Source organism: Chelonoidis abingdonii, chromosome 2, assembly GCF_003597395.2.
Source record: "Chelonoidis abingdonii isolate Lonesome George chromosome 2, CheloAbing_2.0, whole genome shotgun sequence".
Classification (NCBI taxonomy): Eukaryota; Metazoa; Chordata; order Testudines; family Testudinidae; genus Chelonoidis; species Chelonoidis abingdonii.
This window is the reverse complement of record NC_133770.1, coordinates 277,407,563-277,609,616: the sequence shown is the minus strand read 5'-3', so window position 1 is coordinate 277,609,616 and position 202,054 is coordinate 277,407,563. Positions and strand designations below refer to the sequence as shown.

At 42.2% G+C, this 202,054-nt stretch overlaps 2 protein-coding genes across 5 annotated transcripts in view; both read left to right on the top strand.

The window, feature by feature from the left end:
- TAF2 (TATA-box binding protein associated factor 2) overlaps nt 1-33,886 on the top strand; it is a 117,673-nt gene extending 83,787 nt beyond the window's left edge. The window contains exons 22-26 of one of the 2 annotated variants that reach the window (XM_075063202.1): nt 3,842-3,951; nt 7,280-7,509; nt 10,241-10,393; nt 10,766-10,871; nt 32,222-33,886. In XM_075063202.1, coding sequence (XP_074919303.1) covers nt 3,842-3,951; nt 7,280-7,509; nt 10,241-10,393; nt 10,766-10,871; nt 32,222-32,487 — 865 coding nt within the window. In that variant the 3' untranslated portion in view covers nt 32,488-33,886. Of the gene's footprint in view, nt 1-3,841; nt 3,952-7,279; nt 7,510-10,240; nt 10,394-10,765; nt 10,872-30,561; nt 30,663-32,221 lie in introns of those variants that run through there. The other variant, XM_075063203.1, reaches the window with a different exon arrangement.
- A 40,404-nt stretch (nt 33,887-74,290) lies between these two features.
- On the top strand, nt 74,291-197,763 carry ENPP2 (ectonucleotide pyrophosphatase/phosphodiesterase 2). Of its 3 annotated transcripts, none has more exons than XM_032777218.2 (25): nt 74,291-74,425; nt 121,724-121,826; nt 128,237-128,392; nt 135,186-135,311; nt 140,499-140,559; nt 142,168-142,265; nt 143,111-143,190; nt 144,268-144,387; nt 153,203-153,258; nt 158,375-158,440; nt 159,102-159,174; nt 170,027-170,135; nt 173,009-173,134; nt 175,434-175,465; nt 176,268-176,395; nt 179,787-179,874; nt 180,031-180,118; nt 181,717-181,889; nt 182,200-182,248; nt 184,146-184,282; nt 184,808-184,943; nt 186,650-186,727; nt 189,992-190,124; nt 192,050-192,206; nt 197,162-197,763. In XM_032777218.2, the coding sequence occupies exons 1-25, from the start codon at nt 74,405-74,407 to the stop codon at nt 197,330-197,332; spliced, it is 2,565 nt and encodes an 854-aa protein (XP_032633109.1). In that variant the 5' UTR covers nt 74,291-74,404; the 3' UTR covers nt 197,333-197,763. The 3 variants fall into 3 exon arrangements, with proteins under 3 accessions (XP_032633109.1, XP_032633110.1, XP_032633108.1); XM_032777219.2 differs by lacking the exon at nt 74,291-74,425 and adding an exon at nt 120,116-120,267; XM_032777217.2 differs by lacking the exon at nt 74,291-74,425 and adding an exon at nt 121,301-121,424.
- Nucleotides 197,764-202,054: the final 4,291 nt, after the last annotated feature.

Genomic DNA, 202,054 nt, shown 5'->3' with positions numbered 1-202,054 from the left:
CAACATGGGCACCACCCAGAGCCAAAAACATGTAACATCTGCACAACTGTTTGTAAGTAATAATGGTTTTGGTTGCAAACTCAGCCAGCACTTTGACTGATTATAAGTCATCAAACTTATTATTCGCCCTAGCAGGAATAGAAATTAAATTGGTAAACAAGGCAAGGATGAGCCAACTGCCATGTTGATTTGTGCTCGAGCAAGACTTGCAGAGGGAAAAATTACAAAATGTATTACTTTTGGGATTACAAGTACCATGGGAGCGAACAGTTTTTGGAATAGACTTAGCTGTATATATTATGCAGTTTCAGGCACCTCTTTTTCTGATGAAGTTGCATGGAACAATTGGTGGTGACGGTGGGGAGCAATGAAATCGTCGGACAGATCTAACATTCAAACTGAACAAGAAAATACGCTGATTGAGATTAAGAACTATACTTATTTTTTCTTTATAAACGATCTGCCATTTAATAGTCAATAAAGATAATCAATATTCAGCATTCAGATCCGCTTTCACAGAGCAGGTTGGCAGAACTGTTATTCTTAAATACAACTGCTGGAGGAAAAATATGCTGAACCCCTGTAAAATATAGCTCAACACTACATCTTCGGAATTCAGTAGGCATTATCAACTTTATGTTTGTCAATAAAATATTACAGAAAAAAAACAAAGATTTGTTTCCCCACAATGCAATTATTTTAGGTTTTAGTAAATTTAAATGCACCACTGCTTTAAGACATCAGCCATATATCTGGTGATAAACAATCTCATCTTGCTTTTAAACAAACATTTGTATAGGTACTCACACTTGCAATTATCTTTTGTATTTTTATTTACAGAAAATTTAAAATCCAACCAGAATGTCATCTTCATGCATAAGGGAGTAAGTGCTTTAAGTCCCAAATCATACGAAAATGTATATCTTAATTTTATTTGCAAAAAGAAGTAATGATATAAGTGAACATAGCACACACACACTTCTCTGAGAGTAACAGGGAACAAAAATTCTCTGGAGATAATATCAAAATGTTTATTTCCTAGTTCTGACACTGGCAAATCTTACAAAATGAACTACTTGTAGTCTCCCTACTTTAACCCCTGGAGGTAGTTAAACTATTCAAGCACTAAAATAAAGATCAAAGAGAACAGTCAGCTCTGAATGACCTTTTAAAAAGACTATGTAAATGTTTATATGTAACTGTATCTGTGCCAAATGTTAAAAGAGCAGTTCGTGAGTCTGGACAAAAACTGTTTCTCAGCAATGAGAAAAACAAGTCAATAGCCAAAAGATACAAAATCCTTCTCACATTAGGATCTTTACTATTCAAAGCCATGTAAGTCTTAATTTTAAAGTAAAACTCTTAAGATCTAATTGATTCCACAGAAATTCTAAATCTATTTTACGCAATTTAGGTTGGGGAAACGAGAGTGCTAATCTAAATGAGAACTTGAAGTGTTTGATCAATTTGATATGGAAAATAATTAGAAAATAATTCATTTCAGGATTATTATTTTAAATAATATATATATGAAAATACATTCAAACATTTGCTAAGTAGAAAAAACACAATGTGTAAATTAGCAACACAAGGTGAAAACTGTTGGCAGTACTACCAGAAATATTTCTTTTGCAGGGCTTGGATCAAAGAATCACACGAGGTGTGAGTCTATGCCTAAAATGTACTCATAACAATTTTCAGTAATTGCAGAGGATGGAGAAAAACAGGTGTCAAAGGACCAATCCTTATATGCTGTATCACTACAGATGATGCAGAGTGTGAATGAAAGCCTCAATTTTTGAACTTTCAAACAAACCTAAAGAGAGCTCATTTTATTGTATCAGAGAATATACAGAATGCTAACCACTTCCAAGTTTTTAATATACAGAGAAATTTAACCTAATCATTAAAGTTTCCAAGCTGAAATCCCCAATGGCTTCATGCACAAGGATGACTCCATGTTTCTTAGTAAATGGTGGATTCCTACGCAGCATGTTCAAAAATCTTATGTTCTGAAAGAAGAAAACAAAAGTTCCTTTTTTTAATTCAAAATGAATGCAGGCCTGGTGCTATACCACTCGTTTAAACCAAATTTAGCAGTGTTTAACCGAATTAACTTCTGCACCCGTCCACACAACGAAGCCCTTTATATCGATATAAAAGGGCTCTTAAATCCGGTTTCTGTACTCCTCCCTGATGAGGAGTAGCGCTGAAATCGGTATCGTCATGTCGGATTAGGGTTAGTGATGGCCGCAATTCGACGGTTATATTGGCCTCCGGGCGGTATCCCATAGTCACCATTGTGACCCTCTGAAAGCCAATCTGAACTCGGATGCACTGGGCTCGGTAGACATGAAAAAGCCCGCGAAACTTTTCTTTTTCTACTTCTTTTCTTACCATTGTGTGATGAAGTAATAAAGAATGCAGGAATAAGGAACACTGTGAGTTTTTTAGTGAGATGAAAATGAGGGATGGCATTCTCCAGCTTGCTATTGATCCTTAGTTCAGTGCATTGACATAAAAGGGTGGGAGGGAGAGGAAGCCAGCCTCCTTGCTTCCGCTCTGATATTCCAAGGCAGTTACAGAATCTTTTTCTTAGATATGAAATCGGGGTGGGGGGGCTTGATGGAGCTCAGCCTCCAGCTGCCTAGATGAGGACAGATTTACCAAGCCTTTTGTCTATCTGCTGGAAATGACCAGGAGTCATTCCCATTCTTTACCCAGGCGTCCCTTGGCCGACCTCACCAAGGCCAGCCAGGAGCCTCACGGGATGATGAGGACAGATTTTCCACCTATTTTGTACTGTCTCGCGGGGTCGGGTTATGGCCATCAGGAATTGGATAGGTGAGGGGGATGCTGCTGTTCAGTTGCCGCAGCACCACGTTCTTACCAACAGCATTGCAGTTAGACATACTTTTTTTGTGACATTTGAAAAAAGTGCTGAGATCATGATATTTTTTTTCTCACTTTTTCTGTCGGGTGCGGGAGGAGTAAATTTATGTCAGATATATCTGAACCACTCTGACCAGTGTTTTTGACCCTTCATGCACTGGGAGGCTCCGCCAAGAATTTGCATAATTATGCTTTTCGGAGACTTGCGGGACTGTGGGATATCTGGATGTCCTCATTTCCCCTCCCTCCCTCCTATGAGCGTCTCATTTCTGATTTCTTTGGCTTTCTGTTTACGGCTTGTCACGCAGCATTCTGTGCTGAGTCTCCTGCTGTGGCCTCTGTCTATCATAGCCTGGAGATTTTTTCAATGCTTTGTCATTTCATCTTCCTTGTATACGGAGCTCTAATAGAACAGATTTGTTCCCCATACAGCAATCAAATCAGTATCTCCCATCGTCCATGCTGGGAGCTCATTTTTGGATTTGAGACTGCATGGCAACCATGCTGATTCAGAGCTCCACGCTGTGGCAAACAGGAAATGAAATTCAAAAGTTCGCGGGGCTTTTTCTGTCTACCTGCACTTGGCCAGTTGAGCCTGTTGTCTGCATCCGAGTCGATGCTTTCCCAGAGTGTCTTCAAACAAGGTTGCAGCTAGTGGGATACCGCCCCGTGAGTGCCAATACCGCGCGAGTCGAATGCGTTTTTTTCCTGGGTTGGCCACACTAACCCTAATCCGACATGACGATACCGATTTCAGCGCTACTCCCCTCATCAGGGAGGAGTACAGAAACCGATTTAAAGAGCCCTTTATATCGATATAAAGGGCTTCGTTGTGTGGACGGGTGCAGAGTTAATTCGGTTTAACACTGCTAAATTTGGTTTAAACGCGTGGTATAGACCAGGCCTCAGTTCATTTGAATTAAAAAAGGAACTTTTGTTTCTCTTTCAGACATAAGATTTTGAACATGCTGACGAGGAATCCACCCTTTACTAAGAACATGGAGTCTCCCTTGTGCAATGAAGCATTGGTGGATCAGCTTTGGAAACTTATGAATTCAGGTTGAATTTCTTCTGTATATTAAGAAACTTGGAGTGGTTAGCATTCTGTATATTCTCTGATACATAAAATGAGCTCTCTTTAGGTTTGTTTGAAGTTCAAAAATTGAGGCTTTCCATTCACACTTGCATCATCTTGTAGTGATACCCAGCATATAGGATTGTCCTTTGACACCCTGTTTTTCTCCATCCTCTGCAATTACTGAACTTGTTATGAAGTACATTTAGCATAGACTCACACCTCGTGTGATTCTTTGATCCAAGCCTGCAAAAGAAATATTTCTGGTAGTACTGCCAACAGTTTTCACCTTGTGTTGCTACTTTACACATTGTGTTTTTTCTATTACAAAATGTTGGAATGTAATTTTCATATATATAATTTTTTAATAAATCCTGAAATGAATTATTTTCTAATTATTTTCCATATTCAAATTGATCAAACACTTCAAGTTCTCATTAGATTAGGCACTCTCGTCCCCAACCTAAATGCGTAAAATAGATTTTAGAATTTCTGTGGATCAATTAGATCTTAAGAAGTTTTACTTTAAAATTAAGACTTACTTGGCTTTGACTAGTAAAGATCCTAATGTGAGAAGGATTTGTATCTTTTGCTATTGACTTGTTTTTCATTGCTGAGACAGTTTTGTCCAGTACTCACGAACTGCTCTTTAACATTTGGCACAGTACAGGTTACATATAAACATTTACATAGTCTTTTAGGTCATTCAGAGCTGACTGTTCTCTTTGCATCTTTATTTTTAGTGCTTGAAAGTTTACAGCTACACTCCAGGGGTTAAAGTAGGGAGACTACAAGTAGTTCAGTTTTGTAAGATTTGCCAAGTGTCAGACTCAGGAAATAAACATTTTGATATTATCTCCAGAGAATTTTTGTTCCCTGTTTCTCAAGAGAAGTGTGTGTGTGCAGTGTTCACTTATATCCATTACTTCTTTTTGCAAATAACAATTAAGATATACATTTCGGTTATATTTGGGACTTAAAGCACTTACTCCTTATGCATGAAGATGACATTCTGGTTGGATTTTATTTTCTGTAAATAAAAATACAAAGATAATTGCAAAGTGTGAGTACCAATACAAATGTTTGTTAAAGGCAAGATGAATTGTTAATCCACCAGATATATGGCTGCATGGTCTTAAAGCAGTGGTGCATTTAAATTTACTAAAACCTAAAATAATTGCATTGTGGGGAAACAAATCTTTGTTTTTTTTCTGTAATATTTTATTGACAAACATAAAGTTGATAATGCTACTGAATTCCGAAGAGTGTAGTGTTGAGCTATATTTACAGGGGTTCACATATTCTCCCAGCAGTTGTATTTAAGAATAACAGTTCTGCCAACCTGCTCTGTGAAAGCGGGACTGATGCTGAATATTGATTATCTTTTATTGACTATTAAATGGCCAGATCGTTTATAAAGAAAAAATAAGTATAGTTCTTATCTCATCAGCGTATTTTCTTGTTCAGTTTGAATGTTAGATCTGTCCAGATTTCATTGCTCCCCCCGTCACCAGCCAATTGTTCATGCAACTCTCATCAGAAAAGAGGTGCCTGAAACTGCATAAATATATACAGCTAAGTCTATTCCAAACACTGTTCGCTCCCATGGTACTTGTAATCCACAAGAATACATTTTGTAATTTTTCCCTCTGCAAGGTCTTGCTCAGCCAAATCAACATGGCAGTTGGCTCATCCTTGCCTTGTTTACCAATTTAATTTCTATTCCTGCTAGGGAATAATAAGTTTGATGAACTTATAATCAGTCAAGTGCTGGCTGGAGTTTGCACCAAAACCATTATACTTACAACATTGTGCCAGATGTTACATGTTTTTTGCTCTGGGTGGTGCCAAATGTGCTTTTACCATTAGTGTGTGATGATGTCAATGCAATGTGGAGTTTTTAATCATTTCATTTATTTCATAAAGACATTTTCAGTGTATTAAAACATTTTCTTAAATTTAATTACAAATCAGAATATTGGATTCAAGTTGAAACATAGTAGATGGTAGTCACCTTAATTGCTCCTTTTGAATTATGTCAGTGACATTTCCAGAGCGTGTGCAGCAGGTATGCTCCAGTCATGACTGGAGTTCCTCTTCTGTTAAATATTATAAAACACAAAGGAAAACATGGTTCCTACCCTAAAGACTTTTCAGTCATGTCTCTTTCTCACCGACTTAGAACTATGGTTGTCTTGGACCATAATGCTTCACTAGTAACTGGAGTCTGTCTTGTTGTATGGATGTAAGAATGACTGGCAGACAGAAGTAAGAACTCATTTTACTTATGACTGCAGACTGCATCTCAGTCCCTTGCCTAGAGCTGACCTCCTACATGATGGTATTCAGTAACATAGATTATTTTTGAAAAGATATGTAGGCTTGAGAGACAACTGTGAGTGAGATAATGTCTTTTATTGAACCAACTTCTGTTGGTGAGAGAGAGACATTCTTCTTCAGCTCTGGGTGGCTCGAAAGCATGTCTCTCTCACAAAGAGAAGTTGATCCAGTAAAAGATGTTACCTCACCCACCTTGTTTCTCTAATATCCTGGGACTGCTACAGCTACACTGCATATGTGTAGACTTGTAACAAAGGCAAGATAATAATGATCATACAGTACAGGAGGCAAGACAGGTTAGAAACATCATGACTCGAGTGTATAGCAGAACTGAATTGCCAGGATTTTATTGATTTGTACTATAGAATATGTGATTGGTTGAAGCTAGTTTCTGGTGTAGCAATAATTGCTGCTATTTAAGATTCTTGCTTAGTTTTACAGCTTCCCCAGACTGTAACACTGGAAAACTTGTGCTGGATTTTATAGTTTTGTGATGTAGACAGTTAGAGAATAGGTTGAAGCAATAACATTCAGTTTATTTTTCATGTAACTCATTTTCACATCCAGACTTGTTGAGGTGAAAGGCTAGTTTGTCAATGTGTTGTTCCACTTACCTGCCAATTGTCTTTTGAAAGTAAAATCTAAAATGAAACTGGTGGCATGTGTATTTTTTATTAATATTATTTAGTATTGTTATAGCACCCAAAGATTCCCGTTGTGATTGGGGTCCTGTTGTGGTAAGCATTGTACAGAACATAGAGGAGGACATGCTCCCAGCCTCAAACAGCTTACAGTCTTTATTAAAAGCAAACATAACAAGTGAATGTAACAAATAATAGGAGGGAAGGAGGAAGGATGAGGACAGCATAAGCTAAAAATGTGTAGAGCTTGATGGCTCCAAATCATTTGAACTTTTTTTTTTTTTTTAAGATTATCTCTACATTTTAACACTTGCCCCTCCTTGATTTTTAGGTACTTCACATGACTGGAGACTCCGATGTGGTGCTGTGGACCTGTACTTCACGCTCTTTGGCCTCAGCAGACCTTCTTGTTTGCCATTACCGGAGCTTGGACTGGTCCTTAATCTGAAAGAGAAGAAAGCTGTACTTAATCCTATCATCATCCCTGAGTCAGTGGCAAACAGTCAGGAACCCGTGAACAATCCTAACAATCATGGACAACTGATAGGATTCCAGAGCACTGTAAGCACTGGCCATCTGCACATGCCTCCCCCACCCTGCTTTGAATACTTCCACTGGCTCCAGTTGTACTGTGTAATGAATTCAGACTTCTTGTCTGAACTTTCAAGACTTACCCCCTGGCCTTTTTGTTATGTGTTACTCTCAAGTCTTCCAATATAGTACCAGCCTTAAAACTCTCTGTCTCTTTCTCTCATTCCACCTTGGTGCCTTTTCCCTAATATGTGGAATGACCTTCCAGCTAGTTGCCCGAGCCCACACTCACTCCTGATTTGTATCCATTCTGAAACGTCACTGTTTCTGTATCATTTACAAGAAGTAAGCTTGATTCACACAGAACCTGTGATGCTGTGGTATAAAGATTTTTATCACCATGAAAATGGTATATATTGAGATTTTTTTTTTTTTAATATTTCCATCTAGAAACCAAGTGCCTTAGTTCCCATTAGTCCAATTACACCTGAATACATGGCTCCAAGAGACTCGTAGAAGCATTTAAAAATGTCAGATTTAAAATCTGATATTGTTTGCCTTTCCAGTGCCTGGTCCCACTAGGAAGCTAGAAAACTCTTCTTCCCAACGGCATGAAAATCCCATTTCTAGGCCTTTGAGGATGCAAGATGTTGGATTTTTAAAGTCATGTATTTTTAATATAAAAACTGCCACTAGTTCAGAACTAAATCTTGCCTAAAGTAGTCCTTGGGCAGATGTAATTATGGAGGGAAAAGTCAACATTTAGTAGAGAAAGAGGAAACTATTTTTGTGACAGGTTAATTTTTAAAAAAATCAACTGTTATAAGAGTAAGTGCTATTGAGATAACTTAGTAGGCGGAAGGTAACTCATTGGTCATGTATAAAATTTGATTTTAGGCAGTTTGGGATAGGAACCTGTTCTTTTACTCCCTCTGAGGCATATAGCACACTTAGGAGTAAAAATACCATATACGTTCAAAGTAATGGGAAATAAATACAGACTTTTTTCTCACTAAAAAGTCCATCTTTTCTCTAGTCCTTATTTTTAGAATAAGAGTTGTGCTCCAAGCTTTTAGAGAATAAAAATATGAGTACAGAAATTCAGTGTTAATGTGTGGATCATCAGAGATTCTTTGAATTGCCTCTGAAAGTTATCAACATTTGTGCAACACTTACCTTATTCACATATAACTAGTTTCTGTCCTCAGATGTGCACCATGAATGTCCTCATTTATAAACATCTTTTGCTTGTATCTGAGCACCTCACAGCAACTCATAGACAGATAGCTATGTGTATGTAAAGGCAGATGTGGCCATTAGCTTGTAATATACTTGGAAGCAGCATACTCTGAAGAATGTGTGAGCAAACAACATTTCGCTATATCTGTTGTTTGTGAAACTTGCTTAAATGTGTGTCTTTGTTATTAGATGTGCCTACAGCACACACAATACCTTGATTTCTGGATGTTTATGCATTTTCCTGCTTTAAGGAGCTAGATAGCCTCTTCTCGGTTCCCAGAACTTGGCTATGTTCATTTTAAAAAAAAATCACCCTAAACTGATGCTAATTTAGTTTTCCTTGTGAAATTCAAACAAAATAATACTGTACAGAAATTGGATAGCACCTCAGGCAAACGTTCTTCCAGAATGTTCACAGACCTAAATAGTTTTAGGAGTAATAATAGAACATGAAATGAAGAGACCTGACCAAAGATAAAAATATATTTGTGTGAAGTAAAAAGAATTTCTGACAGATGCTGGAGCATATCTAGGTTGAGTAGATTGTCTTTTGAGGTTTGCGTGTTCTGTGAGCATGAGTTGTTTGAGAACGAGAATTGTTAAATTATTGTTGTTCTGGAATCTGCTGTGGGAGAAGGTAAGTTTCCAAGGCTGAAGTTTTAATTCTAGAAAGCATGCATTTATAGTCACGTGATTGGTGTGGGACACCCCTGATTCTGAAGCAGTACACCATCTTAGTATAGTAGTAGATGCTTCTAATGGTTTGGAGAAAAGGCTATGGTAGGCCTTACTTTTTATCTAGGTTTTAGACAGGGCTAGTGTCTGTTTCTGTAAGTGTGTTTGTCTTTTCCTGTATTTTATTTTGTATTTTCATTGTACTTTGGAAGGCCTTTCTCCTTTTTAATGCCTATAACTGTGTAGTTTGGAACTCATTGGACTTATACATTTATTTTCATGTTCCTCTTCTTACCTTTATTTTGGTTAATCTAAGCAGTAATTTTCAAAGGGGTCTTACACACCTCCTTTTTGGAGAAAAGCTAGTATGACATCTAAAAGGAAATCAAGGGCATAACCATTATATTTGACTTTTATACAACAAAATTAGTGTTAGCTTTTAAATTTAACCTCTGAAGAAGATTACTCTAAGTCCCTTGTTTAGATCAGAATCTGTGATAATTTTCATCTGAGATTTGAAATGAAGAGAGTTAGTGAGGCAGATATACATAGGAAGGCTTTTCAGGAGCTGCAGAGATTTGTTGCACACCAACAGTACCACGATTGTGAGAAGGGACAGAAGAGAGGCCAGTTCTTGATATGCAGAGGGAGCAAGGACTGAAGTAAAGAGAAAGTATGTTTGTAGGAGAGGTTGGCGCAAGTCCATGAAAGGTTTTAGGGAATATTTTTTGCCTCAACTACGGGGAAGATTCTGTTCAACTCAAGTGTGTTTTCAACCATTATGTCACTTTTAGATTTAAATATGCTTTTGCTGTCTTCTAATTTTAATCTTTAAATGCTGCTTCAGGAGGATGATCATCTTGTTAAAGAAACAGCATCCAGCGTTTCTGTTCATCAGCAAGGGGTGAAGAGGAAGGCTGATATGCCACTTGGGTCCCCACTGGAGCCAGGGCAGATACCAGAGAAGAATGAAGACAGTAAAGTCAAACTAAAAATCAGAGTAAGAAAATGGCAATTGAACTTTAACAGTGTGTAGGGTATTTAGTATAACAGTAAAGTCTTTCGCTGAGTTTTCTAACAGCTGTAGCCTAAAGCATGCTGTGCATATGTGTACGGTAGTTGTTGTGATTACTTTGGCAAAATCATCTCCCATCAGGTTCTTTATTGGCTGACAGGGAGTGAAGCTGCCAATTAATGTTCTAAATGTTCGTGCTATTTCCACTGTAGATTAGAAGGATCATGAGCAAGACTTTTATATTATATATTCCTTGTCAGTGACAAAAATTTGCTTCCTTTCCCCAGAAAAATAAGACCTGTTAGAGTTAATTATTAATATTACCTTATTTTTACATATTTCTTGCTGGTGTTTTAGTTCTCAAACTCTCAGGAAGAGGAGGAAATTGATATGGACACTGTTCATGATAGTCAAGCTTTTATCTACCATCATTTGAATATGTTGGAGAGACCATCAACACCAGGTATGAATAGGTTAATTTGCAGATCACAGATAGTATATTAGTCTCAACCAGTGAAAGTGTTCTTCTGCAGCTTTTCCCCTCCGAATCACTTTAGTAAATGTTTGAGTGTTGATGAAAAGCAAATGTAGAATGGTTTCTGTGCATCTTATATGTCATTAGGTATTCAAGACTAGATCATTTAAATATATATTACTGTGTTCTGGTTGTATATTTTTGATACATTTCTTAATAAGGAAATATGTTATGCTTAGAAAAAAATGCAAATTAAAATAATAAAATAAACCGAAGTCAGAGAAACAAAGTTAGGGAGAAGAAAAATAGACCCACTCAGTGTTTTGGGAGAGTTGGTTTCTGACTGTATTAGGTTACAAAAAAACATTTTTAAATAGAAGAAAACAATAAAGCAGAAGCAAATGTATTCTAGCAACAAATGTATAGTGTGGCCAATCTGAATAAGTTATCACTGGATTACTTCTAGTAATAAAGGTACTCAGACTAGCCTCAGAGATACCCATGACTGTTTTAAACTTGAAAAGTTTCCATCTGTGACTACCTTTTTATTTCCTGTCCTTTAGACAATTATCTTGTAGAGTTCTGTTACTCCTCTTCTCTGGATTTTTACCTCTAAGTCAGTGGTCCCCAACCTTTTCCATGGGACGAGTGCCAGACGACTAGCCGCCGAGGACCGTGGCCACTGGAGAAGTAGCTGCCAAAATGCTGCCGTGAAGTGGCAACGTCAAGAGGGATCACCGCTGAAATGCCGCCATGAAGGAGTGTCATCAAGAGGCGTGCTTCTTGATGTTGCCACTTCTTGGTGGCATTTCAGCGGCTGCTTGCCCAACGGCCAGTAGATGGGTGCACATGGATGCCCCGATGGGCACTATGGCGCCCATGGGCACCGCATTCGGGACCCCTGCTCTAAGTATTATTCTTAGATATTTCTTGAAAACCTTAAGCAAAGTTCCCTACTAAACTTCCCTTCTCTGTCATTAACAGAGAGAAATTCAGTAACTGGCCAACACTAGTTAATTTTTGATTTGTCATTCTTCTAGCATGTCCCATAAACAATTACCAATATTTTTCCATAACTTTGCTGAACTCTGAAAGGTGATTTCGAATGTTTACCTTTTAAAGTATAGTATATAGAGGGGCAGTAAGCATTTAAGTGCAAGAGCAGTGTCATGGCTAGTCATAAAATTTGTAGGACTGGAAGGGGCCTCTAGTCAGGGCTATGTAATAACTAGACCATTCCTGACAGGTGTTTGTCTAACCTGTTCTTAAAAACCTCCAATGATGGAGATTCCACAGCCCCCCTAGGCAATTTGTTCTAATGCTTAATTACCCTGATAATTAGTAAGCTTTTCCTAATGTCAAACCTAAACCACCCTCGCTGCAATTTAAGCCCATTGCTTCTTTGTCCTGTCCTCAGAGGTTAACAAGAACAGTTTTCACCCTCCTCCTTTTTAACAACCTTTTTTATTCTTGAAAACTGTTATCTTGTCCTCCCTCAGTCTTCTCTTCTCCAGACTAAACAAACCCAATTTTTTCAATCTTTCCTCAGAGGTTGTGTTTTCTAGACCTTTAATCATTTTTATTGTTCTCCTCTGGACTTTCTCCAATTTGTCCACATCTTTCCCGAAATGTGGTGTCCGGAACTGGACGCAGGACTCTATCTAAGGCCTTATCAGTGTGAAGTAGGTGGAAGAATTACTTCTTCTTCAAGGGGTTGTTCATGTTCATTCAAAGTAGGTGTGTGTGTGCCGCATGCACGCCAGCCGGAAGATTTTCCCCTAGCAGGTCTCCTCGGCGTCAGTGGCCCCGGCGCAGCTGCCTCCTCCACCGTCGCCGGGCAGGGGTGTGCCATATCCAAGTTCAGCACCCCCTAGCCATGCAGCGGCGCCGGCAGCGGCTACAGTTCGGGGTCAACAGGCACTGCCCAATACGCCAAGCCGCTCACTGGCAACCCCGGTACCGGTCGCGGTGCCGCATTTAGAATCGAAACCGGCCCTGCAACCACAGTACCGTGTGCTGCAAGACCCCGAAGGACTGCATGCACCTGAGGAAGGGCCGATCCAAGTAATTTCCTCGTCTTCCTCCCTGGATGAAGCAGTCTCGGGCACAGCTGTGGCACCGGCCCTGGAGGATACTCGAATCTTCCAATAATTGCTCTGGCGAGCAGCTCAGAGCCTCGCAATTCAGGCTGAGGAAATCGAAGTGGACTTGGATCTGGTAGTAGACATCCTGGCTCCCTCAGGGCCATCCAGGGTGGCTCTCCCGTTGATCAAGACCATAGCGGATACGTCCCGCACCTTATGGCAAATGCCAGCCTCACTGGGCCCTACTGCCAAGAGAACGGAGTGGCTTTATTTCGTCCTCTGTAAAGGGCACGAACACTTGTACACCCACTCTACCCCTGGACTCCCTGGTGGTGGACGCAGCCAACCAACGGGAGGGTCAAGGATTTTAGGGGTCAACACCAAAGAACAGAGACGCCAAAAGACTCGACCTCTTTGGTAGAGAAGTGTTCTCTACGGCAGGCCTACAACTCCGTATTGCCAACCAACAGGCCAATCATAAGCCGATATGGTCATAATACATGTTCAACCATGTCCAAGTTTACAGAGCTCCTTCCCCAGGACAGAGTTTTCGGCCCTGATGGGGGAGGGGAAACTGATCTCCCGAGCCTGTCTCCAGGCTGCCCCTGATGCGGCGGACTTAGCCTCGCGCACCCTGGCCACGGGCTTGGTCATGAGGCGGGGAGCCTGGATTCAGGTCTCGGGCCTTCCCTATGAGGTCCAGCAGATCATTCAAGACCTCCCCTTGGAGGGGCAGATGCTGTTTTCAGAAAAGATGGACAAACGTCTCCATAGCCTAAAGGACTCGAGGGCCACGCTTCGTTCGCTGGGCTTGCATACCCCTGCGACCCAGCGCAGACAGTTTAGGCCGCAGGCGGCCCCACGCTCCTACCAGCCTCAGACTCGCCAGGAGCTGGGGTGCAGGCGGGGCAGAAATGGCAGGAGGCGTCACCAATGGCACCCCTCCGGCCAGGCGTCCGGTCAATCGAGACCATCATCGGGGCCTAGGCCTCCTGTTTGATGGTATGGTCGAGGGTGACCTACCTATGGAGACTATGGATCCTTCTACCCCTGCCTTTGGGTCACGTCTGTCTACCTTCTACCGTGCCTGGTCCCGAATCACGTCGGACAGCTGGGTGCTCCGCACAGTAGAGAGGGGATATTCTATCCAGTTTTCCTCCCTCCCGCCCCGCCAGCGCCTCTCCCTGTCCCTCTTCAGGGACCCATCTCACGAGCAACTTCTAATTCAAAAAGTGAAGTCCCTCATGGAGACGGGGCGGTGGAGGAAGTCCCTCGGGAGCTCAGGGGCAAAGGCTTCTACTCTCAGTATTTCCTAATACCGAAGGTAAAAGGGGGCCTGAGACCCATCCTGGACTTGCGGTGGGTGAACAAGTTCATACGAAAGCTCAAGCTCTGCATGGTCTCCCTGTCCTCGATCATTCCCTCGCTAGATCCAGGAGATTGGTATGCCGCCCTCGACTTAAAGGACACTTATTTCCACATCGCCATAATTCCCTGACACCGTCGATACCTCAGGTTCGTTGTGGCCAATGCCCATCTGCAGTTCACGGTGCTCCTGTTCGGCCTGTCAGCTGCCCCAAGGGTCTTCACGAAGTTCATGGCAGTTGTGGCAGCTTTCCTGCGCAGGCGGGGCATCCAAGTATTCACCTGCTTGGACGATTGGCTCATAAAGGGCCACATCAAGGAGCAGGTGGAGGCCCAGGTGTGGTTCATCAGGTGGACCTTTCTCAATCTCGGCCTCCTCTTGAACGAAGCCAAGTCCACCCTGTCTCCTATGCAACGAATAGAGTTCATGGGGCGGTTCTGGACTCCACCCATGCCAGAGCATACCTTCCAGAATCCAGGTTCCGCACGATTTCCGAGCTCATCCTCAGACTGCACTCACTCACTCATGCCCGTCACCCCAATCGGGGTATGGGCCACCAACAACAGATCTCCAGAGTCCTCTATCTTGGGCCATTCGCTCTAGCTGGTTCCAGGTGTAGCCCATTTTTTTGCTATCAGCCTGAAGGTCACGTCGCCAGGTATTTCTTGGACGGCCTCTTTTCCACTTGCCTTGGGGGTTCCACCGCAGTGCCTGTCTGGTGATGTTAGTTGGCTGCTTGCGTAATGTATGTCCTATCCAACCCCACCTTCTCCTTCTGATTTCTTCTCTGCTGGGAGTTGACGGGTTCTCTCCAAGAGGTGGATGTTACAGATGGTGTCTGGCCAGCGGATCTGGAGAATCCTTCTGAGGCAGCTATTAATGAAGGTCTGGATCTTCCTGATGCTTGTTTTGGTTGTCCTCCAGGTTTCAGCTCCATACAGTAGGACTGATTTCACATTGGAGTTGAACAGTCAAATTTTTATTGCCAAAGACAGCTCTCTGGAGCTCCAGATGTTCTTGAGCTGTAAAAAGGCTCCTCTTGCCTTACCAATCCTTACTTTGATGTCTGCATCTGTGCCACCCTGCTGGTTGATGATGCTTCCTAAGTAGGTGAGGACTGCACTTCTTCCAGGGGCTTCCATTCAGTGTGACTGGGTCGTTGCTGATGGAGTTAATCCTAAGGATCTTGGTCTTGTCCTTGTGAATGTTGAGGCCAACCTGTGATGACGTGGCTGCCACTACGTTGGTCTTTCTCTTGCATCTGCTGTTTACTGTGCGAAAGGAGTGCAAGGTCGTCGGCAAAGTCCAGGTCATCAATCTGGGTCCACAACATCCATGGATTCTATTCCTACGCTCGTAAGTGGATGTCTTCATAATCCAATCAATGACGAGGAGAAAGAGAAGTGGTGACAACAAGCATCCTTGTCTGACTCCAGTTTGCACCTGGAAGCTGTTAGTGAGCTGCCCTCCATGGATCACTCTACAGTGTATCCGTCATATGAGTTCTTGATCAGGTTGACCACCTTTGCTGGGATGCCATAGTGCCGAAGGAGCTTCCAGAAGGGTCTCTCGATCCCACGCTATCGAACGCTTTCTCATAGTCAACAAAGTTGACGTACAATGAGAAGTTTCACTCCAAAGACTGCTCGATGCGAAAAGCGTTGCTATCTGGTCTGTGCATGATCTGTTCTGCCAGAAACCTGCCTGTTCATCTTGTAGCTGTGGATCGACGGCATCCTTCATCTCTCTAAGAGGACTCGGTTGAAGACCTTCCTGGCACCGACAGGAATGCGATTCCTCTATAATTGGCACAGTTGTTAAGGTCTCCTTTGTTGGGGATTTGATGAGATATCCCTCTTTCCAGTCTGCCGGAATCACTTCTTCTTCTCATATCTTCTCAAGAGGGGGTACAGCATTTCCACTGAAGCATCCAGGTCTGCTTTCAGGGCCTCTGCTGGGATATCATCACGTCCAGCCGCCTTCCTATTCTTCATCATGGTGATGGCTTTTCTGATCTCATCTCTGGTTGGTTTATCGCAATTAATTGGGAGGTCCTCGTTGGCTGGGTTGATATCTGGTGGATTTGGTGGTTCTGGTCTGTTCAGGAGTTCCTCAAAGTGCTCCGCCCATCTGTTCATCTGTTGTTCTATTCCTGTTATAGACTTTCCCTGCTTGTTTTTAACGGGATGTTTTGGCTTGCTGAACTTTCCAGACAGTTGCTTGGTAGTATCATACAGCTGTTTCATGTTACCGCTGTATGCTGCCTGCTCCGCTTCTGCTGCCAGTTCATCCATAGACTCTCTCTTGTCTTTCCTAATATTCCTCTTCACTACTCTGTGGGCTTCAGCATACTCTTTTTGAGCTTTGGCCTTTGCTGCTCTAGTCCTGCTGTTGTTGACTGCTGCCTTCTTCTTCGTCTTTCTGTCTCTATCTTGGTCAAGGTCTCTGCTGTGATCCACTCTTTCTGCTGGTGTGTTTCTTAATTCCAAAGCACTTCCTGGCATACTGACCTAAGTGTGTGTCTCACTTTCTGCCATCTGTTTAGTACACTGTCTTCCTTTTCCTCAGACCGATCCTGTAATACTGAAAACTTATTCTTCAGCGTCAGTCCAAAATCTTCCTTGGTCTTATGGTCCTTCAGAAGGCTGACGTTGTACTTCACTCTTCTGTCTGACGCATCTATCCAGTTCTTCTTCAGCTTCAGCTTCAATCTGGCCACCACTAAGTGATGGTCGGACGCTGCGTCTGCTCCTCTTCTAACTCTAACGTCCTGCAAGGATCTTCTGAACTTCTTGCTAATGCAGACGTGGTGATCTGATTTTCTGTCGTGCCTGCTGGTGACACCCAGGTACTCTTGTGGATCCGCTTATGAGGAAAGATGCTACCTCCTATGACCAGGTTGTTAAGTGCACACAGATCCACAAATCTCTCTCCATTCTCACTCATCTCTCCCAGAGCATGGGTCCCCATGACTTGTTCGTATCCTGTGTTGTCAGATCCAATTTTGGCATTAAAGTCTCCCATAAGGATGATGATGTCTTTGTCTGGAGAATCTCTAATATTTCTGGAGTCTGTTGTAAAAATAATCTTTGTCCTCCTCTTCGCTGTCATTAGTTGGAGCGTAGCACTGAACAACATTCATCTTAATCCTCTTCATTTTAGTTCTGAAGGATGCTGTGATGATCCTGGGACTGTGTGCCTCCCAACCAATCAGTGCTCTCTGCGCCTGCTTGGACAACATAAAGCCTACTTCCTGTGTGTGGGGTGCATCCTCTCTTCATGTCCTGAATACAGCAACAGCTCTCCTGTCAACACTCGTCTCTTCCAGCTTGCGTCCATCTTGTCTCGCTAATGCCTAATAGGATCAGGTTGTTGCTCCTCATCTCTGCTGCAACCTGTGCCACCTTTCCTGACATCGTACATGGTCCTCACGTTCCATGTGCCTATGGTAATCTCCTGGTTGCAAGAAGGGTAATCGCTTAGTGGCTTCCTCATGGCTTTCACCACCCAGCGTCATGCATCTTCGAGTTGAAGACCCTTCTTTTTCCAGGGTAAAAGTCTCTGTTGTCTCTATTGTTGGCGTTTCTGTAGCAGGATGATTTTTTTACGGGGTGGAGTTGCTAGCCCCACGCCCAACCCTCCTCCTTTACCCTGACTTGGGACAGGCAGATGGCCCCAAAGGACATCTCTGGTGGAGTTATCCTCGGACTGCAACGTGCCCCGATTACCACGGCACGGATCTGCCTCCAGCTGTTGGGTCACATGGTGGCGTGCACCTATGTGGTAAACCATGCTAGACTCCGGCTTCGCCCGCTACAGTCCCTGATTAGCAACAGTGTACCGCCCGGCCAGGGACCCCTTGGATTCAGTGGTGTCCATTCCCCACTTGGTGCTAAGCTCGCTACAGTGGTGACTCAGCCCACAGAAAGTGTGAATGGGTGTCCCCTTTGCTGCCCCTCAATCCTCCCTCTCCCTGGTAACAGATGCCTCGGATCGGGGTTGGGGAGCGCACCTGGAAAACCTCAGGACACAGGGCTTCTGGTCACCAGAGGACCTCGAGTTCCATATCAATGTCAGGGAGCTGAAGAGCGGTTTGCCTGGCTTGTTTGACCTTCCGGTCCCATCTGGCTGGCAGATGTGTTTCAGTCTTCTCGGACAACACATCGGCGGTCTTTTATATCGACAAACGGGTGTGCACGCTCCTCTCCCTTGTGCAGGGAAGCCCTTGCGTTGTGGGATTTCTGCGTCCACAATGCTACCCACCTGACGGTGTTCTACGTTCCGGGGGAGCAGAACGGCCAGGCGGACACCCTCAGCCACTCATTCCGGGGTCACGAGTGGTCCCTCTGATGGGATGTGGTACTCTCAATCTTCCAGCTCTGGGGCTTTCCTCAGTTAGACCTGTTCACCTCGAGGGAAGACAGAAAGTGCCGACGATTCTGCTCCCTTCTGGGCCGCAGTCAGGGGTCTCTGTCGGACGCCTTCCTCCAGTCTTGGGAGGTCAGTCTGCTCTACGCCTTTCCTCCAATCCCCCTGATACACAGGGTGATTTTGAAGATCCGCAGGGTCCACACATGGGTAATCCTGATAGCTCCAGCATGGCCACGCCAACATTGGTATGCGTCACTCCTGCACATGTCCGTTCAGGCGCCCCTGATGCTGCCCCTGCTTCTGGACCTGATCACGCAGGACCAGGGCTCCCTCCACCACCCGAACCTGGAATCTGTCCACCTCACAACCTGGATGCTCCATGACTGAACTCGATGGAGATGCAGTGCTCCCAGCAGGTCAGACTAGTGCTGCTCAGTAGTAGGAAACCATCAACTAGAGCCACCTACCTGGCCAAATTGAAGCGCTTCTCCATATGGTCGGGTCAGCGAGGTCACAATCCACTGGAGGTCCCAATCCCTATTAACCTAGACTATTTTTGCTCCACCTCAGACAACTGGGCCTCTCCCTCTCCTCAATTCGTGTTCACTTGGCGGCCATCCAGGAGAGGGGGGTACCTCGTTGTTTGCGAACCCGCTGGTCGGGCGTTTCCTCAAGGGTATGGACAGGCTATTTCCGCATGTTCGTCAGCTGGCTCCTGCCTGGGACCTGAATCTGGTCCTCTCTGCCCTCTCGGGACCTCCCTTTGAGCCCCTGGCTTCATGCTCCCTGTTGTACTTGTCATAGAAGACCGCCTTCCTGGTGGCAATCACCTCAGCCAGGAGGGTGTTGGAGCTCAGGGTGTTAACATCTGAGCCCCCATACACTGTCTTTTATAAGGACAAGGTCCAACTTAGACCTCACCTGGCCTTCCTCCCCAAGGTCGTCTCACAGTTCCACATGGGACAAGATATCTTTCTGCCGGTGTTTTATCCGAAACCACACTCTTCCAGTGAGGAGCAGAGGTTACATTCCCTGGATGTCCGCAGGGCCTTGGCCTTTTACATTGAGCGTACCAAGCCGTTCAGACGCTCGACTCAGCTCTTCATCGCAGTGGCGGATAGGATGAAAGAGCTCCCAGTCTTCTGTCAGCGAATCTCTTCATGGATTGCGACAGCATCCGAGAATGCTACTGCATAGCTAAGACCCCTGTCCTTCCGGTCACAGCCCACTCCACTATGGCACAGGCCTCCTCTGCGGCATTCCTGGCTCAGGTCCCGACTCAGGAGATTTGTAGAATGACCACGTGGTCCTGCATCCACACATTCTTGTTGCACTGTGCCATCACACACCAGGCTAGGGATGATGCAGACTTCAGTCATGCAGTACTCCAGTCAGCAGTGAACTCCGACCCCACCACCTGGGTTCAGGCTTGTGAGTCACCTGCTTGGAATGGACATGAACAACCACTCGAAGAAGGAAAAACGGTTACCTACCTTTTAGTAACTGTTGTTCTTTGAGATGTGTTGTTCATGTCCATTCCCATACCCACCCTCCTGCCCCTCTGTCGGAGTGCCGGCAAGAAGGAACTGAGGGGGTGGACGGTCGGCGGGCCCCTTTATAGGGCGCCGTAGTGGTGCCACTCCAGGGGGTGCCAGGGCCGACCCTACAGACACTGCTAGGGGAAAATCTTCCAGCTGGTGTACATGCGGTATGCACGCACCTGCTTGGAATGGACATGAACAACACATCTCGATGAACAACAGTTACTATAAGGTGGTTAACTGTTTTTTCTCATGTTTTGCTTACAAGACTCCTGCTAATACATCTGTGATGGAGTGTACCAGGCCCTTTGAGGCTCCCTGCTGGAGGCCTCGTAGTCCTACCACACCCTGCCCCAGGAAAGGAGCAGTAAAGGTGGGTCCTTCAGGCCTGCCTACAAAAGCTGCAGGGAAGCATCCAATCAGAGCTCAGCAGCTCAGATAAAAGAAGCTGCAGGGCCTGAGCAGTTGCGTTACTGGCTGGGACCAGAAGGGTTAGGTAGGACTGGAAGGCTGTAAAACTCTCCAGGCAAGGAGGCCTGGGAAAGACCCTGCTCAATCAGGGAACAGACAGAGAACTTCACCTGTGGTAAGGGTGAAGTGGAAAGGGCTACGTGGGAAGTGGTCCAGGGAGTGCAGCAACAGCAACTATCAAAAGGAAGCAGCATGTGGTGTTACTGTGGGGTCCCTGGGTTGGGACCCAGAGTTGTGGGGGTGGGCCCAGGTCCCACCACTAACTACTGGCAGAGTGGCCAAAGCCCTGAATAGGGGACAAGTGTTGTTTAGAAGCCCAAGAAAGGGGCTAGAATTTTAAGGGGTCAAGGACAGATCTGAAGATCCTAGAGAGGAGCCAAGTATTTGTTGAAACCCCCCAGAAGGGGACTGAACTTGAGAGGTGACCTGGCTGGAGGGGAGAGCTGGGTCAGTGAGAACTGCTGGGAAAAAAAGTCTGCAGGGATGAAGGCCTGGTGGCACTGCTCTGTGACAGGACAGGGACAGACTTAAAGCTAGCCCAGAAGGGGCTGATAACTGAGCCCAGAGACAGGCCTGCAACACCAGTAAGGGGTCAGAGACAGGCCCTGTTGGACCTTTTACCCCAAAAGAGGTTAGTTTATGCATATTAACTGGGTGACTTAGCCAGAGGGCTGAACCATAGAAGACCTGCCTGATGAGGGCAATGACCAACAGGGGGTGCCAAGAAAAGGAAAGAGTACAAGTTTGCACCTGGCCGCCAGGAGGCGCTTGACGAGACGTGAGTGCACACCATCACAACATCCCAGAATCATGTTTACTTTTTTTGCAACAGTGTTATGCTGTTGACTCATAATTAGCTTATGATCCACTATAAACCCCAGATCCCTTTCTGCAGTACTTGTCCTAGGCAGTCTTTTTCCATTTTATTTGGGTGCAATTGATTGTTGATTCCTGAGTAGAGTACTTTACATTTGTCCTTATTGGATTTCATCCTATTTTCTTGAGTCCATTTCTCCAGTTTGTCCGGATCATTTTGAATTTTAATCTTATCCTCCAAATCACTTGCAACGCCTCCCACATTCGTGTCGTCCACAAACTATAGGTATAAGCTCTATGTCATTATCTAAATCATTGATGAAGATATTGAACAGAACTGGACACTGGACCGATCCCTGTGAGACCCCTGATATGCTCTTCCATCTTGACCGTGAACCACTCTCTGGGAACAGTTTTTAAACCAGTTATGCACCCACTTTATAGTAGCTCCATCTCAGTTATATTTCCCTAGTTTGTTTATGAGAAGATCATGTGAGACAGTATCGAAAGCCTTACTAAAGTCAAAATATACTATGTCTGCCACATCCCCCCATCCACAAGGCTTGTTATCTTGTCAAAAAAGGCTATTGGGTTGGTTTGACACTATCTGATCTTGACAAATCCATGTTGACTGTTACTTATCTCTTATTATCTTCTAGGTGTTTTCAAATTGTTTGCTTGATTATTTGCTCCATTATCTTTCTGGTTACTGAAGTTAAGCTGACTGGTCTGAAATTCCCAGGGTTGTCTTTATTCTCCTTTTTATAGACTGGCATTATCCATCCCTCCTTTTCTGCTGTTATTGCAAAGTATGGTGCATGCTGGGGCATGTCAGCTACCACCAATACTCATTAGCATATGAAGCTGATCTGTTGAGTGTTAGTATTTATAACTTCTATGTGATGTTTTGCAGCGTTTCATTTTCTATTATTTTACTTACTATGGGATATAAAGTCATAAACAAGAAACTTTGCAAAACTGTGCCAAATTGTTCACAAATGGGACTTACGGGACTCTCCATCAGCCAGCTCCACGCTCTAATGTTGTTCCATATTAAGTATGCTGAGGTTCAGAATGAGTGTATTCTGAATCAGAGTAGAACGAGGACCAGTTGGCCATTACTTATATAGCTCTATAAAGGACAGAAATGTTAATTTGAGATTTATGTGCTGAATGACGCACTTAGCCCTGCTTTTTATATATTTAGCACAGATGAAATACACTTCGTTTCTTAGGTCACTGAGAAATCAAACATTATCTTTGCCTCTGAAAGTGCATGGAACTCACTTAAAAGCCTTTGAAAATCAATGTATTTTGAGACACAAGGTGGGTGAGGATTACCTAACTCACCTTGTATCTCTAATATCGTGCGACCAACACAGCTACAACTGCACTGCATATAGTACTGTATTTTGAGACAGTTTGATCTTAGCATATTTTTTCTTGTTTTCTTTTCCTTGATTTATACTGCTATTTATACTTCTAGGGACAGTTTTATTAAAAATAGTCTTTGCTTTTAAAACTTCACCTTTTTCTTCTTTTTGGTACAAACAGAGACATATGAAGTTCAGCTGAGCAATAAGGGCAGATGAGCTCAAATAATAAACAAATAAGGAAATTACATACCATATCTAAATAGAATTGCTTCCAAATGCAATTTTCTCAGTTTTCCGGAGATATCAATGAGTCTTTACAGCCAAGATTTTCAGGGGACTTTCAGAATGATTTGAATTATTGCAGGACTGGCACAGAGTAAGCATACTTCAACTGTTGATGGTGTTGAAATGGCTTTTGATGGAGGTGATAAAATAGAGCGTCTTATTAGTAGATATCAGGGCTCTTATGTCATCTCCAAACCAAGGTACCCTGAAAAAATAGTGAGGTCTTAGTCGATACACAGTCTCTCCTCTCAGAGCTGTTGGTCAGACTGACATCAGCTCTTACAAAACGTTAGGGAATAGCCAAACACAGTTCTAGCTTTGTAAATAGCATCTGGAAAGAGAGAGTTTGTGCTGGCTTTGAATGCTGCCATATCTATTTGTGAGTAATATTCAGCATGCTTTTTGATTGATTTCCCCACAGGATAATAAATTGGACTTAAACACAAATTTCTCAATGTTACTGTCTTTTACAGAAAACCATGTAAATTTAATTTTCTTTATTATATTACTGTTTTCAAGCTGTCTGTTGCATCCTTTTACCCATAAAGGTGGCCCTATGAGGTCAGGATTAAGACCCACAACCAGGATAGTAAAGGGAGGCTTGCACTACAGCTGGTTATTCTGTGAAAAAATAGGATTTCAGTGTTTAATGCTATAATTAATTACAGCACCTTTCATAGTTCAGCTTCACTTGGAAAATGTTTTCAAACATATGTTAAAAATGCCCTGAATACAATAATGATTTTTATGCTGTTCAACCATGAATGCTTCTATGCATCTTACAAGAAGTAATTAAATGCTGAAAATTCAAGTATGTGAACTATCTTTTAAACTTGCTGTTATGTTAATTATAGTTCTTCCCTAAGTACAGCAGCTTTGAGAGACTCAACAGAAGCCTTTTCTGAGCATCTGAAGTCATTCAAGATCAGATTTCTAATATGAAAAACAGAATTTTTATTTGCTATTAAATCATCAAGAACAGTGGCAATGTTCCACCGTCAGTCTTAAAAGATCACAAAAATTTCAAGACTTTGCTCTCGTTCTTTCTAATGTAAACACCAGCCTTCATGTCACATTTAAGACTGCAGAGTGACTAATACACTATATTTCACAGATGAATTTGGTGAAATAGAAAAGTGTCCTTTGTATTAGGTAGTCCTTTCAGTCGGATTAACTTTTACATCAGACAAGCTTAAAATAGAATCTATTTACTTTCCTATTTCACTTCTCTTAAAGTGTAGTCATACTCTAAAATCAGTCACTGTAAAAATTGTATCACAGGATTGCACATTTGTGTCAGTGATTCCAGATAATTTTTTTTTCACTTTACTTATAAACTGAAGTAAATAAGTTTATAAGTAAAACATTTTTTTCCCCTAAATGTGACCCCCTGTGCATTCAGTCTGGGTTCAGCTTTTCTGGCTCAGCACATCATCACCCATAATAATTAGAACTTTAGTTAACCGTCCTTTTCACAATGTACAATAGTATGCTGTTTAGTTTCTCTTAGTTACATTGACTCTGCAAAAATAAAAAGTAAATAAGCAGATGAGATTCAGAAAGCATAAAAGGAGCATATCTGTTGAGTAACAAGTAATTTCTATGTGCTGGTAGTTACTTTCCTGACATCACAACACTTTAAGTAGGTGTAGCAATGATCAGAAAAGGCACGCCCTGTTGGAAAAACATCATAAGTTCTATTGACTCCCTCACTTCTTCAGAATAATAAAAATGGCCCCTCTGCTGTTCTTGTAAACCACTGTTTTCCTATCCAGTGGCCCACATAAGTTCTACCTACAGGCTGTGTGATAGAAACCTAGTCACCACGTTACATTTAGTGATCTTGAACCTTCATTTATATTTTTCCCCATTCTTGTTTATCACCAGTATAACAGTTCAGAACATGGTTCATTTAGCTAGAAAATGAAAAGTTGCTGGAATTATTTGAAACTTGTGACAGAATGGAGCAAATATTGTCTCAAAGTATAGAAGGAAAGTACTTTAGCTATATCTTTAAATAATGCATTTATGACAATATACTTGAGTCTGTGGTAAGAACTACAAATCTCTGCACTGTAACAAATTATCTATTGAAGATCAGTTTGATGTACAAATTCAACATAACATGGCTGCATATGTACAGACACCATGGTTATCAGTGGAAATTCAACCTGGGACCTGTATCAAGAGTACAAATGCCTGCTACTTGAGCAAAATGAATTAACTCAGGGCTTGCCGTAACAGTATGTTAGTGCACACTAACTGGGGTGTAAATTCTAGTGGGTGGGCACCAGCGTGTCGCATGCTTACTGATTTATGTGTGCCCTGCTGGCATGCGCTAACAGTTCCTTAGTGCATGTTGGTATAGCCCGTACAATGTTAAGGTGCACTAGAGAACTTTAGTGTACACTCGCAGTGTCCACACAATACACTGGTATGCACAAGAACTTACACCCCAGTTGGTGTGCACTAACACTCCATGTAGACAGACAAGCCCTCAGTCAGCTGCGAGTAAATTTATAGCATGCTGTTATAGTCACAAGGATCAGCCACTAGAGAGAGACAGGATCACCTGCACTACACCAACATACTTAACAATGCAAGTAAGTATATGCAGTAATTCTTGTTTCTCAGAACATGATAGCAGCATTGATAGAGGCTTGTTTTTGCTTAGCCTTTTTAAGCTGGAAACATTTTCTGTAATTGTGGTAGACTAGCTTTAATACATATTATCTAAGTATGCAGTATGCATGGGATAATTTTATTGTCTAAAATATGCTTGTTTCGAATCTGGTGGCTTTTAGGCTTTGAGATTCTGTTGGAGCCAGTATAGCACTGAAATAGCATAATGTATATTGGGCTAATAGCCATTCTGTCCTTCATGAAGAATTGCATTTCCAGGTACTTTAGAAGAAAGTGTGTGAAAGTTGCTATAACAATAATGTAAACATTCTAGATAAAAGTCACACTATGACTAAGACATTCATCTGTGATCTTACAGGGAGTCACAAATACATTGTGCCAGGAAGACATGTGCAGATCTCATATTCTGTTGCAACTGCTAATTTCACTGAGAGAATGATTTATTGTTCTAGGGTAATTAGAGGGGACTGGTCGGGCTTTTAGACTGACAAACTAATGTCCACACAGGTCCTCAAGGACTCTGGACCAGCTTGGCTTATTGAAAGAAATATGGCTCATTATCTTTTTCTAAATTTTAATAGAGCTATTAAACAAACAAAACATATAAAAAAATCAAGAAAACATATTACCAAACCTAAACTATTGTTAATAATACTAAACTAAAATTAAAGAAATACAACTATTAAATCAAGATAAAATTACCACATTAGTATCAATATTGGTTTGGAAATAAATAATCAAATTAGTTCAATCACCAAATTAATACAACAGGTAATTCTTATAATATTCTAAGAAGGGCTCTAAGGATGTGGCTGTCTGGTTATAAATCACAACTAAAGAATTTTACTAAGTCAGTCAAATACTGAAACCGAATGATCTAATGTCTGAACCACAACTTCAGAGTCAATTACAAAGCTTCCTCCTTAGATTTCAATTCTTGTGTGATGAGTAACCCTTTTCATCCCTCTCCTGTGCAGAGAAATTACAATACAGGCCTTAAAAGAGCTCTTTGACAAGCAGAAGTTTGCCAATCTTGTTTGGCAGTTCGCAGCTGCCAGCTTTAAATTCTTAGGGCCCACTGAAGACAAAACATGCTTTATTTCATGAGTATTTTTATGAGGCTTTGTTTTATGGCATTGAGAAACTTGGGGAACTCTCTTTCTGGTGCCTTTCTTGTGTGGACTTTATGGGTGATGCTACACAGTTGCACACATACAACCACACCCTAAGTTTATAGAATAAAAGGGTTGGGACATATCCAAGCTAATACAAACAAAAGACAAGAATGAAAATGGAAGAACACGAAAACAGGGGAATTATGAACTCTTCAGCTTTTGTGGTTTTCTGGGCTCGTATGAAATAGGAGTTGGAACTGTGGTTGAGGAGCCAGATAATGATATTGCTGACACAGCACTTCTTGTTAGTGGGTTTTCTTCGGGTGCAGGGAGAGACTGTCCAAAGACTGGCGTAGCTTTTTTGTTGATGACGTGAGTGATTAGTTTCAGGATTCTGGAAGGTCAGTCTTCTCTCAGATGGCTCATTGACCTAGAAGGCTTCTTGGCCCCACCCTTCATTCTTATGCTTTTGCGCATTGCTCACTCTGCCTTCCAGTGCCATCTTCCAAAGCGTTCTGAAAAGTCAGGTGCTATTTAGATGATCTTCAGCAAACATCAAACGGGAAAAGTCTCACTTAGGCCAGCAAGTTTAAAAAGATTTCACTTTTACATAGCACAGAGGCTGTAAGTCTGCAGTTCTCCCCAAAATATAAAAATACAGAACAGGAGACTACTTTTGAGGAAGTTGACGTGGCCTTTTCTGAGGTCTCTTGAGATATATTATGTCACCAGTTTACAGAATTTCAGCACAAAGTAAAAAATTGATTTAAATAACCCTAGCAACCTAACAGCCCCTCAACATTCATCCATCAGCAAAATTAAAAATAAATTGGACAGCTTATGACTAGATGTTGTAATTATTTTGCAAACAAAACAATTTATAATCTTTATATTGAGGAGCTAGGACATAAGTCAAACAGCTTGTTTCTGAAAGTTTTCATTTTGATGGAAAAAAGATTAAAGTTTATCAGAATAAAGCTTACCCATATTAAAATAAATGTTCAAGTTTAAAATGAAGTCTGTATTCCCATCTGTGCTACTTCTCTTGCATCATATCTCTGCAGTCTTTGTAACGTTCTGTTTGATTAACTAGGTGTTCTAGAAGTCTCATCTCATTTGGCAATTTCATCTAATTCTGCACACTTATCCAACTAGTTGGAACAGAGAAAAGCTAATAATTATGTTGGAATCTGCACACCCAGAACAAAGGAAGATGCCAAGTGGATTCTGAATTTGTATATTTTGTTTCAAAGAATGCTAGTAACCACTTCAGAAGTGAATTCATGAGCTCTCCCGCTTGTTACTGTTTTTTGCTATTATGTGGGAAACATAGGTTCAGATTCTTATTCCATGAGAGAAGAAATTGCATTGTCTCCCTGCAGCAATTCCCCTTTGACCAATATAGAAATAAAATTGATGACCTTAGAAAGAATTATTATTTAGCCCTCCTCACCCGGATTGGCAAGTCGCTAATACAGGCCTTCTGTAAGCATTAATCTTAGGGAGTCCTGGGGATGAAAAGGTGATCTTTTTGTGCAACATTGATTTCTGTCTAGGGTGGGTCAATGCCTAACGTCGATGTAGTCCTTCTAATCCCTCACAAAGGTCCATTTTACAGCTGTCTTACTTCAATCACCTGGGCAGGCTTCTTATGACACATTTATGATGCCTGTATTGACTTCAAAGCACTCTTTGGCAGTATCAAATATCATGTCTTTTGGGGAGCTGATGCTGTTGGAATTTTTGAAAAACATCTGTTGTCAATGAAGCAGCTGCGTGAAGGAAGTGAATGTTGTCAGATTCAAGGACTGTGGCACAAACTGGCTCAGTTTTGAATGTATTTAAAGAGCAGTGTATGAAAGGATTTGAGCTAGTCTAATCAGCCTTGATTTCATTTTTTTTATCACAATATACAAAGTTTTGGTGCAATCTGTGCCATCTGCGCTTATTTCAATAGTAATAATAGTCCCCAGTTGTTTTTGATGATTGCATTATGATCATCATTGGGATTCCCTTAAGTTGTTGGCAGATAAAACCATGAATATATAGGTTTTGGGGTCAACTGAAGAAGGAAAAAATTAGTGATGCCATTAATTTTGAAGTCTAACACCTAGATGGTCAGTTCAGTGATCAGTTTAGTGAAGGTCATTTTGTCGTAGTGTTTTCTTGACTTTTGAAAGATGAGCCCCTTTCTCTGGGAAATGAAGCCAGTCGTTCCCTACCATGTGGTTTTAAAGGCACATAAGTCTTAATATATACATTTTCAGTTCCTCCTTGGTTAGTCCTTAATTCTTCCTCTGCCCCTAAAGGGCACAACCCAAACTTTGGGAAATGCTGGTGTAGATCTTTTCTTACGTGCTCTGAATGGCAGTGATATAGTTGACAACATTGATATTTCAAGTATTGAAATCTGAGTTAGCACTCACTGAAATAAATGTCAGTTCACACTTCAGAACTATTGTTATGGGATAGGCTCTCTGCAAACTCAGATATTTGTTTCTGAATTGATTTTACTGGCTTTATGTTTTGAAGGCTTTCTTTGCAGTCATAAGAGCTTGAGACCTACTATTTTGAAATAAAAACAAACTCAGAAGAATAAGACAGAGACCTGACCATGTTGCACCTTTCAGCTAGTCTTTCATGCGTCTCTCATAGGGGAGCACTGACCTATCAATCGGGGACGTTTGCCATTTGCTTATCAGTATTAACATACTACCTCCGGTACTTACTCTGTTCCCTTCCCCTTCCACATTTGGAAGAATCAAAAGTATGCTTTGGCATCAGAGATGCTTTGTATGCTGTGCCATTTAGCCCTCTGAAATGCGGCATGCAGTATTAAAGGTGAGCCAGAAACAAAACCGTGGATCTGAAAATCTCTCTCCCCTACAAGTTAGTCGGTGCTGAAGTCTATAGATTGGGCTCATCCTGATACCCTCTTTATTTTAGTGTGTACTGTGATAATAGAATTGTTCATATAAATAACCTTTAACATACATGATATACTTTGCCAGTGTAACATGCAAATAAAATATTTGTATACATCATTGTGTGCATGTAAAATATTTGTGCACTGAAGGCAATGTAAACAAAAGCGTAATCTTCTTTACCCATGTTTCATGAACTAATTGGGACTGAGGAATTCATAAAATCAAAAACTTTATAAAATTGAATATCTCAAAATGGCAGTAGTAAATAAGTTGCAGTATGATGCATCATTTTCTTTTTGTCCTTCAAACCACTGAAAGCATCAACATGTGAAGGGATGCCACTGTTGTTACATGATTCTGCCACCTCCTGCTGGTTGGGAAATATGGTTCATTTAATTTGTTGTTCATAATGTTGGTGTTCTAGTATATTCTAATATCTTGAGCCAGACGTGTTCATTTTTCATTGTGCTATAGGTTCACTACAGTGAGTATTTCAGCATGCTTGCAGCTTGGAGGCAGAAATCATGCTGTTCTAGATGCCTAAAAAGAAGCTAGAATTTAAAGGGATGGGTTCAGGACGTGGAAGTAGATTCAGAGGGGAGGTCTTTTGAGAGATTTAAGATTATTAGAAATAAAGAATTGTTACAGGTTTAGTCATGAAGCAGTCTCTTATATTTTTGCAGTAAACTGGCAAGTGGCCTACAGATCTGGATTGCAACTATCCAGGGTAGAGTAAAAAGTGATGTGGCTAATATGCATTAAGGTCAGCAATTAATGTCTTAGTGTGTGCATGTCATGTATATACCATAATAGAGTTAATAGTACATCAGAAATTAAAGTTGCTTTGAATTGTGATGTTAAATGGTTTTATTTGATAACAGATGTAGTAAGGTATGTATTATTCTGCTGAGTTCAGGACTAAAGTTTGTAAAATGTTCATAGATTCATAGAATTTAAGCCCAGAGGAACCACTGTGGTCATCTGATCTGACATCCTGCATAACATAAGCAATTTAATTTCACCCAGTAATTCCTGCATCAAGCCCGTATCTAGGGGTCGAGCTAGACCATGCTTTTTAGAAAGGATTCGAGTCTTTAGGTAATGGAGAATCAAATCATAACCCAGGGTAAATTGTTCTGATGATTAATTATCCATTCTTACTGTTAAGAATTTGCACTTTATTCCTAGCCTGCTTCAATAAGCTTCAGCTTCCAGACATTAGATCTTATGGGCTTTTTTCTGCTAGTTTAAAAACCAGTGTATTATCTGTAATCTTCTCTCATGTAGGTACTTATAGGTGGTGATCAAATCACCTCTTAATCTTTTCTTGGATATACTAAATAGATTGAGCTTTTTTAAGTCTTTCTCTATGATTGTCATTCATATTGAGAGAAAATACCAAGTTGGTTCCTGAAATGTTTTGTCTTCTAAGAAAACTGGAGTACCAAGACAGAGGCAGTTACACTGAGTTTTGCCTTTGCAGTGGGTAGAGAGCAAATCATGGTTCCCTGGGAAGACCAATCTGCAATATTTTTCCAATTCTGTAAAATGCTACAGATAAAAGAAAAATTCAGAATATAGAACAGACTTGTGTTGTGAAACAGACCTGTATCTACTTGGAGGTCTTATTCCTGTATTGCTTAAAATCCTAATTTGTAAAGAACATTTGTATCCTATTATTATAACTTGGATTTTTGTTTATTTAAGATGACAAACTTTGAATGTTTGTATTATTCAGAAGAGAGGAAATGCTTGAGTGTTAAATAATTTATTTTGAAAAATCAGCTTATTTCCACTGTTCAGCATCAAAAAAATCCATCTTTGTGTACAGAGCCTAATGTTTGACATCAGCCCATACAGGAAATTTAACTTCTTAATAGTACCAATCATTAGTTTGATTATTGTGGTCCATTATCTATTGTTATATCCAGAATTTTTCATGAGCACTCTAGTTGTTCACTGCATACATTTTATCAAGTTTTTGAACTTTTATGTTGGAAAATTGGTGTCTTGAAATTGGTATGTTTGCAGTTCCTTAGCTGTATAGTCACTTGTCATCTGGGATACATTTATACCATTTGAAGCAAGGAGTAGCACATCCCACCTACACTGCTAAGAACTAAGTCTACCATGTGGAAACTGTCAGTGTGCTTATAGGCTTGTCTAGGAATACCAGAAGGTAATGGCACCAGTGTACTAACAGAGTGTATTAGAATGCTAAATATGATGGGAGACATGTAGATACTAGCTTATATTTCAGCAACAGCTTTTTTGATGTTAAATTATGAGTTAATAATTTATCACAATGTAAAAATTGAAATTCCAATTGTATCTTTGTCTTAGGTAAAGAACAGTCTTCACTAGAGCTGAACATGCTTCCAGTGCCAGTAACTCCACTCTCTGTGTTCAGCAAAGAATCCAATTCCTCAAAACACAGTGATCATCACCACCACCACCACCATGAGCACAAGAAAAAGAAGAAAAAGCATAAACATAAGCATAAGCATAAACATAAACATGACAGCAAAGAAAAAGAGAAGGAGCCCTTCACTTTCTCCAACAGCCCAGCCAGCGGACGGTCCATTCGCTCTCCATCACTTTCGGACTGAAGTGAGCACTTCTAGAACTCAACCCAGAGCATTCACAGAGCATTTAGAAGGATGTATATAACTAAAGTCTCTATCTTTTTCTATGAAAATAGGAAAGCATGAATTGCCTTAGCAATTCAGAAACTGTGTCACAATGCAAATTTGAAACATTCTATTTGTATATTCAGGAGTTGAACTGAATTGGATTCAAAAAAATATTTTATGGTTCTGAGTCAAATTCTTTTCCCCTGTTCTTTCTCCCCAGCTCCCACTCATTTTCCCTTTTAAACAAAGAAAACATCTCTTTATATAAGGACCCCATGTCTACTGGCAACCCCCTGAACATCATGCTGTCCATGTGTACTGCCAGACTCAATTATGTTTTATGCCTTTGATGAATGTTACGAGGCAAAGTATGTTTTAAACAGAAGCCAACTGCCAGACCTCTGATGAAGCACTGTTTCCAAGACAGTATTGTATAACCAAGCATAGACCTCCTGAGAAGACAAAGGCTTTCCTATAATCTTCTTCAGTTGAGCTATTTCTTGCTTTAACCATTGCAGTGTAATGTCAGAGTTTTAAAAATAGTACATAGAATATTTGCCTTTTTCAGATACTAAACTCTTAAAGTTCCAAGCTTCTTTTAAGCTGCAGATTTTTATTATGGACACGACCCTTTGAATATAATCACATTCTGCAATTATGTTTCTGTAATTTTAGCAGAAAAACTTAATGCATGTTTTGCCCTTAATCAGGCTTTTAAAATACAATAAAATTTGTAAATTATTTTGGCAAAGGCAGTTTTTTCATTAAGTAAGATGAAATTGGAAAAAATGACTTTTGCTGAAATTAAAAACATTTTGGAAATCTGTATACATTAAAAAATATACTCCTGTTAAAGTGAATTTACTTGGGAAGTATCTACAATGTCAGTTCATGAATCTACAGGAAAAAATATATTACTGCATTAACCTAGGTCTGAGACTTTAAAAGTTGAGTGAATTCAGATGTCTTTAGCGGTGATTTATGCAGTCTGGTTATGCTAATTCACTCAGCCAATATTTTGTTTTAAAACTTCAGTTTTTTAAATTTTTGGCAATACAAGTAAAACCACTGCTTCTTTTTATATTTTCTCCTTAGTTGTACGTAGAGGTAGGGTTTTTTGTTGTTTTTATTTTCATGTACCAGTTTATTACTGTTGGGTGGATTTTGCATCTTATTCAGCTTTCTGTTATAAAATGGTTGTATTTAGGTTAAATATTTTATTTTCAAATGTTTTTGTTAAAGGACTCCTAAGAGAATGAATGATGCTACATCAAGGAAAAAAGTGTTCAAAAATGCCCAAGAAGGATTTTTTTAAAAACCAGCCTGTTTCCCCCCTACCTCTCCTGTCCAATAAACACTTTTATATGAAATACCTGCTGTTGGATCTTGTCATATTTTTGATGTGTGCCTTTGAACAGAAACAAATTATCTGCATTCTATAGGAAAACAGTGCATCAAGAAGCAGGAGGTAAGAAGGAAAAAGCAGACAATCCTTAATGTGGGTTGCTTTTAGGCCTTACTTATGAGACTTTAAAATTATATTGCTGTTACAGGCTTTGGAGAGCTGGCGTTGTAAATACCAATATACAAAAAGGGATATGTTTATTTATATTGCCACTAGCATTGAGGAACCCTAAGCAAAGACCAGATCCCCAGAAATCTTATAATATTAGTTAATGATATGACACAGCAGGCAGCAGGGGAAAAAACAGGTGAGGTGGGGAAGGAAGGACAAGGTAACACAAGCATGATTTGTACAGTTTAACATAACATCTAGCCACTGTCGACTGATATTCTGCTGGCATGAATTAAGAAGGAGAGATTTTGAAGTGGCTTGATAGAATTTTTCAGATGGTTTTTCCACAGGTTAAGAGTTGACACGCAAAGTGGAAAGGTATTTGTGGGATTGTGATTACATTTAAGGGAAGCAGCACTCTAGTGGTATGAGCACAGAGTTGAGGGTCAGTAGACCTGGGTTCTAATCCCAGTTGTGACATATTTATCGGTTTGAGTCTGATTAAATTGCTTAACATCTATGTGTTTGTTTTCCCTTCTTTAAAATTAAATTGTGGTTGCTCCCCAAATGTGTTAGACACTGTATGCAGACATGGAAAGTCATAGTCCTTGCTCCCAAAGAGTTTGCAATTTTGTAATTTATAACTATTCAGTGTTCAACTGTTTTGAAGTTTTCTCCCTCAACATTAAGAGCTGAATGTGTAGTGTTTCAGTGCGATGCCTGATTGTTGGATTATTTCTCTCCTGTAAATACCAATTTTACAGGTTACCTGCAATGCATACAGTTCATTTTGTACACTCTGGTTCTGATACTGAAAGTTGTAAACTGTCCTAATTCATACGGCTCTGCTACCTGAGCCATACGGGAAAATGCTTGACTTGGTAGTTTTGCATTTGCTCAAGCACTGTGAAAATGTGCGTGTGTGCATGTTGCATATATATGTATGTAAATATATATGTATACATTTGTGTCTGTCTCTTACGTGTGTAATATATATATGAACAGAAGAGACCGTGCGCGCGCGTGCGCATAAACACAGCGAGAGCAAAGACTACAAAATTTATTTAAGTGTCTGATGCTCAGTTAATTATTACCTTTTCTGTCTGTCCTGTGGTTGTGGGGAAGGGATTCCATAATGCAAGCTCTTCTCTGAACTCTTGCACATGACTTGATTCTTGTCTCTGTACAGCAAATTCGTATCCAAGCCCATAAAATACTCCAAGGTAAACTTCTAAGATTAATATTGAGAACAACAGTAAGCCATTTTACATTATCTAGCTCAGCGGTCGGCAGCCTTTCAGAAGTGGTGTGCTGAGTCTTCATTTATTCACTCCAATTTAAGATTTTGCATGCCAGTAATATTTTAACGTTTTTAGAAGGTCTCTTTCTATAAGTCTATAATATATAACTAAACTATCATTGTATGTAAAGTAAATAAGGCTTTTTAGATATTTAAGAAGCTTCATTAAAAATTAAAATAAGTGATTGGGCAACAAAATGGCAAATGAAATTTAATGTGGATAAATGTAAAGTAATGCACATTGGAAAAAATAACCCCAACTGTACATACAATATAATTTAGCTACAACAAATGAGGAAAAAGATCTTGGAGTCATCATAGATAGTTCTCTGAAGATGTCCACGCAGTGTGCAGAGGCAGTCAAAAAAGCAAACAGGATGTTAGGAATCATTAAAAAGGGGATAGAGAATAAGACAGAGAATATATTATTGCCCTTATATAAATCGATGGTACGCCCACATCTTGAATACTGCATACAGATGTGGTCGTTTCATTTCAAAAAAGATATCCTGGCCCTTCTCTGAACCTTTTCTAGTGCAGCTAAAATGATTAGGGGTTCTTCGAGAGAGATGTCCCTGTGGGTGCTCCACTCTAGGTGTCAGTGCGCCCCTGCGCCTTTGACCGGAGATTTTTTTACAGCAGTACTCCTAGTGGCCACGCATGCTTAGAACCTGTCACTCACTCTGAGTATGTCACTAGTGAGCATGCGCGGCCGGTACCCTCAGTTCCTTCTCTACCGCCCCCAGCTTGAGACGGAGCTCAGCAGACTCCTTAAGATTTCTTTTCCCATCTTAAAATACCTGTAGTTAGACAGTTTTTTTTCCTGTTAGTTAGTTGTTAGTTAGTGTTACCTACCTTTCTTCCTACTTTAAAAAAAAAAAAAAAAAAAAACAAACAAATTTCTTTGTTCTGTCAGCTTGCTTCAAAATATGCCTGGCTCCACAGGCTTTAAGCGGCCTGCTCCTCCTGTAAGGGATGCTATCCCTCTCTCTGATGGACACTCCAAGTGTATAAAAATGCTTGGGGGAGACTCATATTCCCAAAAATGTTTCTCACGGGCACTAAAATTAGCTCTAGAGCGAGGAAGGGACAGAGAGTTAAAGGCTAAACTTATTCTGCTTCACTCCAAAAATCCCTACAGTGCGCCTGAGACCCTGGCGCTGACTCTGCCTCCGCTCTCAGACACAGCTCTAACCCCTTCAAGAAAAGCTGAAAGAAATAGCTAAACTGAGAGCATCTCACAATCTAAGACAGGCTTACACTGACAAACCTCCCTCTGTCAGCTCGTCAGTTTCCTTACCTGGGTCGTTTCCCCCGTGCTGAGTATGTTTGACCAAGCTGGTTCTCCTACCGGTACACCCGTCCAGCTAAACCTGCCTGTGCTTTCGGCGGCAGATGCGAGCTCTGGTTCCCGAGGCGAACAGGCTTTCAGTTGCCTGCCTCGATTTGTGGCCACCTATCGCACCGCGAGAATGAATGCGATGGAATGCGGCAACCGAGCAACTCAAGCCCCGCTGACCGCAGCTTGAGTTGAATACCCGCAGCCTGCTTTAATACACGGCATGCGAGGGAGTGTCAGCCAGTAGACTGTGGCGGGGAGAGCCGGCATTAGAGGGGTGACTCCCCAGTACTGGAGGGGTGGAGGCGAAGGCGGGGTGGAGCCAGACTCAGAATTCCGGTGTCAGCCTGGGTTCCCTCACAGGATCTCTATATGCCCTTCGCCTCCGACTGCCCCAGCGCTGCAGTTTTACCCACTCAAGTGACCTCCTAGTGTCACCTACACTGCAATCGCCCTTTCTTGGGGATGGCTTCTCCCTGACAAATGACTCAGGGTCCGAACAGCCTTCCTCCAGTGAGGAGGAGTCTGAACTACAGGCTGATGTTCCAGTGCATTCTGAATTCTACCTCAGAGTCCTGTCACCCGCGGACACAGGAAAGTTGCTCCCAAACCACCTCAAGATCCCACCTCCTGGTGGTGTTAACCCCTGGATGGCACCTCCTATGCCTTTTCCATCACCATGGCAGTTTCTGGGCTCCATGGCCATCTTTTCCTCCAGCAGCACGTCCCGCTATTTCTCGGGCTAGACACGAACGTCCCTTCCAGTCATATGACTCATTTGGCGGCAGCACCCTCCCATCCCTCAGGATCAATTAACTCCAGCTCCTGATCGCAGTATTACCTGACAACACCAAACTGATCCAAAATACCTGAGGAGGCGTTACTTCCTTCCCCTCCCCCTGCATCAGATGATTTTTCTGAAATTCCAGAGATCTCTTTCAAAGGGTTGCCAATGAGCTTTAGAATCAATCTGGCAGGAAGTACCCTGATTCAACAACATGAGCTAACAGACATCCTGCAACCATCTTTCGTCAATGTCCAGATTGGCATTACCAATTAATCGGCCCTTCTGGAACCTGCGTAAATAACATCTGGCAGGACTCCACCCACAAGCCAGCCTACTGCAAACAGGCAGACCGGTAAATACTTCATTCCCCTCGAAGGGCTCTGAATTCCTTTTTTTTCTCACATCCTGTGCCAAACTCATTGGTAGTGGACGCAGCCAATCAGAGAAACAAACAAACAGTATTTCCGCCATACCCGCAACCAACAAAGAGGGCAAACGCCTAGACCTGCTGGGTCGTAAGGTGTATGCCTCTTCAACGTTGCGATTACGAATTGCCAATTATACTGCAAGTTCTAAGCAAAGTACAACCATAGAAACTATAATAAGTTCATGGACTTTATTTTGAAACACGTCCCCGACAACAGCAAGAAACACAGTTTTACAACTTTGAGTTTCCAGAGGGCCAAATCATATCCCGCACGGCTCTTCAAGCAGACTCTGGATTCAGCCAATACTGCAGCAAGATCCACCGGTACAGCGGTGGTCATGCGCCAAGGTTCCTAGCTTCCTCTTCTCTCTTCCTCGCAAGATTCAGCAGCACCATAGAGGATCTCCCTTTTGATGGTGATAAACTCTTTGCTTCCACCACTAATGAGGTGCTGTCACTCAATGAAGGACTCAAGGGCAACTCTTCGGTCCTTAGATATCCAAACACCCATACAAACAGAAGGCGACAGTACAGCCATATCAACCTTACCACCGTCCGCGCTACCCCTCATATACTCAGCATTTTCCCGAGATCTCAGGAGTCAACAGCACAACAACAGCCCAGAGGTCCAGATACCAGCAGCGTCGCCCAAATTCTTCCGGGATGCCCCAACTTCCTCAAATAATAAGCAAATTTGAACCTTTGGTCGATAGGGTCTCGTTAAACCGTCAGTCGTAGCCCCAACTCCAGCGCACGCACTGCCCACAAACTAATCTTTTCTGGTATCACACGTCTTAACAGCCATTCGTTACAGCGACCATGATGGCCGAGAATATTACCACATCAGGGCAGCGAACGTGTTTCTGCCGACAAGAGTACATAGATCACAATGGGGTAGGTTCCAAGTCCCCTGCCTCTCCTTAGCGGGCTCCCGACCCCAGTCCACCCTTCCCGCGTCCCACTTTCAGGGACAAACCTTCCGACGAGGACGCACACCTCCCCAGCAAGAAGGCACCTACTCGATACAATTATCTTACCTCACCTGGGTAGCGCATCGCTGCAACTCCGTGCCCGAGAATGCCACAAGGGGAAAGGACTTCTAACTCCCCTTATTTCCTACACAGAAGAAAACTGGAGGGAACTGGCGGACCAATCCTCGACCATCAGGAGGCTCAATCAAATTTCATCAAAAGAAACAAAAGTTCAAGATGGTTACTTCTCGACCACCATAATTCCAGCCCTGGATTCAGCAGGACCGCGAGGGCGTATTGGTTTTTCAGCCCACTCGAACTATCAAGATGCCTATTTTCACGTTCACTATCCACGCCCACAGACGTTTATATCTCCGTTTTACACCTTAGCTCGAAAGAATAACGCCATTACCAATACAGAGTTTCTACCATTTGGCCTTTTCCACTGCCCCCCGAGTTTTCTCGCAAACTTCTAGCGGTGCGTCACGGCCTACCTCAGGAAACAAGGAGTTATAATATTTCCTTACCTGGAGGATTTTGCTTCATCAATGGCCTCCACATACGCCGAGGCCTTCCACTTCACAAAAATCACCATCGAGTGCTTTCAATCCCTGGGCCTGCAAAATAAACGAGAACAAATCCACATTAAGTCCCTACCAACGCCTGGACTTTATAGGAGCAATGCCTCGACTCCAGAAGGACGGGCATCCTTCTTTACCACCGACCCGAATTCAATACCGATAAAATGCTGGCTACAAGGCTTCACAGCAGCCCTCGGTCGCCGCCTAGAGACTGCTCCAAACTACTGGGCACATGGCCTCGTGCACTTTCGATGGTCCAGAACGCACGTCTCCACATGAAGAGTGCTTCAAGCTTGGCTGGCATCAACGGTTTACAAACCAAATGTTGCACCTCAATAAACAAAACCACTGACCAACCCTTACCAGGATTGAAGGACTCTTTTCATATGGTGGACAGTCCCCGACAACTCTGTTCTGGGGAGTCCCCATTCTCCAGACTTCCACCAACTGTGAAATGATGACGGACCGACGCATCCCTCACCAGCTGGGGGGCCCATATCTCTCACCACACAGTACACGAGGCTATGGTCTCACTCCGAGACCTCCCCTTACACATAAACATGTAACGGTTCAGAGCTATCCAGAATGCTTGCCATTGCGAAGTTCCTCCCACTAATCAAGAACCATCAGCATGTACGCATAATGACAGACAACATTTGCCTGCATGATTCTACGTCAACAGACAAGGGGGGGCTCGTCCCACGCTCTTTGTTCAGAGGCCATGAAACTCTGGAATTGGTGCCTTGTGAATCACAATCCAGATATCAGAGCTGCGTACATCCCAGGCGTGCTAAACACACTGCCGACGAGCTAAGCAGACTTTCCTCGGAGCACGAATGGGAGGATAGACAACAGAACCTCATTCCTCGACATATTTCGCACTTGTTTTGTGTGTCACCCAACCATAGATCTCTTCGCAACCCCGAAAGAACACAAATGCCCCGTCAATTTCTGCTCCAGGCAGGACTGGGCAAACCACTCCTAGGGGATGCATTCATGATCTCCTGGCACCGGCCCTTCCTTTGATGCTTTCCCCCAATACCATTGCCCTCAACAGGTCCTCACGAGAGATACGAACGGTCGTGCCAGGAACTAATCTTGGAATCGCAAAACCTTCATGGCCGAGACAACCGTGGTTCCCATTCCTCACAAACAGAATGTCAATTCAACCACCGAATCTCCCTGCCTTCTCCATCGACCGAACTTCTATATCCACAGCAGCACGGCCGCTTCTTCACACCCAATCTCTCCATGCTTCACCTCAAAGCTTGGTACCTGCATGGTTCTCCCAACGAGAAACTAGACTGTTCCGACCAAAAGTTCCAGAGGGTACTTCTACACAGCAGAACGCAATCCACCCGTACCACCTACCTCCGAAAGTGGGAAAGATTCACAAAAATGGTGACAACCAAACAACTGTCTCCTACCTCTGCACTCTTCCCTGCATACTCGATTATCTATTGAGACCATTAAGCAATCCGAGCCTGTCATTCAGCTCCATTAGAGTCCACTTAGCTGCCATTCACAACCTTCATCCCGTACAGTTGACAATGACCTCGGTTTTCATGCTCATCCCATTTCACCAAACGTTTCTTCTTGAAGGGACTCCAAACCCTATATCCAGGCGTTTACCAGCCACCTACCCCTCCATGGGATCGGTTCAACCTAGTATTGTCCGTGTTTAACTCACAGCAACCCTTTGAGCCCTTAGCCACCTGCCTCCCTTTTGCACCTCTTGATGAAGACAGCCCTTTTGTGGTGTGGCCATTACCTCCGCAGACGGGCAGGCGAAATAGCAGCTCTATATGGCAGATCCACCATATACCCTCTTCTTCAAGGACAAAATTACTCTACATTTACACCCAAAAATTCCTTCCAAAAGTTCATGCTTCTTTTCATTCTCAATGAACCAATACATTACCAACTTTCTTCCCGAAACCACATGCAAACTCCTTCGAGGCCGATGCACACACTTGATGTGCGTAGGGCCTTATTCCTTTTATCTGGACAGAACAAAGACCCTTCCGGAAACTCTCCTAGACTCTTTGTCTCTTTATCAGCGGACCGTTCCAAGGGCGTGGCTATCTCTACCCAGAGGCTTTCGAAATGGATCTCTGATTGGCATTACGTCTCTATTATCAGATAAAGAACATTACACCTCTGGCATTAATCAGGACACATTCCACTAGATTCTGTATCTACCTCTGTGAGCCTTCCTACGCAAAGTACCCTTGTCTGACATTTGTAGGGTGGCCATCTTAGTCCTCCCACCATACATTTGTTACTCACTATGATGCCCTTACTCAAGGCCCTCTCTCTGACACTCGGTTAGCAGAGCAGTATTGTCTACAGCATTCCTGCCAGATCCGAAAGTCCCTACCTCCTTGAGTGCACTGCTTGAAGTCACCTAGAGTGGAGCGTCCCACAGGACATCTCTTGAAGAAGAAGAGGGAGGTTACTCACCTTCGTGCAGTAACTGACGTTCTTCGATGATGAGGTGTCCCTGTGGTGTGCTCCACTACCCACCCTCCCTCTACTTCGGCGAGTTGGGGTAGCCTCCGTTGTAGAGAAGGAACTGAGTGGTACCGGTCCCGCGCATGCTCACTATGGTGACATACTCAAGAGTGAGTGACAGGTTCTAAGCATGCGTGGCCGCATAGGAGTACTGCTGTAAAAAAATCTCCAATCAAAGGCGCAAGGGCGCACCCGACACTAGAGTGGAGCACCCACAGGGACAGCTCATCTCGAAGAACAGTCAGTTTACTGCACCAAGGGTGAGTAACCTCCGTTCTTGAAGAGGATCCCCTATAGGAAGAGATTAAAGAGGGCTAGGACTTTTCAGCTTGGAAAAAGTGGACGAGACTAAGGGGTTATAAAAATTGAGCAGTGATGGTGGAGAAAGTAGATAAGGAAAAGTTATTTACTTGATTCCTTATAATACAGAACTACTAGAGGTCACCAAATGAAATTAATAGGCTTCAGTTTTCTAAAAAAATAAAAGGAAGTTCTTCACACAGCGCACAGTCAACTTGTGGAACTCCTTGCCTGAGGAGGTTTGTGAAGAGCTAGGACTATAACAGGGTTTAAAAGAGAACTGGATAAATTCATGGAGGTTAAGTCCATTAATGGCTATTAGCAGCGCATGGGTAAAGGAATGGTGTCCTAGCCTCTGTTTGTGTTTGTCAGAGGGTGGAGATGGATGGCAGGAGAGAGATCACTTGATCATTACCTGTTAGGTTCACTCCCTCTGGGGCACCTGGCATTGGCCACTGTCGGTAGGCAGAATACTGGGCTAGATGGACCTTTGGTCTGACCCAGTACGGCCATTCTTATGTTCTTATGTAATGCAGAGCCCCCCGGACCAGTGGCCAGTACCCAGGCAGCGTAAGTGCCACTGAAAATCAGCTCGTGTGCCACCTTGGGCACACATGCCATAGATTGCCTACCCCTGGTCTAGCACCTTAGGGCATAAGACTACAGTATTTTAATGACTACTTACATTTATTTCATATTCATAAAAAAATCATAGGTTATTTTTATGTGACTTGTACATGAAGGCACTTAAGTCCTATCAGTATTTCCATAATTTCTTTAACACAGTTTATCCACTCAAAGTAACAACGTGAACATTGTTTACACAATATTAGGTATCACGTATAACCCTTAAAATACTGAAGGTGAATATTAATGATTTGAATACGATTTTAGCTAAGTTTTATTTATATACTGTTGTCTCATTCAGAATTTGAAACCACAATAATGATTTTTCATTCATAATAAGCCAGGGACACTTAATATAAATTTTGTATTCTTATAAGGTCCTCTGATGTCCTCAGTAAGTGTCAGATATTATTTAAATAAATTGTTCTTACATTGTTTATCTTAGACTTTTAATGTGTTCTAGTTTTATGCCAATATTGATATACACAAGTGAGCCAGAAATCAATTTTAGAAAAAACTTGGCATTAATGTATTACTGTGACCTCAGCTGGCTCCCCGGTCACTCAGAGTGAACGGCAAAGAATGGGGCAGACAATCCCCAAAGCTGGTGAATATTCCAATACTTAGATTTTCCAAACCAGCACACAACAGCTTCTATACCTTATAAGCCAACAACACAGTTCCCTTAAATAACCGAGCCTCAGGCCTCCACCTAGACACCCAAGTCAGATATGATGAGGATTAATGAAAATCTTATTCATCACATAAAAAAGGTTCTACCAATCCCAAAGGATTGGACACATTACCTCCCAAGTTAATGAATATTCCAGACCTCTCCCAAATACACACTTACAGCCAATACTTATTAACTACACTAAAATTTATTAGAAAAAGGAGAGAGAATTGGTTAAAAGAACAGTATACATACAGACATGAGTCAATCTTGAGATTCAGATTCATAGCAGAGATAGTGACCTTTGTAGAGGCAAAGAGTTCTTTCAGAAATAGTTCAAAGGTTACAGTCCAATGTTTCTATTCAGGGCGGTCCAGTCAGAACTGGGATTTCAGTCCTTGTGTCTTAGGCTTCCCCTGCATGAAACCTCAAGCAGATCTGAGATGACAGGATCAAGACCCAAGAGTCTCTTATACAATTCCAGGCTGCCTTTGACATGTCGGAGTCCTTAGGCCAACAACAGGTGTTCAGGGTGACTTTGAAGTAAGTCTGTTTCTTGAGCTCTCTGTCACATGGGGTGCACAAGTTGCTTTAAATATTCAAGAACAGAAGCCTAAATTTAGTCTGCTAAGTGCATCCTTGGGCACTTGCCTAACTTCAAAAGTGCTGAGCACCCAACAACTCCCATTAACCTCAGTTTTAAGGCCAAAATTTTTGAAAATAGAAACCTTTTTGATTTATATAGCACCTAAAGTGTGCCCCAGATGCTTTACAGAATATAGAAAGATAGGGAGCCAGCCATGTAGAGTTTACAGTCTTAAATTAAGACAAAGGAGGGCCGGGGGAAGAGATAAAAAGGCTTATGGTTAAAATAATTGGGATTGCTTGTTTCTGCAAGCTTGTTAGCAAATGCAAGGTTGAGGGAATGGCCCTTGTAGCAAGTGGGAAAATTGATAGGATACTTTTCAGGTGTTTGATGCTCAAACCTAAAGCTACAGGGACATACCAAAACTTAGAACAGTACAGAGTGAACAGTTGAAGCTTCTTTGCCACAAAATTGTAACAATTTAATTACAAGCAAAACACCTTTGTGAATAAGAACAAGGTTGTGATAGGCTGTGCTGCACTATAACAAATATTTTGTATCTTTTTTTTTTCTTTTTTCTTTTTTTTTTTACAACTGACGGTTTTTTTCAGTGGATGGAAGAACTCTGATTTAGCAAGGGGTGGTAGAGGTTAAATAGCTCTGAGTGACAGTGTAAGGAGAACTCTGCCACTTGCAGAGCAATGCCCTGATTAAGTTTAGGGATCTATCCTCCAAAAGTTTAAACAGTTTGTTAAACAGTTGCAGCTGGATGTTTTCTTTTTTCCCTCTAATTACTTATGAAGAGATGTTAGGAAGTGGGCAAGCTGACAAATGTATACGATTTAGGATTATACTGAAAAAATCTAATCAATTTTCCACTTGGTTCACTAATCCACAATTGCTTATGTAATAGGTGCTTTTGCTACACTAGTCTCACCTCAAATCTAGCTAAAATGTAACCAAGGTTTTGCTGTAATGTGCATGGAGAGATCAGACTTTCCAATAATGGTATACATGCTCAGGCCTCACCCAAATCCCTGATCCAGTAGGAATCACCAGACTCCCAATCAATATCCTACCGATAAACACTGGAGGAACTGGAGAGACATGCTCCTGCTTATGCCCCTGGTTCACAGTACAAGGAGGGCAACTGCGCAAGCACAAACCAGTGGATGCTACTTGCTACAAATATCCAGTCTCTGGCACGTGAAGCGCGTGCGTACCCACGTGTGGAATACACATAGGGATGAGCTCTTGAAGAACAACAACATATTTCTCTAATCTCAGTTTCAAAAATGCATGAACTGCTTGAGCTGAGATATTTTCCCCAAAAATTCTGCTCAAAGCAGAAACCTGGTAAGGAACATTTCAGACCAAATAGTGAAACTTTGGCAAAGTTACAAGCAATTGAAAACAGTCTTATTATTGGAAGTGAAGGGGGAGGTCTTATAAATGGAAGTGTAACAAAGGGCAGTGATACTAGCCCGGCCTATAATAATGTTAATTAAATTTGATATTCCAATTTTACTGAAAGAAACTAGTACTTCAGGAATCTAGTTCTAAGTGATCTACCATGCATGCAAAACCCAAATAATTACCTCATCCAATAATTAAATAGGTTAGCCTATGTGTAAACAGAGTCAGGATGAGCTCTACCCTGACATCTGGTGGTGAATTACAAGGAGTGTGGAAATGAATTTCAGGTATTTGCATTGGCAAACCGACCCCACCTAGCATAGCCCACGGCAGCCTGGGATGGTTATTTTGACAGCTGTGGGATCCCCAGTTTCTTTATTATTGGGGCAGGAGGAATAAAGTGTTGTCACTCTGATTATGTGAATGAAGAGCTATGAGACTGCTTTATGATGGAGATGACTCAACCTCAATTAAGTAGTACTTGCTAGACAAGGGATATGGGTTCCAAAACCCAGTGAATTGAGAGAGGCTGGGGACTGGTGTGTGTACCTAGTGGTATAGGCCCTTTTGAGGACCTGGAACACCAATTGCACATCCTCCTCTCTCCACTGTAAAAGAGTAGAGCTAATTTTGATTCCATTAGGAGTCCATCTAGAGGCTGCTGACCTGAATTCACATTAGGCCAATGGTGCACCAGCACTGGGGCTCCCCTACTACAAGCTGAAATCACTAAAAGAGCTAAACTTACTGAGCTGAGATCACTGAGTGCTGTGTTAACTAGTGGGGGAGCCTGAAAATCTATTGCTAAGTGGCTGGCAGAGCGGAGCAGTTTGCAGCACGTTGGAGCAGCCCACGGAACAGTGAGCGGAGTGGAGCGGTTTGCAGGGACGGCTGGAGCAGCTCATGGGTCAGCTGGAGGAGCGGCACTGCTGATGTAGTGGAGCTGATCGTGGTGAAGGCTGCAGCATAACTCCACGGAGAGGCAGAGCAGTTGGCCCTGGCCCATGTAAGGTGCCCCTTAACACCCTGTGTGTGACCCCCCTCCCATTTCCACCCAGGCTGGGGGGGTAAAACTCTGCAGATAAACTTTTGAACTCTGGGGTGGCACTGACCAGAGACTTTCATGTTGTTGGACTTTGGGGTGATTGGACTTAAGACCCTAAGGGGGAAAGGACATTGCCAAACATACTGGGTGGTGAGTTTTTTGCTTATGGTTTGTATTATAATCCTGTTTGTGGTGTTTCTCCAATGTGATGCCGCATTGTTTCCCTCCTTTATTAAAAGGATTTTGCTACACTCAGACTCCGTGCTTGCGAGTGGGGACGTATTGCCTCCTAGAGGCGCCCAGGGGGGTGTTATGTAATTGTCTCAAGTCACTGAGTGGGAGCTCGAGCTGGTTTTGTGTTGCGTTATTGAAACGGAACCCCTGGATACTGAACCCGGCCCTTGTTGCTGCCAACTCAGAGGGGCAGAATGGTTACATATGTATAAGGATAACCCTTGCTTTGCCTATAATTCCACTGTTGTCTAAATATATACTAAATGCCTGCTAACTTCAAATGCATTTGAAAGTATTGTTGTGTCTCTCAACCTGAGTGGTTAGTCTACAATAGCTGTCTTACAGATCGTTTTTGTTAAACAGAGAAATCAGTGATGGAGTCAGGTATTTCTTTGATGCAATCTTGTTTATTTACAAGGAATGTTAGGCAGTCCTGTTTTCTTGAACACTTCAGGAATCAAACAAGAGGCAGTTTCTTTGCTCATAGTTTCCACCCAGCACTCTAAACGCTGAAGTTTACATTCAGTTCACTAATAGTACCCTGCAAACTATGATAGACACCCAGGTGGTCAGATGGCTAAGACAAGCTTATTTCTCAATAAACTTCATGGCACTTATACAGTGCTTTAGATTTCCCTGTCCCAAGCCAGGGAAATTAATGATCCAACCAGCAGACCAAATTCGGTGAGGAATCCCGGTCACATGCTACCTGAGGCACGTTGCACATTCGCTAAGAAGCACTGTAATGATGAAGAATGATGGTTACACGGTAATAAGATTGTGTGGTTACAATGGCAGTCTGCACATCTTGATGTTCCTTTAAGGGGTCAATGAACTTACTTGTAGGCAAGTAGCAAGAAATGGGGCTGGGGAGGTGGTGAGGAGTAGCCATTTGAGAAGAGGGTGAGGGCTTAACATGTAGGAAGTGTCCATCTACCGTGCGGTGTGGAAAATGGTACAAAGACAGGAGTGAGGAAAGGAAACCCAGGGAACTCAACGCTGGAGTTGCTAGTGGGGACGAGAAGTGAATGGAGAAACACTTTTTCATTGGGAGTGTGTCAATGAACTAAAATATATTGGGACATTGTTCAGGGTCAAGCTAAGTGCAGATAACACCAGCCTGCACTGTAGAAAAGACACTCCCCTGAGCGACACAAGTTACAGTGACTTAAGCTCTGTCCACACCAGTGCTATGTCAGTGGGAGATGCTCTGCTGCCAGCCTAGCTTCCACCTCTGGCGAAGGTGGAGAATTAGGCTGACAGGAGACCACTCTCCCATGGGCATAGCACGCCTTCGCTAGACGAGCTACAGCAGTGCAGCTGCATCGGTCCAGCCATGCCAATGTAGTGCTGTGGTGTAACTTGCCCTTAGTCTGCTCACTGCCATTAATGCCAAAAGCATAAGAATATTAAGTAATTGACATAGTATGGTTGATACTTGCCACTTCTTTTAAAACATCATTGTCCATACCAGTACTTTAGATTCACTTCACCTCTACTTCAAGGATTTGCCAGCAGAGGCCTTGAAGCTTGTAGTTCCCCTTTAACCAGAAAAGTGGCCAGACAGCAGTTTGGCAGAATGGGACAACTGAAGGAGGCATATCCTCAGCCTGAAAGTCTGGGCAGACTAAATGCTCTTGTGAGCCGTAAGTGGAGCCTCCATTAAGTGCCAGGATAAATGGTGAATCTAGAAAAGGCAAAGCTGAAGCTGGGATTGTTGGGAGGGGCTGCTAATGATCCAGCAACCTCTCCTCCTGTCTTCTACCACTGTATTACCTGAGTTGGAATTATCTGTGTCCGTTACAGTTCTCCTTTACTTCAGAATCTGTAAATATATCTATTGTAAATAGTTATTAGTAAACTTAGACTTAGTGTTTAGAGTTTTCAGTGTTTTTAGTACTTATTTTTTTATAATTAGGATAGTAGTTTAGTTCCTCACCATCTCAGGCAAATTCTCTTTGCAGAGGACTATGCCCAGAATTCCAGGATTTAAAAACTGTATCCCTTGACCTCATTCCTTCTCCATCAGTGTTGAACACCAGTGCTGTCAAGTGCAGCATCTACCACTCCTTCTCTGCCTGCACCTGTGAGGGATGAAAGCTCCATCTGCAGAAACACCTCCTGGTGAAGGCCGTGAGACCACCTGTACAGACACCTCAGACAGTGAGCAGCACCTCTGCGAGCACAAGCTCTGGAGCAGAAACCACAACCGTAAAGCCTAAGAAACTCTCTCATGAAAGTAGGGGACATGAACATAGGCATAAAGATAGATTGCCATCCAGATCTGCATCTAAGAAAATGGATCCTTCCCTTTCTTGGTCCAAGTAGGGTAAGTCCTCATGCATGGGTCTTAAAAAATTAGGCCCTCATAAATCTTCCATCCAGGAAGGGAAGGTGCAAGGGAGCAGGATCTGATGGTACCGTCTATGGCTCCATCTCATAGACCAAAAGATCAGATTCCACTGGCTCTGATTGGGAATTGCACAAGGGACCTCCATTCAGTGGTTCCAACATCTTCCGGATGGGATCCTATGCATGCCAAATCACTGGAAAACACCAGTCCATTGGTCCCAACCTCAGAGACTCCTCAAACTCTCAGAGGATATTTTTGTCCTCTCCTATTGGCCCTGGTCCTTCTCAGAGACATTTTAGCACCAGAAGAAACAACACTGAGGAGAAGATGATCCTCCCCTACTATGTCTCCTAGCTGGTGGAGCATTATTCCATCAGTATCAATGGCACTAGCGGTACAACAACGACTTACCTTTGCATTGGACGAATCTGATGTTCCTGACGAGCCTTTCCCTCTGATGGAGACAAGCCTGGACAGAACCCATAGGAGTTCTTGCAGTTGTCCTCCTCCTGGTTATGACTACTCAAGATGCTGTTGGCACCCAATGGTATGGCTCTCCCCCATGGTCAGTCCATCCTTCCTACTGGACCTACTGGGCTCCTTGGGATCCATACACTAGACTCCCTAGATCAGTGTAAGAATCGCACCAGCCTTTTTCTCCCAGCCAATGCCAGCTGACTTCACAGAGAAGGAAGTCAGGTCAGATCTGACTATCCCAATGGATGTGTCATCTTCTTCAACCAATGAAGCAATTTCTCTGTCGTCCCCTTCCCCACCTGATAACCACAAGCAGTACCAGGAGTTTTTGCAGAGGGTGGCAGCTGAATTCCAGATCCCTCTTGAGGAGGTCTGTGACACTCAGCATAGTCTCTTGGAGATTTTGTCACCCTCTGGCCCTAGTAGGGTGGCCCTCCCAGTGAACAAGGCCATTTTGGAACCAGCTAGGACTGTGTGGCATATTCCTGTCTCCTGTGCCCATTCTCCAAAAAGGACTGGAAAACACTATGCCATTCAAAGGGGCAGCATTCCTAATTACCAACCCAACACTCTACTGCCGAGGTCCCTAAAAGCTTTAACCTTCTGGCAAGAAAAGTAGCCAGACACGGTTGGTGAAGAATAATTTCACAAATTATTCCAAATTTCTGGAATTCAGAAAGAAACTTCCCAACGAGGATAGGGCTCAATTCCAGGCCCTCAGTGATGAAGGTAGATGGGTGGCTCAGAGATCACTCCAGGTGGCAGTAGATGCAGCTGAAGCTGGGAATGAGCGACAGGGGATGGATCACTTGATGATTACCTGTTCTGTTCATTCCCTGGCACTGGCCACTTTGGTCTGACCCCCAGCATGGATGTTCTTACATTCTTATCTAAAGTCCTCACCACAGCTGTAGTTATGAGGTGTGAATTATGGCTTCACTCTAAAGCATTCCCCAGGAACATTTAGAAAACTATTGAGGACCTGCCCTTTGATGACACTAATCTCTTCACTGAGGAGAAGTCGCTTCACTTTCTCAAGGACTCTAGGACAACTCTCTGCTCCCTAGTCATTTACATCCCAGCCCTGAAGAGAAAACATCACAAGGAAACTTATAGGCCCAGACCACCACCTCAGACGTTTTATCACCAACACCCTTATGAACCACCATGTAAATGACAGAGGGTGCAAAGACCCAGATATGCACAGTCTTCTGCCTCTATTACCACTGTCTAATCCCACCTAAGTGTTTCTTTCGATGGGATGCTTGAGAACCATGTCCTAATATTGATGTCACACACCCTCTTGCCCCCCACAATGGGAGGACAATAGGAACAGATGGATGGGTACTAGAGATTATCCATTCCAGTGACACAATCGAGTTTATCTTACCTCCTTACCACAAAATCCCTTCCTGATCCTTTTTCAGGGATCACTCTCATGAGGAGATCCTTCATCAGGAAGTGGACTCTCTTCTTCAGTGAGGGGCTACAGAACAAGTGCCATACCAACACCAAAGGAAGGGTTTTCTACTCCCTATATTTCTTAGTTCCCAAGAAAAACAGAGGATGGAGACCAATTCATGATCTACACCAACTAAACATCTTTATTTGCAAATTAAAATTTCACCTGGTAACACTGGCATTGATGATTCCCTCTCTGGAGCAGAAAACATCATTCATGACTCTTGACATGAAAGATGCTTTCTTGCATGTGGATATTCACCAGCCCCACAGAAAATTTCTCCAATTCATGGTAGGACAGAAGCACTACCAGTTCAGAGTACTCCCATTCAGGCTGGGGACAATACCCAAAGTCTTTACAAAGGGACTTCTCTGTAGTGGCAGCCCACATGTGATGCAATGGCTACACTATCTTCCGACATTTGGACAACTGGCTTGTAATGGGCACCTCAAGCCAGGAGGCCCAGTTGGCATCCCTGTTTTTACTTCATCTTCTGTCATCATCAGGGATCAAAGAAAAATCCACTTTAATCCCCATGAAAACTGTATACTTTATAGGAGTGACCCTAGATTCATTTTCCATGACAGCCTACCTTCATAGATTCATAGATTCATAGACTCTAGGACTGGAAGGGACCTCGAGAGGTCATCAAGTCCAGTCCCCTGCCCTCATGGCAGGACCAAATACTGGCTAGACCAGCCCTGATAGACATTTATCTAACCTACTCTTAAATATCTCCAGAGATGGAGATTCCACAACCTCCCTAGGCAATTTATTCCAGTGTCCAACTACCCTGACAGTTAGGAACTTTTTCCTAATGTCCAACCTAAATCTCCCTTGCTGCAGTTTAAGCCCATTGCTTCTTGTTCTATCATTAGAGGCTAAGGTGAACAAGTTTTCTCCCTCCTCCTGATGACACCCTTTTAGATACCTGAAAACTGCTATCATGTCCCCTCTCAGTCTTCTCTTTTCCAAACTAAATAAACCCAATTCTTTCAGCCTTCCTTCATAGGTCATGTTCTCAAGATCTTTAATCATTCTTGTTGCTCTTCTTTGGACCCTCTCCAATTTCTCCACATCTTTCTTGAAATGCAGAGACAGATTTCAGACCACAAACAGCCTGTGATAACTCACCCTCAGAGCTCGCACCATAATCTGGTTCTGTCTTTCCCTCCTAAGCCACATGGCTACAAGTAATTACATAATGCCTTTTCCCAGGCTGCTCCTTCATTGCCTGTAGGCCTGGCTCTGATCTGTCTACTCTCTGGACCAGGACAACATGAATACCAAGGTAACAATACCCCAAACAGTCAGAGCCTCTCTTGCATGGTGGACAAAACCAGAATAGGTGCAAGCAGGAGTCCATTTCCTCTCATCCACACCCAATGCAGCCATCGTTACAAATGCATCCCTCATAGAGTGAGGAGTCCACATGGAAAATAACACTGAACGAGACACAGGTCACTTCCAGGAGGCCAGAATGCACATCAGATGCTTCTTCACAGACCTTCCATCTTGAACAAAATTTTCACTTAGTTAAGAACGTCATCTTGGTGCTAACAAGTTTAACAAGAAGTTAAATGTCTACTATTCAAGAATTGCATTAGGCTGAGATTCTAGAGGTGATGTCCTTCTGTTATCCTGGACAGACAATCTAAGGTACATCTTTCGTCCCATTCACCTTCTATCTCAGATTCTGTGTAAGATTCATCGCAACAAGGCCAGGGGTATCCTCACCACACTCAATTGGCACAGACAGTTTTGGTTTCTGGACCTCCTAGAAATGTCAACCCATCCTCCCATCAGGATCCAGCCCTTTTTGGCTCTGTTAACTCAGGAGAATGGCAACATCAAACATCCCGAACTAGACTCTCTGCATCTTATGTCCAGGTATTTGGTTGGGCATCAGACCTGGAATATTCATGTTCAGTGACACTCCAAACTGTCTCAGTCACAGCAGAAAGATCTCCAGCAGAAAGTGCCAGATAGCTAAATGGAGGCATTTCTCATCTTGGACACAATGGAAACAGTATCACCAGAATCACCGGATATTCCTGCTATTTTAGACTCTTGTCCCACAGGATAGCAGGACTTTCCATTCGCTCATTGTGGGTCCACCTGGCAGTAATCAGTGCCTTCCACCCTCCACTGAAAAGCCATTCTATCTTTACGCACTGTGACAGGGTCACTGGAGTACAACTGGACTGTGGGACTGCTACGCCCTGTGTCCCAACAGGCTGGGGTATCCCTCTCTCACTGTGATGCTGTTGCGAAGCTACAAACCTTTGACTGGTAGTGCACTTATACAGACATTCACAGGCAGGGATACAATCAACTGAGTTACATGAATGCTTCTCCCAGCCACTCATGAACCAATAGTAAAGAGGCTCCAGCCAATTCCCCCCAACTCCTCAGCCTTGCACCCCAGAAGCCTGACCAATAGAAGTTCATTACCCAGTCTGCCCCTCCCTCAATGTGGAGAGGACACACACTAGCCTTTGTAACCTGAGGTGAGATTTCCCGAACACTTCAGCCAAAACACACTGGTTTAGGTAAAATATAAAACACATTTTTTACATACAGAAAGACAGATTTTAAGTGATTATAAGTAGCAAGTGTAGAGATAAAAGTTGGTTACCTAAGAAACTAAAATAAATTTGCAATCTGAGTTCTATTAACTAAACAGGATTTGAATCAAGCAGTGTCTCACCCTGACAGATGGTATAGTTCCTAAGTACACAGACTGGGACTCCTTTCAGCCCGGGACTACTCTCCCCAATTCAAAGTCTTTGTCCTCCAGATGTTTTTTCCAGGTGTTGTTGGGAGGGAGGGGAGACAGAGGCCAAGTCATGATGTCACTTTCCCTCTTTTATAGTTTCTTCCAGCTTGCTGTAAAGATCTATGCTTGTGACATGAGCGTCTGCTCCCATTAGTCAAGCAGTCGCCATTGTCTATGTGCTCTTTCTGAGACGTCTTCTGGCATGGCTGTTGGGAAAGTGGATTCCCTTTAATGGGCCATCAGCATGTCTGGCTAGTCCGCTGTTGTACCGGAAAAGCTGGCTGTGGGTGTTCCCTACCTCACAACGTATTTCACCAACACACACAGAGCAAAACTTCATAACTTCACATACAACGATAATACATACAATGTTCAACAGATCAAGACTTTTAAAGTGGTATCTCATAAGGCATACATATAATACAAAACATATCATAATTATGTGACAGTGGTGAATATGGGGGCTCCAGGGTGCTGCTTTGAGGTACAGAGTGCCACACACGCTCAACCATAATTCGTTTCCTGAAAGATCTCATTAGGACCTCCTCACAAGTGTTGAATCCCACACTGCAATGAACACCTCAGCATGGTACTCTCAGTTCTTACCAGACCATCTTTGGAACTGTTGGTAACATGTTCCATGTCACATCTTTCCATGAAGGGTTGCCTTCTTAGTTGCCATCACATAGCCCAGATGGGTACGCAAACCATATCTGATAAATTTCAGAGTAGCAGCTGTGTTAGTCTGTATCTGCAAAAAAGAACAGGAGTACTTGTGGCACCTTATAGACTAACAAACTTTACTTGTGGCACCTTAGAGACTAACATATTTTAGTTTTAGCACCTTATAGACTAACAAATTTTTAGTCTCTAAGGTGCCACAAGTACTCCTGTTTATATTTGGTAAAGAAAAAGTATTCCTTCACCTCCATCCAGTATTCATCCCCAAGGTAGTTTTTGAGTTTTGCACAAACCAACCTCTTCATTTATTGGTATACTTCTCAAAAACCTCATGCTTCCAGTGAAGAAAAAGAGACTGCATTTCCTCAGTGTCAGATGGGCTGTGGTCTTTTATCTGCAAAGAATGAAACCATTTAGGAAAACATTGAGACTTATTTGCCACGATAGCTGAGTGTGAGAAACATTATCTGCCTCAAGACTCCATAAGTGCATGCCTGGAAGCATCATTGTATGTTATTAGTTGGCAAGTGTTCCTTCCCCAGTGGTTAGGGCCTACTCTACAAGAGCACAAGCAACCTCAACTGCATCGCCTTCTTGTGGTACCAACACTGGAAATTTCTAAGACAGCTACTTAGAGCTCCATCCACATCTTTACAAAGCGTTATACCATAGTCCAGATCTCTTCATTAGATGCAGAATTGGGGCAATCAGTATTACAGACACCCATATCAACTGCATCCTTACATTTTCCTCCAGTTTAAATACTGCTCACCAGTCACTTATGTGTGGAATACACATAAGGACCAGCACTCAAAGAAGAAATGGTGGTTACTTACCTGTAACTGGAGGTTCTTTGAGATGTGTATGGTTCCTATCTGTATTCCACTATCTGTCCTCCTCCTCCTCCTCCGCTTTAGATATTATCTGATTCACAGTAAGAGAAGGATCTGGAAAGGCATCAGCCTGTGTTGCCATTTATTCTTCGGTTCAGACCAACGGACACTACTTGCTACAAATCTCCAGTTTCAGGCCCAATTACAGCTAAATAACCTCTATCTTTGCCAATGTCAAAAATCTTTGGTGACTTTTTCTTTGAAATGGTTTAGTGCCCCCCCTTCATGGCCCCCCACCCACACTTTGGAGCAGGGCATAGAAATTTGGCAGGTTGTGGCCTTTGCTGTCCCTGTGAAAATCTGCCCAAATTCAGCCATTATAACCATTTAAAAATGGCCGTTTGCACATGCTCAGTAGAGACTTGCTAGAGTTTAGCACTATATTTAAGTTCTCAGAAGATTCCGTTCCTCTCTTCACAGCTCCTAGTGCTGACCAGACTGTACATGTGTCATTCCCACAGAGCAACCCAGCATGCTGCAGCCCAGGATTGCAGGAGCACAAAGGGACTTGCTCTGGAATGGCTGTCCCAGCAGCTCATGGTTGGAGTAAGGTTCAGTATTCAGAAGTTCAAAAATTGTGAGTCAGATTTCCCATCTCTCCAAAAAAATCATGAGAATGGCCTCACAAATCATGAGAATTTAATAATTCAAACCATGTTTTTAGTCTGTCTTCTGATTTTTTAACTCCACTCTATGCTTCTGCCAGTGTGTGTGTATGTGTGATCATCTCAGGTTGAAAAGTCAACTTTAAATGCATACAAAAACACATGCCTCTCAGCTGGAGACTGTCCTTACCCTATCCTCACCCCTAAGGTAGGGAACTGCCATCCATTTCCTATTACTGTCTTCTTCGCTTCCCTGGACCTGGCAGCACCACCTTCCAGATTCCCCATTCCCTGCTTTGCTGTCCCCTGTGGCTTCTCCTTTGCCAAGATCTCAAGTAGAGGAGATGTCCCAGGGAGCTGGGTCCAGGACCCCAGACCCAGCAGCAGCATTTCCTCAACTCCTTTCACTGCCAGGCCCCTCTCACTGCTTTAGAGCTGTACATTGAAGGCAGGGCTCAGTGACAGGGCTGGTTCAAGTCCTTACCCTCAGCAGGTTTGTACACAGCCCTGAAAAATCATAGGATCAGAGACATTTCCTTTGTCACAAGCTCCTCCTGCAGGTGTCAAAATCCTGTGATTCATGACTAGTTTGTGAGAGTCTGTGACACTGCCTTTCCCTGGCTGCTTGGAGGCATTCTCCTTTCCTACCATTGCGGGGGGAGCTGCCATTCTATTGCCTCCATCTGCCACATGATCACTGTCCTCTTAACCCTTCAGTTTCCCTGTTGCACCCCAGCCCCTAAATCTGCCTCCTGTTCAGCCTTCCCCCAATGACCTGCTCCTCCTCACTACCTCCCTTTCACGGTGTCTCTGCTGCTCCTCACAGGCCCTCTTCTGTCTAGCTCCCTGAACCATAGTATGGCAGCCATTTTGCCTGTGGGCATGGCTTCTATTCCTGGGCGCAGGTTGGAAGAGGCAGAGGGTGTTGCCATTGCCATCCCAAACTGCAAGCCTCGGGCAGGCACAGAATTTGCACCCCGCTCATGCATGGCCCCATTGGCCTGCCTGGAGCTGCCTCCCCAAATACAGAAGTCAATCTCATTGAAAACAGAGGAAGGTGGCAGCCAGCTTTACTAAAGGCAGACTCACTTCCATATGCAGACAGACTGTGGCAAAATGGTGGCCATCTTCATGGCTTCAGTCCCACTGACAGTAATAGGAGATGGTGGCCATTCTGAACAAGGGAAAATTTGGGAGTAGGGGCCTTTCATTGTGTTTTCCTGAGAAATAAAAAATACCCCCAAAGTAGCTAGAGTCATGATAAAATTGTGTGAACTGGCAATGCAGGGGGCCAGTCACTGGAGGTGAGAGTCTGCCCTGTGCTCTTAGTGATCCCCCTCACCCCACTGGTACCCACCCAGGATGGAGGAGGAAGCTGCTGGACTTGAATGGAGAAGTGGGAAGGAACGGTAAAGCCACTACAGAGATGGTGGGTGCCATAGAAAAGCTCACGAGGTAATTTACAATTCTGTCTTCAAGACAGCCTTTGCTGTTTGAACAGAGTGCAGTAACTAAAGTCTGGGGGCCACACATTGAACAATGAAGCTGAAACAAAATATTGACTTATTGCTCATTCAGTGAGCACCGTTCACCTCATGCACTGAATGAGGTAGGGGTCTTATGCAAAGAACAGTATGTGATCATGTAATCCAGCTGCACCAGTATTGCCAACTTCAATAAATCAAAAATCATGAGTCAGATCCTCACAAGTTGTGAGTTGGCCCAAAAAACATGAGCTTTTCAAAAAAAGATGATATTGTGTATTTTAGGTGGGGCTCTTGATTTTTGAACTCCCCTGCCCATCCCCAGGGTGTGTGCATATGACAATAAGTGTTGCCCATTCTCCACCATGTACTGGATAAGGCAATTTTGGTTCCTACTGCAAGAGCTCTCACCCCCACATCTGCCTATCTCCAGCCCAGCAATTAATCCTGGACCCCCTGTGCCCCCTCTTCAGTTCTGTCTCCACCCACCGCCCTCAATTCAGCCCCCGCTCAGTTCACTATCCCAGCACTCAGCCCATCTGCTCAGAGCCCACCATCAATACAGCCTCGCACCCCATCAGGTGTTTGACTTTGCAACCTTAATAATGTCCTTTTGATGCTATGGTTTTCTGTGCGTAATTATTTATGATTTCTAATATAGCAGCACCAAGCTCGTGGGCCCACTGTGCTGCACACAAACACTAAGAGTTGTCTCTGCCGGAAGAGCACATGGTCGGTATAGCCAGGAGAGGGAAAGAGCGTGGGAAAGGGAACAGAACAGAGGCACGGAGATTTGCCTGAGGTCAATGTCAGACCCTGGAGTAGGACCCACATCTCCTGGGTGCCTAACATATTAAAGTCTTGGCACATGTCCAGGAGTACACAGCCTTTAGTCCTCCCGTGGCCATGCCGGGATCTTATTAGGAGCACGAGGCCTGAAGCTAGTTTGCATTTACATACATTTAAAAATTAAAAGTACACCAATGACATTTGTTTGAATTTGTGTCTTCTGTGATAATTAATAGCACTTGCTTTGTATTTGAATTTACCTGAAGTAGCAGACATGCAATTGATCACTAGCAATCTCCTCACCCTTTACAGGGCAGCCAGGTGCCTCCTTTTATGACTCCATGAACTGCGTTTGACCCTTGCACTGCATCTTGTGCACCATGTGTCTTCTCAGTATTCGATCACTCATTGACAAGCAACTTTAGAGCTGAAATGAAATGTAATTCACAGCAGTGGCTATTTGCCATCCTTTGTTGCATCCTGCTGCTTTAAAATCATTGCAAAATGTTAGATGGACTTCTCAGGAAAATGACTGGTTTTCTCTTTGGACATTATACCAAATTTAGCACAACCTCTGAGATTCAGCAGAGAGTTTTACTGGAGTCACATCAGACACCAATGTTAATTTTAAAAATTTTTTGTGTTAATCCATGTTGGAGATTCTGATATAATGTAGCACCCTGTGTCATTTTGAGTGATGGTCTTGTTTTCTGGAAACTTCTGTACAAGTTGGAAATGTCAGACTTGGAACTAAATATTCATTTTTCATGCTGTAACCTCCCTCTTGGGTCATGCTGGTTTATTGGAACGAAATCCCCAAACCCAAACCTTAGCTATACAGCTGCTGTTGATTGTTAGCTACATCATTTGAAGACACTGCTTCTCAACCTCGCCCCCATGTCACAAAAGAAAAAAGCTTTTGCGACACCCTTCCTCTCCTGCATCTAGACATAAAGAAAGGGAGGGTGGGCTTGAGGCCCCACGTTAAGAGTCCATGATCTAAGATATTGGATGACCATTTCCAACTCTGGAAATGTGGCTTGTGACATTTTGTCATTTCTGAGGGGAGAAAAAACCTGGCCTTCCTTGCTATATATGCTGTATGATTCACATTCACTGTGGATGACAGAGAAAGAGGATTTCTCTGTATGGAATATAAGTGAAAGGGGAAAAAATATCTTGTAGCATTAGTAATATGTTTTGTATTTAGGCAATGCTTTGTATTTTCACAATGCTATACGCACACTAATCTCATCTCTCTGTTTTACAGGAGAGAAAAGTGAGACAAGTAGATTGACTTGTAAAAGCCCAGGTAGTGACTGGTAGAGTCAAGGCTGGAGCACAAGGGTTTCTGTGTTCAGTGCACTAAGCACAGGACTTGGAGCTAGGAATTCCTAGCTCTCTGATTTTGGCTCCAGTATTCACTGTGGTTAAGGACTAGAGATCATTTTATTCATCGATTCCCTGGCCAGAAGGCACCACTGTGATCATCTAGTCTGATCTCCTGTACAACACAGGCCACGGAACTGCCTCAAAATAATTCCTAGAGCAGATCTTTTAGAAAAACATTCCATCCTGAGTTAAGAATTGTCAGCAATAAAGAATCTATCCATGATCCTTGGTAAATTGTTCCAATGCTTAATAACCTTCACTTCTAAAAATGTACACCTTGTTGCCAGTCTGAATTTCTCTAGATTCAACTTCCAGCCATTAGATTATGATATACTTTTCTCTGCTAGATTGAATAGCCCATTAAATATTTTTTAGCCATGTAGATTCTTGTAGACCAGGGGTGCACAAACTACGGCCCATGGACCAGATCCGGCCCGCCAGCCATTTCAATCCGGCCTTCAAGCTCCTGCTGGGGAGCAGGGTCTGGGGCTTGCCCAGTTCTGGTGCTCCTGGAGAGCAGGCTCGGGGGCCACTCCACATGGCTCCCGGAAGGAGCAGCATGGCCCTGCCCTGACTTCTACACATAACCAGGGGGCTCTGCTCTGCACACTGCCCCCGCCCCAAGCACTGCCCCACAGCTCCCATTGGACAGGAACTGTGGCCAATGGGAGCTGCAGGGGCAGCACCTGTGGATGGGGCAGCGTGCTGAGACGCCTGGCTGCGGCTCCATGTAGGAGCCGGAGTGGGGACATAGCTGCTGCTTCTGGGAGCTGCTTGAGGTAAGTGCCACCTGGCACCTGCACCTCTGAGGTCCCCTTGCACCCCAACCCCCTGCCCAGTTCTGTTCCCCCTCCTGCCCTCCAAATCCCTTGGTCCCAGCCCAGAGCATCCTCTTACACCCCAAACTCCTCATCCCCAGCCCCACCCCCAGCCAGACCCTGCACCCCAACCCCCTGCCCAGTTCTGTTCCCCCTCCTGCCCTCCAAATCCCTTGGTCCCAGCCCAGAGCATCCTCTTATACTCCAGAGTCCCAATCCCCAGCCAGAGTCCTGACCCCCCCCACTCCACTCCTCAGCCCAGAGTCCCCTCCTGCACCCTGAACTCCTCATTTCTAGCCCCACACGGGAACCCACACCCCCAAGCAGAGCCCTCACACCCTCCTGCACCTCAACCCCAATTTTGAGAGCATTCATGCCCTGCCACACAATTTCTATTCCCAGATGTGGCCCTCGGGCCAAAAAGTTTCCCCACCTCTGTTACAGACTACTCAAGTTGCCCCTTAACCTTCTCTTTATGAAACTCAATAGATTGATAGACTCAAGTTGTTCACTTATAAGGCAGGTTTTGTCAAGCCATATGCTTATTGTTATGACGTATGAACTCAGCTGTTAAGTTAAATTGCTACATCCACAGTCTGAAACATGATTTGATGGTAGGGAGGCAAATCCTGCATAAGTTCACAGCGCAGTAAATACAGTGAGACTTATTGTCAGGTACATGAATGAATCCCTTTTCTGCATGAATGGCCCAGCTGGGTTACTGATGTGCCTGTTGTTAACCTTGTTTCTAATGAGGCAGGGTTACTTGGTTTCACCATGATTCTCCGGGAAAGCCCCTGGCAAGGAATATCAGAACTTCTGCCAAATCACTGTTTCGCCATCTATCTCATTGTTTTACACAGTTCAGTCTGGTTCCTATTAAAAACTTGCTCAGTTGCTGCCGTTGCTCTTTTTGAGCATCTTGATTGCTTACAGTATCTTTTATAAAACATCCTTGTGAAGGGGTTTTTCTCTTCTCGCACTGAGACTCTAAGCACTTTAAATCTCCCTATCATGTCCTTTTCTCTTACTTGCTGGTTAATATTAGTAATAGACTATCAATGTTTAAAGATCCAGCTTCTCACAGGCTAAGCAATGGGGGAAACAAAGCAAAAACCCAGTGCCTAAGATGTAGTGTAAAGTCCTCCAACCACACAGAGGGAAATAAAGAGCCTAGCTCCAAAAACAGGGGAGGCATAGCTCAGTGGTTTGAGCATTGGCCTGCTAAATCCAGGACTGTGAGCTCAATCCTTGAGGGGGCTGGTTAGGGATCTGGGGAGAAAACCAGTACTTGATCCTGCAAGTGAAGGCAGGGAGCTGGACTCAATGACTCTTCAGGGTCCCTTCCAGCTCTAGGAGATAGATATATCTCCATATTATAAAATGAAGGGAAGTATAACTAATTCATCACACTGGAGAGAGTTTTATAATTTCTCCTTATCATTGTCTTAATATTATTCTTTCACAAATCTAGGCCCACTCATAGGTTCCAGGAAGGTGAAGGGCTGGGGCAGGGAGGGAAGTTGGTTTTGCAGCAGCCTATAGTGTACAAAAATCTGCCAACTGCTGTTCCAGCTGAAAGATGTTACAAGCTGGAGCTTCAGGTGGGGGGGATGCTCTGCACAGCTGAAGTCCTGTCCCAGGTTTCCCAACCAGGGATTTGTGACCCCTTAGGGGGTCTTTAACAGATACTAGTGGGACGGTCATCTTGGAATTCGATTGATGAAAGACAGATACAAAAGGCCGACTAAGGTTTGATGGCTGCAGTCTCCATAAAACTCTTTAATGGCCAGAAAGGGCCTTTCATGGAACAGCTTTGGAAGTTTGGCTTCCTCTGGAGTTCTGCTTTAGCTATTTGGATTCTCACTTCCAGTGTTAGATGAATGGGGAAAACATTAGAGAGAGCCACAGCGGCAAGACACTGACACTTTGCTATAGGAAGACAATACCTCCCTAGCTCTTTTCAAGTTATAATGTTACTGTTTTATTTGTATGGTTCCAGGAGGTGCTCCAATTAGTTAGTTTTCTCATTAGTGAAGAGTGGGGTGAATTCTTGTAACAGAACATCAAATTATTAGCTTTTCAGGTGAGTATGTTTCAGTTTTTAAGTTTAAAAATAAGGTCAGGATTACCTAGACAAATGTACGTGTACCTACAACATAATCCCAAGCCTAAACTCTCAGGAAGGTATTCAACAAATTAAATAGATTACCAGTCAGCTCTTCAGTTTCAAGAACTGTAAGTACCTTATGGATCATTTAAAAAGGAAAAGAAAAGAGATTGTGCCCTATTTTGCTGCTTTTAGATGAATGAAGCCAGCCTGAAAAGTTGTTAATTTTTTAAATATTTTTCCTGCTTGTTTTTATGTTAAAATTTTAATTCTTTTCTCCCCTGGGAATCTTTATGACCACCCAGCGAACACACTTGACAATTTTAACGCAGTAAATAAGTACCCCGACTTTCACAATAAGCCAAAAATCAAGTTAATCCCATTTTAAAACAAGGCCAAAACAAGCCAATCCCTAAGGTCTCCAACACTCCATGTGACTAGATCCCCCTGGCGTGCAGTCTGGGACTGTGGTGGGCCTGATATGCACCCTTGACTCTTCCTCCCCCTTGCCCCTGCTTGCTGGGAGCCGATCTAAAAAAAGGACGCAACAAACTACAAGCCAAAAACTACCCAACAAGCAACTCACAAGCCAATTAAGCCAAAAAAAAAAAAAAAAAATCCTATTTTCTGCGTTTTTTTCATGAGTTTGGCATGTCTGCCGGAGAACTGGCATCAAAAAAATGAAACCTGATTAACTGAAAGGGGAAATGATTTTTTAATTTAGATTGTTTATTTCTTTTTGTTGACACCTATTTAGCTTAAACAGCTGAGAAATCTTTCAGAGAAAGGACATCTTTAAGATTCAACACCTCTGCCACTTCAGTTAGTGCTGGGAGTTCACAATCCACAGGGGTTATTTAATAATGTCTGGAGGTGTGGTGCTGGCTGGGGCAGGAGAAGGAGTGGAAGCCAGAGAATTAGCTGGGGAGGCAACAGGGAAAATGAAGGACGGAATCAGACATTTGGGAGTCTGTGAGGGAAGGGATGGGGCTAGAGAAACATTTGACTGGGGAGCGGGGGAAGGTAGAGAGCAAGGTGGATAAGGAGTGCTCGTGTACAGTTGATGAATGGATGGATGGATAGATGGGCTAAGGGGGGAATAATGCACATTGGGGCAGATGTTGATTGGCTTGTCTGGAGAGGTGGATAATTTATATGGACCCGAGTAAGGGGCAATGAATTGAGGCTTGTGGGTTTGCGGGGGCCAACTGATGCACTGGAAACAAGAAACTGATGATGTTGGGGGCAGTGGAGAATTTGTACAGACAGTGGATAAGTGAGGCTGGGTTGAGTTAGAGGCTAGACAGGGGAAAAAAGACCTAGTTAACTCGATTGCCTCCAGTGGGAGATTCTGGGTGCTCAGTACTTTTGAGAATCAGTCCACTTATTTAGGTGCCTAAATAGGGATTTAGGAGCCTAACATTGCACCTGTTTTTAAAATCTTGGTCTATATGAAATAGTGAATACGAGTAGCCATAACTTTGACAGCATAAACAACTCACAAATCTAACAAGCTGCTCATAAAAGACACATGTACAGAGAGGAAGGAAACACACAAGGTTTTTCATGACATCATTTACAAGGAAAAGGCTCCAAACCCTTCATGTTGCAATCTGACCCCTTAGGTGTCTGGAGTAATTAACTGATTCCTGTTTTTGTATCACAGTGGAAAGGTGATAAGAAGACAAACAAGGCACTTTTACCTTGACTCCTGTCATCTGGAAGTGCAAACATCAATAAAAGCCCTTACTCTTATGTGTTTTCACTGAGTGCAAATAAAACATTGTAAAGTTTGCTATCTCCCCTGCATTTTCCATCTTGAATGTTATGTAACCAAAATATGTTTGTCTTTACTATAATTTAAGCTAACTTCACAGGATACCTAAAAATAAGATCAAAATAGATTTGCATTGTACTGGGGTGCTTATTTATACACAAAGTGAGATATAGCTTTAGAGAAGTAGCTTTAGAGAAAGACTTCTGCCTCAGAGGACTGGTAATGGAAATACAGTGTAGAAATTAACTGGTATAAAATGATGCAGCTCTACTGCCTGGAGGTGAGTGGAGCTTCTTTGATATACACAGATATACATCTGGTCCTCTATCTCAAGGTCATCGGTCAGAATCCAGCCTAGACTGGTAGTTTGATGGGTTGTGGTGGGGGTAATTATTTGTCTGCTGCTGAAATCAATATACATAGTGCTTTACAAAGCACAACATAATAGTGCCCCAAAGATCATTGAGTTTAATAAGACAAGTCCCTCCAGGGCCGCCCAGAGGATTCAGGGGACCTGACCCCGGCACTTTGGTGGTAGGTCGTGGAGCAGAAGGACCCCCCGCCGCTGAATTGCCGCTGAAGACCCGGAGCGGAAGAGGCTCCAGGGGCCCAGGCCCCGGGAGAGTTTTCTGAGGCCCCTGGAGTGAGTGAAGGACCCCACTCCAGGGGCCCGGAAAAACTCTTGTGGGGGCCCCTGCGGGGCCTGGGGCAAATTGCCCCACTTGTCCCCCCACCCCCGGGTGGCCCTGTGTCTCTCCCCTGAAAAGGAGGCAATAGCTCAAGTGAGGGAAGGTGTGAGTGTGAGTAGGATGGCTGGAAGAAGTTGAGTTTAAGAAAGCATTTGAAGGAGTGAGAGGGCTTGGCAGACAGGAAGTGGAAGACTGTTTCAAGCATGTAGAGCGCTGCATGAAAATAGGCATTAATGAGGAAATGTGACTAAGGCACAGATTCAGCAAAGCATTTAAATACATGCCTCAGTATACTCCAATTAATCAAAGCACTTGCTGATTTGCTGAACTGGGGCTTAAGGGAGCAGCAAGGCAGGGACTAAATCGATGAAGTCAAGGTGGCAAAAGGGTTTAATGTGACATGACTTATGGGGAAAAATAACATTCAAAACTGGTATGTTGGTTTAAGTGGCCCTGTAAATCTAGGCATGCTTCTGGCAAACTCTCATGCAGAACTCAATGGGACTACTCAAGGGAGTAAAGTTTCTCAGGTTTGCAGGATCAGGGCCATGAAAAGGAAGACTTTCCAAGGAGGGTGAATACATTTTGTGACTCACGACTTAATTTTTTTGAATGATCTGATTCAGCTGTGAATGCAGCCAATCGATTTGTAATAATCTGCATATTTCTTTAAATGTGTTTATAGAGAGGAAGTACTGATTTATTTTATAGAACTATTTTTCCTCCAGAAACCATTATATATAAAAGAAATAACTATTTCTTACCCAGAAAAAACGCAAAATGATGTAATTAAAAATGTAAAAGAATATCAGTAGAGTAATTTTCACATGTATCAAGTGCTTTATGATGTAATGAGAAACAGCAGGACTACAACAAACATGACTATAAAGTGAAGAAATTAAAAAAAAAAATAGAAAAACTACAGCTTTTAACAAAGCACTGCTTTGTTAGAACTTAATAATAGAAAAAGAAAATCCTCACAGTGATTCTTATGTGGAAAAGAATCCCTTCAAGTTGAAACCAAATGTTCAAAAGTCCTATTCTTCATTATTGCACAAAATAATTTATTCTTATTAAAGCACCTTCCCCCCGCCTCACATGCGCTGCCAAAGCACTCAGGGTGATGTACATCACAATAAAAAACCATTTAAAATACAATAAAAAGATTAAAATGAAAACCACCCTCTAAAAGCATCAGTGAGGAAAACACAAGGGGGTCTGATAAAAGGGCACAGATGTTATAGCTAATCAGAAGCAGACCACAAATTGAGAGCAGGAACATAAAACAAATTTTGCAAATCAAATGGAGTCAGATTATGAAGGCCTCATATAATTAAATATGATATTCAAGTTGGTGATCTCAGTCCATGTGTGTAGAACCCAAAAGCCCTGCCTCTGTAATTTTTCCCCTCTGAACAAGAAACAAGGACTGAAGAAGCAAGGAGTCGCCTTTCCCCTCTTGCCCCCAGGCCTCTTCACTGAGGCGCATTGACTAAGCAGGGGTGGGCAGTGTATCTGTTTGTTCTAAGTAGAGGATGCTGGTCTCCACTGCCACTACATCACTTCTCAGCAGCGGCAAACTCACTATGGGCTTTGAAGTCCAAGGAGAGCCTTTTGTTGATTTCAACAGGTTTTGGATCAGGCCCTATTTTAAAAATGGTATAAATTCATATATTTGAAAGCTGTCTCGGAAGTATTCCCTTCTGTTTATGAAATCCAGAGCACTGTAATAATCAGGAGCCCCCCCCAGTATTAGGTTATCTTATACATCCTTGAGAAGGATGGTTCCCTGTAGTACATTCTCAAGTGCTTGCTCCACTCTATTTTTAAACTATTTACAGTCTGTGGCTTCCACCATTTCCTTTGGGAGACTGTTCCACAGTCCCTCGATTTGGAAATTTTCCCTTTACTCAGTTTCCCACCTTATACCACCAAAAACGATTTCTAGGTTCTTACATCCCTCAGATACTTGTTAGTTATTATCATTCCAACTTCTCTTCATTGTCCATTACAGTAAGTTGTACATATATACACATATATCTTCCCATATCTATATCTAACCTATGTCTTCCCTCCTAAATCAGTCCCTTCTGCCCTTTAATTATCATTGCTGTTCTCTGAATTACCTTTAGGTTGTTGATATTTTCCTGGGACTGAGGTGTCCAGTACACAGCACTGAAAGTAGCTCTCCAGGGCCTTTTAGAGAAACTCTCTACCCTCTGCTTGCTGATGTGAAATTTCTGTAAAGTAACTCCAATTTCTCTGGCTATAGTAGTAGTGACCCCTGGTCATTGAACCCTGTAGAAATCTACAGGGGAGATTTTGAAGGGTTGTGGAGTCAAGAGGATGAGATTACAAAGAGAGAGGGGGAGTGGGGAGACCAGGGGTCTGCTAGGAAAAGTGGGAGGAGTTGCTTGTTGAGGATTAGAAGGTAAGGGTCCTATTGTAGAAAGAGGCGAGGTCAGGGAGATAGAAAGGCTCCATAACCAAATTTATTCAACCCTGTACAGAAGTGTCATGTTTGATTTGGTGAAAAATTTATAGTTTGGGGTGGTTTTTATACTCACCAAACTGGTTCACCAATTCCTTAAGTTACATATGCAGATTCTGACATTGACAACAAACATTTTGCTGGAAAATTGTTAAAACTTTCCTTAACCACTGGATTCTCTACTCTTGATAAGGGCAGCCTTGAAGTTTGTGACTTTCCCTTTTTGGCCCAGTTCTGTATAACAAACTTCTCGAATGTTTTGTTTACTAGGTCACCTGGTTACAATCCTGAATTTATATAGGATACTATCTCATTTAAAACACTTGTACATATTGCACAAGATCTGGAATTTTAAAGCTGTGTGTGGTGCTGATTCAGCCCATGTCTGCTCTAGATTCTAGAAAGGTTGTTTGGGGGTAGGACTATGGGATAGGGAAGAAGGGGGGTAGGATCAGCAGTCCAGAAATATTTGCCTTGGAAAGAAACAAAAAACAATAAAAGGAGCCAACATTTTGCCTGTGAGGCCTCCTTGCAGAGAATAATGAGATTGGGGGTAGGGGGAGGGGAAGAGATCAGATCAAAGGGGTAAGGATGTTAGCTATAGAATCAACAGGGGCCTAGGATCCTATCAGCTGCCAGTACTATTCCACTCTCCCATGCTGCCCTGACCTGTAGCTCCCTTTCTGACCTTACCCCTGACCTGGAACATCCAGTATAATACCTAGAGTGATAAGAGGTAAACCAGTCTTCAAGCTACCCTCAGCAAATTCATAGATTTTACAAATGACAGCAACCTTTAAAATCAGCCACTTTCCCTCCCCACTCCCCGCACCAGTGCAGAATTGTTCAGCTACAAAGCTGAAAGGTCCTTAGACCTCCCTAGCTCCCCTCCCCAGCTCCTCTTATCATATAGACCATCTCTCCATTCAAGACCCACTGTGTTAGCTGCCCTCAATGGACTAGACCCTAAATTGGTATAGCTCACTGGAACTGCACCACTTTACACCAGCTGAAGGTCTAGCTACTGGGAACACTGTGACAGAATGGGTGAACAGAGCCCACGGTGAAATTTCAGAAGTTGGGACCAGTGACTTTTTGGTAGAAGATCTTAAGCTGTGGAATTCCTTGCCACAGGACATCAGAATCTGATCATTTTTAAGAGCAAAGATCTATATTTTTTACCAGCCATTTCTTAACAGGAGATAAAGAATAACTCAATCTGTCTCCCTGTGGAAAAAGTAAATTAAAAAAAATGTTTCAGACCAAAGAAAATATTTATGGATAAAGGGTAAACTATTGAAAATTAAAGAACTAACAGATCCCTAGCTACAACATAGTAAATTAAAGACATACAACACCGGTGGAAAACATGCCAAAGTAAATAGATACTGTACATCATTATCATCATCCATTCAGATTACAGGATGGATATGACTCAAACCTTGCCTATACAGGCACCAGATCAGAATAATTTTTTTCTATTAACTCAGACTTTGGAATTGTGCTTGTATAGTATTACCTATTGCAGTACAGTTCCGGCCACAAAAATCTAAGAATCCATTCTTCATGCATAAACCTGTTCACAGTAGGTGAAACTAACCCCAGGCATAGAAGCTATGAAAGGCTCCTAATGAAGCAGAACCACACCACGTTCCACTGCTCAGGGGGTGAGTGGCTGGGTTAAGCAATACATTCAATAAACCCTAAGGATATTTTTCAACCATCATTCACTTCCAAAAATGAAATATGGAACAGATTAATATTATGGAGAGGTTGTGTGTTTGCTTTATAAGTCACAATCTTTTATTCATGAATATCTGCAATGCAGATTCTGCAAAAGTACTATTTTTTTTTCATTTTTTTCCATGACACACTTGACAGCTGGAATGGTGTTTTTGATGTATTTTGTTTACCACAATACAGATATAAAACAAACACCAAAATAAAAGGATTACAAAGGGTCAGATAAACAATGTTCACCATTTCTGAATTTCTAGCATATTGGGACATATGTAAACAAGATTTCAAAAATAGAAGCTTCATGTTAGATCCTGAAATCCATATTTAGGCATCTAACAAGTGACCTGATTTAAGTATTTAGAACTTCCCTCTGACTGTGCATGATCAAGTGGTTAAGAGCCTGGCTTTCAGAGGCTCTAAGGACTGTCAGCTGTCATTGACTTCAGTTAGAACTGTAGTACTTTGCTCAGAATCTCTGAAAATTAAGCCCACAGGTCCAGATCCCCAAAAGTATGTAGGTACCTAACATCCATTGATTTCAGTACATACCTTAGATGATCTGGGCCTCAGGCTCTATCCTGCCAGATGCCCTCAACATTCAGTACCTCCCAGGATCACACCTTTTAGATACTGAATCCTGCAATGGGATTGCATTATTATTATTTGTGATTAGGATTCCAATAAGATCCATGCCATGCTACATATGAAGTCATGGTCCCTGTCCTGAAGAGTCAATCAACGTCAGTGGGCCTCCCCGGAGATGGATCCTTTTGCAGGATAAAGACTATGATTTGTAATCTTTGGATCTAACATTACTTTCTGGAACCTCTACTTTGTTTTTGTTTGGCTTTCTAATACATCTGTTTAATACATCACCAGCCTAATGCCGTTGATACATGAAATAATTTCAGTTATCTGTTATATAACAAGACTTTTCTCCCAGCACCCAAGAAAACTAGCTCTATAGCTAATTGCATAAAAAGAAAACATCCTTTCTAGTCAGAGACTAAATAAATGAATAAACCCTACTTGTGCTCTGGTGTAGCGGTTCTCAACCTTTTTCTTTCTGAGCCCCTTCCCCTCCCCCAACATGCAATAAAAACTCCACTGCCCACTGGTGTCACAACAACTGCTTTTCTGCATACAAAAGCGAGGGCTAGTGTTAGGGCAGAGGTGGGCAAACTGCGGCCCGTGGGCCACATCCGGCCTACAGGACTCTCCTTCCCAGCCCCTGAGTTCCTGGCCCGGGAGGATAGCCCCTGACCCCTCCTCTGCTGCTCCCTCTTCCCTGCAGCCTCATTTCACCGCACCGCCAGTGCAATGCTCTGGGTGGCAGGGCTGCGAGCTTCAGTGGCAGTGCTGCTGCAGAGCCCGGCTTGACCTGGTGTTCTATGCTGCGCAGTGGCATGGCTGGCTCCAGCTGGGCAGCCAGACACCAGCGCTCCAGGCAGCGCAGTAAGGGGTCAGGGAGCAGGGGGGATTGGATAGAGGACAGGGGAGTTCTGGGTGGTGGTCAGGGGGCGAGGTGGTGGCCAGGGGTCAGAAGGCATGGAACAGGGATTGAATGGGGACAGGGTTCCTGGGGAGTCCAGTTAGGAAAGAGAGACGGAGTTGGATAGGGGGTGGGGGGCAGTCAAGGGACAGGGAGAAGGGGTGGTTGGATGGGACGGGGTCCCAGCTGGCAGTCAGAAATGAGAGGAGGGGTTGGATGGGGCAGTGGGGGGCACTCAGGGGTGGAGGTTCTGGGGGCTGTCAGGGGACAGGGAGTGGCGGGGATGGCTGGGGCAGGGATCTTGGGGGGGGCATCAGGGAACAGGGAGGTTGAATGGGACAGGAGTCTGGGGGGAGCTGTCAGGAGGTGAGAAGCAGAGGGGTTGGATAGGGGCCGGGGCCGGTCCATGCCTGGCTGTTTGGGGAGGCACAGCTTCCCCTAACCAGCCCTCCATACAATTTCCAAAATCCGATGTGGCCCTCAGGCCAAAAAGTTTGCCCACCCCTGTGTTAGGGGATAGCATACAGGGAAGTTGCCTGGGGCCCCATGCCACAGGGGCCCCCACAAAGTTACATTGCTGAGGCTTCAGCTTCAGCCCCAGGAGGTGGGGCTTTGGCTTTCTGCCCTGGGCCCCAGAGAGTCTAATTCTGGCCCTGCTTGGCGGATCCCATGAGCCTACTTGTGGCCTCTTAGGAGGCCCCAGACCCGTGGTTGAGATTCACTGCTCTAAGGTACCATAATGGAAACGGTTATTTTTTCCATTTCAAATATTAAAAACCATAATTTGATAGGGAGACACATTCATTTTAAACCATAAATTGTCCAATTCAAAACTGTCTCAGGAAGTTAGAGCATTCTCATAAAATCTCTTTCAACTGTGTTTACTACAAGCCTACGTAACGCTATCCTACCTGGGATCTAGTCCTGTTCTTTGAGATTGCCTCAACAGGAGCATAATAAGGCTTTTGCTTCATAAGATATTTTGCATTAACTTATATAAAATGAGAATGGGTTGAAACTAAGATTTATATTAATTGAATATTGCTCAAAGAAGCAGAAATAAACAATTATGTGATCAAGATGCTATGTTATTAAAATATGTACAAAAATCCAGTAAGCTATTTACACGTCAGTCTAGCACAAATATTGATGTAAGGAAACACTTAAAAAGCTAATTATCTCCAGTCTGAAAGGTAACTTTGTTGGGGAGGGATATGACGAATGTCTAGAAATGCTGGAAATATATAAACACCCAGGATATAGAGAAACAATTTAGGCTGATACATGAGGATATAGTTCTGGATTTAGCAAAGCATTTGGGCATATGCTTAAGTTTAAGCACATGATCAAGTCCCATTAACAAGCCATTAAATGCTGTGCTGATCAGGGCACGTGATGAAATTAAGAGATTGAAAATTTAGGCTGAATAGCAGGATCAAGCAAAAAATAGTTTGACAGTGAGCTGTTTTACGCTGTGCAATAGTCTCCAAGGGAAGTGGCAGAGGCTTACTGCCTAGGACTTTTAAAAGTTAACTGGAAAAAACATTAGAACATGTAGTGCAGAGAACAATCCTCCATGTGATGGGGAGATGCTCTGGCTGATTCAATAGGTGTTTTCAGTCGCTCACTTCTCATTGGATCTCCATTCAATCTTTTAAAATCAAGATTGAATGTTTTCCCAAACGATATGCCCCAGTTCAACCACAGACACTGAGCCTGAAGCAGTAGTTAATTCAGGGAAGTCCTAAGGTCTGTGTTACCCGGAGGTCAGCTTGGATGATCACCATGGTCTCTTCTGGCTTCATGAAACTACGCTATTTACAAGTCTTTGCCATCCTCCCTTAAAGTCTGGAATGCAGTAGAAAATTTTGGGGTAGCCTTTTACCCCATATTCACAGAATGTATAGTTATTGTTACACGTTTTAGTGGAAAGTATTTTGATGCTAATTTAGATGGGAGGGAAACCCATAGATGTCTGTTTCACTCCTCCTTCCTTCTAGTAGTGGCAGGAAATGTATAATCAGGCTTTCTATTGGCTTCAATAGGCTCTGGCTTAAGCTTAATGGGGACACTGTCACAGTAAGTGTACATTATTTATAATACAAAGTTCTTGGTTAATAAGCATTGTATTATTAAAGCAAATACTTAAAAATCTAATTTACTTTTCAGCACTGGTCCCGAGTGTTTATTTTTTGCATTTCTTTCCATCTGAAAATGAGAATAGTTGCAGATAAGACATCCTTCCCTGAGTTGTGTTCCTGGCTCTGAAATTAACGTGCTGGCTGGCCTCTATGCACCTCATTTTCCTCCCTCTGTAAAACAGGGTTAAAATGGTTTGTCCACCTTCGTAAAGTACTTTGTGCTGTATGGCTGAAAAGCACTGATGTGCTGTAATTGTGAAGTGTTCGAGTTAATTTGTTTCGCCTCTGTTTCGCTTGCTGGCTCTCATGAATTATTGCCATGCTGAAATGTTTAGGTTGTAGGCGCTGCAGAATAATGTTCAAATGCAACAATATTTTAATTGGATTTCTATATCTATATGATGCCCACAAAAACTATGTTAAAGGAATATTATTAAAGTTGCAAAGCCCAGCGCTCAGAAGTTTGGAAATGCCACAGTCAAGATTGTCTATGCAACTTTAGTTTGACTCTCTCATTCTGCATATAACAGTCTTTAATTATATGCTCACAAACCATTTTCCCACAGATATTCCATAAACAGGAAAAACATGGATTTGTTCAATTTCTGATTAATCTAGTTCAATGAATGCCTGGATACAATGAATCTGTTTAAAAATGCATGTGCAGTGCAGGAATGAATATAAAATTCTATACAATAAAGTCATGTAAAAAAAACCAACCAACGGCCATAATTTTGAAATCTGGATGCTTGCAGTTGGGCACCTAAATCTATATTTATGCACCATAGTAAAGATGGCCAAATTTGCTGTTCCCACTGCCATGAATAGGAGCTGAGAGTGTTCAGAGTTTCTGAAAATCAGGGCACCTTTATTTAAGTACCTAAATATGGATTTAGGTGCCTGACTTTAAGCACCCAAGTTTGAAGAATTTAGCCAAGGATCTTGAAAGAGACCTAAAATAATTAGACCCATTAATTAATTCTGTGAAATGATTAAAAGGAACTTTGCATCATATTGCTATCTCTACACAGAGTGACCTCTCTTGAACGTGTATGTGGTTAAAAGGCCTTACTGATGGGCGTCAGAGTGATTCATTTAAAAGCAGGTCTTTTAGTGTGATGACACTTTCCACAGAGTCATTTGAGGCAAAGGTCACATGTGTGCATGTAAAATCAATCCTGGAAACAGCTCCTTTGTTCCAAAGGCATCTTCCAATTGAGCCATTGTCCTCCAAGGACAGCTGGCACCCTGACTTAATCTGCGTTGGATCAATCTCAAAAGTAAACGATACAGTGGACAAACAAAACAAGCCAGGATCACTGCACCTCTCACAATTCACTCTGACTTCAAGGGAAGAGCTGTTGCTGTGACTGTAAGAAAAGTGATCTAAACTCCTATTAACTCATGGATAAGAAATACAAACTGGTACGGTAGGATACTTTTTTCTTTTTTTCCCAAGTATTATAACAGCATCTTAAAAATAGTGTTGTATTGTTAAAGGAAATTTACAGATAAAGTGAGGCTACATTGTAGTATTATACATCAGGGATTTTGACAAGTTTCAGGTGTTTTAGATACCGCATTTAGACATTGTGATGAAATGCCTTAGATTGAAACTTAGGTAGGAAGTATAATTTAATGCAGAAAGAGTAATTAGCTTATACTAATCCTATTATACATAGCAGAGGTAGTCCTGGCCTTTTCCCTTTCATATCTTTTGTAGTTTATAGCATTGTTAAAGTTGGCATCCAGTCCAAGCACTGTTAAAGTGGCTTGTGTTTTAAATGCACCTTTTCCCTATAATGTCAATATTATGGAAATAAACCAATTATGAGTTAAACAAACATAGATTTTGGCTTTTGGTTTAACCAACATTAGACAGCTGTTGAGGATTGAATTTGTATAAATAGTGGACCTCTTTAAACCAATCTGTCTAAATGATGTTTCCATGAAAGATGCCTCTACCTAACCTTTTCCTGGGGAAATGTGTGAATTTCCTTCCCCAGAGTGATAAAACCTCAAGCAGCTGTTAATTTTTTTTGCCTATCACTCTTCTAGGAATGGGAAATGTTGATTACCGTAGATGATAATGCATGATCAAAACAGCTCCTCCTTTGTAGTTCTACATAGTACTGTTTTGAATGTGACATTTTTGATTTGTTTGAAATAATACATTGCGTCCCTCTGGATTGCAAAACAAATCTTTTCCTTCTGATATCTGATTACTAATCAACTATACAAACACCCTTTCAGTTACTAATCAAGATGTATTTAAACTGTATGGTGGCCATTGCCATTAAATCAGTGATAGACAAAAACTGAGCTGAGCTCTGTGGGGTGAAGCATTTCAGTAATGTCTCTGCTTAAAAAGACAGAGACAGTTAAACACATCTATATCTTTCATTGAAAAGAAAGTACTTGCTTCCTTTGTTCAAAAGATTGTGTTAACAGAATTCTATCAAGGTTATTTTGTAACCTTCACAAATGTCTCTCTTCCCTCACTGTTTATGGTATAATCTTGTGCAAATTTAGGGTTGCAATATTTTCCTTACACTTTGACTGGATACTGTGTGTTAGTGGAGTGAGGAGGAGAGAGAATAGCATGTAGGGGGGAGATGACTGGGTATATGGAAGGAAAGAGCAGCAGATAGTGAAGAAAGGTCAGAGCACTGTTCCTTACAATAGCATGACTGAGCTCACAGTTAGTGGCACTGAGCTACTTGTAGAAAGCCACAGAAGTTCCTATATTGAAATTAGAAGCATTTTACATCAGACAGCAATTTCATCTAAATGAGCATGGCCAGAGTTATATTGGATGCCAAGAAAACACATTGACAAAAAAAAAAGACTCCTCTGATGTACTAATATTTAGGCTAGTAACACTTTCTCCATTTCAGAGGATGCAACTTTTGTAACACAATGGTTACAGTCTGAGAGTATAAAATCATGTTGTGACCAGGTTTCCAAACATTCAGAATGGATGCCAGCTAAGTTTGAATGACTCCAATATGTATAGCTATAGTAGTGTCATTCTTGAATGCTGTATCTGTTAGTACGTGTACTCATATAATGTATTTTGTCCAAGGATGTCAGATTTGATTCCCCAGTACTAATTGAACTAAGACTGTGGAGGTGGAGGTACTACTTTTCACAGAGGGATAGAATGAGGTAAAATGATATTGTGATTTGCCCAAGATCACATAACCAGTGAGTGGCAGCTTTGGAAAAGAATCCAGACCTGACGCCCAGTCTCTGCTTTAATCATCAGATATAATTTACCAATTTAATGATTCACTGAAGTAAACGGAGTTATATATGATGAATTTGATCCAGTGCCAACATATCGTTACTAATAAAATAGCTTACACAAGTACTGTAAAATACCATCATTCACACATGCACACTTCCGCTGGGTAATTGGGTAAAACTCTATGGCCTGTGTTATACTGGAGCTAGATGATTTAAAGCTCCCTTCTGACCTTACAATATATGGATCTATGAATTATGTTCTTCACCAATCCAGAATGCTAGAGAACAGTGAAGATATCACTATGCATGCCAAATGAATTCGTATGGGCCAGATGCATACAGAAGTACCGATTTGCAAATAGATTACATTTTGATGTTGCATATAATTTCAAAGTTCTGTCATTCAGAACAATTCATGACAAATGATAGTTGCTTCAGGAAAAAATACTACTATCAAAATCTCAATATCTTCTCAAAGTTGGAAGATTATGCATTTTTCTTGAAGATGCTTATTTGCAAATATTCTGGTTGCTGGTACTGTACAGGAAAATCCTAACTCTAAATGTAGTCTTGATGAAAAGAGAAATATGAAAATTTAGCCACAGCAGTTAACCTCTCTCTTCTAGTCCTGGTCTGATCTTATGCTGTTGAAGATAGCTCTTCCTTTCATGCACGACTGAAGCAGAAACCTGGTGTCCCTAGCGCTTGCCTGTCATGCATTTAATACTACCTAGCTACTCCTTTTAAATTTCTGGTGGAGGATTCACATCCTTCCTCCAACCCTCCCCTTGTGGAATTCTCAAGATTCTAGCCCTAACTTTTGTTCTTTCTCTCTCTATAGTACTTAGTCCTGCCACGAGTGCAGGGGACTAGACTAGATGGCCTCTCTAAGTCCATTCCAGTACTGATTCTATCCTTCTATGTTATAGTATCTCTCTGAGATGTCTCATGGGTAGCCTCAACTGCTGACCATCATCTCTAAAGAAAGGACACACATTTTTACATCTGCCTGGACTCACTCTCTGATACTTCTGTCTCCAATATATTTGTATCTTTTGATTCTGCCAGATCCTGGCTATCCCAGATCTTCCTACTACTGAATGCATCAAACACTGCCTGGGTAGAAAGTTCTCTTGTCTACACTACTGCGCGGGGTTGATCTAAGATATGCATCTTCAACCATGTGAATAGCATAGCTGAAGTTGATGTACTTAGATCTACTTAGTCTCTTCACTGCAGTAAGTCGACAGCTGAGACTCTCCCATCGACTCCGCTTGCGCTTCCCATTCTGATGGAGTACCGGAATCGACGGGAGAGTGCTCACTGGTCAATTTATCACATCTATACTAGACATGATAAATCAACCCCCACTGGATCGATCGCTGCCCACCAATCCGACAGGTAGTGTAGACAAGCCCTTGGTCTCATTGCAGACTTTGCTATCACTCTCCTCATGTAAACCTTTACTTTGTTCCAAAAAGTAGAAATCTTGAAGTCATCCTTGAACTTAACCTTATTTTTTCCTCCCATATCACCATCTGTGTAAGTCTGCATATAATTTCTGGGACACTGCCAGCGCTGTTCTTGACCCTTTTTCTGCTGAAATCCTTACTCGTGTTGCAGCCATATCCCATCCCCCCATTACAATTTCCTGTTTCACACTATTCAGGGACCTGATTACTTTCTAATTCAGTCTTTGAATGACACATTCATCTGAGGTCTTGTCTGCTCATTTCTGCCAGAAGTTAAAGATCCCATGGCATTTTTCAAAACCCAATGTCCTGGCTATTATATCCGTCTTAATTTAGGCTTTAGAAGGCTTTAGTCTCCAAGGCCAAAATTCAGAGCTCCAGCTGCACATAGACGTGCTCAAAAGGCCTGACTCCACACAATTTGTAGAACAGAGGCGTAAACCATGAAAGGCATTCCAGGATGGGGCCTGAGTCAAGCACCATAGGCTGTATATTTAAAGACATACTGACCTGATCTCCTAGCATCTCTTGCAGATTACTCCTTTGCACTGCAAGACTAATCTACAAAGGGGCAGAGTATGTGGCTGTGTTTGTCTGAACACAGGCCCACATTCTCACAACTCTTGCAGGATCCTGTGTCCATTCTACCCAGTAAAAATGTTTAGGACCTGAATTTGGCTCCAAGTCAGTATGTGAGATATTGCTGAACATGCAAAGCCAGATTCTCCAAGAACAGATTGCCTTCAGAGAATTGGTTCTGGATTTTATAGTGAGCCCAGTGTAGTGCTGGGGCAGGATCTGAGAAGTTTCACAGTGCTTAATTTGTAATGAAAGAGGTTCCAGGGCTCAAGCAATTTTTTTACTGATGCAGCAAGCCTAGAGGTGCTGGGGCTCAGCCCTGGCACAAGTTAAGCACTGGAGTTTAGTCAGTGCTTTGTAAATAGCATAGCAGGGCAGACAGAATCAATAAAGCTCACGGTGAAATTGAATATACCATGCATTGTGCTTCAGTGCCTTGATTTAAGGAGCTCCCTATAATCTATTTAGAATTACACCAAACTGTCATATTTCACTTGTAAGGTTCTTGAAGTAGAGATCAGGTTTGAAACCATGCTAATCACACTGATCTGACTCAACAAATAATGGTAAAGAAAGAGAAAAAAATGGAGTAGAAATGACTATATTCAAAATCTTTAATCATCCATCAATACATTGTTTTGTAGAAAAGCCTTTCAATTTTATTAATACCCACTCCCAGTGTAGTCAAACATAGCTGACCAATACTTTGCATGGCCACATTTGTGCCAGTTTTGCTACCATCATCATGGCAGTGAATTCCTACCAACGCACTTGCTGCTCACTCTGCAGTCCTGGTTATGAAAATGGAAAAGCAACATAGTCTGTGGAATATCAGAATAATTCAGTTTTCCAATATTCTATATGCTGTTGAATGCCCCTAAATTTGGAAAGTTGTGTGTGCAGGGGTGTTAGCTAGCTCTTGAATGGGGTAGCTCTTTGCAGCTCTGCCAGAGGTGCACATGACACCACTACTAGTTTAAAAGAGAGGAAAAAAGAGAAGTGGAACAAGGGGATAGTATAATCTCCCCACAGACTCGCTATTTGTGTACCTAAGATTCAGTAGCAGGCTGACTCCTAAAAATGCCTATTACAGCCCCGTGCGCCACACTGAAAGAGTAGGAATTCACCTTTTCCTCAAAGGTGGCTAACGTTATAAACAAGAGAGTACAGGAACAGCCAGCCAGTCAAATTGGGCATGTCAAAGAGACCACAGTAAGCATCTTGTAATAATATGGGTTACCTCATTGTTGTGAGAAGAACCAAGTACAGCACAAGGTATATCCCACACTTGACAATAATTTTAATAACAGTGCAGTGTGCGACACAGGTATGCTGATAAGAGACTAAATTTTATTCCCTGGCTCCAATCACCGGACATGGTGATTACAAAAAGTTACTGCCCCGTCACATAGAAAAGGGTTAGTGTTCACTCATTCCAGTAGCTACTGTTACAAACAAGTCATTGCACAAATTTTCATCATTGTTTAAAGATTAGTCTGATAGCCTTCCTTGTATTAGTTGTATTCCTTCAGTGTGAAAATCAATGGCCAAATATAAAACTGGGGGAAAATATCTTTTTTTACCAAAAATATTTGCCATTTTTTTCCAACCAGTTCTAGCTCACTTTGATCACTTTACATGGTTTGCTATAAAAGAAATATAGTGTTATTCTGGGTGGATGAAACCCCCATTGAAGCTAGTGGGTGTAACAGCCACACTTCATTCAGGATAAATACAAGAAGCAATTAATCTCCTTTTGGAGTAATATAGCTGAAAACAATAGTAGCCACCACCCAAAACACAGGACACATGCAAGGCTGGTCAGAAGCTGAGCTATGAGACCAGAGGGCTGAATGCAAACACACAGAAAGCAGTTTTATGCATCTGTGAATGTGTGTGAGAGAAGCAGCCAGAAACACCACAGAAACAGACAGAGAATGCAGTAAAAAGCCAAGGACAGCTAAAGAAACACTTGTAGCATAACGCTGAGAGAAAGCTAAAAGAGAACTTCTGGGGTAGAGTGCTGAAAAAAGAGGCTTGGAATAGCCAACAAAAAAACTGCCTTTTTTTGGTTTCTACTGTGTTCAGGTAACCAGGACTTTCTGAAGTTTTTGTAAATACACAGGATTGCATCAAAGAAATACCTGACTCCATCATCAATATCTCCTCCTAATGGAAACAACCTGCAGGACCCCAGATATTGGGTCTAAAGGACAACACTGATTTCAGGGGTGGGATCCAGTTTCCAAGGAGAAACACTGAGTTTGTAGCAATTTGCAGCAAGAACATAAGAATGGCCATACTGGGTCAGACCAATGGTCCATCTACTCAGTATCCTGTCTTCCAACAGTGGCCAATGCCAGGTGCTTCAGAGAGAATTAACTGAACATCCATCCTCTATCGCCCATTTCCAGCTTCTGACAAATACAGGTTAGAGACACCATTCCTGCCCATTCTGGCTAATAGCTATTGATGGCTCTATCCTCTGGGAATTTATCTAGTTCTTTTTTGGACCCTGTTATAGTCTTGGCCTTCACAACATCCTCTACCAAAGAGTTCCACAGCTTGACTGTGCATTGTGTGAAGAAATACTTCCTTTTAGAATGATCCATGTTCATTTGCTGAATATTTCTGACAAGCATTGAATAGTAAAGAAGGGAACCATAGCAGCAAAATGTGAACCTGCAGATCTAGCAAATGCTGGAATAGAAGAAAACTAAAAGGAGGAAAGGAGGGCAGGTGAGCTCTCAAGAGTCTCGGCTGGACTTGTTCCAATGCAGTGCTGTACACTCAAATGAGGAGCACCAGACTGTGCTAAGAGACTTTCTGGTTAGGAATCAGAGTTGTTCTACCAATCCAACAACAATATAGGTTATACTGCCCTGGTCCAGCACAAGATTAATACTCAGGCAAACTGACCCATTAAACAGCCACCTCACTGTTTGTCAGTAGCAAAGAGGGAAGAAGCTTTACAGGCCACTGAGAAAATGCGTAAGGAAGACATAATAGAGCTATTAGCTAGCACTCCAGTCTTACCCATAGCTCTGGTTAAGAAAAAAGATGGCAGCACCAGATTCTGTGTGGACTATAGAAAAGTAAATGAAGTCACATTAAAGGATTCATATCCATTACCATTGTAGTGAGACAGTGTGGCTCCCCTCCGCCCCGGAGGAGGAAGAGCCCAGCCGGAGGCCAGACTGGACAGAGCTGGCGAGCTCTGAGCCCACCCCTCAAAGGGTCAGGCGGTGACCCAGAACTATAAAGGCTGGCCCTCAGAGCTCAGTAGGGCCCCAGCTGCTGGAGAGAACAGACGTCCCTAGGGGAGCTCGAGACTAGGAAGCTCCTGTGGCCCAAGGCAGCCGTCCAGACTAGCCAGAGCTACCCCACGCCCACTACCTGGAGGAGCTGCCGGACCTGCCAACCAGCCCTGGCAGCGATGAGCCCATGCTCCTGGATCCTGCAGAGGCTGACGTCAGGACCCACCGTTCCTGGGTGGAAGACTCCCCCTCTCCATGGCTGAGGAGGCCGAAGCCTTTTACTGTTGCTCAGTCCTGCCTGAGGGCCTGAGCATTCTGACTCAGTGGTTATTGCCCTGCCCTGACCTAGGGCTGGGCTTAAAATTGCTACTGCTCAGCCTGCCTGAGGACCTGAGCGTTCTGGCCCAGTGTGTGTCGCCCCGCCCTGACCTTGGGCTGGGGCTCATAACTGTTGTTACGGCTCAGCCCTGCCTGACGGCCTGAGCCTCCTGACCCAGTGGTTGTTGCCCCGCCGGAGCTGGGGCCAGACATAACCACAGTGCCGCGGACTACCACAAGGGCCACCGAGGGGGATGCCTGGACAGACTATTTTTCTGGATCCATTGGTGTGTAATGAACTGACGTGGCTCCCCTCCACCCCGCAGAGGGTCAAGCCCCGGTGAACTCTTGTACACCATGAATAGATGATATGCTGGATGTTGTAGCTGGTTCAATTGGGTTTTTCACATTGGGTCTTAAAAGTAGGTATTGGGAAGTGGAAGTAGATCCAAAGGACAGGGAGAAGACTGCTTTCCCAGCAGGACATGGCCTGTGGCAATTTAAAGTGATGACTTTCAGCCTGCATAATGCCTCAGCCACAGATGAGAAGCTAACGAGAAGAATATTACATGGCGTGCCACTTTCAGCCTGTTTGCTATACCTAGATGGTATTTTGGTCCATGCTAAAACCTTTGAACAGGAACTGACATATTTACAAATGAGCTGTGATAAGCTTAATACTCCCAATCTGAAACTGATACTAAAGAAATGGGAGTTGTTTCAAAAACAAGTAATTAACCTTGAGGACACAAAGGTGAAGGGGAATTTCCCCTGACAAAAAGAAAATTGAGGCTGTGAACAACTCCCAGACACTCACAGATGTGCAGACTTGTATAGGATGCTGCTCCTGTTATAGAAAGTTTATTTGTGGGTTTTGCAATATTGCAAAACCATTATATAGGTTGGGTGAAAGAGGGAAACAGTTTCAGTGGTCAGCAAAGCATGATTTAGCATTTTCAGAGTTGAAGACTCTTGTGACTGTCCTGTCTCAGCCTACCCATGTTTAAAAACCTCTTTTGATATTGGATGTAGATAGTCATACTTATGGTTTGGGGGCAGTATTGACACAAGAACACAATGGACTTGAGCTGGTTAATTATAGCAAATGTCTAAGTTCACTGGAAAGAAATTATCACATCACCTGAAAGAAACTCCTGGGCGTGATTAAATCTAGGGAACATTTTCACCACTATTTGTGTGGAAGATAGTTTGCAGTAAGGATGGACTAAGCATCACTGCAGTAGCTCTTTAGATTCAGGGATCCTCAGAGAAGCAACTTACCAGGTGGTAGGAAGAACCGCAGTCTATGATTTCACCGTCACAGGGAGGCCTGTAGACAAGGATGGTAGTAATAGTGATGTCTTGTCCAGATGGCCTTGGTGAGCTGTGACAGGTTTGGGCCCTTTGGGGTGTCACCTGATGTGCCGGGATGCCACTGAGTCAGCCTATTTTGCCAGCCTGGGTCCCTTTACCTGGCTTTGCTGGGCTAGGCTCACAAGCCTCTTCTAGTCAAATACACAGGCAGGGCCACACGCAGCTGCACACAGAGACAGAGATCCACTCTGAAAGATTCAGCCTTAGGGGCTTACCCCAACATCCTGGTTCCCATTCCCTTTAAGGGCGACAAACCCAAAGGTTTTATGAAATTCGCCCCCTTCCTCAATGTGCAGGGAGATGTGCACAACTTCTTGCTCTCCCCCCTTCTCCAGTTAGAAATTACATAAACTGGGTTATATTATAAAGAAGAAATAAATTTATTGACTAGAAAAGTGAATTTTTAGTGGATATAAGGGATAACATGCAGAATAAAGCAGATTACTGAGCAAATAAACCAAAGTATGCAAGATAAGCTCAATATACTTAAGCAATAGGTTACAAAATGTAATTTCTTACCCTAAATGTTATTTTAGGCAGGTTGCAAAGTTTATGTGGCTCAGAGTTCCAGTTATATTCCTTTTCAGACTGGATCCCTGTCTCAGTCTGGACTCCTCCTCCCCTCTGCGTTCCCTTCAGGTGGCTTTAGCCGTCTTTCCTCTTGGGCAGATAGGCCACGGAGAGGAGGGGTTCTGTTTGCCTTCCTCCCCATCCTTAAATAGGATTTACATAAGGCAGAAATCCTTGTTTCCCAAACTTCTCCCCCCTTCCCTTCCAGTGGAAAAGTTACAAGAAATCTCAGTTAATGTTTTAGTAACAGAGACCACCTGACTCCGTAGTATCACAGTGTCCATGAGTCATGGCAGCATGGAGGGTCCGCAGAAAGGCCAAGCCTTTATATAGTCCATTGTCCTCGCTGATGGACCATCAGCTCTGTCTGGCTTTTCCAAAGCAGCATAGTTGAAATACAGATGTATAGTCAATATTCCTAACTTCAGATGCAGAAATGATACAGGCATACGAATTGGATAATCACATTCAGTAAATCATAACCTTTCCAGTGATATCTTATTTAAGCCATCTTGCATAAAGTACATCTCAATTACGTCATATTAATATCATAAGTATATTTTTCAGAAAGAATATGGAGTGAAATGTCCCAGGAGGGTAAAAGGTAATATTGTCCTAAGTAGTAGAGCAGGGAATTGATTACTCAAAGGAACGAATGGGCCCAAGAAGAGATGGCTGTCTCAATCTCTTCCTATAATTGGTAGAAGTGCAAGGGTTCTGGGTACATCCACTGGAACTGATTCCAAACCAGCTAAAAGCTTCCCAAAGAGGGGAACTCCTATCAGAGTAGTATGTGATTGGAGGATCACATGGCAAATACAGCTACCTTGGAATGCAGCATCCTCACAGAAATACCATGGTAAAAGGTTTCTGGTCTCAGTAGAAAAACTTGAAATTTAAAGATAAAATATGGGGGGGGGGGGACAGCGAGAGGTGAGGATAGGTTCATCTGGGTTTTGTCCTGAGAGAAAAACATGATGTCAGTAGTTAAACTTGTTTCATTTGTCATTTGAAAATTATTTTTTCTTTTTGTTTGGGATGGGTCAGACAGGGCATAGTAGAAAATGAAAGATCAATCATGCCACTAGGGACTAATAACAAGTGTTTCTGCTACAAGATTTGGCCAATCAGTCTGAAATAACAAAAGAGGAGAAAGACCTGAGTGAATTAGTTAATCATAGGAAGACTATAATCCACCAATAGGATGTGGCTGTGAAAAAGACAAATGTGAACCTAGGACTTATCAAATAGGTATGTCCAGTAGAGACAGCGAAATATTAATTCCATTGCACAAGGCATTAGTAAGAACTCATCTAGAATACTGTGTACAATTCCAGTCACCCAGGTTCAAGAAAGATGGATTTAAATTGGAACAGATCAGAGAAGATCTAGGATGATCAGGGGAATAGAGATCTTATTTCACCAGAAGAGACTAAAAGATCTTGGCTTGTTTAATCTAGCAAAATGAAGGTTCAGAGGGGAAATGATTTCTCTCTATAAACCCATTTGCCGGGGGGTGGGGAGAGCGGGGGTGTTAAACATGAGGGAGGGAGGAGAGCTATTTAATCTAAAGAACAATGCTGGAACCAGAACAAATGGGTATAAACTGGCCATGAATAAAATGAGGCTGGAAATTAGGAGATTTCCAATTATCAGAAGAGTGGGGTTCTGCAACAACCTTCTGCTAGGTGTAGTGGGGCCATACAACTGAACTAGTTTTAAGATGAAGCTTGACAAGTTTATGAATGGGATTATTCAGCTAGGTTGCCTGTGATAACAGGGGACTAAACTCGATGAAACAGGAGGTCCCTTCGAGAGCTATCTGCTCATGGCATCACCACTTTGGATTCCACCGAGGCAATGGGCATGGGCGGTGCGGCGGGGGGGCGGTTATAATACTGGAGATGGGGTGAAACCTTGTTGAAGCAGTGAGCATGCTAGCTGTCCGTCATTCAGGATAAGTGTAAGAAGTAGTTATGCTCCTTTTAGAGGAAAATTATTGAAGCAATAGGAGCCATTACCTGAAACACAGGCCACATGTAAGACTGTTTGGGAGCTGAGTTGTGTGGGATAGGAGTTTCATTGAGGCTGAATGTAAATGCTGGAGGCTGGCTACTGTTTTAATGGAGTTGTGAATGTGTGTGAGGGAGAAGCAGACAGAAACACTAGAGTTGGAGCAGAAAGACAAGGACATCCAGAAAGGCACTTGTAGCATGACCCTGAGAGAGAGCTAAGAAAGCAAACTCTTGGGATAGAGTGCTGTCTGGAAAAAAGAGGTGAAGATTACTGAGAAGCACATAGAGGCTAAGCAAATATCATTTTTAACTGAGTAAGGGGTTGCTATTGTCTGTTTCAAAGGGATTTCCTGGGAAACAATTGAATAATTGTTTTCTGCAAAGTCTGAGCAATATAAAAATATTTTCCTTGCATTGCACCTGAAATAATGAAAATTGAACAGCAGATTATTTCTGAAAATCTTATAGGATTGATAACAAAAAATGAACTTAGAGAAACAAAACATCACTAAAATCAATAAGTTTACCACCTTTAAATAGTAAACAGATCTGAGAATTTAGAAGTGATCAGAGTTCTCTAACAAACTGAAAACCTGGAAATACTACAATCTCCAATCCACCCACTGGTTTACATTGCCAGGCAAAGATTAATTTAAAACAGACATTCTAGTGTTCTTTACTTGTAAATAAAGTCCAGAGCCTCAATAACATAAAAACACATGTATTTTTGCTGTCAGGTGTTTCTTTTTCACTGTCGCATAGCTAACTCTGTAGGTGCTTCATTTTTATTTTCTGTTGCAGTTCTTCAGAACTTGAAATATAATTCAGTTGTATACTGTGATACAGGATTTAAAAAACAACCAACCAACAGAGGACATTTTGTTGTCCAAATATTGCGTGTACTTGTTTTTCCCTGAGAAAACAGTGAGTACTGTTCCAACAGGATGTTGTGGGTTCTCCCCCACCCCCGTTTTGTTCTTACATTTCCCTTCTCTGAGCTTTGGTGTAATGAGAGAAAAACTGGCTTTGGACTGAATTAGCGGTGACACAGTTCAATGCACACACTGTTTGATGAATGGCTCATCTCTCTTAAATGATTAAAAAGTAACATGGAATTGTTTTTAGATTTTTGTGGTTCACTATTCAAGAATGCTGAAGCAGATTCACATTTGGAAATATTGAGCACTGAGCATGTGCTGTGTTAACAATTTATATTTCACAGAGGATCGATCTCTTCCCTTTCCCTCTAGCTTGTCTTTTTTCCTCTGTTCATAGCATCAACAACAAGGAGTCCGGTGGCATCTTCAAGATTAACAGATTTATTTGGGCATAAGCTTTCATGGGTAAAAAAACCCAGTTCTTCAGATGCATGGAATGAAAATTTCAGATGCAGGCATTACATAATGACACATGAAGAGAAGGAAGTTACCTCACAAGTGGAGAACAAGTGTTGACAAGGCCAATTCAGTCAGGGTGGATGAGGTCCACTCCCAATAATGTATGAGGAGGTGTCAAATCCAGGAGAGGCAAAGCTGCTTTTGTAATGAGCCAGCCATTACTAGTCCCTATTCAAGCCCAAGTTAATGGTGTTTAAATTTTGCAAATGAATTTTAGTTCTGCTGTTTCTCTTTGAAGTCTGTTTCTGAAGTTTTTTTGTTCAAGCATAGCTACTGTTAAATCTGTTGTTGAATGTCCAGGGAGATTAAAGTGTTCTCCTACTGGCTTTTGTATGTTACCGTTCCTGGTGTCCAATTTGTGTCCATTTTTATTCTTTTAGGTAGGGACTGTCCTGTTTGGCCAATGTACATGGCAGAGGGGCATTGCTGGCACATGATGGCATATATCACATTAGTAGATGTGCAGGTTAATGAGCCCTGGATGGTGTGGTTTGTGTGGTTGGGTCCTCTGATGGTTTCGCTAGAGTAGATATGGGTACAGAGTAAGCAATGAGGTTTGCTACGGGGACTGGTTCCTGGGTTGGTGTTCTGTGATGTGGTGTGTAGTTGCTGGTGAGTATTTGTTTCAGGTTGGAGGGCTGTTGGACAGACTAACGCGGCTACCCCCTGGATACTTGTTCATAGCATGGAACATCATTGAGATATTACTTTTCTATCTAGGCATTTATAGTGTGGTAATGAAGAATGATTACTAAGAACTATTGAATGATGAAATGTTGGAAGGACTGTACAGACCCACCAAGGGTACCAAAACAAATATAATTTGTAGTTATCAAACAAAGCCTTATATTTAGAAATGGGCCTGTGATTTAATACCTGAATCACAACTGAAGCAATCATTGCTATTTATTTTTGCTGCATTTAGCTTTGTAGTCATACTTGCTATTACTGGATAATTGCTTAATATACAAGCATTATTAATTTAAAGGAACAAAGCTTGGACAGTTTTTAATTGGACACAGAGCTTTTCACCCCCAGGATACTGATCTGCTTCTAGCCCAGGTGGATGATTATTGTTTGCTCTTTAGTAACTTCTGAGTATGCTGTCCATATCATAACATCCACACTTAGCATCACCTATTTGCAGCCTAAGCAGGGAGGCCAAGAACACTATGCAAGGACAGTGAATAGATGTCATGTTCAGCAAGATGGCTGCCAACAGTCATAGATGCAGAAATACTGGTTGCAGTTAAATTATTTCCTAAATACATTTCACAGTATTAATGTGTTGAATGTTTCTTACCTGTTCCATTTGTAGGTGGCTGACTGCACTAAATGATTTGGTTTCTTTCAAAAAGGCATTTGCAAGAGGAAGTTGTGTCAAGATTAAAACGTCCTTTAAAGGTGAAATTCACCCCAGTACAGAGGGTCAGCACAAAGTCTGTGTAGCACTTAAGTCTCATTCAGCCCTATTTTGAAAACTTAAATGGTGTGCAAGTCTTGCACTGAGGTGAATTTCACCCTAAATGTGTTGTTGCAAAGGTATAGATTAAATAATGATTCTTTTGCAGTTCTACAAGCCCTGCAGCAGTTTAATAAATCACCTATTTAGGGAAAATGGCATAGAAAATTCCATATGCAAAGAAATAACTAACTTCAGAAGTGCTATTGAAATGCCAAGTGTAACTGAAAATATATTTTTCCCACGTGCACCTTTATAACATGCTCCTTGCTGTGATATTGGCATGTCCAAGAAATGACCACAATAAAGGTTCTCTGTCTTCCTCTCTATACCCTTGTAGTCCCAGTCAGGCTGGTTTTTGTTATGTGTACTGATGTTTGGTTTTCTACTGTGGGTAAAAGAAATGGGTTTCAAGTTCAACCAGAAGGTGGTGAGATTTGCAGTGATTCTAGACTTCTGGGAGTGGATTCCACAGTATCGGCCATCTGCTGAGATAGCTCTGCCTGCCTCTAAGACAGAGATCTCCCCAGCTGTATTTAAAAGCCTATATTATCAGATTTTCCCGGGAGAAGGAAATTATTGGGTATTTACACTTACACAGTGGGCTCTTTCCCCCTTGCTCATTGCCCATTTGTCCCCTCCGATTTGTGTTGTCATTAAGAATGTGTGTTGGGGGGAGGGATAGCTCAGTGGTTTGAGCATTGGCCTACCAAAGCCAGGGTTGTAAGTTCAATCCTTGAGGGGGCCATTTAGAGATCTGGGGCAAAAGTCTGTCTGGGGATTGGTCCTGCTTTGGGCAGGGGGTTGGACTAGATGACCTCCTGAGGTCCCTTCCAACCCTGATTCTCTATGATTCTATGAATACCTTCTAACAGATGAGATACCTTACCTCCAAATCAAAAGTGAGAGTTTGTATCTGAGGCACCAGCAGATATATACATGCCTCTTTGGTCTGAAATTTGGACCAAAATCTAATGAGATCAAACCCTTTTATGAAATTTCCTTTTTATGAATGTTTCCAGTCTTTGGTTAACCTAAACACCAGGCAAACTGAAAGTCAGTTATGCTGCCAGGTTTACACGTTGGAAAAGGTGCCAGCATTGGGGTAGAGTTTCTGTCCTGCAACATGTAGGAGAGCTCCTAGCTCAGTGGGACTTAGGCTGACAAATATTTGAATTGCCATTCTGGATCAGAGCAAGGGTCCAGGAACCCATAAAGGACAAAGAGTTCTGTGGCACCTTATAGACTAACAGACATATTGGAGCATAAGCTTTCGTGGGTGAATACCCACTTCGTCAGATGCATAATGGACAGTTGCAGGCATCAGATGCTTCAGGGGAAGGTGCAAGAAAACCTTCAATAGGGAATTATGGGAAGACATGCCCCAAGAGAAAGTTTCTTCCCACCCACCAATAGCTACATGTTGGTTTAGGGCCTGAAGCGTTAGGTTTTATCTCCCCAAACTCTTGTTTATTTTTAATAGTTGTTGTTCTAAGTAGGACTTCAATGGGCAAAGGATCAATACCAAGAGAAGAAAGCAGACTATAATGAAGTATTAAATAGCATTGTAGTAGTTTATGGTAAATCCTCAGTGTCTATGCTCGTTTCGTATTTGGTTGCTTCATATCAAGTCTTTTCCTCTGGCAGTGACCAGCTGTGTTCAGGAAGAAATTTAGTCCAATAGTATAGAATTCTAAAGAGCAAGTACATTCTTTACTGGCAAAGTTCTGTCCTTTCCACTGTTACTGGGAGAGGCCAATTCCAGATGTGAGAAGATATTGAAACTGACTGAATTATTGATCAATTCTGATATTATGGAAATTCCTATTATTATATTTTGAAATACATGATAAAGGGGATATCTGCAGGAGCATCCTTTGGGAACAAGCCAAAACAATTAGGGAGAAGCCAATTAGCATAGCAGCTGGTGTGAGAAAGATAAGAGACCATATATGTGAGATACTTCAAAAAAATCATAGCTGCATAAGAGGTTTAAGAAAAATCTATTCTGTTACAATTGGGAGTGAAAGAAGTAATTTGAGTAAAATGTTTATTTTTTGTCAAGGGGAAAAAACAAAAAAAATCAAACCCTGTGATTCCTAAAATTAAACTTTTTAAGAACTTCAAGGTTGGTAAGTTTCTAGTATATGTAGTATAAATCCACCAGTAAAATATAATTAAAAGGTACCCCATTAAAGATAAAAACAAAACACAAAGAAAATTACAGATTTGGGTAAACTAAACAAACTTTTGCCTAATATTGAAAGCTATAATAGACCAGTATACTTAAAACAAGCCAATATTTTAAGGTAATTCAAACACAAAATACCGCACCACACCCTTTCTTTCTCCCAATACACCCCCAAAGCCAGAGGGGTCAGGAGCAGGTGGTGTAGTACTCCCTATGCCTCCTTCATGCAAGCTGCTGTTAACTAAGGGAAACCTCAGTTGCCCCATTTGAACAGTTTTATGGCTGCTTTATGTTGCCTAATCTGTACAAAACAGACCTGTGTGTGAGGGTTTTGACCCTATACGTTATTAAAGGATGAGCTATGGAAAACATAGAACGCAAAGAGTAAAAACAAGATATAGGAGAAGCAACTACAAATATCAAGGAGGTGAGTGGGCAGAGTGGTGGACGAGCGAGTGGTTAAAGGCAAAGCTCCAAAGCTATCTGGCTGAGGCTTTCAGAAATTGTAACAAATATGTGGCTATCTGGCTTCCAGTGTTGCCTTGAATGCTGTCCTGAGGTAAAAGAAAAGACCTACATTTTCTGCTAGAGGAAAGGCATCTATCTCAGCCCCATCAAAACTGAGGGGAGAGCTCAAGCTTTTCTGAGTCTTACAGATGCATTTCCTGACTAAACATGGTTTTAAAAAAAAAAGATCAGACTGCAACCTATTAATCTTCTCTTCATCGGAGACCAAAAAGGTTTCATTGCTGGTTAACAACTTTGATGATGATGGATATGTACTACACGTAATCTGTATAGTTGGGTTAAGAGTTACTTCAGTTCCTTCTGACCTCACTTTCTATTACTGTCCATTTTGGGTGCAAATCACAGCTTTCCGTGTATGCACTATGGGCTTGCAACTATACCAGTGGCTGAAATTGGGGATTATCCCTAATGCAGGGGAAATTTTATATTTGCCACCTGTCCTGATTTCTGCAGGATCATGCACATCTCATGGGAAACTTCCTCCTTTTTTAGGCTAAGTTTACAGGACATTAATGGAGACTGCAGACTCATGCCATGCAAGCAAAATTCCCAGTGCCTTGATTCAGAGTTTTGCCCCTGTAATGTGTGATCAGGCTTTAGGGGATTCACAACAGCTTTCACAGTAAGAGTAACCATAGCAACGTGACTATGTTCCATTGCAATACATTAATTTATCCCACAGGAAAGACTTTGAAAGGTTGTATCATTATATGTAAATAGGTAGGAGCCAGATCCTCAATCCTGGAAAATCCCTTTGTGCTGCACAGCAAAAGGGCCTTAAGCCTGTCTTTATGGGCATTTGCGGACTCCCTCAGTATGGAGGAATCCTCAGTTTAAAGTTAGTGTAGGCAGCTCTACAAGAGTCACTCATTGCACCTCCCCAGGCATGAGTAGCAGGAGGGGTATTATGAGAGCTGGAGATCATAGGGACACACCACAAAGCACCGTGGTGATCGTCCCTGGGTCACTGGCCCTAATCATAGAGCACTTAGCTCCTGGCCAGTCCCAGTATCAGAGTGTTGGAAAGTTGGCTTTTAGGCACCTTCTCCACTCCTTATTTGTTTATTTAAATCCCATTTGACCCAGTCAAAGGCCTTGGAATCAATCTTCAGAGGTGCAGAGTCTGAGTTCAAGGCCTTTGACTGGGTCAAATGGAATATTTCATAAAGGGCATACTGGAAATTACATGCAAGAATTATGGAGGTAACTACAAGCTTTTTATACAAAATTGATAGTGTTAAGGTAAATGAAAATAAATCCCTCAGATCTGAATTATGTTGATGGAACAGACCAGGAGTCCAACACTCACTTTTTCTTTTCACCCTAGAAGTTAACCCTTTGGTGGGGAAAAAAAGAAAAGAAAAATCAAGAGATCTAATAATAGGATAATCAGAGCATGATTCTGTGCTTTATTTGAATACCATTTCTTATGTGCTGTGATTGTTTTCCCTCCCTTTAAATTAAGATTTTGGAAAACCATCTGCATTCAGAATGAATTAGAACAAAAAATATGTGCAGAAGGGATGTAAAAAGAGGAAAAAGATACAAGAAAATCCTGTTTTAATTGTAATTGAGTCCAAAGCACCATAAAATATATGTATATACATGCTGTACCTTGGCAAATGGAAGACAAATATGTTGCTAAAATTATATTTCTTAAGTCAAATTAAAAGTTATTGGGCTAGATAGAAAGGTACCACACATTCTTAGAATATTATAAACACATTAATTAAAATGACTTTTGTTCATTATTTCTTGATCCAAATGCCAAATAAATTTTTGAAAAAGTTACAGAATAGAATCTTCTATCTGTCTGGCAAGGGTAAAAATGAAAAGTAAATAAAGCAACCCTACTAGACCCATATTTTACCAGTAGGGAGGAGACAGTCCTTAGAAATATTGTCAGTTGAAATCAGGCCTGAATAGATTCCCAGACACAAATTATGATAAAATGGAGGTGAGGTTGAGAGTACACCTCACTCATTAAGGTGAAATACATTACAGGACTGTTATAGCTGTCTCCACAAGATGTGTTACAAAAAGAGGAAAGTCAGAGCTAGGGTTAATTTAAAAAAAAAATATCCAAACATTAAGAATACTGACAAATGTGAAAGAGTTCAGAAAAGAACTACAAGAATGCCTCTTTGCTTGGGCAAAAACTTTGAAAGGTCTCAATTCTGCCTTCTTCCTGTTCTACTCCTCTCATGGTACTGCTCTGCTACCTACACCAATAAAGGAGAACTAACAACTTAAAATGCCTTGTTCAAAAAATTTAAGTAACACTTAACTTTCAAACGCCTGAACAGCAAATGTAACTTTTCTTGTCTGCATAGTAAACTCTGGCATTTTTATCTGTTTGAAAAATCAAAGTGGTGCTTTCTGTGAACTTCTTGGTTGCAAAGATTTGAACTGCTTCCTGCTGAAGGTCCACAGTCTGAGCCAGCTCATGCTCTGTCAAGATGGTTGTAAGGCGCCCAGCCTCTCCTGTGTCATTGTGGAGCATAGATGTGTTTTCATTAACTTCAGCTTGGAGAAGCTGCGTTCTCCACTGGCAACTTTTACAGGAAGTGTTAGAAGTATGTGCAGAGCAACAAGAGCATTTGGAAAGAGGGTGGTCATCTTATTTGTGCACGTACATTCCAGAACAGCCTTTGGAGTTGATCCTTCTGAACTGTATCTTGAAAGGGCTTTCAGTTCATCACCTAAATCACTCACATCAGTATCACACATGTCATCATGTGTCAACACTCTCTCTCTAGTGCCCTGCACTGCTGGTGTAGGTATTCTTCAGGTATAGTGAGGAGTTTTGGAATATCATACAAAATTCCAAATATACTGCTGTGGTCCTGAAGCTGCATGAAATGTTCTTTAACTGACTGTATTGCATAATCTATCACCAGGTTAAAGAATTCAACTTTGAATTGTTGTTTGGAATCTCTTATGGGATTATTCCATGCCTCGTAATCAAAATTACAGTGACTCTTGTCTTCTTGAATGGGTGGGAAAATTTCTTCAGTGTGAAGTTCCTCTGCCAGCTTCTGTGCACTCTTCAGAACATTTTAAAATCCCTCATCTGACTGGTAAGACTGTACGTATGACTTTGCTTTGTTCAGTTGTTCCATTGCTCCAGATATATCAAGGTCACCCTTGCAGTCTCTTGCTTACAACATTTATTTCAAACATTATGTCATGCCACAACACTAAGCTACACAGAAATGTGAAGTTATCTATGTTTCTGGTGATTCCATTTCCCTCTGCCACTGTTCTCCTACGAACAGTTCCTGTCATAGCATTATCCTCCATAATGGCAACTATAGCATCATCTATCTTCCCAATTTGGTGTTTGACAGGCTTTATCGCCTCCACTCAACTTTCCCATCATGCGGCACTCAGTGGTTTCAGTGTCAAGAGCGGATGTTCCCAGATTTGTTCACAATTTGCATCGATGAGTTGATGCAGAGAAAAATACATAGATGCTTTGAATTAGATAAAAAATTCAGCAGCCTCAACTAGAAATTGATGCTGCATCACTGACCACCAAGTTCCAATGATGAGAACTGTCATGGGACAAAAAAAGCTCGCGGGTTTAAATTCTCAGATCCATGTCTGCACTCCTCTGTTTCTTTCCTCTCATGCTGGCCCATTATCGTAGCCCTATCACAATTCCTGTATCTTCTGTTAAGAGGCACATTTCCATACACGCTCCTGCAATATCATCAATGTTAATAATTCTAGAAAATCCCTCTGACAGTCACCATTGCAGGGACATTTTCACTAGGTTCTGTTGTTGTTTACAACAGGCACCATTAAAGTCATTTGTTCCATTGTTGATGTCAAGTGTGCAATCCAGACATAACACAAAGTAATTCTTGCTGACTTCAGATCTGCCACAATCTTCTGTTTGACTTTTGTTGCCAGTACACTGTATGATTCTATTTTGAATTGTTTTTCCAAGACGTGGTGTGTGTACATTTCTTGGGTGGTGACTCTTCTTAGATCTCCTGGAGTACAGCATCAAACTCAGTCATCAGCTCCACAATTTAAAGATTTTCCATTGTTTGGCACGTACAACTGATCTGAAGGTCACGCAGTGCTACGTTGTTGGTAGCAAGCATTCTCACAACGGCAGATGAGCCTTTCAGAACATTTGCAGTAAGAGACTCTGATGCAATTTCTCTTGATGCTGATCATCTATGGTGGCCTTTAACCTTAGGCTCATTCTAAGCTCTTTCACTATGGAATGCTCTCTGTGGATTTTGCTGCCTTCTCATGGCATACCAGATTTCAGCCAGATTTTTCCAGTCCTTTGTTCTGTAGAACCAATGTGGCTGGAACATTAGACTGGAAGAGTTTGCAACAAAAACAGATGCAGCATTCCTGGGTTTTGAGTACATAAGCCATGGCTTCTCCACTTTAACACCATTGGGAATTCACACAGTAATGTGTTGGATGGAAACTTCTATTTTCATTGTCTTTGGGGAACATGAAGTTTTTCACTTGCTGTGGCCCATGCAGTCAAGGAAGTCTCTCAGGCTAATACTCAGTGGGTCCACACTCCTGGATCATCTAGACTTAAGGAACTAAACTCAGCAGCAGCTGTTTTCTTAGCCTCCATCCACTCTTCTCTGATCTACACTTTTCTTCAGGAATGTGCATGGTTAACATCCATTTGAGATGAGGTAGGATGCTGCAGTAGCTGTAGGTCACTGCACTCTGACTAACTGGAAGACCAGGCATCTCCTCATCATTTCACATCCTCACTGGGCGGAAGGCTCACCGGTGAACATTTGTGTCTATGGTATGTCTACACTACGAGATTATTCGATTTTACAAACCGTTTTTTTAAAACAAGATGTATAGATCGAATGCACGTGGCCACACAACCACACATTAATTCGGCAGTGTGCATCCATTCCGAGGCTAGCATCGATTTCTGGAGCGTTGCACTGTGGGTAGCTATCCTGTAGCTATCCATAGTTCCCAGTCTCTCCGTCATTGGGGATCCCAATGCATGATGAGCAAAAACAGTGTTGCCGGTGATTCTGGGTAATGTTCGTCACTCACTCTTCCTCCATGCACGAACAACGGCAGACAATCATTTTCGCACCTTTTCCCTGGATTGCCTTGGCAGACGCCATACACATGGAACATGGAGCCCGTTTAGCCTTTTTGTCATTGTCACCGTATTTGTACTGGATGCTGCTGACAGACACAGTACTGCAGTGCTACACAGCAGCATTCATTCACCTTTTAAGTAGAGCAGAGGACAGGCTTCCAGTCTATTGCACCGTCTGCAATGAATTGGTGATGACGTTATCCATCCTTTTGTCCGAGTCGTTGTCGCTGTATGGGGTTGACAGTCTGTGCGTTGCTGTCATGGGTTGCTCTGGCTGCCTCACTGAGGGCGCGGTGGACAAAAACTGGGGAATGAGCTCCCCAGGTCATTCCCTTCCCTTATGTTTTGTCTAAAAATGAGTCAGTCCTGCCTAGAATATGGCAGGTCTCATAGAGAGCCAGAGAGCACAGCCCTCTGGGTCAGATCCCAGATATCCCGCAGGAATGATGAGCTGATGCCTTCCAGGGGTGGCCCTCAAACAACCCACCTGTTGCTTCCTTCCTCCATCCCGTCCTGGCTCCATGGGCAGTTATCCACCATTTGTGTGATGAAGAATAAAGAATGCGAGGATAAGAAACACTGGACTTTTTGTTGAGAGAAATGAGGGGGAAGCAGCCTCCCGCTGCTATGATTAGTCAGGCGTACAGGTCTTCCTTAGATATGAAGGAGCGGGGGAGGCGCTCAGACCTCCAGTTGCATGATGAGGATGGTTTTTTCAACCTTCTGTACCATCTGCCAGGTACTACAGGGGAGTCATTCCCATTTTTCCCAGGCGCTCTAGCTGAACCTCACCGAGACAAGTCGAGGAGCACTCACGCGGCTGATGACGACCGGTTCCAGCCTTTTTGTAACTGTCATGCCATCAGAAAGGAAGGGGGGGGATGCGGCTGATTCAGCGCCGCAGCACTGCGTCTACCAGCAGCTGCGTAGACATACGGTGACATGAAAAAGGCGAGAACAATTTTTTTTCCATTTTCTTTTGCGGGAGAAGAGGGGTAAATTGACGAGACATACCCTGAACCAACCCGGACAATGTTTTTGACTTAGGCATTGGGAGCTAGCAAGAATGCAACAGCTTTTCAGAACTGCGAGGACTGCTGGGATAGCTGGACGTCCTTCATTACCCCTCCTCCTCTATGAGGTTCATTTGATTCTTGGTTTCTGTTACGCTTGTCATGGCAGCACTGTGTTGGTTCCTGCTGTGGACTCTGTGGTCACAGCCCCCCCATAACCCCAACTACCCCCCATACCCACCCCCCCCACATCCTCCCCCCACCATCCTTCCCGCCCACCCACATGGCACTCACCACCCCCCCAACACATCCACCCCCTCCCTCCTCCACCCCCCACAACATTCCTTTCATCCATCTCATCTCCTTCATCTATTCATACCCCCCAATCCTCGACTTCCCCACCCCCCCCCCCCACATGCATATATTCCAACCCCCCCAGCCAACTCTCTCCCCCCTCCACCACATTCCCCAATATCCCCACAAGCACCCCATTCCCCCCCCCTCATCCCCCCCTCCCCCAAGTTCATCCCACCGCCACCACTCCACCACCTCCATTCCAGCCCTTAACCCAGATAGCCTGGAGTATTTTTCAAATGCGTTGGCTTTCGTCTTCTGTAACGGAGCTCTGATAGGACAGATTTGTCTCCCCATACAGCGATCAGATCCAGGTATCTCCTGTACGTCCATGCTGGAGTCTTTTTGGAATTGGACGCCATCGCCACCCATGCTGATCAGAGCTCCACCTGGGCAAACAGAAATGAATTCAAAAGTTCGCAGGGCTTTTCCTGTCTACCTGGCCACTGCATCCAAGTTTCGATTGCTGTCCAGGTGGTCACAATGTGCACTATGGATACGCCTGGAGCCATATACCATCGAATGCAGCACCCTAACCTAATCTACATGACAATACCGATTTCAGTGCTATTCCGCTGTCGGGAGGAGTACAGAAATCGGTTTTAAGAGCCTTTATATCGATATAAAGGCTTCGTTGTGTGGACGGTGCAGGTTAAATTTGGTTAACACTGCTAAATTTGGTTAAACACGTAGTGAGACCAGGCCTATGTATCTCAGGATGCTCCTTCTGCGTAGATGGAAGTCTTTTGCTTTCTTTCTTTTCTGAACACGCCCAAGGGGTGTTTTCTTCTTTCACTCAGACATCCTGTTCTGTGACAGCTATATGGCTTCAGCACTCAGTTGAAGGGGACAAATAAGCAGGCTGGTAGCAGGGCCTGAGTGAGGGAAGATATCAGCATTAAGGGCCTAGCTGGCTCCTACTACTTTAGTTGACTGCTGTTTCTCTGAAGTGGTTCAGGGAAGCAGAGAACAGGAAGCTCCTGAGAAGTGGTGTTAATCAGTTTAGGCTCCTGGGGTGTAGAGATGTACAGAGAGGCTCTCCTCCTCTCTCTCCCTGCAGCTCTGCTGCTTTCTTAGGGTACGTCTACACTACGGATAATTCTGAATTACCTTAAACTGGTTTATAAAACAGATATTATAAAGTCAATTTTCACGCGGCCACAGTAGCCACAGTAATCCGGCGGTGTGCATCCATGTCCGAGCTAGCGTTGATTTCTGGAGCGTTGCACTATGGTAGCTATTCCGTAGCTATCCCATAGTTCCCGCATTCTCCCCGCCCTTGGAATTCTGGGTGTATCATTGTCCCGGGTGGTTCTGGGTAAATGTCGTCAGTCATTCCTCCTCCGGGAAACACAGCAACAATCATTTTTGCGCCTTTTCCTGGATTGCCTGGCAGACGCCGTAGCACCACAACCATGGAGCCCATTCAGCTTTTTTTTTTTTTTTTTTTTTTTGCAGTCACCGTATGTGTACTGGATGCCGCGGACAGAGCGATACTCCAGCACTACACAGCATTCATTTGCTTTTGTGTGATAACAGAGATGTTATCAGTCATTCTGTACCGTCTGCTGCGGGGTAAATGGCAATGAGAGATAGTTATCTGTCCTTGTGTACTGTCTACTGCTATCATGAGTGCCCCTGGCTGAGACTGGCGGGGCACAAGCAAACTGGAAGACTCCGGCGTCAATCCCTCCTTTATGGTTTCTAAAATAGAGTCGTCTGCCTAGAATATGGGGCAAGTGTACTAGAGAACCAGTGTATCAGAGAGCACAGCTGCTCCATGTCAGATCTTGCAAAAATGATGAGCTATATACCATTCACGGGGTGCCCTGCAACAACCCACCCGTTGCTTCCTCCTCCCCCAACCTTCTGGGCTACTATTACAGTTTCCCCCCATTTGTGTCATGAAGTAATAAAGAATGCAGGAATAAAAACAGTGACTTGTTAGTGAGATAAAATGAGGGGAGGCAGCTCCCGTGGCTATGACAGTCCAGGAGGACATTAAGCGGTGTGGGGAGAGGAGCCCAGCATCCACTGCTATGATAGTCCAGGCAGTACAGAATCTTTTCTTTACACATGAAAGGAGGACTGATTGAAGCTCAGCCCCCAGTTGCTATGATGAAGACGGTACACCATTCTGTACCATCTACTGGGAGTGACCAGGAATCATTCTTGTTTTTACCCATTAGGTATTCATAAGACCATTCCAGTCTACTGCACCATCTGCTACCGGGGTGATGGTGATGACAGATATTAGTCATATTGTACATCGCCACGAGAGAGGAAAGGAGCGGTAATACTCTTCACTGCTGCAGCCTCTCGTCTACCCGCACATTCAGTAAGACATAAGGTGACATTGAAAGAAGTCAAGAAACTATTTCTTCCCTTTTTTTCACTTGCACGGCGGGGGGGGGAGTAAATTGATGAGCTATTCCCTGAACCACGCCGACAATGTTTGTGAACCTACAGGCATTGGAGCTCAGCCAAGAATGCAATACTTTCGGAGACTGCTGTGGACTGTGGATAGCTGAGTCCTCAGTACTCCTCCTCCATTAGCGTCCATTTGAGTCTCTGGCTTCCCGTTACGCTTGTCACGCAGCATGTGTAGCCTGGGGATTTTTTCAAATGTTTTGGCATTTCGTCTTCTGTAACAGAGCTTTGATAGAACAAATTTGTTTTCCCATACAGCGATCAGATCTAGTATCTCCCGTACGGTCCATGCTGGAGCTCTTTTGGATTTGGACTGCATTGCCACCGTGCTGATCAGAGCTCCACGCTGGGCAAACGGAAATGACATCTAAAATTTTGTGGGCTTTTCTGCTACCTGGCCAGTGCCTCCGAGTTCAAATTCCTTTCCAGAGCGGTCACAGTGGTGCACTGTGCACTGTGGGATACTGCCTGGAGGCCAATAACGTCGATTTGCGTCCACACTAACCCTAATCCGATATAGTAATATCAATTTTAGCGTTACTCCTCTCGTCGGGGAGGAGTACAGAAATCGATATAAAGAGCTCTTTATATCGATATAAAGAGTGTTGTAGTGTGGATGGGTACCGCATTAAATAGATTTAACGCTGTTAAAATGGATTTAAACACGTAGTGTAGACCAGCCCTTAGTCCCTCTCACCTTTTCTCCTGCTTACCTGTTATGTCTCTTGTGCCCTCCTTCCTCCAGGACAGCACTCCACCATCTCTGTGCATCTAGAGCAGAAAGAATACATATGCACCAGCAGCAGACACAATTTTCTACACTCTGGGTCCTAGTGGTGCCTTCCCCCGCAATCTGGCACCTAAGGCTGCCACCTCAGTTCACCTCATGGCAAGCCAGCCCTGTGGCTCATATGCTCTTAATGAGTTCTAACAGTATTTTGGAAAAGTTAGATGTACATTGGTACAATAAAGCCTGGAACTACAACATTAATAATGAGAAATGAATATTAAAAAAGCAAAAATTAGACAACTTTTTTTACAATCCTTTGTCCCTCCGTTAAAAAATAAAATAAATCTTGAGATCTTGTTTACTGACAAAGAACAATGTCTAATGTCAAGCATGTCACACATAATATGTGGTTGAGGTCCCTTCAGTTACACGTGATACTCAACTGTGCCAAATTACATTCACACTTGCTGCCCCCAAATCACACCTGCCTGCAGCACAGCTGGATTCTCATTGATCCAGCTGGACAATAAGCAGCCAGCAAGGACTGACTTACAGTTGGTCCTTCCAGCTAACCAGGGGCTACTGTAGAATCTGACGAACAAGCAGCCATATTATCTCCCTGCCTCGTCTTCCTGTGATTTACACCTGTTGTGTATTTGGATGTCATGGTTTTTGTTCCTATGGCAACTGAGTTAGATTATTAGGGGATAGCCCAGCCAGCTTCGGCTGGTTAGGCGAGCTCTGTGTCTGTAAATACATGGTAGTTTTGTTAGCTGTCTGCTGTCTGGCCTCAAGTGGTTTCTTCCTAAACCAGCGGCCCCTAAGGATATAACAACACCCACCACAGAGCAGTAGCCTGGTGGGAACAGAAATGTGGTGGCAGGACAAAAGTTGGGAAGAGTCCATTCCTAGGCAGCACCCATCACACCTAGCAGCTTCAGCAATCCCCAAGTACTCCCTGCCCACACACATCCAACTGCAGTAACCTCCCCCCCAGATACACTCAGCTGCCCAAGTACCTTGTAGGCACCCACCCACTCACCCACCTAACTACACCAGCACCATCTATGCAACTGCAGAAACACCCACCAGGGGCCCAAGACCACCCAGGCAGGAACCCTTCACCCACTCTCTCTCTCTCTGTTCATGGTTGTTGAAATAAAATCTTCAAAATAAAAACCAAAAGTTACAGTCACAATCAGAACAAGTCACAGACACAAAAAGAAACCATCCAACCCTCTCTGCCACAGTCTTAGTCCTGAAAACTGGAAGATCTATTTGTTACCATGGGGCCTCCCATGCCACCCATCATTCTGCTGAACTAGGTCATATTTTCTCCATCATTGACAGTGACTGAACAATTGCACAAATAATTGCAATCTGAATAGTTACAGATGTGTCATTCTGTGCTTGAATGGAAGCTGAATATACTCACGCTGCCGGAGACTCAAAGGAAATATGCAGCAAATGTGTCTCTCTCCTTATTGAAATGCATGCTGAGTCCCCTGATGGCTGAAAAAGTCCAGAAGCCAGTTGTCCAAAAGTCTGCCACACAACCACAGGGACTCTGGGTTCCAAAGCCAAGAAATCCCAAATACAGACATTAGAAGAGCAGAATAATAAGTGTTCCATTGTCACCTGTGTTCCGGAGTGGGCTTCCCAGAGACAGCCTTTATCTTCTAGGTATGTCCCTCTTGGTTATCTCTCACATAAGAATTTACCATGAGATACCTGCCACCACAGATCCCTGTACCAGATGGGAACTCTGTTATTTTGAAGGAACTACAATGCCCCACTGAGAATCTTCTAGGCAAGTCAGTACTGCTAAATATTCCTTAAGCACCCTCTGGAACAGCTCTCTTTCAAACTGAGCCACCATACTGGCACGCCATTGCCTGAATTTGTCATTGGCAAATGCATCTTAAAGCAAGTTTCATGTGAGTGGGACCCTGCCGGGCTGTTGCAGGAAAAAAAAAAACTTTTTAGGGGTTTGTAGTGAGGTCAGAGTCACTGGTGCAGCGCCTCCTGCTGGTCATCCTGGGAATTAGCTCTTTCCAGCACACGGCGCACCCTCTGCTGGCCAGTAGCTTACCTACCGCTGGCCCTGCGTCCCTCCCGGACCCCAGTGCCTTTTACCTCAGGGTTCTGCCCGAGCAGTAGCCCCTGCTCTGGGTCTCCCCTCCCAGCGGAACCCCCAACCTCCTAAACCCACCTTGTCTCAGTGGCTAGCCCCCTTTCTCTAGGGCAGACTGCAGTCTGCAATAGCCACTTGCTGCCTTTGCCTATCCCCAGGCTGCCCCTCTGCAGCCCCACTACCTTTTGTAGGCCTTCCCTAAGGGTTGCAGCCTGGGGTTTACCAGGCTAGAGCTCCCCAGCTCCCTTTTCCCTTCCCCAGCACTGTTCCACTTCAGATACCTTACTCCCAGGTAGCTAACCCTTCCCACTCCAGGGCTAGAGTGAGACTCCTCCATACTCTTATCACAGCTGCAGCTGCTTCCTCAATCAGCCTAGCTTGGCTGCTTTCAATCCCTGTTCTCTTGGAGTGGGGCAGCCACCCCACTACAGGGTTACATCCCCTTTTCCTCACCAGTTACTCCATTTCTTCCCTTGTGACATTTCCCAGTAATCGCAGCTGTATAAACACTGTGAAAATTAAAAACCAAAACCAAGACCATCAAGAAAGCTTCAGGGTAGACCATCCCCCAAGCCCCTTATTAAACTGGCAAGTAGACTATACTTCTTTTCATTAGGTTTCATTTGAAAAAAATAACCCTAGCAGTTTGACCAACAATTTTCCAGAAGAGGATACATAGATACCACACAAATGCAAAAGCAAAGCAAGAGGGTTTTAATTAATATCACCCTTTCTGCCAATGTCAGAGGCTATTTCATAGCCTTAACCTGATAGGTGAACCGCTTCACCCAGTTCAACTCGGCTACTGAATCATTGCCAAAGGTGAGTCACAAATACCTATAATTCAGGGATGCTCATCGCAATCTGCACCTCCTCTGGAAGAGCAAAATCCCCCAAAATCCCCACCCACAAAGCCCTGCTTTTCTTCATGGTAATCTGAAGATGAATAATTTCGTAAAGTGTCAAAGAAAAAAAGTCCGTATCTCTTTGTGACATTCCCCCCTGGTGTTATCTGGATGGTGATCTGCTAGGTCACTGCAATCCTTGACTTTGGGAGCCAGACTTACCCTGCTTTGCTGTGAGAACTCCCACTCTTGGGTTGTTCACACACAGCCTCTAGCATGTAACCTGCTCCTTGGATTGTGCAACTGAATTACTTGTGCCAATATCTCTGATCCCAGACACAACTCTAGGAACCTCCGTCTTGCAGTGTCCAGTTATGCCTCCTGGACACAGCAAGCTTATATGAGTTCATCAATTTAACAAATAAATTGATATGTACCAGGCTTGTTATCCCAATGAGAGCCTCTGACACGCTTCAAACCAAACACACTGCTTCAGATAGAATAAACAAACAGATTTATTAACGATAAAGATAGATTTTAAGTGATTATAAGTAAAAATATAACAGGTCATATTTGGTCAAATTAAATAAAAACAAAACTCATTCTAAGCTTATCTTAACACTTTCAATGCCCTTACAAATGTAGATGCTTCTCACCACAGGATGGCTGGTTGCTCTTCAGCCAAGCTCTCCCCTTTGATCAGCACTTCAGTCGCTTGGTGTGGTGTCCGTAGGTGTATGTTGAAGAGAAAGGAAGACCATGGCAAAAGTCTCTTCCTTTTATCATGTCCTTTCCTCCCTCATGGCTCTCCCTCCCTCCTTCAGAGTCAGGTGAGCATTGGTCTCTCCAAGCAAGGTTGAGCAATTCCCCTGGTGTGGCCTCATGCAAGTGAGTCGCTGCATTGTAACTCCCTTGCTGGACAATGGCTGTTGATGGGTTGTTTGACACCCGCCCGAGCATTGGTTACTTTCCTTGCTGTTGCCTCTGGGCAGCTAATATCTGGCTGATTCCCCAACTTACAGCATGTTTTAGTGACAACCATACTACACAATTTTCATAACTTCATATGCATTAATGATATACACATATAGATAGAGAAATGACTTTCAGCAGATCGTAACCTTTCCCCCCAATACCTTACAAGGTATGCTTTATATGTAAGATCATGATTATATGAAAATGAGGAATATGGGGGTTACAGCACGCTCCCCCAAGATATAGAATGTCACACTCTTGTACTGCCCACCAGCACTGTGACATCATTTTCATGGTCAAAAATTTTAATTGACATGAGTGAAATTCCTCTTCCCCTTAATCCTTACAATTAAACCCCAAAATCCAATTACCAGGTGCTGCCCACAGTAAAAGGTCCAAAGAAAAACAGCAATAGAATCAAGGAACAGACTTGCTGTAACCCAGAATATATCTCCTCTCCACGCATTTACTAAAGGGATGCATAATGCATGAACAGAAAAGAGCTGCCGCCTGCTAATAAGCTGTGGGGCAATACCATACTGAGACAGGACCAACCATAAATAAGGCAGATTCATTCTATCAAAAACTTTGGCCTGAGCCAAGACTAAAACAAAACCCAGGCAGTCTTCCTATCATCCCATTTCAAATATTTCCTGCAAACTACACAAAGTGTCTGCCACTCTGCGATCTTTAACTGCATTAGGGTGACTGGGATGCAGTAATCTCCCTGTTATTTTCCCCAGTGGAAGCCAAGATTTGTGATCCGTGTTCAAAAAGACAATAGGCCTCCAATTCCTAGTATCTTCCTAATCCCCTTTTTTGTGCCCCCCAATCAAAAGGACTTCATAAAAGGAAGCTCCCAATGTGCCTCTAGTCAAGGCATCTCTGAAAACATGAGAGCACCATAGAGAGGGGATCCATCATCCTCTAATAAAATTCAGCTGTCAAACCATCTTCCTCCAGGAAAGTTCCCTTCTTCAGTGACAAGATGCTCCTGAAATCTCCATTTCCTCCATTGGCCTCACGTGAGTCCTCTTTCCTCATCTGCCAATGTTGGAAAACTTGTGATATTATCCAAAAACTGCTGCTCTGGAAAGAAGGAAGGCTTTGTCCCCAGAAGACCTCACTGTAATATTCCTGAACTAGCCTCATCATGCCAGCAGGGTTCTTGTGGACCTGCCTAGTGCTAGAATTCCATAGCCCCACCATGTCCTGCTGCGCTCTCTTTTCCTTACACCCTGCAAATATATCAGAAGAGGCTTCCCCACTTTTGTCCTAAAGTCCTTTGTGAGTTTAGCTGATACCATTTTCTTCTTTGGTGTGGAACCATTTTCTTCTTTTAATTTCCTCTGAGACCCTTATTTCTTTGCATTCCCCAGCTTGCAGTCAACTATGAAGATCTCTTAAATGGCTATGCAATGCTAAGTAATGCTTGTAATCAGATGCATACAGACCTCTTGAAAAGGAATGTGGAGAGGTCAGTAAGCTCTTCTCTGTCAGTTCCCACCATTCCATCTGGGATGCATAAAACTCCTCAACCCTTTCTCATTTCATGAAGATGCCTTCAAACTTCCTAACTGCTACTATATTATTAAATGAACAAGTATTTAGTTTCCAATACACATGGCCAAAGATCACTGTTCTGTACTCACCAGCTTGGACCAAGCAGTGGTTGGAAAATGCTACAGTTTGCACTGCACATCCTCTGATCACTGACATACACACTGTCCAATTGACTACCCGATTGCCCTCTAATAAATGTAAATGTCCCCTCTGTCCCCTCCTTTAATGAGGATGCTCCAAAACATCCTTTAATCCAAAGGTAGCACACAGTGTTTGTAAATAAGTTTCATCAGCTCCAAACCTGTTAGGTTTTTTCAGTTGGTCAATCGCTGCAGCTAAACAATTAAAATCCTCATAAAAGACAATTGTCGAGACATTAGTAAAAAAGAAGTTACTTCTATAAAAAGATCCTTCCTCAGCTTCTGGTGTTGTGAGCTATTGATGATGATACAATGATATATCAGATCCATACAACAGAAATCAACTAATAAATAAATTCCTGGCTGCAATTGCTAGCATCCTCTCCACGGATACCACATTGGTATAAAACAGTATCCCTACTCCACCATAAGTATCAGGCTCTGAGGGCCAAAAAGATGGGTTTCTCCTTCAGTTCCTCTGAACTCCCAAAATGCCACACCTGGAACAGTCTTGTTTCCTGAATCTTGATTAGATTCAAATCCTGCCCCTCCAAAAGCTGAAAGATCATCTGCCATCAGCACACAGTAAAGATGGAGTGTGCATTCTAAGTTGCAAATTTTAGTACCATCTAAAGAAGGTCAAGCCATCTCAGCTATCATCAGTACTTGCAGTTCCCATCAAGTTCACCACCTTCACTGCTGCTAGTAAATCCTCTGACTTATCCCTTTCTTTCTCTCACTCATTTCTTTTCTTTAGCCACTTTTTCCTTGTTGACTGGTTCATCATTCGCAGCTGGGGGGGTCTCCTGAGTCCCTCAATCCTGATCCCAGTTGTGAAAGTTCTTTCTGAAGTAGCTCAAGCCCAGTCATTTGGGTCATATTGTAATAATAAGGCATACAAATTTACCCGAATTATAAACTCTACAGTAAAATGTATGTGAAAGTTCATAAGATGTCACAATAATTTATAATGACAAATGTTGATGAGAACAGTTACAAAAGGAAGACTGAAATAGTCCAAACAAAAGGCTTACCACTATAACTCAAGGTCTGTGTTATGATTATGCTTGGTGAAAAAGAAAAGTGTGGAACCAAAAATCAGTGAACCAAAACCGATGTGTTGAAAACTAGGCCTAATTGATAGACAAAATAATGAAGGAGCGGGTTATTCTGCCCACCATTCTACTTGTGGCTCCTTAAAAAAAAAAAAGATTTTGGGGAGAAAATTGACTGCTGGAATGAGCATCACAATTATAGCTGCTGTCTCCCAGGACCCTGGGCCTTTGTCATGCTGAGCCTGAGAGACATACTGACTCAACCAGGCCAGAGAGAGGGACCCCAATGACATCGCTACCTCTACTGACTCCTGCTGAATCCCAAACACTACTTGGAGTGAAACAGGATCAGACTTAACAACAACTGCAACAGCAACAGGTCCAGCCCATCTCAGCTAACTTCTTCTCTTTTTCTCAAAAGGACAATTATTACTATCTTTGGTACCATATAAAAATTGTCAAAACAATGGGTTTTTCCTTCTAAAAACTCTCTCCAGCTAAAAAGGAAGGGAACAAGGAATGTTGTTAAAATGAAATCCCGACAATACTTTACATTTCAAATCCTTTCACTGTTTGTCTTTCTTTTCTTGTGTGGGAGAGGAGTCCAGCATCACCTTCTTATGGGGAGTCTGATGGGATTGGCTTCCACCTCCCATTTGCACCAATGGCTCTGGAAAGGGCTTGGGCTCCCTTGTCTGTTATGTGGGGAGTGTGAAATTAAAGCTTTCTCTCACTTTTATTTGTCAGAAACAATGCACACAGCTGAAAAGAACTTGGCAGCTGTGAATACTGTCATATTCTGATTATTTGGGTTGACCTAGTGATGAATTGGACGAGCTGTTATTGGTCAGTGTGATGAATCTGCTGCTGAATGTTCCTCTTGCTGTGGGGCGAAATAGATTGCCAGGGAGAGACAGTTCCCTGGGTCTCAGAGGTGGTATGTCTGGGTTTAAAAAGCTGAGCCTCTAGAAAAAAGAGGAATGCCTCTCTTCCTAATTATTATTAATGTTATTTATTACTTGTATTACTGAGGCACCTAAGAGCCCTTGTCATGGGACCAGAACCCCATTGTGCTGGGTGCAAATAGAACAAAAAGATGGTTCCTGGCCCAAAGAGTTTACAGTCTTGAGGCTTGATTGGCGGATGAAAGTCAGCTGTTCATTACCAGTCAATTTGGGCTTCTTATTTCAACAAGGTGCGTTTAATTGTCCCCTATCTGTGACTAACTAGATTTTTTTTCTTTTACCGGTGGCACATCCTGCAGGGAAACTGGTGGGAAGCCCTAGACCTTTCCAATATGTGTTCCAAGCAGTGCTTAAAGTGGAGGGAGTCACAAGAGCTTGCAGACCTGGCCTGGAAAAATAAAGTAAAAATCAAGCTGGGTCACTAAGGGGTGCACTTTAATCACAGTTTTACCAAAGCTGCGGCTCCCAGATAGACCGCCCACCTTTTTCGGGCCACTTTAAGTACTGTTCCAGGAGCCATGTTTGTGAAGCAAGCTACCAGGTGTCCTGTAAATGTGTCCCGAGCTTGTACTGGCTAGTTTAGACCCAGCCAGAACAAATACAAAATGCACTGCATTCAATTGGATGGGCCTCCCACTTGTTTTGGAGGAAGTTAGGGAAAATAGGAAAGCTTATCAACAGCTTCCTTTGCTGAGGCACTAGGCCACTCTGTGAGCCTGGGGACTCAATTTATTAGCCTCCCCTGGCTAATAAAGAAGAGATGAGCAGGCTTTAGACAGAACCATAATGGTGCTGTTGGCCTTGCTGTGTCTTACGTTTTATCTACTCTGTTTTAGTCTCTATGGTGTTAAGATCTTTAGATCTCTAAGCTTTATCATTCATAAAGTTCAGATCAGGAATTAATGATGGTGCATTACAGCTATAGCTAAATATAAGGTATTTCACACACATTTTTGTATAATAAGATTCCAAGATTGTCACTCTGTGTATCACTCTGAAGCATAGAAAATCTGTTGAATCAGTGTGACGTAATGGAAACAATTACAAGAATGAGTGAGAGCTCTTTTTGTTTAGACTATCACCAGGTTCAATTATCAATGAGTTTTGTGCTCTGTTACCATACAGGTTTTTTTTAGATTTTCAACCATTTTGACCTTACAAATTATACCCATGTGACAGTCCCAGCTTTCAGCTTCTGTAAGTCATGTATCTGTGCCATGACAAGTCCTACACTACTGTAACATCAGTGATAACTCAAACAATCACCACCCTTATTCTACAGCAAATTTGCATGAAACAGTATCTTTGGTTGTATGAGGGACACTGCACAATTGGTGAATTACTTGGCCCAACTGCCACAGTCCTACACAACCACCACACAACAAGCACAAACAATAACTTCAAACACATGCAGCTCCTCATTGCAACACATATCTCTCCTTCACCATCTACACAACTCTCCCAGAACAACTCAATCCACACATGAATCAACACAACTAGCATGCACAATAACCCTTACCACACATAGTCTCTCATTCATCATCTGCACAAATCAGCACAAACCTTCCAGTACGTAGAATGTCTGTTGAGTCAATGTGAAATGATGGGAACAGCTACAAGCATGGCTGAGAGCTCTTTGTGTTTAGAATATCGGCAGGTTCAGTCATCCCAGAGCCCTGTGAGAACCAGATAGAATGTTGGAATTGTGGCGGGATGGTGGCAAAAACAGCTGCTTGGAGTAACCAAGAGGTGGTTGTTCCTCCAGCCAGAAGGCAGCTCTGCACATAAAATGTGGGGAATATGTCCAACCAGCAACATTGCTCATTGCAACACAGTGCATAGAAACAAGAGTCCCCATTTTCAGCTTTTTTCTAGGGCTGTCAATTAATCGCAGTTAACTCAAAAAAATTAATCGCGAATAACCGCAGTTTTAATTGCACTGTTAAACAATAGAATACTAATTGAAATTTATTAAATATTTTTGGATGTTTTCTTCATTTTCAAATATATTGATCCCAATTACAACACAGTATACAAAGTTGACAGTGCTCATTTTATAGCATTATTTTTATTACAGATATTTTCACTGTAAAAATGGCAAGCAAAAGAAATAGTATTTTTCAGTTCACCTCACATGAGTACTATAGTGCAATCTCTTTATCATGTAAGTGCAACTTACAAATGTAGATTTTTTTTTTGTTACATAACTGCACCCAAAACCAGAACAATGTAAAACTTTAGAGCCTACAAATCCGTTCACATGGCACTTTTGTAGCCGGCATTGTAAGGTATTTATGTGCAAGTTATGCTAAACATCCGTATGCCCCTTCATTCTTTGGCTATCATTCCAAAGGATCTGCTTCCATGCTGATGATGCTCGTTAAAAAAAATGCATTAATTAAAATTGTGACAGAACTCCTTGGGGGAGAATTGTATGTCTCCTGCTCTGTTTTAACCTCATTCTGCCATATATTTCATGTGATATCAGTCTTGGCTGCTGATCCAGCACATGTTGTTCATTATAAGAACACTTTCACTGTAGATTTGACAAAACAAAAAGAAGGTACCAAATGCGAGATTTTTAAAGATAGCTACAGCACTTGACCCAAGGTTTAAGAATCTTAAGTGCCATTCAAAATCTGAGAGAGATGAGATGTGGAACATGCTTTCAGAAGTCTTAAAAGAGCAATGGTCCGATGTGGAAACTACAGAACCCGAACCACTAAAAAAGAAAATCAACCTTCTGCTGGTGGCGTCTGACTCAGATATGAAAATGAACTTGCTTCAGTCTGCACTGCTTTGGATGGTTATCAGCATAGATGCATGTCCTCTGGAATGGTGGCTGAAGCATGAAGGGACATATGAATCTTTAATGCATCTGGCTCATAAAGATCTTGTGACACCGGCTACAACAGTGCCATGTGAATGCCTGTTCTCACTTTCAGGTGACATTGTGAACAAGAAGTGGGCAGCATTATCTCCTGAAAATGTAAACAAACTTGTTTGTCTGAGCGATTGGCTGAACAAGAAGTAGGACTGAGTGGACTTGTAGGCTTTAAAGCTTTACATTGTTTTATTTTTGAACGCAGTTATTTTTTGCACATAATTCTACATTTGTAAGTTAAACTTTCATGATAAAGAGATTGCACTACAGTACTTGTATTAGGTGAATTGAAAAATACTATTTATTCAGTTTCTTTTTTATAGTACAAATATTTGTAATAAAAATAATATAAAGTGAGCCCTGTACATTTTATATTCTGTGTTGCAACTGAAATCAGTATATTTGAAAATGTAGAAAACCATAATAATATTTAAATAAATGATACTATATTATTGTTTAACAGGGTGAGTAATCAAGATTCAATTTTTAATCGCTTGACAGTCCTACTTTTTTCACACACACTATTTTATGAATTACATCCATGGGACAGTTACATAGTACTATAAATAATGGCATGTATGTTATTAAGAGTGTATGCTTATGTAATTCATTCCTTTGGCTTTTTTTGAAAAGGAAACAATCATTTTGAAGGTAACTTATGGTTGCTAAGTACCACACAAGATGCTGACCAATGGTATCAATTACAAACCCCAAACACTTAAAAGCAAAGAAATGAATACGCAATATAAACTTTATATTGGCCACATAACACAATATATTGGGTCAAATTCATGATAATTTTTGCCATTGACTTTGGTGGAACCAGGATTTCACCCGTGGTTTGTTGAGGATTTTATGTATCATTATTGATATCTTAATTTTGGTAGCTAAATAGTTTCTTTCAAAGGATACTTCTAATTGGGAAATATCAACATATTTATGAATTGACAGAGGGTTTGGTAAAATAATTATAGATGTTTTTTCTTGAGAATAATGCAAATAATTGAAAAAGTGAGTAACTTTAATTTATGGTAAAATTATAAATATATATGTGTGAACGTATATTTCTGGCTGATAAATGTATATAATTAAAATTTGGTTGAAATACCTTCCTGGCACAGAGTTTTGATCCTTGTCTAGGCTATCAAAGGTACAGAGTTCAACTCCTGCCTCTGCTGTGTTCAGGATGGGGAAAGAGAGTGAGGGAACAAACTACATGTGATAGATGTTAATCATGTTGCTTAACACATTTTGGAAAGTTGCTCAGATGGTATGGTGGTGAACCCAGTATAGGAATCTATGTAGAATAGAATACATATAATTTTTACAAAATGTTGCATGCAAGAGAAAAAGATAACCACAGACGTTTCTCTAATTTTCATACCATTTCCAATGACCTTGGGATGTGACATTACATTCCCAATCTCCACTAATGGCTTCTCTTTGTCTCTGCCCAGCTCAACTTTTTAACATATCAATAAGAACTTTAGGTCTTCTCTTGCCCTTCTTATGATTAGTTTGTATTTTTTCAATTTATTCATGGTTCTGCTTATTAGCTGTCTGAAGTTTTTCACATGCCCTAACATTTTAGGGTGTAAACTCCTCTCCATCCACAACCTGCAACAGCTCTTATGTACTATTCCTGTGTGACCTGTTAGGACATAGCCGCCCTTTGTAAATTCCTTGAAACTTACGAAGATATGAAAACGAGCCGCACCATGGATCCTGGTGTATTACCTGCTAACAAACTGCTCTCCACAGACTAAAGCCAATCCTCCTCATGCATCCTGCACTCTGTCCTCAGCCCTTATCTCTCCTTCACATGCTGGGAGAATACTAAGGGTTCAAAGATACTAAAAATTATTGTGTGCTCCTCAGCTGCTGCAAAACGGCCAGCACCAATTGTATGGCAGTTTAACCCACCAATGGACATTTATTCAGAGGGATGTCAGGCTCTAGTTGTAAAGAAGCTACCAGAAATCATGATATGTTATCTGGGCAATACTGGCATTTGCTGCCATTCAGCTGCTGGGCATGCTGCATGCGCCTGTGTAGCATTGTGTAGGAGGAGCTGGAATCCTGCTTATAAGCTTCTTACCATTGGAGGACCCTACACATAGAAGATAATGCAAACCAAAGCATGAATCTCTTATTTACTTGGAAGGTGAATGGACCTGGTTTATTACAGTAGTTTTCCTGTCTATGCAGACTTAGCTAAAACACACCTGCAGAAATGAGGACAGCTGTAATATACATCAGTGACGGGCAAAGCAACTTGGCCTTCCACATACCCATATACTTACCTGTGGCTCACTATTTTACCAGCTATTCATGTATCTAAATATGTTTTAGTATCCTAGCAAACTTTCTAATTTCAGAACCATTTGCCAATCAAGATTAATTTGGTTGACATGAAAGTGAAAGAAGTGTGCCTAATTTGGTAGATTACCTCTAAGCATTAACTGACTGATACTTACATATATATGGAATCCTTTAAATCTTCACTATGTGGAGCTTTTTGGCTAAAGTTGTACAAAGGAAGCCAGCTGTATTTAATTTTTGATGGCTAATATATTAATTCTTACCTCTCACCAGTGTCAGTTTTTTAAATACATAGGTGAATTCCAGTACACTTTAAAGATAAATTCTATGAAATGACTACTAACCAAAATAATTTTAAAATCACAAGTGTGTATCTTTGAGCTCCTCAAATTCAGAGATCCAATCTTCCAAACGTTAGTGTTTTAAAATAAAGCTGGCTTTTCAGAAGTAAAATGTATGCACTACTGTTCTATAATTAATTTTCATTTTTTTTCTATGAAGAGCTGTTTTATGTGTTGAGTGAACTGTTATATTGTAGGTCTTAAATTGGTTTGGAAATAATGTAGCCATGTAGGGTAGCAAGATAGTACGTGAAAGTGATCTCAGCTGTAAATAATAAACCTCATTAAATAAAATCTCTGTATAGCCTCCCTCAAGAAACAAACAACAAAACAACCCACTGCAAACTTCCACCCCATTCACTACTTTGCCCGCTCACATCCACCTTCTGCCTCCGCCCTTTCTCATTCCAGCCAATTTCTTCCAAACTCTTGCCTTGCTTATACCCCAGCCACTACCTGTTTCTAGACATCTCACCATCCTCTTCTTCTAGATCTGATACTGTCACAACCACTACCCCAACTACACTCCTAATATTAGATGAACGGGAGAGAGAAACGGAGTCTGTAGGCCTCTGGCTTATTTGGGTGTTATCCAAAGTGTTAATTTTGATCAATGAAGCCTTATGAATATGGTTAGGGTCCTGGCTACCCAAGAATCTGCTTTTCTTGCTGTGTTACCTCTTCAGTTGTGTTGCTTTTGCTAACATGACCTATATTTGGTTATCTAAGGAGTGGAACACGGTGTTTTTAATGAGGTGCCCTTATCTCTGGATTTTGCTTCCATAATTGGTCAGTCACAGCTTGGAACTGGTGACCTTCAAAGTACATTGGTAGGCTCACCGAATGATCACTCAAGGATTTTGTTTGAGGGGGAAGGAAATGGAGAACTGATCTTACTTTGGGACTGAGTTTATACAGTTTTTAAATATTGGCTGTTTGAATTTGGTTTCTTGTGTATGCATCTAGCATTTTGGATGATCACAGTTCCTAGTGAGTGCTGCTTCCTGTCCACCCTCTAGGACTGGTGTGAGGGGATACTGTTACTGTTACTCTGTGATTCAGAACAAACATTCCTAGTTTCATAGGATTTTCTCCTGTTGTTAAGATATGGTATTTATTAATAATGTCTTATACAAGTTCTTATATATTGCATCTCTTATGGTAATACTGTTGAATGGTAGAAAAGAAATCCTAGTCATTCTGCTGGATTATTACAATCTTAATGTTTCATTTAAAGACCGACCTAGGGGCTTGTGATGAGTTGTCACCCTGGGATGCAGTCTGCTGTACACAACTGAGTTGGGGACACAGCCAGCCTCACCTAACATGATAGCAGGTGGCACCACTCACCCAACTGGGCAGAGTGTAAGGAGCAGACCCCAGGCAGTTTCCCCACTCCCCAGGCACGCACTCCCCTCTGGAGTATAAACCAAAAATTATATCATCTTGCACTACCCAGGGATCCGTATAGTGTAAGCTCATGAATATATCCGTCCTTCCCTCAATGTGGAGAGGAATATGCACACTTGTGGTAACCAAGCTGAGATCTCTCCCCAGACACTTCACTTAAAGGCACACTGGTTCAGGTTAAAATACAAACAAGTTTATTAACTTCAAAACAGATTTTAAATGATTATAAGTGATAGCAAACAGATCAAAGCAGATTACTTAGTAAATAAACAAAACACAAACTAAGTTTACCATACTAGTAATCTCTCACCCTGACTGATGATACAAGCAGGCTTGCAGATTCTCAAGGCACAACCTTCACTTGCTTTGCAGCTTGGAATCCTCTGGTTTCCATACACAGGCTAAAAATCCTTTTAGCCTGGGTCCAGCACTTCTCTCAGTTCAGTCTTTGTTCCTTATGTTTCCAGGTGTTCTCTTGTGTGGGGAGTGAAGAACAACAGATGATGTCACTCCCTGCCTTATATAGCTATAGCATATGGTGGAAATCCTTTGTTCCAAAAACAGTTCCCAGCCCAGTTTGTGGAAAAATACAGACCCCCAAAATGGAGTCCAGAGTCATGTGGGCTGGTCACATGCCCTTGCAGAGTCATAGCAGCCATTACTTACAAGCTGGCTGAGGCGTCCACAGGAGGGCTCACTGGGTGGGGGATAAGATTCTCCTAAGGCCTATTGTTTTCCCTAATGGCTCATTACCCTGAATGGGCCCTTCACAACCAGCTATTTAGACTGGAAGGGTCTTGCCTACTGGGTGTCACCTGAGTTGGACTATATGTGAAATACAGATACATAGTCAATATTCATAACTTCAGATACAAAAGTGATACATGCATAAAAATAGGATAATCATATTCAGCAAATCATAACTTTTCCCATGACACCTCACATGACCTGTCTTGTACACAATGCATCATGATTATGCCATAATCACATCATAATAATATCATTATGAAGAATATGAGGTGCAGTGTCACAGGGCTAATTTAATGCTTTGCATTCTGGGAATAATACAGTAAGCAGTAACATGGCTGTATGTTAAACAGCAGAAAAAGCTAAGGGCACAATCCTGCAAACACTGAAGCATGTGAGTAACTTTACTCATATTAGTAGAACGCAGTGGGACTAGACATATGAGTACAGTTACTCACATGCTGAAGTGTCCTAAATTCTTGAAATTTATCTTCTGCATGTTTCTTTTTGCTTATTCAGTTACATCTGACCTTATACTTCAACCTCAAATATACAATAAGAGTAGCTTATAAATGCAGTATTAATTCCTGTGGATTCTTATGCAACTAATTTAAAGTTTATTTCATTTTAATTTTTAAGACTTTCTTTGTACCTTTGCACTATATTTTTCTTTCCATTAGATAATGCTGGTCATACACAATAACTTATTCATACATTACTTATGCTTTTTTTCTTTCTTTAAAAAATGTGTATTTTTTGATTGGTGGAGTCATTCTTCTGTTCCTAGTAAAATGACAATTAATTGCTGAAGACCCCTGCTTAAATAAGGATTAGTTTTGTTCATGTTAATGAATTCCTCTTGTATCACTAGGATGCTTTGAGGCAGAATCTTCATTATAGAAAAAGCAACTGTCAGATTATCAGTGTGAATGTGTGATCAGATCAGAACTACTAGAAAACATGTGGCCAATATCACAGAAAATGATAAATTAGCACGTTTAGACTTACTCCTAGGGGAATTCTGTGACAAAATATTAAAAATTCTGCACATAGTATTTTAAAACTCTGCAACTTTTATTTGTCAAAATAACACTACCTAATCACACCAGTTTCAATTATTTTGGTAATTTATTTCAAAATACCTGTCAGCAAGTATATCGGCAACATACAGACATCACAAAAATTCCCCCAGGAGCAGAGAGTTAAAGAAACCCATATGACAACCCAGTTCCTGTTTCTCTGCCCCCTTCCCTCCTTGCCAGAGACCAGCTGGGGGACCAGAAACCCACAACCCCTCCCCCATAGAGCCCAGCCACAATGCCCCCCAGCCAATATACCCCAAGCCCCTCCCCACCAGTACCAGCCATTCCTCCCCCAGCTCAGATACCCGGACCCCTTTGCCTCCAGAGCCCAGCCACAGGGACCCTCCTTGCCCAGATACCTGCACCCTATCCCAGCCATGGCCCCCTCCAGTCCAGACACCTGCCCCACTTCTCCCACAGAGCCTAGGGATCCAGAGGGGAAAACAGCCTAATACTTGGTCCCAGGCTTGCATGGAGTTTCCTCAGGGCATGCTGGGGACTACAGCTGCCAGGCATCCTGTCGCTCCCTCCTCCTTCCCCTGGCAATGTCTTCTATGTATGAGCTGGGCTTTGCCAAGTCCAGAGGCGCCTAGTGGTGGCCAGAAGCACTGCAGCCCATTTCTGTGGGGGGAAAGGAAATCCTGCACGCACAACATTAATTTCTGCAAAATTCTGCAATTCCCCAGGAGTATACAGTGCTTATCACCCATAGATCTTAAAGGACATGATGAAGGATGGTAAATAGCATTATACTCACATTACAAAACAGGAAACATAAGCCCAGATCCTCATCTAGTGTATAGCAGCGCAGCTCCATTGACTTCAGTGGAGCCATGCCAATTTACATCAGTTTAGGATCTATCCATAAGACACAAAGTTTCAAATTTCCCCCCTCTGCCCCAAATCCAATATTTAAAAATGTGGTCACTGATTTTTAATACTTCAGTTTTCTGGGCCTCCAGTTTTCAGATATATCGGAGCTGATTTTCAGAAGTACTGAAACATCTACAACCTCAGCAGAAGTCAAGGGTAGCTGCAGGTGTTCAGCATCTTGGAAAATCAGGCCAAAGGTATCTCAGCGTGGGCCCTTACAATCAGAAACTAGTTCTGAAAATGTGATTGTAAATGACTTACCGGCTGAGTCAGTGGCAGAGATTGTAATAGAACTCAGAAATCCTGAATCCCAGTCCCATGTCCCGGCCACTGGACCAAGGACTTCATTAATTTTGACACACACTGTCTGTTATAAATTTGCTCTGTGATGACTTCGGTTTTCTCTTATAATTCTTATGATATATTGCTATTGTTACACAGCAAAATATGTTCATGGATTACATTGTACAACAGGGTTTAGAAATGCCAAGTGTTTTTGTATGGTCCACTTAGTCAAATTTGTGTCAAGGTCAAACTGCAACAGGAGCTAAAGATGTTAAATTCTATAGGTCTACAAGGATAGCACCTCTGAAAATGTGTGCTGTGTGGTGAATAGATTAAAGGACTAGCTGCTTTTCTTCCTTCAGTTATGGGTTTAGATTCTGAAATTAGGTGCAGCAAGTTAGCAACTTTAAAATCTGTAAACCCTCATACATGAGTACTGCCTTCAGCTGTTGCAGTTGTTTATGCAGCAATGTCTGGAACTTTGTGTCGCTATCAACAAAGAAAGTGAAGGAATACAACAGATAATCAGATGCTCTTAGGTTAGGAGCTCCCTGTTAAAATAGTGCTACTAAATTGGCGTGATTTCTAATGTCCCAATTTAGCTCATTGTCTCTCGGTTAATTACTAAATCACATCAGCCACAGATGCCTTTTATTTCGGGTGCTCAGAAAGCACCTCCAAAGAGCACATATTTGCAGCTGATTGCATCAAATGGTAGAATGGTTTCTTTAAAGGACACCTTGCAAGTTCCATTCACTCTCATTTCCAGTTACACTAGCTGAACATCGTGTCTTGTTCTATCAGTCACGTAGTATATATTTTCAGGAACAAAACAGAAACATTTCTAGCGAAGCGCAGCTTCATACAAGTTGCTTTGCCAAGAGGTTATGCCTCCCCGGTTGGTTATGAGAAAGCCTTTTTGTTTCCGTGGGGAGGGAGAAAAATGAATCGGTTCCTCTGTCCTTCCCCCCTGCTCTGTGTGAGCGCAGGCACATCATGACACAACTTTCGCGCTCACGGGCTAGGGGCAAACTTTGTTGTGGGAACCCTGTTAAAATGTTGCCAAGCAGCACCTCGCTGCAGGGATCCGCGCAAGCCTGGATGGAGAAGTGGACTTCAGCATGCGGTGCAGTCTGTAATCCGACCATCTAGGTCATTTTCAAACCAGCCAAACTGGGGCAGGGTAAAATACGGGCTCGACTCTTGACCTATCTACTCAAGGACCCTGTTGCAAGCAAGGTCCCCTACCGTAGCACGCATGCTCCGGTTGGTTTAGCACGGGCTGCAGAGTAAATCGAGCATGTCTCTTTTCTTCAATCGTCTGCATCATTTCATTGAGAACAGAAGCCGCCTTGGCTTCCGCTCCCCGTGATTACGCCCCCTGTGGTTTGCGTGGCGAACATACAGCAGCGCCAGGAGACCACTTTCTGTTCACACCCGCCTGAAAGAGAATCGAGGGCGGCTTCTGTTAAGGGCTGTGCGATAAGGTGTGGCTAGTAAACAAGGGTGGGTTTTAGCCCTGCCTAGGAAGGTGAGGCTACGAAGTGAGACTGGTTATTGCTTGAGCGCGGCTTCTAATGGAAGCGCTATGGTATGTGTTTAAACTGGTTTATTTAAAAAAAAGAGTCTTCCTGGACTCCTTCGTGCAAACCCTCTAATATGTGATGACTTTCCAGGAAGCTAGGAGAGTCCGCGGTTAGACTGACAAATTGTGACTCTGTCCCTTTAAGTGTAGTTGTTAGTAAAAAGACGCTTTCAGGAGATAAAAAATGTGGTGAACTAACTTGGTAAATAATTTGCCTTAGTAAATAACATTTAAACCACCAGCGTGAACCATAATTCCATGCTCCGTTATCGTCTGCTCTGCAGAGAGAGCTGCTTATCAGAGCTGCTGAACTCTAAATGTTGTGATACGTATATTATTAAAAGGCAAATAAGGAAGGGGAAGGCTGAAATTTCACGTTCTATTAGCTATGTTGGGTTTTCAACATGCGTGGATGCAGTTGCGAGCAGTTACATAAGTACATTGTGTAGCAATGCAAGGGATCCCAATGCTTGGAAAAGTAACTTTATCAGAATTCACGACACTGCTGGGGATTCTGCAATGAGAACCGTTTGGAAACTTTAGACGTAGTTCCCAAAGGTGAAACCAGTGACTGAGTTTATCAAACCTGTAAAAAAAACCTTGCGGCTCTTTCACAAAATCAGCGGAGTTATTGTGTGTGCGGTTTTCTTTATTCTCTAAAAGTTAACTGCACTGAAATCCTCGCTTGCAAGTTTTCTCATGTTTGAAGATGGCAACAGTAATTTTCATTCCCTAGCCCAAGGATTTTTTCCGTTCTAGGAAGATGAAAACACATGGGTTTCTTTTTTAACTGTGTTACTTTTGTGAGGAGACTAAAATGAACATGAACTGATATTGGCCACAGTAACATGAGAAACCCCAGCCTGGGCAGAGGAAACCACATAAAAGTGTGTGTACGCATTTTGTGGGGGTGGGGGGAAGAGGATGATGCCTGCAGCTTCTTGCACTCAGAGCTGCGATTTGTGAGTGAAACATGATGAAATCACCCCTGGACAAATCAAATGAGCCTGTCAACCTCACCAGGTGGGATTAGTTGTAGCTAATAGACTGAACTCACGGAGCAAACAGCAATGCACTCAATATAAAGAAAAAGAGAGCATACTGTGAAGGCTTTTCAAGAATTCTCTAGTATGGCTAAGCAAAGCTGTTTCCAGTTACATCAGGTAGGGAAGGAAAGGAAAAGAGCATGTTTGTGTAGAAAGGAGGACTAACCAGTGTCTCCTGAAAAACTTCCTATAAAAAGAAACATTTGAGCTTTTAAATCAGATGTTTTATTCATAAGTCCCCTTCTGGTTTTGATTACTCTAAAATTGTGGCTTTCATTTACTGTTCCAGTAATAGGAACTGTAGTGACTAGCAACTCAAATAATATATCTGGTCCCTCCTTTTTTCAGTCATAATACTCTTAAATTTGGATTCTAGTTTTGCTTAGTTTGATCATTTTGCTCTCTTACTTTTGCAGGTAATATCCTTATTTGCTTTTGCCTTTGGGGTTAACATCTGTGTAGGATTTACAGCAAATCGATTCAGAAGATCTGAAGACTGGGATGAGGGCACAATCTCAGGTACAGTAAATGACATAAACTGTACATCTCGCTAACCTTATGTTATATACCATGGTTAGAAACCACTCCTACTCTGTTCCTTTTAGTTCTGGGTTATAGTGAAGAGTACCGGTATGTTAACAAGCCCTGAGTCTGTTGACCTTTGGGACTCACCTATAGGTTACCTGTTTACTTAAACTTTTGCTCTGTGTGCATGTGACTATGGAGAATTAGGCTTATTTTAGAGTTAACTTAGTCTGATATTGCAATTGATTGTTGTACACTGTGCCTGACTTTTTGTTCATAGAGCCTACTGAATAGGTTCAGTTAGTACATTAAAATAAATGTAACTTCATCAGGTAATTCCCAAGTGCACAATTTTCATTCAACAAGCTAGAGAAGAAATTTGTGCAGTACTTATTTGGTCAGGGTCATTTCAAGTCTAGAGTCACTGAGAATAGCTTCTTAAATTTCTGTATCTGCTAGTCATGCTGATTTGTGAACAGTAGACACCAGACAACTAACTGGAAGAGGGAAGGGGTGAGATCAGCAGGTGTTAATGTTGGGAACTGCATGAAGCAGATGTGCTGTCAGTCATGTATTTTTTTTTCTTCAGTTTCACATCCATCTCTTCTGGGTGGAAAAGAGAGAGGACATGCCACAATAGAGACCTTTGTTTATATTTTGTTGGGAAACATAGGATTTTTGTCTCCTGAGGCACGCTCCAAGTGGAAAAACGTATAAAATGGAAAAGGAATTTTTTTTCTTTTTTTGAAGGGGGGGGAGGAGTAGTCTTGACTTATGTTTCTGTTCTTTCCTTTGGCATAAAAAAGGAAGCTTGTGGTAATTGACTTTGACTTGGTTAATATAGCTTAAATGAAAGAGTTTCATTTACAATACCCAATTATAATGATAGGGTGAGAACTTTCATAAAGAAATTGCTTGTTTACAGTGACTTGAGTAAGTTGTGTTCCCAGTAAGGAGTTTGCTAGGTTCCCCCTCACCTTCCTTCCCCAGAACTGGTGTCTACTCAACACATTTATCAGTGTGGCTGACTTAGTAAGGACATTTAGGTAACTAAAAAGGATGTTGCTTCTGGATTTTTTTCCTGCATAAAGAAGAGCACCTCCTACTTTTGCTGCAGAAACATAAATGGCTCCTATTACTTTCCTCTTAGCATGTCTCTCCTCAGATATTAAGGTAGCATGCCTGATATGTTTGTAGCAGTAAAGGTAAGACCCTGTGTTTCATGATTTCCACATACAGACTGTCACTTGTTTTGGTTTGATCAGTACAAGGATAGTCAATTGTCTGGAATATAGCAATAAGAGACAGCAAATGAGGGTATCCTCTCTTGTTTTTTATGTCAACCAAGTTACTTCCAGTAGATCAAAGTTAATTTATAATGGAAACGGGATGTAAAATTTGAGATAATAGACTCTGTGTACAAATGTAATAAATGGAAGAACTCAGTTGCCCTCTATGATGGGAAACTTCCCTGCACAAGAGTAGAGCATCAGATTTTTAATCTGAGGGTCCAGGGTTCAAGTCCCTGCTCAGGTGAAGAGGGAACCGTTCCCCTCAAAATGAAAGAATGCATCTCTCTAGGATATTATTTGACAAGAGTAAACTTGTTTTAACTGGTAACAAATTTTAAATGCTCTGATCAAAGGAGTCTACTTATGTCTTTGAAATTATCAATGACATATGACTCCCACTAATTGTAATGGAAACTGCATATGGAAATAGTCTACTTAGAAACACAGTGCAATGAAATGCCAAGCTAAAAGATTGCTGCAGGTTCTCGTTCAACTTCACTGAGTTTTGGCATATGTATTTACATGTATTTTGATGTCTGCATCATAATCTTATAGGATTGACATAGCTGTTGGAAAAATTAAGATTAAAAAAATGTTTTCTCCATTCATTGTTGTACATGAGTGGTGTCTTGTCTGAACTGGTGTGTACTATAGCACTTTCAAATTCCAAACCTTGTCATTTTAGTGCTGCTTTATGAATCCAGACTATCATGACTCTATTACATTCATCTAAATGATGTTAAACTGAACTTTTTTATATTTCATAAGCTGTCAATATTTGTACACAACAAATAGCTGAATTAAAATAACATCCAAGGACCTAAGTCCCCCCAAAACAGGAGAAATTAATAACTGATTCTGCCTTTTCTTAACTTGACCTATTACTGTAAGTTTAGGTAGAGTATAGGTCTTCTAGACCTGTTGTTAAGTAGCTTCAGAATGTGTAGTCTTCTCTCGAACCATGTTACTTCAGCACAACAGGCTGGTCTTACTGGCAGGATGGGAGCTAAAATCTGTTTCTTAGATCTGTGAATGTGGGAGCCTGGATACTGATCAAATGTGTATTTTTAAGCATCCAACTAATCATGGAATTGTTCTTGTACCAGAACAATTATGATACACTTTAAATGGTCTCACATTAAAATCTTGTCCATTTCAAAGGTACTTTGCAAAATATAGTATAAGTAATATGCAGTGATGCTGCTGCTCCAAAACTCTTCAAAACTGTTTTTCTTACTACGTATATGTAGCCATTGCCTAATTCTTACCATGCAGTTTCTCTACTAAGGATAATGCAAACATGCCTGAGTAGTTGCCATCAGATGGAAGTCCTACTGGAAGCAGTCGGTCTGTTGCAAATGGATTGCATTTTGACTACATAATGCAATGTAGTGAAACCAGCCAATTTGATATGGCACTCTTCTAGGTGGATATAGCATTTCCAGGGTCTGTGTTATCATCATTTACATAACGAACAAAAGGCAACATACCTCCATAGGATTTAGTCCCTTAATCAGTGGTATACCACTTCACCCAAAGCTCTCCTTAAAGAACAACAATAGTTTGAGCTTAATTTGCAAAGACTGAAGTTCCAAAAAAAGATATTAGCAGCTCTAGTGTTAAATGGCAAAAACTCCTGAAGTTCACAGGCAGCCACGGTCCTCTCTTTCTCCAGCAGGATCCAGCCTTGATGGCTTTAGAAGCTCCTGACAATTTAGGAATTTTCAGAAAAGTTCTAACTTCATATTCAGTGCAGGAGCATCTGACAACTCAAACCTGCTACTTAGTTAGCAGCAGTGCAGCTCCTATAAAGCTGAAAATACTTAGGGTACTGATGTGTGCAGAATTGTTTGCACACATCAGTACCCTGGCCACAGCTGTATGTATGACCTGCAAGTTTGTGGTTCAGCCTCAAAAGCAAGGTCAGCTGAAGCAAACCATTGAACAGTCTTGATATCCAGTGGCTATGAGTGTTAAAATGAGTCCTCTTGGTGATATGATATGAAGGGTCTTACAGTAACTCAACCCATGGCTATAACCAATGTGTTAACTCAGATGTTATATCAAGCTGCTGTTAAGTTGTGATCTACGGTTTGTAACATGAGTAGCAAAGACATATAGTATATTTGTCAGATGCATGGAAAATAACAAAAGATCTATAGCTGAATGATTTCCTACCTAGAAGATAATGGAAACTATTCTTCCCCACAACTAACACTAAGTCATTGAGATACTACTTCAAACACTGCTGACAGACAGTTGCTTATATAACATGCAGTAAGACTCACCAAATTTTCCTTTGTAAATAGACATTGGCATGTGGTTTTCAACAGTGTTATGGAGTAGTCCCCCCACTATGCAAAGACCCCATTGAAAGTAACTAAATTCCACTGAAATGAGTAGGGTAATGGTAATATTATGAAGCATTCTGAAATAACATCATTGATTCTCACACACAAACTTGCCATATCTGGGGCTTGGATCTTAAAAACAAAGATACGGCATGTAAGATAAAGAAGCAAGAGACTTTAAAAGTGTCCAGCACTCCTTTTCAGAAGTGCTCAGCAGCTGGTGTGGAGAATAATGGGACTGATAGCAGCAGACCATTTCTGAAAATCTGTCCATTCCAAGTACCTAAATGAGTGCTGGATGTTTCAGAAAATTAGGCCCTTAATATTCATTTAAATGAATCTTCATGTGTTAAATTTTAGAGCAATCTCAAAAGTCCTCCCATAAATTTGGAGTGTTTTAATATATAAGAAATTGAGAGAGAGGCAATTCTGTGCAGAGGACATAAATTTGAGTTTGGAAGTAGATGTCACTTCTAAAGTCTAGTTGTCATACTGGATTAAAGGATTAGTGCAGTAATGACACTTTTTTAAAAAAAAACAACCAAAACTTCTTATAGCTTCAAAGAGGTTCCAGTGTCCTGTCTGTGTAGGAAACTTGAGCTGAGATACATACTCTGGTTTCAAACAGATGGATCTGATTGTTTTTCATAAGCCCAGGGCAGCCACAGCCTCTGTTGACGTCAGTGAGAGAAGCTGGTGCTTGGCACTTCTGCAGATCGAGCTCAAATGATTTTAAAAAGGACACCAGGATTAACTGGGAATCACATATGCTCTACATATCAATGCCTATTGAGGAGTAATAGGCTTTATTATCATTTGTGGTTTTGATGGGAACAATACAGAAGCCCGCATGTTGTTTAAAGCTGAAAAATAAGGGCTGATTCAAAACATACATTTTTTCCGGACATCAGAAGCAATTAGTCCCTCTGTTAGTAAACTCCTGGTAAAACTACATCTTTCAGAATTCATCTGGTTTTGTACTAGGGATTACAGGAAGAAGAAACAAATGTAAAGCATAGAATTTTGCTCAGTTGTGGCCACTGCCGACACAAACAAGAGGACTGATTTCAGTAACTGAAGGAAAAACTCATGTATCTGTGCTGGCAACATGCATACAAAGTTTTAACCCTATGGCATTTTAAATGGCCAAAATATTGAAAATTTTAAAATGGCTTCATCAAGGGAATGCTGAGGGAGTTCCTAACTGAAGGGATACTCCCATGCTCTTACAAAGAGTATATTTTTCTCTCTCTCTCTGACACACACACCCTACTTGACTTACACCATCTAATGTTACTGTCTGCCCCACATATGTGCACATACCTTACACTAGCATACCACACAACCTTAACTGTCACCTAGCTTCTCCAGTCTTCCCACTTTGCCTTTACCAAATGACTCATTCGAAACCTATAAGAGTACCTTCCAGCCTTCCTACTTTCAGGGGCACTGGAACAATTTGTATGGGTGTGTGTGCTGCGATGCATTGAACCAAACTGTAAACTTCATACATAATGGAAATCACTTCAAGCTATGGGTGCAGGAGCACCCCTAAGTTCCAGCACCTATGCCTACCGTATGCTCCCACAACTAAGTGTTAGGATGATGATTTTGTTTAGGGAAGATTATTCTCCCCCATTCTGCTGACTGATAAACTTTCAGCTATGTAGAACAGTAGCAGAAAATGGCCCGTAATCCACAGTATTTTCCAAAAGTACCTGTTAAATCAGATCTACTTAAGATTTATGCCCTACTAATTTTATGTAGATATTTCAACAAGAAATAGTCTGACTGCTGCTGACAAACTTCGGCCCCTAACTGGTTTCAAATACTTCCTATTTAAAAATTGAATAAAAAAAATCAAAAGATTCCAAAGGTACTATGAAACTTCATACTGAAAACACCTACTTAGGAAGAAAAACTTGCATATATGCTCTATTTTTTAGCCCATGTCATAAAGCCCCCTTAACCATGGAGTCACAAACAACCTCCCCATAATATATTTTGGTGTCATAGGGGATACTCCTAGCCAGAAGAGTATAGGTTTTGTCCCGCTTGGGGGTCCCTCACCCCCAATGGATCATTGCTGTCTAATGCTTGCTTTGTTAATGGACTCGGTTTCTTGCTTTATGAATGGTTTACAGTTTCTGAGTCAGTGTTATTGCTGAAACTTTTGTTTTTATACTTTAATGCCCTACAGAAGCCCACTAAAAAAGCATTTCCTCACTTTATTGGCCACTAGCTCAATTTGTTGAGTAGAGTATCATACAGTTTCCTTTCACTGTGGTGTTGATGTGGCACTTTATAGTACAGTAAAAAGAATCCTGCTGACTGTCATGTAGACTAATTGCGGTTCCTTTCCATGCTAACTGCCCAATTGAGCATGAAAATGTCATGCAGTTTTTAACTGCAGAAGCCTGTTTTTGGGAAGTATTTGAAGCTCCCATAACTGGGCCTCTGAGATTTTATTTCTGCTAATGATTGCTTGATAATTATGGACTTAAAGCCAGGTGCAGTTCTTTGCAGGACATTATCACAGCATGGTGCTTATCACCCCCTGCCCCCAGGACCTTTTTTTGAGTTAATTAGACTTTTGCTTCTGTCAACACCCAAGGTGCTTCTCCTTTTCCTTTCCCTTCACCTCCCTCTGCTGTAACAGGGCCTGCTGAAGTTTCATTACTCAGAGTAGCACTAGTTTAAGCAATCACTCACCAGCCATTGATGGCCTGACAAGTGTTGTCCTGTTTGTTATTCCACACAGTCCTGTCAGATTCCTCCTGGATCAGTACTTCTGGGTCCTGTAAAAGCAGATGCTTTGAGCTTCAAGAGGCTGAGCCCCCGGGCTGCCGTTGTGACAACCTGTGCAAGAGCTACAACAGTTGCTGCTTCGACTTCGATGAACTATGTTTAAAGATAGGTATGAGAGCTGTACTCCCCTGTATCTATACACTCTGCTTATAGCTGGCTATGGACTAATAACAATGGTCAGGGTGTGCCTTACTCATCCCGTCTTTGAACACATTCAGCCTTTCTCAACGCGTGGTCCTTGCTTACTTACATTAATTTGTGCACTGGTCCGTGTATCTTCCCCAGTTAGTGGGTTTTCTTTGCCTCGGCCTTGGTTTCCAGGAAGCATCCTGCACCTCTATTTACATTAGATCCCACCTACAAAGTAAATCATATTACTGCAGTGCCCCACGTAAAAACATGAACAGTTATGTACACGGAGATACTAAAGTTTTCTCCTCTAGTTAGAACAGGAAGTAACTGTGGTAACCATGAGATGTTGTCTTTCTCCCTAATAATGGTGAATACTTAGGGAATTAATGTTCATTCTTATACTGTGGGTTTCATGCCTGTGCAGAGGAGTCCACACAGGTTAATGCGCTGGTTAAGCCCTGACAGCATCAGTGGGATTTAACTGGTGCATAGATGTTGTGCAGGTCCTCTCCAGGCAGTGAATTGCCAGTGAAGGAGTGTGCTGGTTGCTATTACTTCAGACACCTATTTCCAGATGTCAGGGCATACACAGTCCACTGATGAAACCTTTCAGGTTCATTTAATTGGACACTAGGGGGTAGAAACCATAGCACTATTGTTTTTTGTTGTTAACTTGATACATGGGTGTGGACATTTTTCGAGAGGCTGTCTCTCTACTAACACCTTTCGGAAATTACACTTCCTCATGGCAGAGCATAAAGCTACTGTTTTGTTACCTAAAATATTGTGTATGTATTTCAGTTACTCACTGTACCAAAAAAACGTGTAGCTGGATTGGTACAGAGATTAGGTTGACGTAGGTGCCCAGTCTTCCTGCCTTTGAAATCTTTCTTGTTACTTTAGTCTTTGGTGAAGAATCTCATTTATCTGAGCAGCCAAAAGAGATGACTTGTGTTTCAAATGGAATCGGGAATATCCCCAATTTTCAGCACAAATTATTGCCCCGCTCTTCCCCCCCCCGCCCACTCACTCACTCACTCATGCCCGTCACCCCAATCGGGGTATGGGCCGCCAACCACAGATCTCCAGAGTCTTCTATCCTGGGCCATTCGCTCTAGCTGGTTCCAGGTATAGCCCATTTTTTTGCTATCAGCCTGAAGGTCGCGTCGCCAGGTGTTTCTTGGACGGCCTCTTTTCCGCTTGCCTTGGGGGTTCCACCGCAGTGCCTGTCTGGTGATGTTAGTTGGCTGCTTGCGTAGTGTATGTCCTATCCAACCCCACCTTCTCCTTCTGATTTCTTCCTCTGCTGGGAGTTGACGGGTCCTCTCCAAGAGGTGGATGTTACTGATGGTGTCTGGCCAGCGGATCTGGAGAATCCTTCTGAGGCAGCTATTAATGAAGGTCTGGATCTTCCTGGTGGTTGTTTTGGTTGTCCTCCAGGTTTAAGCTCCATACAGTAGGACTGATTTCACATTGGAGTTGAACAGTCGAATTTTTATTGCCAAAGACAGCTCTCTGGAGCTCCAGATGTTCTTGAGCTGTAAGAAGGCTGCTCTTGCCTTACCAATCCTTACTTTGATGTCTGCGTCTGTGCCACCCTGCTGGTCGATGATGCTACCTAGGTAGGTGAAGGACTGCACTTCTTCCAAGGGGCTTCCATTCAGTGTGACTGGGTCGTTGCTGATGGAATTAATCCTAAGGATCTTGGTCTTGTCCTTGTGAATGTTGAGGCCAACCTGTGATGACGTGGCTGCCACAGTGTTGGTCTTCTCTTGCATCTGCTCTTTACTGTGCGAAAGGAGTGCAAGATCGTCAGCAAAGTCCAGGTCATCAAGCTGGGTCCACAACGTCCACTGGATTCCATTCCTACGCTCGTAAGTGGATGTCTTCATAATCCAATCGATGACGAGGAGAAAGAGAAGTGGTGACAACAAGCATCCTTGTCTGACTCCAGTTCGCACCTGGAAGCTGTTAGTGAGCTGCCCTCCATGGATCACTCTACAGTGTATACCATCATATGAGTTCTTGATCAGGTTGACCACCTTTGCTGGAATGCCGTAGTGCCGAAGGAGCTTCCAGAGGGTCTCTCGATCCACGCTATCGAACGCTTTCTCATAGTCAACAAAGTTGATGTACAACGAGGAGTTCCACTCCACAGACTGCTCGACTATGATGCGAAGCGTTGCTATCTGGTCCGTGCATGATCTGTTCAGCCGGAAACCTGCCTGTTCATCTCGTAGCTGTGGATCGACGGCATCCTTCATTCTCTCTAAGAGAACTCGGTTGAAGACCTTCCCTGGCACCGACAGGAGTGTGATTCCTCTATAATTGGCACAGTTGCTAAGGTCTCCTTTCTTGGGGATTTTGATGAGATATCCCTCTTTCCAGTCTGCCGGAATCACTTCTTCTTCCCATATCTTCTCAAAGAGGGGGTACAGCATTTCCACTGAAGCATCCAGGTCTGCTTTCAGGGCCTCTGCTGGGATGTCATCAGGTCCAGCCGCCTTCCTGTTCTTCATCATGGTGATGGCTTTTCTGATCTCATCTCTGGTTGGTTTATCGCAATTAATTGGGAGGTCCTCGTTGGCTGGGTTAATGTCTGGTGGATTTGGTGGTGCTGGTCTGTTCAGGAGTTCCTCAAAGTGCTCCGCCCATCTGTTCATCTGTTGTTCTATTCCTGTTATAGACTTTCCCTGCTTGTCTTTAACGGGACGTTCTGGCTTGCTGAACTTTCCAGACAGTCGCTTGGTAGTATCATACAGCTGTTTCATGTTACCGCTGTATGCTGCCTGCTCCGCTTCTGCTGCCAGTTCATCCACATACTCTCTCTTGTCCTTCCTAATATTCCTCTTCACTGCTCTGTGGGCTTCAGCATACTCTTTTTGAGCTTTGGCCTTTGCAGCTCTAGTCCTGCTGTTGTTGACTGCTGCCTTCTTCTTCTTTCTGTCTTCTATCTTGGTCAAGGTCTCTGCTGTGATCCACTCTTTCTGCTGGTGTTTCTTAATTCCAAGCACTTCCTGGCATACTAACCTAAGTGTCTCTCTCACTTTCTGCCATCTGTTTAGTACACTGTCTTCCTCTTCCTCAGACCGATCCTGTAATACTGAAAACTTATTCTTCAGCATCAGTCCAAAATCTTCCTTGGTCTTACGGTCCTTCAGAAGGCTGACGTTGTACTTCACTCTTCTGTCTGACGTATCTATCCAGCTCTGCTTCAGCTTCAGCTTCAATCTAGCCACCACTAAGTGATGGTCGGACGCCGCGTCTGCTCCTCTTCTAACTCTAACGTCCTGCAAGGATCTTCTGAACTTCTTGCTAATGCAGACATGGTCGATCTGATTTTCTGTCGTGCCTGCTGGTGATACCCAGGTACTCTTGTGGATCCGCTTGTGAGGAAAGATGCTACCTCCTATGACCAGGTTGTTAAGTGCACACAGATCCACAAATCTCTCTCCATTCTCACTCATCTCTCCCAGAGCGTGGGTCCCCATGACTTGTTCGTATCCTGTGTTGTCAGGTCCAATTTTGGCATTAAAGTCTCCCATAAGGATGATGATGTCTTTGTCTGGGAGAATCTCTAATATTTTCTGGAGTCTGTTGTAAAAATAATCTTTGTCCTCCTCTTCGCTGTCATTAGTTGGAGCGTAGCACTGGACAACATTCATCTTAATCCTCTTCATTTTAGTTCTGAAGGATGCTGTGATGATCCTGGGACCATGTGCCTCCCAACCAATCAGTGCTCTCTGTGCCTGCTTGGACAACATGAAGCCTACTCCCTGTGTGTGGGGTGCGTCGCTCTCTTCATGTCCTGAATACAGCAACAGCTCTCCTGTCAACAGTCGTCTCTGTCCAGCTTGCGTCCATCTTGTTTCGCTAATGCCTAATAGGGTCAGGTTGTTGCTCCTCATCTCTGCTGCAACCTGCGCCGTCTTTCCTGACTCGTACATGGTCCTCACGTTCCATGTGCCTATGGTAATCCTCCTGGTTGCAAGAAGGGTAATCAGCTTAGTGGCTTCCTCATGGCTTTCACCACCCAGCGTCATGCATCTTCGAGTTGAAGACCCTTCTTTTTCCAGGGTAAAAGTCTCTGTTGTCGGCGTTTCTGTAGCAGGTTGATTTTTTACGGGGTGGAGTTGCTAGCCCCACGCCCAACCCTCCTCCTTTACCCTGACTTGGGACAGGCAGATGGCCCCAAAGGACCTCTGGTGGAGTTCCCCCCGCCCCACCATGCCCAATTTATTTTATTTATATGAAAATGATACTTCCATACAGCTCTGAGCCAGGTCTGAACATTCTGACCTACCCAGACTTCCACAGGTCACCATATAACTTCACCTGTTTGGTATCCGGGGGAGAGTGAGTTGATATGGTCTGGAAAATTGAACATACCTCTGGGAGCCAGGAACTGGGTGTTGGCCTTGAGCTGCTCATGGTAGAGGGGAGGCCTGGGGAGCAAGGGGGAGGTGCTGATCCGTGGGGCATGCCAGTGGGCACGAGGTGCTGGGGTGGGATGGGGGGAGCTAAAAAGGGGGTGCTGGTTGGTGCCAGCCCCGGAGCACCCACAGAGTCGGCACCTGTGCTGCTCAACTGGGACAGGCCGTCAGGACAGTTAATTATGTGGATGGCCTCCCTGAGATTGGAAGGGTGCAAAGGTCGCTTATAAGCCACCTTGCCCTGGACAGCAAGTTTTGTGCTGTGCCTCTTTGGGGTGCAGCACAGACTCTCACCCAATAAGCCAGGGGTCAGCAACCTATGGCACGCGTGCCAAAGACTGCACGTGAACCGATTTTTAATGGCATGCTCTGCTTGCTGGGGTCCCGGCCGCCAGCCCCACTCAGCCCGCTGCTAGCCTGGGTTCGGCAGCGGACTGGGCGGGGCTGGTAGCCAGGACCCCAGCAGGCAGCAGCGTGCCATTAAAAATCCTGCCCGGCCCAGCCCACTCTTCTCTGCCCCCGCCCACCGCTCTCTCCTGCGGGGACAGGGGGCAGAAGCTTGGTCCTGCCGGCTACTGCTGCAGGGCAGCCTCCACCAGCAGCCAAGCTCTCTTCTCCCCTTCCTCTTCCCCCAGTCTGTTGGGTTCCTGCCCCATCTCCTCTCTCTCCCTGCGGCCGAACAGCTGATGCCCCTGGAGAGGGAGTGAGAGAAGCAGAGCTGGAACCGCAGCTTGTTTGCTGCTCTGGAGAAGAGGCAGGGATGGGGCCTTGGGGAAGGAGGGTGGAATTAGGGCATATCCCCTCCAACTCCTTGCCGTGAGCCACTCAGGGCAGGGGGCTGGGAGCATCCCCATGACTCCAGCCCCCTGCCCTGTCTCCTGAACCCCCACCCCACTCTCTGCCCTGAGTCCCGCACCCCCCACATCCCCCAGGCCCCTGCCCTGACTTCTGTACCCACCACAACCCCAGCCCTGACTCTGGCACCCCCCACACATACCCAGCTCCCCCACATCCCATGCCCTGACTCTTGCACTCCAACATCCCCGCCCTGAGCACCAAACGTAGCTCCTGCCCCACCCCCCATTCCCACCTGTACCCCTCACACCAAATGGGAGTTGTCCAGGTAAGCGTCCACACCCAAACCTCCTGCCCCAACCTTGAGCCCCCTCGCTCATTTTAGCTCCTGGCCAGACCCTACAGCCCAACCCCCAGCCCTATGCTCAGTGCACCCCCACCCTCAGCTCAGTGCAGAGAGAGAGGAAGAGAATGGGCTAAAACCACGGAGAAGGTAGGTACCCACTCTATGTGGGCAGGGCCGGGACCCCAGACCAGCAGTGGGCTAAGCAGCAGCGAGCTGAGCCATTCAGCCCACTGCTAGTCTTGAGTCCCGGATGCCAGTCCCACTCAGGCCACTGCCAGTCTGGGGTTCTGGCTGCCAGCCCCTTGCCAGCTGGGGCCCCGGCCACAGGCCCCGCTCAGCCTGCTGCCGGCCTAGGTGAATGGAACCCCAGGCTGGCAGCGGGTCGAGTGGGTCGGCGGCATAAGATCAGCATTTTAATTTTAATTGAAGCTTCTTAAACATTTTGAAAACCTTGTTTACTTTACATATGACAATCGTTTAGCTATATAATATATAGACTTGTAGAGCGAGACCTTCTAAAAACGTTAAAATGTATTACTGCACGCAAAACCTTAAACTAAAATGAATAAATGAAGACTTGGCACACCACTTCTGAAAGGTTGCGGACCCCTGCAATAAGCTTTGATAAAGGGGCTCCTTCTATCTTCGTATCTCATGTGTTGAGGAGCTTGGCATAAGTAAAAGCCCCAATTGCATTCCATGTTGCTCCCTTTTACGTCCCTCCATAGACGTAATGGTCATTGAATACAGTGGATTCCTAAAGCTACTAGTAGTGTGTGTGGTGGGTGTGGGGGTGGCGTATATGAGACGTGCTAATATTCATACCTTATGCTCCAGATCCCTCATGGTATCCTGCGTTCGGGGGTTAGTGGGGAAGGGGAGAGAAGTTCTTAACAATATTTTAGTGATGCTTTTGCTGGTATTAAGTTTGGAAAATGGCTTAAATGACCAGATCAGAGAGTAAGAAAACTCCCTGCTTGTGAATGGGGAAGCACTCAAAACTTCACACTAGTCTATGGCTCACATCTTCTTTTGTTTATAGTTAACCTGTCGATTTCAAACACTGTGCAGATCACAGACTTCCAAAGCCAACGGTAATGATTGGGCTAACTTCACTGGGATGGTCAACTGAGTGCTATGGACCCTTTTAAAAAATATCTTCTTTAATGTTTTCACTTACCGTGTGAATATTTTAGCTCGAGGCTGGGAATGTACCAAAGATCGCTGTGGAGAGGCAAGGAATGAAGAGAATGCCTGTCATTGCTCTGAAGACTGCTTGACCAGAGGAGACTGTTGTACTAATTATCAAGCTGTATGCAAAGGTACATATTTCTGTCACTTTTATCTATCTTGAACTGATAGAGGCCAGCCCTGTGGGTAATGCCAAGTATTTTTTTTGTGAAAGAGCCTCCATCCTGCCACTCCCCCACACCATACACATTTCATTTTCTGTTCTTTTGGGGATGAGGGGGCAGTTCTAGTTTCTTGTGCCCTAGGCTCACAGATGCTGTCAGTTCTGTGGAAGCAGTGTGTTTCGGATTTGGTGATGGCTGGAATGCTTTCTGTCAGTTGGAAGTGATACTGACAGGCTGAGTGGAGAAGGAAAGGATTCTGCATGCTGAGATGGATTCTGAAACACCTTTGCAGTGTATTGTAAAACAAAAACAAATAGTTTAGATGTGCTCAATTGTATTATGATAAATACAGTACTGTTTCGTAGCCTCAATAAGGACCACAGCTTAGCTTTGCGGGGTGTTCCATTTAAAACAAACCAAAACCCAAACCATAAGAGTCTCTGTCCTGAAGCACTTGCATCTTGTCTTACATCAAAATATAAGAGAGACATGGTGTGAGAACAAGGGAGGGGTGATAGGAACACATGGCTACCTTCAGTAGGTACACCCAGGATTAGATGGTCTTTGTGTTCTCTTAATTACAGGTAATTCTGTTTTTAATGGAAATAGCTTCAATAATCATTACCACAGTAGGGTGGTCAGTGGGCTGTGAAGGCTTAAATATAAATATGTGGAGATACACCTATCTCATAGAACTGGAAGGGATCCTGAAAGGTCATTGAGTCCAGCCCTGCCTTTACTAGCAGGATGAAGTACTGATTTTTGCCCTGGATCCCTAGGTGGCCCTCTCAAGGACTGAACTCACAACCCTGGGTTTAGCAGGCTAATGGTCAAACCACTGAGCTATCCCTCCCCCATAAAGCTATCCATTCCTCCATTTCCATAGTAATCTTGATCCTGTTGGAACATATCCTGCCTTGTGTAAGTCTACCTCCTCTATCTGAGTGGGTCTTCTGGCTTTGCTTCAATATGCTTCTGCATGATTCAATAGGCTTTACCCAGAGATCAATCTCAGTTGATGCTTAGCCTCCACAACTACTCCCTTTCAGAAAAGGGTTTTTCTTTGGAATCTTTGTTTTCTTCCCCACTTCCTTTCTGCCAAGCAACTCCATACATTCAGAAGGTGAGGAGGATAGTTCAGATACATACCAGCGTAACTGAGTGCAGAGACTACTTCCTCATCTCCAGTTCTGCAGTGGGGAAGGAAAACTAAATATGCCTCCTCCAGCAAGTTTTAGCAGATTGCATACTTTCCAACTCTGAAGAAACCCTAGCAGATTAATTGTGGTTAAATGCTGGGTGTAGTTCCCGGTTCCTGCCTTTTGAGGTGCCTTTCCTTAGAAAGATAGGACAGAACAAGTCGTTAAAGCCATCCCTTCTTTTAATGTACATAGAACATAGTCTTCATTTAGTCAGCCAATAACAAAAGAGCTCTGTTACCATGGCACTGTTACAGGAGTGACCTTTCCATAAGAACAGCATCTCCATATTATTGGTTACAAATTTACTTTTCTTTTACTATTAAATGTGACACTCTAATTCTTGTAAAAAGCAAGAGTCCTGTGGCACCTTATAGACTGACAGATGTATTGGAGTATAAGCTTTTGTGGGTGAATACCTACTTTGTCAGACGAACACCAAGGGAGGCTTGCCAACTACAAAAGCAGTTTCTCCTCTCTTGGTGTTCACACCTCAACTGCTAGAAAAGGGCCTCACCCTCCCTGATTGAACTAACTTCATTATCTCCAGACTGATTCTTGCCTGCATACTTATACCTGCCTCAGGAAATTTCCACCACATGCGCCTGACAAAGTGGATATTCACCCACTAAAGCTTATGCTCCAATACATCTGTTAGTCTATAAGGTGCCACAGGACTCGTTGCTTTTTACAGATCCAGACTAACACAGCTACCCCTCTGATTTTAATTCTTGTTCCACTCAAACAAATACTTCACATCTCTTGCCTATGCCAAGATCTCCTTCTTTTTGAGTTCCTCTGTCTCTCTTGCTTTCCCTTATTAGGGCCAATTGGGATTGCTGCTGTTCAAAATTGTATTCTGTGCATCTGCTTTTTTTAATTGAGAAAGTACAATTCCTTTTAACACCACCAATGTCATAAAGCAAGTAGCAGTGTCTGATAATCTGACTTTCTTCTGTCCTGTAACAGTACAAAGTGTGTCCCAGGTCTCAATGAGTGTGCAGTGGAAACAGTAGCAAAAAATGTAGTGGAAAATAATTGACTCCACAACCTAACACTGTGGGCAGGAAGTGTTCAAAAGGGGATCAGTTCCAGCTAGGCTATGAAACTAAATTTGTTAGCATTATACTTTCATACTGGTTGCTGCTTTTGTGCTCTAGAACTTTCAAATGTTCAAACCATGTGAAAACTTGCACGTAGGATCAAGAGGAAATCCCTTTACTCAGGCCACATCTACACTATGGGATAATATCAAATTAGCTAAAATCGGTTTTATAAAACTGATATTATAAATTCGATTTCATGCGGCCACACTAGGCACAGTAATTTGGCGTTGTGCGTCCATGGTCCGAGGCTAACGTCGATTTCTGAAGCGTTGCATTGTGGGTAGCTCTTCCGTAGCTATCCCATAGTTCCTCGATTCTCACTGAATTGCGTTGCATTCTTGTGGGTAAGCATTCTTCCGTAGCTCCCATAGTTCACCCAGGAATTTTAAGGTACTGCAGTCCCCCTTTGATGGCTTCTCCGCATTGAATTCTGGTTGCACATCATTATTTCCGTGGGTGGTTCTGGGTAAATGTCGTCAGTTCCATCTACCTTCCTCTGGTGGGAAAACATCAGCTGACAATTGAACCTTTAATGAGACAAACCGTTTTTCACCTATGAAATATTGACCCTGGCCAGACGCCATAAGCAGGCCAACACCAAATAGGAGCCACGTTAGCGTTCTATCTTTTTTTTCTGGACGCGGACACAACGTAAGTATGTGTACTAGGATGCCAGCGGACAGAGAGGCGATACCCCTTCAAGCGCTATTAACTATGCAAAGCAATACACACATTTGTCTTTTCCTTGCAATGATAGCAGAGATAGTTTACCCTCGGTGTTCTGTACCGTCTACTGCCGGAGAAAACTTTGGCGATGAGATGACGGTTATCTCTCCTCCTCTACTGTCCGCTGCTAATCATAGTGCCCCTGGCTGAAATCAGCCTGGGGGCGCAACGCAAAAGCAAAATTGGGATTGACCCTCACTGGGACTGACAGAGAAAATCAATCCCTCCCTTTATGGTCCTTCTAAAAATCAGTCAAGACTGCCTAGGAATATTAGTGGGCAAGTGTAGATTAGAGGACCAGTGTATCAGAGCACAGCTGCTCCGTGTCAGTATTCACAGGGTGGTGTCGCACTGCAACAACTCCGCCACCATTAGGGCTTCCTCCTCTCCCCCAACCTTGTCCAGAGGGATATCCTGAGTGGCATGTGTCACACCCATTTTGTGCATGAATGTACATAAAGAATGCGAAGGAGAATAATAGAAACACTGAGTGTTTAGTCCGACATAAAATGAGGCGCGGAACGGCAAGCTCCAGTGCGATGATAAATCCAGGCAGAGACATTAAGACGTGTGGGGGAGAGGAGCCCAGCATGCTGCCTGCTATGACAGTCCAGGCAGTACAGAAATTCCTTTTCTTTACAAGAGGGAGGGGGCTGAGCCTCCAGTTGCTATGATGAGCCTGGTTATTAGCCGTTCTGTCCTAATCTACTGGGAGTAACCATCAATGTTGGCCCTCGATGTTCAACATGTTAAGATATTCATAGAGGACGGTTACTAGTCTATTGCCGTGCTACCACCCGGGGAGGGGGAGAGGGAGAGGGACAGATTGTAGGACGCACGGAAGGGATAGCTTGCTACTTCACTGCTGCACGCACACATCGCGTCTGCACAGCAAGCATTCAGACTACAACCAATGAGGTGTGACATTATGAAGAATGAGGTCAAGAAATTATTTCTTTCCCGGATTTCCTTTCACACGTGGTGGGGGGATGAAACTGTAGGAGTTCTGGTTCCCTGAAACCACGCCAGACACACTGTGTTTTGAAAACCTACAGACACACTGGGAGCTCAAGCCAAGAATGAAATACTCTTCAAGAGACTGCTGGTTGCGACTGTGGGACAAATCTTGAAGTCCTCAGTACCAGGCCCCTCAATGGCCATAGAGACGACCCACTGGAGGCTTCTGGGCTTCCCCGTCTGACGACTTTGTCACGCAGCGATGTGTATCCCTGGACGAATTTTTTCTCAAATGCTTTGGCATTTCGTGTTCTGTAAACGGAGCTTGATACAACAGATTTTGGGGGTTCTCCCCATACAGCGATCAGATCTAGTAATCTCCCGAGGACCAGGAGAGCCTCTTTTTTTGGTATTTGAGACTGAGAGAGATCTGAGCGCCAACCACAGAAACCAATTACACCAGTACGGTGGTCTGATCAGTAAAGCATACATAGCTGGGGCAACAGGAAATGTAACTCAATATTCGTCGGTGCATTTCTGTTACCTCAGCCACTGCATCTGAGTTTCGAAGAGATTGCTGTCCAGGTGGTCAGTCGGTGCACTGAGGAAGGATACACGACATTCAAAGGCCATGGAGACGTTGAGATAGACTTTCTCGTTCCTAGCGCGACTTAACCGTAATTTCCGAAATAATTGTATTAATAATCAAAGAATATATCTTTAGAGCAAAGCTCACTGTTTTTGGAACCTCTCATACGGGTGTGGCAGTATGCTACTCCTCTCATCGGGGTGGAGTACAGAAATCGATTTAAAGAGCCCTTTATATCGATATAAAGGGCGTTGTAGTGTGGACGGGTACAGTGTTAAATTGATTTAACGCTCTTTAAATCGATTTAAACGCGTAGTGTAGATCAGGCCTCAGATTTTTAAGTCATGCTTTAAACAGATGCTAATTGGTACTTCAGATGTTCTTGTTGAACACTGGCATGTAATCAGCACATTCATACTGTTGCCTAGGTGAGCAATGGGTGTAAAAACATGTTGCTCACAAAGAATGACAGTATGACCTGTTGTGTGTTGTGTGGGTGGGTTTTTCTGGTAGTCTGGTACAATTTGTAACTCTTTTTTGACAATTGTTCTAAAAAATGACATTCCTTTCCACATAGGAGAAACTCACTGGGTGGATGATGACTGTGAAGAAATAAAATCTCCTGAATGCCCAGCTGGGTAAGTGCATTTTATTTTGAAGTTGTGGAGAAGACATGTGTTAAGAGCTGACTAAATTATAGCCACTGGCTATAGGTTGATAAACTTGCCCACTGCACTCACTTATGCATGCACCTGAACCAATACCCAGTTAATTTAGTGGAAGTCTTTCCTTTGACTTCAATAAGCATTGGATCAGACCTGATACAAGCACTCTTCAGGCCAATTTTCTTTAAACATTACATCCAAAGGTACCCGTCTTATACAGTATTTAAAAACAAATAAGGTTCAGTGGCGCTGGAACACTTTTTATAGTGGCAGTGCTGAAAGCCAGTGGAAACTGTAAAGCTGGTGTCCCCAAACTTTTTACTTCACCCCTCTCCCCCCCACCCCCAGAGCTGAGGCCAGAAGCAAGGCTGTGGTTCTGGGATAGGGGACTTGAAGAGGGGCCGAGGGGCCTACAGCCAGGACCCTGAGCATGGGGCCCTGCATAAAACTTGCAGCCCATCCCGCCCCGCACCTGTAGTTCCCACGCTTATGATTAGATTCTGAAACTTAACTGATTTAGACCATTATTCAGCAAGATATTTAAGCATGTGAATAGCGTTAAGCGTATGTGTAGTCTCATTGAGCCCAATGGGACTGTTTCAGGCACAGCGGAAAGTCCCTAAAAGCGTGGGGGCCACCGGTGCCCAAATTGTGGCCCTGCCCCCATGCTGCCCCTTCTCTCTGAGGCCCTAACCTCTCCTTCTGTCGCTCCTCCTTCTGGCCAGTAAAAAGTGAGAGGGATGGACCCCTGTTCTGGCATCCCTGGACTTTTTTCACATGTTTAAAATTAAGCATGTGCTTAGGTAACTTGCTGAATCGAGGTCTAAATTTAGATGTAGCTATATAAATAAGAGGACTCTTTCACAGAAATACTGAGCATCCACAGCTCCTATTTATATAAGTGGGAGCTATGAGAGCTTAAGACTTTAGGTACCTAAGAATGAGTTCACTGTGAATACCTAATATTGGGCACCCATGTTTGAAGAAGTTGTCTCCCTGCCTCTGCATGAGCTTCGAGATACTTACCTGGCTGTGTTTGCATCTCAAGAGGAGCAATGTAGCTGTTTGTTCTACGAAAGAATAACAAAATGAGTACTCCTCTTCTTTACCATGTTAGAGCAGCTGGTCTCTCTCACATGCTGTATGTGGACATTAAATGACCTGTGACCCTTGCTCTTTACAAAAACAGAAAAGATTTGTGCTTGTGGTATGTGTGTGTGTTGTTTTGTTCTAACTGCAATTATATGTGTGTAAAATGTATGTATCTGACTGAATTCCTCTTATCCAACCCTTTGTACATAACTTACCTTCTTAGATTGTAAGCTCTTCTGGACAGGGACCTTGTCTGTTATGGGCCTTTATAGTACCAGCACAATAGGAACGTGAGCCTGATTTTGGACTTCTGGGTGTTACTGAAATATAAATATTACTAAACTATACTGATCTATGAACTCTAAAATTTATAAAGTTCTAACTGTTGTAGTGTTTTAAACTTTCATTAGTCTAACCGAATGAGCATACCAAATAGTTTTTGAAATACTCCTTTCAACTCTTGGTATGTTAACATACCCTTTGTTTCAGTTTTGTTCGCCCTCCTTTGATCATCTTCTCTGTCGATGGCTTCCGTGCATCATACATGAAGAAAGGGAGTAAGGTCATGCCCAACATTGAAAAACTAAGTAAGTAAATCTGTTTTATTAGAACAAACAAACAGGGCAATCTCTTGTTCTCATATTGTTTTCATTGTTTATATAGCACCATAAACCAACAAGGTGCTGGGCAGTAGAAGAGCTGCATCAAACACAGCTGGCTTTCTGGCCCAAAGGTCTAACAATCTAAAGGCCTGTTCTTATTCCCAATGAAGTCAAATGGCAAAAGTCCCATTGGCTTAAATGGTGCGCAATTTGATTAGGCCTGAAAGAGTCAGGCTGAAGCAGTGCAGAACAATAATATAAGAATGGCAGAAGTGCATTGGTTTTTTGGGGAAGTTTCCCAGAACAAGTGCAATTTTTTTGTTTTGTTAGCTAAACAAACCTGATCTTTAATTCAACACGTGTAGCAGCAACTGTGTGCACTATTGTACACGAATGAGAAGTCTGGTGAAAAATTTCCCTGTGACAACTCTGGAATTACAGTTTCAGGCTGATTAATACCGTGTGTTTGTCACCTGAAACTAGCGTGAATTTTCTGGAGTTACTTTACTGCTAATATGGGCAAACTTGGAGTGAAAATGATCTGAAGGACTAATTAAAAGGGAAGCGCTTCTTTCTTTCAGTCTACCTAGTTTTATACATCTATTTGTACGAGGGAAAGGGTTGTCATGTTTTAGGCCATGCGTGTCTGTCTAATACGGGTGCTTTAGCATTTTGGACTCTGTGCTTAAGCCGCAGAGTCGTGGTTTTTTTAAATAGATTCAAACATGTTTCTTGATATTTGTTAATTAAGCAAAAGTCTTCCTATCTTTCTGCCTTCAGTGTATGATAGTCCCACTTTTTAACACTTGTATTTTCTGTTGTACTTTCAGGATCTTGTGGAACACATTCTCCCTATATGAGACCTGTATATCCTACAAAAACCTTCCCTAACTTGTACACCCTGGCTACTGTAAGTCTTTGAGGGGGATTTCTTGAATATAATTAAAGGGACTTGCACATCACTTACAAACTTGGGAATTGTGAGGGAGGAATTTTTTTAATAAAAGCTGGTTAACGTGGTCAGTAACGTTTTGTATTTAATTTTTTTTCAAATGGAGTGGGGGAAGCATCAAAGTACTTTAAGATTCTTAGATAAAGTGTGCAGTATAAATGCAAAGCATTTATTATAGCTCGCTGCTTTTTCTTCCTTTCCGCTCCTGTAATGAAGTGAATCATACTCCTATTCTGTAACTACAGTTTACAGTTCTTATGGAAATAAATCACAAGAACAGACCCTCAGTTGATGTAAATCTGTGGTGGTGTTGTGTTGTTTTTCCCCCTGAAATTAAGTCAGTGGAACTATGCACATTTACACCAGCTTATTATCTGGCCCACATATTTGATAATAGCCCTGGCGCGAGTGCAGGGCTGTGAACCAGGAACTCCTGTGTGCTAATGACAACTTTGGCATTAATTCCCACTATGGCTTTGGATGCAAGTCACTTAGCTGACTTGCCACAGGTCCTTCTTTTTTATGCTAGGAATAATACTCATCTCTCAGGAGTGCTCAGGATTAAGTTATGCTTGCTAAGTAATCTGAAGGTAAAACATGATGAAATTTAAATGCTAACTATATTATTTATTCATTTATTTATAATTGTCACCAAAGGATCACTGACTGTCACTAGAGTATTTTACAAAGATGAACTGAAAGTACTACTTTAAAAGATCTTTTAATCACTTATTTTCTTACTTAAATGGCAAAAATGTATTTCACCCAGTATGAAAAAACTTTAATGTAGTTAACTGCTGAAGTACCTGTGCTTTAAGACAAGATCAGGGTATGCAAATTATCTCATACTGCTTTAATGAATGTCTATGGTACTAGACTTTTTTTATCTTAAAATTAAAATCTCTTAATTCAGGTGAAGATTACAGGCTTACCCAGTTTCCATTCTTAAAGAATTTACTGGTATTTGTGCATAACTCTGCACAACTGCATTTTACATGTACTAAAGTTCACTAATTAATCTACTTTTGCACAAAGGGACTCTATCCTGAATCACATGGAATTGTTGGCAATTCAATGTATGACCCCGTATTTGATGCCAGCTTCAGTCTTCGAGGGCGAGAGAAATTCAATCACAGATGGTGGGGAGGTCAACCAGTAAGTTTCAGACTTTTTTTTCCCCTCCTCTGCTTTGGAATACAGCCAATAATAGTAGCAATAAAAATACATCTGTGAACAATTTTAACCTAATCTCCTGACATCTGGCCCAGCTTCTGTCATTTTAATGTAACTTTTGAGTTGGCTCTCGCTTTTCAGAATAGTAAAACCATTGATTATGCAACATGGTTCTTGCTGATAAGTATGAACTAGATGTAGTTAGAAATATCTTGTTTTAGGCAGCAGAGTTTAACTCAAATCAGTATATTTTCAGAGTGTGGCACATGTCCAAAGTATATGTAATTCTGCCTCAGTGTAGGAGAATGGACTAGAAAAGTGACACTAAGACTGAGGCTCGAGAGCCACATGTGGCTTTTTAATGTCTCTCCTGTGGCTCTTTGCAGCATGTGATATTAAATATGGTGTGATTTAATTATTAACCACTCGGGGTACTATGTTCCAAAATAACACTTAGTCATTTTTCTGTGAGAATAATATTGTATATCTATATGTGTTTAAAATAGTAAATGAAATAATGAATTCACACTATTGTGACTTTTTTTTTGGAGGAATGTTGATAGCAACTTTTGCTCCTGAACTACTGAGGTCTGAGTATTCCTGGACTAGATCTCTCGATGTCCCTTCTGGCCATACAGTTCTATGATTTTTATAGTGTTTCTCTTTAATTTACACATTACAAGTTTGTCAGGTTTTAGTTCTGTTATAAATAGAATTAGATAAAAACATATACTCTTTTTGGAAGGTTGTAACACAGTGCTTCTTTTATTTCTTAGAATTCAGAACGATAATACACAAGACCCCAGAATCAGAGAGAGAGTGAACAGGCTGCTCCCTAAGGCAGTGAGACAAAACTCATCTTGCTTACCTTTAAATGGACTTTTATTTCAGAGTAGCAGCCGTGTTAGTCTGTATCTGGAAAAAGAACAGGAGTACTTGTGGCACCTTTAGAGACTAACAAATTTATTTGAGCTGAAGAAATGGGCTGTAGCCCACAAAAGCTTATGCTCAAATTTGTTAGTCTCTAAGGTGTGCCACAAATACTCCTGTTCTTTTTATTTCAGACTGGCTCTGCTTTCACACTTTTTTCTACAGAGCCCTCTGGCCTATGAGCAGGACCAGGAAACCCCTCCCCCAACTTTAAAAGTGATAATTTGCAAGTCCAACCCAGTCCTTAATACAACACGTTCTGGGTGTGTGTGTGTGTGTCTGATGAAAAGTAACATCTCTCACACACACTCTCTACGAATGTTAAGACCAAAGGGACAGTTATAATTACCTACTCTGACCTCCTGCATAACACTTCCCTGAATTAATTCATGCTCCAGTTGAACAAGATCATATCTCCCAAGAAAAACATGTATCTTGAATTTTAAACTAGCCTTGGACCTTTACCCTGGGCCAGTAGTTCTTCAGCTGTAAGGCTGTAGTTTTCAAAGGGACCTCGAAGCAGTTATTTTGCATTGAAATTCAATGAGAATTAGGTGCCACCTAAATATTTGCCACCAATATTTTTAATTCCAAAATGGGAAAAATGTAAAAGACAGGGCCTGACTTCATACAGTGCTTGAATATGAAAGACCACTTAAGTGCTATAGATTGATTTAGCACTGTAGATGCCACATCACCTGCTGTGTTGAGTGGGATAGACCGACTAGTTCTTGCAAATGTGTCCCAGAATATTGTTACTGGCAATAAAAAGTGGCTGAAGACTCGAGTCTAAACACAGGGCCGTGAGATATGGTAGTGACATGATTATGGGGGAGTTATGGAACAACTAATGTCCTGATGGAGTTAAACTCTCAGATGGCATTGGCCGGTGTTGCAAACACTACTGAGGGTACTGAAATAATGTGATTGATCTAGAGAAGTTTAAAAAAAAAAAAAAAAAAGCATGAATAAAAGTAAAAAAATTGAAAGCCTACCTGGAAAAATATAAGGGAGGGAAAACCCCAAACCACAGATACTCAATGAGGGAGGAGAGGCTTGTGAAAGCAGTAACCCTGACAGAGACCCAGCAGTGGAGAGGGTGGAAAATAAGATGGCCAGAATAACCCAAATGACTCTTAGTCTACATGTACAAAGGCATCACACAAGCAGGGTGGAAGGGACCCTTTCTGCCTGCCACTGGTGAGATTACCAGAATATCAAATACAATTTTGGATACCTCAGAGTTTTTAAATCTTTTTAGCAAACTCAAGGAAATTTAGAGAGCAGCCAGCAAAATACAAATGGTGAAAGGTGTTGCTGAGGAAAGATGTTCTACAACTCTATATATGTAACAAGTATTCTATAGCTTAGTCCTGCTCCCACCCAGTCAGCCTACTGCATTTTCTAAATATTTGGTGGATGTAAAACTCAATGAGGGAGCTGAATTTTTCAAGGTGGTAGAGTGAAATTAGGAATAAGAAAGAAAAACTAAATGTGTATGTCAAGGCAAGCTTCCTGAGCATTACATGCTTTAGATTATGGCATTATGGGGCAGGGTGACTTGAACTGTGTATGGTTCAGAAATAACCTATTCTGGGTGGAATGGTAGGGTAGAGAATTGGTTCAATGCAGGCTTTGGATGATTGTGTAATTTATCATTAAAAAGTTCACTTTAGTGACCAGCATCTCATGGGAACACACACAGATCACCCTGTGAAATCAGTGGGATTTGGAGATAACTTGTCTCTTATTTCCAAGGGAGTATTTATCGGAAGGTAACTTGAGGGCATGTAAAAAAGAAAAACTATGCAAGTTTTTGTAAATACTTCAGGGCATACAGTAAGTAGCATTTAAAACCTGATCATGTGAATTCAGGAACCTAGTCCTCAGAGTACTGAAAACAAGATTTTATTATTATTATTATTTATTAAAAAGGTGGCACATGGTACCATCTGTATGCAAATAAAATCTCTTACCGCTAGCTAATATCCACATAGAGATAGTGGGTATCTGGGCCAGTGATCTCAAAGGAGAAACTAAAAAACTGATTCTTGATGCTTGCAGTTCCCTTCTCAGTGTTTTGACATCTAGTCTAACCATAAGAACAGATCTAAAATGTCTCTTAACCAGTAATCAAAGCCTTACTCATTGTTAAAAATACTGATCAGATGGTGTATTTTTTTGTGTAGAATAGTTTATATGGTCTATCAACCATGAAAATCACACATAGCCTTGTCAGTAGACCAGTCCCTTCCTTCCCTTATCAACCAATGCATTTGCTACACTACAGGAATAAGTTGTCTAAAAAATCAAATAGAAATGGGTAGTAAAAATGAAAAGTGTGCTGGATCTCCAGGACCTATGGCAGGATTTTGTCGTGGGCCAGAGAAATTTGCCACTGTTTTGGAGTCTCTCTTGGGAGAGGATAAACCCTTCTGGATGACTTATAATCTTAAAAGCTTCATTTTCAGTGTACAGCACTGATCTTTTTTTAATGAAGCTCAAAATCTTCATTCAGTGCCAAATCTGATTTGTAGAAGTTCTTAAATTTCCTGTTTTTCAGGCGTAAACTCAAATGAGTGAATACCATTTATCCTGCAGTGAAGGAATCAGTAGGCACACGCTTTCTTCCAAAAAAGGCATTGTACTTTTCCAACTTTTTGTCCACTAACTTTTAAATCATGGCTATATTAAAAACCGCAGTACACCGCTTAGGCTACAAAAAGAGAGCCTTTCTGGCCATTAGCCTGGATTTGTCCCCTGTGTCATGGCTGGCTGGCTTTTCTGAAGTTTTACTTTCACTTTAAATTGAGACTAGAAGCATTTAACAATTCTTGGTTTGTGTGTTTTTTTTTAACTTGAAGTAAGAGTTCAAAAGGGCCAGGTGAGAAGCCCTGAACTGTGCTGCTGGCCAGCTGAGGCTCCAAAAGGAACATCATGTTCCTAAACCGCCTCCTTGCTCTTAGCTGCTGTATATTAATGAGTCACTGAAATACATGTTGTGTCTTAATGCTGTGTTTATCGTCCCTAGACATTAGGCCCAAGTACTATACAGATTAGAAATATGTCAGTTTCAGGGGTATATAGCAAGTCCTACATCTAAGCAATCTCTATTTTTTGAAACAAATCAGATTTGCCTCTGTTTAATAGGAATATGTTGTATTGGCTATCAAAGGATCAAGCTCAGGCTAGCAGGGACTGGGAGTATGGAGACAGCTGGAATATTCCCTGAGGGAATAAGGAGATCATAGTTTACTCAAATAGTCTCTTGCAACCAACCTAGGAACAGTACTGATAAAAGGAGAGAGATGGGGATCTGCAGGAAGCTGCATCCAGCCTTCCTATTTTAAAAGGACTGTCAATTGTTTAAAATGATATTTTTCCTGTTGCTTCATGGTCAATAGGGGGAAAATGGATATCCATAAGAATTTAATTCCATAAGCAACTTTTTTTGGCTTTAAATTGGCAAATCCACCCTGTTTGTCTGACCCTGTCTCAGCCAATTACTAGGTAATAGCTTTCTGACACCAAAAACATGGGACTGTGCCAGAGGGCAATTGCGCTAAACTACTCTTAGTCACATAATTATCTCAGTCAGATAAAGGGTGCATGGTTGGGAAGGGGTTAATGTATATTTTACCTTTTGGTCATAGATACATATGAAACAGCTCTGGTTTTAATTCTACATAGTTGTACCAAATTTGAATGCATTTATTTACCTCAGAAACCCTGTAAGTTACTGTGCAATCTTCCCTCCCCTCCCCCTCACCCATTTCTTAATGAGAAAGGGATTTCCCACCCAGGCTTTGCCTCTCCTCAACCACAGATGGTGTATGCAGTACCTCTGCCTCTGACCAGAATTTCCCTCCTTGGCCAGCTTGCAGAAGAAGTGTTTGTACAGTGATCCCACAAGAGCCAAAATGCAGTGCATTTACTTTATATTGGCCTTGGCCTAGGATGTGCTTTTGCTCGTTCTTTCATAATGCAACAAATACTGGGCAAGCTTTATGAAGCGATTTGGAACTTATTTTTCCACAGAAGATTAAAAGTAGATAGATGTTGCACTTTGCTGGCTTTCACAATCTAGTCCAGGACCCATGCCAACTCATTTTCCTTGTAATAATGTACATACACAAAGGCAGTATTGTCTAGCAGTTTGACCAGGAGACCGGGAGTTCTGAGGGCTCCTAGGTTCTGTTCTGGGTGCTGCCACTGATATCCTGTGTAATGTTGAACAAGTCGCTTAACCTCTTTGTGTCTGCCTTTTAATAAAAGGAAAAGAGATATTTAATTCAGAGGTATTTAAAGGCATTAAAGTATTATTTTACATGTTTACAGTGTGATATATTATCTTCTCAGCTGGATTTGGGTACTGGCTGTTGCACTAGAGCTGAATCTTTGGGTCCTTAATACAACAGACTTTTCTGCACTGGAGAAATTTAAACATACTCTAATTCTTGTGATATACAGTAATAGGAAATACTGGATAATGTTGTTCCTCTCCCCTCTGTGCTAGTAGGGCACTTCAATATTGTAGACCTACTATAGCTTGCAATACAGGCTGTGGTGTGGTGTGATGTAAGGTACATGCATGTTACATAATATGGTTTCCACTAGCAGCTAAAACTGATGTATTTACATATAGCAAATAAATGACTTAAACTCACAAATGGTGCTGTCAGGGAACCCCTCACCCGCCTTAGGCCTGAGGCCTAATGAGCAAAGCTATGAAGCAGCAGCTAAACTTGTTTATCTGTACAAAGGGCATGCGGGGGCAGGAAAATGTGGTCAGGGCCCAAAACAGGGGGAACTGAAGCTGGAGAAGGGAACTAGGTGATAAGACAAAGGGTCCCAAGGCATGCCAAGTTCTGACAGCTGTCTTTGTATAACCAGACCACAACGAAAAGTGTTAGAACAGTCAAACAGCAGACTTGACAATAACAGGGAAAACCATAAATGGGAAAATTAAATGGTCAGCCTGCTTGTTTTTGATATTATATCCCAATAAGGCAATTAATATGTGTAACCAGCGTGCTACGTTTTGCGGTTTTAACCTTTATAAGCTTGGTAAGATTTGTAGAAAGCAGAGCAGCCTGCCTCTTGTGTGGGGTCATGTTGTCTCTCCCTGCATATATGCTTGTATGAAATAAAGGAGCCTCAGGCTGTCTGACCACACGGTTGATTTTAGATCAATTTTTCACAACAGTGCTGACCTTGCAAAACCAAACACAGCAAACTTTGGGATAACTGATCTGAACAAACATGCTAGCCAGAGAGGATTGTAAAATACATTTAATTTTATCGGTACATTACAGGAACTTTGAGGTTTATATAACTATAAAGTTGTGACTCCAACCAGCAAGGGAGGACATTCAAAGATAACCCTTATGCTTTGTCCTCAACTCTTGCTGTTCTGGAGGGAGGGAGGGATAAGATGTCCGCCTTATTTTTGTTGTCAGTTTACAAATGATTTTATCCTAAATGCCATGTCCATTTAATTATATTGTGTTATCCATTGGGAGGGGGGGGAATTATGTCCTGCTCCTTCAGGGCAATGACTTCAGTCTAATGTGTCTGCTTCAATACTAAACTTGGTTTGGTATTTAATATTAAACTCTGCATCTATATGATGACCATGCAATCTCCCCTTCAGATGCCGTGAAATATTGCATCCAACTTTGTTGTTGTTGTTGTGGATCTGGGTATGAAATTGCATGACAGCAAGCTTTTTCCTTTTAGTTCTACAGAAATAAACCAAAGTAGTTTTTCAAATGATCCTATAATATTTTATTGTCAGTGTAGCACAGAGATAAATTTATATTACAAGGTCATGACGGTAGTCTGCCAAGGTTAAGAAACTGATTGAGACCCTCTTCCCTTTCCATAAGGAGTCAGTGCAAATATTGACTGTATGGGTAGTTAGTCTTTTTAATAACTTCTGAGTGCTCATTGTTTGAGGAGTTGTTGGACTAATTTCAGATCTACTGAGTCCATGTTCCAATACCAATATAATTGGTGAGACTGTAGTGTTAGGTAGGCATGGAGGCAGAACTAGTTTCTCCGTGATAGGACAGGTTGCTCGAGTACAGTGTGGGGAAGCTTGTACTGCCACTGCCCCTGCTGCCTTTGTATCTATTCACAGAACAGTTATAATGTAGAGGATTTAACTCTGCTGGGCTGTCTCTAGTCACATCTTCAATTCAGTCCTGTAAGGCTGTTAAATGTAGAAGTCCCCATGGACTTCAGTGGGTGTCTCTCACACACAGAGTTTTCAGAACTAGGCTTCACGTGAGCATAACACTGAAAAGTAGACAGGTCTTGTGCATTAAGTCTCCTATTTCAAGCAAAACTGGTGTTCACAGAACATTCCCTGATCTGAGTATGCCATTCAGCAGGACTTTTGTAAAGATGATGGGCAAAGGATCAGAATTAAAACCAACTATCAACCTCTCAGCTAATATGCAGGATGCCTTGGCAAAGTGTGCCAGTCTTAATCATTAGTCTGTCAAAGCTACTTGGTCAGAAGCAGAGTGTCTCTCTTGATGCATGTGCTTAGAGTCACTACCTAGAAATAGACAAGGTCATGGTTAGATTCAGCAGTAATCATAGTTAGCATTGGCAAAAAAAAACTTTTAGCTACTGTTGGAGGACTTGATCTTTCTTTTCTGGCCAACAATAGGCAGGTGTAACCGCTTGTTTTGGATTGTAAATAAACAGTAAAGAAACGGAAAAATTGAGAGAGAAGGTTTTGGAGGCATTGTGGGTGCAGGCATCAACTATGGAGCTTTTCAAGGGAAGAAAATGGATTGAAAGGACGAGTGAAGCTGCTTATTAATATCATTGTGTAATGAGAACAACAATATACCTAGGTTAAATGTTTAACTACAATAGTCTCCAATATAAAAGTCTCCATTGTCATAGCACTTCAACACTTCATTAAATTAGTTCAGTTAAGACAAAAGTAAGATATGTGCAGAAAACGCAGGATGTGGCTGTGGAATAATTCATGCACAGGCAACCATCTTTAAGATCAGGATGAACATATATTGACACAGAAGGTTCAGAGTTAAGAAAGGTATTTTCTAATACGTGGCCATTGGGAACTATTTCTTGTTCAGCCAAAGTGTGGTTGGTTGGTTGGTATATTAATAAATAAATATTCCAAGCAAGTCTTCTAGTTTAAGTGAGTAACACATTTTTGACAGAGGTTTGCTAAATTAGTGTTCTCCCAGTTTTGATCAGAAAGAGGCCAAGATGGGATATTGCTGTCCTGTGATGGCTACAATGGCTAGAAATGCCTCATGTAGGCCACACAGCTACATCACTTCCTGTTAAAGAGTAATAATGGAGATTTAAGGTGAAATGGAAGAAAAGTGTAATCTCACCCTCCACATGGCTACAGGACAAGGTGGATGAGGTAATCTCTTTTATTGAACCAACTTCCATTGGTGAGAGAGACAAGCAATTTGAGCTTACATAGAGCTCTTCTTCATAATTCCCAGACCTGAAGAGGAGCTCTGTAAGCTCAAAAGCTTGTGTGTGTCTGTCTGTCTGTCTGTCTCTCCAACAGAAGTTAGTCCAATAAAAGATATTCCTTTACTAACACACACTCTCATATCCTGGGATCACTTGGCTATAATACTGCATACCTCAGTATGGCTGACTAAACAATAATTCACTTCCCCAAAATCTGTATAGAACAGCATGTCCTCTTACAAATGCTCAAATATGAGATGGGATTCTAAAGGCTACACTTTACTTTCTTGTTTATGGTAGAAAAACATGTTTTGAAAAAGTTTGCTTTAATTTTCCTTTTTTAAATCAAGACTTGAGTACTATTATAATCCTTTTATATTTTCCTCATTAGATATGGATTACTGCTACCAAGCAAGGGGTGAAAGCTGGGTCATTCTTCTGGTCTGTGTAAGTGACCTTTATTTCTGGAGAACCTGTAGCAAATAATTCAGACTTAATTTGATGTAAGTAAATGTTCATTAGTTTCCCTGGCTCTAAACATTCAATATCTTCCCAGTCAAAGAAAACTGCCTTTTTTTTTTTTTAACCCCTCCTACCCCACTTCCCACCTCCCACTGTGGTTTCTTTTTAATTTTGTTAAATAATGTATTACAATGCGATATTTACCTTTGGTCCAGATCTTGAAGACCTCTTTGTGCAGGGCTCCTGAGTTGAAAATAAGTGTGGTTATGTTGTTAACATTCAGCTAAAGTTGAGTAATATAATTATCTGGCAGCTTAGTCTCAGTCCATGTTTAGACTATGGATGCTACAGTGGCACAGCTATGGTACTGTAGTTTCATCTCTCTAAATGCCTGTTGTGTAGTTCTCCCCTCCCTCCAGGTTGCTGTAGGAATTCCACTTTCCCATAGCTAGGTCAAAGGAAGCAGTCTTGTCAACCTCGCTGCATCTACAGCAGGGGTTAAGTTGGCAGAGCTAATGGGCTCAGCTGTGTACATCTTTCACACCCCTGAATGCCATAGCTATGTCAACCTAACTTTTTAAAGTGTAGACCAGGCCTTATCAGCAACATATTCTTTTAACCCTTGGATGTGATAGGTGTTTATAGGAGCCTCTTCTGCCCTCCAAGCTCTTACAGCATTTTGGCATGATGAAAATGTGCCAGCAGTGCAGCCTAACTAATTCAGAAATTTCCCCCTCAAATGGACAGTCATTTTTAAAAGACAAATTGTTTCATGTTTTGGATAAAATATCCTCTTCCCCTTTCTCCAATCCAGAAGACCATTCTGAGGCTCCCTGCTGTTTTTCTTGTTTACTGCCTAATCCTGCATTCAGCCAGCCATCTTTCTATCTGAAAATGTCTGGATAAGTATAATTTCTGAGCTTTGAAGGATTACTAGTGTGAAGTAAGATCATCCCATTTTCTTTCTTCTGCCAAACTTTGGCAGCAGAGGTTCTGTTGTGGAACTCCTTGCTGGAAGAAAGCAGACTATGTTCAGATTGAAATATTAAATGGATCTTTCCCGTTTTTTTGATTAAAGGCTTCCACCAGAATTGTGCTCTTTAATTTTGAATATCACAGTGATATGTGCTATTTTCATGAAATGGGAATTTTCTGTCATCTTTTTTTATGAATCGTATATGTGCTTCAGTTTCCCTCTGTATTTTGCATTGCTACCCAGTGGGGGCTACTAGGTTAAATCTGCTCTTGGGGCAGTGCAGGAGGCATGAAGTGTGTGTGTGTGTGTGTGTGTGGTGGACTTACTGTGTCATTAAAGGATTGGCTGAGGCTCACCAATGTCAATGGAAAATCTGGGATGACCATGGAAATCCCTGGTGCACAGTACATTGACACCTAGCAATCAACAACCAAGAGGAAGGAGGTTTTCTCCCAACTTCTCATCAGGAAAGCTGAACAGAGGCCAGCTCGAGAACAAAGGTCTGAGAGGTGACAGGCAGGATATAAAGAGTTGCCCTTTGGGAAAGGCTGGACTGCTGTCACCTTGGGCAAAGGGACACGGAGATTGAAATGGAGTCCATAGCAGCATGGCTGGCAGATTGCTCTGGTGTCACCAGATGAACTATGCTTCTCTGTGCTAAGGACTTCCAGTGCTGTTTCCAGCTGACTCATGAACTCTGCTTTGTTTTGGAAAGGCTGCCTGGTGTAACTGCAAATACTTGCTGGGGTGCCTGTGTCCCTGAAGAGAGTAAAAGTCTCTGACTAGGGGTATATCTTCATTACCAACGTTGTGGCACCAGTGCTGGGGGAGAGCTCTCCTAGCGCTGTAAAAAACCACCCCCATGAGGGGAGTAGCTACCAGTGCTGGGAATGCGGCTTCCAGCACTGGTGCACTGTCTGCACTGCGACTTTACAGTGCTGAAACTTGCATCGCATTTGGGGGCCGGGGGTTCACACCCCTTAGTGAGAAAGTTTCAGCACTGTAAAGTGGCAGTGTATATAAGGCCTAGGAGTTTCTCAGGTGGTGTTGGGCAGAGCTCATGATGTGAAGCAGGAGTGCTGAAGCTTAAAGGTTTAGTCTCTGAGGTGGTGAGGCTGTAGGGCCTACTCTTAAGAAAGAATGAGACTCCCAATTTGTGACAGCTATGAAAATGTCTGTGATAGACAGGAGCTCCCTCTGTCATGCCCCCATCCCAATCTGCATGAGTTCTAACTTGCTGGCTTAGGAGCAAGGGACCTCACTTATTTTCCTTGCCTGTTAGGAAAATATGCTACCACTAAATAGTCACACTGGACAGGGTGACTAATGATTTTAAGTAATTCTCATTATTTTGAATCTGTTGTGTGGTTTCATAATTAAAAATGCAAACTTGAAATAATTCTGGAAGTAGAGATTCAGCCACTATGTCTGAAGAGTGTGTATGCTCCCCAGAATAATAGCGTGTGCACTTTTGGGCCCAGAATTAACGTTGTTGCTTGAGAATTTGTAAGTCATCCCTTAAGAAATTTAGCAAACCCTTTATTATTCCCAAATGATTTACATAATGAAGGATGCAGACTCTTCAAACTTGCCATATAGATAAACTCACGATATTTTGAGGAATTTGAGGGAAAATTACCGTTAGGATTAATGGTAATTTTTCCCCTCTCCATTCTTTGTAACTGGAATTTACTTGTACAGGAGAAGCTGTTGAATGTTGTACTACAGAGAATTCAATCACCTATTGTGGACTTTGACAGCATAGGGAGACAGCCATGTAGTGAAACCATGAGCCAAAAAGAGAAATGCTGCTTTAACAGTTAGTGTCTGTGGTTCCGGATTAGGTTACACAATTTATGCACTAGTCATAATTGTGTGATGATTGCCCTGTAGTGACACCATGCACAGTTATGGTTGTTTGGGTGTCTGAACTGTGCATTTCCATACCTTAGAATGTTGGGACTTCTTTTAAGCTTAATCCAAGAAATTCAGAGTTAAGATTTGTAATGCTTGCTTGTTTTTGTGATAAATTACATCCCTCTAATGTTTATACCCTTAAATTACCAATATACATCTTAACTCCAGTTTCATATAGCTTTTTGTCTTTGAATACAAAAAGATGAGACATTTTAAAGATTAACAACTCTGTTTAAAAATTCTTCTTCTAGTAGATATTAGTCTCGCTATCCAACTGGGAAGTCTCAGTATTCTTAAGGAGGTTTTAGCAGAATAAGAGTTTCAAAATTGTGAGCGTCATGGTGCTGATTGAATGACGGCATTCTAAATGCATCTGTAACTTTAGTGCCCTTGTGGCCAAGATGGAATCTGCTCTGCAGGCAGCTCTAGCCAAGAGAAGGTGCAGGTAGGAATGCAGCAGGGAAAGTCCCTTCTACCCCGGGGCCACCTGTTCCAAACCCCCCAGAGTGAACATGCACACACCGGAAGAGTACAACGAATATAGGAAAGGGAAATATTTATTCACAGAGGGATGAGAGAGGGGGAAAGCAACACTGGGAATTATAGGGGGAGCAGTAAAACAGGGTTGCATTCAACACAAGTCCCCATATGCCCAGTGGCAGCACAGTCTGAAAGGGCAGGCGCCAAGCAATGTGTCTGTGTAGAGTTCAAGAGTCCTGGGCAAAGTTCCAGTCCAGTGGTGAGTCTTAGGTGCGCCTGATCATATTTGGCACCAGTTAACTTTCCCCAACAAACCCCTGCAGTGCCACCTTCTGCCACTCTCTGCAAAGCCACACAGAGTGATCACCTCCTCACTTAACTAGCTAACCACCTCCCTCTTTATTACCAATGCAAAGTCACAAGCCCCAGTACTCACGGCCTCAGACAGCTCTGGGCAGCAGCGATACTGGGTCCAGCTCCGGTCTGTCGTCCTCCTTGGGCGATTCCTTCCCGGCACCGTGCTCCCCCTTAGCTCCTGTCCTGAGGTTTCCCTGACCGGCCGCTTTGTCTTTCCCAGGCTTCAGGCAGGTTCTTGGCTGCTTCACTCTGTGAGGGGCTGCTTGCTGCAGCCCTTTATGTCCAGAGACACACACACTTGCTCTCCCCTTCTCTGCTCCACCTCCCCACAACAGCACTTCCTCTTTCTGGAACAATCAGCACTTCCCCCCCTTCAGGGAAAAAGATTTAAAGGGCCATGCTCTCTGAACCCCAAGGGGGTTACATATCTGAGGGATAAACTGGTTCATACCAATTTAAGCCCTGATTCAGTTCCCACTAAAGTCAATGTGAGCCTTTCTAACACCTTCATAAGAATGGCCACTGTGGGTCAGACTAAAGGTCTGTCTAGCCCAGTATCTTGTCTTCTCACAGTGGTCAAGCCAGGTGCTTCAGAGGGAATGAACTTCTGGCAAACAGAGGGTAGGGACACATCACTCCCCATCCTGGCTAACAGCCATTGATGGACCTATCCTCCATGAACTTATCTAGTTGTTCTTTGAGCTGTAATAGTCTTGGCTTTCACAACATCCTCTGGCAAGGAGTTCCACAGGTTGACTATGCATTGTGTGAAGAAATACTTCCGTTTATTTGTTTTTAAACCTGCTGCCTATTAATTTCATTTGGTGACCCCTAGTTCTTGTGTTCAGAGAAGGAGTAAATAACCCTTCCTTATTTAGTTTCTCCACACCAGTCATGATTTTATAGACCTCTGTCATATCCCCTTTACTCCTCTCTTTTCCAAGTTGAAAAGTCCCAGTAGTAGTAGGAGCAGATCATGTAAATGCTATTAATATGAGTAGTCCGTACTTAGGCTGGCAATAGTGTTGACTTCAGTAGAACTGTTGTTATGAGCAAGGACTACTCACATGAATAGAAGTTTGCAGGAATGGGCCCTTATCCACTGTTATATAGGATAGTAGACAAATGAACCATTTCCTTGAGAGTGGTGGCTCAAATGAGAAATATAGGTTAATCGGACTGTCTTTTCAGGAGATGTGCAATAACTTGAGTTGCAAAATGGGAATGAAATTTGAATGTTAATGAGCGAAAAAAGAATATTTGACTTGTCCATGATAGGTCCTGATTATGGTGTTAGATTTAGCTCATGGTATACCTAATGATTATCTTGTACTGAACAATAACTAAACCTATTTTTCTTTTGTGGTCTAGTGTCATCCCCCATGAACGCAGAATATTAACAATACTGCAGTGGCTAACCCTACCAGACAATGAAAGGTAATTCATGTAGTATTCTTTTTTGTAAACTTCTAACTTGTCTTCTCTTTAAAAGTAGCTGGAGCTGCAGAAACAGATGGAATGTTAGTGTTAAAAATTATTCTTGCCAGCATTCAGTATTACTATTCTTTGTAGCTCTTAACTTTTAACCAGCAGTGTTTCAATCCTCCTCAAAAAACCTCTGATGCGAATGTCCTTTGATTATTGGGGAACTTTTAATTACATGGATTAATGTTGGCCGTTTTATGCTACTTAGTCTAATGTGGCTTAATAAACTTCTAGGCAGTGGTAAATGCAGAAGCTGCACCCTGAGGCTTGGGAAAATGTCAAGATCTTAATTGTATTTTTTATTACATAAGTTCTCACATGCTGCAGACTGCATAGCTCAAGTGAGCTGGTACTGTGATCTCTCCTTCTTACGGAACTAAAGGAGAGTGCGCTTCCGCCAGCTGTGCCCTATGTGCTTCCCTGCATGTGTTCTGATATCTAATGAAGTTCTGGAACAAATAATTGCTTAATTATACTTTCAAAAACATCTGACTGAGCAACAATTTTTTGCATAGGGCATACAATAATTGAAAGGCTGACTTAGCATGACCTGGCAATTTCTTCTGCTTTTGTGTTTGAAGGCAGACTATTCTGAACAAAATCTTTCTTTCAGGCCTTATGTCTATGCTTTCTACTCTGAACAACCAGATGCTGCTGGTCACAGATATGGTCCTTTTGGCTCTGAGGTTAGTATAGTTTTTTCCTGTATAAAAGTTACACATCTCAAGGATCAACCATGCCATCTATGGAATATTTGCTAACACTTTACTCCTGAACTGAGGTGGCTTTCTTATTTTTCAGTGCTCTTCCTATCTGTCAGAAAGGGAAGACGATTGGCTAACAAGAACTTATGACCAAGGGTCATTTGACATTAAGAACTATCCCTCTGTATAAAGTTCACATTATGGATGTAGGTATTTGATTGGCAGAGGTTTCAAGTGTGAAATTAGCTGGTATAACAGCACAATGTAGTGCTCCTTAATCAATTTACCCTTCTTAAAAAAATTACCTTATATGAGAGAGCAGCAGAAAACGTTCTTTGTTTCTCTGGTGTGTTTCCTTGGGTGACAGGGGAGGGTGAATATTTTTTTTAAAAGTGGACTATCTGAAGAAGCCTGGATAATACTCTATTCTAGAGTCGGAAAACCGTGGTTTTCAATATTCAGTTTATGAAAAAGCGGTTTGGTTAGCCCTCCAGTACTGTTCCCTCTGAAATGGACATAGGTGCCCTAATAGCATGAGATAAGGAGCTTTAAAATCCATCACTTCCCAGAGGTGCTTAAAGCACCCTACTCTGTTTTGTCCACTGGTGCAGGCTCAGGAGTGATGACAAAGGATTCAGAACTCTCATGAATTATACTGGTTACTTACCAAATTACTACATTTTTCAAGAACGTGCAAAAAGCCTGTACAGGAGCATGTTATCTTGGGGATATGGAGAGGCAATATTGGTTCTACACCAAAATAGTTAAACACTTGGCAGTTCATCTTGGACACTTTACTCAGGCAAAACTCTCACTGAATTCAGTGCAAATTGTGGAAGTGCCAGATCAGACTCTTAAAATTAAGACTGAATATATATACTTTTAAAGCAAGCAACTTTTAATAAAAGCAACAGCACTTTAAAATTTTGGAGTTATTTCAGGTACCTGCACTTCTTGAGTTGCTGAAAACACTTTGTTGGCAGCCCCATTCTCACAGTGCACTCAAGGGGTGCATATGTCCAGTATAGTCTCTCAACCTGTTTGTGTACAATCTTTGTATCTATTTCTGTTAGAGATGGGAGCACTTAGAAACTATCCTTTAAAACACTTTTTAGAATGTCCAGGGTTCCATTTCAACTTCAGTGTTAACCTCTTCTCATTCTTTATTCAGAAATTTTCCATAAAAATCTCTAAACTTTGAAAAATTTCTGTCAGCATTCCCTTCCCTAATGTCTGTCATGCCTGTAGATGAAGGCAATATCTCTGCTGTAACAGTCTGGTTACAGACTCATAAGCAATAATATATGCATGTGATTAAAATGAAATGTGAGCCATTATTAATAAATCACTACACACCAGCAATGTCATCAGTGCTGTGCCAGGCAGAATAAAGACTCTTTGGTCCAAATAACTTACTATCTAAAATCTATAAACCAAAATACTTGCTGTTTAACTGCCTGCGTGTGTTTTCTCATTGTTGGCATTAATGGTCAATATAGGACTAACATCTTGTGCATCAAACTAAAAGAAAATAGTAACTTTAGAGTATAGCTTTCTACAGAACAAAGACACTTTCTCATTGTGTCTTTTCACTGCGGTAAAGCGAAATTTGAAGATGAAATTGCGTGTGTTCTTCAAATTTGAGCTCTAAACAGGCTCTTTGTACAAGCTCTCTTAGGACCTAATGCTGTGAGGTGCTTAGCTCAGTCACTAGGAGCTGAGATTCTCAGTACCATGTGGGATTAAGATGTTTCCCAGCGGTAGAGTTTCTAGTTAACCCTTTCTCTATGTAATGTAGGAAGTTAATTGGGTCTTTTAGAAAATGACGAAAAATAGCTATCCAGAAGAATTCTAAGATTATCTAAAGTCTAGCCTGTGATTGTATGACTAAAGCAGGGTCATTTAAGAGGTTTTTTTGTTACATAGCTTTGCAGATTGACTTTCATTGAATGAAGAACAGGCTGTTTCATGGATGAACATATTTCAGTTCCCAAATTTACAATGATGAGAGATGATTTTGTAAATGTGGATTTAAAAACAAGCACGCAGCTGTATAAGACTCACTAGTGGCATGATTTCAGGAGGGAGGAGCTAGAAAGTATTATGTTTATCTTGATGCTTCTTCCTCCTGCCCCTCAGTTTCTGGGAGCTATGAACATCTCATAAATCATCTGGGAAGGAACCGCTCAGTGGGACCCCAGTAAGCTGCTTCCTTAGTAATTGGAGCTTGACCTCTGCATGAAATCATTCTTCTTAGTACAGAACTGGCAGAACTTAGACACTTGGAATGGTTCTGACCAGTTTTTCCTCTGTGGCAACTGAGCAACACACTGGAGCTTTAACAAGCTCTTGAACATTGTATAGTATATTTAAGAGGTGTCCCCCCCCCCCCAGTCAAAATCTCCTTTATAGTGAACTCTTCTTGTCTCATATTCGCTAAGTTTGAGGAGCAGCTCTGCTGCTGATGTCTCTGGATGGGGGGGGGGGGGTGGGAGGGGAATATTTAGTAGTACCTTAGCTTGAGACAGGATTTTTTCAACTAGATTTAATCTTTTATTCTGAATTTCCTTGGATAGTCTTATCTAAGATGGGGAGGATTCTTTTTTTTTTTTTTTTTTTTTTTTTTTTAAAAAGACTTGATCCTGCCTTGTGCTGATCATTTTCAGCTCCCAGGGACTTCAGTTGACACTGAAACCTTGCAGGAAGTGCTCAACAGTCTATACATTGAGGGCACAGTACATTAAAATTTAGGAGTAAAAAGGAGTAGAAGCACTCAAAATTAGTGGGTGAAATTCTGGGGGTTCCATTGATTGAACCAGGATTTTGCCCAATATGTTGACTACAATAACTTGCAGTATGTTTTGTTTTATTAGGTGTTTCAGTGTAAATGAAGTTCATTACGTTAGAAGTGTAACATTGTTTTTAATGAGACCTTCACAAACAGCTCTTTTGAACTAGGAAATTTGTTATAAAGCTTATTTTCAGAATGTGGTGATGAGAAATTTAAAATGTATGCCTGCCCTTGGTTATTTCCGCAATTCTGGGTTTTTTTTTTTTGTTTTTGTTTTTTTTCCCCCTCTTCCCTTCTGTGCTTCTGCAGTGACACTGATGGGTTGTCCTTCTGGGATGAGAGGCAGAGCTTTGGCTGGCTAGTTCCCACCTTTTGTTATGTCTAGAAAGAGGGGATGGATTTGTTCATCTTTCTGAGGGGCCCTGGACCCCCCCCAAAAAGAAATAACCCTATTCCGATTCTTTTCAAATGAGGCTAAGGTTTGGCTGGTTAACAAGAACTTGGCTTTTCTTCCTAGCTAACTTTTGAAAGAAAAAAAATGTATACACATACTACTGTAAATGGTCTAAGTAGATCAAAACCTGTCATGCCTAAACTCTATTCCTGCTGCTCCTCTAACATGCCGTCTTGAGACGGCACTTTTAAGTGTTCAAAATATCTAGGTTTCTTGCACTGGCCAGTGTGTGTCTGGCACTGTCAAGCTCTGGCTGAGTTTATTTAGGGACAGCGTAAAATGAGAATCCTTCCTTTCCCTGCTGCTCCTCTCATCAGGACTGCACAAAGCTTGAAACATTTTAAAAAGAAAACTCTGGTGCTGCTTTATTAAAATGCCTTTCTGGAGAGAGACGAATGAGACTGGATTAGAATCTCCTTTCCAGCTGCTTGCCTTGGAAGCAATGAAACAGCATGGCAGATGGTAACACTTTTTTTTGTTTTGTTTTTTTCTTTCATAAAACTCTGTGACTGAACAACAGAGAAACTGGCAAAGTAGATAGAAGTAAATATTATAAATCACTGACTTTCGTCAAGCCCATTTAGCAGGTCCCATTTCCCCTTACCTGCCTACTTAGTTGTATTATCTCCCTATAGGTGTCATCTCACACCATTCACAGATGCTCCTAAGCAGTGCTGAAAACCCACAACTCCCATAAAAATTGATGGAAAGTGTTGGTGCTTAGCATCTCACAGGTGCAGAACAGGCCAAAAGTGAGAGCTGTGCGTGGCAACCCCGTATATCTTTAAAGTGGGCCTTATTGGTAAGAGGAACATCAGGCCATTCCAGTCTCCTCTTTCATAGCATTCACGCACAAAAAATGTATAAACCCATTTCAAATGACTTATTTTGATAGATAATGTACTGCTCACAAACGGTGTCATATTGACAGCTCTGGAGACTGATGTCCTCAATTTATCCATACAACTAGTACAAGGTAGTCAGCAGCAGTGCAGATTTCTCTCACGCTACCCATAACAAATTCTTAGATTATTCAGAAGGCGCAGTCTGCATGTTGGTTCAATCCTGCACTCTTTTCTAAGATTGCCACTGAATGGTGGCTTTGTAGTACACAGATGCTTCCAGCTGAACTGGTAACCAGCAAGTCAAATGTTCCATGTTTCATGAACATCCGCCCCCACACAAGAATTTGCAAAAAAAAAAAAAAAAAATGTACACCACCAAAATTGTGAAGGTGATACTGATACATATTTTGTGTATTTATTTGTATATTTTGTGAATTGAGTTACACTTGAAGAGAAACCACTCATAACACTACAGTATGTATTCATAAAAATTGGCCTGATCGACCTTCTCCTGAAATACCAGTTTCATTTGCTCTTATGTTAGTTGCTTGAGTAACTATCCCACTTTCAAGTACAATTTAATGAGCTCCTCTGTAGAGCGAGACCTCTAAATTGTCCCTTTACCAACTCCTATATTATTGAAGAAGCGTTGATCTTCATGCTCTTCAATTTGATGACCCAGGTCACTATAGTATCTGATGCTAGCTGAGTCAGGATTTCTCTGAGTCCAGACATCTCTCTCCGCCAGTACAGGAGAGTAGTTATGGTTCACCTCTTACTCCGCCTAAGAGACCTAAGAGAAAGATTACTCCTAAGAGGAGACAGGAAAGACGAGTTGCATCTCCAAAGAAAAGAAGAAAAGTACATAGAGTGGATCAGTATTCTGCGGAATCCCGTCGGAACAAAGTAAGTTTACCTGTGTTACAAAACTTTGTGACCGAAGTGTCAGTTTGAGGCTCTTATGTAGCTTAATTTTTGCAGCTTGGACTCCCTTCTATAACTGTACTGAAAGATCACTGCTGGCAAAGCAGCCAGGATATATTGAGTCTTTCGGGAACTATGTTCTTCCTATTTTAGACTTGGTTCACTCTAGGGAAAGCCTCTTTAGAACCTTTTAAAAATCCATCAAACAGAGGGAGCATGAAACAAAGCTCTGGGAAGATCTTATCAGCGTCACCAACCCATTAGATTTTTATCATGAGTCTCACAATATTGTGTGTCCTTCTTTAAGCCCCATTGCCTGGTATCAAGTGATTGTGAGAATCTCTTTATGTATTTTTTTTTTTTTTTAAATAAAACCAAGTTTCTAGTCTTTGTGGCTCTGGAGCAAAGTTGAAAATGTGACCGGAGTGTAACCTGAAGGCTCAAAAACCAGATGGCATGCACAAAAAAATCTCATTGGCTGGCTGAAAAATCTTGAGACTTTTGGGGGGCGGGGAGATGGGATGAAGGGCATGCAAATCATGATTTTTGAAGCCATAATTTTGGGTCTGGCAGTAATGCCTTATGATGGTACTTAAGTCTCTGTCTTCAAAAAGATCAAAGTTGGAGGTTGCTTCACCAGGAAAAGATTGAGAGGAGACAGGATGATTCTTAATAAACAAAATCTCTCCTCCTGCCGCTAACTGACAGCTTGGGAGAAGCTGTGGACCACTTCAGCATCCCTTCCATTCAGGCATTTTAAACTAATTGTAACCCAGTTCATGGGGCCTAAAAATATCTCCTGTGGGATCTAAGCAAAAATCTTGACACAGTACATTTTCAAAAAGGAGCAATAGAAACTCTTCCCAGTAGCTTTCAATTCCTGATTTTAAAAAAATATACTTCTGAAGTTAATCAGGTATTCTGAGACTCATCCTGGAACTGAAGGGGTGGGGGGTAGGGAATCAGTCATCAAGTGTAAGAAACTGCCATTTCCCACAATACCTTGATCATTGATAATCTACTCAAGAGGGAGGCTGATAATCTTCTGACATGAAAGAAGTCCCCTTCAACAAACTACACAGGAGTTCCCCTTTTCAGAGTAGTTTGCCAATTCAAGGTCCTACTCTTTTTGGCATAAAATATGTTCTAGGTGGCCTAACAGTGGGAGTTCATGTATCTCTCCCTCCACACCGGCTTCTCTTCTCTGGATGAATATTTCATACATCCATGCAAATTTCCGTGCAAACCCAGTTGTTGATTTCTCACTAAGCCTGCAAAGACCTCAGCTTATTCTAGCACAAATTTATCGTTCACATCCAGTGCAGATCTAGTGCTAGCATTTGTTTATGGCCATTGAGAGCAATGAGATGTACCACTCAACTAGTGCCTAGGAGTTAAATCATTTCCTCTCTCATACATCAGCATCTGGCTAAAATAGGTTCTAGCATGAGTTTTCCTTCTGAAGAACTATCTGGTAACACTGGTCTGCATTTCATACCTGTTTTCTTATAATAATGTCAACTGGTTTTTTTGGTGGCATCTCAGATATCCACACCTATCTTGGAAAATAAAGCCTTCCACATTACTTTACAAAGATCTGAGGTAGTGGAGATCAGCATGTGATCTGAGCAAAGGTACACATAAGACCTTTATTCTTTTACTGATAACTCCTTGGAGGTTATATCTGGACAAGAACATGGTCTCAAGGCAGTCCCACATCCACGTAGAGTATCCTTACATAAACATATTAATGACATTCAGTATCAACCTTAGTCTGTTTAAGAAATAAATAGAACTCTTTAAATGAGAACCCAGTGAGAATAATGAAGGTGAAGGAACTAAATTTGAGGTTCTCCGGCTGTGATCATGTGAAATAGTATGTGTGGGGGGGGAGAGGGGGAGGGTTTGGTAGGGGGGGTGGTTTTTTGCTTTATTTTGTTGTTTTGATTTTTTTATTTAAAAACAGGATTTCCCCGATTTAGTTTGTTTTTGTAGTATCAAAAACATTTTTGCAAATCCCCAGCTGAAATTTGGTGGATATAGGACCTTAGAAAAGTACTGTGATTTGTGGTTCCTTATCATGTATGGAAATACTATTGCTCTATTTTAAGAACAGCATAACCTGTTTCACAAGAAAATGTTCATGTGAAATCCAAGAGGATTTGCAGTTCCCAGGTTTCCTAACTGCAGAGTTACGATTTGGAGGCTGAAATAAGACTTAATTTCCTTACATGATTCATGAGATACAATTGATGTTTGTCCATCGTTGTCGATGAAGACCTCAGCTCATTCGTTCAATTACTGGACTCTGTGCGTCCGAAGATGACTGATCAGTCCAATTCGGGCGTGGAATGTCATGTCACGCATCAGACAGACGTGATGGCACTGTCGATGATGTGGTAGCAGCTCTGGATTTGTGCAGCTCACACTTTCTTTCAGCCTCAGCAGTACGCCTCGCCTCAGAGGTATTTACTGCCTGTATGAATGAGGCTGCGCCATGCTGGATGGTTCAGTGCGAGGGTTTCCCATGTGGCGGTGTTGATCTCAAGGGACTTCAGAGAGGTCTTCAGCGTGTCCTTGAACCGCTTCTTTTGTCCTCCATGGGAGCACTTTCCCTGGATGAGTTCTCCGTAGAAGAGTTGTTTAGGAATGCGCTCGTCTGACATTCTCACGACATGTCCGGCCCATCTGGTCTGGGCTCTCATCAGCAGTGTGTGAACTGACGGCAGACTGGTTCTGGTAAGGACTTCAGTATCAGACACTTTTGTCCTGCTATCTGATTTTTAGAAGCTTTCGAAGACAGGAAATGTGGAAGCGATTTGAGCCTTCGTGCATGACTCCGATAAACAGTCCACGTCTCACAGGTGTACAGCGGAGCTGGAAGCACCACTGTTCGGTAGACCTTCAGCTTCGTTGGTAGGCTGATCTCTCAACGTTCCCAGATGTTGGAGCGCAATCGGCCAAATGCAGAGCTGGCTTTAGCAATTTGGCAGTTTACTTCATCATCGATTTGACACTGCTCGGGAAAGGGTACTGCCCAGGTACGTGAACTGGTCCACTGCCTGAAGTCTCTGTCCATTTACAGTGATGGACAGTTCTGAGTACAGAGCGTGGAGAGCTGGCTGGTGCATGACCTCAGTCGTCTTGATGTTAATGGTGAGACCGAAGTTGTTGCATGCAGATGAAAACTTGTCCATACTGGCTTGCATTTCTGGCTCTGTACTAGCATTCAGAGCACAATCATCGGCAAAGAGAGAGTCTCAAAGTACAGTTTCCTTCACCTTGGTGATGGCACGCAGTCACCTCAGATTGAATAGTTTCCCATTGGTTCTGTACTTCAGGCCTACTCCTTCAGTGCAGTGTTGAAAGACATCAGTCAGAGTGGCGGAGAATATCATGCTGAACAAAGTGGGTGCTAAAACACACTCTTGTTTGACGCCGTTGGTGACTGGGAAGGCCTCAGATGTTTCGCCATCATACCGTGATGAAATTGACGTACCATTCGTATGATTCTGTCTGGACAGCCGAATTTCAACATGATCCTCCACAGGCCCTGGCGACTGACAGAGTCGAATGCTTTCATGAGGTCCACAAAAGTTGTGTAGAGTTCACTATTCTGTTCTGGACATTTCTCCAGTAGCTGATGCGCAGCGAAGATCATGTCAATAGTCCCACGTCCCTTGCGGAAGCCGCACTGTGATTCTGGCAGTAAGCCCTGCTCCAGGTGAGTGATCAATCAGTTCAACAGAACCCGTGCAAGAACTTTCCCCACTGTAGAGAGCAGCAAGATTTCACGGTGATTGTCGTATACCTGGCGATTGCCCTTCCTCTTATAGAGGTGCACGATGGACGCGTCTCTAAATTCCTAAGGAATGGATCCCTGCTTCCAGAAGGACTGAAACAGCTCAGTGAGTTTCCGTAGCAGCACAGGTCCACCGACTTTGTACATCTCTGCTGATATGGCATCTGACCCTGGGGCTTTGCCACTTGACAGCTGGTTGATGGCTTTCTTCACTTCGTCCTCTTCTGGTGAAACATCCATGGAGTCATTAGCTGCAACCTGGGGCATCTTGTCAGTGGCCTCATCATTTGATGACTGAGGGGCAGTTGAGAACTGCTTCAAAATGTTCAGCCCATCTCTGGAGAATCTGCATCTTTTCTGTAAGGAGCACGGTGCCATCAGAGTTCAGGAGGGGAAAGCTCCCAGAAGACTGTGAACCATGGAATGTATTGAGGGCTTCATAGAACTGCTTATAGTCGTTCCTGTCCGCGTGCGCCTGTATTTCATCTGCTTTGGCGCTCAGCCACAATTCCTGCATTTTGCGCAGTCGGTTCTGTACTGTTTTGCGAGCATTGGTCAGGAAGGCGGTGAGATATGAGATACAATTAGAGCTGACTGAAACGGACTTTCCAATTCATGGGAAAAATCTAATATTTTAACAGTAGGCTTTTGTCCCAGTTTGGGACAAAAAGTCAAAATAGTGAAATTTTTCATGGAATGAAAAGTTCTGAAAAATGTTGATTCAGAATGATTGATCATTTTTGACTGAAACTAAATGTTCATAATTTCCTAAATAGGAGCATTTAGTTTGAGAGTCTGTTCTCTCTGTCTGAGCTGCTACAGTGTCTCCTGGGAATTGTAGTTCTGTGTTCTTCCTGCTCCCCAGCTGGATTCCATCTCCTGTGGTGCACAGTGGGTTTCTCCCTGTGGCACAGTCGCCATCGTGCCTCATATGAGTTGTAATTTCCTGTCTTGTCTTGATTATTTTCAGAATCTACAATTCCACGAGGTGGGTGGCAGTTCAGGCAGAAGGAGAGTTTGCAAAACATTTAAATTAGGGTCAGGTTGACATATGTAAGCGGAAATTTCTCTTAGGAAATTGTTGAAATCTACCTTTTCAAGTCAAGGTTGTGACAATTGTTTTTTCTTCCAAATTTAATTGATCCAGTTAAGTATGCAGATGGGATATTCAGCATATTGTGACCAACATTTGTTTGTCTGTCTCTTTTTTCTTAAACTGTCCTTTATCTAAAATATTCAGAGATTCAAAGTATTTATCTAATAAAAAAAAATTGCACTCGCTTCTGTTCCTGCTCAGAATTGTAACTTGTCAGCATACTGTCATAATTTTGCCTTTTTATAAAATAATGTATTTATACCAATTTAGATCTGGGCATCCTTTTTCAACATCTTGCCAGAATTGTCACTTGATCCTTTAGAGACCTTGGCTATCAAGCTGAAGCTGCCTTTTTTCCCCTCCTACTACTTATGATGGAAGACTGAGGGGCAGACATTCTAGCACCAGATACCTCCTGGAGCACCCTTCACAGTGGTTTGGGATTTTCATATGAACATTGAGATTTGAAGCTATGTACCATGACTTCGTAGTTGGTGTGCAGAAAAACTGAAAAGCTAAATTCCATTTGAAGAACAGCATTTAAATCAGTTCTCTCCTCCCCCTCCCCCGCCCAATCTTCTCCAATCATATGCATTTTTCTAATATGGTAAATGCAAAGGCAGATTTACTATATGTTTAGGGGGTTTGTTGGAGGGGTAGGAATAGGATCAATGATCTCTTGTAGTCATCCGACAACATCCCAATAGAAGACTTTTTTATATTTTTCCCTCAAGGAAATCAAACCAAGCTCATGGGAAAGGAGATGACCATTAGGTCAGGGTGATAACTACTCAGCCAAGGATCTGCCTTTTGATCTGGAAAGTTAACCTACCAGAATTCTGCTGAGGAAGCTCCACCTGTAGTGAAAGAGGGAGCATTGTTATGGTGATTAACTTGCTTTCTTTCTGCAAACTTTGTATAGATGATAAATCCCCTAAGGGATATTGACAAGATTTTAGGACAATTAATGGATGGACTGAAGCAGCTGAAGCTACATCGATGTGTCAATGTTATCTTTGTTGGAGACCATGGTAAAAACTCTTACTTGTCCTTTCTTAGTATGTAAATATGGATAGAAACTGATGCTTGAGCAATTTCCAGAGCTTCACTGTGCTTAAAGTAACAAAGGGGTAGCTGTATTAGTTTAGAATGTAAAAAGTGACAAAGTCCTGTGGCACCTTATACACTAGCAGAAGTATTGGAGCATAAGCTTTTGTGGATGAATACCCGCTTCGTCAGACATGTGACATGCGTCTGACGAAGTGGGTATTCACTCACGAAAGCTTATGCTCCGATACTTCTGTTAGTGTATAAGGTGCCACAGGATTCTTTGTCACTGTGCTTAAAGTTACACACACAACAAGTACTTTACTGGATCAGAGCCTAAATGAATATCCTATTTTAAAAATTCCTTTAAAAAGTAAAAATATTTATTCACAGAACACTGACAATGTAAACCCAACATTTAATTTGCCTGATGATTACCTTTTTGTGGAGGAATTCCTTCTTATTTTAACTATTTGGTTTACTGTTTGCACATTCGTTCAGAATTAAGCCTGTTGTTTTTTGGGGTGTGATCCACACAAATAATGTACAATCTCTCATAGCTGCTCCCTAGCAAATGTGAAGAGCTACAATCTGTCCCCATGTCTTTTTTAGTAGGTTATCTGGCAGGAAAATGGTATAGAAGCCTCATCCCCTTTTTAATGACAGTAGGAGAAGAATTTTGGAACAGTAAGTTTCCATGGCAATTAGGAGGACAGCTGGTCAGATACAGAGGAACAAAGTTGAGATAGTTATGAGAGACTGGGCCCAGCTTTGAAGGGTTATGGAGGAAGGAGAAATGCCCCCAAGAGAGAGTTTGGATTGGGGAGAGAATAAGTGGCAAAAATGGGCAGAATGACCAGAAATGGAAAATTGTGACTTGAAAAGTCTCTGTCACTTGAAAATTAGGGAAAACTTCACAATAAGAATTCATAGTAAAGACAGAGAAACTCCAGTGAAAAATACTGTAGGAGAAAGAAGGAAAATAGAGATTGTTTGGGTATGTTTTGAGGTAGTCAGAGGGGTTACTAAAGGTCTCTAATTAGAGTAATAGTGCACTAAATGAGTCATGATTTGCTATGGGATACTGTGCTATTCAGATAAGACTTTTGTGTGTGTGAACGAAGTGCCAAATTAACGGTCCTGGGCAGTAAAGTTCACTCTCTGTCTACAAAACAGGTACAGCACAGTGCTACAGGTTTCTCTACCACAGTGGTCCCCAACGCGGTGCCCATGGGCACCGTGGCACCCGCTGGGGCATTTGTGTGCCCGCCTAGTGCCCAGCAGGGGAGAGAAGTCGCGGACCTGTACCTGCTGGGGACAGAGAACTCTGGGGGTGCAGGCTGCGGGTGCTGGTGTTCCCTGTCCCTGGCAGGCGTGGGCCTGCGGCTTCTCTCTGGTGCCCACAGTCTGCAGCCCCGGAGAAGCTGGAGAGAAGCCGCAGCCCTGCGCCTGCCAGGGACCGAGAACACCGGTGCCTGCAGCCCTGGAGAAGCTGGTGTTCTTGGTCTCTGACAGGCGTGGGGCCGCAGCTGAAGCCAGACAGAAGCCATGGCCAGAGAACTCTGGGGCTGCAGGCTGTGGGTGCCCATGTCCTCGGTCCTTGGCAGGCGCAGGGCTGCAGTTTTTCTCTGGCTTCTCTGGGGCTGCAGACTGTGGGCGCTGCTGTTCTTGGTCCCTGGCAGGCGCAGGGCCATGGCTTCTCTCCGGCTTCGAGAAGCTGTGGCACTGTGCCTGCCGGGGACAGAGAACTCGGGGGCTGCAGGCTGCGGGCACTGGTGTTCTCCCTCCCCGGCAGGCAGGAGGCCCTCTTAGTGCCCAGCAGGAGAGAGAAGCCGGGGCCCCGTGCCTGCTGAGGACAGAACACTCTGGGGCTGCAGGTGCCAGTGTTCTCTATGCTCCCAGCTTCTTTCTGCACTGCCCAGAACTGCCACCAAAAAACCCAAAAAACAAAATAAAACGCTCCAACTCTGCAGAACGGATGGAATGCTGCCCCGCAGCATGTACTGCCCCAGGCACGTGCTTGCTCCACTGGTGTCTGGAGCTGGCCCTGTGAGTAATTGTTGGTGTCCGCCACACTCTTCTGAAAACATGAATGCGCTACTGGCCACAAAAAGGTTGGGGACCACTGCTCTACCAGTTATGTCTCCTCCCTGATGTGGAAGGGATGACTGCTGAGGTTCTAGGGAGAGTTTATTTTCCAAACATAGTCATTCCTTGTCTAGAGGCTTTTGAGCTTTACTTACTAAGAATTAGATTGAGACAAAACAACTCTCTGTTCACTCTACCTACAGATAGTTTAAAATACACTCCAAAATACAATACCTTTGTGTGTTTGTCTCCTCTCTTTAAATTGTATTTTAAAAATAACTTTGAAACTAGGAGCTGATCTTAGTTCTTCTGAGAGTTAAAACTGGATGTATAACAAGTGTACGCTCCCTGGAGGTAGTGACTGGCATTTCTGTTGTGCACATAGGTGCAAGCACCAGCCACAATTTGGTTCTTAAACAATGTCTTATGTTGGTGATTATCAGTGCTGCCATCAAGAAGACATTAACTAAAAGAGCTTGATATTGGTGAAAGCTGAAAAACAAACAAACAAAGATGTCCATGTGTCTGACAGCTCCTTGGCAGGTGGAATAGTTCCAGTGACCACTCTTGATGACTAATTCATGACAGTGTAGTCTTTCCATAAGCTTGAGGTTAGGTTACCTGCTAGGAAGAGAGGAACAGAATGAGTATATAAAGAAGAAATATTTGTTTTCGAACGGTTTCTCTGAAGCCAGAGATGCCTGTATTTTAGAAATAAGCTTGTTTCACGATAATTCTCTATTAAAGGAGGTTAATTTCCCTTCCACAGGAATGGAGGACACCACTTGTGAAAGAACTGAATTTTTGAGTAACTATCTGACTAATGTAGAAGATATCGTATTGGTGCCTGGGTCTTTAGGACGCATTCGCCCTCGATCTAATAATAATCTGAAATGTAAGTTGATTGTACAAGTATCGTACTATACTGAGGCCAAGATTCTGCAACTCTAACTAAGGTAGAGTAGCACATATCCAGACAAGTTGTCCCATTATCAATGATTGTGAGACTTGAAGGGGTTCATCACCTTGCAGAATTGGATGCTAAGTGAGAATTTTTTAATTATTATTAAATATAGTCTATTGACTAGGCCTATTGACTGGTCAAGTGGTAGTTTTAATTATGAATCCATTAGTTTTCCAATTCTTGTGGCCAAAAAACAGTGTTAGATATTTGGCAGCCATGCACAGCTAAGGCAGAATGTGAGTAAGAGAAAACTGTGCAACGTGAATTTGAGCAAATGGGGCTCAGTGATAGTATATGAAAAAGCTGGGTTATTTGCAGCATGCTTTTAAGTTGCTTGGAGTGCTAAATTATGAGACCATTTGAAACATTCTGGGGATAATTTTCTTGAAGATATATCTGGTTGTGCAAAAACCAGATTGAGATATTTCAAGATTACAAAATCCAAAAGTACATCAGAGCCAATGGGTATGTGTTAAAATCAGTACCTAGATTAAAGGTTTAACTATGAACAAATGTATTCTGATGTTTGTCTAAGGAACATGGGTAAAGATCTGTTTTCAAATACCAGTGTTTCACTGATGTGTATCTTAAGCTTTTTAGAGCATAAAAATTAATTTATTCACGTCATAAGATGCAAGTATTTTACAGTACACTCAAAAATAAACAATGTTGTGATTTTGGTGGACTACCATAAAGACTAAATTCTTTCTTTGCAGATTCTACCTAAACTATTAGTAAACTTCCAGTTACAATTTTTTTAAAGGTCTTCCCATGCCTATTATCTCATTATGAGTGAATATTTTTGTGTATCTTCCACTGAGAACTTTTTGTCCCTTTGTTGACTCCAGTGAATTTTACTGCAGTTTTCTCTAGAAGTGGGATCAGGCACTACCATGTTAAAGTTCTTACAGATAATTAGATGCACCATATTTTACTGTTATGCAAAGAGAAGTGAAATAGCATGAGGAAAATCATTCTTTCAGTTTCTCTGATGTTGAGCAAATGTTATTTTCCTTTGATTGGGGCATGGTGAGAACTTCCAAAAAGAAGATTGATTGTCCTCACTAATCCCTGGCACAGTGCCTCTGTGTTTTGGTGTTTTGTTTTGTTTTTTCCCACCCTCACTTAAATAATTAAAATAATTGGAGATATAACTATCTCCTAGAACTGGAAGGGACAGTCATCAAAAGTCCAGCCCCCTGCCTTCACTAGCAGGACCAAGTACTGATTTTTGCCCCAGATCCCTAATTGGCCCCTCAAAAACTGAACTCACAACCCTGGGTTTAGGAGGCTAATGCTCAAACTACTGATCTATCCCTCCCCCCAAATGCATTCATCTCCTCTATGGGTCTCTTTCTATCCTCTTCTTCCTGAATGTTTGTAATTGCCTATAAATGAACAATTCAAACTCAAAATAAATAGGCACTTTCCCAGGACTTGGAACAAAACTTTAAATGGCAGATTACCTAATTACTTTCTCCCTCCTCCACTATTTCATGCCTTAACACTACCTTCATTCTCGCATCTTTGAAATAAATGTGCCTGTGAATTGTACCTAAGACTGAATGTGACTCATTTCAAAGCCAATCAATATCATGCCTTAAGCAGCCAAAATAAGACAGTTGAGAGACAAGGGTCTTCATTTTCTTCCAATTCTGTTTTCTCCTCCAGGGCCTGAGAAATGCTGTTTGCTGGCCCTGGAAGTAGTGAGACTGAGAATTTTAATGTGGGTTGTCCAAGTGGTAGTACAGCTTACATAGAGTAAAGTCCCAAGGCTTGCCCAGAATTTTTTTTCAGTTATTTCATTTAGTGACTTATTCAGCTGTGTGTAATGTTAAAGCAGCCAAAAGAACCACAGCTTTCTTATTAATTATTGCTTATAAAGATGCTTATTCTTGCACTTAAACATTCTTACAGAAAGCTTTTGCAAATTCTCAGATGTGACTGCTTACTTTGTCAGATTAGATAGATGACTGTCAAGACATTAGTTTAAAATTTTTATTTCTATGACTATTTAGTTTCAGGTCCAAAGTATAAAACACTGATCAATGTTGCTAAAAAATTTTGGGTTATTAAGGAAAGGCATATTAAAGGTGTGTTGTTGCACATCAATAATACATTTTGCTAAGATAGGATAGCTTTTAAAAGGAGCCTGGACTCCTGAAAAGAGAGTGCTTGCCTTGTAACTCCAATAAACAAATGACTGTTTTATGTCTGTCTCTTTTAACAGATGACCCTAAAGTAATTGTTGCCAACCTCACAGTAAGTATTTAGCACTGGCATATTATCTGTCTACATATTGTTTATTTCACATGTTAATTTGGGGATTTATTCACCATTCCCTGCTCACTCTTTAGTCAGAAAACCACCATTAGGCTGAAGATAGAGAGATAAATAGGGCCCTTCATGAGTAGGGATTAATGTGTGTCATGAGTTCCACTGTTTGCTGCTGTAGTAGCTTTTATAACCCTTTTGGGTAGTACACAGCCAGAATGTCCCTGATGGTCTTGAGTCCCTGAATTGAGCCAATTTATTCCTTCCTTCAGAAATGGAAAGTAACCTTTTTATGAGTAAACATTCTAGTAGTACTTGGAAGATGCAGTAAAAATCCATTTGATATCCCTCAACCTTAACCTTGTTTTTATGAAATTCCCATTAAATATATACTGATTTATCTAATGTAGAGGCCAAACTGCTTCAAAAACATTTTTGGAAAGGCTATCATTCAGTATTCAGGGAGTCTTCTGAAATTAAGCTTTGGTCAGATATGAACCATTTTGCATATCACTGAGGAAAATGCACAGGAGTTTCACAAAAACACTCTGTGGCGAGAACAAAGGTGTCAGATGTGCATAGAACATAATTCAAAACTCACCTGTCCTTAGGGATGCATAGTATAAATAGTGCACTGATACAAATATGATCCTTTCGATTGTTATGCAAAATCTGGGATATATGCCTACTATATGTAACCTTAAACTCTGAAATCAAACAGATTGTGTGGTTGAAGCTATACTAGCGATGATGACTTGAAACAATATAGCTTTTTACAATTGTCTTTCAGTGTAGAAAGCCAGACCAGCACTTTAAACCTTATTTGAAACAGCACCTTCCCAAGCGTTTGCACTATGCTTACAACAGAAGAATTGAGGATATTCACTTACTGGTGGACAGAAGATGGCATGTGGCAAGGTAAACTGTGGTGTCTTTGTATGTGTGTTTTCCTTTTTGGTCTCTTCTGCCTTCTCTCGATTAGTTACTGGTACTTTTGAATATTCTTAAGCTATTTAGCAATTAGCCGGGCAAAAAAATAATCCTATTTAGAGAGGCAGGCAGTTTATACCGTTACTTTGCTTTTAAAGACAATAGAAAAGGAGGCATCTTTTCTACCGTCAACATCCTTTTGTGTTTAAAATATCTTCTTTGATCTGTTGATAAAATGATATATTAAATCAAGTACAGCTAGTCCGTTATTCATAAAGCTGAGTCAGTGTGGTTTTTTTTTTTTTTTTGGTAGAGAACAGGACAGATTTATGTTCTTGGCATCTCTTGTGATGGACTTTAAGAATTGGTAGTTCTTTTCTGAAAATGTTGCTGCCAGTCAAACAGTGTGTCATAAGTGTCTTTGCATGCAATATAGTTGTAGCTGTGTCAGTTCCAGGCAGGGCCAGCGCTTCCATTTAGGCAACCTAGGCAATCGTCTAGGCTGCCAGGATTATTGAGGGGCGGCATTTTGCCCGGGGTGGGGGTGACAGGCAGCTCCGGTTGACCTGCCGCAGGCGTGCCTGCAGAGGGTCCGCTGGTCCCGTGGCTCCAGTGGACCTCTCACAGGCATGCCTGCAGCAGCTCCACCGGAGCCGCGGGAGCAGCACGTGGGGCAGCAAAATGGCCGTGCACCTAGGGTACCAAAAACGCTGGCGCCGGTCCTGGTCCCAGGATACCCACCTTGTCTGTCTAATAAGTATCTTTGACGCTTGTGCTAATCTTCCTGTATTTATGCAAAGATCTTTCTACTAAAGCAGTGAATGGGAAATCCCAGTTGCCTTTTCAGAGTGGATGTAATTCCAGTAGGCAAGATGACAAGTCTTCTTTCTACAATTTCTGATGATGGTTCTTAAATTTCAAAGAATTAAATTCTGGTTTTAGGCTTACCATTTTAACAATTTTTATTGATATATGTAGGACTAGACAGGAGGCAGTTTTCCTGTTCTGCAAAACTTGAAGTATAGAATTTTTCCTTTTTTCTATTTTTTGTGTTCCACATCAGGATGAATCCATGGCCTCCTTTCCAGGTTTTTCATGATTCAGACTAGGGACTTGAACCTGGGTCTTCCACTTCCAGTTGAGTGCCATAACTACTAGGCTCTTGGCTATTCTGGGGTCAATGTGTCTGTCTGGTTTTGACCTGTGAAACCTTTCCTAACAAAAGCTGTTTGTCAAAACCTGGTATGTTCCCACAAAAAGATTTTGGTTTAGACCAATGGTTCCCAAACTGGGGTTCTCAGGAAAAAAATTCCTGATGGCCAACAGAGCTGTCCATAGGGATCCCAGGGCCACAGGGGGCCGGCAGCTCACAGCCCCTGCACTTCCAAGAACTAAGCAGATCAAAGCAAGCATATCTATCATGCAGAGGAGGTTTAAACTGCAAGACTCCTTGTAGGAAAGGGAGGTGGATATTTTTTGCTGTTTTTTTTAAATTAAATAGGCAGCTAGTATTGTTTTTTTAAATTATTATGAAGAACAAGTTTAAGTTTTGTTGTAACATGTGGTGTTTGCCTGGACTGCTCAAGATCTGAAAGCTTGTGTAGGAGGAACACTGAGTTGGCTTCTTAAATATCTTCATGCTGTTTCACATCTGATGCTCCTTGATGAAACATAGGAGCCTTGTCTTATAACAGGCTTATTCAAAGTGATATAAGCTGCGAAAGTGAGATCTTGGAAGAGTGTTGCCATCTTCATAATGTAATAAAAATACTGTAATGATAAATAATAAGTGTGTAATAAGCTTGTCATAAGAACAAATTTTTATATTTCCAAGATCACTGCTTTTCTAATTTATACTCAGGTAAAGGAGAAAATTCCTGGAAATATTCATTTTTAGGAGGGGATTTGTGAGACTCAACATTTTAGTGAAAGGGGTTCACAGGTTGTTAAAGTTTGGGAACCATGCTTTAGACCAATCATCATTTTCTGACTACCCCCCCACCCCGACCAAAAAAAAAAAAAAATAGAAGATTCCCAAACAGCTCTACATATGGGATGAGGAAGAGAGGTAATAGGAATATTTTACTCAAGATTTTTTCCCTTTTCATCTCAGTTCAAACTTCCTTTGGCTGCATTATTTGCTACTGCTACCTTTTAATGTGTGCACCCTTCTCTTCTGTTAATGTAACTGTAATTCATGTTTATAGCCAGGAAAAGACTATTTCTGTAATAGTTACAGGTCTGATTACTTCACTTCCAGTTTTGAGGACAAAAGCCAAATCTCTGAGAGAACATCATCTAATGGGTGTACAAACTGACTTTTAGGATGGCAGCCCCTGTGATGCTGCTCATAAATCTTACTGTGTAACAAAGCTAGTCATTATATTTCTATGACTACCACTTACGTTCTTCATATGTTTCTTTTCCTTCTGAGTTTCTCCCATTTTCTTTCCAGGTCTGTTTCTTCTTTGCCTACCACAAAGTGTAAGAGTAAGCAGGTGAAAAGGACTCAGTAGCATTGTAATTTATTAAAAAGGTGCTTTCTGACTTTCTGAGAAGCATCTGTTAGAATGCTACTGATTTAGGGCAACATGATCCTAAACAGCTTCAATCTGTAGGTGTCCCCAGTGGGGAAGGGCTTCTACCTGGGAATGGCAAGTTATCCAAGGCTAACAATAGCTGATGTTCATTATGCCATATGCATTGGTTTCTTTTCAAGTACATCCCAGGCAGGTGATGTCTCAAGTTTTTCGTTCTCTTAATAATGGCATAGTATTAAGTTATATTGCGCCATCCATTTAAGCAGAAACACTCATAGTTGTCAATGGGGATTTCTGTTAAGAACTGATGTCACAATACACTTATTAAAATACTGAGCAAAATTCAGTTTTAAGACTTTTGAGAGTAATGGGAGGACCCATGTGCTTGTCCAAATCCATCGCTTCCTTGGTGGAATATATTTAATGCTGAGGGAGCATCATTGGGAAAGAGAATGATGTCCTCTTTGGAGAACTGCCTACCTAACTTCCCCCTAGAGTTTCATTTGGGTATGGTATTCACTTCTTATCCCAAGTAGTGTGTCCTGCTGGTGCATCCACTCCGGTGTTGGGGATAATTATAGTTTGTAAAATGCTCTGGGATAGTTTAGGACAAAGTTTCTGTATAATTGAGAGATGACTTCACTGTTTTTGTGTGTGTTAAGGCTGGAATTTTCAAAGGAACCTGTAGAAGTTAGGTGCCCAAATCCTCATGACATTCAAAGGGATTTAGGCTCTACCTCCCTTCAACTCCTTTTGAAAATCACAGCCTAAATTTTAATCTTCTGAAACTACATTGTCAGGTTGAGCAATAATTCTTATGATTTTACATTTCAATGTAGGAAATCCATGGATGTTTATAAGAAACTATCAGGAAAATGCTTCTTCCATGGCGATCATGGATATGACAACAAGATCAACAGTATGCAGGTATAAGCAGCAAACTAACCTTTTTGCGAGGGTAATTGGGTTTGTGTGTTGGAGGGAGAAACTTGAAGTCTTGGAATTTGCTTTAACTCTTTTTTTTAAAAAAACAAAAAAACAAAAAAAACTACTACTTTTACCATGTTTCTCTCTTCTTTGAAGACTGTCTTTGTAGGCTATGGTCCCACATTCAAGCACAAGGCCAAAGTACCTCCATTTGAAAATATTGAACTTTACAACGTTATGTGTGGTAAGCTACTCCATTTCTAAACTACTTTTGCCAACAAAGCTTTCAGAGATTGGTGTAGGCACAACTTATGCTTATGTTCTGGGCTACTGCCTTCTCCAGCACTGCACTGTCACTTGCCCTTTGGATGGAAGGACAGAATGCACAGAGGCCTGTGTTCATTCTGCTCCAACAATTGGAGTACATTCACATTGTGTTTCTGCTGGCAGCTCCTCGGGGATATCAAATATAGAGGGCTACATTCCCCATTAGCCCTGGGAGCTAGACTTGTGTCCAGAGAGAGCTTCTGCCCCTGCATCTCATGCGTAGCAGCATAGACGTTATTTTGCCACTACTGTGCCTCTTGTTGGCGATAATTGTTTTTGGAACTCTTACTGCAGCAATGAAGTAGAGAAGCTAGATATGGCACTGCATGAACATAATTTTTATGATCCTGTCTTTAATGTACATTTCCTTTTTCAGTTAAACTTTCCACCTGAGGATTTCAAAAGAAGCTGCAGATATTAATTTATAAACGTGAAACACATCTTTGTGTTTAATAATTTATTCCCATTTATAGATGAGGAGGCTAATTGGTCTTGAGGTCTCAGAAGTCAATAGCAGAGTTGGAAATAGAACGAAGATCATTTTTTACTTTGTCTCGTGCTTTAACCAGTAGACAACACTTCCTTTCAGATATGAACCAGTCAAGAGATCGCACTGGAACAGAACCATCGTCATTAACATGATGTGCCTTTTGTGCAAATCACAATAACAGCTCATTGTGTCTGTTCACTCTTCTCCAAATGTGTGCAATATTGAACTTTCCTGTCTGTCAGTGGTGTTAGGTGGCTTATTTAATGTTTGTACACTACCAGGAAATCCTAGATGAAAGATTCCAAAGAAAATGTTTTAGTGGGGATGTTAAATGCTGTATATCGGTTTGACTTTTAGTATTTTTTAAGACTGATAGCACTGTCGGGTTTAACCAAGCATGCTGCAGGTTTGCCCTCTAAGGTATTGATCCTCATTGGAAACTCTATGGGTACATCTACTCTGCAACCCCCAATGCCCCCACCCCATGCCAGCACATCTGATCAACTGACTTGGGCTTGCAGGCCTGGCCCGATGGGGCTAAATATAGCAATGTAGATTTTTTTTCCCTCCTTGGGCTCTGACCCCTCCCACCTCCCTGAGTGAGTGTTCTTAGCCCCTTAGTGTGGGCCCCACGTGCTTGAGTCAGTTGGTCTGGGCTCTGAGACTCGCTGCTGCTGGTGTTTTCCCTGCCCCTCTCCAACCCCCATGTAAACGTGCCCTAGGAGTTACGGTAATAAAAACGTTTAGTAGTAATAGTTTCTCCACCTAGCTATAATACCAAATCTTATTGTTCCTATCATGGGAATTTCCAACACTGTCTAATTGCAAAACGGGTTTCTCTGATGTGGACAAAGGCTTAGCACAGTTCTTTGGTTAAATTAAAAGTAACTCTCTCTACTTCATGGGTATAAAGTAGCTGGTGTCTTGTTTCTAGCCATCTAGGAAATGGGCACTGTGTACTGATGTATATGATGTAGGACTGTTACAGTTTTAGAACCCTGCTTCTGTGTTTGATGTCTTGTCAGATCTGCTTGGTTTAAAGCCCGCTCCTAATAATGGAACCCATGGAAGTTTAAATCACTTGCTGAGGAGCAATGCATTTAAACCGACCATGCCAGATGAAGTTGCAAGGCCGCTCTATCCTGTAGCTGCATTTTCTGCATCTGAATTTGATTTGGGCTGTACATGTGATGACAAGGTAGACTCATGGATTTATTCATACTGGTGTCATTAAGGATAATTGTCTTGTACTGCATGTTAGAGGGATATTGCATGTTCTCACTTTAAGAGAAGAAGGCTCTAACATTTAAGTATCCGTTTGATCCTTCAAGCCGTTAAGAGTCTATCATACCTTTTGGAATATTTAGTGTACTGTGTCCTTCACAATAAGGGTGTTAGAGTGCCAGTATTACTTTGCTGAATAAATAGTGAACATGAGATGTCAGAGAATGCTCTTATGGTTCAGCTGCTAATCTTCTTTACTCTTTTTTTTTTTAATTTTTATAAAGAACAAGTTGGATGAACTCAATAAGCGCTTTCATGTCAAAGGAACAGAAGGTAAGGACATGGTGGTTAACAAACATTTATTTTCTTCATTTTTATTGGTGGTTTACTACATTTAAAATCAACCAACATTCAAACTAATGGGAATTTATAAAATACAGTAAACTCATGCACTTCTACCGTCTCTGTGTAGATTTTAGAAGCGTAGTCTGGCAGTTACTAAATCAGACCTGAAGTTCATTAGCCCAGCATCCTGTTTCTGATAGTGCTCAGAAGAAAATGCAAGAAACTCCATGTTAGACAGATGTAGGATAATTGTATCCTAATCCTTAATAGAGATGGGCTCAAAATGGTGAAGCATATTGTTTTGTATTCCTTGCCAAATGTTTTAGCATTAACTAGAATAGCTCTGAATATTCTTATCAATATAAATGTCCAATTTCCTTTTAGAATCTTGCTAAAATTCCATTAGCCATGTGTGTTAACTTGAGCTGGACCAAGCTTTGTAAACCTTTCCCTGCTACTTTAGCAAATCTTGTGGTTTTTTGCAATTGGATCCTGAGCTACCTCCAGTCAAGCATTTGTGGTCAATTTTTTTTTGTTTTTTTGTATAGCTTTCATAAATCTTTCCCTTTCCTTAATTCTAGTAATACAAACAATTGTGCAGGTCATTCTTTACAGGTAAAATTATTCCCTGCTTCTGCAAGTTTAATTGCTTTTCTATAGGTTATCATCATAAAGCATAAGGCACCAGATGAAATTTAGGTCTGGCATTTTTAACTACCTGTAATTCTGCTGTTATGCCTGTCACTAAACCAATGTCCACATCAAAAACAGAATTAAATTTTTCTTTTCCCTATGGAATCTAACGGTGCATGGGAGGCATGCTACTACAACTTTGTCTTAAACCAGTTTCTGCTAATTAGTGAAGGAATATTTCATTCTGTACCAAGGAATGTTAACAGCAAACAAGTACCACTGTACTTGCAGGCATCCTGAAACCTTGATCTTGCTTTGGTTATAACTTTTTTTCAACATTTTATCAGTTTTTTCTTAGTATACTGTGAATACATTTGTTCTTGTACATGTCTTCAGAAATTGGCTACTGTAGCACCTATGTCAATTTCAATCATCATATTTAAGTTGTCTAGATTTGTTAATCCAACATGGAACACTTGAATCACACTTATTCTAAACTAGAGGTGGCCAAAATGAAGGATTTCTGGTTTGCAGGACGTGTTGACCTTTCTTAATTTGGTTTTATTCTAAATCCGAATAAAACCAAGATTTTTGAAATTTCTCTCAAACTGCAAATCCGTCTCCCTCCTCCAAAACACTGAGGCAGGCTGTTTCCAAAAAGGAATAGGCTCCCTGGACTCATAGCTGCTGGCTGAAATTGACATTCTTGTCAAGTTTCACCGCTGCTATCTGGAGGAGGCATGGTTCTGTATGCAGGGGAGCCCAGCGTCTTAGGGGCTACTTGCATGTGAACAAACCAGAATGAAGCTGCAGGCCTGGTAGTTCTTCTGCTGAGCCACCCAACCCAAGGCTAGGGTCACCAGATGTCCTGATTTTTATAGGGACAGTCCTGATATTTGGTGCTTTTTTTAAATATGGGCTCCTATTACCTCCCCACCCCCTGTCCCGATTTTTCACACTTGCTATCTGGTCACCCTCCCCCATGGCTATTTGGAATCTGAGTAGTTCCACTACCATTCTGTGTTTGGGGGACGGATGGGATGGGAAGAATTTCTCTCCTTTTTAACCTTTTAAGTCTAAACTACAGTATTTCTGTAGCAGTTATTTAGACTAGTTATCTCAGTTATTTAGACTAGGTGCTACACAGGGGATTTGCCTTTTAAATGGGCATATGTTGGACACATTGATTCTGGCTGGGTTTTTTCTTCTTTGATATTCCATATAATTTAATGTAACTTCCTCCAATTTCTAGAGAAACACCTCCTGTACGGACGTCCTGCGGTGCTTTATCGTACCAAGTACAATATTTTACACCACCAAGACTTTGAAAGTGGTTACAGTGAAACATTCCTGATGCCTCTCTGGACATCGTACACTATTTCAAAACAGGTCAGATTTATCTTTGCTTTCGAAAAATGACATACAAGATCACTGCTACCTGTATTTCTGGAGTCTTAAAATTTCCTTTCCTTTAGGGAATTTCCTGCTTGGAATAATGTAGATTTCCATTATAAAGAGCACTTCCACTCTCCATGAAAAGTGGAATTTTAAGGTCCATATGCTGCTGCGGTGGTGGTGGTGGTGGTGGTGGTTTTTTAAACACTTAACCCAGGATTTGTTTTTCTGCAACAGAATGTCTAGTTTATATCAGCTAGTTTATCAAGTTGTTTCCAGCGGGAATTCCTCCTCCTAGATTCTCTCTGTCTCAAGGAACAGGTTTTTACTATAAAGGTTGATGGATATATTTTATATTATAGAGGATCCTTCATCTTATCTGTTGATTATTTGAAATCATTATGCTTTGCATAACATTCTTTATTGATGTTAGGTCTAAACAAGGCACACTCTCTTGTTCTTGACTTCTTTTTCTGGAATGATGTTTACAGTTGATTCCATGTATGCCTTTCAATGCAGGCAGAGGTATCTGGTGTCCCTGAGCATCTGTCTAACTGTGTAAGGCCTGATCTGCGCATTTCTCCAGGAAACAGTCAGAGCTGTTCAGCCTACAGAGCAGATAAACAAATGACTTATGGATTCCTTTTTCCTCCTCGTAAGTTTAAATAGGATGTCTGTAGAATATAAAGGAGATATTCTATGTGCAGCGACTTTTGGTTCCCTAGAGATTTTTGAGCTTCCTCTTGTCTGTTAGGGAAATTTTTTACTAGGAAAAAGAAGGCACAAGGTCTGTAAGGGTTGAGGGTTTTTAAGTGTCCAGAAGAGAGATTTGATAGCTTCAGTATTACTGTTTTGTTTTTTTTTTTTCTTGTGGAGAGACTGCAGTAATCCAATGGAACTGTTATCAGCTAAATGTAACTCTGTTTTAATTGTACATGATTTTGACTACTGTATGTATTTCAGGTGTGTGTCTCTGCTTCTGAAAAGTTCAGTAACTCAAATATGCATTCATCTAGTCAGTCAATCTGTTTATTATCAAAAAGAATGATTTGATCAGTGCAGAAGTACTTACGTGGAAAGATGTCTGAAAATGGAGGAGGACTCTTTTGTCCAGCAGTCAAAGACAAAACAAGACCTCAGTGGTTGAAAGTTAAATTTGAAACTTGACAAATTCAAAACTGGAAATAAGATATAAATATTTAACAATTAGCGTAATTTACCATTAGAATAGCTTACCAATATGGCAGATATTTCCATCTCTCGCAATACTCAAGTCAAGTCTGGATGTCTTTTTTTTTTTTTTTTTTTTTTTTTTAATGTGAGTTACAGCATTTCTTAGAAACTGAGCTTGATGTACAAATTACAGGCTGGAATTCTATAAGCAGATCTTATGCTTAACCCGGGCCATAGATCAGTGATCCCTTCTGAACTTAAAATCCATGGATATGAAATAAGATGATCACAAAAGACACATTTTGTGCTATAAAACACTGGTTGAATAGTTTGAAATCTGGTATTTATGTATGCAGTAAAGATGAAGGGAGAGAGCCTCAGCTGGCAAAATTTGGCATTACTCCTCTTTAAGTCAATGTACACCAACTGAGCATCTGGCCAGGAGTCTTCAGTTCAAAATCCTAGAGAAATACAGCTACTGTCTGAATGTATTTGTCATAAGTTTTAATAAACTTTTAGTACATGTCACAACCAAAATTGTTTAGTCTGAAAACTTAATGCGAATGGATTTCTGTCTGTGTTTAAAGGGAGAGCAAGAATTTTTCATGCATGTTGTGCAAATTATTATCTTAGGCTCTATTGGTTGACTTGCTTACCACTTCTTCAGTCTTTGGGGAATGGCTGGGTATGCCAGTCGGAATGAATGTCTGAGCAGACGGTTGCAGACTTGGGGAATGACTTCTTCCCCTTTGACTCATTAAAGGAAGGGTTGAAATGGTTTTTAAAAGGCGTATGTATGTTACAGAACTAAAGGCAGTAGAGAGATGGATCACTTCTTGATTTTTTCTAAACAGACTCTATTCTGCCTTGGAAGTGTGAGCCTTTTTAAAAAAAAAAAAAAAAAATTTTCAAAACAATACAGCACAACTATCACACCTCCTGGAAAAGTACAAAAATAGAAACAAATTTAGCTGGTGGAAGATTGAAACAAGGACAAAACCTCTCTGTTCTCAGTCCATCTGTCTTGTAAAGTAACAAGAAATCGTGTTTTAGTTTAGTCCAGATTCTCATTTAGAAGATAATCTTTCTTTTGATTACTGCTTGCAATTGTTTAATTTATTTTTCTTGAGTCTCTGAGATTTCTACTAGGAACTTTCATGTTAACACATCTTGTTCTATGACTTTCAGAACTAAGTTCCTCTGCAGAAGCTAAATATGATGCCTTTCTAATAACAAATATCATTCCAATGTATCCTGCCTTCAAAAGTAAGTATGATACTCTTGTGGGTTACATCTGATTCCATGCACCACTTAGCTAACTGGTATAGATATCTTTCAAAAATTATGCGGCTGCTGAACGATGGAATGAACTGATTTAGAGGTTTATTGGATAACTTTCAGCTGGCCTCTCTGAATACATGTGTAGGAATACAGGTGGACCAAATGGATTTATCACAGATGGGGCTAAATGCATCTAAACAAAAAGTGAACTGACCTAAATCTAACTGAAACCCATTAACTTTTCTTTCCTTTGTGTGCTGCTTTCATTCCTAGTTTTTGTGGGCGGTAGCAAACTATCAGGCTATTCTGGTGGCATTTCTGGCTTGACTGGAAGCAGAAAGCCTTGGAAGAGGCTCAACAAGTAGCTCTTGTGAGATTTTCAACCGAGATTCTAGACCAGAGAGGTTTGGCTAAACCTCAAAACTCTGGGATGCTTGTCAAACCAAAGGAGGGTGTTAGCAAGCCTGTGGGTAGAAACAAGTGGCGATATACGTTCAGGAGCTTGAGCAAAGAGGGCAGAATGACAGTTACCTGATCAGCCGGTGGAAAATCATTACTGATTACTCACTCTGAAGTCATGATTTATAAAAATGCTGTTTCCAGGAACATAATCATAGGACCAAACAACCATAAATTGCTAATATTGTGGTGTCATTTTTTTTATTATAACTTGTTGGGGACTCCCAACATCTCACAGAGTTCGCCAGTGGAGGGGTTAATGGTAGTCATGATTTCGGTAGTACTAGAAGTATGCATGTGCTGTACAGAGGATGTTAAAATTTATAACAGAAGAAAATGGAGGATGTCTGAGTGAGCAGGACATCAGTTGAAAACACTACAATGTGCTTTAGTTACACACACTTGTGGTTAGTTCTTTTCTTTTACTTTTTAAATAGATTTGGGAGTTCTGTGTGTGCTTTTATAAATGAAGATGATTATAGGTTAAGGGAGGAAAAGTATTGATTGTCATAATGGACAATCTATCTACATCCTTCAGAAGACACTGCCCTTCTGTCAGATGTTACAATATAACTAAATCATTGCAGAGTCCACCTAGTTCCAGAAATTAGATTATTAATATCTGAGGGAACCTCATGGAAAGGAATGTGCCTTTCATGCTCTTTTAGATTTGACCTTCCTTAGAGATTAGAGGTTTTGCTATTCAATTAATCAAAGTAGCACTGAGACTTTGTGCTTACAAAGAGCCAAGGACATTAGAAGTGTGTGTGAGAATATTCATTTCTACTGCTAGAGAAGGAACAGCAAGCTTTGTATAAGGTCTATTGTAATGCCAGCCTTTGAATGGTACTGTGCATTTCCTTTATCACTCATTAGAAAATAGATTTCTCTGTGCTTTATTAATTTAGCAGGCTTCATCTGGAGCAGTGATACTCAGACACAGTGGTTCACGAGCCAAATTAGTGATCAACATTACCCAGAAGAGCCACAGTATTATTATTTTATCAACTACAATTGGTTCACAACATAGTGAAAGCATCCTGATTGGTTAATAACTTATAGTGGTTAATAGTTAAATCACACAGTGTTGTAATATCATGTGCTGCAAAGAGCTGCAGGGGACACAGTAAAGAGCCACTTGCAACTCACGATCCTCAGTCTGAATATCCCTGATCTAGCAAAATGGAGGCTATGTCTATACTGGCAATTGAACAACAAAACTTTTGTCTTTCAGAGGTGTGAATTCCGCCCCTCCCCCATCCTCAAAGACAAAAGTTTTGCCACAACAAGTGCCACTGTGAATAGCGCGTTGTCAGCAGGAGTGCTCTCCTGCCAACAAAGCAAAAGCTGCTTGTTGGAGGTGGAAGTTTTTTTGTCAGTAGGAGAGCCGACACACAGCAACTACACGGCATGACTTTTAGTGGCATGGCTGTGGTGACGCAGCCATGTTACTAAAAGCTGTGTAGTGTAGATAAAGCCTCAGTGAAGCTACAATAAATCTGTAGTAAGACTTGATACTGTCTTGCATGAGTTTCTCATAAACTAGGGAATTGCAACCTAGATGGAGCTACTATAAGGTGGGTATATAACTGTTTGGAAAAGTGTTCCCAGAGAGTAGTTATTGGTGGTTCACAGTCAAGGTGGAAGGGGAGCATATCAGTTGGGGTCCTGCAGGAATCAGTTCTGGGTCTGGTTCTGTTCAATATCTTTATCAGTGATTTTAGATAATGACATAGGGAATACACTTATAAAGTCTGTGGATGATACTAAGCTGGGAGGATTTGCAAGTGCCTGGGAGAATACGATTAAATTCAAAATAATCTGCACAAACTGGAGAAATGGTCTGAAGTAAATAGGATGAAATTCAATAGGGACAAAGGCAAAGGTCTCTACAGAGGAAGGAAAAATCAGTTGCACACATACGAAATGGAAAATGACTCCTTAGGAAGGAGTACTGCAGAAAGGGATCTGGGGGTCATAGTGGATCACAAGCTAAATATGTGTTAATAGTGTAACACCACTGCAAAAATAGCAAACGTCATTCTGGGATCTATTAGGAATGTTGTAAGTAAGACACAGAAGTTATTCTTCCGCTCTACTCCACGTTCATTAGGCCTCAGCTGAAATATTGTCCAGTTCTGAGCATGTCAGGAAAGATGTGGACAAATTGGAGAAAGTCCAGAGAAGAGGGAAAAAAATTTATTAAAGGTCTAGAAAACATGACCTATGAGGGAAGATTGAAAAAAATGAGTTGTTTAGTTTGGAGAAGAGAAGATTGAGTGGGGACAACAGTTTTCAAATAGATAAAATGTTGTCAAATGGAGAAGGGGGAAAAATTATTCTCCTTAATTTCTGAGGATAGAACAAGAAGCAGTGGCTTAAATTGTAGGAAGGGTGGTCAAAGTCCATGTTTCTTGGTCAAGGTATAGTCAAGGTCCAGACTTCGGAGAAAATAATAAGAAGAAACTAACAATAATGATAAGAAGTAAATAGATTTTGGGGTCCATTCAAAAGCATCTGGTGGTTTGAATTTGGCTCTGGTCCACCTATTGACTACCCTTGGTCTAAATACTACTTTGTTCTGCCATGTGTGCAGGGAACTGGATTATATGACCTCTCAAGGTCTCTCCCAGTCCTATGATTCTGATTCTACAATAATGCCTCTGATAGCTGCATGCGTAATATGAATGAGAACAGTTTGGATTTTTATCCTTGCACATAAAGCATATCCAGAAACTCCTATCTAAGCATTGTTTTGCTCACTAAAGGTAATCTTATGTCTTTGCACAGAGGTATGGAATTATTTTCAAAGGGTTTTGGTGAAGAGGTATGCAACTGAACGAAATGGAGTAAATGTCATAAGTGGACCAATCTTCGATTATGACTATGATGGTTTACATGACACACCAGAAAAGATAAAACAGTAAGTTTATATTTAAATGTATTAACTGTTCTTAACGACTGTCTAAAAATATAGTATTTCCCAATTAGTTGGTATTTGGGCTCGAGGTACAAGGTGCTAACTTTTGAAGCCAAGAATCAAGTTCTTTGAAGTCAGTAAAACTGCTGGTTAGTTTATGGTCTGGTAAGCATAAGTTTCTTGTTAAAGGAGGATTCTCAGGATTAAATGTCCTTATTGAGGGGGGAGGGATAAAAAAGCAATTCGCTCCGTTCTAGATAACAACAATAGAACTACTGATCACCAGAGAATTCCCTACCTTGACTTTGTAGAGTTGATGTTCTGACCTGGAGTGTTCATTCATCCTTCCTATGATGGCAGCTTTGATGGGAACCTCACTAACTACAGTATTTTACAATACTTTTACTTTGTAAGTGTGGAGCACGTTCTGCTTACATAGCATGCAATGCAGTGCTAAGGACAATAAGGCTATTGAGTTAAATATTCAAGTTTTTTTGTTAATTCACATTGAACAATGCTTTCCTACCAATAATCTTGAAATCCCTGATCAGAAGATATATTCTAGAATCTTTACATCTGCTTATGATATCTGTGGTGGTCTCTAACTCTACAGTAACTCTGCTCGGTTCATTTTATAATGGTGACTATAGCAGGAGATACTGTCGACTTCTAGAGCCACAGTCTGAGCTGCACTCACCATAGTTTAGGGAGAAGAAGGAGAGAGAGTAAAGTGGGCTGTTTTGCCATCTTTTATAGACCCTAGATTTTGGGACTTTTTGTGGACCACTGCAGTTCCCACTCTAAATTAGAGGAAGCTAAAGACTTGGATATTTTTTCTAAGAGGGATAGTCTAGTTGAGACAGATACCATTGGAATTCATATGGGAATTAATGAGTGAAATTTTATGGTCTGTTATAAAGAAGCAGGGATACAGTAAGGTATAGCCGTTATAGCTCCATGTCTAAAGCCCCAGCTCCTGGGCTCGTGTTATTACATTAAAATCTCAGCATTCATAAAGTTTGTAGAGACCTCAAGGTTGCAAAGAAAATCTTGTAAATGTGTAGCCTGTTTGCTTGCCTGAGTCTGCAGATAGCCAGAAACAATAGCTCTGAAATTTGAATGGCAGAGGTCAAACCTCTCTGTGGGCCCTGTCATCACCACTGCAACAGAGTGGTCTGTATGGACCCCTTTTGGCAATAAAATCTATGAATAACTTATCAATGGCTGACAACTTCAGTGAGGCCATTCCAGGAATAATCAGAGTGCAGAGGCATTCTCGCCACACCCGTCATTCCAGGGCCTGAGAAGAGAAGGGGAAATGGATGCAGAGCTGCTATGCTGACTTGAAGGTTTCCTATATGCTGAAGGAATTCTCCTGGCTGAAGCAAGAATCCAGACTCTGGACCCCAATGTTGAGGAATTGTTCTCTTTTCTTGGGTCCTGGTCTGTAATGAAGTCCTGTAAATAGGATTATTGGGCAACAAGTAAGAATTAATTTTAGAATGTTTCAACTGTATTTAATTATGCAGAACTTGGAGCCTCCTGGTGACCTCTATACCTACATTTACCCACATTCTAACTGAAGAGGACACCTGTCTGTGAAGGTGGAAATGAATACTCTGACAGCACTACATACAAATAGCAGAGTCCTGTGGCACCGTGTAGACTAACAGACGTATTGGAGCATGAGCTTTCGTGGGTGAATACCCACTTCATCGGATGCATGTAGTGGAAATTTCCAGAGGCAGGTATAAATTTGCAGATATCTGTTAGTCTATAAGGTGCCATGGGACTCTCTGCCGCTTTTACAGATCCAGACTAACATGGCTACCCCTCTGATACATGCAAATAGCACTGCACAAGAAATCTCTTATCTAGGAGTCCATCTAACAGATTTTGCTCAATGTTTGTTTGTGTTTTCCTCCTAGGTATGTGGAAGGCAGTTCAGTTCCAGTTCCAACTCATTACTACAGTATCATAACTAGCTGCTTAGATTTCACTCAGCCCGCTGATAAATGCGATGGGCCACTATCCGTTCTTTCATACATACTTCCCCATCGGCCTGACAATGATGAGAGCTGCAATGTAAGTTCAAATAGGCTCTGCTATCTTAGTTACCATAACTAGTATGTACAGACCTAGCCATGGGTAAAATCCCATTTAGTGACCTTTTAAAATATGATTATTGAACAGTTATGGGAACTTAAACCAAAATGTCTTGCCTGGAGTCAGACAAGGAATTGGTGGCAGAGCTGGAACAGAACTCAGGACTCCTGCCTCTAGTCCAAGGTCCCTATTCTAATCACTGGGCTATTGCACCCCCCCCCCCCCCCCATGACATTGCAAAAGAAGGTGTGGAACTATTACTGCTTACTATCATAAGGAAAAAAACAAACCCTAAAATATGTTTTGTGTTAAATGTGAAAATACTTACTTTGAGTATAGAGATGCAATGATTTGGCAGCAGAGTAAATAACTTATAGGGTCATAACACATGGCAGAACTCCTAATGAAGTCACCTTGGAGCTGCGTAGCAGGAAAAGTTCAATATACAGGACAGAATGTGTTACATGGTAGCAGACAACTGGATATTTCGGTGGGGGAGGCGGTGTCCATTGTGAGATGCAGCTAGAGTTAAATCTTCACATCTTTATAGTGGCTGCCTGCCATGGCATTCCAGGTGCCTCAACCAATATAGTTACAACTTAAAAATAAACACAAAATCCCCAAATGGTGTTCTATCTGGGGTTGCAGAAGCAAAGAGATGCTCTACATGTTCTGTTCCTGCATTTTCTTGGGGCCAAAAGACTCTTACTCTTTTAGATCAGAGATAAGACTGTTTATAGTGGCAGAAGCTTGGTAAAGCACAATGGACCCAGTCTGTATGGGGCTTTTAAATTTTAACATCTGAATGTTTATACATGGTCCAAACATCAGGTGAGTCAGTGCACAAAACAAAGCAATGGAATACTGCATTCTGTGTGACCTGTAAGTAGCCTAGACAACTGTTTTTGAACTTCTGCCTAAACTTAATTTCTCTCTGAGAAATCTTTCCTCATGTGTTCTTCTCTATAGGTTGCCAGGAGTCTGTTTTCTGAATCAAAATCTTTATAGAATCATAGATTAGGGTTGGAAGATACCTCAAGAGGTCATCTAGTCCAACCCCCTGCTCAAAGAAGGACCAGCCCCAACTAAATCATCCCAGCCAGGGCTTTGTCAAGCCGGGCCTTAAAAACTCCTAAGGAAGGAGATTCCACCACCTCCCTAGCTAACCCATTCCAATGTTTCACCCACCAATCCTTTAAGTGCATCCCAGCAGGTGCTGTGGTCAAAGCCGGGGGACTTAAAGTCACTCTCTAAGGAAGGGATTCTCTATCTTCGTGCCCTCGCAATCTCATTTTCAATTGGTTGTCGCACCTCTCTAGGTGAACTTAGTCTTTTCTCTAATATATCTCAGCCTGGCCTCCCCATCATTGGATTACTTCAGCCATTGTCTTGTTCTAGATAATCTGCCCAACACTGAGGAACGCCTAGGCTGCCGATCTCTTTGGCAACCTCCTACAGGTAATTGCCAGTTATGCTTATTTAAATCCGCTACTCACGTTTCTCTTCTGTCGCTCTCACAAATAGTATCATTCCTAGCCTTTTTGTATCACCTCGAAAGTGTCACTGTGCCCATGCCCCTCGCTCATTTTCTCGGTTGCTCTTTCGTTGAGAACTTTACTAATATGGGTCACATTCTTATATCTGTTAGTACTGAGTGGGTGGCCCAACACGTGCGGAATCTCCTAATGTGGGACTCACCAGTGCAGTGCAGTCGCTGGGGAATAATCACTTCCATACGATCTTGTACCTGAGGCCATATTGCTCCTTTATCTCCGGCGAGCCCTAAGTTAGTGGCTTTAGCTTCTGGCATACAAGGGCACTATTGCTGATGTTATCCATTGCTTTCTCATCCTGTAAATCCCTGTGGGTCTCTTTATCTGCGAACTTGTCTTTATGGCCCATTGATCCTTGCTGTGGAAGGCGAGGAGGGGGTTGGACAGCGCGATGGGGGACCGTTCAGTCGGTCTCTATTCCTATTTTTATTGAAATCCTCTGTGATTATTCTCTGTACTCTCTGTTATTTATATATGTTGCTTCATAGGGCACTCTTTTCATAATGTGGATCCTTAAGCGTTCTAAAATGGGTCTTGTAGAACCTCCCCCAAGTCTAGTATGCATTACAGCTGATTCTGAATCTCACTGCCGACCAGCGCGAGAAGTGTTCAGGGGCCTGCTCCCTCGTGCTGGTCTCCCAAACCTTTTCTGGGGACCCAGAATTCAGATAACCTTGAGTCTCACACAAAGGGAAATAACCTCCTCCTTTGTCTCCTCTTTATTCTAATCCAGTCCACCCTTTCCCTGGGTTTCCTGGGGCGATACTGTACTTAAAGAACTCCCTTATGAATCCCAAGAATACGAAGATGGAATTTACCTTCCCCTTCCTTTTTCCCCTGACAAGGCTATTGCATTCAAACTTAGTCAGCTAACACATAGAGGTTTTCTCCCTCTTCCTTCGTTTCTTAGCTCTTGCCAGAGAAACTCAATACAGGTTTTAATTAAGAAGTTTATTATTATCAAAAAAGAAGAAAGAAGAATAAAAATAATCTTCTTGTAATTCAAGGTGACAATTATACAGAGTCAATTGCTTAAAAGAAAAAATGATGAATAAACAGCCTTTATTTCAAGAAAGAGATTTTACTAAATTTAAAACATACCATGCATCACACACATTATGCTAAATCTTATCAACATTAAACATATAAAAGCCTCCTTGCTTTTGCTAGCCCTTATCTTATTCTTATTCATTCAGATAGGCGAAATGCTGAAGATGAGAAGCGTTAACGATGTGTGGGAAAATAAGATCCCCTCTTCATAGCTCGAGAGCTCAGAACAAAGTAGCAACAACCGATAAAACTCAAAATTACAATTTCTTCCCTGAGCTTTGGAGAGAAATTCCGGTCTTTGAAAAATCCGGTTTCCTGATTGGTCCTCTGGTCAGGTGTTTGGTTCCCTTTGTTAACCCTTTACAGGTAAAAGAAACATTAACCCTTAGCTATCTGTTTATGACAGTGTCTTTACCATATAAATTAATCAGGCTTGGTATTTGCTGTGCACCATTTGCTCCTTATGCTTACAGTGCTACATATATTTAGTTGTGTGCATGTGCAACACTACGTGAATGATGGCTGTTCGCTGTCTTCATGTGGCAAAAAACCACTTCTAAACTTGAAAATGTAATTGGGGAAAATGGTGCTGATCCTGAGATTGCCATATCAGCTCTGTTCTTGCACCATGGTATTCCAGCTGATTCAAATGAGTGTCTGGCTCTGGCTGACCTCCAGTTCTGTAGGGATAGGTGATCTGTCCTTAACCTCGCCAAAACTTTTTTCTGAGATTTAAAAAATGCTACTCCTTTTTTTTTTTTTTTCCATTGTTCATTCTTTTTTTTTTGCATCTGGGTTCTATCTGGGGCTGAAAGATGACTTGCAAACATTTAATGAATTAAACCTCACAGCAGCCATGTACACAATACAGGAGTAGTAGTTCCATTTCACTAATGGAGAAACTGAGTTGCAGACACAAGCACCAACTTTCCAAAGTGCTGTGGGGAGGGGGGTGCTTGACCCCTGGCTCTATCCCAGGCCCCGCCCCCACTCTACCCCTTCCCCCAAGGCTCTAGATCTTGATTTGTCTTACAGACTCCTTGTTTTGGCCTGTTTCCTATTGGCATATAGAGCTAAAGGTGAAATAGTTTTGTCTCTGAGAAATACAGCAGATCAAAACAGACTGGCACTGGGTCACAGAGATGTACTTTAGATCCACACTCCATGGGTATGGCTACACTCGAAACTTCAAAGCGCTGCCGTGGCAGCGCTCCCGCGGCAGCGCTTTGAAGTGTGAGTGTAGTCACAGCGCCAGCGCTGGGAGAGAGCTGTCGCAGCACTGCACATACTCCACATCCTCATGAGGTTTAGCTTGCAGCACTGGGAGCCACGCACCCAGCACTGCGGCACTGTTCACACTGACGCTTTACAGCGCTGTGTCTTGCAGCGCTCAGGGTTTTTTGTTTTTTTTTTTTTTCCACACCCCTGAGCGAGAAAGTTGCAGCTCTGTAAAGTGCCACTGTAGCCATGGCCTATGACTCTTTATTCAGTGCTTCACTTCCACGCTGTGCAAACAATCACTTCCCTCACTTACTGTCTGTCACAGAGTGACCCACAAACCTCACCTCTTGCATCTCTGATATTTTTTGGTCACTTCTGACTGTTTCCTGTGGAGATTAGACATTAGTTTTTAATGGCATAGGTTTGTTTTTATTTGAGGACTTTGTCAAGTTAATGAGGAAGAGATTAGTCTCAGGACCAAAACCAGAAACTAAAAACTTTTATGTAGAACTTGGTCATGGGCAAGTTGGGCTAGTCACATGGAAGGATGATGATGCTGAATGGCTGTCACTGTTGTTCTTACAGTGTGGATTTATGGAAGATTAAAATAGTAGTGTGGCATTGTTACTAGATGAGGCGAGGACATGCTGATCGGGGCTGGGGCTAAAATTTGAGATAAAGGTTCAAAGCCTAACCAGGGCTAGAACTTGTTTAGGTAATCTTGTGTCAAAGTTGCAAGTTGCTTTTATGAGATTTTGAAACAAAATGGCAGAAATATTGAGTGAGCAACAGATTTCCCAATAGCATCATCTGCTCCCACCAGGAGATCTACAACTATTCTTGTAAGACTTCTGACTTATTGGGCCATTCCCAGGTAACTTCAACTCTTCTTAGATGTTTTAGCCACATTTGAATCCAAATCCTAAAATTGAGACCTGACCCAAAACTATACCTCCATGTGTTGTTTGTTGATCATTTAATTGACTTTGAATGGAAGAGCATGTGAAGATCATGTGTCTGATGGAGATAACTAATTAGGAAAGGTACAAGACCCTTTCAAAGATCGGACAGGTTCTGCACTAAAACTAAATCCAGTTGTTTTCATTTCAGAGCTCAGAGGAAGAATCCAAGTGGGTTGAAGATCTCCTGAAGATGCACACAGCACGAGTGCGTGACATTGAACAAATTACTAGCTTGGACTTCTTCCGAAAGACCAGCCGAAGCTACACAGAAATTCTCTCCCTAAAGACATACTTGCATACATTTGAAAGTGAAATTTAACTTTCTAATTTTACTCAGTGCATCCTTCTATCAACTGGTGTATATTTTTATATTGTTTTTATATTTATTAATTTGAAACCAGGACATTAAAAATTAGTGTTTTAATCTTGTATCAAATCTTAAATATTAAGCCCTTGTGTCAGTTGTTTTGTTTCTCTAATGTTTAATGTAGGTATGGGTTTTTTAATGTGCTTGTAATACTGCAGCTTGCATCCTTAGTCACAGTCTTTACGTGGTGCTGCAGAATCGATACTTGCATTGAGGAAATATTAATTTTCCAGTGCTCCTTTGCCACGTTTGTAGTCCTGTACTGTATATCAAAATACTGAACATGTAAAATTACATTAATTTACTGTTAACTATGTGACAAAAATATTTAAACCCTTTAGACAAAAAGAATCTTAAATATAATAAACCACACATTCAGTTTTTTAATGTCTTACTTTGCTTTCCTTTCAGAGGATATTTGAGTCACTGGAAGCTGAATGCTTCAGGCTTTCTTACTTACAAAGCTTGAGCCAAACTGTCATGCTTGCAAGTGTGGTTCTGTTGTCTGAAGGTACGATGGCCCCTTTGTGATTCTAAGTGTGTAGGACATAATACGTAGTAGGCCAGGCAGTCAATACTGGCCAGTTTCAGTGGAGGGTAGGCAGGGAGCCCAAGTGGTATCATCAGTCCTCTTTCCCCAAACACACACGATCGCCATATACATGCTGCAATTTTGGTGCTCTCGGGCCATGGCTCTTTTAACACAGGCAGAGGGAGGATGAAAAAAGGAGCCACTCTTGATAACATCACTTTTTTTTTCCCCTGCAAACCAATACATTTTAAAGGTGTCTCCATAAGCATTTATTCCTTTGGAAACCTGCTTTGTCCATCTCCCCCGCCCCCACCCAAGGTGCTGAAGGTTGATGAGACAAGCAGGAGTCCATTGGAAGTTCCAGTGCCAAAGAAAACCAGCAATTGTCATGGAGGACGACCCCTAGCTCTAAATGCAGATGACCCAAGATCTGCAGAATTTCCCTATATATTTGGGGAGGATGTTTTGGGGTCACTCTTCCTGCTCTCACTATGCAAGGAAGGTAACCACCACAACTTTGTGCGCACACAACTGCATGGTACCTCGAACTCTGTACACTTATACTACGGCTCTGCTTTAAAAAAATGGGCTTTGTCAAAATGGCAGCTTGGGTCCTTTATTTATCATGTGTCTCTGACTTCCAGATCCAATTTGTTTACTTTGCAAGTAGATTTGTTCTAATTGACAAGTACCCCAAACTCTCCCAGGGCTTAGTCAAGTTGGATTCTTTCCTTCTCGTAAATCATCACCAGTAACTGCCTAACTTAGCCTGTAAAACCTGTTGGCAACACCAGTGCAACTGCATAGTCTGTAGAATGTGCCTTCATAACACCTGTGTAAGCCCACATACAGTTGATGGGGTTGCCTCTGTAATACACCCAGGTGTAAGCAAGGGCTTAATTTGATTGTCAGAGTTTTTGTTGTTGGTCTGGAACATGAGACATGAAGTATCCAGATTAAGCTACAAACCCGGGCTTAGCTTGTATGGATGGTAATTGGTGTTCAAGTCAAATACAGAGGGGTGACTTGAGCAAAGCTGAACTGGAGATTAGTGGTAAACAATGCAGACTGAACCCCATGCTGCTGTTCTTAGAAATCTGTTTTTCAGGGTAGAGTGGGATTTCAATCTCTGTGGAGGCTTGCTGTATTTCTCTTACACAAATGCTTGGCTAAGCGTGTTGGGGAAAGAGGGAGCATGTTTTGGATTGAAGATGGATAGATGGCTTTGGGTGAGGGATATGCATATACAGATTAGTGCAAATCTGCTGACAATAGCCAGTTTTGAGAGAGTTGTTTTTTTGGGGGGGGTCAGGTTTTTATGACCTCATGGTAGCAGTCTGCACCTTGGGAGGCAAGTGTGAGGATAAACCAAAACCATTGTTTTTCAGACAACCTACGGTTAATATTTCCATTGATTTTTCTGAAGATAATACTTTCAGTACTTTTCAATAATCCAACAGTCAGGTCTCTGTCTTCTAATACAGATGCCAAAGTAAGCTTAATTTATCAATAAACACATTAGCATAGTAATAGGGAAGACTTTGATGAAATACTAATAATTGTAATGAAATAAGTGCACATAGCTTTGTTTGAGAAATGTTCTATTCTTGCAACATAAAAGTTGTCTCTTGTGGTTGTCTGGTAGCATGGGAAGTATTTTATTTTTCTGTAGGCTGCAGGCAGGGCTTTATGCCACCACCAACTTAAATTTCTTACATGTCCTACAAAGGACATGTAAGATTGAAAACAGTTTCAAGTTAAGATGTCCCTGAAACTGATGATGATTATATAATTTGAATGCCTATAAACTGAATCTAAGACCACCAATACTGTGAGTTTGATCTTCAGGTTAATTTTTTTAATGATGTAATCCCTTTACATTTTCTCCAAGTGAAAAATACACTGAGATATAACCATGGAGTACTAGATCTCTGAAAAACACTCTGCTTTAGGCACCAGTTAAAGAAATGACTGCCTGGGTCCCTGCTCTTGTATTTTGATTTCATTGAACCAATGGTGGCGTAAAGATCTGTGTGTAGAGAAATGTGAAATTTAACTCCTCATTTCACATTGTTGAAGTATGCAGTGCTTTAGCTTCCATTGTGTTGGCAGCAGGAAAGGATATTCGCAACTTGCCCTAAACTGTTTTATAGCTGTTAAATGTTTACTGGAGTCCATCACCAGAGGTGGCCGCATTTGAGTAATGGGTGTGGTGACTTCTGAGTATAAAATACTCCTTTTGTGACGAAAGGTGCTATGTGAATGTAAGGGCTTGGCTACACTGGAGAGTTGCAGCGCTGGTGGTGGGTTTACAGCGCTGCAACTTACCATCCACACTTGCAAGGCACATACAGCACTGCACCTCCCTGGCTGCAGCACTGGCTGTACTCCTGCTCTGCCTGGGGTATAACAATTGCAGCGCTGGTGATGCAGCGCTGCTCCGCCAGTGTGGCCACCAAAAGCGCTGTAACTGGCCTCCAGAGGTATTCAGAGGTATCCCAGAATGCCTTTTCAGCCACTCTGCTCATCAGTTCGCATTCTACTGCCCTGGCCTCAGGTGACTCGCACTTTAAATGCCCTGGGAATTTTAAAAATCCCCTTCCTGTTTGCTCAGACAGGTGTGGAGTGCAATCAGTGAATCTTTCCAGGTGACCATGCCTCCACGCGCCAAACGAGCCCCAGCATGGAGCGAGTTGCTGGACCTCATCAGTGTTTGGGGTGAGGAAGCTGTGCAGTCACAGCTGCACTCTAGCTGTAGGAATTACGATACCTATGGGCAGATATCAAAGGCTATGCTGGAAAGGGGCCATGACCGGGACGCGGTCCAGTGCAGGGTTAAAGTGAAGGAGCTGCGGAGTGCCTATTGCAAAGCCCGCGAGGGAAACCACCACTCCAGCGCTGCCCCTACGACCTTCTGTTTTTACAAGGAGCTGGACGCTATACTTGGGGGTGACCCCACTGCCAATCCGACGACCACGATGGACACTTCAGAGTGGGAGGGAGGGAGAGGGGGCAAGAGGAGGAGGAGGAAACCGAGACTGAGGGTACCGGGGTAGGGGGAGACACTCCGGAGTCCCAGGAGCTCTTCTCAAGCCAGGAGGAAGGTAGCCAGTCGCAGCAGCCGGTACTTGGTGAAGGACAAGCAAAGGAGCGGGTTACCGGTAAGCGGCTTTTATTTTCAGGATGGAAATGTTTTGGGAGAGGAGGGGGGTTAGGGCTGCATGCATGCATGCTTGAGCTTGCATTGAGGCACAAGGAGGAAAGAGCCTTTGGGACGGGGCGGGGGGCGGCCGGTTAGAAGCTCTGCCTGCATGGCTATAGTGACTGTGATAGGTCCGCTTGTGCACCAGGATTGCTATCACTGCTTTGTGCTTTTCTTCTTAGCCGCTGCGTTTCTCTGGCGGATCTGCTTTCCCTTCTCCTCCGTCCTGCAAGTTTTTTTACTCTCTCTGGCAGAGTATCCATAACTGCTTCAGCATGTCATTCTTTTTGCTTTGCGGCGGCTTTCTTCCTGAGTTTTGTAGCTCTGAGCAGTGATGATACGCAGTCGGAGCAGTCAAGGGCACTTTTCGAAGGCAAAATGGCAACAGTACAAGAGGCAGCATTGTTATATTAATCTCACTCAGACAGTTATATCCCACACAAGTGAAGGAGTGTACAGCTCTTCACTTTAGCATATTTTTCCCATACCAAAAAGAGAGCACATAACTCACAGGAGCCACGAAAGGTGAGTAAGGAGGACTGATTTTGCTTCGGGATGGCAGGGTTGTGCATTGGGGAAAGCAAACTGTGCAGGGGGCATCTACACTGAACAGCTCCTAACTTTTCCACGGAGTAATCCTGGAAGTATCTTCAACTTGCTGCGGGTCACCTGGAAGCGCGGGAGGGCTGTCTACAGCAATGCGGATTCACCCTGGCCCCTATGCCAGTTGCCTGTGTGCAGCCATGGGTCCCCCCACCCTCGCGGCACAGTGGCGCGGACCCACATTTAGCCTGACTGGCACAAGACCACAGTGGCTTCTCTATTAAAACTTGCGCAAGCGCATTGTCCATGTTCTGGCTGAAACTTTTGAGAATTTACTGGAGGCCGATTTACCGCGAGTGATAGACCCACATCAATGTGGCTATTCACATCTAGGCAT

Bases quoted from the DNA above. Each gene is read 5' to 3' on its own strand.
- ENPP2 (XM_032777217.2), top strand. From the start codon at position 121,392: ATGGCTAAGCAAAGCTGTTTCCAGTTACATCAG. The intron at 175,466-176,267 runs GTAAGTATTTAG...ATTGTCTTTCAG, and splicing joins TAATTGTTGCCAACCTCACA to TGTAGAAAGCCAGACCAGCA. The intron at 180,119-181,716 runs GTAAGCTACTCC...ATGTCTTGTCAG, and splicing joins ACTTTACAACGTTATGTGTG to ATCTGCTTGGTTTAAAGCCC.